The sequence below is a fragment of the Mustela erminea genome, chromosome 17 (assembly GCF_009829155.1).
Source record: "Mustela erminea isolate mMusErm1 chromosome 17, mMusErm1.Pri, whole genome shotgun sequence".
In the NCBI taxonomy this organism is placed as follows: Eukaryota; Metazoa; Chordata; class Mammalia; order Carnivora; family Mustelidae; genus Mustela; species Mustela erminea.
In genome coordinates, this window is record NC_045630.1 from 15,238,718 (window position 1) to 15,527,075 (window position 288,358).

The 288,358-nt window shown below is 39.2% G+C and overlaps 1 protein-coding gene and 1 pseudogene across 4 annotated transcripts; one reads left to right on the forward strand and one right to left on the reverse strand.

The window, feature by feature from the left end:
* The first annotated feature begins 7,809 nt into the window (after positions 1-7,809).
* On the forward strand, positions 7,810-227,921 carry KCNK2 (potassium two pore domain channel subfamily K member 2). 4 transcript variants are annotated; one of them, XM_032318920.1, is made up of 7 exons: positions 7,810-8,483; positions 81,510-81,820; positions 116,364-116,481; positions 154,348-154,508; positions 156,601-156,787; positions 175,824-175,963; positions 226,742-227,921. In XM_032318920.1, exons 1-7 carry the CDS (start codon positions 8,450-8,452, stop codon positions 227,057-227,059), a joined length of 1,269 nt encoding a protein of 422 aa, XP_032174811.1. In that variant the 5' UTR covers positions 7,810-8,449; the 3' UTR covers positions 227,060-227,921. The 4 variants fall into 4 exon arrangements, with proteins under 4 accessions (XP_032174811.1, XP_032174813.1, XP_032174812.1 ...); XM_032318922.1 differs by lacking the exon at positions 7,810-8,483 and adding an exon at positions 9,719-9,820; XM_032318921.1 differs by lacking the exon at positions 7,810-8,483 and adding an exon at positions 77,978-78,255.
* LOC116576558 lies at positions 147,246-147,562 on the reverse strand (annotated as a pseudogene).
* Positions 227,922-288,358: the final 60,437 nt, after the last annotated feature.

A 288,358-nucleotide genomic window follows, 5' to 3' on the forward strand; every position in this document is an offset into this window, starting at 1 on the left:
GTAGAGATTGGACTCTGCAATTCTAGCCAATAGTCAAAACACTAGAAATGCTTGAGAATATCAGCTGTTAGGATGAATGGGTAAAGGGGTGGTATATATACACAATGGAATACTATGCAGCCATCAAAAAGCCAAAATCTTGCCATTTGCAAAGACGTGGATGGAACTAGAGGATATTATGCTAAGCAAAATAAGTCAATCAGAGAAAGAAAACTCTCATATGATCTCTCTGCTATGAGGAATTTGAGAAGCAGGGCAGGAAGTCGTAGGGGGAAGGAAAGGATAAAAATGAAACAAGGCGGAATCAGGAGGGAGACAAACCATAAGGGACTCTAAATCTCATGAAACAAACTGAAGGTTGCTGGGGGCGTGGGAGGGGAGGGAGAGGGTGTCTAGGTGATGGGCATTGGAGAGGGTATGTGCTATGCTGAGTACTATGAATTGTCTAAGACGATTCACAGACCTGTACCCCTGAAACAAATAATACATTAAACGTCAATAAAATTAAAAAAAAAAAAAGAGTATCAACTGTTAGGAATCCACAGAAAGCAAAACTAGGGTTCTTTGGGCTCACAAAAGTACGGCATTGGATTGAAGGTTAACTTCAATAAGATTTTTGTGGGGAAAGTGAGTCCATAAGGCATTGGAGGTATACTACAATTTTAATTATATGCTATATATATTAATTATATATATATATTAAATAGAAGTTATATATATAATTATATATGTATATATTAAATAGAAAAATGCCCAAGAGAAAAGTGACCCTGTTTTAACTTCTGAAATGGCATCTGACGTCTGTGTGCAAGCCCTCTCAGCCTCACCTCCATGTGGGCTGACCTCACAACAACAACATCTTCTGAGTGCACATTTCTTTCTGCCGCCACTGGCGTCACTGGTAGAAGCCTACTCTCATCAAACCCTTGTTTGTCTACAAATGAGGGGGTTGATGTCTCTGGGGTCATCGCCTTTATTTAGAATATGCATGCCTTTATTTAGAAAAGAGCGATAAGGAGGAGGAAGGCGAAATCATTTCAAAAGGCTGATTGGGGGCGCCGGGTGGCTCAGTTGGTTAAGCAACTGCCTTCGGCTCAGGTCACGGTCCCGGAGTCCCAGGATCGAATCCCGCATCAGGCTCCCAGCTCCATGGGGAGTCTGCTTCTCCCTCTGACCTTCCCGCCTCTCATGCTCTCTCTCACTGTCTCTCTTTCAAATAAATAAATAAAAATCTTTAAAAAAATAAAAAAATTTAAAAAAAAGTCAGATGCTCAAAAGGCTGATTGTTTGGCTAAGCTGTGAAAATATGATACAAATGGCATTATGAATTTACCTTATCATCCACCCAATGTGACATAAAAGAGCACGGATGTAAAAAGCTGCCAAGTGGACATTTATTCTAAGATATGCTCTTGCTATTAGCTAAGCACCTAAGGCAGGCTTTGGTTTCAGGCCTCGCTACATTGCAGAGAAAAAAAAAAATTTTAAGTTGTAAGTCTTCAAGGTGCTCTTCTCATTTATATGTAATTTTGAGAGTCTCAAACCCTACTTTCCTAAAGGATCAGTGTTGTTACTGATCATTTACCAAAGTTTATGGTTGGGATCTTACAAATTTCATATTTATTACTTCATGTAAAGCTTTTTTCCACTAGCAAAAACCAGAACAAAATCATAAAAGAACCTCTGGGATTCATAAATTCTTCATATTAATACCTGTGTCATGATGTCACTGTACAGTGCTTAAGGATTTTCTGTGGTATGGCATTTTATACAGAGTAGTAAAGGGAAATAAATAATTATACATACGATAAATCATATCTATCTCTATATGATTATATATAACTATATATTTCTATATAAAACTATATTTGTATTAATACTCATAGTTATACACACATACACACAGATGTACTTCCATGGATTCCCTTGAAAATTAAGCTCGACACAAGGTTTAAGGGCAATGCTTTATTGGGAAGAGAATCCCAGGGTAACTCGAGTGAGAAAAGAAGTGTGGCAGAGAACAGTGGGGAGCAAATGCAAGAAGATGTGTTAGCATGCTGACCACCGCTTCACAAAGAGCCGCAAAGAGGGCCATTCCATCCGCTGTGCACCTGCTTGCGCACGTGTGGCATTGTTTGGTACAGGCAACGTGGCAAAATCCTGCCTCTAAAATCGCATCTGGGGGAAGAAGTGAGCTGATATTTATCTGACAGCTCTCCTTCTTCTTCTGCTTCCAGGTCACAGTTTGCTTCATGAGAGCTGACTCAGCAATACTCAAGAATTTCTATCTCCTAGTCCCTTTGGCAGCTTTGGATATGTGCTTCTGGCTTCTAAGTCTGGAAATAGTGGGAGGAACCAGGACTGTAGAAATGGCCTCAGATATAAAATCATGCTTCAGACTCCAAGATCTATCCATAGCTGAGATGGAGGAAGTTGCTGAGGGTCTAGGAAATTGGTAGAGCCAAGAGAATATAGATAGGAGCATAAGATGTGTATGATTCAACTCAAATATACATATCTAGATGTAGCAATAGTATCAACCTAATAGACAGTATAATGCATTCTCAGATTTCTGCATTGAAGGAGGAGAAAGAGGTATATATGAGCTTCTACGGAATAGAATTTAAAAATATGCTGAGCTTTGGAGGGGGTGTTTGTATTTGCTGAGATTTAAGAAAAAGTCTGAAAACAGAGTAATGAAGATGTATTTAGGGGATTTGGCTTAGGAAGCTGAGAAAATCACCTTTACCTGCTCACCTCTCTCTCTTGCCCTTGGGATTTCACTTGCAGTAAAATCGTGTTTTTCTGGAAATAGACAAGATAGTCCTCCAAAAAATGCCAAGAATCAGATACTTAGGTAGAGATGTCTTTCCAGAGCAAAAGAAATAGTTAGGTCTTTGGGTTTCAAATATCTTCCCTCCCCTGCTTATAGAAGTAAACAAAAAAGAGGTAATAAGCCTGAACAATGGAAGTGAAGAAGCTAAATCAATAAACTTTAAATTCAGAAACCTGCAGTGTGGATAATAATCTTTCATGTCAATAAGACTGAGAGTTACAAGTGCTAAATTTTAGATTTATTTTCTAGATGCTCTAGGAAGAGATCTGTGTATGAAAAAGTACGTTCTAGAAATCAACAATGTGAGAGATCAAAATAAAGTATACTTATAACAGGAAGTTTCTATGAAATAAAGTATCACAGGTAAGTTGATTTTTTAACCCACTGAGCCATCCAGGAGCCCCTGGTAAGTTGATTTTTTAAAAGATCTTATTTATTTATTTGACAGACAGAGATCACAAGTAGCAGAGAGGCAGGTAGAGAGAGAGGAGGAAGCCGACTCCCTGCTGAGCAGAGAGCCCAATGTGGGGCTCTATCCATGACCTGAGCCGAAGGCAGAGGTTTTAACCCACTGAGCCACCCAGGCGCCCCAGGTAAGTTGATTTTAAAAATAAGAGGCAATTAACTTTGGAGTGAGATTCTGGAAGTATCCATTAGACTTCCATATAGAGAATGGAAGAATACAAACTCTTGAAATACAAGGTTTCAGGAGATAAAAATATCTTTGGAACCCTGTAACTGTGTGTTTGGTACTCTAGAACGATTCAAGCATTTCTGCATTAGATATTTATATTCTAATTGCCAGTCATTTGTTCTAATTGGTTAATATAGGCCCTAAATACATGAATGTGGAGAATTTGTTTAAGATAGATAGAGATTGCTCCATGGAAATGACACGTTTACATCTGGAATTGCAGATGCTGTGGGGGTAAGTCATGCCTACAGATAATTCTCAAAGGTTTTTAAAAATCAGGAAATATTGCATAACATTTTAATGAATGACCATACCAGGTGTTCAGTCTTCTGAGGCTGAAAGTGTTGGCTGGAGGTGTCTGTTGGCTGGAAGGGTCCTCACCTTAATTCAAGTATACCCTTGATGCTGGTGCTCTCCCCTTTCCTCACTCCCATCATGTCCAAGCCAATCATTCTTGTCTTCTGTAGGCAATTATAACTGCTCTCCTACTCAAACAACCATCTTCAAGAAAATTACTCCAGAGAGATGTCACCCAAGTGTTCATCTTTTAACTTGTTATTAGTGTTTGCTAACTTTGGTTTCACCATGCTTGGTGGTTTTGTTTGGTCCTTATGTGCTCCTCATTGCTGTCTCTGGCCATATCTCCAACTCTGCCTCTGCCACAGGTGCCATGTTGATGTGTTGCCTTTTCTTTCTTGGGACACTTTCCACCTACTCTGGTTGGAGTTTGGTTCCCTCTTCTTCCACGGTACTGAAAGTGAACTCTACAACTCTTATGGTTGAGTCACCCTGATATCCATCCAATTGGTTGAGTATAACTACTCTACTTTCACTGCACCTGTGATAGATAGTTTGCATAAATGTCCCCAATTTTCTATGTTTCCCCATATCCACATTCTTTGGTAGTATAAGCCCCCCAAGACTGAGTCCAGGCCTCTCTGGCACCTTGCTTGACCCTAAAAATTTGACCCGAACAGAGGCTTTAAAATGCACTTGCACATTTCCACCTCCACTCTGACCTCTGATTGCCTTGAAACCATACTCAAGCTAGCCTGAGAGCACACCTAGGCTAGTCTCTTAGAAGGACATGCAAGATATGTGCAAGTGAAAACACCAGAAGAGCTCAGTGGTCCCAGCTGGGGCTTCTCCCTATCAAAGCCTGTAGTCAGCTGACCTTCAAACACATTGAAGAACCCAGTCAAGATCAGGTCACTTCCTTGACTCGCTGGTGATGCACAAAATGAGCCCAGATGAGAACCCAGAATTGTCATGCTGACTTGTACAAAAATTGAAATAATAAATGTATATTGTTTGAAGCCACTTAAGTTTTGGAGTAGGGTTGTTACACAGTAATGACTAACTGATATGGTGTCCCAGGAAGTGAGATTTTGGTTGAATTTAGGATGTAGTCTTCTCAAGAAAAATGAGTATATGTATGAGAAGAGCTACACACTTAACAATATGCTAAGAAAAATATATTCTTACTATATTTTGAAATTGCTCAGAAACAAAAAAAAAATAGAAAATTGTTGAAGGGTTGCTTTGGGTTAGGTTGTTTTGATTTGGAAGAATGTAAATATGTCTCATCTAAAAATCAAACATGTTCTGGAGACATTCAAACCCAATGTTTGTGTTGTAAGTGGCATTCCAAACCCATTTCCACGTAGGTAGGGGACCTTGGACTGACATACAGAAGAAATTTCCCAACAAACCATTGCCTTCACTGTAACTTTGAGGTCTCTGTGCAGAAATGTGAGTAGAAATAAGTGCATTAGGGACCTCAGAAGGCTTGGCAGTGCTTTTTAGATGCTTATCTGAGCCACACGAGTTAGGAATCTGGGATGGAAAGCTCCTAAGAATAACCATTCTCACGAAATTTCCAATCCCTCTTGCTTTTGGCAGAATTTTAAATTCCGTGGAAATGGCTCATGTCACAAGACTTCTGTGTGGTGTTGGCCAGCACCAGGAAGAAGAGCGGCCCAGGAAGGGAAAACCAAACCAATGTGGTTGCATGTTTTCACGCCTTTGAAAAGGTTCGGGTTTGGCTCAATCCAAGAAAGAGCACTTGGGGTTTTTATTTTCTGCCAGCTCCTTCAAATACCATTCACCTGACTCATGATGCTTTGAACATCAGGAGGAAACAAGGGAGTGCGTAAATTTCCAATATTCCTCATGTTCAGAAATTCTTTGAATGAGGCTTCCTCTTACTGGGAGAAGAAACAGGAATACCACTGGACCAAGACGGACTTGCACTGTAGTCTTCACAGAGGGGTGGAGTGGCAATGCGATTTGTGAATCAGTCAACTCATTATGTGCCACAAATGTAGGTGATACCACCAGAATTCACTCCTCCCCTTAGATAGCCCACATGGTCAAGGAAGGGGGAAAAAGCTGGACCCAATTTTCTGGCTTGTTCTGAAATTTCACTGGAATTTTAAAACCCAGCAATGTCCCTCATTTGTGTTTTTGAGAATAATTTTGCCATTTCAGTGTCGCATGTGCTGATTCTACTGTCTGGAATGTCCTACCACCTGTTGTCTGCCTCGCAGATGCTAATCATCTCCTCCATGCTGCTCAGACATCAACCTTTATCTCACCCAACCTAATTAACCACTCCCTCATCTTTGCTATCCCTCTACATAGTGTACAAATTTATATTGGTGTGTTTAACATACAAGACTGTGTTCTCAACACAGTGCCTGGGGGCACAGTAGATGTTTCATAAAGGGAAATGGATTGCACGATACAACACTGTACAACACTTTACAAGCCTTCCATCAGCATTAGCCTCTTCCTTATGTCTTAACCCCATGCTACTCACCCACTCTTCATTCCCAACTTAACTTCCCTGCAGATTCCGCACACCCTCTCCGTCTTCCAGGTCGCTCTGTCCGCCTCATATGAAAACACAAAAGGTCAGCAAGTGCAACTGATCTAATTCTAAGGTGCTCATTTAAAGGGATCTTAACTTCCATACTCCAGCAACATTTAAAGCACTGAATATTGGACATCTAATAATATGGCAATATTTGGATTTATAATATGGAAACTCTCTCCCGTGAAGGTAAAACAGGATAAGGATAATCTGATGTAGTTTATTTTTCGAGTTGCCAGTGGCTGGCTGGGGACTTGATCAGATAAGAGCATGACATGGTACTAATGAAGCAAAGGTCAGGGTTCGCATCCCTGTCTAGTCCAATTAGCATTATTGTTTTTCACATTTCCCTTCCCTTCCTCTCAATCTCAGCCAAGTCTCCTGCAATTTAGAGCAATTGAGCAAAGGGGTTCCTGAAAAGAAAGGACAGGAGGGACAAAAAAACCCCAAAAAACAACAACAACAAAAAACCCACTCTTATTTCTGGAAAGTAAGCTGACAGCTTCTATGTTCTTGCGTGTGTGTACATGTGTGCTTGTGCATGGGAGGGTCACTGTTAGCTTGTGCACAAATGTAAGTGTCTGTCTACCTAATCTCTCTCTCTCAAATGATTTGAAAAGCATTCATTGTTTGAGTCAGATGGAAGGATTATGTTACTTGAATACTGGTATTTAATGTATATTATCACATTTGTTATCATATCAAAACCAGATGTTTAAAATTTGGGCTAGAAATTCCATAATACGGATTGTATTACCTCAGGGTCACCCTACCACCTAATGTTCACTGCTCAGCTGTATTTTGTTATGGCTTTAATAGAGCAATAATGTGTTTCCACAAGTCTTAGTCTGGTATTAGATAACATGTGGGCTAATTTTGGTGGGTTGAGCAGACTGGTAGGGGGTTATACAAACCAGAGCAATTTGCTTTCCCAACAATAAGAAAATACATGAAGAACTGTTGCTAATGGTCAAGACATCTCTCTCTCTCTCTCTCTCTCTCTCTCTCCCCCCCACCATCCTTACCTCCTTTCTTCTCTCTCTCTCACCCTTTCCTTATTTATCATTTTCTTTCATTCTTTACCATTAGTTCCTTTATTTTTTTTTAATCATCATTTTTACTGTCTCCACATGTCCCTCAAACTTCTTCCAGAAACAGAATCTACCTACAATTACTTTATCTCGGCCAAAGCTATTTGAAACCTTCCTCTTAATTTGCCTTTCTCACGTGGCTTCTGTACTGATAAAATTAAAACAAGCAACTCAGAAAACTGATAATATTCTCCATTTAAAAAAATTATAATCCAGGCAATTTAGATAAGGTTAAGGAGAAAGAAAGAAAGAAAGAAAGAAAGAAAGAAAGAAAGAAAGAAAGAAAAGCCCCCGTGGAAGCAAGCCAGCGATTCATCTGTTTGCATTAATAGGTTCCAGCAATGGCACTACAGGCACGGAAAGCCTGTTCGCCACTGCACTTAGCAAGCACATGAGCTTAAAAATAAACTTTGACAATGTAGATCTCTTTGTCCTTTCAGGAATGGAAAACATTATGTACTTCAAAGCATACTAAGCCTGATTTTAAAATCTAGTTGGGATATTGTTACCGTGGCAATTGGGAGGGTCTTCAGGCAGTCCGTGGAGGCTTCGTGGGCAATAGTGCTCAAGCCACAGACTAGTGAGAGTAAATGACGCTGGCAAATCTTAATATGCTCCTTCACGAGGAAGAAACGTCTGTCTTTTAAGCTCCCTGGAACAACCGGGATCTAGTTCCTCATTTCAATCAGGAAATCTCTTTCTGAACCAAACTGCTAAGACAGAGTATTGGAGTAGCACATTTTACTTGCGTACAGCAGCGTTGGTTCATTTTGGAGTGTTTTTGGACAGGAAATCGATCTACAGGGTAACTTTCACACAAGAAAGGAAACAGTATGGGACGATGGCTTGTTAGTACAAGTGACTGTGTTTGGGATATTACGGACAAGAAACCTTGGTGGAAGAACGGCATTCAAGATCACAAGCATGATGACTCCTGATGAAAACATCCCCAAATGATGAACCCACAAGCAAAAAGGAACTTCTACTGTAAGTATCTCAGCAAGAATCACATATCTCATTTGTTTTCAAATTTTCTGGAGTACATGGAGTAGATTTCCAAGCGAGTATTTGATGTAGGGAGTCTTCCTAGACAAGTCTATAATTAAACTCATTGGGTGGTTCCAACAGAGGGTTAGTTACTGGAATTTTTTCCATGACCTTGCAACACTGAAATAAATTGCACGTTCATGTGGGCATGTTTTATATAATAGGCATGTTATATCAGGCTTTTATTGTGTGATGTCTTAATTCTGGCAATGCAAAGTTAATGAACATGAGTATCTACACATTCCATTACATTTGGACTCTGGTCATTTAAACTGTCTTTGCTTTGGTTTCATGTTACAGTTAATCTTGTAATCAATTTTCCACATATAGATTGACACGTGTTCTTTGCAATTTACTTAGAATATTAGTCATTTTCTCAGTGACTCTTATTTGTTTACTAGGGAAGAGATAGCTCAGAATCTTAGAAATGGGGAAGAAAAACTCTGATAGTTTACACTAAAGCCTGGGAATGAGACTTTTTTTCTTTTTACATTTCCATATTTGTTTGGTGAGTAGTACTGTTTGAAAAAATTGATTAGATGTCTCTATGTAAGATTTTTCACTCCATTGGCATAAAATTATGATCTTGGAAATGGAAATCAAGTTCATCTGTAGCATAATCCTATGTAAATATTCAACATAGCTAAGTCCATCTTTAGTGCCTGGCAGAGTACATACTTATTAGGAAGTTTTTGAATGTATATATGTTGGTGTTGGGTCATAGGACAAATGTCTTGATTGTACAGTAATCATTTCATATTAGGATTCTATTTTATTAACTTATCCATGAATGTGATTGAATTTTGTTTAACAGAAACTGCATAATAATGAGGTTACATTGCATTACTGTTTCCAATAAGGAATTTCTTTAAAAATGAAATTTCTAATCAATTTCTATTCTTGGTTGTTTTTCTCTTCAAATACAAGGATTTGTTCAACTCATTGTTTATTTGAAGGGATATAAAGTTTTTGGAGCAATTCAGTATATAAAATATCAGCTGATTTCCAATTAGGATGCAATTTCCCGGTGTTAATTTGTAGCCCTGGAATTGTAATTAGCTAATTTGGAGCCCCCTCTGCTGAAGATTGGTGGGTAAGCCAAGACATTGGCCAAACCCTCAAATCGGGGAGATCATTTTTTAGGTGTAAGGAGCATGAAAATAAACTGAGAGGCAAGTGGATGAAGAGACTCTTGGAGTCAAACCAAGTGTTCCTGGAGTGACAGGAGAGAAGCAGAAAACATGGAGAAAGGCACTGAATGGGAGAGAGCTAGAGAGGTAAGGTAATTTTATGAGAGCTGCTGTCTCTATCTTCTACCACGCCAGATAATAATGCCAGAGATAATTGTTAAACTGAATACATGTCCTTCTGCTATTACAAGTAACAAGAATGCTATACAGGTGATTCTACCCCATCTTGTTAGAAGTGGTGGTAGAATCCTTTGGGTAGAAACTGACAGGAACTGTAACTAAGCAGCAATTATCATCAAGGTAAAATACTTTGGGGTAATCATATACAGCATTTGGACAAGCTTAAATTATCCCATTAACAGTTCAGTTCTGTCTCCTACTTAGAAGTATATTTTACATATGATTTATACAGACAACTCTGTCAGAATATAGTTCTCATTAGAATAAGCCATTCTATAGGAATCATTTGGAAGCTCTCTTAAGAATTAGAAGATTTGTTATCATCCACACTATTTTCAGGGTAACATCATCTGGATTTATTATGTAGAATTCTGGAACCTCAATCAAGAAATGATGTAACATTAGAGAAGTCCTAAGGCATATGACTATTTAATGAAAGCCAAGTCAGTAATATATGGTAGAATGATTACAATTTTGAGGATTATCTTCAAAAGGAAAATGTCAGCTTAGAACCCCTCCACCCTCCAGAAGGATCGGGATATAGTTGCTGAGGACAAATGATAACTTGAATTTTTATGGCGTGATATATTTTTTTCTAGTTAGTTGTTTGATATCAGAAAGATCTATACCCAGAACTATTCAAGATTTGCCATACCAAGAGAAAAGAGTTCCCTGCCATTGGTAATATGATATAGACAAGGAGATTCAAAATGGAGGCAAAAGAAAAGTACTTGGAGATTTGGAGTCAGACAAATGTTTCTTGGAATTCCAGACCCCATAATTCCAGTTACTTATAGGCTATGTGACCTGGAGAAAATTACTCAAACTCTAAGTTTCTGATTTTTCATATATAATATGGAGTTAACAATTCTTTCTCCTTGGAATTACTACTGTAAAGATTAAATGAGACAGTTTGTGCCATGCTTGGCCTATAGTAAGAGTGCAGTAGGATGGCTAATCTACATGAGATCTTGGGGCCATTCTGAAGAAGCGGTTCTGGTCATTCTAGCAGTTTAAAATAATTCCTAAATTCCTTGCTTGTGCTAAATGCTACCCAAAGATGAGGCTTGATGGAACTATCTATTCTTCACTTAGTGAGCTCTTAACATAAGAAAATTGGTAAGCAAAGCCCCTATAAGTGCAATGAGAGAATGAGTAAGGTGCTCAGAATATACAAATCAAAAATAACCAAGTTTTTTAAAGATGATTTAAACACGTGAGGATGTAAAATCAATTTGATTGACTGTCTACAGTCCTCAATGATTCAGACAGTGGAAACACTGGATTGGCCATCATTAATTAAGTTTCCCTTCCATCCTGTGTCTAATCATCTTAGGGAACCCACTGTAATCAGCAAAATCATTCTCAGCAGAAATGGTGTTTTTGAGAGTTTAAGGACTGAAAATGTTCATCTTCAAGATATTTCCTATGACATCTTTCTATAGTGCCTACAGAAACCATAGTTTTATGTGGACAGTGTATTTTGATGATTTGATTTATTGTGTTCATTTGTTACAAGTGCAAAGCTCTTGGCAGAACCATCATTCTTATACTACGGCTGAAACTGGCTTAAGCAATGTTTCCACATCACAGCTATGAAGTAACAATCTAGCTGTCAGATTTCCTATGTGAAAAGCTACCATGTATTTGGGAGAGTGTCAGCAGTGGCTATGAAAGAAAATATTATCTTGCATCTATATAGTGCCATTTTCTTTTCAAAGGATTTCCACATATATTATTTCATTTGTTCTCATCCTTAAAGCAGAGAGGGATGCTACATTTCTTCATTTGCTGCATAATATGAATAATAAAGCAGAATGAAGCAGAGTAGTCTAGGGAGAATGTTGAGTATAGAGAAAAGAGACTTTGCATCTAGCATACTTTGTCTAATGGTTTTATGACAATCACTGATTTTTATCCAGAAATATATAATTCATCTGCTTCTTTCGTGCTTTAATGGGAGCCTTAAACTAAAGCAGTAATTAACACTTAGGTTGCATTGTGTCTTCCACAGAGACCCAACCAACCAGGCACACACACGGAGCAGACCTAGTGCAATTAGGTCAACCTCAGTCAAGTGTGCAGAAAAATCTGAGTGTCTGCAATTCCCTGTCTTCTCCACTACCAATATATCCCAGACACTTCAAGAGAGTAAAGGTGTTCATATCTACTCATTTAAACTTTTGATTTTACAAAAGAGTCAAGGCCATAAGTTGTGATCTTGGCAACCTTGCTTGGTTGGATCTGGACAATTGGATTTTATATAATTTATATTATTTTATTTATATTATAGATATAATTATTATAATGCTATATAATAATTATATGTATACCAGTTAATGAGGTGACAGCATCAGGTAAAACTCTGCTCCATAGTTTCTCAGAGGCTTGTCAGCTACTACCTCTTGCAGGCATAGATTCTGAGACTCAGGGCGTAGGTCTATCTGTCGACTCAAGTCTAGTAATCAGAAGTCTTCCTTGGTATGACTGAAGATTTTAGCCAGCAGGAACCACAATTTACAGGTACAAGAGAAAAACAGAAAAACCATATAGCAGTAGAATCCGACTATCCCACAGTCAACCACAAGGTGATTTGGAAATGCAACGTGTTGATTTTTTTCATATTAGTAGCTTTGTGTGTGCAAGACTCTTTTTACCCAGCTCCTTGTTCTCTTTTCATTTGAAAGGCTAACATTGCTACATGTTCGGTGCAATCGTTTTGGTTAGTGCTATTTCATGAAAATGTAGGCTTGAAGAAGAAATTGTCAGTTAGAGAGGACTTTGATGCCTTTGAATGGAATCGAATGAAGCTTAGAGAAGCCCTTCCCTGGTTCTGCATGGGCACAGCTCCGAGAGTATTCCATGATTGTTCCTTCCTCCTGTGAGAGAAACAGCCCCTAAGTTAGACTGAGCGCAGCAGAGCTAGTGGCGATGTGATGACACATCATCACATAGCATGATGCCAAAGGCTTTGGTTTCCCTCATGCTGTTTTCCCCCTTTTGAAACCCAAGGTGCAGGGTCAAGGTGGATAGAACAGTCCCCGTGCAAAAGGCACTAATTTCTTTTCAAACCTTGAGAGTTTAGAGTTCTCAGTAGTGCAGTCCTGAAAAAGTTCTTGCTTCTTTGCTTTCATGTTTTTAAGATTTGATTTATTTTGAGAAAGGTGTAGAATTCTCACTCCTTCAGGGTGAGATAATCTGCTCACTGAACACAGCTTTGTGTGTGTGTGTGTGTGTATATATATATATATATATATATATACATTTAAGTTATTTAAAAATCCACATGAAGTAAAAATCCACTAATGTTTGTGTGCCTAGTTCTGTGAGTTTTGACAAATGTGTAGTCTTGTAACCAGCACCATAATCAAGGTAAAGAACAGTTTTTTCACCCCCAAAATATTCTCTCATGATGCCACTTTCCTATGGAAGCTCCCTCATATGTAGGTCCTGGGACCACTTATCTGTTTTTTGTTTCTATGGTTTTGCCTCTTCCAGAATGTCATAGAAGTGAAATCAGAGAGCTTGCAACCTTTTCCGTCTGGTTTCTTTCACTTAGCGGAATGCATCTGTGGTTCCTCCCTGTCGTCATGTCTATCGATCCTTTGTTTCCCTTTATTGCCGAGCAGTATTTTATTGCACCAGAGTGTGTTGATTTATTCAACCCATGAAGAACACTCGGGCAGTTTTTGGTGATTCTGAACAATGTTGTTCTACATATAATTTGCTTCAAACATGGGTTTCTGTGTAAATCTGAGTTTTCATGTCTCTAGGGTAGATGAATACCTAGGTGTGGGCTTGCAGGTCGTATAGTAAATGGAAATTTCCAGAACGACTTTACCATTTTGCCTTCCTACCAGAGATTTGTAGTTACTCAGCCTTCCTGCCTGCCCTTGATATTGTCATTTTATTTGTTCATTTGTTTTTCTTTCTAAACTGTTCTAATAAGTGGATCTAGTAAGATACAATGGCACTGCATTGTGTTGTAAGACATCGAGCATCTTTTCTTTTCTTTTTTTTTTTAAAGATTTTATTTATTTATTTATTTATTTGACGAGAGAGACAGACCGCGAGAGAGGGATCACAAGCAGGCAGAGCGGAAGAAGGAGAAACAGGCTCTCCACAGAGCAGGGAGCCCGATCTGATCCCATGACCTTGGAATCATGACCTGAGCTGAAGGCAGACATCAAACCGACTAACGACCCCGGTGCCCCTATCTTTTCTTTTTTTAAAAAATATTTTATTTACTTAGTGAAGAGAGAGAGAGACAGAGAGAGAGAAAAAGCATGCAAGGGTCAGAGGAGGGGCAAAGGGAGAAGGAGAAGCTGACTCTCCGCTGAGCAGGAAGCCTGATGTGGGGCTCGATCCCAGAACCCTGGGATCATGACCTGAGCCAAAGGCAGATGCTTAACTGACTGAGCCACCCAGGTGGCCCAGGCATCTTTTCATCTGCCTGTTTCTTATTTGAACATCCTGTTTAGTGAAATGTGTTCAAATCTTTTGTCTATTTTTTTTTTTTTTACTGGATCTTTGTTTTCTTATTGTTGGTTTTGAGAGTCCTTTTAAAATTAGGGGTATAAACTCTTCGTTGAATTTGTGATTTGAAGGCATTTTCTACTCTCCGCTCTTCATTTTCTTAACCATATCTTAAAAGAAAAAGGTTTTAGTTATGATGAGATACATTTTTTTTCTCTCATGCACCAAATTTTTCATACTGTAGCTAATGATGTTTTTTCTAACCCAACTCACAACAATTTTCTCTTGTATTTTCTTTTTTCAGAAGACTGTGATTTTATGTTTTACATTTAGGCCCATGACTCACTTTGAGTTAATATATTTTATAAAGTAAGAGGTGTCGGTGAAGGGATATATCTTTTGCATGTGAATGTCTAATTGTTTCAGCACCATTCCTGGAAAAGACTATCTTTTTTTTTTTTTAATTAAAGATTTTATTTATTTATTTGAGAGAGAGTATGAGAGAGAGTATGAGATGGGAGAAGGTCAGAGGGAGAAGCAGAGTCCCTGCAGAGCTGGTAGCCCGATATGGGACTCGATCCCAGGACTCTAGGATCATGACCTGAGCTGAAGGCAGTGGCTTAATCAGCTGAGCCACCCAGGTGCCCTGAAAAGACTATCTTTAAACCATAGAATTGCGTTGGTACTTGTATTAAAAGTCAGTTCACTATAGTTTTGTAAGTTTATTTCTGGACTCTCTATTTTGTCCAATTAATTTATGTGTGTATACTTTCACTAATAACATAGAGTTTTGATTAGCATGGCTTCACAGTAGGTCATGAAATCATGTAGTGTGAGTTCCTCTAAATTTGTTCTTCCTCGAAGTTGTTTTTTCTACATTCTTTGTTTTTCCATATAAAACTTAAAATCAGCTGGGTGACATCTACAAAAATCCTGCTGGCATTTTGATTAAGATAGTGTTAACTCTCAGATAAATTTGGGGAAATTTGACTTCTTACTAATATTTGAGCCGTCTAATCCATTTCTTTTGTTCTGCTTCATTTCTAGCCTCACTTTTATAGTTTTCCTCATATAGTCTCTGCTCATTTTTTGTTAATTTATATGTGGGTATTTCGCTTTTTTGGAGGTCTTGTAAATGATACTTTCAAAAATTTCTGTTTCTACTTTTCAGTGTTAATATGTAGATCTATGTTATTTCATGGAGAAAGAGCTATTATATGTATATGCAGATATGTGTAGAGAAAGTCTACAAACCAACATGAATATACCTAACAACCAAGTAGAAGAAGGCCAAACACACACACGGAAAAGAAAATATAAAGTAAATACAAGTGATTTTTTTAAATATAGAATGAAATTCAATTTCATATGCAGGAAGAGAAGGAGAAAATATTCGGGAAATCAAATGGGAAATATTTTGATATCTATGTTATCAAAGGTGTGGGAGAACAGATGCTTTTGTAAATTACCAGTGACGGTTAGAATTGATGTAAACTTTATGGAAGATACTTTTGAATGTATATGAATATTACTGATGTACATAATCCCAGAGCTAAAAATTCTGCTTCTAGTTCATTCTATGGATACATAGACAGAAGACATCAGATGTCTAAGGGTATTTACTGCGACATTTCTTAATACCAGAACATTAGAAATAATGTAAATGTCCATTATTGTGAATGTGGTGAAATAAATTATTGTATGTGCATATTGTTGTATGACTGTGGGAAAAAGAATAAAGCAATATAATATACACTCATGGAGAATGTCTCAACAAGACCATAATGTAAATTTCTCATTAGAATATAGCCCTCATAACTAAACTGAATGCTCCACAGTGCAGATTGTTTTTTTTGCCCTTTAATTCACTGTTGTACCTAGAATAATCTCGGTACGTAGTAGGCTCAGTAAATACTTATTAAATGAATTAAGTGAATTTATTAAGAAGAAGAAAGCAAGATGCATGATATTTTGAGTTTGAGGTGTCAAAATCTATGAGGTGGAAGATGCCCATTAGGTTGTTGGAAATAGGATTCTTGAGTTGGAGGAAAAAATTCAGAATTGTTAGTTAAATCCATAGATGAAGCAGTGAACAATGTGGAGAGGTAAGTGTATTGAGAAGGGGCTGGGCATTTCCTAATAGGTGGCATCAATATATAATGGGCAGGGGTGCGCCTGGGTGGCTCAGTGGGTTAAGCCTCCACCTTCAGCTCAGGTCATGGTCTCAGGGTCCTGGGATCGAGCCTTGCATCGGGCTCTGTGCTCAGCAGGGAGCCTGCTTCCCTGTCTCTCTGCTTGCCTCTCTGCCTACTTGTGATCTATCTCTCTCTCTGTGTCAAATAAATAAATAAAAACTTTTATATATATATAATTATATAATATATTATATTCTATATTATATTATATAATTATATTTATATATAATTAATAAATATAAATATATTCATATATATTTTTATATATTTATATTATATTTTTATATAATATATAATTAGTTGTATATATAATATAATTATATATACAATTAATAAATATAAAATATAGAAATAAATAATATTTTAAATTAAATTAAATTAAATTTTAAATAAATATAATTGTATTTTTATATAAATATATAATTAATATTTTATATTTATATATTATACATACATATATATACATATATATATACACACACATATATATATATATATATAAAATAGGCCAATGGAGAAAGAAGAGCCAGAGAGGAAACTGATACTGGGCCACACCAGCAGTGAGAATCTAGGGGAAAATGGTATGTGGAGACAAAAGGGGGACTTATAAGAGAATGGGCAACTGTATCAAATGCCATAACTAATGTAAAGATAAAGACCCCAAAAAAGGCTGAAGTGTGTTCTTTGGAGTTGGTGGTCAAGAGAGTAACTGCAATGGTGAGCTGACAGTTGGAAACTGTAAAAGCTTGAGGAACCTAGGAAGTGAGAAGTGGTATGGATATTAAGGCAGTAAAGTAAGAGGAAAGCGAAACACTAAAAGTTATACCAGTGTTTTAGATGTTCAGCCATAGCAGAAAGGAAGGAGAAAGAGAGAGGCAAAGTATCTAATAGGAAAGTTTATGTCTTAGTTGCCAGAAAATTTAGCTCAATTTTTATGTTCATAGTAGGGAGCCAAAAAGAGGGAGAGATCCGCCTAATAAAATGATGGATGGGTTGAGGTTCTGGATGCGCAGAGACAGTATAGTCTAACTTTCTGAGATAAATGGTTTGATAAACGTGTTGGCCCAACAGTGAGTAGTGGAAATAAAGCTGTTTACCCATGGTGGCAGATTTTTATGTGTATAGAGAGTGGTGTTCCAAGTCTAGGCATGATGTATATAAAAGATAAATTGTACACTTAGGACTCATGGGACATAGTTATAATAGAAATTTGATTTTTGTCTTCCACAGTCTTTTTAGGAATGTCCATTGAGGCTAGTTAGTCCTCCTGGTTCTTGAGAGAACAAGTAGAGCCCTATTTCTTAGGTAAAAATGTGCCTAGAATCCCAGAAGGAGGAGGAAATGTGCTGGTTATTGCTATAGAACTCTAATCTTTGGAGTAGGTGGGACAAGAGAGAAAGACATTCCCAACAGGAAAAAAGTGCACAAGAAGCAAAATATCGAAAGTATTTGTTTCACAGCATAATGTACTTTTTCTTTATAATACACATGATAATTATGTAAGTTCATTTGTTGGATTATTCTTCATTTAATGTTTCTGTTGGGTAATGGGTACCTAGGGGATTTTTAAAAAGAGGTCTGTGGGGATGCCTTGATGGCTCAGTTGGTTAATCATCCTACTCTTGATTTAGGCTCAGGTCATATCTCAGGGATGTGGGATTGAGCCCCACATCAGGCTCCCTGCTCAGTGTGGAGTCTGTTTGTCCCTCTCCCTCTGCACTTCTTCTGCCCCACTGCACTTTCTCTTTCCCTCCCACATAAATAAATAAGTAAAACCATTAAAAAAAAAAGAGGTCTGCATGGGAAAACACAGAAAAGAGCAATAAGTCATCTGATGGTTCTGCTAACAGGAGAAACTCAAAGCAGTCAACAATAATTATTGAAAAGCATGGCAGGCCAACTTGAGAAGATCCACTGAAACTGGGAGGGATTTTTCCCAAGCCAGTAGCAGTTACATCCAAGAAGCTCACGGTAAGATCTAAAGTGTGTACATCAGAGGTCTAGACCCAGGGGTGAACTTTCAAAATCAATAAATCAGGGCTCCCTTACAGAACTGATTGACTTGTAAGTCAATAAGATTGACTTATAACTGAAGACTTATAAGTCTATATTCTAATGAGAAATTTACATTATGGTCTTGTTGAGACATTCTACATGAATGTATATTATAGTGCTTTATTTTTTTTCCCACAACCATACAGAGTGTTTCACACTTTGAAACACTTCTTTTAAAAAATAAAGCACTTTATCTATTTGTTCAATGAATAACCATGGAAAGCCTCAAATGTATTGCTACTTACAGAACTGCAGTTAAATAAGAATTGAAAAGGAGAGAATATAATATGTAATGAGTATATGCTCTGATAATATCTGTATAGTATAATTATTAAAAATAGGTGGGGGTATGTTTATAGCAGCAATGGTCACGGTCGCCAAACTGTGGAAAGAACCAAGATGCCCTTCAACGGACGAATGGATAAGGAAGATATGGTCCATATACACTATGGAGTATTATGCCTCCATCAGAAAGGATGAATACCCAACTTTTGTAGCAACATGGGCGGGGCTGGAAGAGATTATGCTGAGTGAAATAAGTCAAGCAGAGAGAGTCAATTATCATATGGTTGCACTTTTTTGTGGAGCATAACAAATAGTATGGAGGACATGGGGAGATGGAGAGGAGAAGGGAGTTGAGGGAAATTGGAAGGGGAGATGAATCATGAGAGACAATGGACTATGAAAAACAATCTGAGGGTTTTGAAGGGGCGCGGGTTGGGAAGTCGGGGGAGCCAGGTGGTGGGTATTATAGAGGGCACGTATTGCGTGGAGCACTGGGTGTGGTGCATAAACAAGAATTCTGTTATACTGAAAAGAAATTAAAAAAAAAATAGGTGGGGGGGCACCTGTGTGGCAGAGTCAGTTGAGTGTCTACTCTTGGTCATGATCTCAGAGTCATGAGATCAAGCCAGGCTGGAAGCTTAGCACAGGGTCTGCTTGAGATTCTCTCTCCCTCTCCTTCTGCCCCTCCTGCTTGTGCTCTTTTTTTCTCTCTCTCTCTCTCAAATAAATACATAAATCTTTAAAAAGATAGGTGGATGTTGGGGATGGCATATGCTAAACAAAAATTTTCAATGTATTCAGTAATCATATTATTGGTACTATTAGTATTGCTATTTTGAGATTATTCTGCATGCAACATGAATAAAACAAATGAGTAATTATACTATATTCTAACTGTATCATCCCCTGTGACCTTGAGAACCAGGGTTCTTGATATGGGAAAAAAAGGGGGTATAGAGGAAATATATAAGTTAGGTAAAAATTTTTTGAATTTGAACTGGCAATATCATTATTAACTCATAAGGTATTTAAAATATATACATATATAAATACACACATGTAGTGTATAAACTGTGTATATGTGATTAAGAACATATGTAACAGGTTAGGTATGTAATACATTATGTATGATATAAGATATAGGTATATATGTGTATTTCCCAACCATGTCAATTGGGAAAAAATTACCAAGTACCCAGTAGCAATGAGAATTTTTAACCCCAAAACTGTGGTCTTCCTATACCATTTTCCTACTAAAAGAAGTCAAGACATTTTTGAGAAATGTGTGACTCCAAGTGTGAGTCAAGAAATGTAGGAGATGAACATGGAACATCTTGTCGTATCATATAATGAAGAAGTTCTCAGGACTCACAAGGCTATGTCACTGGTTCATGACACAGACCCAATCTTAAAAAGCTGCTATTAGCCAAAAATGGGAGCAGGATAATAATTGCAACGAACTGAAATCCATCCAATGTTTAAATCCTTGAGGTCATGATGATAAGGAAGTAACTAACTGGAGATTCAGGGAAGGCCTCTTTAAAAGTGTGAGGGAAGCTGAAATTGAGGGCTAAGTGGGAAACAGTTGATGAAGACAACAAGGAAATGTACAGGTGAACAGCCAGTGGGTGGAAAGAACTCAGTCCTATGGGGCTGGAAGACAGTGGGTGAAAGGTTGAGAGGTTCAACATGACGTTGGAGAAATAGTCGGGGCTAATCACTAAGGAACATGTAGTCATGCTACATGTCCTTTGACCTTTGATCTTTCTTTGATCTTTGATCTTTGCTCTTTCCTCAGAAATGTGATAGAAAGTTATTTAAGAGTTCTATGCAAGGAAGGAAATTGAATTTGCTGCTATGGGGCCCATGGATTGGAGGAGTCCAGAGCAAAGTGGGAGAGAGAGGGAGAGTTAGGGGCCACTGCAAGCAAGAGATGAAGCTGGCTAGCTCTGGGAAGCCCTCTGGAGCACAATTCTTCATCAACATGAGAAAAGCAGTCTAAGAGGGACCTGTTGCCCTTTGGAGTAACTTGAAAATCTTCTGTGTGCTCAGGATATGATAAAACCAGCCCTTTTATCCCCATTCCACTTTATCAGGAACAGGATACAGCATACAGTTCTCCCACAGAACCTGGACTCCATGTAAACCATGTAAGGTTTATATTTATAACAGAAAATTAGGAGGCCCAGTTCTGTCTAGTCCAGTGATACCGCTTTGCTTTTAAAGCTTTCCAAGTCAATAAAATCGTTTATTTTCATTTTGTTTTTACCTTTTTTGAAGCAAAGGATAGACCTTCCAAAAGATGGGTTGCAATTAGAGACTGTTTCTTCCTGAGTTCATATAAAGACAAACAAACAAAAGATATTTCTATGTAAAAAGGAGCTGTGTTTCCCCTTGAGAAACACGAGCAGGGCTCATACTCGGTTGAGATGCCCAGAATGACAATGTCAGTTGTTAATGGCCAGGGCTCATTTCTTACTACCTTGGTTCTGATTGGTCAGTGCTGATGGATTCATGTTTGTTAAATATTAAAAACTCACTCTGCTCATGGAGAGTAAAATAATATTTCCAATTATCATTTGGAACATTTCAATTCATCTTCTGGGATCAGAGGGTGAGGATAGGTACCATTAAGACATGCCACATACAATCAATCCCTTTGAGGAGTGGCGAAGGAAGCCCGTTCAAGAGATTGATTTTAGAGATGTCCCAGGTCGTCTCTTCTCGTGTTCTCTATTTCTCGGTATGCTTGGATACTCTGCATTCGGAACACTCCAGCTAGTTGCCTCTCTTTTGCTTTTCTTTTTTTGACACCACATTATTGTTTTGCTTTAAAAAGAAGACCACGATGTCTTACCACATTTACTTAAGAAAAAAAAAATCCAGAATTTTGTTCAACACAAGTCATCATGGATCTATTGGTCAAAGTTGTTAACTGTCTTTTTCTTTCTTCCCTGTGGAATGAATATGCATTTTCTACCATTTCTGCCTTTGGTAGTTCATTTGATGCTCTTCAGAAGTGTGATGTTTGGCATCTTTTCAATATGGATATTCTTTAAGGATGGCTTTGTGCTATGAACTCTGTTAATAATGTTTGGGAGCCAATTTATTGAATAAATATATCAAACTTGAAATATTAATAATCAAAGTTAAAGTATGACTTACAGTGTCTCTCAAAGGCTGCCATTCAGCTTGCAAATTGGTTAAAACCTAGTAATAACACTTATTATCTTTTCATACACTATCTCAGAAGCCAACTTCAGAAGAGGGCTTCCAAAACTATTTTCAGCATCAATACCTTTAGATCTCAGTGGTTTTCCAGTGTGATTATTTCAGGATGGTACTCATTTAGATGTGTGAATTCTAAAAAAAAAAAAAAAAAAAAATTGCTTTATACTTTATTCTTTGATCCCACCACATACAGTCAGACAAATTATTGGGATTAACGAAATTTCCAATTAAGGGTGTCTGGCTGCCTCAGTTGGTAGAGCATGTGACTCTCGATCTTGGGGTTCTGAATTTGAGACCCACATTGGGTATAGGGCTTACCTAAAGAAAAAAAAAAAAAGAAAGAAAAGAATCTCCAATTAAAATGTCATATATAGTTTATTACCTCTTAATTTCCTTTTATAATTCTCCTGGTCTGCTAAACTCTAACTTTCCAGTATAAACAAACACATTTCAATAGTGATGAAAAGACAGAACCATTTTAATAGTGTTAAATGATCCAAGTGTTTTTAAATCACAGAATATATATTTTCATTGATAGATGATAGCTGGATATTGGATATTAAGAACATATTTTTTAACTTTACAGAAATGGCCATCTGTCTCTGAACAGTGGAAAAATTATGCTTGAGAGAGTCATATGAAGTGTGTACAATTCTCAGTTTATTCTCAACCTGAACGTTTAAGAGAGATGATTTATTTTTCCTATAAAGTGAATTTAACTTTTGTTCTAAGTTCTCCATTTTACTTAGTAAAAACTTAATCTTGGATGAGTTTGGGGTTACTTCCATGGTTTCAGTCAATTCTCATCTTCTCAGTCAATTCAGGACCTTCCCAAATCCCATGTTTGCTTCCAGGCTCTGGTGCTTTGGAAGGTCCAAGTCCTTGACATGGATGATTTGACATCTGCGTTGGTAGCATTTGCTATGCCGAGTGTGGTTACCAAATCCTTACAAGGTGTGTCTGCATTGTTCTAACCATCAGGCCTTATTGGGTTTGTTGGGCGGATCTCTGAGCCCCTCTCCATAGGGGGGACTCTGATGCTGTCTCAGTCCCTTTTTGGCCAGACACCTTATGCAGCCATTGCTACTCAAAGGCTACCATGACGAGCAGAGCAAAGTGCATTTTAACAAAACCTACAACCTGCCTGAGGCCTGCAGAAGCAGGTGCCAGTTCCCAGGCTCCTCTTGGACCCCCAAACCTGTCTGGGGATGTGCTTCCTCCCCGCCCCCACCTCCCACCTGACTTGGCCTAAGATCAAGGGAACGTATGCGGCCCCTTCCCAAGGATTCAGGGGTATTTTAATCCCTCATCTTCTCTCTGATTTTCCTTTTTCCAGCCCAGATCATCTTTAGGTTTTCTGAAACAGAAAAACAAAACAAAAACACTTGCATTTCATACATCACTAGTTTTCCAACTTTACTGTTTACATAAGGATTTCGACTTTTGAAACTCAAATGTCAGTGATTGACTTCTTTGTTCCTTCCTTCCTAGAGGCTGTAAGTCTAGAAGTGGGTTCATCAATGGGGTAAAGTCACATGAGTATAAAAGAATGACTAAAAATGAAGGAAAAAAGCCCAGTTATATAATAGAACATGAACAGTATGGTTGTGTACACATGGCTTTCCACAGCCTACAGATTTTGAAACTGAAGAATGCGACCCTAAAGTATGAGTAGTCCTTTTTAATGGAGATCTGGCTACTGTGAAAGAACCGTGTCAATGCCTTTCCCATTACCGATCTTCCATTCCGGGAGCTTTCTCTAAGGCTCAGTTTGTTTTTTGTTGTTGTATTTCCTCCCTCCCGCCCCCGCCCCCGCCCCCGTACAGTTAGATTAAAAATTTATTCTTAGAAATGCATGGAGTCTGGGCTCTAGCCAGCCCTCTATTTCTGTGCACCCCTGTTTGACAAAGAGAATTCCTGCTATATTACCCAGCTGTACATAAATGAATGTGTCAGTTCGGTGACCCTTAATGAATCACCTTTTAATATCTACCCCCTGGCCATAAATGTGTCACTTCAATATTATTTTATAGTTTGAATTGAGATACACTGAAGCTTTTTTTTTTTTTTTTTTTACATTGAAGCATTTTGAGAATGGAAAGACATGACAGTATTTTACTTTAAATGACTGTACGGCGATTGTACTCAGTAGCTGAGCGCCCTAGTTAGTGAGGCCAGGCACGTTGTAACCAGATTTGGTGCTAAGTGTATGTATTACAGCTAACGGCCATCAGTCAGCAAACGTCTTTTAATGGGCACCAAACTCCTAGACTTGTGATGACATCTATTTTCACTAACAATGGGAGAGGCAGAAAAACCATTAAGAATTTCTAAAAACCATTTTTGGTCTGCGACTTTGATCCCGGGGATAAAACTTAGATGGAAGAAGTTGCTCAAAGCTCCGTTGATCCTTTGAGGGAGTTACGCTGGATCCCGGAGAGCTCACCTTAAACTGTACCTTTCTCTCTATTTTGTTTTGCTTTGTCTCCCCTCCACTACACCTTCCCGCCCTTAAGACACAAGGAGAAGCGTCAAATCTACGTCCCCAGGGCCTGGGGATTTTCCTAGCCAGTGTCAGCAAAATCCACCTGAGGGCGGAAGTGAAGTTGTTGCTGGGAAGCAAGCCGGAGAAAGGAAAGGTATCTCCTTTGGGGCTGGAGACATGTATTTGTTTGACTTTTGGCAAAGTAGCAGTGACAGGAGGTACCCAAGGAAGGTATAGGGAGCGGATGGGGTGAGTGCCCCCCATTTGGATAGCCAGTGGACTCTGGACCAGAGGGGATGGGTCACCTGCACTAAAACAAGCCTGGGTGGGGCCAGTATTTGGTCAAGGACTCCTGGGGGCTGGAGCCACGGCTGAGGCTGTGTCAGGCATCCACACGGCAGCCACGTCAGTTTCTCACAGCCTCTGTTCATAACCAGTGTTGCAGGTGAGTCCACTGAGCAAGTGGACTGGGCACCTGCAACACTTGGTTCCCCACTCCTGGCATTCAAGGCTCTATAAACCTATGCAGTCTTCCAGGTTTATTAACACCGATTTCATACAAAAATTCTTGTGCTAGCTCAGGTTCCTGAAGCAAGATATGTTTTAAAGATGACTTGTGGTTTGCTGCCCTAAGCTTTTTCTCATATTATTCCTCTGACCTCTCAAAAATCTTACCTATGTGCTAAATAGCACCTCCTTCGTAAAGCTTTTCGTGTCTGAAAACTCCCACTGAACAAATGTTACTTAAATATCAAAAAGCCTTAAATGAGGAAAAAAACAAACCTCAATGATTCACTAATTTTTTCCACTAAGAGACTGACTGCTTATCATATGCATTTCAGTGATAATATAAAAACGAAGTTAATTGCCCCACCATTGTCTTTGCATTCATCTCCGCCACCCCCCAGAGCTAACACACTAACAGTTACAGCTTAGACCCCTTCAGCTTTCTTCTTGCTCAAACAGGTATCTATGGGAGTTTATTCTTTTACCAAAGTGAAGTCATATTAAACATATTACATTGTGATTGTATATTTAGCTTAATAATAAATCCTGGACATACAAGGCGGTATGTCTAGTGGTTAAGAGCCAAGGCTTCAGGGTCAGGGTCACATTGCCTGGGTTCAAGTCCAAGACCGGAAGCTAAATTATATATATATAAATATAAAATAATTTATATTATTATAAATAATAATTACGTTCCTTGGGGGAAATTATTTAATCTCTTAGTTTCCTTATTTGTTAAATGAGGATAATAATAATTTGAACCTTATGGAGTTGTTTTGAAGGTTAAAATAAGTTAGTACATATAAAGTGCTCAGAACAACACACAATACATGGCCCACATAGGTCAGAAAACATAATTTTATGTAAAACATTATCATAATGCATTTCAGTAAAATATTTCCTTTTTTGTTTCTTCTTCTGGTCCCTACTTCTCTTTCTCCTTCTTCTCATATTTGCCTCTCCTAACTCCAGCCACTTGAATTAATATACACATTACTCAGTACAAACCTACCCTTGGGCGCCTGGGTAGCTCAGTGGGTTAAGCCGCTGCCTTCGGCTCAGGTCATGATCTCAGGGTCCTGGGATCGAGTCCCGCATCGGGCTCTCTGCTCAGCAGGGAGCCTGCTTCCCTCTATCTCCCTCTCTGCCTGCCTCTCTGTCTGCTTGTGATCTCTCTCTGTCAAATGGATAAATAAAATCTTTAAAAAAAACAGAAAAAAAACCCCTACCCTTAACTAGTGCAGTCTTATACGTAGTTTTCCGTAATGCTATTAATGACTGTCAAACCTGATCTCATATATATCCACGTGTACCTACAATATACATGTGTGTACATGTATACACATGTGTGTGTATGCTTTTGTCGTGGTTTACCTTACAAAAATGAAATCATATCATACAGGGTTGTTTTTTGTTTTTTTTTTCAACCTCTTTTCTCATGGAGTAATTGCTTTTGGAAATCCCTGTAGGGTAGCGGATATGAACAATAAATTGTGTTTTATGGATTACCATAATTTTCCCCTTTGTGTATACATTTTTGCCATTCCAAAGAGTACTACAATAAACATCTGGGTTCACATATCTTTACTTTTGGGGGGTTTTGGAGGGTTACTTTCTATGGATATATATACCCAGGAGAGAGATTGCTGGGTCAAAAGATTTATGCATTTTTAATTTTAATAAATGTTCCCAGATTAGTTTCTTTTTCTTTCCAGATTACTTTCTAATGGATCTGTACGCATTTATTTACATTTCCACCAGAAGTGCAGAAAATCCTTTTTCCACATATCCCCACTGACAATAGTTACCACTATTTAAAATTTTTGTCAGACCGATAAGTCTAAAGTGGTGGTTTATTGTTAGCTCACTTTCCATTTCCCTATTAGCGAATTCCTTTTTAATTACATGTATTTGCTGGCCATTTGGATGTGCTCATCTGCGAATTGCCTATTTATATCTGTTCTCATTTTCTTAGATTGTTGCCTGTTTATTGTCAATTTTTAAAGCTCTTTTCATATAATCATAGCTTTTAAACCCTTATTTGCCCCTTATCTGGCATCTGCATTGCAAACATGTTTTCTGAATTTGTTTATTGTCTTTATTTATAGTATCTTCGGCCACACAATACTTCTTTATTAGCTCCTGTTTATTTGTCATTCCTTTCTCTGACAGATAGAAACCTGGTACGTGTTATCATAATTTATTTACTTATTTTTCCAACTTCTAGTATACATTTAGTTTCAGAATTGCTAGCCTGAACCCTTGTGAGAAACAAATTTGCCAGTTTGAGTTAATATTTTCAGACAAATCATTTTGTCTTTGATTCGGTGGAGAATTTGCATGTCAGCAAAATTAAATTTTCTAATCCTTGAACATGCTATAAATCTCAATTTTCTTGTCTTTAATTTCTGTCAACAATATTTTATAGTATTTAGTGTATAGACCTTGCAAATCTTTCAGTAAATTTATCCCTTATTATGCCAGAGCTCTTTGCATGTTATTATATATGGTTTCCTTAATTTTACTTTCCAATTTTTTGTTGCTAATATATAAGAGTACAACTGATTATGTGCATTAGCTTATTCTGCTTGATGAATTCACTTACTTGTTCTAATGTTTGCTTTGTAGAGGCCTTAAGATTTACTAAGCTGGTAATGACGTCATCTGTGAATAGAGATTATTTTACTTCTTCAATTCCTTATGCTGTTTATTCTTCTTTTTGCCTTATTACACTTGGTAGGACTCCAGTTCAATAGCAAATGAAATGGTAGAAATGGATATCCTTACTTTGTTCCGGATCTTGGGAGGGCAGAACATTTGTTGTTTTATCATTAAAAATGCGATTAGCTGTAAGGTCTTTTTGTTTATTTGTTTGTTTGTTTCATAGCCAATTTCTTTATCAGGTTGAGAAAGTTACTTTTTATTCCCAAGTTGCCAACAGCTTTTTCCTTTTATTATGAATGGGGAAGAATTATGTTACATGATTTTTTGATATCTACTGTGATGACTATGATTTTTATTTTATCTTTTGTTAATTTGGTGAATTATGCTGATAAATTTTCAAACTTAAGCCAATCGCCTTTTCCTAAGGTAAACTCCAATTGCTTGTGATGGATTGACTATTTACATACTGTTGGGTTTAACTTACTGGTTTTGTTAGGGATTTCCAGTATCACTTCATGAGAGATATTGTAGCTCTCACTTTTCTGTAATGTCATTGCCAGGTTTTGATAAGAGTTTTATACTGACCTTGTAAAATGTGTTAAACATATTCCCCTCTCTCCATTATTTTTTTTTGAAGAATTGTATAATACTGTACTATTTCTTCTTCACATGTTTGATAGAATTCACCAGGGAAATTACCCATGCCTAGAATTTTCTTTGTGGGAAGGTTTTTAATTACTCGTTCAATTATTCAACAGTTAGCATTTAATATATAGATGTTGTTACTAAGATAGTCTGCTTTTTTCCTAAGTCAAGTTTGATGATTTGTGTCAAATTATCAGAGTATCTGTCAGTTTCATCTGTGTCCTTAAATTTATTGGCATCATAGTTTTTAATATGCCTTAAAAGTCTTCTTCTTTTTCTAAAAATTTTTAAAAAGATTTTATTTATTTATTTGACAGACAGAGATCACAAGTAGACAGAGAGGCAGGCAGAGAGAGGAGGAAGCAGGCTCCCTGCTGAGCAGAGAACCCGATGCGGGGCTCTCCCAGGACACTGGGATCATGACCTGAGCCGAAGGCAGAGGCTTTAACCCACTGAGCCACCCAGGCGCCCCTGCCTTTAAAGTCTTCTTAAGGTCTGTAGAATCTATAGTGCTTGCTTTCATTTCTAATATTGGTCATTTTGTATTTTCTCTCTCTTTTCTTGAGAGGTACCCAAAGTGGTAGAAACTTGCTATGTGTGTTCAGTGATACAGTGACAGGTAGATTGTTAATCCTCTTCTAAGACACGAGAAGGTGCCCAAGACATGCTAGCCACCCATTCTTCTCATGTTCTCATTTTGGGGATAAGAAAAAATGCAACCCACCTGTTTATCTCTTCCTCAAATCTTAAAGGTTAGAAAGACTGTGCGTCTCACTAGGGACATCACAGACCCCCCCCCATCCTTTCCAGAGTTCTAAGGATCTCTCGAAGGCAAACCTTCTCCAGCATCTACCTCCTTCAATTCCTTGTGCTAGAGTAATGTTTTCCTCTGAGCTTAAACCACGCCCCAGTGGACCATATTCATAACTCCTTGATTCATGCCCTCCAGACGTATTTTGCTTCGTGGTACCAAGAGTTGCTGGTACCTCAGTAGACAAATGATTGCTTAAGAGTATCTACCTGTCAAGGTGATAACCCCCTTCCATTTCAGAGTCCAAACTGTATTCTTTAAGTTTGTGAGCATTGTCTAGAAAGATCTATCTAAAGATACACTCGGCATTTCTAGTACTGTAGACAAGCTCCAGAATCACTTATTTTTATCTCCGTATATCTCATTTTGTCCACAAACAATCTGCAAGAAAACATCACACTAAGTCAATGGATTATACTCCTGGAGCAGGAAGCTCTCTTCCTTTGTTTCTCAGTAAATTTTAAAGAAATATTCCTTATTTACAAGATCTAATCACGAGGTATGTTTATCTGACATTGTCCCTCAATATGGTCCTTCTTTAACATCACTGAAACCACCAAAAAATGTTTTATTCCAAGCACTTCTGCTTCCTGAATGCCACTTTGTTTGCTTCTGTTTCTCTTCCCTCTCTCCTGTTATAAGGTCATTTACATGAAAATGGCATCTTAAGATGGTTTATCAATATGTTATGATTCTTTTCACCTGCAGCCCAGAATACACTCATGTCTTTTGTTGTTGCCATGGAAACAATTATGCTATCAAAAGAAGAGAATTAAGATTTCAGTTAGGGTAGAAATTAGGTTGGACAGATAATGTTAAAGAAATGAAAAGGTGCCTACTATTTGTACCCGAAGAAAAAACAAGAGATAATTTAGATAGGAATCCATCATTTTGTTTGAAGATGATCTGTAAGAATGTAAAATCAAATTTGGAGCCAATTGTGGGGGTTTTGCTCATACAGTAAAGCCAAAAAGAGTATCATTATGTGCCTTGATTGGTCTTTAATCATTGTCAACTGCACTGAGTCATGCACAAAAATTACTCTCACCTGAATATACTCCTGTTTTAACAAGCTAACCCGTAACTTACATTGGGATTCTTCCAGTAAAGCAGAGACAGTTTACGAAACTTCTCACTTAAAAACAGGTTTAACCTTGAAAGATAAAGGGTAGCTTAATCAGCCATTTACTGCAGAAGCCAGCGAGTTATACAGTATTTTCCTTAAAGTCTCCGTGTGGGAGAACTTTTCCCCCCAGTTTTCCAGTAAAACCTTCCGTGATTGTTTATTCTATGACCTTCTAAACTAGAAAGGAATACTTGTCAGATCATGTAGAATTGGATATTGAAAAGAAGTAACTGAAGGTAAGATATTTTATTAATTGATAGAGGGGCTCGATTTAAATGGGAAGGAAAGTCACACCATTTAACCCGGTGTTGATTTCGAGTAGGGAAAACTCACGACTTGAAGGTATTTTTTAAATGGTTGTCAGCAACCAAGCACAATTTTGTTTAATGGAATATTTTGGAGTTTTTCTCTACAACTCTTCTTTCTATGTGTGTTTTTCTCCTTTTAGACACTATGGATAGTTCAGTACTTGGATTATTGCCATCACATACAATTTGCTTTCTAATAATTTTTTATTTATCCTCCGATGATCTCATCTACTCTGGGCCTCTGGTGATCAGAGTGTTTTGACAGAGAGGGAATAAATGAAGGTTCTTTCCTATTATTGTTTATTGTCTCTCAGGAGATCTGCTACATTGTCACATAAACCAGAGACTGAGCAACCTGATATTTACAGAATATTATGGAATGTCATTCTTTGGGTTGAGTGTTTGATATATTCCGGTCCCTGTGCTAGGTATCAAACATCATATTACAGTAACGTAGGAGTCACAGGCTTTCGAGCCGGATAATCTGGGGTTGAATCTGAACTCCCCACCCTTACTGTCACAGAATGTTGGGCAAGCTATCTAACCTATGTCTGCCTTTTGCTTATATCTGTTGAGAAAATAGTACTCTACCCACCGTAAAGCTCGTTGCAAGGCACAAAAAAGGTGTTATGTAATATCTGCAATCACCTTTAATCCTTAAAAAATAAACCTAATAAGACAGTACTATTTTCCCTTCCATTTTACTGGTGACAAAGCAGATGGTTAGAGAGGTTACATGGCTCGCTCAAGTTCACAACCCTCCTTGTGCATTACCAGATCAGAATCTGAGCTTAGACCTGATTCACTTTAAAGACCTTATCCTTTCTGAAAATAGGTGATGTGGCTCTGCTTCCAAGTAACTATGTGATGTTGGGAAAGGCAGTTAACCCTTCAGAGTCTCCATTTGCAAAACTGATCGACTCCTGGGGATCCTGGGGCTTTGCATAAACAGAAAGACTGACCCACTGCGTGGAAGTCTATTGCTTACGAAGTAAGGAAGCCCCCATCCCCGAAAGCGAAGTGGAACCATGTAGCAGGAGGCTGTGTGGGATTTTAGGCGGTGGGGCTACTTGCTAGCTGGGAGGTCTTAGGCAAACCAGTTTGTTCATGTCCAACTGGGATCCCGCCGGCTATCAAATTTCAGTGCCCGCCAGCACTACACCAGGTGAAAATAATATCCACCAGCCATGTCAGCTCTAACGGCTGTTGAAGGAGCAAATAAAACACTTGACACGAAACTGCGGATGCCACAGCATCTGTGCTCCGCAGACAAGAGAGGGCTGTGTTCTCTGTGGACCGCTCGGCCATCCTTCCCTGGGGCAGAGCCAGCGAAGCAGAACAGGCCTGCGCAAATCTGGGACCTTTGACCCAGGGCTTGCCTTCCTTTTCAACGTTTATAGCTTATGTTTCACTCTCCCCTCCCCACCATCTCATTTCTAGCTGGATTAAGAAAAACCACTTGATGTTCGGCATCAGTAGTCAATGCTTCAGGAACCAAACGCTCAGCGAGAAGATTATGCCTCATTCCATTTTTCTGTTTTGTTATATTTTGGGAGCTTGAGTAAGTAGCCCTGCCACTTCTTAGGGATTTACTTTGAGTAAATTATTTTCCTCACGAAACCTAATTTTTCTTATCTGTAAACGGAGGGTAATAAAAGCCACTTCCAAAAGTTAAATGCGATAGTAGAATTAAATATGATAGTACGTACACAGTGCTTACCAGAATGCCTGGGTTGCAGTGCGTGTTAACTGGTCGTTAGCTGGGGAGAGGAGTTCAGAGAACATGAAATGAGGTGAAGTTCAGAGACAAATTTTGTTTCTTGTGAGCAGCTCTCATTCAAGGTGGGAGGAAAGGGCAACTTTTTTTTTTTTTGGTCCTAAAATGGAATTTGGAAATTTTCTGTGGTTCATGCTGTCCCTATCTATCATTAATATGGACACTTAAGAAAATCATATAAAGTCAAATTGTAATGTGTTATTTTGCTGAAAATGTTGGGTTTTAAACTCCATTATTTGTTTTCAAAACTATGCTCTACTTAGTTTAGAGGTCCCTGGGGAGATGGAGAGAATTAAAACATCATTCCCACCACTGATGAATTTCAGATGAATCAAGGATTTTACAAGCGTATTCTGAGACATGTAATTTAATCAGGAAGGGGCATAACCTGTTAAATGTGGTTTTGTCTAGAGTATCAGGTTTGGGGCTTTTCAGAAGCATACTGAAAAAAATGTTTTGTTTTGTTTTTTTCTGTGGGAGTTCACAGTTTCACAAACAGTATTTATGAATAAAGTCATGGAGAGGCCCTAAGGACAAAGGAACAAATACTGAAGAAATCATTTCATTGCATTTGTGGGCAAGGCTTGTCCAAAGAGGCTGTTTTATTGCAGACACTGCTTTAGGAAACAAAGGTTAGGAAAAGAAACTTGGGAAAACCCCTATAGAAGCTGGAGTTTTGTAAGATGGGTCAGTGATGGACACAAAAGGGCCAATGGTTTGTGAACAAGAAGAAGAACACATTCTTGTCCAAAATAGAACCCTGAGAAAGGGCATCAGCAGAAGCAGAATGGACGGACCAAGAGAGTCCTGAGCTGATTTGCCCAAGAATAATAGCAGAATGGTAGAAAGTACAAACACATTGTCTTTACACTTAGTTTAAAATTTTCTGTCAGCAGCCATCACCCAAGATGTTAAACTTAGAGTCATCTTTTACTTCTTCTCTTTTATCAGATTCTGGCTCTTACTTTATAAACCCTCTTGTGTTGATTTTACTCTACTTCATTCTCTCGTGAATTCATGACTGGTCTTGTCATTTCCTACTTGGACTCATCTCCAGAAAAATTTTCTCAAGACAAATACCCATTTTTATCTCATTTACTTTTTCTAAATTCACAGTGGTTCCCACTCATCTCTCCACTGGAGGCTTTCTCCTTGAATCTAATCTTATCTCTAACTATATAATAAACGTTTACTAAGCATCCAAGATGTATCATACCTTCCGGTAGGTACCTGTGATCACTCAGTAAATAAGTGCATGTCTTCGGGGGCTAACACAATCAGTATTTGAATTGGTCATTAAAACACATGTCACTTCACACCCACTAAGGTGACCCTTATAAACAAACCAACAAAAAGAAAATAACAAGTGTCAGAGAGGATGTGGAAAAATTGTAAGCTTTGTGCTTTGTTGGTAGAAAGGTCAATATTGTAGCTGCTCTGAAAAATAGCATGGAAGTTCCTCAAAAATTAAACAAAGAATTACCACATGATCCTTTAATTCCACTTCTGGGTATATATACCCCAAAGAATTGAAGGCAGGGAATCAAACAGATACTTGTACACCGATGTTCATAGTGGCATTATCCACAATAGCCGAAATGAAGGCATTAAGAATGAAGGCAATAGGGCGCCTGGGTGGCTCAGTGGGTTAAGCCGCTGCCTTCGGCTCAGGTCATGATCTCAGGGTCCTGGGATCGAGTCCCGCATCGGGCTCTCTGCTCAGCGGGGAGCCTGCTTCCTCCTCTCTCTCTGCCTGCCTCTCTGCCTACTTGTGATCTCTCTCTGTCAAATAAATAAATAAAATCTTTAAAAAAAAAAAAAAGAATGAAGGCAATATATATATGTGTGTATATGTATATGTATACATTAAGTATGTGTATATATATGTGTGTATATGTATATGTATACACACATATATATACACATACTTAATTCTACAGAACAGCAAAGTCAAGATAATGAATAAGAAATAACAGAAGAAGCTTTTGTTAAATTGAGGAAGAACACAAGTTTGAAAATTGTACAGGTTCTTTGAGTACAATAAATCAATGAATACAGAAAAACACATATATTTCAGTGCTGTTTTTCTCAAAGTGCATTCAGGAAAATGTAGTCTGAATGGGGAAAACAGTTGATTATATATTAGTAAATTTAGAATTAGTATAAATATTATCCTCCTCTTAGTGATTTGTAAACCTCTTTAGTTCTGGGAATTCTGTTGGTGAAGAAACTGTCAATTTTTATAAAACCCCAACATTTCCCAGGTTTATTTGAACAAAACACCTGTTAATATCCTAAAACACACTTTGGAAAGGACAGTATAGTTGAAAGTGGATGAGATTTTTTTTTTACCTGGGAGACGAGAGTTTGAAGGCCAGTTTTCTGAGTTCCAATTTTCTCAGTTAGAAAAGTGAGCATAATATTATCTGTTTCTTTGGGTAGAATACTTAAAGTTATGGTCGCTTGGCAAAATAACCTATAGTCAACTTACTTCATTGATAGCCAACTACCACCTATTTTCATACCTACACAGTAAAAAGTAGTATGCTGAAAAAAAAACGACAAAAGGACACAATTTGATGGGAGATTTGACAATTGGACCATAGCTGGGGAACCCGATACCTGGGAGTTAGGGTGTGTGTGCGTGTTGATAGTGAGTGGGCAAGAATTCTTATAAGATGAAGATGAAGCATATGGGGCACCTGGGTGACTCTGTCGGTTAAGTGTCCAACTCTTGTTCTCAGCTTAGGTCTTGATCTCGGGGTTGTGAGTTTGAGCCCTGTGCTGGGCTCCATGCCCAGTGTGGAGCCTCCTAAATTGAAGAAGAAAAAAAGAAAGAAAGAAAGAAAGAAAGAAAGAAAGAAAGAAAGAAAGAAAGAAAGAAAGAAAGGAAGGAAGGAAGGAAGGAAGGAAGAAAGAAAGAAAGAAAGAAAGAAAGGAAGAAAAGAAAAAAAAAAGAAGCAGCAGCAGCAGCACAAATTTGGGATTAGCTAAACTATGAGGTAGTAACTACACCTAACAATAAAATAAACTTTAGTGGTCTCATGAAACTCAGTACTGGCTGGGTGGGGTAATTTGTCTGTGCCTTTGTATCATTAATTATGTCCCTGTATAAGCTGCTAGAGGGATATAATCTCTTTTCTGAATGTGACAATTTTCCTTTGCAAACTAAAATTCAAAGAGAACTCTAATCTTGCTTGTTGCTCTTCATCAAAGGATGACCTTGTGAGTAATACTTGAGATAAAAATGTTTAAGGATTATGCATATCTTGGGTTTTTTTCCTAAATTGCATATGAAATAACTCAAAATATGCATATAACCTTGGCTTAATTTGATAGATAGCATCTGAAAATCTGTCCTTGAATTATTATCTGAAAGTCCCGTTCTTCCATCTATGTATAGTTTGGCCTTGAATAATTTTTTAAAATAAGAAATGCCCTTCAATAGTTTTCCAAGGAGGTCTATGCATTTTCAATAGGTTTTCCTGGGCACTCACCTATAAATAAAATTTTCCATTCTGTTGTTCCTCATTTTGCCATGCTAGCAAATGTATGACTTCTGTAACAGTGTTGGTGTGTGTTCTATGAATATGTCCCTTGATGCTAATATTGGTACAGTCAATTTGTAGTAATTGCCCTGTTGAAGGACTCACTATTGGCAAAACACACACATCCATTATGTCGTAAAAACAGCTCCAGAATGTAACAAGTGGATTCTACAGCTTTCTGTGTGATTGATTACATATATTAATAGTTCAAGTAATCATGGAAAAAATTTAGTATAACAAGAATTAGTTACAATACAGGAATGATTCGCAAATATTTAGATCTCAAGTTATACTCACACTGTGAATTCTAGGTCATAGCCAGGAAAATAGAGCCTAATGGAATTGTCCCCTGGGGTGAATAGAAATCTCTGCTAACAAATGGTTTTGATTTGGAAAATACTGTTTGAGAAATACAACAGCTCTACATTTTATAGAGATGGCCCTTGGCGTAAAATATATATATATATACACACACACGCACACGCATATATATGTATGTATATATATGTATCTAAGAAAAATCTTTAAGAGATTAAATATATAAATACTCATGCATTTTAATTTTCTCAGTGTTATCTCCATTTAATGGTTTCCAGGTGAACTATATTTGACTAACATCAAATTTGATCTTCTTATACAAGAATATGGAATTTAAGGAGACTGCATTTTCTGATACAGAATATGGATTCTATATCTTTCAACTTTGATCATAAGTAAATAGCTATGTATAGCATAGTTAGAAGAAAGCTGACCTTAGAATAAACAAATACAGGTTTTGTTGAATTATTACCATATTCATAGACTCAGATCAGTTTTCTCAGCCTTTTATATAAATAAAATTTTATTTCTTCCTCTTATATGAAATCTAAAAATATATAAATAACATGACTCAAAAATTAAGGTAATGGTAAAATAAATTTTACATCAAAAGATCTATTCTTGTTGACCATACCATGTGATATAAATTTAAGTCTTGACCTTGCTTGGTTGTCACAAGCTTTTCTATCCAAGGAATATAAAATTTGAGCAGAGTATAGGTCAATTTCAATGTTTTGTGGCAAAAGAGAAACTAAAATCTCTCTTCATAGTGGTTTCCTAGCAATTATCTAAAATGAACAAGTCAAACTTGATTTCAAAATTTTTTAGATAGAGCCTGGAAAAGATTGAAAATGACTAAAAAATATGGCTCCTTATAAAATTCATCCATTTCAGCATCATGATAGGAAAATACTGCCTGGGTTCAATGTATAGAAAACTTAAATATAATTTAGTGTTCTCCTTGAGAAGTTTTTTTTTTCACAGAGTATAGGCAGATATATTAGCACTAATTCTTATTGTAATAGTTGGTTTGCACTATAGCAATAAAATTAATTCATTGAATACCTACCATGTGGCCATTATGCTAAGCATTTTGCTTTAATTTCAAAAGAGAACCTTGGCTTCTTTGGATTTTCTGACTTAATTTTCAAAACAACTGAATGAAGCAGTTAGGACTATAATCTTTATTTTAGAAATGAGGTTTAGCAAGGTATAGGAACTGAGACTTTGAGAGATTAACGAATTTGCCCCAAATCACCCATCTAGCAAATGACGGAATCCAGATTTGGTCCTATAGCTTTTGAATCCTGAGTCCCTGATCTTGATCATAACTTCATAGTACACATGATCAACACAATAAGCAATGATATGGTGTTTGTGCTCTCTATTAATACATTAAAACTTCAAGTATCTCTGGAAAAATTGCCAAGCTCTTTCAAAAATTACTTTTTATGTTTTGACTTACTTAAACTTTTCTCCTTGCTTGAAGAATGCAGAAACAATGCAGATTTTTGTCACAGATCTGATCAAACATATTTCCCTGTAACGATCATGCTACATAATTAAATATCACAACAGACATATTTTTTGTCTATATTAACAGAAGAATTTTGTGAACAGTGGTCAGATCTGTATCAAGGAAGGCAAATAAACACTGTGGCTTGGAAGCCAGTGTTTGCAAGATGAAAATGCAGAGAAGTCCCCAAAACTTTACGTTTTCTTCATTTAATTTTATCACAAATTTTTATCACAAACCCAGAATTTTGGGAGTAATGTCAGTGAACATTCTAATGATATCTTTTCCAATTCAGTTTGTTCACTCTTAAGTAATTTTGACAAACCTTCAAACATACTGCTGGGCTTTCTAGGGATCTCCATGGATTGCGAAAATATTAGTTACTCTCCAGATCGAGAATGAACACAGAACTAAGCACAATTATTCTTCAACAGAGGCACCACTACTAGTTGCAAAAGGGGGTGATTTTTCCTTCTAAGTCATGAGTTTGGTATCTACTCTCAGTCATCAGTTTAGCACTTAACCTAGAAATGAAGGAGAGATATTCTGAAAAGTCTCTTGTGTTTCATTTGCAATCTCAGTGTGGGTAACCTTCACACCACAGCCTTCGTGAGAGTCTCTGGTAGTAAGAGGTTTTGTTGTTGCTGTTTGACATGCTCAGTGATTCAAAGAGGAGTTTCACATGAAATTTCCATAGCCTTTGTGGTTTCCTGAATATATTTCTAACACTGGCTGATCTTCTATGCAGCAGAGAATCCTGCTTTGCAACAAAACAAACAATGACAACAAATAAAACAAAAAGTTCCATGCATTCTTGGCTTTTAAAAAGGCTTGCATGATTTTGGATTCAAATTCTAGTCAACTCAAATGGGCCACTTGTGTTTTACCCAGAGTATGTTGTATTCCCTTCTTTGCTAGGGCTGTGACTTCCACAGAGCACTCAACTAAGGGGACTGGGGAGACTGAAATCCACCTCGTGGCCCACCAAACCCCATGTGCCTTGGTCAAGCTGTGCCAACCAGGAAGAATTCCTTCAGGCCTGGAGATGCATTCAAGTTTTGCATTTATCAATAGTTTTTACCTTTCTTTTTCTTTTATTTTTTAATTTTTATTTTTTATTTCTTTTCAGCATAACAGTATTCATTGTTTTTGCACCACACCCAGGGCTCCATGCAATATATGCCCTCCCTAATAATACCCATCACCTGGTTCCCCCAACCTCCCACCCCCCACCCCTTCAAATCCCTCAGGTTGTTTTTCAGAGTCCATAGTCACTCATGGTTCACCTCCCCTTCCAATTTCCCTCTATTCCCTTCTCCTCTCCATCTCCCTATGTCCTCCATGTTATTTGTTATGCTCCACAAATAAGTGAAACCATATGATAATTGACTCTCTCTGCTTGACTTATTTCGCTACGAGACACATGAAAAAATGTTCATCATCACTAGTCATCAGGGAGATTCAAATTAAAACCACATTGAGATACCACCTTACACCAGTTAGAATGGCCAAAATTAGCAAGACAGGAAACAACGTGTGTTGGAGAGGATGTGGAGAAAGGGGAACCCTCTTACACTGTTGGTAGGAATGCAAGTTGGTGCAGCCACTTTGGAGAACAGTGTGGAGATTCCTCAAGAAATTAAAAATAGAGCTTCCCTATGACCCTGCAATTGCACTACTGGGTATTTACCCCAAAGATACAGATGTGGTGAAAATAAGGGCCATCTGTACCCCAATGTTCATAGCAGCAATGGCCATGGTCGCCAAACTGTGGAGAGAACCAAGATGCCTTTCAATGGACGAGTGGATAAGGAAGATGTAGTCCATATACACTATGGAGTATTATGCCTCCATCAGAAAGAATGAATACCCAACTTTTGTAGCAACATGGATGGGACTGGAAGAGATTACCTTTCTTTTCTGAGTAGTATTCTTACACACGAGGTATGATGGTTTGCACCACGCATCCATTTAGGGAATCTGGGTGGTTTCCACTGTTTGGCTATTATGGGTAGGACTGCTATGAACATTATTATAGATTTTTGTGTGCACCTAGTTATTATTTCTCTGATGCTGAAGAGAATAATTGCTGAGTCACATGATAATTATATGTTTTATTTCATAAGAAACTGCCAAACTGTTTTCCAGAGCGAATGTAACATTGCTCTCTATTTAGCCTTTCTCTGCATCCTTGCCAACATTTGATGTTGTCACTAAGTTTTATTTTAGCTGCTCTGACAGGTAGATAGTGATATCTCATTGTAATATTGTGTTTTTAATTTGCCTTTCCCTCATGGATTTCCCAAATAACCTTTAACAAGGTTAATCATATTTACATGTACTTATTTGCCATGGGTATATCCTCTTCAGCGAAATGTCTCTTCATGTCTTTTGACCATTCTTTCTTTCGAGAGAAGGAGAGAGAGTGAAAGAGAAGGGGGAGGGGCAAAGGATGAAGGAGAGAGAATCTTACACAGGCTCCTCATTCAGTGCATAGCCTGATGCAGGGTTTGATCTCAGAACCCTGAGATCATGACCTGAGCCAAAATCAAGAGTTGGTTGATTACTGAGCCACCCAGTCATCCCCTTGACCATTTTCGCATTGGATTGTTTTGAACTATGATTTGAGAGAACTTTATATATCGAATAACAGTCCATTGTTGGATATGTGGTTTACAGATATTTTTTTCCCCACTTTGTAGCTTGTCCTTTCATCCCTTAACAGGATCTTTCATAGAACAAACATTTCTGAGCATCTGAGTTATTAATTTTTCCATTTATGGGCTGTGCTTCATGATGTCAAGTCTAAGAACTGTTTTTGCATGGCCCAAGGTCCCAAAGATTTTCTTTTATTTCTTTTCTAGAAGTTGTGCAGTTTTAGATTTTACTTGAAAACCCAGGTTTAATTTTGAGTTAATTTTGGAATAAGGTGTGAGGTTAAATTTAAGTTCTTTTTCTCCCCCCACTTAGAAGTCTAATTGGTCTAGCCCCATTTGATGGAAAAGCTGTCCTTCTTCCATTAAATTGCTTTTAAACCTCTGTGTAAAATCAGTTGTGCATATGTACATGAGTTTGTTTCTTGATTCTCTATTCTGTTCAATGGACCTTCACTGTTTTTATTACTATAGCTTCACAGTAGGCTTAGAGATTAGAGTGATTCCTTCTATTTTATTCTTACGTGTCAAGATTGTTTTTGCTTTTCCAATGCCGGTACCTTTCTACATAAATTTTAGAATAAGCTTGTTTATGTCTATAAAAGCCTTGCTGAGATTTTGATAGAAATTTTAATTAAGCCTATAGCTCAATCGGGGGAGAATTGGCATCTTTATGACACTGAGTCTTCCAATTTATGAACTCCCAGCTTTTAGGTCTTCTTTGATTTCTTTCATCAGCATTTTGTAATTTTCGACATGCGGATCCTATATGTATATTGTTAAGTGTAAATCTAAGCTTTCATTGTCTTCGGAGTAAGCATAAATGGTACTATATTTTAATTTCAGTTTCTACATATTAGTATTTAGAACTGACAGTGTTTTGTGTGCTGGGATGATTTTTTAAATGTTGTTCATAACTCAAAGAACTCTTGTAGTATTATAACTTTTCATTAGTTAATTCATTCAACAGATATTTACTGGGAGTAGCTGTGTGCCAAGAACTATTCTAGGTGATGGGGATAGAACAATAAAAAAATAGGTAAAGTTCTTATATTATGGAACTTATATTTTAATAGGGGGCTAGGAAGAGAGAAGGAACATGAAAAATAAAGGTGTAATGTTCTGGATGATGATACACACTATTGTGAAAAATTGCAGATTAAAGGCATGGTGGCTATATAATTTACCTCCTAAATTGGAAGACTTTTGAGAATGAAACATGGCACGGACTTAATGGCACACATTAAGCAAGAGGTTTTATAAACTTGGATTCTCCCAGCAAACTGGCTTATATGGTCATTTTACTTAAAGTCTTACAGAACACTCTTTGAGGTTGGAGGTAGCTATTGTTGATGCCCTCCAGGCAAAATCCACCATAAAAACACTTGTAGTTGAGCAAAGTTGGGTTTATTAACTCTTTGCAGTGAGGGAGATCACACCACAGAGAACTGTGGAATGTCTCAATAAAAGGTTGTTAATTTTGAGAGGCTTATTATACGATTTCAGACTGTGTTAGGTGGTTTTGGGGGTGTTTCAAAGAAATGTGGTTTTCTTTTTGATTGACTACTGTCAAAAAGTTGAAGCAATTCTATGACTGCCTTAGTAATCTTAATTTTAAATATAATCTTAATTTTAAAATTCTATGACTGCCTTAGTAATCTTAATTTTAAATATAGAGGGAATAAAATGAGGCAAAGTTTGAATAAATAGAGAGTCATCATTCATGATTACCAGGAAAAAGGAGAATGTTTGACAATGTTTCTTCTCTCTCTGTTCACACACAGTTACTGGGCAGTCTTGTTTATATCTTGATCTATCATAACCCAGAGCAGCCATGTCTAATGTTGGTGTTCTATAAAATTGTTCATATTCAAAAGAGAATGCTTTTGCTAGAGTTAGGACAGCCCCAAGCTGATGGTAGTCAAGACTGTGTTTTCTTCCTTCTTCTTCTCTATAAGGCAGTCAGAACCATCCCTTCTAACAATAAAGGATGTGAGATGGTGAAAAACCTGAAGGATGGGAGATGGTGAGTCCTAGGCCATCTGGCATGCAGGCTGGGGAAGCAGTGGGTGCAAAGGTTCTGAAATGGGTATGTACTTGGTGTGTTTAAGCAACAGAAGGAATATCAGCATATGGCTTACGTGTTGCGATGCGTTAGGAAATCATGTTGGGAAGATGGTGGTCCAGAGCCTGTGCAGTCTTACAGGTCATTGGAAAGGCTTTTGCTTTAACTCTGGGTGAGATAACAAAACTTTGGATTGCTTTGAGTAGACTTAATCATATAAATATTACATATTATTTTAAAATGAAGACTATGTTCTCCTTTAAACAGAAAACACTTATTATTTATGACATTCAGTTATTTATTCATTCGACAAATATTTCTTAAGTATCGATTACATTCCAGGTGACTGCTCTAGGTTATGGGCTATATATCTATAAATAGGAGGGACAAGATACCTCCTGTTATGGAACTTACAGTATGGTGGATAAGACAAGTGGAAGATGAAAAGTTATGTAATTTCAAATAGAGATGACAGATGTAACGCAGTGAAAATTAATTCAAGGTAATTGCATACAGTATTTGGGAAAGAGGGGAGTTATTTAGGATGATCTGGGAAGGACTCACTAAAAATGATCTGGGCGAGCACCTGGGTGGCTCAGTCAGTTAAGCATCTGCCTTTAGCTCAGGTCATGATCCTGGGCTTCTGGGATGGAGCCCCGAGTCAGGCTCCCTGCTCAGCAGGGGAGTCTGCTTCTCCTACTCGCTCTGTCCCTGCTTGTGTTCTTTCAATCTCTCTCTCTCAAATAAATACATAAAATCTTTTAAGAAAAGATATGGGGACAAACCCTTGAGTAAGACAAAAGAATCAGCTTTCCAAGGAGAGCATGTGTAAATGTCCTGAGAGAGGAAACCTGGCAATGTTCGAAAAACGGTATAAAGCCAGGGAAACCAGAGATCTGTGAAGGAGGGGAGGATGCTAGGAGATGATACGGAGAATAGTTCCAGTGTAGTGAGAAGCCACTGGAAGATTTTAAAAAGAGATATAATGGAATCCGATTGGGGTTTTACAAAGATCACACTGGCCATGGAGCAGAAAATGGACTCAAGGGAAAGCATTTGAAAAGTCATTGCTGTGGCCCAAGCGAGTGCTGAAGATGAGACCTGGTCCAGTTGTGAATTTTGTGAGAGACATTAGATTCAGGATAAATTTTGGGATGTCAGCTCTCAGGGCTTGCTGTTAGATTCAGTGTTTTTTCCATTGGGAATGGTTTTCAACCTTCCAAACGGTATTTGAAAATATCTGGAGACATTTTCAGTTACCGTCACAGGAAAGGGCTACTAGTATCTAGAGACCAGCCATGCTGCTATTCATCCTAGAGTGAACAGGGCAGCCCTCAAACCCCACAACAGAAATTATCCAACTGAAAATGTCAGTGGTGCCAAGCCTGAGATTCCCTGGATTAGATGTTGTGGAAGAGGAATCCGTGATAACAGATAGTGCCCTAGGTTTTAGGTATCAGCAATGAATGGTGTTTTGTAATGAAAAAGAAGGAAGGAGGAACAATTTTTCAACATGACTATCACACAGAATTAAGCAGCATACTATAGATGAAGATAATTATAGGTGGTTCTCTCAGTTTTTGCCAACGTGCTAGATTCTTCTCTTTTCCTTTCTGCAAATGATAGCTATGCTAAAGTCATCTGGCTAGATGCAGGAGATAAGCAATAGGTTATTTGCTTCCCCCAAACCCAGAGGGATGTGAGCTTCCCATGTCTTCACTTGCAGGATTTTTTGGTGTTTGTATTTCTGGGTTCAGCCATTTAATGATGAGCTTGAGGATCTCATCGTAAAATGGAAACAAGTGAACAGATCAATGGAGACACATGGAAAACTAAACTCCTCTCAGGCAGGGGGATGCTACCTCTTTCCTGGAAGTTCTCCCGGGATAGTAGTGACAGTGACTTAGCATCTTTCCTAGATATTCTGGGTGATGGTTAGGGAAGTATCGGAAAACAATTAATTGACTGACAAATGTCTGAAGTCCTAGTATGTATGTATGTATGAGGACATGCGGTTAGACATTGGAAAATGTGTTGAATGAGCCGTGAATGAATGGATAAAAAAACAAGTAGGTGGGGACAGATGAAATAGACAAGGCAGATTGTAACAGCTTGTGGAAGATACTAAATGTATGCCATTGGGGGTTTTTTAAATAGAAAATTCACCTGAAAAAGTTGTTTCCATGCTTGACCTCAAACCACAATTTTAACCAGGAAATACTAGAAAATGGAAAATGGAAAAATAAGTGAATACTTTCTCTTTTCTGCACTGTGTTTCTAGCTTACAAAAGTACCAAGAGCTAGAGAGAGCTTTGTAAGCTACGTACAGCCCTGGCTATTGTGTTCTGTTTTCATGTATTGTGAGTATTTTTTATCGAGACTTTTCAAAGCTGCCTTAGTAAATCAAAATAGCCCTCTACCTGAAATAAATGATAGCATAAACACCACAGAGTCTGTAATCTTTGAGCTGCAGCTGTATTTTTTGAGCTTTGTTATTTCTGTCAGTATTAATTCCATGATTAAACAAATCTACGGTTGCTGAGATTTCCCTTTATTCAGAGTTGTCAACGTCACATTCCTTGGTGGAAAGGAACTGGAGAGTAAAAGACTGTGAAAAGGACTTCTGAGTCTTTCTCCTCCAAGTCAGAAAGGCTCCTTTGAAATGTTAGCTCTGATGGCTGAAGCCCTTAGGCCAATTTGAAAAAACTTTCCAGAGGTCTCAAAGGTTGCTTTGTTTTCAGCACCGTGCTTCCACCACATAATCCGGACACACAATTCTTCACATGAGTATAAATGGTACTGTATTCTGTTCAGTGTAACTTAGCTTCCCGGACATGTACCAAATGCATGTTTGCAACATTTGATTCTCCTCTAGGTTGCACTGCACACCCTCCAGGGCTGAGATTTGCTGGGAACAGGAATACACCAACCGTGAGTTAGTGTGCAAGAGAATAAGTAGAATAAGTCTGCAAGTTCTATGTCACAGTAGTTGGTGTGTCTTTCTATAAATAGCAAGTGATAAAGCAAACCACAAGAAATGCAGGGAGACAAGGAAACTATTACCTGACTAGGGATGTTTTTTGAGTTACAAGAGAGGGGTTTTGGGCCTTTTCCATACAAACCAATCAAGGCTTGTTTAGAAAGACTATTCTCAGTGCATGTGTACTTTAGACCATTTTTCAATATTTCTAGTATGCTCTTTCCAGTAGGTATGATTTCACTTGTCTTTAACAAATACTAGGAATGTTTATGAGACCATATCTTTAAATCACTAATTTGACCAAACATTCAAAGAATTAATACTAATCCTTCTCAAACTCTTCTAAAAAATAGAAGAGAAGTAACCCTTCCAAACTCATTTCATAAAGACAGAATTACCCCGATACTAAAAACCAGACAAGGATACCACAAGAAAAGAAAATTATAAGCCAATACCTTTGATGAACATGAATGCAAAAATCCTCGGCAAAATATTAGCAAACAAACAAATGCAACATTACATTAAAAGGACCATACACCATGATCAAGTGGTGTTCCACTTGATGTTCGACATCCACAATCAATCAACATGATATACCACATCAAAAAAATGAAAGATAAAAATCATATAATCATCTCAATAGATGCAGAAACAGCATTTGACAAAATTCAACATTTATTTATGATAAAACTCTCAACAAAATGGGTATAGAGAGAACTTACCTCAACACAATAAAAGTCATATATGTCAGACCCACAGCTAATATCATACTCAATGGTGAAAAGCCGAAAGCTTTCCCTATAAGATCAGGAACAAGAAAAGGATTCTCACTCTTGCCACTATTATTCAACCTAGTGTTGGGGAAGTCCTAGCCAGAGCAATTAGGCAAGGAAAAGAAATAAAAGTGATCCAAATCAGAAAGAAAGAAGTAAAACTGTCACTATTTGCAGATTACATACTGTATACAGGAAACCCTAAAGATTCCACCAAAAATCTGTTAGAATTAGTGAATGAATTCAATAAAGTTGCAGGATACAAAATCAATATCCAGAGATCTGTTGCATCTCTATATACTAATAACAAACTAGCATAAGGAGAAATTAAGAAAACAATCCTACTTACAATTACATCAAAAAGAATAAAATACCTAGGAATTAATTTGATCAAGTGAAAGACCTGTACACTAAAAACTATAAGACATTGATGAAAGAAGATGCAGAAGACATGAATAAATGGAAAGATATTCCATGGTCATACAGTGGAGGAAGTAATATTGTTAAAATATTGTTCATACTACCCAAAGCAATCTACAGATTCCGTGCAAATGCAACCAAACTTCCAATGACATTTTTTCACAGAACTAGAAGAATCCTAAAATTTGTATGCAACCACAACAGACCCCAAATAGCCAAAGCAATCTTGAGACAGAAGAACAAAGTTGGAGGCATCGTGCTCCCTGATTTCTTTCTATATTACAAAGGTATAGTAATCAAAACTGTATGACACTGGCATAAACACAGACACGTAGATCAATGGAACAGAATAGAAAGCCCAGAAATAAATCCACACATATATAGGGCCAGTTATTATACTTACAAAGGAACCAAGAATATGCAGTGGAAAAAGGACAATTGTTTAGTCCGCATTGAAAATCAGTTATTTAATGTAGCTACCTTCATGAACTCTAGATCTTCTGGAAAGTTTGCTGCAGCTTCTGGATCAGCACTTGCTGCTTTACCTTTACTGTTATGGAGATGTCTTCTTTCCTTAAACCACATGAGCCAGCCTCTGCTAGCATCAAGCTCTTCTGCAATTTTCTCAACTCTCTCAGCCTGCATAGAATTGAAGAGTTAGAGCCTTGCTCTGGATTGCGTATTGGCTTAGGGCATATTGTTGTTGATTTCATCTTCCACCCAGACCACTCAAACTTTTTCCATATCAGCAATAAGGCTGTTTCACTTTCTTATCATTCGTGCATTCACTAGCATAGCACTTTTAACCTCCTTCGAGAACTTTCCCTTTATATTCACAATTTGTCTAACTCTTTGATGCAAGAAGCCTTGTTTCTGGCCTATCTTGGCTTTCAACATGCCTTCCTCACAACGCTTATTATCATTTCTAACTTCTGGTTTAAAGTGAGACGTGTGACTCTTCTTTTCACTTGAATACTTAGGGCCATTGTAAGGTCATTTACTGGTCTAATTAAAATCTTGTGGTATCTCAAAGAATAGGGAGCTCTGAGGAGAGGGAGAGAGAGACGTGGAAATGGCTAGTCAGGACACACATAATATTAATTAAGTTATATGAACATGCTTTGTGGCATCCCAAAACGATTACAATAGTAACATCAAAGATCACCAATCACAGATCACTGTAACAAAATAAAGTTTTGTTTTTTTATTTTGCATATTTTTTATTTTTATATATTTTGTTTATTTGTATTATATATTATATATTTCTATATTTAGATTTATACAGACATATACAAATATATATGTGTGTATTTGTATATTTTGCTTATTTATTTATTATTTGTTATTGTTTATATAATAAATTATTTATATAACAATTACATTGTTCTTTGTCATTATCATTTATTTGTTTAAAGTTGGAACATAGAATTAAAATTCTGCAGTGATTAGATTAGATGAACTATTTAGTCATCTTACATGGCTATCATCATTTATCATCAAATCTAAAATACAACAGATCTCTGAAAGTTTGACCTTGAAAAATTAGTTAATATTATGCTAAGAAAGGTCAATGGCACTTTGTCTCTTAGAGTATATTACCATTATTCCTGAGCAAACAGCAGAGCAACACTTACGATGTATCGGTGTCTGGGTGTTTTCATATCACCTTCAGACAAGTGTTTTCTATTCTGCGCTGTTTGTGATTAGAAATCCTCGCTACATGCTCAGAACATTTTTAGGTTTCAGAGAGAATAAGGCCCTCAAGCTATTAACAAAGACGAACAGATGAGTACTGCACTGCTCGTTCGTTCCAGACCAGCTGCAAGAAGACATCCCTGAAGGGCTGCCTTTGTAGTTACAGGCATATTCTCGGGAGCCTGGGTGGTTTAGAAGAGGATAGGGACGTGCTCTTCCAGCTACCATTGGAAGAAGTTTTATTTTATTATGAGGAAGTAAAATAGGCTTCCGAATGCCCTTGGTGGTTTCCTACCTTCTTCTGGGTTTCGTATTTCCCTACTTGAATAAAGAAAGACAATATTTCTAGTCTTCTTTGCAAACTTCCTTCTGTTCCTTCATTCACTGCAGTTTAAACCCTTTAACTTCTGGCTGAATTTCTGTATCTAGTAGGAATGTTCATTGGGGCTACAGTGGAAATTCTTGTCACCCGCTATCGATCTTCTGATATACCTGAGAAATGGCTACAACCAATGCATGTGGAAATCTACATTCAGTGACAATAGATGGCACTGTCCTGGAGGGATTCTTGTCTAGTGACATAGCAAAGTGATGGAAATTTCTCTTTTCTATATCACGGCTTACAGGTTACAAATCCCAAAGCCTACATAAAGTCTAAGGCCACCTCAAATATAAATTACTCTGTGTTTAATTTCTTAAAATGTGTCAGAATTCCTGAGGGCATGGCTTATAAATATACTAAAAAACATGGACAGCTAGGAGCGGAAAAATCTCTAGAATAGCTTGTTTCACAGCAACGGTATCTGTTACTAGTGTTTATCAAAAGCTGTAACTGATGAGGTTCTGACATAATGACTTTCTGAAAGTTTGTTTAGAAAAAGAGAAACAGGTTAAGGCAATAATACCATAGTTATCTAAATGTTTTAAAGCATAAAACATCTATTTTAAAAAGTAATATCCAGTCTATGTTTGTAAGACAGAATGTGCTTTAAAAACTTCCTGGGGCCACTTGGGTGGCTTAGTCATTTAAACGTCTGCCTTTCAGCTCAGGTCATGATCACAGGGTCTTGGGATAGAGCCCCACATTAGGCTCCCTGCTCACCAGAGAGTCTGCTTCTCCCTCTTCCTCTGCCTGCTGTTACCCCTGCTTGTGTGTTCTCTTCCTCTCTCTCTCTCTCTGACAAACAAATAAAATCTTTTTAAAAATAATAAAAATTTTAAAAATAAAAAAATAATGAATGAATGAATGAATGGATAAATAAATAAATAAATAAATAAAAATAGAGACAACAGAACCAGATCCAACGCCTGGAAACTTTGTTACTATTCTGGAGACTCATCAGTAGAATAGGTATAATACTAGCAATTATCAAAAATATTTGTTGTAAGAATAAAATGTAAATAGTTTATCACTTACCTAGTTCAGAACAAGTGATATATAGATTTATTATCTATATCACCCCATTTAGGCTTATAGTCTTCTGCTCATTTCCTAACCTGTCCTTAGCCATTCTGCTGCTACCTGCATTATGTTGTCGGATTTCTGTGTAGTCAGAAGACTGTGCTTGGAACAGCAGCAAACCAGAGGTACAAATACTTTTTGGGGGGATGAAGTTGAGCTTTGCATATTTAAGCATAGAAATATCATAGAATAATTGTGATTTTTAAAAATATTTTTGTTCTTTTTGGCTCAGTATATTTTTATTTTGAATTATACATGGTGGGTAATATGGGGAGAAGGAAAATGATCTTGTAAGTACTTATCATCCTGGCTGGGCAGGTGACAAATGTCCCACAACTATAGAGGGACTGGATGGGAGGCCAGGACAGAGCATAGTCCCCACAAACGGTGCAACTCTGAGTGGGAGAGCTCAAGCAGGAGCCACGTAGGTGACCATGACAAAAGATAGCGCCTGCCTCTGTCTGTATTTATATGTTAGGAGCAACGATTTTGTGGAGCAGAAGCTCCATCCACCTACCTTGAAGTCTTGTTCCTGCCCTTATTTCAGCCCTGGTAGTCTAGGACTTGTATTTTCTACCTGAAATAACACCAAATTTCAGATTCATAATAGCAAGACAAGAGGTGATGGACCAAGCAGGACAGCTGGACTAAAGCAGAAGAAGGAAAAAGGAGGAGAAAAGGAAGAAAGGAAACAGGCCAGGGGAGGGGAGAGAGAGACAGAGAGGAGGAGGAACGGATAGAAAGAAAGGGCAGTAAGATGAAGGTAAGAGAGAGAAGCCACCGAACAGAGCACAGGCTGAGGACCACAAGCTTCAGAGTCAGACAAACCTGTTTTCACACTTGGCTTTTCCACCTCCTGGCCAGGTCACCTTGGGCAGGCTTTTTTATCTCACCAAGCCCAAGGGTACCTTTCAAGAAGGTTAATCATATCTCCCCCAGGGAAGATGATAGAAGGAATTCACACCATAAATGTATGCATTTATTTATTTAATACTCAACAAATAATGGTAGCCATGATGGTGAGGAGGAGGAGGAGGAGGAGGAGGAAGGGCAAAATTAACAAAGTTTAAGAAGAAAAATAAAGAGATGGAGAAGAAGCCTGAGGAATGGGAAAGTAGAATTTGAGGAATGAAAAGGGAAAAGATGAACATGAAAGGGATTGATGTTTTCAAATGCCAGGAGGACCCAACTGAAGCGTTGCCCCCAGCCCTCTTCAAGGAATACCGCCTCTCTTGCTTACCCACAGTCGTGAGCCTCGATCGCAGAAATACTTCTCATGCACTCACTCAGGGGCTGGCAGAGGCACTCCCTGACAGTTGTGATGTTTGCTGCCTTCTTTCCCTTCCAGGAGGGACAAGACTGCACCTTACACTGTGCCTTTCAGTACCAAGACCTCAGGACAGAATCCAGGATCATTGGTTGTGCATGGTTGGGAATGGATATAAGCTCATTGCAACCCTCTGTATCTTTTTAGAAAATGCCAAAGGCAAAGGAATCATCCTTGATCGCTTTCTTTCACCCAGCAATAAGTCCTGTTACTGTTACTCCCAAACATGCATGAAAATCCACCGTTTTTATGCTACTACCTCATTACCTCATGCCACCATTGTCCATCACCAAGAGTCTATCACAACCCTTGCTTTTGCTCCTTCGGTGTCTCTCCAAAGATAACCATCAGTCTCCCCTTTAAAACCCAGTAGCTTCCCTTTGCACTATGTAGAAAATCTGAACTCTTTCTCCTTGTTTACAAAGCCCTGCATAATTGGCCCCCTGACCTTTCCAGTTTCATTCTACTTTTCTCTTTGCCATTTACCCTCAAGCCACACTGAAGATGTTTTCCTCCCTGATTCTTGAGCTTGCCAAGTTTTGTTTGTTCCCCCTCTAGGGCCTTTTGAATGGTTATTTCTTTTCTTTCTTATCTTTATATGCCAGACTTCTTGTCATTCTGATTTCAGCTTAAAACTCACTCTGAGCAGCTTCAGATTACCATTCAACCAATCTCCTGGATAGCATTACCTTATTTTATTTCTTCATGCAGGTGCATTCTCACTTTTGTCTTTCCGGTGTGTGTATGTGGGGAGATATATAGATATATAGATAGAATACAGATGTATTATATGTACATATATACATATATGTATATATATGTATTATAGCTATGTATCTATATCTATCTCCTTGTGTGTATTTGTGTGTGTGTGTGTATCTGCCTCCTTGTCCCCAGAATTTAAGCTCCAAGAGAGCAGAGACCTTACTTGTCTTGTTCAAAAATCTTTCGGCAGTACCAAGAATTGTGTCCAATTTGTAATAGGAACTTAATAAGTAATCTGTTAAATTAATGATTCAACCTGTGAATATAGATACCTTGCCGGTATTCCAAATTCCTCGTAGGTAATCAGCATTCCATTCAAGCCATTCATTTAGAAAGCCTTCCCATTCCTCTCCTAATTTGGTAATGAGTAAAACTTGCTAAGTCAGCAGTGATAAAAAATGACATGAAAAGCTATTTAGAAAAAAAATTAATATGATTTTGTTTTTTAAAAATGCCCAACATACAAACAGCTCAAGGCATCCACCTGCCTTGTGCTGAAGTGGGGATTAGGATGTTAGGGAAAGAGAAAAATCTCATGTTAGGACTTTCAAAACAAAATCTCCCAGCATGTCAGTGGCTTTAAAAGACAGACACTGTTGAAAGAAAAAGGTTTTTCTAAATAACTATAGCTCCCATTTAATGCTTCAAAATGCCGGACCCAGCCAACTAGATCCCAGAATTTTGGAGATGGGCAATCTGTGCTAGACAGAAGGGGGGAGTAAAGGAAAAGTCCATCTAATCTAGTCTGGAGAAGAGGAAGAAAGAAAGATGTGTGCGGTACAAAGACATGCATCCTTTTCTCGCCCTTTGGTCTCAATCCCGGGGTTACAGAACATTGGGGAACACACACGGCAAACATGGCAAACCTCAGGTTCTGCCCCCTTTTTGTGATGAGATCCTCGCCCAGGACAGGTGAGCTTGGGGCCTCTACCACGATGGTCAGGGCAGTAAGCACAGTGCAGTCTAGGCACATACAGGGATTCCTACGTCACTCTATACAGCCTGGCTTCAGCTTCCCTGGGCCACTGGTTCTGAGGTGAGGACAGACAGGCCTGCCTGGGGGTCCGGAGACTATAGTAGGCTCTAGGGGGTCCAGAGAGTCAGCCATGCCAGGCAGAAAGATTGAGTAAGAAGCAAGGCCTGACTCAGTGGGTTAAAGCCTCTGCCTTCGGCTCAGGTCATGATCCCGGGGTCCTGGGATCGAGCCCCGCATCGGGCTCTCTGCTCAGCAGAGAGCCTGCTTCCTCCTCTCTCTCTGCCTGCCTCTCTGCCTACTTGTGACCTCTGTCTGTCAAATAAATAAATAAATCTTTAAAAAAAAAAAAAAAAAAAGAAGCAAGGCCTGAGCTCCAACTAAAGAGAGGTAAAAATACTCGAGGTGTAGTGACCAGACAGGTAGGAGGTGATACCAGCAGGACGCTCTGGGACAGACCAGCCTGGCGATGCTTCTGGAGAGTCAGTGACTCCACAGCGAAGGAGTAGCATGTCCTTAGGGACCCCTTTAGTTCCAACACCAGATGATGCAGACATTCGCCTGTGCTGTAGGCACCAGCCCTAAAAGGAGTAAGGAAATGAGAAGAAACAGAAGGACCGAGCCAAGTATTCTCAAAAGGCTGTGTAACACCTAGATGCCTGCTATAAATTAGTGGCTCAGATGGACTTCTAACTGGCTTGGATGCAATTTCTCAGCCCCTTCTTCCTTCCTTCTTTCTTCCAAACTCTCTCTTTCCTTCGTTTGTTCCTCCCACCCTCCTGCCCTCTCTCTTTCTTTTTCCTTTGCCACGTAGCAGGGGACAGGTTTGCGGAAAATCAGAGTAGTTTTAGACAAAATTATGAATCTATATTTTCTCTCCATACCATAGAATAGAATAAATGACTTTTATTAACCATTCTACAAGGTTGAACTGTAGAATGTTCATCCTTTGTGTGTTCACTGAATATAATTTCCCTTTTCCAGAAAATACGACCAATAATATTGGCTCGAAATCTTTGATTTCTTAAATTTGCCACTATTTGTGTGGATAAAAAAATATAAAAGGATAAATTTAGGGAGATATTTAGATATTTCAGCTAAGCAGTTTAAGAATATAGGATTATGAAACTAGAAGACTATATGTGTGTGTGTGTATTTCTAAATATGTTTTCTGTTTACAGAAATAATCTATCTTAAAAAAAATTGGAAAAAATGTGGATCATACAATCATGTGTTAGTAGAAATAGATCTAGTACAAAATTGTTAGCCTGTTGTGTATTCTGCTTTTTACCTCTTTTTAAACTTTGACATTACAGTAGAAAATTTATATAGTATGCTATGTACTATGCTCAATTTCCCAAACTTTTTGTTTTTAAGATTTATTTATTTATTTTAGAGAGAGAGAGACAGAGTGGGGGTGGAGGAGGGACAGAGGGAGAGAATCTTCAAGCAGATTCCAGGCTGAACGTGGAGTCCAACATAGGGTTTTTGTGGGGCTTGATCTCATGACCCATGAGATCCTTACTGGAGCCGAAACCAAGAGTTGGATGCTTAACCAATTTAATCATATTTAATCATATTGAGAACATTTTTTCATGTCACTGAAACATCTTCAAAAACAATTTTGAGGTATATGTAATATTCAACAATGCATATGTATTATGATTTATTTAACCATACTCTAATGATGGACAATTAACTTAGAACATTTTCTTCTCTTGGAATTCTTCTGTTTATACCTAAGATTTTGTGTGTATTACCCAGTCAAAATATGGTAAGGTGTTAACTAATTTACATGAGACTCAAAGTTTAGTGCTAATGGATTCATCTGTTACGACCTATGGTCATCTTCAAACAATACAGCCTTCGCTTATTCCCAAAATGTTTTGAAGCATCTGCTTTAAGCTTCCACATAAAAGGAATAAGATTTAACGCACTTTAAATTTCAAAATTAGTTATAAATGTGTGTCTATTATTTTTATAATCTATGTTTCAAATTAAGCATCAATGTCCTTGTTAAAGTTTTTTTTCAGAAATAAGACATTATATGTTTCTATGTTTTAAAGTTAAAATGCCAAAGAATGAGTTTTTTCATTGTTTTGTTGATGTGGGATTTTTGTGATTCAAAAATTATTCATGCTGCTTAAAAAAAAACAACAAAACAACTTATAATAGTTTGTCAAATATGCAAGGAGTCTTGTAGATTAACAGTTAATCAATTCACTAGTGTTAACTTTTCTTGGAGCCTTCTCTAAAACTATTCTAAGAGTTAGTTTGGATGACTGAATGAGAAGTGAATTTCTTTAAAAATAGTCCGGAAGTACTATTTTTCTCTAACAAAAAAATGATTGTCCTTATAATTAGTTTTACCTACTGAGGTTAAACCAGAGACACTGTGGCTCAGGCTGTTTCCTTGGGAACAGATTATTTAGGAAATAGCTGAGGGATAGATTGGCTCAGAAGGAATTATTAGTATTTATTTTATTTTTAAAAGAAAATAACCTTGAAGTGTTAGAAGATTCCATTAAACATGAACTTTAAGCTCTAAAATTTATTGATAAATTACAAGACTGTTTGAAGTAATTTTACAGTGTAATAATAGAGGCTAACAATCTTCAACACAATATTATAATTCTCATGGTAACATTCTCCCTTTCTTACCAAATGCTCTAGCCAATACATGGCTTTCCTTAAATACCACACAGGTGTCTGACAGAGTTAATTGTGTAAACCTGTTCAAAAGGCCAGAAATTGCTCTCAGGGAATCAAAACATTATGCTGGAAACCAAAGATACAGATAAGAGTGTGGACTTTAAATTAAAGAGAAGAGGTGAGTCCTGGGCAATAAACAAGGGCAGTCAGTATTGTTTAGAATATCTACCATCGTTTTTTGTTTTTTTTTTTTAAGTACCAGTTCAAATTAGTTTAAATCCCTTGAGATATAAACAAGACATATGACCAGTTCATGAGTCAAACTTGTTGAATCATGTGGCCGATACCTTTGCGATTCTACAGTGTTGGATATTCCCACGTAGGTGGGACACACAGGGAAAATGAATATGGTGTCAAGCTTCAAAAAGGGTAATTCTAAGAAGGAAGGTAAAACATATATAGAATCTTCAAGAACCCTAACCTAGAAATACATAATAAAATCTTTAAGCTAATATTCACAGTTAGTCATGGGATGGGCTGAAATTTAATTCAGAACTCTCAAGTAATAATGGGTTAGGCATGTGTGCAGATAAGACCACAGAAGACTTGTTTAAACCAAAGGCCTGCTTGTAAAATCTTTTTGTATTTTTCAAGCAAGTTTTACCGATCTCAAGCTCTTTATTTGTTCTTCAAACGTGTATTACAGCATTTACTATGTGTTGGGTATTGTCCAAAAATTTGGGGATACAAGAGGTAAAAGATATAGGCCCTGATTTAAAAGAAGGATGAACATATCAAACAACAACAACAACAACAACAACAACAATGAATACAGCACAGTGAGAGAAGAACTATAAAAGATATGCCAACAAATTGGACAATCTAGAAGAAATGGATAAATTCCCAGAAACATACAATGTACCAAGGCTGAGTCATGAAGAAATAAAACATCTGAATGGACTGATGACTAGGAATGAGACTGAATTAGTAATCAAAAACCTCCCAACAATCAAAGAGATGAACTTGGTGCTAGAAGGGGAAGTCCCACAAGGTTCTATGAGAGAAGAAAAGAGAGAGAAAGTCATGCTAAATCCTAAAAAGGAGACCTGAAAGATGAGTGAAAGTTAGCCAGATGGATTTGGGTCAAGGACTGAGATTTTAGGCAAATGAGTCCAAGCATTGGAGAGCTTGGCTTTATTTTGGCGGGGGGGGGGGGGGGGGTGATGATCAGGGGGTATATAGCAGTACTAAAGCTGGAAAATAGGGTGATAACATGTGGTAGCAAGGTAGAAAATGAAACTGAAGAAATATGTGATTGTACAGCCTTCTATTTCTTGCCAGTAGCTTGAATTTTCATCCAGAGAGCCATGGGAAGCCACTTGAAAGCTTTCAGCAGTGTTTTATTCTGACCACAGCAGGGAAAAAAAGATTAGAAAGAGGGCTGGTGCCAGGACGCCAACTCAGGGGTTATGGCAGTAATCCCAGCAAAAATGATAAGGAAACATGTCCATCTTGCTTAACCAATCCACATCCACATCTCTACGTGTGCCTGCATTTTTGGATTCTCTGTTCACATTTCATAAGCACTTGAAAGCTACTTTTCCTGCCTCTTTGGAGAGTAATTGTGCCAACAATAACTAATATCTATTGAGCTTTTACCATATGCCAGACACAATTCTAAGCCTTTACATGTCACAAATTATGTAATTTTCATATATAATCCTGTGAGGATAGCCTTATTATTGTATTAATATTAACATATTAATATTATTATATAATATATATATTATTATTTTAGTATTATTTTGGGGAAGAAAAAGAAAAGAACAAAGGCATCACAAAGCAAATAAGTAACAGAAACTTGATTCAGTCTGTTTTTGACCATTTTGCCATATGTTTCTTTGCTTTCATCACTGTCTTTGATAACATAATTCCTTGGTTAATTACTCTCCTCCATCCTGACTATTCTCCCCAACTTTATTTTGATTTTGTTTTAGTTCAATGAGATTTAAGTGTTCCACTTTCTGTCCCTGGACTTGACCCTATCAGGACCCTGGTATTGGGTTGAGCCCCCAGCTGGAGGTACCTGTCTCCTGTTAAGATTTGACAGCCTAAGGAGTGGGATAGAGAAGGTGAGAGAGAGGAGGTTCAGAGGGAGAGGGAGAGAGAAAATCCTCAGCAGTCTCCACATCTAGCCTGAAGCCGGACCAGAGGCTCTATCTCACAACCCTGAGATCATGACCTGAGCCAAAATCAAGAGTTGGACATTTAACCAACTGAGCCATCCAAGTGCCCAAAAGGGGTACTTTTAAAACCACTTGTAACTTAGAATTTGTGGGATTTTTTGACTAAATGCATATCTTGGGTTACGTAGACAACAGGCACAAGGATATTATACCACAATTATTGGTTAAATCAATATTCAATGTTTATATTATTATGATTTTAAAGTATTTTTCACTGGGACCCATACAGGAAAATGCGAGTATATTTCCTTTCTAGTACTATGGGTCTTTTCTCTGGAATTAGTAATATTCTTTATTTTTTATTTGCTTAGTTTCCTATGTACCTATCACTATATATTCATCCTTTGAGAGAAGTATAAACATTTTCTCAGTGCATCACCCATAAGGAAATCTGTCAAGTTCATTTTTTCACTTGCCTTTCATTTCTCCAACCTTCCTTAACTTGGCCCAACACAGATTATTTGCTCTGTAAGCCTATCTGATGTCTGAAGCCTTGGAGCTTCCCTCTCCATATTTCTATGAAATGCTTTTGCCTCACTTCTATACCCTGTACTCCATGTCTTACAACTTCTTATTCTGTTTCTTAGCTTTGTTGGAGTGTATCATCTCCCAACTGCCAAGAAAGTTCATGGAAACTGGGCAGAGTCCACATCATGCCCCACATATTAATGATGGACATACATCCTAATGTAGGTCTTCTGACTTAATTGAAAGCACCATGTCTTGCTGGGTTTTAAGGTTTTTTTTTTCTTTTTAAGATTTATTTATTTGACAGACAGAGATCACAAGCAGGCAGAGAGGCAGGCAGAGAGAGAGGAGGAAGCAGGCTCCCCGCTGAACAGAGAGCCCAATGTAGGGCTCGATCCCAGGACCCTGGGACCATGACCTGAGCGGAAGGCAGAGGCTTTAGCCCACTGACCCACCCAGGCGCCCCCTGGTTTTTAAGTTTTGAATGTCATCTCAGTATAGGAGATAAATATTTTGAGAATGTTCATGTCCAAAAATAACTATTTACTGGCATATGATTAGTTTGGCTAGGTATAGAATTTTCAGTTGAAAAGTTTTCATGCAGAAATTTGAAGTTATTGATAAATTGTCTTCAAATTTTGGTATTAGTATTCATAGTCCAGTATCACTCTGAATCCTGATTTATGGTATGTGTTTTTTTTTTTTCTCTTTATGAGGTTTTCTACTTTTGAGGGTTTTTTTTTTTTTTTTTTAAATCTCCAATGTTCTGCCAGGTTCTACCTTTACATTTATTGAGCTGTACACTCTGTAAGCTGTTTTAGTTTTGGTGACTTTGGTGTTTTGTTCTGGAAATTTTTCTTGTAACATTTCTTTGATAATTTTCTTTGATAAAATTTTATCTATTCTCTTTTTGTGAAACCATGATTATTTTAACAGGAGAGCTCTTGAACTAATCCTCTTATTTTTATTTCCTATTTTCTATTCTTCATGTTTTGTGTTATATTTGGGGGGCAATATCCTTAAATTTATGTGCTTAAATTTTTTTGCAATTATTTAATTTCTGCTACCAAAGTTTTTTATTTCCAAGAGGATCTTTTTTGTTCTCTGAATGTTCCTTTTCTTTTCTCTCCTGTTTTAATTTTGTGGATGCAAGATCTTCCCTCTTTTTTTTTAATTATTAACTAATTTTGTTGGATTTTCTCTTAAAAGGTAAGTTTACTTCTCTATTCTGGCTTTATTGAAATATAAATGACAAAAGTGTGTATATTTAAGGTATACGACGTGATGATTTCCTAAAGTATACATTGTGAAATAATTACCACAATCAAGCTAATGGATATGTCCATCATCTCATCTAGTTACTTCTCTTAGCTCTCAAAATAATAGCTATGGTTCCTCTGAAATTTTCTTTGGGTCTCTGGATTATCTCTGTTTCTCTGAGATTTCTGCTTTTCTATTGTTTTGATCTTTTCTGTGTTAAAAAATTTCCTCTTAAATTTGATGATCCCTGGTGGTCCATTTATATTTATGAGAATAACAGTGAGTAGGTAAGGTAGGGATATATTGCGGAGTGCTAAGTTTCTCAGTGGCCGACTCGCCGTAGGGATCTGGCAGACAGTGAACAATAGACCTGTCTTCTTGAGCCTGTCAGCTTCTCCATAAATTACCTAAGATTTGGCCTAGGGAAGTTATTTAAGCCTGCTGTCAGCATTCTGAAAGCCAAGAAAGGGAAGGGAGTATTTCTCTAAACTATACAAATAGGACTGACTTTTCTTTAATTTGATCAGTATCTTCTCCCAATTTGTTGGAATTCATGATACTTTTCTTCACAATTTTTAGGTATTTGAATAAGTCTTATAAACTATGATTGTCACCATATGGTTTAAGATTGCTAAGACTAAAAATCATCTTTGCAGATAAACTATTTTATTAACTTGTTATGATGACAGAAATTTTTACCATTAAATTCTATAAAGAAAGCTTTCTTTAAATGGAACTATACTGCCTTAAATAAGTGTCCATCATCCACTAACAAGCCATGTTAGCTAGTCAGCTCTTCCTCAGGTTCCTCTACAAAAACGGCATGCAGAACAGGCTATTGATGATTGAAAGGGGAATAGAAGAAGCAGATAATGCATGATAGACTAGCCTTCATTTCCCTAATGGAGTGTCAAAACAGAGCATCCTGGGATGCGTTAGGAACCTGGCAGATAGGACACCAAGTGGAAATGGGGGGGAAAAAATAACACAAAGAAACAGAGCCACTAGAAAAATTCTCCCTTCACAATACTTTCAAAGAAAAACCCAAATTAACAGCTGGTTAGATCTGTAAAGGTGAGAGCTTAAAGGTGAACAGAGTAGCAAGTAGCCTATAGAATGTGTCTAGGAAGGTCTCGTGCATGAATCCACTTGAGTAGTTCCAAAGTGTGAAAAGGAACATGATGTGGGGGAATGACATGACAGAGAAAACCTATATTGTTATCTAACTGATTATTAACATTTTTATTGTAATCTAAGTAAGCAATGCTGGTTCACATGTGTTCATGTAAATAGAGAAATGAGATGCTACAGGAATCATTCAAGCTAAAATACCACCTTTATCTGAAATATCTGAAATATCCTGATAATTGAGACAAAAGTGTATCAATGTTGCATTTATAAAAGTTTTTATGCTATGGATAATTGCCTTTTTTGCTATGGATAATTGTGTGTGTGTGTGCGTGCGCATGTGCGCAATATGGATCCAATCAAAGAAAAGAAATAACTGGACTGCACTGAGTTTAGAAAATGTAGAAACTGCCCCAATGCTAGACACAAGACGTTGGGCCACGTTGCCTTAGGCTGCAGAATCCAAAGCCTAGAACAGTGTTCACTTCCTTGGGTGACTACAGCAGGCTTGGGCTTGCTCAGTATTTTCTCAGGAGCTCACCGCTCTGACCCTGAGCGACTCTATTAAAGGATGCAGGTAACTGAGAAAGCCTTGGCTTGTTATAGGTACAACTAGAGCCTGGGTCAGGCAAAAAGAGGACAAAATGACTCCTACGTCTGGTTTTCCAGGACCCAGGAAACAGGGGCCCCTCTGATTTTCTTAAACATCAAGGCCAAGCTTCATTAAGGGCAGAGAGGTTTAAGACTTCAGTGTGCAGGCTGAAGTCCTTCTCTGGTAATTGTTTTACTTACACTTACATTCCTTTGCAGTTTCGAATAGGTCTGTCTGCCTCTCCTATGAATGCTTTCCCCACATATACCTTTTTTCCTTCTCGTGTTTGTGGTTTGTGCAGGGTAGTGGAGCAGTGTTTATATATTAACTGTGTTTTATAAGATTAGGTTATTATTTGATTTGGGGAAACTCTGAAAATGAAAAGTGATAAGGGATTATGAATTTGCACATATTGGGGCATCTGGGTGGCTCAGTGGGTTAAAGCCTCTACCTTCGGCTCAGGTCATGACCCCAGGGTCCTGGAATAGAGCCCCACATCAGGCTCTCTGCTCAGCAGGGAGCCTGCTTCCTCTTCCCTCTCTGCTGTCGCTCTGCCTACTTGTGATCTCAGTCTGTCAAGTAAATAAATAAAATCTTAAAAAAAAATTGCACATATTGCATACCACTTAGTTAAAGTAATTTTAATGGGAGGAATTAGATATCATCAAGGCTTTGCTTTCTTTTTTTCTTTTCTTTCTTTCTTTCTTTTTTTGGCTTTGCTTTCTTATACATAGAGTTGCATCTATATACTTTAAGCAAATCTTTGTAAAATGTTACTTAAAATCTTGGAAAGGGAACAAGATTTTTTTTAAAAAAATATTTATTTATTAGAGAGAGAGAGAGAGAGCACCCATGGGGTGGGGAGCACCCATGGGGCTTACTCTCACAAGGCTAGGATCATGACCTGAGCCAAAATTAAGAGACATTTAACCAACGGAGCCACCCAGGTGCCCCAGAGAACATGAAGCCCTAAGACAAATTGTACAAAGCCAGAACCTGCTATCTATTTTATCTGTTTTCGAAGTTTGGATTTTGTTTGCGGGTATCCTCAGGTACACATACCTGTGAACCAGAAGCTGCAGAGAAACTTACAAGTTCTTTAAATTTTTCTCAAAAGAGTTTTTAATTGATCCCTAGTATTAGCTGGATTTTCAGGGAAGAAAAAGAAGAATAAAAGACAAGAGATGAAGTTCAGCATCGAATTCATGAGTTGATATAGATTAAGTACATGTACTGGAACATTTAAGGTCCCAGAAACAAAGGCCATAGCAGCCGTCATCTGGCAACAGACTAGAGGTAAATTATGATTTCTTAATCTTTCAGGTCCCCATTAAATGAGAATTAGTTACCCAGGAGCCACATCATAAAAGTAGCAAATGCTTTTAGGAAATTGTGCATGTAATTCACTAGCAAGCCTCTTTTTCTAAGCAACTGCTTTGTTTTCACAAATACTATATACATTCTTATTTCATGGGAAAGTTTGGATAACTTGCATTAGCAACCCACGTAGTGAGTCTGGCCACTAACAAGTCACATGTCTTTGGAGGAAAAGTTGAGATGAAGGGAAAGGAAGATGTCTCTTCTGAAATTTCAAAAGAGAAATTCTGACATTTTTTTCCCCTGCCAGTGCTCTAAACTGGGTATGGATTTGGTGACTGCTGGACTGTTTCTGATGCGGATCTATGGGCCCCGGTGCGCAGTTCATGCCTCGCCTGTCCTTTTTTATCCCAGGCTCTTCATTCAGGGGTTTTTGCTTTGTTACAGTAGTCAGTACAGGGGGCTGGACAAGGTAGTCTGACGGTGACGGTACGGAAAAGGAATGGGCCTTTCTCTTTGCCTCATATTCATAGGACCTTCTTTCATTATTATGTAAGTTAAGGCCAGGGCGCACGAGTGACTCAGTGGGTTAAGCCTCTGCCTTCGGCTCAGGTCTCGGTCTCAGGGTCCTGGGATGGAGCCCCACATTGGGCTCTCTGCTCAGCAGGGAGCCTGCTTCCGCCACCCCCTCCCACCGCCAGCTGCTCTGCCTACTTGAGATCTCTCTCTGTGTGTCAAATAAATAAAATCTTAAAAAAAATAAAAATAAATTAAGGCCAACTATTAGATGTTAGATAATAGAGATTTTTATTCTAAATTTGATCAGGGAAAATAGATCATTCTGAAAGACTTTGAATATCTCAATATGGATAAATCTTGACAACATACATTCTGAATTTTTTAAAAAAGCCAACTGAAAAGAATTCATATAACATGATACCATGGTGGAAAAATTAAAATACTTTATATTTTTATGGCTACATACATACATTGGAAAGACATAATTGCAATCCCAGGAAAGATGAACACCAACTCCAGAAGAGTGGCTCTTTGGGGGAGGGAAAATGAAGAAAGGAACGCAGGGTTGAAAGAGGGACAGCTGAGTCCACTGCGACTCCGACTGTAATCTATTTTTCCTCAAAAAAGAAAAAAAGAATACCTGAAGCAAATATGGCAAAATGTTATTACGTTTAAAATCCAGGTTTATGCTATTTTCTTTTCTTTTAGAATATTTAATAATAACAAATTTATAAAATTTATATAAATAAAAGTCTCTGAGGTTGCTGAAATACTTGAGCTCATTTCAACAAATCTTTAGAGGGGAAGAGGGGAAGCGAAATGTATAAATACAATCAAATGCACTGATGACAACCAGGTTATGCATCATGGTTTCTAATAGAATGTTTCACTCTGGGATGACCTTACTAGGATAATGTTGAGGAAACCTAGCCCAGATTAATGACCCCAAAATCATCATGAATTGAATTAAAAAATAACCTACTTTCATATTTAATATTTTAAACAAATTGCAAACAAAATATTCTCAAAGAGAGTTCCTCAAAATATGACTAGAATTGCTCCCATCATAATTTATTTAAATAAATATTTATTATGTACCTTAGCAGATGTTTCCTTTGTGATCCATTCCAAGTGTGTCTTTATAATTCGTTTTTGGCTTTTTTTTTTTTTTTCATGGAAATGTTGTCTTCCCAGCTTGAAATCTTTACATAGAGGGCTTTCCAGTTTTCATATTCTTATCACCCAGTCTTTGGCGTTCTTAGTATAGATAGTCCTTTATATACAATAATGTTGGTTTGATTTTTATTGATCACATACTTTGTTATAGGATTACAGGGTAATTAATTAATTAAGGGGTACTTAACCTCAGACTCAGAACACAGGGTCAAGTGCAGCGGGGAAGACACCTGAAGTTAAAATCTATACTGCCCCATATGCAGATACAACATATGAGGAATATAATGCCACATATAAAAATAGACATCCATCTCTTTAGGCAAAGGAAACACTACAGTTAATTACCAAGAAGATTGGCAAGGCATTTTGGAATCTGAACAATGCACTATTGGCTCCCCTTCTTGAGAAAATATTAATGGAAAACACTAAAGTTTTTTTCCACCCAACTTTCTTCCAAAGAAAAAATGACACAAAACTTAGCATTCCGCTGTTGGGGTAGATATCAAAGTGAAAAAAAAAGGCAGTTTATTTTGTTCACAGCTGTACTTGATGGCCAACAGATTTTCATCAATAATTGTTTAAAATAGAACAGTAAATACTCACATCTAAGTTTTAATTAAAGTGAGCCTGATGTGATACATTAATATGTATATATGTATATTAATATGTGAATATAATGTGAGAGCAATAATAGAAATCCCTAATCAATCAGCAAAGAGGGAACAGATACAATATCTGAGTCGCAGTAGTAAACACACATTACACCTGTTGGCCCAATAGCAAACTCAGTTCCTCTTTGTTGTGTTTGCGGGCTGTTTGCATACATTGGTCCCCTTGGCAACCAACAACTTGGGGATATAAAAGTTTTACTTTAACCACAAGCCTGTTTGTGGAAAAGAAGAGTTTTATCTGCATCCAGAAAACAACATCGATAATAATGAAAGGGGGAGGGAAAAGCAAGCAAACCCAGAAGCATTGAAGGTAATCATGGTTGCTAAGGAGATATCAAGTAAAGTAAATACAATTAAAGGGACAGTTTCAGAGAGCAAGCGTCCAAAATGTTGGGGCCAAAGCCAGAGGGAGATCGTAGAATGTACATGGTGAAGAAAGTAGCACCACCCGATCTATAATGGTTAGAATAGACTTTCAGGTCTGTTTCTGGGCTCCCAAAGTCACCTTGTGAACTCATCTGGGGTCTCCCTTCCTCGCTTAACTAGATCCCACAGCCTTGTCCTTTGTTGGCGCATCCTGGTAGGGACTCTGTTCCCATGAGGTGCACGGGAAAGGCTCCCTGCCCTAGGAAGGAGCTGCTTGAATTTTACCTGGAACAGAAGGTCTGGAATCTGATTCTGTCTTTTGCAGTCTAGATTACCTGATTTCTTCCTGAATTCCAATTGCTCATTTGGTTCCTGAAAGCCAGCTTCCAGGGGTTTGCTGGGTGAAACCCCAGCAGATAATTGACCTCTTCTTTTTGGTTTCACTTCTAACTTCAGATCCATATATTTTTTCCTCTCTCCATGGTTCAGTGCTATCAATGGAAGTAACAGTATTAATAGTGACTGAAGTTTATTGAGTTCTTACTGTATTTCAGGCACTGTTCTAAACACTTGCCAAGTATCAGCTCATTTAGATCTCATTAAAAAGTTGAGGTTAATATACTTTTCATCCCCTTTCACAGATGAGAAAACAAAGCACAGTTTGTACTTGGCTGGGGCTGGACTTGAATCCAGGCAGCTCATAATCTGCACCAGTGGTCTATGCTGACTTTCATAAGAATCTGTATGATAATAGAAATACGTGAAATAGGAAATGGAATGGAAGATATATAATGACTTTCAATGTACCAAAGATACCTTGATGTGAATTAAATACTTTTTGATCATAAATGTCACAGTTACCATGAAATCCTTGTTTGAAGGTCATAAGAGCTGATGATTTTGTGTGTGTTGGGATAGGGGTGGTGTTCTGGTCACACCAATTCAGCAAACTTTTGAATACCTACTATGTGTTTCTAAGATAGTGAAAAGAATTCAGGTTAGATACCTGACTTCAGAGAGCTTTTTGTCTATTAGGGGAAGTCAGACATAAAGATAAGTACACATGAATGTAAAAGGTGCTATGAATGTATATCAGGACACATGGGCAATTGTGATCAAATTTACCACAAGTAAAGAAATCACAGGGGTGATTTCTCAGAAGAAAATAGTCAGATATATGATCTAGCAACTGTCCTGCACAAATTAAATTAATTATATGATTATATTTTTTATCTTCTAATGTATGAAGAAGGAGATTTCATGGGAACTTGGGTCCAGGTTCAACTTTCCTCATTATATTTTGTTTTGATTTGAAGTATAGTTATAGGAATTATGCAGTATTGAAGTTTCATCCTGGTTCCAATTGTTTTCTCAATGGGTGCTTTGGCAGTTCATAAACATATTTACATAATTGGCTACGTTTATCCTGGTGTGATGCTGACATGTCTTGTGACCCTCAGGATCTGAGAGAAGCTTGTAGAGACAGTTTCAACTCTGAATGAACATTTGCCCTCAGTTATTACCTAATCGTTCCCATTAATTATCTCATGGAAGGGTTTGTGGCGATGGTGGCTGAGAAGGTCTGTATTTTAGTGGCTGTTTGGGGAAGGTCAAAAGTGCTTTCTGGAATATCCAGCCTTAAAACACTTCAGATGTGATTTCCAAGCAGAAAGCTGAACCAACATAAGAGCATTCCATGGTAACTAACTTGCATCTTCGGACTCCAGCTGCAACCCCTGTTGTAGGGCTAGAGTCAGATCCCCAGCTGAAGCATCTAGCGGTGCCAGAGAAGTAAGCAGGCATTAAGCTGAAGGTTGGGAGAAACATATAATTAGGGTGTTTCCATTAGAAGCAAGTACTACTATCTCCGAGAAGAAATGACAGCATCTGAGAATCATTCTTTCAAAGGAGGAGAATGAACGGGAACATCCAAGGGAAGGCTAAGTTACTTCATCAAATTTGCAGTGCAATGCATGTTGGGGTGCAGAGTCTGGGGCAGGTGAAGGGTTGCTTCTTCTGTAGCACAGCACAGTAGCTGGAGCTCCAGGACAGGGGACCTTAGGCAGTAGAAGAGAGTTCTACTGATCTGGCAGGGAGGGTGAGTATTGGTGAAAGAGAGCATGGGGCTAGGAGTAGGGTGAGGTGAGGGAGGCCTACTCATTCTGGGGTGGGCTTGGATCTGCTCTTTACTTAAATTTTGAAATTTTGATCATCATGGATTTTTTATACTACTATCAATTTTTAATGATTGTATTAAAATATTACTTATCTTGATCATTGGGTTTTTTTAAGATTTTATTTATTCATTTGAGAGACCAGATTGAGAGAGAGCATGAGAGGGGGGAGGAGGTACAGAGGGAGAAGCAGGGAGCCCAGAGCGGGGCTCAATCCCAAGACCCCGAGATCATGACATGAGCCGAAGGCAGACACTTAACCCACTGAACCACCCAAGTGCCCTTGATTACTGTTTCTGACAATCCTTTAAATGCTATACCCAGGGGGAGGGCCTCACTGGTCTCACCCTGCCAGCCTTGACTGACTGCAGCTGAAGTAAGATGTTTCAACACTTACTGTAGCCTAGAAAACAGTCACCGCGTTTTATTATAGATGTGACCTCACAGAACATCTGATGCTACCTCAACCCAGAGGCTAAATCAGAGGACCTCAGGACCATGTGCAGCCCACAGATGCGGTTATTGTTAATTTTGCACTTTTTTTTTTTTTAAAGATTTTACTTGTTCATTTGAGAGTGTGTACAGGCCAGAGAGAGAATGGGAGAGAGAGCACGTGCATGAGCAAATGAGAGCCAGGGCGAAAGGCAGCTTCTCCACTGAGCAGGGAGCCCTATGTGGGACTCAGTCCCTCAATCCTGGGAGCCCCAGGTCATGACCTGAGCCAAAGGCAGATGCTTACTGACTGAACTACCCAGACGACCCTAATTTTGCACTGTTAATTTTGGAAATTGAGCTAGTTGTCCCCATTTTAATATTGAAAGATTTCATCCAAAACAACACAGATATCTGACTTTTCTTTAAAAATTAGAAATTAGAACTGGATCTACGTTTTTTCATGGCAGTAATCAACTAAAGCCAACTCGAGTCTCTCCTCCAGCTCACTTGATACGTGTATGTTACTGCCTGGTATTGTAGGCATGGAGGTTCTGGGCCCTGATTAATTGCAAGACTCTGTCAATGATACCTCTTAAAATGAGCTTTCGTTCATTTAATAAGTATTAATTTTTGTGCCTACTGTGTGTAAGATATTGGACTGAGAACAAGATGACCGTGTCCTTTCCCTCTTGGAACTTGTTCTAGTCTCCTTGGCAATGTTATGGGTTGAATTGTAGCCTCCCCGAAAGGTATATTAAAGTCCTAACCCCAGTACTTCAGAATGCGACTTTATGGGGAAAGAGGGTCTTTCAAGAGGTAATCATGTTATAATGAGGTCAGTAGGGTGGGCCCTAATCCGGTAGGACAGGTGTCCTTTCAGAAGGGGGAAATTGGGACACAGAGGGAAATGTGACACACAAGAAGATACCCATGGGACTGGAATGGTGCCTATACGTAGAAGCCAAGTAACACCGAGGATTGCCAGCAAATTCCAGAAGCCAGAAGCAGCAAAGGAAATTCTCCCCTATAGCCGTCAGAGAGAGAGCATGGCTCTGCTGATACCTTGATTTCTGACTTCTAGCCTCTGGATCTGAGACCAAGATTTCTGAGGTTTCTAGCCACCCACGTGGTGGTACTTGGTTATGGCAGCCAAGGACCATAATATAGGCAGTAACGAAGCAATGACTTTAAAAAGAGGCTTAATAATGATAGTGACCAGGATCACGAAGAGACTGTACACGTAGGTGTGGGCTGATCTTGTTAGGACCTCACCGGGCCTCTTCTGAAGAAGGTGTGTATTAGCTGAAGTCTGAAAGACAAGTAGAAATTGTTTTCTAGGAGTGAGGGAAACAGGTATAGTCTGGGCTGGAAGGATTGATGTGTGTGAGGGCTCTAAGGAAAGGGGAGGTGGGGGATATTCAAGAAACTGGAAACCCAGCTGGTGGCTGAACCAGGAAGAGGAAATTGCAGAGCTTGGCCATGGGCCTTATATAGTAGGATTGACACACTATGTTACTTTGCGGAGGTTATTGTAGTGTCTCCAGGGGTAATAAGAGTAGCTACTTCCTACAGTCACTATGAGGATTAAATGAGATAATAAACCAAAGGGTCTTAAAACAATGCCAGCAATGGCTGGCACATTGCCTTGATTGATGTTACTTATTGTTACCATTCCTGCTGTTCTTGTTACCATTATTATTGACAGGATAACATATACCCTTTGCATATTGGTCTCTATCCTGAAAGCAGTGGGAAGCTAGTGTATGGTTTTAATCCACCTTAACCAGATTTTATTTTGAAGGGAATCTACTTGGATACAGTGTGTGAAGAATGGATGAGAGATGAGAAGGCGAGGCCATGGGCGAAAAGTCCTAGGGATCAGTGTGGTGTGGCAGCAGGCTTGCCGTGATCACTTTGTGGATTTGGAGAGACAGATACAACCACCCTACCAATTCTACCAAAAGCTACTTTCTTCTTTGCTTTACAGCTTTCTTATAGAATAAACACATCCTGGCTGATGCATGGATTATTAATCTCAAGTCAGCCATAAACTTAGTAGACGGCCATGAGCAAGCCTTATATGTGCTCATTTAATCACAGATACAAAAAGATACAAAGGAAAGCTAGATTCTTAAAATCTCCATAAGGTGAAATTAACAGCTTTAGTTATTGAACACATTAAAAGATGTCTTTAGGAGATTCCAAATACATTCCCTATTTGTTTTTTTTCTTGCCTTCGTGTCTTTGACTTCATTTTAGAAGAGAAATCAAATTGATTTGTTCTTCACACACAAAAAATTGATTTGTTCTTCATTGCTGTCAGAATTTGTGATCTCAGGCAAAGGCAAAATGCTGGGCTGGCAAATGTTCTCAACAAATATAAGTTTTAAATAAAGCACTGGATGTACTAAAAATTCATTAGGTAATGAAAGCCATAAAAAAATTGAAAATGCTCTAGATCTCTCCAGATTTATGGCTGATTTTAATAAAAAACATCACATTTGATGTAATTAGTTTGCCTAATATTGGCAGGCTTAAAAAAAAATTACCTAATGAATTCATTGTTGGTGGAGGATTTACCTGTGATGCCCTGGGTGGAGAGTCTAAATACATATCAAAAATGTTCATTTCCTACTGATATATGATACTCAGCCTTGCAAGGGGAAAGAAAATCTAGAGCAAGATTTCCTCTTTGTAAACTCAGTAAATTCTAACGTGTTCTGAATTTATTCTATAACAGAGTGGCATTTTGTAAGGCTTTCTTTACTTAGCAATGCCTTTGTTCACTACCTTATTCCTGGTTGAGCAAAATTATATCTCAATATTAGCTTATATTTAATAATTAACACTGGCAGGGACACATGATTCAAGCACTGATGTTTATATTCAAAAGATGGGTATATCGACTTACATGAATTTTCAATGCAAAACAGAAATCACACAGAACTAAGAATTACCATTATAAAAGAGATTCTTGTTTACTTGAGAAAATCTTACCTTTCTTCCTATTTTTTGTGCACATGCGTTCATTTTTAAGTAAGCGCGTATACAAACCCACTAAAAATATTGCTGAGTGTTATATATTTTAGAGTGACTTATTTCTGCAAAATGAATGTCCTGATTTTGATGAATTTTGCAGACTTCTAGGGGAAAATGACTTTTTTTTTTCACTTTTCAGAGTGAGGCCCTTTAATCTGAAATCCTCCCAGCAACTCAGTGATGTTTTGCTGAATAGACACAGACTTGGTTCCATGAGTATCATTCTTTCCTTATTTTAACTCCACAATTATAAAGATCTGGCATATCTTCTTTGCGCCCATATATCCCCAAACACTGGAACAATGCCCTTTGACACACAGATAGTACTAAATAAATACATGCATCATTGAATGAGTGAATAAGTGCATTTCTTGTACCGTTTCCTGTACCAGAAATGGCATAAAACATTTCAGTGGTATTGCAGATAGAAAGAACTTTTAGACTGAACACCTTTGAGAATGAGGATGAACGGTGGTCTGGGCCGATGCCTGTCATCATTTTTCAGCCAAATCAGGACCTGCCATCTGTCCCAGTTTCTCACCCCTGCAGAGATGGCCTCTGTGACTGTGAGCTCTCAGAGCACAGTGAACCCAAATCCTGCTCTTCTCCTGGGACACTCAATGTGTGCTCCATGGACTAGCGGCTTCAACACCACCTGCAACTTGTTCTTTGTGCCAGTTCTCAGGCCTCAGCCCAGATGTGATGCATCAGACACTGTGAGGACAGACTCAGCAGCCTGTGGTCTCTAAGCACTCCAGATTCTGATGCATGTTCGGGTTCAACATCCACTGTTCTAGAAAGCCTTTGCTCTTCTTCCAATGATGTCCAACTTTCCTTCTAATGAACACATTCTAGTACTTCAGATGAATACGTTTAGGCCTTGGAGGAATTGCCTTCTTAGTGTAATTTGTATAGCTTAAGTCTGACTGACACTTCATAAGCTTACTTCGAATTTAACTCTTAGAAGTTATAGTATTATCTGTTGCCACATAGCAGGTCACCCCAAAATTTTGCAGCTGAAAAATAGGAAAGATTTATGCTCCCCCAGCTTTCAAGGGGTCAAGAATCTCAGAGGAACTTAACATGAGTGGTTCTGGCTCAGGGTCTCTTAAGAGGCTGTACCCGGGTACAGTGTAGACTACAGTCATCTCATAGCTTGACTGGGGAAGGACCCTCTTCCAAGCTCATTTGCTTGGCTGTTGGAAGACCTCAGGAGATGCATTTCCAGGCTCACATGGGTCTCTCCTCAAGGCTGCTTTATCACATGGCAGCTGGCTTCCACCAGAAGGAGAGATCCCGAGAGAGAATAAGAGGGAGTACATGCTCTTTTTATAACCTTATCTTGGAAGGAACATCCCATCGCTTACACTATATTCTGTTCATTGACAGCCCCCAGGCAAGGAGAGGGTAAAACATGGGACATGAATACCAAGAGGCAGGAATCACTGGGGGTCAACTTAGAGACTTCCATATAGGTAGATTATTTCCCAATTTCTCCAATTATTTCCCAATTTCTACACTGCCGTGTTTCAGTTAGAACTCTCGATTTTTAGTGTCTGAAGTCTCAACACAAGCTGGCTTATACAAAAAGAAAAAGTGTGTGCCTTATGGTGAGGTTTGGTATAGAGGATCCATCAAACATGACCTGATCATCTTGTTTTGTTTGCTCCATATTGGCTCTATTTTCTGGTACCTCCTCCTCTCTTATTGGATTAATAAACTGTGAGGTTTATGGGTTCAAGGTCAGTGGTATAGTGTGAAAATCTCTTCTCTCAGAAGCTATGACATAAATTTCATTGGCTGAGTGGGTCACAGGTTCATGCCTGAATCAGCTGAAAGGCTGAGGAATCATGACTGTATTGGCTGGGACCCAGGACAGACACTGTACCCACAAGTAGGATGAGTCCCACAGAAAACACAGCAGGTAGGAGAGAGGGAGGTAAGTGCCCTCAGGAAGGACCACATCACTCAAGCATTGCACTCATGTACTGTCTACATAGTTGTCTCCTCCAAGTTTGTAGTGAACTAGAACCTCTTGGAAAATGCTTACCCTCTTCCTCACCATTCACGTCCCATACCCATGGATCATAGAGCCCTCTTGATCTACTGCCACCTCTCGTGTCCCCCCTTCCCCTCCCCCTCCCATCCCATGAATCTCTCACCTGGGCTAAAGCAATAACATCTGAATTCGTTGTCTACATTGTTACCTGCCTTCTATCTGTTCTCCAGCTACCAGAGTGGTTGTTCTCTGTTTTGTTTTTGTTTTAATACCATCTGATGAGTCTAGTGCTCTGTTGAAAATTTGTCAAAGTCCCACTAATCCCACTAATGAAAATACCAAGTGCCATGTGACCTGGCCTCTGCTTGATCACTTACTTGGTCACTGTCTACTATAAGTCCTCTCTCTCTGAGCTCCCCAAATTCTAATTACAATGTTTCTGCCCACCCCAGTCTCTCTACATGCTCCTCCTTCTCTTGAGGAAGCTCTTCCCTTGCACTGTGGCTCTCCCTCTTCACCCCTACTCTCCACCCTCCTCCATCTTCAGGGCTTACCCATAGACTCCTTGGGTCAGGACCCACCCTGACCTTCTAGCATTTGATACTCTCATAGCACCCTGTACCTTCTCTTTATTGCACTTAACTAGAATTTTAATTTTTGCTTGTTTAGCACCTTCCCTCTCTAGACCAGAAGCTTAATGAGGGCAGCAACCTTGTGATATCCACCGAGCTCCTGTATGGCAGCTGGTAGACATTCAGTAAATATTTGATGGATGCGATTCATTCTTCCTTCTCTCAGATCTATGCAAGGATGTTATCCATAAGATTAAATAAAGGCAGGAGTTACCATAGGGTTAAAAAGTGGGTGGTCTACCTTGGGCTGGCTCATGAGGTTAAACCAGTCACAGGAGAGAATAAAATTCTCTTGAAGACTTAGCAATGGTAAAGTCATATATGTGGTCTCACTTCGATACTTAGGACAATCTCTTCTGAGTTCAGTGTATTCTCCCTGTTTGGTAGAGGAGGAAACTGATAGACTGATGGTCAGAGAGATAAAGTGACTCCCTCAAACTCACATGGTTCACAAATGGTAGAGACAGGACACCCACGGAGGTCACTTGGACTCCAAAATTACAAGTCTGATTGGAATTATGGGAGGGACAGTGGCATGCTTTTTTCTTCTTTCTTTCTTTCTTCTTTTTTTTTTTTTTTTTTTTTTTTTTTTTGGTAACTACAAGTAGGCCAAGGTCAAAAAGCACAATAACATAGAAATGAAGTCCTGTAGATTTCATACTGCTAGTTGGAAAGCAGAACAACAACGCTGAAAGCACCGGAATGACGGGAGTATAGAATTTGAGGGGGCTCACTCTTTTTATTACATATTTCAGGTTTTCCTTCCACTGAAGTAAAATTAAGCAATGTTGAATAGTCCTGTGGCATGAAAGACATCAAGTCTACCTAGTCTTCCTATTTTACTTTTAATGGGATTTATATGTGTTAAGAAATGAAGGCATAAAATTAAACAAGATATACCTCCCCCTTTCCTTGTTTCTCCAGGTTCAATGATACACAAACTAGTCTACTTCCTTTTCTCCCTCTTACTTCAAACACAGTGAGTTAGTATGTGTTTGGTACAAGAAGGCCCTTAAAGTGGTAGGAGTATCTAACTGAGGGGGCCCTGGGGGCTACAGTGGAAAGCAGGGCTCGAGTCAGTGTGGAAACTGCTTTCTTGGTTCTTTCAAGTTATTTGTGAGGCTGAGGCTGGCTTGTTGGAGCAATTCCTGTCGATATTACAGTTTGGGATTTTTCTTTTGATCTGGTTTTAACGTCTCTCTAGAGAAAATCTGTGCTCCCCTCCCCCACCTATATGTATGGGTCTAACGAGAGAATAATGCGAGGCGGATGACGAGGACAGCTACTACGGATACACCGCTGGAGAAAAGGAGGGAAAAAGAGGATTCAGCGTTTGGGATTGGAGGGGAGTCCTCCATTCCATGAGTCTAGGAAAGGGGAGCACAATGCAGAGGTACATAAACTCTGAGTTAATCACTCCCTGTAGTGAGCATGAGCCAGTCTGACAGAGGACGGGAGCCTGGCAAGGTGTGGTTAAACTTGCAAAAGGCTGAGAAAGAGCAAGAAAGAATCACCAAGCTGTTAAACGAAAGGAGAGAAGTTAACAAACAAGCAAACCTCAAAGTGTTTGGGATCATTTCATCTGGGGAACAAAAAGCCTGTGATAGGATAGAAGTAATTCTGAAGGTGGTGAATTCATCTCGTGTCCTATATACGCTGGTTCCAAATACTTGAAGAGAGGCCAGGTGAACGATGTCTTCATCCACACTGTCATTCAAATGTTTCTCGAATACCTATTTGTTTTTCTTTGTTTTTTTTTTTTAAGATTTTATTTTATTTATTTGACAGACAGAGATCACAAGTAGGCAGAGAGAGAGGAGGAAGCAGGCTCCCCGCTGAGCAGAGAGCCTGATGCGGGGCTTGATCCCAGCACCCTGGGATCATGACCTGAGCCAAAGGCAGAGGCCTTCTGAGCCACCCAGGCTCCCCTCGAATACCTGTTTCAAACCAGGCACTGGTTATTGTGGATATTATGGGGATCAGAGAGATATGGCTTCTGCCCTCACTGAGCTTACAGTGTAGTCTGAAGAAGCATAACACATTGTGGCAAGTGTAAAAACAGAAGGCCAGGTTGCCCGGGAAGCAAACAGCCAGACACCTAATGAGCTAGGATTCGGGAGAAACTTCCAGACTGCTGGCAGATCTGAAGGACATCACCTGTGATGATTCGTTTTAGGTGGCTTGGCTACCGTACCTAGTTATTTGGTTAAACACTTATCTAGGTGTTGCTGTGAAGGTATTTTGTACATGTGGTTGCAATCTATAATCATCAGACTTGAAGGAAAGATTACCTTTAATGATGTGTGTAGGTCTCATATAATCAGTCAAAGGTCTGATGAGCAAAAACTGACGTTTCCCAGAAAATAAGAAATTCAGGACAGAAGCATCAACTCTTGCCCGAGTTTCCAGCCTGCCAGAACGGCCCTAGGAATTTCAAATGGACTTGCCAACCCCCACGACAGTGCGAGCCAATTCCTAAAATAAATCTTTTGCACACACGTACACACATGCCCTATCAGTTCTGTTTCTCTGGAGAACCGGACTAATACAATGTCTTAGTCATGTAAAACTGGGGGAGGGTGTGTGAGGGAAGATGAAGGACCCAGAGAGGCCTGGAATGAAAAAAATAAGCCAGATCAGGAAGCAAATTATATGTCACCTAGAGAGTTTGAAACGGTTTTAAGTGAGAGGATCAGATTCACATTTCAGAAAGGATATCCGATTATATTGAGAGCAGAAGTGGAGAAAAACATGTTTCTGTTCCAGCAGGAAGGAATTCCTAATAAGGAAGACGTTTTTTAATAGGAGGAAGAGGTGCTGAGTCCATTCTGGAATTTAAAAAATAATTTGGCATTTTCGAGCATGGATGGCCACAGTCCTGCCGAAGGTTTATAACGTTCTTTTGGCCATCGAGGGTGTTTCTGCTCTGCCTGACCTCCTCTGGGTCTATAGCTTTCACTAGCTTCTCCCATCTACAGTTTTCACGAGGAAGTTCTCCCGGTAGCTGGCAAAGTACTTCAAGTTGGCCCAGCAGCCTTTCTGGGAGATAAAGGAGCACAGCGGCGGAGGTGGGAGGGTGCAGGTCAGCGGGCTATTCCCGCAGCCAAAGGAAGAAGGAAGAGCGAGTTTACACTCGGGCTCAAGTTCTGTTACATCACGTGTGTGACGAGGGGGACTAACCTATTTCAGCTGCGCGCTCTCTTCCCCTCCTCTGCGGGTTCGGTGCCCGCACCCCTGCAGCCACGCGTTCAGCTGCCCCCGCGCGGCCGTCTACGAGTCTGGGCGGGGTCTGGTAGCCGCCAAACTGGGATCTCCATGCGGAGGTGTGCAGGAGCGCCGAGCTCAGACTGAGGTCCCAGGTCTCCCACTCCGCAGCTCGGCCGAGAAGAGCCGCAACCCCTGTCCCCAGCAAAGGGGTCTTGTCCTGAGAGCTTCCGATTTTTCTTCCATTCCCTCTGCATCCTTAGATGTCTTCACCCTAGCTCCCGGTGCGTTCCCCATCCTTTCTGGTTTGGAACCTTCTGTTGTCAGAGCTCGCTGCCCAGGTTAAGCACCCGAGGAGGAGGTGGGGTGTGGTGGGGGTTGCTGGTGACTCGACAACACTTCCCCAGGCGTAGACTGGAAGGAGCCAGTAACCCCATTACCGACCCCACTCCGGGGGTCTCAGGGCGCCAGTGGGGGCAGTTCTCTGTACAACCCTGGTTGGGGGGGGGTGCAAGGGGAGCGGAAAATGCTTACGTGCAGGGGTCCTGGGACCCGAGCATAATCCCGCACCCCGCCCTGGAAGGAGATAGGTTGGAGCTCGGTCTGTGCGCCTGATAGTGGGAATGGGCATGTGGGGAGGGGGCAGCGCCAGTGGAAGGGGCTGAGGGCAGAGGCAGCAGGTGAGCCCCAGGGCAGTGCCCCCAGGCGAGGAGGCAGGGGAGACGCCGGCGCGGGTTAGGCTAGGAGGGGTTGCGGAGAGGCGAGCCCAGGCGGGGAGACGGAGGGTGGGGGGAGGCGAGGGGGAGGGAGTTCCGAAAGGAGGGAAAGGAGCGGGCGAGGGACGAGAGCAGCGAGCCTGGCAGGGAGAGCGGCGGAGGGCGGCCGAGCTGCGGGCAGGAGGGCGCCCGGCGCGCCGAGCCGGTGCCACACCCCCCGCCCCCCGGGGCCCGAGGGCTTTGCCGGGGGAGACACACAAAGACATGCGAAGAGGGGCAGAGCGAGGCTCGCTCACAAAGACGCCGGGGCGCACGGCCGCTCGGGCTGCACCGACCGCCCCCGCGCCGCGCCGCGCAGGGGACCGGCCAGCGCGGAACCCGGGGCGGAGCGCGCGGCTGCGGCGGCGGCTGCCGGCCGGCGCGGGACCCGGGTCGCCCGCGCTCTCCGGGTGACCCGGGCCCGGCCGCAGGCGCGTGCGGGGGCGGCGGCGCCCGCGCCCAACTTGGCCTCGGCCTCGCCCTCTGCCCAGCCCGCCGGTGTCCCCTCCTTCCCGCGATTTCGTTTCTTCTCACGCTCCCCCCCACCCCCTCCCGCGTCCAGCCCCGCTCTCCCCACCTTGTAAAACAAAGCCGGGGAAAATGCCTGCCCGTGCAGCTCGGAGCGCGCAGCCCGACTCTGAATAAGAAGTGAGTACAATGGCGTGTTTGTAAAAGCTTCAAGTCCGTCTTTTTCAAAAAACATTTTGAATGCTGCATGCCTCATGCTTCCCAGCGCCTCGCGGGAGAGACCCGGCTATAGAGCAGGAGGTGAGACCCCCCGGGTGCCCACCCCCGCCCCCAAGCCTCCCGCCCGGCGCTCTCCCGCCCCTGCCGGGACCGGGAGGGTTGCAGAAGCCCGGCTGGCAGCAAGTGGACGTCCTCCGCCTTCGTTGCCCGTCCCAGGTGTTGGGTCATAATCTCGGCTTGGAGGCACACCGAAGCCGGGCTCCTCGGCTGCCTGCTGCTCCCCCCTCTCCCGCTGGTGCCTGGGGCTTCTGCATCTGCCTCGGGTGTGGGTTTGGGACACCTTGGGGGAGTTTCCAAAGGAGGAGGAGGGTCAGCCCTTGGGAGCAGCAGACAGGCAGGACGCATGGTGACCCTGGTCACACTTGTTGCCCATTGCGTGGTGGGACAGGCAGTGGTGCTGAAAAAAAGCTCGTTTCTCTTGCCATTGAGTCGTCTGCTGCGGCCCCAAGCGTGGAAGGCATACCTGCGTGAGGATGGGAGCCCGGGATTAAGAGGAGACTGTGATGTGCTGGAGGCAGAGGAGGGAGGTAGTGATGGTGATGACAGTGTGTGCAAGGGACGACTCTTTGATTCCTTGTTCTGAGGCGCGTCTCTGCCTGATCATACATCAAACGATGTGGAGATGGAAACACAGAGGCTCCCCATGTTAGACTGAGAGAAAACGCTGTTCTTTTTTATTTTGTTGTTTTACCAATTGCTGTCCATTCTGTCTGCCAAATGTGCATTTATATATATTTCTGCTAATTAAAAAAATACGGGAGTAGCTTAAAAGAATTAAACTTCTGTGGACATTGGGGAGGGTAGGTGATAATGGTGAGTGCTGTGAAATGTGTAAGATGGATGATTTGCAGACCTGTACCCCTGGGGCAAACAAGACATTATATGTTAATAAAAATAATTAATAAAAAGAAAATTTTCAAAGAATGGGAGAAAAAAAAACTAAACTTCATCAGGAAATGTATTAGCTTTATACACACACACACACACACAGACAATCTTTTAAAAACCTATCTGTCCTTTCCCCTAAAAGCATATCATTGTAATGTGTTAGTGTGGCATTGGGATTTAGGATTGGGATTTGGACGCTCAAGGTAAACAGTCCTGGTGTTTTCCACTTCTACAGAGTAGAAACCTCTGGTGTGAAAAACCAGAAATATGAGAGCATGGATAATTGGAAAGGAAAGGCTTGGAAAGCTTCCTTCAGAGAAATAATGTGGGTTTCTTGTTATGTTTATTCCAAAGATGGGTTAATTTTAGATGATGACCTTTATTTTTCACTCAAGACACACTATGTAGCTCGGCGGCAGGGTGGCGTAACTAGCCAGCAGGTGAGAGTGAGATCAGCTGTTACCAGCATGTCTGTTAAAAAAGTTTACCCAATTAAAACACTAAAAGACATACCCAGTACTGATTTTGAGCGAAGTTGCCCTTATAACTATTACCAAAGGTGTCTACTGGTTTGTGGCTTTAATCTGAGCAGGTGACTGTATCAGGAGGGAAACGTGTCCATACCTGGATCCAGGGTTGAACCACCGTACATTGCTGAAATGAGCAGTTCAGTCTGTACAGTCACTTCTTGGAGCTCTGATTTCGTGTCTACAGAGTCAGAGCCACTCAGGGTTTCTGCTGGTTTGAGGAGCCCTCTGCTATCAGCCACCACTGTACAACACTGCTTAGGTCTGGGGCTTCAAATAGCTTTGTTTGCGAAGCTTCTTTGTGATGGGCAACTGATGATTTATTTTCTGAACTCAGATTGTGGTAGACCTACGTTTAACTCACAGTGGTGGTCAGGAGTGTAGGGTATCTAACCCTGTGAAAGCTAACACTTTCCGTTCTCTTCTTATCCTCGAGTGATTTCAGGTTCCTGTAGGGTATTTGGGTGTAATTCCACAGGGATTTCTCAGATGCTTACCTAAAAGTGTCTTTTAGGTTAGGTTGTTATATCAGACCTGTATTATATATACCAGAGTAATTTTACTTATATCTGTAACAATTTTGGACTCTAAATTCATTGTTCTGGTTGAGTTGGTGGTTTTTAAAAGTCCCCCTATATTTGGTTTTTTGGTTGTTTGTTTGTTTGTTTGTTTTTTCTTTTCTGGCTACTCTGTTAACCTTTTTGGTTCAGTGTTGCCTTTCCAGTCAGTCTGTAGCAGATGGCTTGTTTTCCCCTTACCAAGCAGAAGTCTAGTATCTTTGTATTTTCTGAAAAGAAATCCATTAATGATGTTTTTGAAGAGCTGAGATAAATAATAAATGGATTTACTGTCACCTCAGAGTATATGGGATTTTGTAAGGGAACACATAAATCCGCTCTCATGGAGCAATTAGCTTTGTACAGAGCACGCAGGGTCTAAGGTGTAAGATAAGGTTTTACTTTTTCTTTTTTTCTGGATAACGTTCACTGTTGAAATGGAAGGAACTAGTCCTGTCTTGGTTGCACCTAGGATTGTGCCAGAAGAGGTAGCAAGACTTTTTTTTTTTTTTTTTCAAGATGTCAGAGATTATATAACAAGATACAGAGACTGTTTAATCATGAACCACTTTAGAGGGTAGGCAAAAAAGAAATGATTGGGCAATTGAGTGGTTTACTTACCACCGTGTTTTACCAGAAAATGACTAATGTTTTACTTTGAGCAACAATGTTTGGATCCCAAATTCGCTTATAATACAATCCCTCTATTACAATGAATGTTTCCATAAAAATAAAGAATATTCCTTGTGTCAGTTGCTTGCGGTATAGAGGGTTAAGTTCTTGAGAACAGGAATCATCCATGAACCTTCTTCATGAGTATTCATGAGATAGTTCAGTACTATCAGTTCTTAGGAGTTCAGTCTTTATTGAGTAGCACGGCAAACAGATGTAAATTTAAAAATTAATTAGAAAGACCTCGGGTGTTGTTTTATTTATTTATTTTTTAAACTTTCTTGGTCCACCTCCTGTTTTCTTTCTCCCATCTGGAACCCCAATAGCAGCAGAGAGCTGAGACCCAGCCCCTTTTCCTTGATAAAGTCCTGGATGTGAGCTAGTGGGAGCGCTCTGGTTGGTTCCAGACCTTCCACCAGGAGGACAGTGGAGTTCAGTCCGCCTTCGCTCAGCCCTTAAAGAAGCCCCTCTATTCTTCTCCGACCTAACCTTCCTTCTCTGTTGTTGTCAGTGGCGGCACCTGACTTGCTGGACCCTAAATCTGCCGCTCAGAACTCCAAACCGAGGCTCTCGTTTTCCACGAAACCCACAGTGCTTGCTTCCCGGGTGGAGAGTGACACGACCATTAATGTTATGAAATGGAAGACGGTCTCCACGATTTTCCTGGTGGTTGTCCTCTATCTGATCATCGGAGCCACCGTGTTCAAAACCTTGGAGCAGCCTCATGAGATTTCACAGAGGACCACCATTGTGATCCAGAAGCAAACATTCATTTCCCAACACTCCTGTGTCAATTCGACTGAGCTGGACGAACTCATCCAGGTAATCATGGCACAGAGGAGTTGTAACCCGGCTTCCTCTCTGGGGAAAGAAAGTCATGGCAGGAGGAGGCTACCCTAGTAGCTCAGTGGCGTGCCTAGAGGGGGTCCAATTCCACTTTCTCTTAAGATCGACTTCTTTCTGCACTTCTTCCCTCTTTTCTTACTTCTTCTCTTTTCTTCTTCTCCCTTATTTCTCCCTCCTCTTCCTTCTTACCCTCTTCTGCTCCTCCTGTCCCACCATCTCCCTGATTTGTCTTTCTTTGCCTGCTCTTAGAATGGCTAATGGATGCCTGTGGACATGGGGTTGGCTTGCTGGAGGCTCTTGTGGTCAGATTAGCATTCCCAACTGAGATACATTGCCGTGGCAAGTGAGAGGAAAACCTAAGGCAGAAAAGTGCTTTAATCATGCTGGGAGCCATCATAAGAAAGAAGAGAGGGGTTTGTGGTGTGACTCTCTTGAGATGGGTGACCCTCCTGGTTAGCAAGCTACAGCTCATCTCTTTAACCCAGCCAAAGTATAACTCTAAAAACTGCCTTTTTTAGGCGCCTAGTGAGATGACACATCCTTGTTTCTCTAAACCCTAATTAAAAGCAATTTACTATTACACAGAAAAATGGAGTTTTTGAATTCTAAAAAGATAATTTCATTTTCATGTACTCTATCACGGATGGAACAGTGTTCTTAAGGAAAATACTTTGTTATAAAAGTTAATCACAAAATGATTTGAACATATCAATTGGACTACTTGGAGATGGCTGTCTTTTTGTTGTGGATTTCTTTTACATAAAACAATTCAGTGGTCAAACCGAGAGTCTGGTCAGAAGAAAGCCCTAGAATGTTCTTTCAAGGAGAGATCTAGCTGACTAATTGTGGGAGACATTTTAATTGTACAGAAACTCATTTTCCTGTAGAACCTACTTCTCTTAACTGGTCTAAGTCAGTTTGGGTTGAAAATTATCCAAGTCATCTGAACATGTTCTTCCTCATCTTCTGTTTGGTTTCAAATCATTCGAATGAATAGTAGATTGAGGGAGGAAATTCTTCCTGTTTTTAATCCAGTTTCGTATTCAAAGACCTTTTCTCTCTTATTTCCTTTTCGCCATGGATACCCCAAAGGCTACCTCTGCCCTTCACGCCTCTCTCTATTTGTAGACTACACATTCAAGTTTGCACTCAAGTTTTACTAAAAGCTATCAAAGATAGTATTTGCTTACCCCCTTTTAGTTCCTTCTATATTCAGACACTTCTGCGTCTCAACTACTTGACTTAGATTTTGAAAAGTCTCCTCAGACACTTATATATGGCAGTATTTTCAGTATTGACAGTGAACCTGTCAATAGATACCATTGTCCCAGGTACCGCATTGTCTGTTTTTCCATAAGATCACTTCTCCTTCACTCTTTGTACCACAGAGTTTTAAGAGGTACTAAAAAATCTTAAAGAATTCCCATTTTCCTAGGGTTTTAAAGAATGAGCTCTAGGTTGTCTTGGAAGTAGCATCAGATAGGATGTGTTTTACACTCCAGCTGAGCACTTTCTAGAGGCGTCACTCTGAACAAGTACCTTTGCTCTCTGAGCCTTCAGTGATCTGTCTGGAATGAAGAAGGCATATCTACCAAGCAAGATTGCTGTGAAGAGTAAAGAGATAATCCCTATAAAGCATCTAGGACGTCACAACGTGTTAGGTTCCTTTGCTGCTGTTCCTATTTGCTCCCTCCCCCTGACCCCTACTCCACCCCTTTATTGGGTTGAGGTATCTGATTCAGGCAATTCAGAATGAATTCAGAACTAAGAATTCAGTTCCATTCTAGCATCTGAAGCTAAGAAGTGTGGTGGGTTTAGGGCAGGGGGGAAAATGCCTGGAATTTCAGGACAATGCTGGAGGAAACCCTGTGTGAAATTCAAAATGGTCTCGCTGTTCTGTTCTACCTAGACTTATTCATCACTGTGAAAATAACTTGAAGGTCGTAGCAGGTGGAGACAATCTGGAGGTGGAGACTGATTATTTTTGCTCTATTGTTTTTGGAATGGAGACAGACAGAGCTCAACAAGGACCTAATCTTTTTCTTTCCACCCCACAGAGGAATCTCTTTTAGCTTTATTAAGATTCACTGCTGATGAGAATCCTCACTTTTTAAAAATCTCAAGTATTTTTGTGCTTATTCCAAAGTCCATTATTTATTTTCATATCACTCATCTTTAGAACCCCATGACTTGAATAAATTATTATATTCTCTTCAAATAAAGTTTTTTCTGATAGGAGAAATGTTTATACTGGCGTGGCTTCAGGGATCCAGATCAGTATACTAAAATAGGGAGGAAGGCAAATGAGCCAGTCATCTTATATTAGAATTACATTTCATTCATATGATTCTCGTAAATTTCCACATGGTTTTCCCCACATTTATTTGCCCGTTTAATCGTCCCTTAAAACTTCCTGAGTAGTTTATATCACAGCATTAAGGATTAGGGAGCTAACACACAGCAGTGTCAGGGACTTACGCCAGACAGCATTATGAGCATGAGAGATCAGGTGTTCAGAACCTTGATCTGCTGTTATTCCCAGGAGTCTTGGCTGAGTTTAGCGTATTTCCATGCTGAGACGGGGAACCAGTTGGAGAAGTTAGAAGTTCAGTCCTAGTGTTGGTGGAGAAGGACTTTTTGATTCCTTTTATGAAGAAGGAGGAAATGGGTCGTCAGACTGTGAGGTCAGGTACAGTGGATCTAATTTAGCCCCAGGTTATTAATCACACCTTTGGACAGGTTACGGTGACCTCCTAACAAGCCGTGCTTGCATCCCAGGGTAGGGGAGGTGAGGGAGAGGAGGGGCGAGAACCCAACTGTGAGCTTCCTGAGAACAGTTGCTTCTTCAGCTGCATGATCCCAGCTACGCTTTCCCTCTGAGTGCTGTCTTGACATCAGCTGTCCAAGGCAAGATGGAGGGTTGAGGAGGGGGCAGAGCTGTTGAGACAAAGGAATCCAAAGGGCTAAAGTATTTTGAACACTTTGATTTTCACCATCCATTATTTAAGTTAGTATGACGTCAGTACGGAAAAACACAGACACACTGAAATTTTGAGAGTCACGTATGCCATTAACAATAGCCAAAATGGAAAAAAAAAAAATAGCCAAAATGTAATGAGCACTGACTGTGTACAAGGCACCATTCTGACCTTTCACATGTGTTGTCTCGTTTAATTCTCAAGCAACCACATGAGATAAGTGCCTTGTTAACTGCCTCTAACTTAGGTGCATACTGAGGCAGAAGGAGCTTAATTTTCCAAGAGAACAATGTGAAGACTGCAGTGTTATTTAAACCTAAGTGGACAGACTCCAAAGCTTATGCTCTCAGCTCCTGTATTACAGCCTCTAAAAAAATTAATAAACATTAATTTTGCTGGAAAGCTTCCTGTTATTCCTTGTATTAGAGTAGAATGAACAGCAAATTACAGTCCTCTATACATAGTGATATGCATTATATAATATATCTCTTCCTCAATATACGAATGTGGAGTATATAACCTGAGTTTTGGGGGTTTTTGTTTCATTTTGGTTTTTTTTGAGAGAGAAAGCATATGTGTGTACAGGCAAGGGTTTGGGGGTTGGGGAGCAACGGGAGCAGGAGAGGAAGCCCAGGCAGGCTCCACACTCCGAGACCCATGTTGGGCTCAATGTCATAACCTTGAGGTTATGAGTTGGATGCTTAACCGACGAGCCACCAGGCACCCCTATAACCTGGGTTTTAATATTCTTTTTGGAGAACACTTCCTGGTTTTCTCCTGTTTGAATGCAGTAAACCAGTAGAGGCATAGTTCCTTTAGATATCGCCAGCTGTCAATCTAGTCACTTCCGTATTTGCTGAATCGGTTCGGCGATTGAAAAGTAGAGCAAGATTTATGATCTGTACATCGATAAAAATCATTTTATCATTTAAGCCACACAACCCCTGTGAGGTAGGGAGGGAAGGAATGCTATCTGTTTGGGGGTAGAAAAATGGATACATTTGCATGAGGTCATGTGGTCTCAGGTCTAGAGTCTTGGAATCCTCCTCCTGAGGGGATTAAATTCTCTTTGTGCTTGACTCTTACTCCTTCAATCAGTGGCATTTGCTGGGTACGTCCAGTGGGTTGACCTTCCTGTTGGGGCAAGTGAAACCATCAGAAAAAACATCTTTAGGCACTCGCTCCTTCAAAGTCAAGTGGAGGAGACCACCATACACAGAGCCACAGAGGCACCTGGGTGGCTCACTCAGTTAAGCTTCTCCCTTCAGCCCAGGTCATGATCTCAGGGTCCTGGGATCGAGTCCCCCACTGGGCTCCCTGCTCAGCGGGAAGCCTGCTTCTTCCTCTGCCCCTTCCCCCTGCTCATGTTCTCTCTCAAATAAAATCTTTAAAAAAAAATCATAGCTACTAGAAGTTCTTAGAGATTGGAGCTGGACTACTGAGGAAGAAATGAACCACTCAATGGGAGCTAAGAAGACACAGAGAAGAGGTGAAGGGAAACTGGATGTTAAATGGGAACTCCGAGTAGTCAGCGGGGGTAGGGAGGGAGGCCAGGGGATCAGCAGATGTTCTAGGCAGAAGCAGCATGATGTGCTCCAGTAACCAAATGATCTAGACTGAGGAGCAAGGGCATCAGCAAGTCTAACCAAGGAGGGCCTCCTTTACCCCCACCAGGGAGGTGGGCTTTCTCCTGAACCTGCTCCCTACCTGGGGTAGATGGGCCACTGGGGCTCTTGGTGGTTTTCCAGGGGATACCTGGAGCTGCATTCCTAGAACACCAGTGAACTTCAAAGCAAAACCAAAAACATTGTTTTATATTAATTATATAATCATTCATCCATCTAAAACTATGTATTGAATTCCTGCTATGTGCATTATCCCAGGGACAGAAATACGGTGGAGAATAAAACAGATGAACATTCTTGCCCTTGGGGAGGTTCCATCCTGCTGAGGGAAGATAGTATGTTAGATAATAATAAGTCCCAGTAGAAAAAATAAAGCAGTGAAAAAGGGTAGGAAATGTTGGGTGGTCTTGGTGATTAGTTTTACATAAGGTCACTGGGGAAGCTTCACCGATAAGGCAATTTTTGAGTAAAGGGACGGAGGAAAGTAGCAATGTGACTGTCCAGGAAACCACACTCAGGCAGAGGGATCCATAGTAGAGAGGCCCTCCCTGAAGAGGGAGTGCCCCTGGCGGGGATGAGAACAGCAAAGATGCTAGGAGGGAGCATTAGAAGATGACATCAGGAAGGTATTGCAGGCCAAGTCCTGTAGGGCCTTGGAAGTTCTAATATGGAGTTGACTTTCTGGTACAGATGAATGGTGAATGTCCTGGGCTGGCTTGTTTCCCCAGGATCACTCTGGCTGCTGGGTTGAGAAGTGAGTACAGGTGGCCGCAGACAGAAACAGAGGGAACCGTTATTTGGTTGTTGGGATTATCCTGGTGATAGATAATGGGGGCTGGAACCAAGGTGGTGGCAGTGGGAGTTGTGAGACATGGTCAGATTCTGAGCACATTCCAGAAGGAGAGCCAGTGAGATTTACCAGTGGACAAGACTGCAGTGCAAGGGTGAAGAAAGAATACAGTTCCCACTCTCCTGACATGAGGGAGAGCAGAAGAGGCACTGGTGATGGGAAGATTTCAGGCCCTTAGTGTTGTTGGACATTGCATGCAGAGTGGCAGTTAGACAAGAGTTCAATTATGGATTTTCAGGACCCAAAATGAGAGGAGTTCCAGAAAAGGAGTTCCAGAAAATGGTAGAACGTACCAATAGCACCGAATAAAGATGGGTACCACAGGCAAAGGTTGCATCGGAGGCCTCCCTCCACCAGGCCATGCCATGGCATTCTTCTCTCTTAGATCCAAAGCCCCCCATGTGTACATGGGATACCTTGGGACCAGGGAGCCCAAGATAACATCTTGGCTGAGATTTCTGCTACCCCGCTGGTCACAAAGCCCTGTTCTTACCAAGTAGCTAGCCTCAGTGGCAGAGCTTTCTGAGAGTCTCATTAAGACTAAGTGCAAGTCGTCCATCATGCTGTTATGGATAAATAATGGGACAAGTTGGTCCTAATCTTGCAGACACTCTACCGACATGGTTATAAAACAACACTCTGGGTCAACATGTCTCACTCTTTTACCAGGGGACAATTCCATGCAGGGACTTCAGTGAAAACAGTCTCGGCAAATTCTGGCCAGCACAGCCGTGTTAAATTTGAGATGCCAAGAGCTCGTTATCCAGAAAACCTTTAAAAGGGCTTTCTTTTCTTATCAGTGCCTTCACTCTTCTTTGGATTAATCTCTGGAAAAAGCACTGCAGATAATTGAGTGTGTAATCTTCTCGGATGTGTGATAACGTAGTAGGTTGGATTATTTTAGCAGATTATTTGGGAGCCATTTTAAAAGACTGGGCTCTAATGGTAACAATTATTCAGGAATGCTGTCTTGACCATTACAAGAGGGACTTAGAATCATGGGAGCTACAGAAGTCTTAAGAAAGCTTTGTCCATTTCCAGTTTCCCAAGGACTCTCCCACATACTACTGTCTTAGTGAACAAACTTATTTTTGCTTCCCCTTCCTGTCCATATGTTCATGCTATCTTGACTTGCAGAATGTTGTATGTAAGTACAACAAATAACAACTGAAATATTTTTATACACTGTTTCTTAATTATACTTAAGTTTTTGTAATAGAGCATCTATGTAGCTTGTCAGGAAATGATTTTACCTCCAAAAGCTCTATGAAGATTAACTAGTTAAAATTGGTTTAAAAAAAGAAAAGTGTTACGTGAGTATTGTATATTAATAAAATACTACTCAAACTGATCTGATGAAAAAGGAATATTACTTAAAAACAAAGGCCAGAACATTAGTTGATGGCTGCATGGTTGAGAATGAGAGAAAGTACTCTCCATATACATTGGAAAACATTAAAGAATGTTTTTTGGCTGAAGATTTATTTGGTCTAAGCTAAAAACAGGACTCAAATGTAAAGCTCAGTCCAATAATATTAGAGTGAAATTTGATCAGTATAGATCTGTTAGGAGCGATTTAGATGATGGCTTTAAAATTCTTAGAACATGTTTGTATTTAATCATAGATTTGTACACTTACACTTTAAGATATATTTAATTCCACATCTCTTAGATATATAATTTTTTAATTCACATTTGTAAAATGTTCAGCAAGAGAAAAAAATGGCACCTTGATCAGATTCTTTCTTTTGACTCCATCTCCAGTGTCTTCCTCATAGATAAGAATGGGTGCAACACAATGTCTAGTGATAATAGCTGGCCAATACGATCGTAATCCAAGTCTGGGTCTTTCTCGAAGCCCTGCCATATACTCTCTCTCTTTCTCGTCTGGTCAGGAAGCAGGTTAGGCTTCATCCTCTCCCTTTTGCGGGTAAGTCACCCGAGGCGTAGAACGTTTAACCCAAGTCCCTCTTAACCTTTTTAGCTCGAGATGCTCCAAGTGGCACAGCAAGCATTAGGACAGAGCTGCTGTTCAGATGACTCTAGAGCTCATGTCTCCTGTACCAGAAGACTTCTCTAGAAACTATATTTTGTTGTCTTCTCACCCTGGGCTCCCCTCCTATTCCTATCAAGCAAATCAGATTTCCAGCCAGTGCACCTGGGATGCACACTCTGCCTTTTGAGTTGCCGGTGCATGTCTTTACTCTGGGCTCCTACCAGCAAAGGTCAGCAGTGGAAGGCGCAGCAGGTCTGTAGTTGTGAGTGCAAAGTATATAGTCCTGGAAAACTGGAGCCCAATAATGAGGCCACAAATAAGCAGCTAAAACATTATGCTTTAACTTGCGTGGCAGGCGCTAGTCATGCTGAGGCATGAACAGGTGACGTAAGTCAGGGAAGGCGATTTCAAGCTGGAGAACATCTTACCAGGAAGAGACAGATCAGGATGGAAAGAGAAGGAGGAAAGGGAAATAGTTTCAGGGACACAAGTTAATGTTCTGCTTATGGGATTACAAGACTTTTTTTTTTTTAACCCCTTCTTACTTTGTGGCATTCACAAAGTAACAAAAGTGTCCTGTACAAGATCCAAGTGATAGGAGAAGGTACAAAGAAAAAAGCAGAGATCTGAAATCCCTCCACCTAGAGTTGGCCAACACCTCTCATGTGTATATGTCTGTGTGTGCACCACACACACACACACACACACACACACACGCACTTCCACACAGAATTAAACCCGTGCGGGATCACGTACGCATGCCCTCTCACCACCTCTATTTTTTGCTCACTATTATGTTGGGGATACCTGGGGAATATTTCAAGTCTTGAATTTAGATATTATTTAAATAGCCACATAGTTTAGTTAATATCTTTATCAGTAAGAGAATGAGATGATATTTTGTAATCCCTTTCTGCTGTTTCTCTGCCCTTTATTTTTACAAACATTTGACATCAATAAACAGTAGTCCATCTAGCTCAGTAGTTCTGCCCTTAACTACGCTACTGATGGACATGTGAACACAGTATCAGAATTCCCTTTCTAAAACCATCTTTTGAAGGGGTGACTATACCCTGGGCATCATGACAGTATGAAAAATCCAGCATGTAAAACCTTCTCTAATAGGTGTCGCACATGCTTCTCAATAAAGTTTCCCTTTTCATTTGATCTTTCATAAAATTATGTCCTTTATGAAGTTTTAGACCGTTGCCTGGTGAATTTTGTGAACGAAGTCATGTAATTCCCATCTAAAGATAGCGACATCACCCTTCTTATTTGTATCCCCTACCACGGGGAGATTTCATCCTCAGCTCCCTGGGCCTTGACGCTCTGCGGTGATGTGTGTCTTGGGTCTCTGCTTTCTAATAGTCTTGTTTTGTCATTGCTTCCTTAGTACTTAGACTGGCCCCTTGATTATTTTACTTATCTTTTTTTGGAACTGCTTTCTGCTCAGTTAAAACTTTGATAAGTGTCACTTTGAGCTGTGGGTGGTATCCAGAAGAGGAGGGATCATACCTTAGCACAAGAAGAGCTTTCTGTTTTAATTCTTTTTCCTTTTCTCCGCTTCCCCCCTGCAACCCCCCCCTCCCCGCGCCCTGGTTTATTCCTGTTACCTCTCTGGTGATGCCTGGTGTTTTCCTGTGTGGGCGTTGTTGGGTGATGTCCTCCGGCAGAGTCCCAGGGACTCCAGAGGCTTCTTCTAGGTTAACGAAAACACTATTTGAAAAGGGGTGGTGGGTTTATTTTCTCCCAAATCCATTAGTTTTCACTTAACGAGAATGAGTCTCTACCCTCATCCGTACTCTGTCTGCCTTTTCACCCAAGCTTGCAAGGTTTTAAAAATTTAATTGAACATTAGGCATTTCACAATCTTCAGATGCTGTTCCCACACTTAGATATTCTCCTTTTTAGCGTTAAATTAAAACATTGCGTAATAGCTATCGACATTTACATTGATCCCTTTAAATATCCCTTTAAATATATATTTATTTAATCTACATTTTTGAAAATGTTAAATTTTTTAAATTTAATTTTATTTTCTTCAGTGTTCCATAATTCATTGTTTATGCAAAAACCTTTTTTTTTTTCTTTTTAAAGATCTGTAACCAAACCTTTTTTTTTTTTAAGGTCTTATTTATTTAGACAAAGAGTGTGTGTGCCAACAGTGGGGAGGGGCAGGGCAAGAGGGAGAGGAAGAATTTCCAGCAGACTCCACACTAAGCCTGGAGCCTGACGCAGGGCTCGATCCTGCAACCCTGAGATCATAACCTGAGCTGAAAGCAAGAGTCAGACACTCAATCGACAGAGCCATCCAGGCGCCCCTGTAACCAAACATTTTTATATAATGGATAATTTTTTATCAGTGTTCAGAAGATAATTTTTATGACTCCTTAACATTTTGTGAATTCATTTTTCTTATGTTCTTATATACCCCCATACAATACCTATTTGACTATCGAAACATACTTTCTCTACACAGAATGGCTCTATTTTCCCCCCTATGATCAGTTAGCTTGCATATGTATTCAGAAGTATCCTTTATTGCTTTCATTTCATATTGCCTTTGGTTTTTCTCAGAAGACTCCAGTTTATTTAGAATTTATTGTTATATGTGAGAGAGCTCTAATTAGCGTGTCTTCGGTCTGTAATGATGTTGAGTGAAAATGCCAATATTCGAAGACTGTTAAGTTAAAAGGATATATTCCTTTTTAGGGGTACCTAAGGAATTTCCCAGACACTCATGAAGTATAATGTGTTCTCTGGTGATGAAGCAGAGAAGGGAGCTTTAAGAAATATGCAAGGCAATGGCTGTCAGGACAGTGGAAAAGGGAAAAAATCTCCATAGACACCGTCACGTGATCACATGGCTTGCATTGATGCACATTGCAGGGAAAAGAGACTTTAATTCTTAAATTTTCTATTTTTAGGATCCCAGCACAGTTTCTTGACTATTGTAAAGTTCCTTTTTTTACAGTTATGCATCTGTTCTTATTTTGCTAAAACTCACTTAGAGGAATATGGGGATTCATCAGAAACTCGTAATGGCTAAAACAGGATGCGTTCTTTTTGGGCAAATGAAAAAGTCTCCCTTCCTGTCACTATTATTCATCTACTATAGAGGTTGGTTAGAAAATATCTGATCTAAGTGACAGATACAATGGAATGAACCCCTCTTTCCTTGGATAGGAAATGCTTTCAGCATCAGGGTGATATTAGTGGTCCCAGGGAAGTAGATTCTGAAATTTATAGGTGAAAAGGCTCTGGTTTGGGGCACCTGGGTGGCTCAGTGGGTTAAAGCCTCTGCCTTTGGCTCAGGTCATGACCCCAGGGTCCTGGGATCGAGCCCTGCTTCGGGCTCTCTGCTCGGCAGGGAGCCTGCTTCCCCCTCCCTCTCTTTCTGCCTGCCTCTCTGCCGACTTGTGATCTCTGTCTGTCAAATAAATAAATAAAATCTTTAAAAAAAAAAAAGGCGCTGGTTTGTGTCCACTGAGGTATTTTGCTGTTAACCCCAAGAACAGAGATACCTCACTGCTCCTCCAGACTGGAAGGGGAGTTCTCAGGGAGGTTTTGTGTTAACCCAAGAGCACCTCACTGTGGATCTGTGGTCATGGGTGGTTCCCATCCGGTGACAACGTGGTCAGGATTCACAAACAGATTTCCAAGCAGGGCAAGCCTGTACAGACTAGAAAGGAGAAGCACAGTTTCTTCTTCATGGATTTAGAGTGCTTGCATTTTATTTTGCATGGCGAGTGAAGGGAAGGTCTCATTTTCCTTCAAATGGATGGCCATGGAAATGCTTACAAAGTAGGATCTTTAATGGGTAGCATAGCTCTGCACAGCAGCATCTGAGGTGATCAGGACCTAGGTGTTTCTTGAGCAAAGAAGCCAATAATATGGCAGATGTCTTCTCACCCTTGACGTTAAAGCTTGCTTTGGAGATCGTGCTTCTTTTAGGTAAAATAAAATTTACAGTGTTAATTGCATAACAGTCCATAAGAGAATTTAAATATTCCCAGGTGTGGTTCTGACATTCTTGCTGCCTTAGGGGTTGGTGAAGGTTTCTGAGCACACTTGGTTTACTCTTGCCTCCCGGAAGGTGAGCTCGGCTGTTGTTTTCCATTTGTCCCAGTCCATTCAACTCATTGAATGCAGGACAAAAATAGAGACCATTATTCCCAGCTGTCCCAGAATAAAATTTTGTGTGTATGTATGATATCCATGTATGGCAAAGTTACATTTAATCATGGGACAAAATAGCTTATCATTCATGCAAGGAAAAAAAAATCTATCAATGACATAGTTTTCTGAATCTGACTTTTTTTCTTTGTTTGTTTGTTCATTTGGCCGCACACCAAACATTCCGAGTTCTTTTTCTGAATCCAAACTCAGAACTATTTTTGTCTTCACCTGTCATGTTCAGATAACATATTAGCCCTTGTAGACACCTGAGATAAGACAGTTGGTGGGAAGCTCTCTTCCTCTAAAGGAAGAAGTAGTTAAAATGCACATTCATTCATTTATTCATCCTGTATGTAATATGTCTTGAAAGGAATTGTTCCAAGCAGAGGCATAATATCCATAGATCACAACACAGCAGACTGACAAGAGTTGTGCTATCATTGAAGCTGCTATGCTAGCGAGGAGTAACTAGGTAAACACTCTGCTGGCTTGGTAAGGGGCTGAGATCAAATAGAGATTAGTTGAAGACATTTCAATGAAAGTTGATTTTTGGAAAGTATTTTTAAAAATTAGGCTATGAGGGGGCAGACAGGTTTTGGGCTAGTAGAAAAGACTGTCCACTCTTCTCAACTTTCAGAAAGAGGCGCTCAAGGGGTATGACCCAGGTAATATGTGTCCTTTGGGGGAAGATAAAGAGAGACCGGAGGTGGCCTGTTGAGGGTTCTGAAGCTGATACTAGATATTCGATGTGTTTAAGATTCCTTGTGGAGATAATTTTAACAAGCATAGATAATTGCTAGATGAATCTTTTTCATGGGCTCTCAGTTGCAGAAGTGCTTTATTTTATTTTAATTTTCTCAAAAGAAATTCTAAGCCTCTCTTTGAGGATAAAAGATTTTTTATTTGACTATCTTTTCAAGTTTATTTTTTTATTTAAACCCTTCCACAACCCTATTGATATTTTGGGGCATGTTACAGTTAACAGACTACTACAAATGATTGGGCAATTCCTTTTTCCTTAATAAATAAAATTTTCCGTTTTCTTTCTCTGGTTAACAAGTTCCAAAGCTTCACAGTGTTTTCATTTCTGGAGGATGTTTTATCAGATGATGACATTTGGCTCTTGCTTTGAGCTGGCCTAAAAATCTATTTCATGAGGCTAGTTTTTAAATGATTTGGTTTAATTAAAATTGTCGATAATCTTACTTTACTATAATGATATCATTCTTGAGGCGTCTTTTTCTTAGATGCTGTTCTATGCTGTTATGGAAAAAGTATTTTTTTGATAGGACAGGATCTCTTGCCTTATTTTCCATTACTCAGCACCTCACAGCCTTATTGTTTCTTGACCTTCAGAGAGCTTATGTGTATTTTTGAGTGTTTGCATGTATGTGTCCTTCGTGTGAGTCTTTCCTGTTGCAGGATTACATTGCTTCAGGTAGCCATCTTGATAGGGACCTAAATGAGATTCCCTTCTTGAGGAAGAAGAAAAAAATAAGTCACTGTCATCTATAAACCAAACTAGAATGTGTGTCTTAGAGTCTAAAAGAAAATGTGAAGAAGAAGCACCTGGGGTAACTGTATCTAAAAGGTAGGGAGTTACAGAAAGTATCAGTAAAATTTTACTATAATGCATTTTGAATTATTTGCATATAACATTTTAAGGAATACACTCATTGAATTTAGAACGTGGAATCTAAGGGTACCTATTGTCTCCTCAAACTGTCATTTCAGAACGGAGAAAATAAATTACTCAATTATTTTCCTAAGAGCATACTACCAGTTAGTGACATGGACCACTGGGTCCATGACTTCGAGCTCACCAGACTTTTCCCTTCCACCATTTTCTCTTTTTTTCCCTTGCTCTTGTAAATATCAGCATGCTCTACCAACATTTTTATTTTCTTGAAGTAATCAATCAAGATATTTTATTTTCTGCCCTCCAGAGCTGCAGTCTTGTATACAGTATGTGGACCCACAGAGATATGACTCGATTCTGTATTTATTTTCTCAGGTTTCCTGCTACCATTGCTTTGCTGCCTCATATGCTGAAGGCATGACTGAAAATCTAAGAATTTTAGGATTAGGGGAATCCTGAATCTGGAAGAAAAAAAGTGAGCAGTGTCCTCATGAAGCTGCTTGCCACCAAAGTTGCCAGATGAAGTTATACATGGATTTTTTCCAAGATTAAGTCTTTAAATTAAAGGGTGATAAACCAAAATGCATTAGGAAGAGAGAAGCAAAAGAACTTAGAATTTTTTAAAATTTTGTCTGATAAATGAATGGAAATTCCATGAATTCCACCTGTTAAGTGAATATTTATTGAATTCTTAATATTTATTGAATTCTTACTATTGTACACCTGGCCCTGTATTAGACTATGGGATTTTTTTCCTCTCAGAGTTATATTTTATAATACATATTTTATATCCTTTTTGTCTTACTTTGTCATGTGTTATATATCTATCTCTCTAAGGGTAGATTTATGGAACCCTTTTCAGAGGCTTTGTAGTAAGCTATTTTATGGAGGTACCATAGTCCTTTAAAACTATTCGTCGATGTCAGGGATTTTAACTTTTATTTCATTCTTTTATTGTGGTAAATAACACATAACACCAGATCTACTCTGTTAACAAATTTTTAAGTGCATAGCAAAGTAGTGTTAACCGTAAGCACAGTATTGTACAGCAGATTTTCATCTTCCTTCACTAAAACTCTGTATACATCAAACAGCATCCACGCCTCCCTCTCTCCCCAGCCCCTGGCAGATATCGTTCTACCTTCTGCTTCTATGACTTTGACTACTTCACACACCTCATGTAAATGGAATCATTGTTTGTCCTGTTGTGACTGGCGTATTTCACTTAGCCTAATGACCTCAGAGCTTCATTCATGTTGTAGAGTGTAACTTTTTTAGGCTGAGTAACATTCCATTTTATGTATATTCCACGTTTTCTTTATCCATTGGTCCACTGATAGATATTTCAATTGTTTTTACCTCTTGACTATTGTGAATAATGCCAAAATGAACATGCAAATGTTTCTTTGAGATCCTGTTTTCAGTTCTTTTGGATGAATATTTGGGAAGTGGGATGCTTGTACCAGAAGCTAGTTCCATTTTTAATTTTGAGGAGCATCTTCACTATTTTCTATAGCAGTGGCTCCATTTAGATTCCTACCAATGGTGTTCAAGTGTTCCAGTTTCTCCAAGTCTTTGCTAACACTTGTTTTGTTTGTTTTTCGTTGGTTATAATAATGGCCATCTTACAAGATGTGAGGTGATATCTTACTGTGATTTTGATTTGCATTTCCCTGATGATGAGTGAAGCTGAGCCTTTTTTCATATACCTGTTGACCACTTTTATATTATTTTCCAATAAATGTCTAATCAATCAAGTCCTTTGTTCATTTCTTTTTATTCATGTTATTTGAGGATTTGGGGCTATCTAGTTGTCAGAATTCCTTTTATATTTTGGATATTATTAGCCTTTTTTCAAATACATGGTTTGCAAATATTTTCTCCCATTCTATAGGTTGCCTTTTCACTCCATGAATTGTTTCCTTTGCTGAGAAGAAGATTTTAATTTAATGAAGTCCTGCCTATTTTTTTTTAAGATTTTATTTATTTATTTGACAGATCACAAGTAGGCAGAGAGGCAGGCAGAGAGAGAGAGGGAAGCAGGCTCCCTGCCGAGCAGAGAGTCTGTTGTGGGGCTCGATCCCAGGACCCTGGGATCATGACCTAAGCTAAAGGCAGAGGCTTTAACCCACTGAGCCACCCAGGCACCCCACCGCCTATTTTTTCTTGGTTGCCTGCACTTTTGGCAACATTTCCAAGAAACATTGCCAAGACCAGTATTATGAAGTGTGTCTCTTATGTTTTCTTCCAGGAGTTTTATAGTTTTAGGTCTTACACTTAAGTCTTCTAAGTTTTAGGTCTTACACTCAATCTTTAATTTTGAGTTGATGTTCATATATGATGTAAGGTAAAGGCCCAGTTTTATTCTCTTGTTTATGGATGTTCAGTTTCTCAACACTATTTGCTAGAGAAACTATCCTTTCCCCATTTATAATCTTGATAGTCTTGTTGAAGATCGTCTGACCATATTTGACCATATATGTATGGATTTATTTCTGGGCTCTGTTCTGTAATGTTGGTCTATATGTGTCTTTATGCTAGTACCATATTATTTTGATTAATGTAGCTTTGTAATATGTTTTAAAAACAGGAAGTGTGAGGCCTTCAGCTTTGTTCTTTGTCAAGATTGTTTTGGTTACATGGGGTCCTTTGTAGTTCCACATGATTTTTAGGATATTTTTCCTGAAAAAAAAATGCCATTCATATTTTGATGGGGATTTCATTGAATCTGTAGATCATTTGGGGGCAATATGGACGTTTTAACAATATAAGGTCTTGTAATCAATGAACATAGGATTTCTTTCTCTTTAATTGTCTTCTTTAATTTATTTAAGCAAATGTAATAGTTTTTATTATACAAATCATTCACTTCTTTGTTATATTTACTCTTAAGTGTTTTATTCTTTTTGATGCTATTGTAAATGGAAATGTTTTCTTTATTTCCTTTTGGATTTTTCACTCTAAGTATAGAAACACACTGATTCTTCTGTTGGTTTTGTATTCTGTAACTTTGTTGAATTAATTTCTTAACATAGAAAATCACATAATTTGAACAGTTACTTTTACTTCTTCCTTTCCAATTTGAATTCCTTGTATTCCTTTTTCTTGCTGAATTACTCTAGCAAGGACTTCCAGTAGTATGTTGAATAGAAGTAATCAGAGTGAGTTTTATGCTTTGTTGCTGATCTTAGAAGAAAAACATTCAGTTTTTCATTGTTGAATATAATGTTAGGAGTGGACTTTTCCTATGTGGCTTGTATTATGTTGAAGTAATCTTCTAGTTTGATGAGAATTTTTATCATAAAGGGTATTGAATTTGGTCAAATGCTTTTTCTCTAGGGATGTTCATTTGATTTTTATCCTTTGTTCTATCAAGGCAGTGTATGAATTTTCATGTACTGAAACATCTTTGCATCACAGCAATAGATCCCACTTGGCCATGGTGGATGATTTTTTTAATGTGCTGTTGAATTTAATTCGCAAGTGTTTTGTTGAGGGTGTTTGTATCTGTGTTCTTTAGGGATATTGGCCTGTAGTTTTTACTTGTACTTTTCTTTTTCTGGCTTTGGTATCAGAGCTAATGCTGGTTCTGTAGAATGAGTTTGGAAATGTTCCTTCTTTTTCAGTTTTTTTTAAGGAGTCTAAGAAGGATTTGTGTTAATTCTTTAAATGTGTGGTAGGATTCATCAGTGAATCCTCTGGCCCTGAACTTTTCTTTGTTGGGAGGTTTTGATTACTCATTCAATCTTCGTACTAGTTTAAGTATGTACATATTTTGTTTTCTCTTGACTTTTAGTGTTGATAGATTGTTTCTATGAATTTATCTATTTCTTTTAAGTTGAGAATAATTTTTCATAGTAATCTCTTAATCCTTCTTATGTCTATGGCATTGGTTGTGATGTTTACTCTTTTATTTTTGATTTTATTTAATTTGAGATTTCTTATTTTTTTCTTAGTCTAACAAGGTTTGCCCATTTATTTTAAAAAAATTCTTTTGTTTGTTTTTTGTTTTTTACAGGAGAGTAGAATTTACTAAAAACATTGATACAAAACACAAATAATAAACTGGGAGGTATTTATAATAAAAGTCAAAGGAAAATACTTCTTATCCTCAGTTTACTATGTCTTTTAATCAATAAAATTAAACACAACGGAAGAAAAAACAAAAACATGAACAGAACTTCTCTACGAAGGAAGTAATTTGAAATCTATCATACTATAGTTGAGTTGTATCTTCATCTTTACTCTTTGGTATATTTTGAATTTATAAGGCTTATTGTACTTTTGTGATCTGAAAAGTGTAATTATATTTTAAACATCTATTTGTCAGCTAGCCTCTGCCCCTCTTTAGCACTTCATCTGTTTCCATTTATCTGTATTTCCATTTGTTTATTTTTTGCTATGATTTTTCATTCTCTCGTTCACTTATTTCTGCTCTCATCTTTATTATTTCCTACTTTCTGCTAACTTTGAGTTTAGTTTGTTCTCTTTCTGGTTCCTTGAAGTGTAAAGTTAAGTTCTTTATCTGAGATATTTCTTTTTTAATATAGTTTACCACTGTAGACTTCTCTTAGTACTGCTTTTGCTGCAACCCATATGTCTTATTCTGTTATGTTTTCATTTCCATTGGTCCCTGGACATTTTCTGATTGCCCTTCTGATTCTTCTTTGACCCATTGGTTATCTTGGAATGTGTTGTTTAATTTCCACATAACTGAATTTTCCAGTTTTCCTTTTGCTGTTGATTTCTATTTTTGTTCCCTTTTGGTCACAAAAGATACTGGGTATGGTTTCAGTCTTCTTGAATTTGTTAAATGACTTTTTTGTAACCTAACATGTGATCTGTTCTGGAGAAGGTTCCATATGGGCTTGACAAAATTATACACACACACACACACACACACACATATATATACATACATACATACATATATATATATTTGTACTTTTTGTTGAGTGGTATGTTCCATGTATGTCTGTTAAGCCCACTTGGGTTACAGTATTGTTCATGTCCTCTGTCTCCTTATTGATCTTTTTCTTTTTTTTTAAGATTTTATTTATTTATTTGACAGACAGAGATCATAAGTAGGCAGAGAGGCAGGCAGAGAGAGAGGAGGAAGCAGGCCTCTCGCTGAGCAGAGACTCAGATACAAGGCTTGATCCCAGGACCCTGGGATCATGACCTGAGCTGAAGACAGAGGCTTTAACCTACTGAGCCACCCAGGTGCCCCCTTATTGATCTTTCGTCTGGGTATTCAATCCATTATTGAAATGGAAACATTGAAAACTCCTGTTGTAACTGTTGCTGCTGTTTCCTTTTTCAGTTCTGTCAGTGGTTGTTTGATATATTTGGGCACACTAATGTTGGGTTCATATATATTTATAATTGTTATATCTTCCCAAGGAATTTTTACCATTATATAATGCCCTTCTTTGTTGTTTGTGAAAGTTTTTTAATTAAAATCTATATTATCTGATAAAAGTATGACCACACATGTTGTCTTTTGGTTACCATTTGCCTGGAAAGTCCATTTTCTACTTTTTCATTTTCACTCTAGGTACCACCTTAATCTGAAGTGGTGTCTTATTGACAGAATCTTGTTGAATCTTTTTTTAAAATCCCATTCAGCCACTCTGTATCTTTTGGCTATGTTTTTGAATCCATCTACATTCAAGAGAGTTATTGATAGGGGGCACCTGGGTGGCTCAGTGTGTTAAGCCACTGCCTTGGGCTCAGGTCATGATCCCAGGGTCCTGGGATCGAGTACCGCATCAGGCTCTCTGCTCAGCGGGGAGCCTGCTTCCTCCTCTCTCTCTGCCGCCTTGTGATCTCTCTCTGTCAAATAAATAAATAAATTCTTTAAAAAAAATAGTTACTGATAGGAAAGCACTTCCTATTAATATTTTGTTAATTGTATCCTGTTTGTCTTGTAACTTTTTGTCACTCTTTTCATCCTTTGCTGTCATCTTAGTTTTTGCTGATTTTTTTGGTAATCCTGTGTTTTTTTATTTCTTTCCCTTTTCCTTTTGACCATCTTCTGTAGGTATTTTCTTTAATACCTTGTCATTACAACACTATTTGAAGCTGATAACAACTTAATTTCAATTACATATCAAACTCTTCTTTTTCTCCCTCCTCAACCATTTTGTGTTATTGAGATCACAAATCACACTTTTAATTTTGTATCCATGAACATATTTTTTAGTTCTAGTTATTTTTATACTCTTATGTTTTAACTTCTCTATCAGAATTAAAAATGATTTATATGTCACTGTTAGAGTTCAACAGTATTCTCTATTTGTAAACATATCTGCATTTAATAGTTAAGTTTATGCTTTCATGTGCTCTCTTGTTGTTCTTTAACATCCTTTTACTTCCACGTGAAGGACTCCTTTTAACATCTCTCAAAAGGCAGGTCAAAAGGGGATGAACTCCTTTAGCTCTTGTTTATTTGGGAAAGTATTTATGTTTCTTTTTGAAGAAGAGTTTTACCAGGCATAGTAAACTTGGGTGGTAGTTTTTTCTTTCAGCACTTTGAATTTATCATCCCATTCTTTTCTGCCCTGCACATCTTCTGCTGAGAAATATGCTAATAGTCTTATGGGGACACACTTGCATGTGATGTGTCAGTTTTCTCTTGCTGCTTTTAAAGTTCCCTCTTTGTCTTAGACTTTCAGCAGTTTGATCATGTGTGTCTTGGTGTGAACTTCTGTAATTCGTTCTATTTAGTCTTTTGGTCTTCTTGAATCTCGATGTCCATTTTCTTCCACAGATTTAGGAAGTTTTCAGCCATTATTTCTTCAAATTAGCTTTTCCCTCTTCTACATCTGGGACTTTGGGTGTATATTGTTGTGCTTGATGGTAGTCTATAAATCCCTTAAACTTTCTTCACTTTTTTTCATTCTCTCTCTCTTTTTGCTTTTTTTGTTTTGTTTTGTTTTTTGTTTGTTTGTTCCTCTGGATAATTTCAAATGTCTTGCCTTGGAGTACCCTGGTTCTTCTGCTCAATCGTGTCTGCTGTTGAATTCCTCTAGAAATTTTCGAATTGGGTTATTGTATTCTGTGGCTCCTAAGTTTCTGTTTGGTTCTTTTCTATGTTTTCCATCTCTTTGTTTATATTCTCATTTTGTTCATGCATTGTTTTCTGAACCCACTGAACATCTTTATGATGGTTCTTTTTAATTCTTTGAGGTAATTCATATACCTTTGTTTCTGGACATTTATTTTTTCCCTTTGATTGAACCAAGCTTCTCTGTTTCTTCATATGCCTTATAGATTTATGTTGTGATCTACCCTTTTGACAAAATAGCCACCTCTCTCAGTCTTTGCACACTGACTATGTACAGGGAAAATCTTTCTTCAGTCAGTCCAGCTTGAGTTTCTGCAGGCCTCTCCGACCTTTTCTGTAGATGCCTTTCTTGGACTTGTGCATGTAAATTCCCAATTACCTAGATTTGCCAGGATTTTTTTTTTCCCAGGAGCTTGTAATCTCTTGCTACCTCTGGTGCTTGTCTGCAGTGCTGCAGTTTTTCCAGAGCTGTGGCAAGCCTCCCAGGTTTTTGTTATTCTCAGTGGTCCTGAAGGTTTTAGAGTAGGGTGCTTCCCCATCAGTCTGTACTTTGAGTTGGGTGAGAAAAAAAACAGATAATCTTTTGGGTAACCCCTCCAAAACTCAGAGTGTTTAACATATGTTCCACTCTTCCCTTTTCCCCTGAGGGAGAGGTTGCCAAGCTCTGTTGACCTCTACCTGCTGCACCATGGGACCTCTGGAGCATATGCAAGCTGCCCAGCTCAATTGTGTTCTCATTGTCCCCCAGGCATCTAGAGTGTGACAGGCCCTATCAGTGCTCTGACATGGGCAAGGCAAAAAACAATCCCTTGGGCAGTGCCCCCTCAACATTTGACGCATATTCCAACTCTTTGCCTCCCTCGGGAGGATCTGGGGGCAGGGAGTTTTCTCCCTATGGCACCATGCTGAACTGGGGAAGGATTATTGTGTATAAGGTCATGAATTTTTCTACCAGCTTTGATGTGACTGGTTTTGTGTTCATTTGGAGGTCAGGACACTCTTGACTGATGTCTGGATTTCTCATTAAGGGAATTGGTCTGTGCATTGTTGAACCAGTATCTCAGTTAGAGGAGGAGCATCTGGGGCTTCCTCTTTCACCATCTCACTAATATCACTCCTTGAGGTTATGGGTTTTAGAGCCATGAGCAACTCAAGTAAGGTTCTTATAATTACAGAAAGAAAAAATAAGTAAACTAAGAAACACATAAGGAAGTTTCAAACCATTCTAAGTGTTCTGAAAAAGTAATGTAGGTTACATGATAGAGAATTGCTGCCTCGGCTAATTAAATTGGCAAATGAAGGAATTCAGGTATTTTAGCACAATCTGAAAGACAGTCACCCTTTGCACTGAGGTATGAATACTTAGGGGAAGGCATTGCAGGTAGAGAGGAGAGCAAGTACATAATCTGACTTATGTTATCCTGTGAGGGAGAGCTGTAGGGGGGCAAAGTTGGAACCCTGGTGGAAGCTGGTAGTCTAGGTGAGGACAGAAGCAAGTTGTGATGACACAGGGTCAGAGGGATATTTTGAAGGTACAGCTAATAGGATTTGATACGAGTTGTGAGAGAAAGAAGTGGAGAATGATTCATAGGTTTGGGGCCTGGAGAACTATAAAACTAAAGTTGCCAGTTAATGACAAGAATAAAACTCAGCTGAATCAGGTTTCAGGGCGGAGCTCAGGAGCTCAACTTGGCATCTGATTGGTCTGAATCGCCTTTCAGACATCCAGGTGGGGAAGTAGTCCTGGATGAATAATACACTTAGGAGTTACCGCATATTGATATCTAGAGTCTTGAGTTCAAATGAAATCACTTAGGAGTGTGGAAGGATGGAGGACCGAGCCATAGGCTCAAAGGTGAGGGAGACGAAACATCATTCAGGGAGCCTGGAGGAAAGCTAGAGAGTGTGGTGTTCTGTAGGCCAAGTGAAGACATGCTGCATGGTGGAAGCAATTAGTTGTGTCCACATCAGAGCTGGTCACGACCTGGAGTCTGCAGTTAGTGCTCTACCCTGTCAGTTCACAATATTGATCATTTGTGTACTTAGAAATCAGTGAGCATGAAGTATGCCACGAATAATTCTTGAGCAGCAGGCATTACACTAGACACATAGGCCGTGTGTGACATACACATTGAAGACAAGGCCTGATGACCATTGGGATATATATATATATATATATACATATGGATAAAATAAATAAACGTTCACCCAGCTTTGAACTTATGAATGGATTCTTTTGAAAATTTATTTATAAATGTATTTCTGGCTTGGGACTTCCCGTGTGTTTTCACATAAAAATAATACTATAAATGACAACTACATCCAACACTAGGAAACCAAAGCTATAATACAGCTCAACTGTATCACCAAGACAAGAGACTGGTTTACCAGGTTCATTACTGGGCTTGTTTGTTTTGAACTAGTGATCCATTTAGTCTCTCTATGCCTCAGCTTTTATGGAAGGTAAATAATACATATGTGATTCCTGTTAAGGGACACCATATTGATAATGTTCACAGTGTTAATTTCATGAGATGGTGAAGCACTTCAGGCCTTGCACTGTTGGTTTCAAATAGTTGCTTAAGGAGACAAAGCTACCTCCTGGACATCCAGTAGATGCACAGCAGGTGACTAAGAATAAACACAGTGAGTGACATTCAGGTGTGTTCAGTCCTCTCCCCGATGCCAACACTCTGGATTCTCCAGAAACTACGTGTTGTTTGGCTGTGATCATGCATTTCTCTCTCTCCCTGCCCAGTTTAAACCTATTGTGCTCATTCCACCAGCATAAACACGTGCTTGGTTGGAAAGAGTTTGGAGACAGGAGAAATAAAGATCACTAAGGATGTTGGGCCAACTTGATACCTCTCCAGGCATTTGACCTCCCACTGAATGGGGACAAATGCATCTTCATACGCTCAGCCTCTGAGCAGAGAAGACCCTCCAGTCTCGTGCCTATATGTGGATTTGGGAACATCTTCTGTTTCATAGGTAACCGTGCTCTGAAATGGTCTCGAGAATGAAATCCTTGTGTGAATGAAGATGAACAATACAGCATGTGTGAGTGACTAATGAAGAAAACATGAGGAAAGATGCCAGGCTCATTTTCAGGACTGATGGTTGTGGTGTGACACTATTAAATCAGTTTGAGAGCTGCCCGAGGGAAGGGTTTAATTGCATTTTTGTGCAATAACTACTGGACAGGTGTCAAAGGGTAGCTCTGTCATTCCAGTGGGCTTGGAAAAATCAAAGAAATTCTAGCAGGTTCCTGTTTCTCAAGAAAATGGGTTTTAACCAATTCAATATTTGTATGACTGGTGAGTGGATGGGTGTGTAATTGAGAAGTACGGGGAAGACTTGGAGGAAAGCTAAGGATGGGTATGAATCACTACGTTTTGAGAAGTTATTCATATACTATTTTTGCCATCTTGATTTTGTGACATTGAGCCAAGAAATATAAACATATTAAGCATTTTTGCCAGACTTCCTTTTCTCTGTGTAATGTTAGCTAGTCATTTGTACACTAACTCTGCGGTGTATTAAGAAATTTTGCCTGGAACCTGAAAGCATAACAATTTCTTTTAGACTTACTAATGGCAATGAGTCAACTCAGTTGAAATAAGGAATACATAAATTTTGAGGGGGAAGGGATTTGGGTGGGAACTTTAACAGAGGATATGTCAACCAGAATGTTACTGAAATGTTTTAGTATTATGATATTTTGCCTTTACTGATGGCTGATTTGGGTTATAGAAGTCTGATTTATTCAAACACAAATTTGATTAGCAGGCTACTTTGTTGGGTGTGTGTGTGTGTGTGTGTGTGTGTGTGTGTGTGTGTACAGAGCCTGAGATTTTCAATCCTTGCTATGATCTTTTAGTTACAAACTCAGAAAGGGCAGGGAAAAAAATCATTTGTTTTTAAAATGCATAATAAAAAAAAAAGTTGCCTTTCTGTGGAAACTTGAATAATTCCCCTATTTCCCCTGTGATTACTTTTATATAGGTATGAAGCACTTTTTAGTTTAGATTTGTATCTGTTATGGAAATACAGGCTTAAGTGTACTGGAAAATCAAATTAATAGGGATCAGAGGCATTTTACTGAAAAAGCCATAAGAATCTCTAAATTTGGGAATTCTGTGGATGCATGTAATTGACAGAGGAAAACTCCCTTTGCTCATTTTGGGCTGTTTTTTTCTCATCAGTTTAGAACTTCAGCCTTTAAAACAGTGCATGAATAAATGCTGGTTAGTGTTGTACGCCCCAGGCAAAATGGTATAAAAATATTGTCTTAGATGCTGTGTCTTCTTGATCTCAGGTTTCTGCCTACTCAAATCCTATTTTAAGGACAACCTCTTTTTAAAAGAGCTTCCTAGATAGAGTGACTATGACTTGAATTAAGTTCCTATCTGATTCTTCTAGAACTGTCTCTTCTTTGTTATCTAACTAACATTTATCTATTCCCCTCTACTTGCTCTTTTGTTTCTTGTTGACTTCTTGTTCTACCTTCTTTTTTCCCATATTTTCCTATTCTTTAAACTCTTTTCCACCACCAAGGCTGAGATAAGGTGGAAGGCACCAAAAAGATAGAGACTAATGCTCTGATAGATTATTAATATGCCGCAGAATTATATGGAATCCAGAAAAACATGGAAAAATGCATAGCTGGGGAAAGGCAGGTTTCAGTATGCTTGCTTCAGATGCATTTTCCTGGATCTCCAGAGCGGCAAGGACCCAAGGGTCTTGAGCACATTTTATCCTTTCTACATCACAGTGGCATTTCACACTGGGCTCAAAGAAGAACAGAATCTTAGTGTTTCACATTCAGTCCTTGTCTGATGTATAAGTCATCTCTATAACAACTTTGCAAATGGTCATTTGACCTTGGACACAGTGATACAAACTTATTTATTAGTAGAGGGTTGGTTATTTAAAGTATTTTACATGTTGCTACTCAGTGATGTATCGATGACTATGAAGTGAGGTATTAATGGCTTCAAAATGCCTTGGAGCATATTTATGTTATAGGGAAATCGTTGAAAGCACACTTAATGATTTTAAGCATGAACAGAACCAAAAATGGAATGTATGCATGTTACAAAAATGGTTTTAGGACCTATAGAGTGAGCTTTTTTATTTTTATTTTTCCAAATGTCCAGTAACCTGTAAATTCATGTTAGGATTAAAAATATTTTCCAAAATGGTTATAATCAGGGAAGACAATTCTAATACCCATCAGTTTGCCTCTTTCACTGGGCTCTGTGGGTGACATCCATCTCTGATTCTCTGTTCTTTCCTACTCTGAATTTTACGCTTTTGTTTCTACTAATAGGAAATAAATTTACACTTTCAAAAGAGCAAAAGAAAAAAAGCTGTACATTTCATTAGTGTATATAAAAATAGCTTTAGCATGCAATGCTAAATCTCTAAATAGAAAGAAAGACATGGGAAGGTAAGCAGGACATTTACTTTTGAGGTGCTTTCTAAAGCCTGGTGTGTAGAAACAGCTTCCCTTAGGAAATACTATCTTTTTTAGATTATAAGAATTACATTTTGGGAGGTGTCTTCCTGACCTGGTTGAGCATTGGCTGTCGATCTTGGGGTCGTGAGTTCAAGCCCTGTGTTGGGTGCAGAGCTTACTTAAAAAAAAAAAAAAAAAAAAAAAAGAATTAAGCTTTTTATTTGTAGAAAAGATGCTTCTTTATAGAAAGTTTCTAATTAGTGTGTGGTTAAATGTAGGTAATGGATTACTGGGAAACAGGTTCAAGGATTTTGAAAGGCTTTTAAAGAAAACATGAAATGTATTTTGAGTCAAATTGTTTTCAACAAGAACAATAGATTAAAAACATCACTGCATATTACTTTTCTCACTTAAAAGACAGGCCCTGGAGAAATTGTGAAAACTTGCTTCTTTACCAGACTCTAAATATAGAATGATTTAATCACCTGTGTTCTGTATAAAATATGCAAATATACTACTCCATCTTTTTTCTCCACAGAAATCAGAAATATATTTTTAAAGGGGAAAAGATTATCAATGTTAGATTTTTAAAAATCTAAACTTTGTCAGTTCTTAAAACAGTTTAATTGTTGAATATAATTTTGGGTTTTCTTTTTCTTTTTAGAATTTATATAGATTCCCCTATTTTGCATAGGTAAAACAAAACATGTGTCATCTCCATATAACTATAGAATTTCTGAAAAACTAAGTTACATAGAGTGTATCTCAGTTCACTTACCAACTTGGAGGCTAGAATGTATATTAGTATGGAAATTTGATATCAAGAGATGAATATATAAATTTGCTTCTACAAAATATAAACATCTTAAGTATTAGATAATATGTCTGACTTTTCAGATATGTGCAAAAGTTGGACATGAATTGAATTTCCAATAGGAATTCAATAGTCAGTCCATGTTTTCTCAGAAGGGAATTCTCAGCCATATAGGGTTTTATTTAATCTGAGAAGTATATATTCTTCATATGGAACTGTAAGCAAGACCATAACTGATATTAACAGTTTCCTGCTAATGGGAATTTAGCCTTAGTGCTGAAAGTAGTAGATGTCACACTTAAATGAGTTAGCATATTATTTCATACTACTGATGAAAAAAGAAGTGCCATTCTTTTGTGTGCTAATATGAAGTTGTCATTTTGTAGGACAAAAAGGATTTAGATATTGACAATTTTACTTGGTTCACCCTAGTACTATCATTAGCAGAGAGCTGTCCTTGGAATAGTCCTGTGGAACATTATGCTAATACAGTGTGGTTTTCAAGAAGTTGTTTCTTCCCTTGTTGGATTGTCTATGGTCCCAAGTGGTACTCTGATCAAAATATTATCGTACAAGAAAGCCAAGGTCATTACTTTAGTTTCCAGAATTCCGTGAAAGGACCAAACAGCGAAGAAGATCAGTTGGCATTTGGCCCATTGGTACGAAGATGTACCATGGACCACCTTCATATGGAAGTTTAGAATACAGCTCTATAATGCTACTTCTCTGTTGAACCAAATTTGATATGTCGAAGAAAAGAAACAGCCCCAGTAATTAAGACTACTACATGTGACTGACATTAGAGGAGAAGTTTCTTGAGCAAATGATGTCTGTAAATAACATTTCAGACAGATGTGGTCAATAAAAAAAAAAAAAAAAAAAAACCTCTCAAGAAATGGATAAACAAATGTGACTCCTCATTGATTCAAATATGCCAGTCAAGGTGCCGTAGGCTTCACCGCGCAGTTCGTGAATTATGAACCTATAAGAGTAAAGGCCATTTTGAGATCATCTCTGGTTTTATGAGCAGGGCCTTTCAAAGCAGTTCAGATCATCTGACATTAGGTGATCATGGTGTTGACATATATAACCAGAAGGTTAAGAATCAGATGAATAATGATAGCGTTTGGCAATAGTACTCCTATATTACTGCATATAATTGATGGGTGATTATTTTTCTGGCGTAATAATATATAGTAATAATGCCTACCAGTATATCTTCTCACAAAGTTCTTTGGCAATGAGAACATCATATTGTTTTGCTTTTCTCATTATGCATCTTAAAAATAATCTTGCTTACAAACTTCAAGTGTTCAGATGTGTTATTGTGAATGTGTGATTTGATTATTCTCCTAAAGACTAGGTTCCTTTCAGGATGAGCATGGTTCCCCCACAAGGAAATAATGGCAAAAAAAAAAAAAAAGATGTATAATCATTTCTTACAAAAATTTGGCAAGATAATATTTATATTCTTCTTTAAGCAACTGTGTAATAATATAGGTGTCAGTGTAATTGTAACTGGACTTGGCCATTATATCAATTTATTGAAAATAACATTCATTCATTCCAGATGAGAAAAAAATGAGATCAATCTTAAATACCAAGTTAAAAGAAGTTGCCAGGGCACCTGGCTGGTTCAGACAGAAAAGCCTGTGACTTTAATCTCACGGTTGTGAGTTCCAACCCCATGTTGGGTGTGGAGATTACTTAATAAATAAATAAAATTTTTTTTAAAAAAGTTGTCATTGGACCAGTTTTGCCTACATCACTGGTGTAACTCAGAGAGTAATACCTGTAGTTTAGAATTTTTACTTAAAACTTCCAAATTATTAGTGTGAATTTGCTTTTAGGATTATAGGTATGAAAATATATTTTAGTCAAATCATGATTATGGTATGAGCAGAGGAGGAATTTGTGGAAGGCATTCGGAACATTCTGTATTGTTTTGTTGAATGTGAACATCTGAGCCTCAGAGTAAATGGGAGAAAAAGCGAGATTAGAACTTATGGTATCACCTATATTTTAAAATCCAGGATATAACTTATTTTTAAAACAATATATTCTTCAGGTCTTCCCTGGGATTATTTAATTTTCATCACATTTTCCTTCAATGACACAGTAGCTGGTCAAGTACTTTATAACACATGAAAAAGTTGCTCCTAGGCGTTGGACTCACGGAAACATTTTCATGATTGCCAGTGATTGCCTTGTGCTCCAAGGCTAGTCTCGTACAATTGCAAATAAGTGTGTCTTATTAGTGTTTGGTGTCAAAGCTGAATATAGTTCCAAAATGCTAAATGACACAGAGACAACTTCTTACAATTCAGGAATGCACAAAATCACAGTAGAACTCTGTGAACTTCTGTTCTAAAGACATCACTGTCATGGAAACTCACATTTTTCATCATTACTTTTCTGAGTAATTACCTTTATCATCTCAGTGAGTACAGAGTTCTTAGAGCTCTATTTATGAAATTTCAACTCATACCCTGACTAGGACCATGATTCAACTTCGTTTTCTTTCTCTCTTTTTTTTTTAAAGATTTTATTTATTTATTTGACACAGCAAGAGAGATCACAAGTAGGCAGAAAGGCAGACAGAGAGAAAGGAGGAAGCAGGCTCACCGCCAAGTAAAGAGCCCGATATGGGGCTCGATCCCAGGACCCTGAGTTCATGACCTGAGCCGAAGGCAGAGGCTTAACTCACTGAGCCACCCAGGCGCCCCTCAACTTCGTTTTCTTGATGCACATTCCGTGATTATCTATATACTAAAGATCAAAATTAAATGTGAATCCAGCCAAGATTATCTTATCCTCTTTCTACTGTAGATTTTAAGTTGGGAAGCCCTTTTTAATCAACACTTCAAGGAATCCTTTGTTAGGATTCGATGCATAGGATCCAAATTTCCTTTACTCTAACCAATTTGACTTATTTGTAAGTTGTCAACATGACTTGATGGTTTACAGAAGTTACCTTTCATGGAAAAATGAATTTTTATTATTTTATTATTTATTATTTTTATTTTTATTATTTATTATTTTATTATTTTTATTATTGATGAAATGATTGTTACTTTAGTCACCTAATATGGTACATACAGGAATAGTTCTAACGAAGGTATTTGTTAAGTGCTTTGACAGCCTGAACCGATGTTGAAATTCAAGACTCTTAGATCTATGAGTACACTTGCCAAGGGCAACCAGTTTCCTGCGGATGTTGACCCAGAGATCTTGTACAAAAATATGAAATAAATTCACAAAAATATTCCCAAATAAAGAGCCTCGTGGTAGACTCATTCTCATAGTGACTTGATATATTCCCAGTTCCTTCTCAAGCCTCTGTTGCAATCATCATAGCTCTGTGATAACTATTTACAACCCACACATTACCAGACTTGACTTTTTCTAAGTCTACATTTGCTTCTTTTGCACTTAATTAATTTATGGTTTTTATCCAAGTGTCTGGGTAATGTTGTACCTCGTTATTGACAACAAAAGAACTGGCTAAAATAATGGTGCTGGCCATGTAGGCTGTTTTAAGTCAATTGCTGGAGAAATTAGCTTGCTTCTAATCAATAAAATAATTGTATCTAATGGGGTGGATTCTAAAGACATGCCTTGTCCTTTCTCATTTATAACTATGTCACCTGGGATGCCTGGGTCACTCAGTTGGTTAATCATCTGCTTTCGGCTCAGGTTATGATCCCAGGGTCCTGGGATCGAGTCCCACATCAGGCTACTTGCTCGGTGTGGAGCCTGCTACTCTTCCTGCTTGTGCGCTCTCTCTCTCTCTGAAAAATAAATAAATAAAATCTTTTAAAAATAAGTCACCTTTTTTTTTTTTTTTTTAACTTCTCTGTTGTTTCCCCATTGCTTAGCATTATAAACAACTGATAAATGTTTTGGAATAAATGAATATGTTGAAGAAATGTCTAAAATGTATAAAAATATACCTTTTTTGTAATGTAATTACAGTGTATTTAAATGTATCTAAATCCACCCTCCTTCTCCTTGGTATTTTTACTGACAGCATTAGTTTTCTTGTGAGTTGCAAAGCTAGCGATTACCAGTCTGCGCTTACAATGTTTATATACACCTCCCTTGTGTTTATTGTTACCTGAAAATATTTCCAAAGACATTTTTAGATATTCCAGTTTCACTTATCAGTCCTTTTTACTTGCTTGCTCTTGTAATTATTTAATTAAATACCATTTTCTTGCCAATAGTCAATATATTTAATGATAAAACACTAAAACATTGAGGAATTTAAATGCTACATAAAAACAAAGAAGTCTGCTTTTTTTTTTTTTTTTAACATTGCTCTGGAAATACTGACCAACATAATAAGGGATGAAAGGTAATAGAACATAACTTTTGGAAGATGAAGAGGTAAAATACCATTATTTGTAGAGCTATAAGCTTGCTTACTTTGGTTCTCCAGATACAAAACAAAATCAAATAAAAAAAATTTCAGTATACAGCAGTGGTTCTCAAGATGTTATTCCAAGACATTCTCAGAGGTCTGATGAGGTCAAAGATATTTTCTTGAAAATACTAAGATGATTTTCCTTTCCACTCCCCTTGTCTCATTTTTCAGAAGCTATGCGATGTGCTTTCTAGTAAGCTGAATGCAGAAGCATATAATTGAATCTGTTTTCTACTAATCCAGAAATTTAAGAATTTTTTTTAAAGGTTTTATTTATTTACTTGACAGAGAGCCAGAGAGCATGGGGTGGGCGGGGTGGGGAGTAGGCAAAGGGAGAGGGAGAAGTGGACTCCCCACTGAGCAGGGAGCTGGGTATGGGAGTGGGGCTCCATCCCAGAACCCCAAGATCATGATGTAAGCCAAAGACAGACATGTAACTGACTGAGCCACCCAGTTGTCCCCCTTTTCTCTTTTTAAGATATTATTTATTTGACAGAGAGATCACAAATAGGCAGAGTGGCAGGCAGAGGGAGAAGGAAAAGCAGGCTCCCTATTGAGCAGAGAGCCCAACATGGGGCTCAGTCCCAGGACCCCGGGATCATGACCTGAGCTGAAGGCAGCTAACCAACTGAGCCACCTAGGCATCCCTGGAAATTGAAGAGATTTATAAAACAATTCCTCTCTTCTCACTAAATATTTTTTGATTTTGGAAAACAATTGTCTTCATAAAATTTGGGGTTTTTTTTAAAGATTTTATTTATTTATTTGACAGAGATCACAAGCAGGCAGAGAGGCAGGCAGAGAGAGAGGAGGAAGCAGGCTCCCTGCTGAGCAGAGATCCCGATGTGGGGCTCGATCCCAGGACTCCGAGATCATGACCCAAGCCAAAGGCAGCGGCTTAACCTACTGAGCCACCCAGGTGCCCCAAAATTTGGTTATTTATATTAACATATAATGGCCTTCTTGCTATTTTTACACAAATTAAAATTTTGAAAATTAGAAATTTTAGTAAATATAGTAAATGTCAATAGTTATAACTCACATATACAAAAGACCCCTGATGTCATCAGTAATTTTTGACACTGCAAAGTGGTTTTGAGATAAAAAGAATTTGAGCACTGCTAGTGCAGAGAATGGGCAATGTGTATTTGTGTATACAGCAGCAATAACCAGTTATAATTCAAAAGGTGAGAAAGCAGAATGCCTAAGAATAACCTTACAGACCTACAGGAAGCATATAAAAGTACTCTGTTTCAGGATATTAAAGGGGACTTGATAAATGGAGATGCATACCATATTCTGTGATAGGAAGTTTCACTATTACAATAATGTTCAGTTTCATTAATTAACTTATGAGTTTCATATATATCCAAATAATGCAAATATGTTAAACATGTGGGAATGAAAGTTTCTGTAAAATTTAATTAAGCGATTCTAAAGTCTACACAAGAATAATAGATGAGTAGGGCGCCTGGGTGGCTCAGTTGGTTAAGCAACTGCCTTCGGCTCAGGTCATGATCCTGGAGTTGCAGGATCGAGTCCCGCATCCGGCTCCCAGCTCCATGGGGGAGTCTACTTCTCCCTCTGACCTTCTCCCCTCTTATGCTCTCTCTCTCAAATAACTAAATAAAATGTTAAAAAAAATAGATTAGTAGCTACACAAAACATTTTTAAAAGAATAGAGAGGCCTGCCTTATCATTATTAAAGTTACAATAGAGAGTCAGGTGAAAAAAAATCAGATATCTCATAGCTTCATTGTGCACTGTGCATATATGTGCGTATATCTATATTTATATGCATTTAATGTATAATCAATAAAGCTTTTTCATTTAACTTCACTCACAATAGAGGATTTATAAATGTAAACAATTCTTATAATTTCACTAAAGATAAAATATTAATATTAGGGCTAATAGCATTGCTAAGCATTTGTAAATCATTGCAGGGGCAACTGTAAATTGTAACAATCTTCCGGGATAGCTACTTGATATTATAAATTATGTGTATTAAAATATTCACAATATTTAATGTGACAAATTTATTTCGAGCAGTCTCAATGAAATATTCAGAAATGAAAAAATATTTATACTTAAATATGTTTGCAGCAGCACTTTTCATAATAAGAAATTTTAGAACAGCATATACATCTACGTATCTGGCAGGGATTAAGTTAATATGGTAATGACAAAAAAACTATACATAGAAAAATATTAAATAAAAATAGAGAATATGCCTTTCTGTATTTTCCTAATTTTTTACAGTAAATATATTACTGTTAAAGTGTTTTAAATAGCATTACCATTCAATTAACTTTATACAGAACTATTGAAGTTTTAATTTATAGGGTTAACAGATCAGACAAATGAAATTTTATATTGCGTTTCCATTCTGGATTACATGCTCTTTTCCTTCTGGCAGTAACTTCCTGGGGGTCGTGCCCCCACCTTCACAGTGTGGTTTTTGTCCATTTACCAGTAGTCTAACCTTAAACAAGTCACTTTATCTTTCTTGGTCTTCACTTTCCTTGCCTATCAGATGATGCTCCTTCCAATTTTAAAATCTGGAAATTAAATGATAAAGATTTCTGAAACTATATGCAGAAACATCTTTTCCTACAATCTGTATGTCTCTCTTTTACTACCCAATTTTCTCCTAACATATTCTCTTCTATGTTTTGTGCTTCTGGATATTCCCCTCCTCTGCTCAACATCTGATGACGGAAGGGATTATAATGTCGTCTTTTTGTCTTTCTGAACTATTCAAGACGGCATCCAGATCTGAGTGTCCCTATATGAATGTTGCTGAGTGATTGTCATCTGTGGATCTTTGGTGGTATTTTGGTGATGCTGTGACAATTCTATTGCCATAGAACTTATAAAAAGTCTGCAGAGATTCTGAAACTCTAGATACACATGGACTAACTGAAGTATGATAGTAAATTGTTTTTGCCTTTGCTTCTTATCTTAGCCTGTTTTGTTGGACCTTATTGATAAATACACTGTACACTTATACACAACCCAGGCTTGGCTGCATATGTTTAACATTCAAAATGATGAGCACTTTGTAAACACTTGCTCTGTGAGGAAGCTATTATATATTATTTAACTTGTAAGTTTGCAATCAGATTTTTTAACTCTGGGGTGCTGACTAAAAATCATGGCTGTATTTAGTAGTTAATTTAAATAAGTCACTGAAGAGGTTAATGGATGAGCTACAAACGCATATTGATACAATATGATAAAATATGGTACAAAATGATATGTTCCATACAGATCCATTCACTTGATATCCATACCATTTTCTTATTTATCTTATTACATTCTTTAGTATAAAGCCTTAATCTATATTGTATACTTCAATTGGAAAACCAAGCCTTAAACTGGATTCTCTTTGTCTAATTCGTCAACTGGGATGAAATATACACTGTTTGATGCCTCCATGTGATTCATGTGTACTGATGAATTTCTTTTTAAACTTGCAGCAAATAGTGGCAGCAATAAATGCAGGGATTATACCTTTAGGAAACACCTCCAATCAAATCAGTCACTGGGATTTGGGAAGTTCCTTCTTCTTTGCTGGCACTGTTATAACAACTATAGGTAGGAGACAACTTATTTTGTTTTTTAATTTTGGTGCAGCTTGTGAGCTAAACTTCATGTTTGAATTTTGCTTTTACAGTTGGTCAAATTGGTCTATGGAAGGTAGAAAGCTAGATTATAGTAAATTGATTTTGAAGAGAGGGTTTAAATGTTGAACAAAGGAATGATGGGAATGAATTATTGTACCAGAATACTAAATTAAGTTTAAAATGCATGTGAACCCAGAGCAAAGCATTTGAGACATTTGACTAATGGATAGTAATGTCAAGAAATGGCTTGAAATGATGGTTTGGGGTGGGGGGGACAAGTAGTTTCAGATTTTCCTGCATCTTTGATTTTTTTAGTGTAGAAAGAAACGATTTAAGTACGGTTTTGACATTCTTTTTGTGAAGTTCTTATTTGAGATCACTTTTTTCAATTTGCAAATTTTAAGTCACATTTCAAAGGATTGTTCCTGTTCTTATATGCTTGTCTATTATAATGAATTCAGGGGTTTTAAAGAAAATACATTGTTTTTGCAATAGCGCAAATGTATAAAAAAATCAACATTGAAATATGAGGATTACAAGAATAATTTAAATTTAAGCCCTTGCTGTTTGCCTTCTATTCATGTTTGTTGTCATGTAAAAAGGACCACATATTGGAGCACAGTCTCTTTTTGGATTGACGATGCATACACTCAGCACCTTCTTGGAAACAGAATGGGTATATATACATGACTTTGCTTCTGGTAGTTAGTCATTCAGTGCCTAAGAAATATCCACAGGCTATAAATACAGACCCCATAGTGAAAATCACTGTGCCACACTGTGGGGACTGGGAAGAGTTACAGCTGTCTTTTTTCAGGGAAGGAGGTGGGTTTAAAGCATAATTTTCAAGATAGGGAAGGAAATGACTCATCTCAGTTATGAAGGAATTTGAAGTGGAGGAAGAATTCTTCCCTTCTACGTGTGCTTTTGAGGAGATTTCCTCCTAGGGGCCTGGTGTCTGATTTTGGGGTGTGAATTATGATTCTTAAAGTTTTCATTTTAGTATGTGATGCCATTGATAAATTACGAAGTAGGTAATGTCTTCAAATCAGTGCTTTATATCAACTCCTAAATAAGAGGACACAGACAGTATATGGATGAACTCTTGCTTAAAATTTTCCTTTGAAGGGAGACAAACCATAAGAGACTCTTAATCTCACAGAACAAACTGAGGATTGCCTGGGGAGGGAGAGGGTCGTGGGGTCATGGACACTGGGAAAAGTATGTGCTATGGTGAGTGCTGTGAAGTGTGTAAACCTGATGATTCACAGACCGGTACCCCTGGGGCTAATCATACATTATATGTTAATAAAAAAAATTTTCCTTTGAGAAACATTTGTAGAGTCCTGGAATTACCCGAATCCACTGTAATGCCTCTTTGTACTTGGTCACGTGCCAGTGAAATCAATACCTGAACATGTTGATTGTTGCCTCTGTGAAGAGGTCAAGGAACTATATTTACTCTTACATTTCCACCAGCGAGGTCAGAATTGGTGTGGCTGTGAAAACCTGGAGGAATGGCAACCTTGACTTCTAACCATAATAACAGGTTAACTTTGGAGCTTAGACGTCTTGGCCCATTTCTACTATGGAAATAACTGTTTATTGTATAAACTACTTAGAGTCTAGAAGGGGGGGGAACCTCACAGACCGAGTGAGAATGGTTTGCTTCTGCCCCATGAAAACTCAAAAGTTCAGGTTCTAACTCCTCATGACCACCGCTGAATTATTCTGCAAGAGACTTAGTCATTATACTGACTTACGGTTGCATCATGTGTTTGTAAACAGTCTCATTTTTTGAATCCCAAATTCAGTAAGTTTTGCAGACATATACTTCCACACATGAAAAAAATAAACCATTATTACCAGCCTTACCCCAAATTATAGCCATTAAGCATAGGAGCTGATTATTCCAGTTGTGTAGGTAGCTTCTGACAGCCCAAATCGCCTCCTGTTCTATCTCAGACTTTAGTTTTAGGTGGATTAAGTCATTCCAGGTCACCCACATTTCCTCCACGTTATTTTATTCCCAGGTCAAGGTCATATCCTCTGACCTTAGACTAGATCATGGTCCAGGACAGGGCAAAAATTTTGCCTCTTGCATATGGGTCCATTTGACATCCAAATCACCATTCAGTAGAATTCAAAGTATAATTATTAATCTTCATCATGATCATAACCGTGTGAGCTTTGACGTGGTTTTTAGCAATCTCAGAAATTGTAACCTCTAGCGCTAGCTGCATTGTATTAGTCATTTAAAGAAAGAATTTGAGACAGTTTTGGAGGAAAAATTGCAGTGGCTTTTATGGAGAGCATGGTATAGGTGAGGCTTCCCAGGGCTGCATTAGCTGCTGCTGTCCAAGATTCATCTATTTGGCATTATCAATTTGTCTAAGAAGCCACAGAGGCTCTTGCTGTTCATGGGAAATATGTCCAAAGAAAGTTCAACTATACGAAACAGATTATTAAAATTTAAGGCCTAATTTTAGAAACTTTCTTTATATATCTGCAAACTCTTTCCAAAATCATACACTTCCAAACCCTGCACAAGTTCCATTCCACAGCTGCACAGACTATAATCTCATTCCCTCAGACCTGATTTACAGTCTATCAATCAGTTCTGTTGGCTCTGACTTTAAAGTACATCCATAATGTAACCACCACACAACCATTCAAACTGCCACCATTTTGGTCCAAGGCGGCATTGTCTCAGTGTCAGCATCCTTGCAGAAAGAAGCCTTCTGTCTCTGTGCTCTCTACCTCGGAGCAAACACTGTACTCCTGCCCACCTCACCTAGTGAGATGCACGTTCTCTGAGGTTCGGGATTTTATGTGTTGGAGTCTTTTCTGTATCCCCATGCTTGACCCATAGTGGATGCTTAACAATTGGAACTAATAACAAATAAACATTCAATGGTATGAACTGTGGCCTGTTGTAAATTATGTAACACTAAATTGATACCTATTATACTACATTCTTAGCTCTTTCAACAGATTTTAGTGCCAGCTGTTTTGCTGGTTTGTTCATTTATTTATTCAACAAATAATACAGCACCATCACTCTGCTACTATCAAGATAAAAGATAAATTACTTGACCCAAAGCTGCACACATACGAATAGTCATTTATAATATAGAGTACTACATGCTATGGGTTAAGAGTATTTAATGGGAATCTATAGGAACTACACTTTAGGTAGACACCAGGATAGGAGGATGGGTAAGGAAGGGACAGTACTTTCCTTTTCTTAGGAAATGTGTCCCAGTTGAGACCTGGAAGAGAATTAGGAGTTTCCCAGGTGAATGAAGGTGGAAAGGGAACATTCTAGGTATTGGGAGTTTGTGTGGACAGATTAGGGCCAAGAACATTATGTTCTGGGGCGCCTGGGTGGCTCAGTTGGTTGAGCCTTCGGCTCAGGTCATGATCCTGGAGTCCCGGGATCGAGTCCTGCATCGGGCTCCCAGCTCCATGGGGAGTCTGCTTCTCCCTCTGACCTTCTCCTCGCTCATGCTCTCTCTCACTGTCTCTCTCTCAAATAAATAAATAAAATCTTAAAAAAAATTATGTTCTGTTTGGGGATCGCAAGTTATCTAAAATTGTTGTTTGTGGTCAAAGGGACGCCTCATCAGGACCATGTAAATCAGTAAGTCAGCATGAGTGGCTCCTGTTGGATCAGTGCTACTTCTGCCACTGCCAGGATAGAAGGGACGCAGCCACTGCTTGCAACCCAATTTGGGATAGAAAATGTACACTTATGAAGTAACTGAAGGATAACAGAGCTAAGTCTTGTATAATCAAATGTTGTATGGAACAGTGGTTCAAACAATGGTTTAGGAATTGAGAAAAAGGAAAGTATATGTGGGCTGGAGCTAGGAGGAGAGGTCTAATGAGAGAAGTTGGATTTCAGCTATAGCTTTGAAGGAAACGTTTTGGTTTAGATCAATGGAGGGGAAAAGGGCCTCCAAGTCATGACAGAGCTGACTGAACAAGAATACAGAGAGTGACCTGAGCTTGGTTTATTTTGGGGATAGAAAAGTAAGTATTTAAATGGGCTACAGGAATTGTTTAAAGAGTAGCGGGAAATACTATTGACCAATTCAGCTGGGAAGGATACGGTTGAATATAATGTGATTCCTGAGACCTACTATAATAAGATAGAACATGGGTTGGTTTGGGGTTTTGTTGTTGTTGCTGTTGTTGGAAAGCGAAGTGACAGGTTAAAAGTGACATTAGAAGATGCATCTGTCAAGAAGAGGATGTGCGGAGACAGATGGTGGAGGCAGCAATTAGGAACCCATCCCAGTGACCCCCGGAAGGGGCATGGGAGGCTGGACCAGGATGGTTGGAGTTGGTGTTGCAAGAAGAGAGGAGGAAGACACGATGCTGAAGTAATTAGATGCAAGAATCAACAGGCCTTGGTGACTAATACAAGTTGAACATTGAAATGAATATTTAAGAAGCAGGCTTGCAACTCTTCTGCAGCGCTAGTCTATCCTGTGAAGAGAAGAGAGTTTAAAAATGGCCAAGATTTCCTACGTTGTGTTCTATGTGGTAGCTTCGTTTTTGTAACCCTCCCCCCAACATTGGCTTGTTTATTCTTTAGTTCAGACAGACTAGGAATGCAAGGTAGATGGGCTCCCTCCTGAAGCTCTCATTAGGGCTGACGAGACCAATGGTCAATCAGTACATGAAAAAAAGCAAGACCATTGCGGATGACAATAAATGCTACCCAGGAAGTTCATGTGTGGTGTTAGACAGTAGATCAACGAGCCAAAGCAGGGAGTGGGACATGATCTAAAGAAGACTGATTTAGGAGCTCTCTGAGCAGGCAACATGGAAGCTAAAACCGGAAGCAGGAGAAGAGATCAGCGAGGTAGCGCAGAGCGCAACGATGTGTTCACGCAGAGGGCCAGCAATAGCGAAGATCCTGAGTGGGACAGATGTGAGCATATTCAAGAACTACAGGTGAGGCCCTGTGGCAGGACCTGGAGGAAGAAGCAAGGTTAGCAAGATTAAGAGGAGCCAGGGCATGTGGGACTCGGCACGTCATAGCAACAGTCTGAATGCAGTGGGAAGCCACTGAAGGATTTAAGCACAAGACGGGGAAGATGTGACTCAGCTGACATTTGGAGGGTATGAGGGAAGCAAGAAGACCGGTGAGACTGTGATCCCATCGAGGTGTCTGGGTGGCTCAGTCCATTGAGCATCTGACTCTTGATTTCAGCTCAGACCGTAATCTCGGGGTCTTGAGATCAAGGCCCGCATAGGGCTTCACACACAATGGGGAGCCTGCTTAAGCTTCTCTCTCTCCCTCTCCCTTTGCCCCCCCACCAAAATAATCTTTTAAAAAGTGAAGAAGGTAATCCCATTTATCCCTCTGAGCGAAGACGTTGCCTTGAACTAAGGAGGTGGCCGGAAGGAGGGTAAAGCATGTATCTGTCCCTATTTTACCCTCCTCACTGCCACCTTAACAGACACAGGATTAAAAAAAGAAAGCTTACATGGAAATATACTAATCCCTGAGCATCGTGCTGAAGGGGGACTCTTTGTGTCTTCTGTTTTAAGTTATTTTAAAACTAATAAGAAATCCCCTAAACTCTAGGACAAGCTGTTGGCAAAAATGATGTAATGGACAACTGGATTCTATTTTGAGTTCAGTTTAAGTATCGGAATAAAATGTCAGATGATTTGATTACCTGGAGGCATTAAAATATAATGAAATTATCCCCAGCGGAAAGTAAATTGGAATGCCTGAGCCAGGATTTGCCCAAGTTTATCACTCAGTCATGGTCTCTGAGCATCAGAATGCAGATAACAAGGGCCCCACTATGGTCCCTAGCAACTGTGAGATCCCAAAGCATCACGCTGAGACTTTGGGAAGACATTTTTGGAGTCGCAGTTCTCCTATTTACAAAGGACTCTTGTTTCCTATTCCTTGAGTCTAGAGATTGAAATCAGTTATGTAGCGTCTGTATTTATTTTTCCTGTATTTCGAACCAGCCACCAGAACTTTCAGTTTCCTTTTAACCCTCTATTGAATTGTTAAAGCTGTTATGGGAATGGTCACAGACTTAACGGCACACCCGTTTGGCTTGTTGATAACACAATGCTTAATTGATTAGAAAAAGAACAACAATAAACAACAACCCAAAAAAGAAAGAAAAAAATTAAGGTTTAGGGGAACTGTTGCAAGAAGTTCCAAACAGACAGATCGATACCGGAAAGGCGGAGGGTATATTGAAAACTGAAGTCCTCTGTGTGTCTTCAGCAGGAAATTTACCATTTCTGTTGGACATGGTAGGAAACTATACCTTCAAGAGTGAGGGGAAACTTGTAAGAGTATTTTCTGTTCAGTGTTGTGATTTCATGAAACCACTATCTGAACTTGGAAATGAATAGACTTGAAGCAGGCGTGTAGAATTTGACAGAGAACTTTCTCCCAGGGGGTGGTGCAGGTTTGGGTGTTGGGTGTTACCTTATTAATTTAGTACACTCATAATTCTGTGGCATTTCACTAGTCTTTTGGCTGTTCTCAGAGAACTGCAGATTAGATTCTGGATACTGTTATTTATTTGTTTTTAGAGGGGGTAGCTGAGTCCAAAACCCCACACCAGGCTCGATCTCATGATTCTGAGATCATAAAGTGTGCCCAAATCAAGAGTCAGATGCTTAATTGACTGAGCCACCCAGTGCCCCTAGAAAAACCCATTTTAAAGGAAAGTTAAACTCTTTCAGGCAGCTTAAAAGGCAAATAGTCTTGGGAGGTAACTTCTAGCACTGACCCTGCAATATCCTTGCATTTTTCTTTATGGCAGTTTGTTGAAGTGGATGTTCATTTTTCCAAATTATGTAATTCTGGTGTTGTGCATTTCAAATACAGATGTTGGAATTAAGAAGTTGTTTTGGGTCTTTGATTCTGTCTCTCTTCCCATCCACCTAAATTAATGAAAATAAAGCCTATCTCAGGATATTAACATATTTTCCTGCCATTTGAAATCTTCACCTAGGTTCATTTATTTCCTAAATTAACATGTATTTCTCAGAGAAAATGCCTCATGCATGGTAGTTAAGTTGGCAGAGTACAAAATTACATTTGACAGGAAATAAAGCAGGATTATTGCATAAATACATTATAGACTCCAAAGCAATAATGAAATAGTCATCCTTTCTCATTGGCACATGTATGTTACATCAGTCACAAGTTCAATTTAGAGCCCCTCATTCTCAGAATCCTGTGCTGACTGTACGGGGATTAGGCAGCATGAGGGATATAATCTTCCCAGGAGTGAGGAAGCATTTTTGTTTGTTTTTGGTAGTAGGAAAACTCATAGCAAGGTAGTACAGATCTGACAGAAACTGGAGGGCCCAGAGAAGGGGTTGCTGGCTATGGTATCAGCATTGGGGCCATTCATTTCTTGGCTATGTTCAAGTCAGGAATTGCTTGTGTTCTAAAAAACCAAACCAACAAAACTTTTATATATTTCTTCATACTTTGGGGAAGTTTGCAATAATGTATTTTTAATCTTCTGGAAAGCCATCACTATCAAATGTGATCAAGAAATTACCCCCAAATTAGAAGCAAGCAGTGGCCATGAAGTTCATGCCCTGAATAAATTCAGAATCTATTTCTTTCCATTTTCCATTTCTTTCCATGCTACCGTTGACATGTAGCACTGTTGGTCATGGATTATAGATTCTATAGAGCATTTGACCAACCACCATGTATGCAGGTATTGCTCTGAATGAGACTAAAACTAAGTGAGATGATTATCGGAAAAATACTTTTTGTAACTGTCTCAAATATTTCATTTGATAAAGAAGGAACATTACAGTATTTATCTGGACCTGTCTGCTTGCAGCTAGTAATTATGCTACATATTTGTTGTCTTCCCAGTCCTTCGTGTATGTATATGAAATTTTTTAGACCTGTGCAAGCTTACTCTTGGACAATCGGCTTTGTTATTTATGTGGTACTATAAGTGTAGCATGATATTTACAAAAGAAGTACCTGGCCCAGATGATGTTCATGTGTGAGTATGGTGGCGGCAGTGCACGTGAACCACATTACAAATACTACTCTAACCTCAAATTGTAATTTCATGCAGCCAACTCTTAGTTCTAACATACCATTGGGGGAAGTATTGATTATATGAACAATCAAAAAGTCATGGTTCATCCAAAAATGCACACTAATTACTAATTACTGATTAGTAACTAATTTATAACTCATTTCTCGTACTAAATAGTAACACTAATTACTAATCTTAAACTGTCCCCCTTTCAACTTTATTGTTAAAACGAAAACAACTATGGGGGCAAATTTAGTCAGCGTGCTGGACCTCTTCCTTCTAAGCTTAGGTTCCCCTCTTTGGCGATGCTAACAAAGTGAAATTTCCAAGGGTAAGTAGCAAGAGAAGAAAAAAGGAAAGAGGAGATATGAAATAAGTACTAATCTGCCCAAGTAGCTTATTTGAAGAATGCATGTTTTCATAGTTAATTTCAGTGGCATCTGTAGATCATGGAAGTTATGCTTTAAATAAAAAAAGAGATGTGGGCATAAACTCCTAATATACATTGTACTACAATTAAATAATGTGCTGAACTTTTTTAGGTAGCTACGTTACGCAACTTTATTCCTGCAGTACAGTTTAGGATGAAAGTATTTCTCCCTGTTTTTTAAAGAAACGATACAGTAGAAGGAATATAAGTTGTCACTGCAGAAAATCCAGTTCAGGTTTGTTTTTTTGTTTTGTTTTGGTTTTGTTTTTTGCATTTTTTATTAATTAATTTATTTTCAGAAAAACAATATTCATTATTTTTTCACCACATCCAGTGCTCCATGCAATCCGTGCCCTCTATAATACTCACCACCTGGTACCCCAACCTCCCACCCCCCCGCCACTTCAAACCCCTCAGATTGTTTTTCAGAGTCCATAGTCTCTCATGGTTCACCTCCCCTTCCAATTTACCCCAACTCCCTTCTCCTAACTCCCCATGTCCTCCATGCTATTTGTTATGCTCCACAAATAAGTGAAACCGTATGATAATTGACTCTCTCTGCTTGACTTATTTCACTCAGCATAGTTTCTTCCAGTCCCGTCCATGTTGCTACAAAAGTTGGGTATTCATCCTTTCTGATGAAGGCATAATACTCCATAGTGTATATGGACCACATCTTCCTTATCCATTCGTCTGTTGAAGGGCATCTTGGTTCTTTCCACAGTTTGGCGACCGTGGCCATTGCTGCTATAAACATTGGGGTACAGATGGCCCTTCTTTTCACTACATCTGTATCTTTGGGGTAAATACCCAGGAGTGCAATGGCAGGGTCATAGGGAAGTTCTATTTTTAATTTCTTGAGGAATCTCCACACTGTTCTCCAAAGTGGCTGCACCAACTTGCATTCCCACCAACAGTGTAAGAGGGTTCCTCTTTCTCCACATCCTCTCCAACACATGTTGTTTCCTGTTTTGTTAATTTTGGCCATTCTAACTGGTGTAAGGTGATATCCAGTTCAGGTTTTTGTTTTTGCCACTAGCTAAGGTGGTATTCTTGAGCCTTAATTTTCTCATGTGTCAGTTGGGCTTGTATTTTTCCCAGAGTTGTTGGAGAGTTAAATAAGATTATGTATGTGAAAATACTTTGCATCCTGAATGACAGTATATTATTTTAAAGTAAGCTGATTTTATTAGAGTAATTTTTATTAATTATTAAAATAAGCCAATATTATTTTTGCACATTTATTTGTATTAGTAATGTTAACAGAAAAAGAAATACATTTTTGTTTAAACCTTGAATGCATACATTTTCATTCTTATAATAATACATAAATGTTTGCCTTCACATAACTTAGTAAGATTTGCTCAAACCCATTATTCTCACAATGCTAAGTGCCAGATCTGACCAGGTACTTCATGGAGTGAATGTAATTGTAAGTTAACTTCATGTATTTAATTTAAAGAAGTGACTTGATTGGTTATTTAAGTGATCCATAGATAGCCCAAAGTGTGATCATCAAAATAATATATAATGTACCATTGAGGTGTTCCTATTATCTGAGTATCATAAAAATTAATATTTGTGTAAATCTGTTTTCTATAGGATTTTTAAACATGTATGCTTTTATATTAGTTAGGGTGTGTTAAGTTATTTTCTGTAACAAACAATTCCCATATCTTGGTAGCTTTGCAAAATAAAAGGTGATTTTTTATTCATACTGTATATTCAGTGTGGATTGACAGGAGGACCCCACCCCATGTTCGTGCTCAGAGACAGGGGAATGGCTCTTCCTTGGTCAGTGTCCTTTCCTATCCTTTCCTTTGGCCTAGGGAGCAGAGCATGGGAAGCTACACACTGGCTGATCAAGTTTCATGTCAGTGCACACATTATTTTCACTCAGGTGACATTGGCCAACCTAACTTTTAAGAGGCTGAGTGGGGAAATGCAGTCCTACCCTGACCCCAGAAGAACCCAGATATTTGGTGATAGCCCTAATTAATACCATAAACAAATATACTCATTAAATTCCCCTCTTTTAAAGGTTACTTGATATTCAAACTAAACATTATAAGAAAATATATTTTATATTTTAATTTGCTTTCCCAAACTTTGTCTCTTTTAACACCATCACTAGAATAGGACTTTTCCCCCCATGTAATATTGGCTCCTATTGTATGATTATTGTGTTCCCAAACCACCTCCCTATATAATGGTTTCATCAGTGAAACTATCTCAAAGTTAAAATAAAAATTGATATGTAAAATTCTCACTTTAGCTTTTAGGCAGAAATTTTGCTGTTATTGGTGATATTATTTAGGGATTCCATTAGCATGTAGAGCATTTTAGTAATGATCTTGTAACCTGATCAAAATCATGATGATAAAAACATTAAAACTGGGAAAATAAATTAAAAGACTAAGTTGTTTTCGATGTAGAGGCAAAATAATGCAGGGGTCAGCAAACTACGACCTGTGGGCAAAATCTGACCTGCCACCTGTTATGTAACTATTAGAGCACAACCACACCCTTCATTTTAGTATTGTCTTTGGCTGGCTTTGTGCTATAACAGAGGTCCCGAGGCCCTCAAAGCTGAAAGTATTTACTATCTGGCCCTTTACAGAAAAAAAAAAAACCAGTGAACTAAAGGAAAGAGTGTAAAGCAAGGAAAAAGGATAGAGTTGATAAAGAGAAGCCCTAGATTTGAGACTTGGTTCTAATATTTATTTATCATGTGAGTTTGGCTACATCATTGAAATTTTCTGAGTTGTGTCCTCATGTGAACGTTCTAAGTGGTTTCCTAATAAGTGAATAATAATAAATGTACTTGCTACCTCACAGCACTTTATGAACACTCAAAGAATAGTATATTTAATAATGCTGTACAACTATGTACAAAATATTGATCCTTTTTCAAGAATATGCTGGCTTTGTCCCCTCATTGTCCAATGAAGGTTGACATAGACTTGTGACTCAAGTTCTGTGAACTCTGGAAGGTGTGTGGATGAGCTTTAAGGTTTATAATCATGCTTCCTGGAGAGAGGGTCCACAGTGTGTATCAGATTCTCAGAGGGGTCCATAATCCTTAAAAAGGTTTAAAACCATTGGCTTAGATAATATTCAGGCTATAAAATGTAATTTGGGGGGTACTTCCAAAATTGAGGGAAAACACCATATTAGAAGACATAACAGCAGTATGATCATACTAAATAATTGCTTGGAGAACTGAGGCTTGTGCTCAGAAGGAAACCATGAGAAATTACAGTTCTCAAAAGAAGGAAATCTTATCCAATTGCTGAGTTCTAAGTGATATTATAATGGCAGGTAGTCTCAGTTGTCCCAAACTCTGGTGTATTCTGAGTTGTTTTTTGTAAACATGATAAGTAAATGTTCTATTCTAGAACACTAGCGTGCCACCGATCCCAACCCATGACATTCTGCATTTCAAAAATTCAGAAATAATTTAAGAAATTGGCGAAATAATTTAAGAAAATGAAATTTAAGTGTCGGGAAAAGGAGCCCATGTATTTTCCTTGGGAGAGATAGTAGGGGGTAGAAATTGCAGGCCTATGATAATAGAAAGGAGATTGTTATAATAAAGATACCCTTAATATGGATAATATTCAAAAGAAAAAAACAGCATAAACCTGATTATAAATTATGTTTCATAAAATTCTATGTCTTTCTGCAATGTTTCCTGCTCACTTTTATAAATGTTTGCTCAAAGTCTAAGGATGTACCATGCTAATTGCCTTTCAAACTTCATAGAAACTCTAGGAAAGATATAAATCAAGGCAACTCAAGATTTTTGTTTATGTCAGTATAGAAAAAAATAATACTCTTTTGTGGAACAATACTGGGCATGAAAATAGTGAGGAATTCATGGTATGCTCACTTAAAATCAAAAGCTATATACCTTTACTTAAAAATTTAATAAGAAGTACATGTACATGATTAAACAAATGCATGAGAAACAAATAAGCAATCTAAAAATTATAGAGTGACAGCGAAGTGTCCTGCCTGCAGCTGACCCCCAATCTCATCCTCTACAGTCAACCACTGTTACATATTATTCTGAACATCATTTGGGTGTGTGGGGGTGTGTCGGTGTGTAATTAACATATACAGTGTCCTTTATGTTACAAGTGAAAGCTGTTCTCTGCTTTGCTATTTCTGCATAATAATGGTCTTGAAAAATTTTTTCTTATTACTTCCTAAAGATCTTTATTTTATCAGCTGCATAGTATTCCATTTTAATGATACATTGTATCTCTGCCACTTTGATGGTCATTAGTTTTTGTCACTAGGAACAATGCAACACTGCTGTTTAAATGTTATGTGACACACACACACACACACACACACATATATATATATGATTTCCCATTTCTTTGATCCACTATCACTTTTTAACAGTCCTTCTGTTATGCTTATTTTTTTAAAAAATCATGATTGTGATTATTTTGTTAATCAAATTGCAGATATAGATTGATCTTTTTTTCAATTGAAAAAAGATCAATATGATTGATAGAAAGAAAAATGCAGAAAACTATAAAAAAGAGAAGTAACTGTCTATGACTACATTTCCTTGTAGCCATGTTCCTGTGTGTACTTCCTTGATATAGTTGACATAGTTGATATCCTATCAAAATCACTGATTTTTTAGAAATACTTAACATCATCCTTAAAGATACTATAAATTTGAGCTGGTTGGCCTAAGATACTTGCCATTGGATAGGTTATTAATCTTCCAAATTAAAAACTAAAAACAATGGCTCGGGTCTTTCAATATGAACTTCAAAGATCCAGAAAGTCATTCCTTAATCTACTTGTCATTTGTGATGGCTACTTGTTATATACTGTGCTGCTTTACCACTGTAAAACAGAAAAAAAAAAAAAAAACTATTTTTTTTCATTATTCCCTAGGCAACAAGATCCAGTCATCTAAACTGTTGTATAATCCACCATAAGATCCAACATATGTCACTCAAACTGTGAGAGAAAGAATTCAGCATGCCATAAAATACCTTGTTATTATGAGGATTTATCTCACAATTATTAGCTTATGTAAGTTGTCAGACTGTTTTTTCACTGAAGCTACATGAGTGAAATAAATATTTGCATGCCTGCAAATGGCTTTCTTGCATGAAAGGTAATTTTGTCGGATATAAGATTCTAGAATCACAACTTTTCCCCATCACAACCCTGGAGATAGTTCTGCATTGTCTTTTGGCATTCGCTGTTAGGAGAAGTTTGATACTGGCCTGATTTTTCTTCCTTTATTGGTAACCTCTTCTCCCTGTCTCTTTGTTTTTGTTTGAAGATCTTCTATTAGTCTTGCAGTGGTTTCATTTATTTTGGTTTTTTAACCTTTCTTTAATTATGTTTTTGATTATTCTATTCTGATAATTGTTTTTCTACCTCCAGGGACACTGACAATTTTTGCATTGTTCTTTGCTCTCAGTTTTCTCTATATATTATTGACATTTTGAAATTCCTTCTACCTTTATTTTTTTCTATAATTCTGGAAATTCTTTTGTGTTCTGTAAGCTGCAGCAATGGTTAGAATTTTTGCTATTTCAGTTCTCCTTATTATCTTAAATACAGATTTAATTTTTGCAGCTGTACAGTTTTCTTTCAATATTATATTATCCTATCCATCTTTTTTTCTTTATTTAATTTTGTCTTTAGATCTCAGTGAATTCATTTTTTGGTGGCTTTAGACTCCAGATTTATAGACCTAATGTTTTATTCTCTCCTATCATGCCTTCCAGACATATTCTGGGCTCTGCAGTATACCACTTTCAGAGATGTTCTCTTCCTCTTACTCATTCATTCACTTGGCAAATATTTATTGAGCAACTATTAAGTAGTGTCTAGATGGTTGGAATACATCAAACAAACAGACAAAAAAAAAACTAGTGAGATATTTAACAAGGAACTAAATTATATGGCATGTTAGATGTTAATTATAGAGCTGTGGGGAAAAAATAGACTAGGAAAATAGACTAGGAGTGGGAGGTATAATTTTAAAGGAGTCTAAAAGATGATATCTCTTTTCCAGTTTTCTATATTACTTGCTTTCACTTTGGATCTGTGTTTCTAACTGGAGGACACAGAGTGGGGATGGAGGCCCAGAACTTGTTTCTCCTTAATTCATTTGGGTAGGCTTACCAGCAGGATAACAGAAGTAGCCTTAGCTACTGGTGTGTGCATTTCAGTCTACTCCCCTCTCCTGAGTGGAAAATCCTCCCATATTCTCCATGTACAGGCTCTGAATTGCTATAGAAACAAGGAAATAGTATTATTTTGTAGTTATTGTTCTGAGCTATCTTTGAGACAGTTCTGTTACCTTCCAGGGTTGGGCTTTCCTAATAGACTGAATTCAGGGCAAAGGAGTCCACATTTAGGACAAGGTCAGTCCTTCTCCTAATTACGTGTGTTCATGCTTCACTTGAAGGTCCTTTTCTTTTTTTTAACGTGTGTTCATGCTTCACTTGAAGATCCAATGAGGGTATGCAAGATACTAAGACGTAAGGATGCTTTCTGGTGCGAATCAGTGGTTTTCATACTCCCTCCACACCCTCCACCTCCTGGAATCCCCTTTAAATCAGACTGTCTGAATTTCAGACAGATATGAAACAGAGAAATAGACCTGTTTGTGCGTGAGTGTCTGTCTGTGGTGGGGCAAGGGATGGTGGGCTGCGTCCGAGGTCCGACAGCTTGTCTCAGCAGCAAGGCGGGACTTGGAGGTCAGACACATCAGTGTGTAGCACTGGCTGTGACTTCTGATAGCCCTTACATGTTTTACTTAACATTTCTGAGCCTTGGTATAAATAAGTCTTAAAACTTACTTTCAATACGTTTTATTAAATGAGTGTTACTTTGGGAATCAACTGAGAAAATACCCATTCTTGGATTAGCCAACCAAGGCACTGAAAGGTTAAATAATATGCCTAAATCATGCAGCAGGTACACAGCTTTAGTGAGGTTTTAAACCCACAGAACTTGGGTATGGTATTGGCACTTGTAACCTCTGATCTCTGTGTTGCATCCTATGCTGAAAAAAGGTAGAATCGTTATGTTTTATCATAAATTGTGAGTGAGCTGATGATAACTGTCTAGATAGATAACTATCTACTATCTTTCTCCTAATGGTTAAGAACTCCGTTCTAGACTCCACCTTTCTAGGTAAAGGGGCTCTGCCATTGTTACCTTTGGAAAATTTACAAGTAATTGGCAGAAAATAGGCTTAAAATGCACTGGACGATGTGCTCTTCAACACTCTTTTGACTTATAAATTCTGAATTAAGCACAGTATAGCCATCTTCCTTTACCACGTGTGTGAGAAAAACCTTGTATGATGTTTAAGCTAAAGCGGCCTTACCGTTTTGTTGTTGATGGTATAGTTTTTAAACATGTAAATGTACATCCTTGGTTTTCTTCCACTGTATATCTTTACAAAAAATGAGATGCACAAATAAATTAGTTGGAGGAAATTTAATTTGTCAAAATCAAAGAATACATGAGAATCTAATCTCCTAGCGGAGATGAATCTTTAAGATGCCAGTGGCTGTTGCATTTAAAGTGAATTTAATCAATGCCCTTTAATGGTTTTGGTGATGTGTTCTTTCATCAAAATGACCTGACTTCAGCTGTCAACACTCAGGGTCGCTATCTGGATAATTATGCATCTTCCAGATAGGTTGGCTGTCACACTCTCCCTTCTGTCTGACACAGGCCGTAGTTGATGAGTTTTGCATTACTGCCTCAAGGCAATAGACAAAGCAAGCATAGTTCCTTAATTTCGCGTTAAATCATATTAAATACAGACATTCAGCACTTGAAAACTTTGCATTTTATGTCTTCAACCTATGCTTTGCTGTGATCACCCAACACTTGTCTTCTTGGCCTCAGTTTTCCATGTTTGTTTAATGAACGATGCAGTGAGAATTCCATTGGTCATTTCAACAGATTTGTTTTAAAAAAAACTGCAGATGCCTGGGTGGCTTAGTCATTAAGCATCTGCCTTTGGCTTAGGTCATTATCTCAGGGTCCTGGGATCGGGCCCAATTCGGGCTCCCTGCTCAGCGGGGAGTCAGCTTCTCCCTCTCCCACTCCCCTGGCTTGTGTTCCCTCTCTTGTTGTGTCTCTCTCTCGGTCAAATAAATAAATAAAATCTTTTTTAAAAATAAAAAACAATAATTTTAAAATGCAGATGCCTTTTCTCCCTCAATTCATGGCACTTTGTATCGTGAATATGGAAAACTAATAGGCCATCTCAGACAAGAGCCTGTCTAGCAATCCTCTGAGAGATGTCAAGTAGTTCTTCTACAACAGCAGCCTCTGCTGTGATTGTTCGGAGGTTGACCACTTGCTCTTGAAGGCAGAGATACTCAGAGCTGCCAACGCCTGCTTGGCCCTGTCAGTGAGTGGTGAACTGCAGTAACTTCTGGCACTTCATTTCCAGGATTACTTCATTGGTTCAATAGCTGTTTTTGTCCCATCGCATAATCTGCAAAGGGAGGAACCTGAAAAGAAAATGTAGGCTCAACTCCTAACTTTAAACATGTTTCAGGTGAAAAAGCAAAATCATCCTCAATGTCACCTTTATTTTTATCAATACCTGGCACTAATTCTGAGCATGGGTGGCAGTACCTGAGCTAAGGAAGTGAGTCTATATGACCAGGAAAGAGACTTAAACTGCCACTGTGGGCCAGTTGCCATACTAAAACCCTTATGTCTATTAGATCACATAATCCTCATTCCTCTTTTACAAATGGGAAGCTAAGGCACAGAGGTTTTTTAGTCATTTTCTCAGGAATTAGAGGGGGCAAAGCTAACATTCAAACCCAGACATTTGGGCACCAGAACCTACAGTCTTAACCATCATGCAATACTGACCTCAATATACTTGAAAATAAATTCGAATGAGTGTATTTGACTTATTTTAGGAAAATGATTGCAAATCAAAGATAGTATAGCATTTTTTTACCATTCAGGTTATTCATGTCTATTAAGGTCCAACTTTCTAAAATGCAGAAAAATTTAATTTTTTGCATCTGTTGTTTCTATTGTATTACTTTTAGGGTGGTTTGATGATCGATTAATATATAGTTTTATCCTTTTACCACTTATAGTGTCAAAGAAAAAATTATTTAATGACACTCGTTAAAGAAGGTAAGACAAATCTTCTTTAGGACCATTGTGATAAGTATAAGGACTGTGATGTGGACGTTTGTAGTAGGGGAGAGAGATTGGGTTCAACTCTGAATACAACAAGGCAAAGTGGGAATTTATAGCCAAGGAGCAGGGAAGAGGTCAGTGAATAGAAAATTACTAGGAGAAGACATCAGGGGTAAGGGAGAATTTGGGCTAAAACAACCATCAAGATTATTGCTAGAGGTCGTTGGATATTCAGAGATTACCTTGGCAGTGGTAAAGGATGAGGAACCTGATGGGCTGTGGAGAGTGATAAGATCTTTAGGATGGGGGAGTCTGTCTAAATGGACTTAGCAGGCTTCGTGCTAGAACTGGACTTAAGGACACAGGAGCCCAAGATTTAATCAAAAAAGAGAGCTCAAAAGAGCCTGACCAAACTCTGGTCAATCTTTGCTAATGGATGGTATAGTTTTATTTGTGGCTTGGTTTCTTTTGTTTTTGTTTTTTGTTTTTTAAGTAAACTCTACAGCCAGCATGGGGCTAGAACTCATGGCCCAAGATCAAGAATTGCATGCCAGGCCTCCTTATTTATTGCTTTTGTAGTTTATTGTTTAATACCATGTATGGTCAGGAATATGACATCAAATTATACTGAAGGTCCTACTGGAAAATTGTTTTAGCAGTAACCATTAAAAGTATGATTTCCAGCAAATGTGTTATAGAAGCTCAGATTCCTGATTTATAAGCTCTCTCAAAACATGGAAAAATTTGGGGCACCTGAGTGGCTCAGTGGGTTAAGCATTCAACTCTTGATTTTGGCTCAGGTCATGATCTCAGGGTCTTGAGGGCCCACCTGGAGCCCACATGGTGCTCTGAACTGGTCATAGAGCCTACTTAAGATTCTTTCTCCCTCTCCTTCTGTCCATGCCTGCTCCCTTTCCCATGTGTGCTTAAGCTCTCTTTCTCTCTTTGAAAAAAAAAAAAAGTGGAACAACTCATTATTCATATTTTTTACTAGAAGTAGTTCCCCATTTCTTTAGTGCTACTGGATCTTTTTTCTCTTTTCTTGGGATAAAGGGAGAATTGGATAATAGCTAGTTAAATAGCACATGAATTTGCAGCCATTTATAGAAATACTTCATTACACCTTGACTAGATCTCTGTTTATTGGCTTGAGCATCAGACAAGAGAGTCGGCCAACATTTAGTGGTCATGTTTTATCAAAAATGCATATCTTTATGAGGCTCCTGGGTGGGTCATTTGGTTGAGCAACCTACTCGTGGTTTCGGCTCAGGTCATGGTCTCGGGGGTGTCAGATCCGTCCAGCCCTGGGTTGGGCTCCTCGCTCAGCAGGGAGTCTGCCTAAGATTCTCTCTTTCTCCCTCTGCCCCTTCCCTGACTCATGCTCCCACACACTCTCTCTCTCTGAAATAAATAGATCTTTTGAGGGGCTCCTGGGGGCTCGGGCATTAAGCATCTGCCCTCGGCTCAGGTCATGATCCCAGGGTCTTGGGTTCGAGCCCCTCATTGGGCTTCCTGCTCAGCGGGAAGCCTGCTTCTCCCTCTCCCACTGCCCCTACTTGTGTCCCCTCTCTTGCTGTCTCTGTCAATTAATAAATACAATAAAATAAATACTTTTTAAAATGCATATCTGTAAAATAACTCAGAATTAAATCTAAAACCAGTTCAATGTGCTCTCGGTGAGAGGCTTGCGGAAACTGAGAAAAACTTGAGATAAGCTGTTTCCCTCCTCCTGGGTTGTCTTCACTTGGGGCTCTTCTCACCCGGGAATGGAGAGCAGCACTTTAGGACTAAATGTGCCCTTCCTTCTCCCCTGGCAAGACCTCTCTCTCCCTCCTCCCACGCCCTCACCAAGCACATCCTTGCCTGGGTGAAAAAAGGGTGGGATGTACTTCCAATGTACTAAAGAAGAAGCTGGGGGAGTTAGGCAACCATGCACAGGTAGATTATTATCATTTGGGGGGCAAAATTCCTTTGCCAAGGGAATTTCCTCTCAACTTTTAGCTTTCAATATAGGTAATATAAGAGAATCTTGTTCACAAAAGTGCCTGGTAGCAATTTAATCAGATAGTCCTGATTTTAGAAAGGCTCAAAAACCAACAAGAAATACATACCTTCCTAAAGATTTGTAACTTTACAATTGCGTTGTAGGATTTTTATTATATAAGTAGCAACTGAGGATAGCAAGGGAGCCATCTTGTGAAAGACTGTTTGAACTGCAGGCCCGTGGCTTCCGGGCCAAGTCCAAGTGTGATGATGTTGAAGTTAAAATGTCAAACAGTCCTTTGATTTAGTGACTTTAACTGACACCTTTGTTTTGATGCTTCTAGCCTTTCTTTTCCCGTCTAACTAGGTAAAACAGCAAATAGTGGCAAAATGTCACTGTATGTCAGAATGTCAAATAGTGGCCATGTCCAGGTGTGAATCCATACTCAGTGGCTATAGAACCGATAAGAACTAACTTTGAGAAACAATATCTATAGTCTCGATCCCAAATACTTATCTCAAAGCAATTGAGTTAATATTTTAAGTCTCCGTCTTGACGGTTAGCTAACTGTTTAAGGTTGAACACAGTATTTCACTTCAATAAGCCGCTGTTCCCACATTCAGAGCGCAGGGATAATTAGTTGTGCTTAATCTCATCGGGTTATGGACGTTTAGTTAGGTGTCCACAGGAAGGGATGAGCACTATATCTAGCACATAGTGAGAGAACAATATTTAGTAAATAATAGTGTTGGCCCTTGTTTTCTTTTGCAATGAAAATTATTTCATTATTTTTTATTATTGGTAATAACAACACAGTAATAGACTAATGCCATAGCCAGTCTAAAGGGGTGCTGTGATCAAGGTCATCCTAAATACAGAGAGACAGAGGCAGACTTACTTGAGACTGATGAGAGTTAAGCTTCAGAGCCCCTATTCCCACTTACATGGGTTTACTTTCTAATTTTGTATTCTTTTTCCTAACGAGCCCCTTCTCCCTATGGCTTTAGACCCATAAACCCTGCCCCTATTACAGGTGTATAAATCCGAATCACTTCTGTAGATATTTAAAAATACATGTACACATTCCCCTCCCCTCCCAGTGGAAGACAATAATTTACTTGTTCTGGGGTGGATTTTTTTTTTTTTAAGTTGCATATGTGATTCTGATGTGTACCCTTGTTTTAAAACCAGTGATCTTGAAGAACAATGTACAACTTTGTTAAAGTTCTGAAATGAATACATCTTTTTATCAAGACATGATTTAATTGTCTTTTAATTAGGATCACATTTTTCTGGAGACATATTTTCTTCTCCAGTGTTTGGTTGGGTTCTTTGCTATATAGCAAAGCTGTGACTTTGACTAGCTTTTTTAAAAAGACCAGATGTGATGATTATCATTTCACTTCAATTTCTGAAAGGCTTGCTCTTTTTTAGGTTGCTAAGCGAGCACATGTTGAATTTATATTGTTCCTTTTCTCACCTACTTCCAACATCTTACTCTTATGCCATATGATATTAATGTTTTTCTGCATCTAAAATAGTTTAAGTTGTTTTGTATTAAGGTAATATTTTAATTATTATTTTCAGAGGTAATTTTTAAAATACAGTTTGCCCAGATCAAGAACTTATCTTTTCCTTGTCAGTCCTGAATAAAATTAAAAGCAGTAAAAAAAAGAATCCTACTGTAGATTAATTTAGATATGAGTAAGTCTATTTAATTTTAAAATGAGGTATTAATGAAAGCCCATAGATATTTGCAATTCAACCAATTTTCTTGAACATTTGCTATAAGTGAAGCATGACACCAGACATGTAAAGGAAAGAAGAAAATTCTAGAACAGAACCCCAAGAAGTTTGTCACCAAGAAGTAAGGGAAAAGCATATGATTAAAGGGCAAGAATTCATGTTAGAGTAATGCATAATTCCTCCAAAGGCAATGGGAAGTACTATTTGTTGAAAGAAAGCAAGATCCCACCTGGTTGGAAGAGGAGGGGATGCTAGGTGTTGGAAGGGGCAAGAGGAAGACAGACAGGATTTCAGCATGGTAACTGACGGGCCAAATTGGTACAACCATTGGAACAAACAACATGAAACATGTAAAGAATCAGAAACGTGGGCTCACTTTCTTCAACAAGTCATTATGATTTGGTGTTACTGGAAGGTAGAACGATTGTATAACAAGGAATATGGGGAAATAAGCAGAGGTGATTTGTACAGAAAGACCTTGGAACATCTAGCACTGAAAAGGAGTCTCAAGACGGCAGGTACTATGCCTTGGGGAGGATGAACTATTTTGAGGCAGATTTGGATGAGAAAAGGCCACCCTCAGGCTGTCTTGAGGTCTTGAGGTAGTGGCAATGGAACTCTTAAGAGGGGAAGGGAACCAAAGGGTGGTGTTGAAGGGATCCGCCTTGCTACCTACAAAACCACGAGGCTTTAGGACCCAGGCATGAGGGAGATTTGAGAACTCTGGCTGTGCAGTGATTGATTTAAGCCTCAATGGTAGTGGCGAGGCTGTTCCTGTTGGGTCTTGGAATTGTGCGGATGAGACAGTGGCAAGACAAAGTGAGCTGCTACTGGAGTCATCTGCTGGTCATCACTAAGACAAAACTCTGAGCTACTGTTGGGAGGGAGATGACGCTTGCCAGTCTGATTATCTTGAAAGGAAAAGTACTATTCAGAAGTCAAAGCAATAAATAAAACCCATGAAGACACACTGTGTGCAGAAGAGATTTTAAGGGCTAAAGAGAAAAGAGGGATGGCTTCATGCTGCTTCTTTTCATAACGCCACCATTTTGGTGAGATCCACAAGCAAACAGCTGTTTGAGAACATTCTAGATGCAAGCTCTGAAACTTCTTCAGGTTCTCTTGAAAACCTCAGCCCTTTTAGAATGAGGAGCTGCCAGAAGAGAATGCAGAGAGCTGCCAGGAATGGGAGACAGTAGGAAGGGAACTTTTGGCAATTTGTTTAGACCTTGAGTGGAAATGCACCGGGGCAGTAGTGATGACTAAGACATGGTGCCTAACCTTACAGAACTTCTGATTACAGAACTGAGGATTACAATCTGATGAGAGAAGTCTTAGGATAGGCACATGTGTACGCAGGAGGGAGGTCAAAGCAGTCTTGGTGATGTGTAGCCAGGGCTCCAGGGAGGCTTCCTGGAGAAATTAATAGCTTACCTAAATAATGAGGGATTCTTAGGGGTGAGCCAGGTGAAGAGTGGGTGGGGTAGGGTGTGCGTTTGAGGCAGAGGAAGAAACATAGCAGGGCCCAGTAAGGAAGTAGTTAAGTTTGGTGAACTTATTTGTATCTTTCATCTGCGTGGTACTTGCTTTTCACACAGGGTGAAATATTTGTCCCTCCAGAAGAGTAATCTGTTTGCTCAGCACTCCAGTTGAGTAATCATTCCATTTCCAACCTACTCGTGATATTTAAAAAAAACAACAACAACAAAAACAAAAACAGTATGTGCTATCCCTGCCCTTATTCTATTTTTTTTCTGTTATTCCATCCCATTCTACAGTAGCTCAAGCTATTCTCTAAAGTTCTTGTGTATGTCTTGATCAGAGAACTTACAGGTATCTCGTATTTCCCTTAATACTATAAATAAGTCATATTCCATCCCATTTAGTACTTTGAAAGTAGTGCTCAAATATTATAATGCCATTGGTTTTTGCATATTTATCATGCCTTCAGCTATTTTGCTGAGCTTTTCTCTATACAATATTCAGTATTCTCTTGTATTTACTAGATATTTAATTCCACCCATAACTAATAGACTTATCTTTCTTTTTATAATAATTATTCCTTTTCTATGTTTACTGCTATTGCTCATGCTAGAACTTGAAGAATAATACTATTTAAGAGTTGTAAAATGGATATCTTTTCCCCTCTTTTTTTTTTTCTAATTTATTTGACAAAGAGAGAGAGAGAGAGAAGGAATACAGCGGAGGGAGTGGGAGAGGGAGAGGCAGGCTTCCTGCTGAGCGGAGAGCCAGCCCATTGCGAGGCTCGATCCCAGCACCGTGGGATCATGATCTGAGCCCAAGGCAGATGCTTAATGACTGAGGCACCCAGGCACTCCACCTCTCTGGATTTTTAGGAGGATTCCTCTTGTACTTTAATATTAAGTATGATATTGAGTGTTTTGAGATGGAATTCTGTGTCATGATAAGATAACTTTCTATTTCTAGCTCTCAGAGAACTATAAGAAATGGTGCAGAATATTGTCCAATGTCTTCTTGACCTACAAATGTATTTATAGCTATTCTGCTTTTACTATTGTGCAGTATTTCAAATAGTAGTAATGTCTACATGACCATCTATCCACCCACTTTCACCATATCTATCCATTGCTTCATGCTGTTTCTGGTGTTACTGGGGTTTTTTTTGTTTGTTTGTTTGTTTAATTTTATTTTTTCAGTGTGTTACTGTTTTTAAGTGAAACAATACAAGAAGTTGAAAACCCTTTATTGTCCTTTCCGGTCTCACCAGGAAGCCACCTCTGCACTCCCATTCATCAACATTCGTTGATGAGTTTATCTTCTCTCCCCCTTTGGCAGATACTCATGCTTCCAGATATGTTTGGGTCTGTTTCTGAGCTCTCTGTTCTGTTCTGATTGGTCTCCCTCTCCCTGTCCAGTAACCCAATGTCTTACTCATACTGTCTCTTAATAGCCATAGCAGGTTTCCATATCATATAGGACATACCTTCCCACCTCATTTTTCTCCCCAAGTATTTGAATATTTCTTAGCTATTGGTGGGCCTTTACTTTCTCACAGACTTTTATAAAAGTTCATAAAATCCCGCTGAAAATGCTTTCAAAATATCTATTGCAGTTGTATTTAGCGTACATTAAGCAAAAATAACACATATATCTTTGTATCTTCAGGTTTCTTTTTATGTCATTTATTTTGCAAATTTGGGGGTAATTGTATCCATAAGATACTCACATGTTATCTGTATTTATTCTTAGCTATCCTTATTGCTAATGTTGTTGAGATCCTTAGTTTTTTTTTTATTAATTTCATTTAGCATAACAGAATTCATTATTTATGCACCACACCCAGGGCTCCATAATACCCACCACCTGGCTCTTCCAACCTCCCACCCCCGCCCCTTCAGAACCCTCAGATTATTTTTCAGAGTCTATAGTCTCTCATGCTTCATTCCCCCTTCCAGTTTCCCTTAACTCCCTTCTCCTCTCCATCTCCATATGTCCTCCATGTTATTTGTTATGCTCCACAAATAAGTGAAACCATATGACTTGGCTCTCTCTGCCTTTACACTACATTGGCTGATTGGTTCTTTCCGGGAGTATAGGAGTGTTGTGGCATGTGTGATTAGAGCCCAGACACCAGATCTAAGATACCTGGGTTTGAATCCCAGCTCCCCCACTTCACTAGCTCTGTATCCTTGGGAAAATGATCTAACCTTTCCATGCTTCAGTTTCCTCATTCACAAAATGAGGATATTGAAACCTACCCCCTCAGTGATTATTGTGAGGATTAACTAAATCAATATTTAATTGCTTTTAAGAGTGTATAGCACATAATAAGCACATATAAATATATTATATTATTGTTGTCTTTCTTGACTTTGAATTTAGAAAACTTCTTGGCTTTATTTTTTTTCATGGTTTTATTATATATACAAGTATATTGTCTAAAAAACAGTTTTAGCTTCAGGTTTTGTTTTCTCATTTTTTTTTTTTTAAAAGAAGCCTATAGCATTGACTTACAATAGAACATAATAGAAAAGTCATGAGGATGATGTATTTGTCATGATCCTTATCTTGAAGTCAATGCTTTCAAGCTTCATCTTAAGAATAAGTCAGCTATTGGTTTTTTTAATTTAAAACCATGTTAATAAAACTCCATTTCTATTCAATTTTGTCAAATGCTTTCTCTGCATCCTTATATCTATAAGGCTTTCCAGGTTATACTCAGGCCTCCTCAGTCCTATAATTTTTTAATCTCATTATGCTTAAGAGTACGTTTCGACTCAAATTCTGTTTGATTGGTATTAACATTGTTACATTGACTTTCTTTCGATCAGGATTTGCTGACAAGTCCTTTTTCATCCCTTTATTTTCATCTGATCTGTGATATTTTTAGAAATGCTAATAATCCCTGTGTTTAATCTATTTACATAATCTGTGATTATTTATGTATTTGGACCTTTTTCTTGTTGATGTCATACTCTTTCTTTGTTCCTTTTCCCACTATTTTTCTACTCTTTTGTTGGAATGATTGTGGTTACCATCATTCTCAAACACATTTTTTTGGCTATTGCTTTATATTTCTAAGCATTTTAGCCAAATTGCTTACTTTTGAACCTCTCCATTCTGCCATCCATCTTGTTACTGTTGTCCGTTGTGTTTGTGCGTATGTTCATTATGTGCACATATTTTGCAGTTACTAGTTGACCATATTTTCTGACATTTTTTCCACTTCCATGCCCACTTCCGTTTCTCTTATGCTGTTTTCCTTCTGGGTTCCTTTTCTTCTTTCTGGTGTACATAATTTCTCAAGCATACCTAGATAGTGATTTTAGTGAGGGTTTTCTTGGGGAGGTAAGGACTTTGCTGGGAAATGCTAAGATAGGGCCTTTCATTCTTCTTTGATAGTTTAGCTAAATATAAAATTTCAGGGTAATGATTATTAGCAATTTGAAGATATCAGGACTCCATTATTTTCCAATGACTGCTATTACTCATGTGTTGTTCCTTTGTAAATAATCTTTTCCCTGATAGCTTTTTAGATTTTATCTTTATTTGTATATTCTTTGTTTCTCTATGATGTGTCTAGGCATGGGTATATATTTAGTTATCATATTTAACACTAAGAGTGCACTTTTAATATGAGTCCACAGGTCTTCAATTCTTGAGTTCTCAGCTAACAATTTTTTTCTTTTTAATTATTTTTTATTTTTTTATAAACATATAATGTATTATTAGCCCCAGGGTACAGGTCTGTGAATCGCCAAATTTACACACTTCACAGCACTCAGCATAGCACATACCCTCCCCAATGTCCATAACCCCACTACCCTCTCCCTATCCCCTCCACCCTTCCCAGCATCCCTCAGTTTGTTTTATGAGATTAAGAGTCTCTTGTGATTTGTTTCCCTCCTGATCCCATCTTGTTTCATTTATTCTTTTCCTACCCCAAAAAGCCCCCATGTTGCATCTCCACTTCCTCATATCAGGGAGATCATATGATAGTTGTCTTTCTCCGATTTACTTATTTCGCTAAGCATAATATCCTCTAGTTCCATCCACGCTGTCTCAAATGGCAGGATTTCATTTCTTTTGATGGCTGCATAGTATTCCATTGTATATATATATACACACACCACATCTTCTTTATCCATTCATCTGTTGATGAACATGTAGGTTTTTTCCATAGTTTGGCTATTGTGAACATTGCTGCTATAAACACTCAGGTGCACATGCTCCTTGGGATCACTACGTTTGTATCTTTAGGGTAAATGCCCAGTAGTGCAATTTCTAGGTCATAGGGAAGCTCTATTTTCAACTTTTTGAGGAACCTCCATGCTGTTTTCCAGAGTGGCTGTACCAGCTTGCATTCCCACCAACAATGTAGGAGGTTCCCCTTTCTCCACATCCTCGCCAGCATCTGTCATTTCCTGACTTGTTAATTTTAGCCATTCTGACTGGTGTGAGGTGATATCTCATTGTGGTTTTGATTTGCATTTCCCTGATGGTGAGTGATGTTGAACACTTTTTCATGTGTCTGTTGGCCATCTGGATGTCTTCTTTGCAGAAATGTCTGTTCATGTCCTCTGCCCATTTTTTTTTTTTTCCCAGCATAACCGTATTTAAATATTGTGTCCTTGCTAGTCTTTCCATTTCCCCTCCTGGAACTCATATATGATTGCTAAGGTCTCTTAGTCCTCCCCATCTGTCTCTTAATACTTCTTTATGTTTTAATTTAATTTAATTTAATTTAATTTAATTTTAATATTATTTATTTTTTTGACAGAGAGAGACATAGCAAGAGAGGAAACAGAAGCAAGGGGGCGGTTAGGTGAGAAAGAAGCAGGCTTCCCACTGAGCGGGGACCCCGATGCAGGGTTCGATCCTGGGACACTGGGATCATGACCTGAGTTGAAGGAAGATGCTTAACAACTGAGCCACACAGGCGTCCCCTTGTTTTTGGTTTTGTTTGTTTGTTTTTAAAGATTTTATTTATTTGACAGAGAGGGAGTTATCAGAGAGGCAGGCAGAGTCAGGCAGCCTCCCTGCTGAGCAGAGAGCCCGGTGTAGGGCCGATCCCAGGACCCTGAGATCATGACCTGAGCTGAGCCACCCAGGTGCCCCCCACCGTGTTTTTGTTTTAAATCCCTTTTCCTTTCTGTGTCAAGTTACATATGCATTATTCAGTATCACAGTCCTTCCTTCACCTATATCAGTCCATTTCCTCTATTTTATTTCCCTAAAAAATAGCTAATATAATTCATTTCCAAGATTTCTTATTTATTCCTTTTCTTATCTACCTGTTTATATTTTGTACCTATTTATTGCATACTTTCAATAAAAACATTTTTTTTAAATCTCTGGATATTCTAATCGGCTTCTTTCAAAATTTAGTTCGGACTGTCCCCTAAAATTGTTTTCACTTAAGAGAAATTCCTGCCTGCAGGTGTTGATTGTGTTCAGATTTCTTGACACTTGATTTATTTATGGACTTATTATTTAGACACTCATGTTGAGTAGGATGGTTTCTTTTCCTTTCTCTTTTTCATTCTCTTTTTACTCCTCACTCTTCATTTGTCCTTGGGTCCTTGCTAAATTTCCTGATATAGCACATTAACATTTATTGCCACAGTAGGGAGTTACTCCAGGCTCTCCTTGGGTCTATTCTACTGTCTGTACTTAAATACCGTGTACTGAGAGCTTATGGCCTCTGCATAGATTCAACGTTTGAATAGACCTAACTCCCTTTCAGAGATCAAAGTCAACATGGAACCAAACTTCTGCTACACAGCTTTTTAAGTGCAGTGTCTTAACAAGGATTTTTCTCACATACATATTGCCATCCTTGTTTTCTGTGTAGCAAGTCTTTGTCCATTTTTGCACCTTTAAAGAAAGGTCGGTACGGGTGGCTGGCTGGCTCAGTGGATGGAGCGTGCAACTCTTGATCTCAGGGTTGTGAGTTCAAGCCCCATGTTGGGTGTAGAGATTCTTAAAAGTAAAATCTTATTTTTAAAAAACTTGGCAGGTGGCATATTTATTTGATTTTATTAACAATTTGGAATTTTTAAATCTAGTGTTTTCTTCATCTTTCTATCTTGAGGATCTAGCACAGTGAATGGCATGTAGTTATTATTGAATAATTTGTCACTGAACAGAATTAAATCATACTGATTGCTGTGATATTTGATTTATTCTTTTTTTGCATGCAACTTAGTGTTTTATGATATAGAATTGATCAGAGTAAAGTAATAGTATGCAGTATTTTTCTTACCTGAATTTTCTCTCCATGGGAGTGGAGTACTAGAGTTCCACCTCCTAAATTTTGGGTCAGAATTACTTAGATTTTTTTTATTGTGTTTACCTCTAGAAGGGTCCACATAAGTGCAATTTCAAATTATTGTTGCTTTTATCATTGCTGTTGTCAATAAACGTAATCATAAACTATAGTCTCCACATTGAATACTGGCTAAGAGAGCAAAGATTTTCACGAACTACTATTAGTTAAATAAAACTCTTAAATCTGGAATATATACACTGCAGCCAGTAAGTCCAAATAGTTTAACTCTGTTACTTACTACCTGTAAGTCTCACTCAGAGGGTAGAAAGACTACTATTATCCAAAGGTATTGCTTATTACATGTTTAGGCTGATTTTTTTTTTTACATTTTTTTAACATATAATGTATTATTAGCCCCAGGGGTATTTTGAAATCACCAGGTTTACACACTTCGCAGCACTCACCATAGCACATACCCTCCCCAATATCCACAACCACCTTCTCTCTATCCCCCTCCACCAGCAACCCTCAGTTTGTTTTGTGAGATTAAGAGTCACTTATGGTTTGTCTCCCTCCCAATCCCATCTTGTTTCATTTATTCCTTTCCTACCCCCGAAACCCCCCATGTTGCCTCTCAACTTCCTCATATCAGGGAGATCATATGATAATTGTCTTTCTCCGATTGATTTATTTCGCTAAGCATAATACCCTCTAGTTCCATACATGTCATTGCAAATGGCAAGATTTCATTTCTTTTGCTTAACCTGACATTTTTCAATGGAAGTGAACTTGTTTGTTAAAGTCAGCCAGTTGACAGGCTTTCAGTAAATCTCAGGTACACAAAGCCAATAATGCTCTTGGGGTTTATCAACTTATCATTATGAATATATGTATTTCCCCATAACAGATACATCTTTAATAATCCAAGTTTTATATGATCTTGGTAGAAGTCTGAATTAGAACGTCTCAAATCACAAGTGCAAACACTATAGATTCAATCCAACTTCAGGCCTGCAAATCAAGTGAAAGCTTGCCTCTTTGACCAAGGGGAACCCTAGGAAGACCCACAAGAAAGGCGTTTGGCTCTTTCTTCACTGCCCCTTGGAAAAGCATTTGGTCTTTGCATAGAGTTTATGCCCTTCCTCTGACGTACAGCATCATTATATTTTTTTTGGATAGCCATGTTTATCTTTAAATTCTTTATGATTCTGTCCTAGAAGTTGTGCTTAAAGAGTTATTCTCCTGCCCCTTTTTTGTAGTATTTTATGGTCATATTCTCTTTATAATTGATGATTTAATCCATTCAAAAAATATTAGTATATAAAGTGAGGCAAGGACACCATTTATTTCCAAGTGACTTAGTCTTTATCCCATCACTACTTACTAAATAATCTACTTCTATATTGATTTGAAATAAATTACCAAATTTTCATTTATATGCTGAGGTCTCTTTCTGTGCTTTCTGTTGTTTTCATTCATTACTTTGCCACATCCATTTTTTTGTTTGTTTGTTGGGGTTTTCTTTTTTCAAGTTCCAAAAAGGCTTTATTACATGGGGGGGTGTGGGGGTTCAGTCCTTCTTGTCTGTCACTTTCTTCATGGCGGTGAGGACATTACTCAGCTCCTCTCTCTTGCTCTTGGCATGGATGTGTGCCTCCACTCTTTTCTTGATGAACTTGAGGGCGTGCTTGTCCTTGGAGAACTTGAGCAGCTCCATGGCTCACCATTCACAGGGAGCGAAGCCTCCCACCTCTCAGATCATGTCCGCATGAACTTGGTGTGCTTGGTGAGGCACCCATGGCGATGGCAGTGCCCCAGCTTGCTCACCTTCTTAGTCACCTTGTGTCTCTTCTTGAGGCCCACGGCCATGAGGTAGTGCAGAGCCATGGCTGGTGCTCCGTAACAGCTCCCGCAGCAGAAGGTTGCCACATAGTTTTAATTCTTAAAATTATAGATAACATCTTTTTAGTTTGGAAGCAAACTTTGCCTCACATTAGTCTGCTTTTAAAATATTTATTGAGGGCACCTGGGTGGCTTAGTTAAGCAACTGCCTCTAGCTCAGGTCATGATCCGAGGGTCCTGGGATGGAGACCCACATAGGGCTCCCTGCTCAGTGGGAGGCCTGCTTCTCCCTGTCCCTCTGTCTGCTCCTCCCTCTGCATGGGTTCTCTCTGTCAAATAAATAAAATCTTTAAAAATAAATACTTTATTTTAAAAATAACAAATAAAATAAAATAGAATATTTATTGACTGCTATTAATTCTATTCCAGGTGAATTTAGAATCATCTCATTAAGTTGTAAAATTTTTAAAACTATGGAACTTTGATTGCAAATATAGAAAATTTATTAATTAGTGGAGGAGAAATTTGATTTTTTTTATAAATTCCCACACAGAGATATTCTACTTCCCTGTATTTTCTTTTCTTTTCCACTTTCTAAAGTATTGTGAGATTTTTAGATGTATGTGTCAGTCAGTCCATGAAGAAAACTTACTGATTACCAATTATGCACTAGTTAATAAGTCAGGAAGATTTTGGAATTATAGTTGTAAAAATATTTATAAAAATAATAAATCAACCTCTCCACTCATGGAACTCATAGTCAAGTGGGGAATATAGACATTAAATGAACTCTTACAGATAATTAAATAATTGCCAAGTATGCACAGTGCATGAAGAGGGGTATTATTTATTTGTAGTATTAATACATGATCCCAGAATAATGGCCTGTTCACTTGAGACTATTGAAATGAGAGTGGCATATTTGGGTCTCCTGCTAGATGGTACACTTACAATGGACTTATAGTGGCTTTCCAGGGAAGGCCCTTCCCTTAGAGCAAAGTGCAGCAACAGTGATAGGTGTTCTAATGGTGAACATAAATATAAATATCAAGGGTTGGCCCACAGGCGTGGACTTGGCTTCCCTCCAGATCTCTGGCAAAGACTACATACAGTCTTTTAAATTTTACTGTATTTTATTCTATAGCATATTGGTAAATATTAGGTGGGGGAGGCTAAATTGTATTGCTTGTCAATTTCTGTGGTATAAATATTCCTTCTATAGCTGATTCCAGGCTACCAATGTGAAGTCAACTGGCTTGTAAAAAATCCTGATGATTTAATAGTTGATCTGTCAGGTGAGCTCCAGTATACCATTGGAACCTGCCCCCCATCCCCCACCTCAAGGTCCTGTCCTTTGGTTTCTGCTTAACTGCACCTCCTCGAAAGTCATGCCCCAGCCCTGGTCAGTCTTGTCTATTCCCTCAAGCTTTTTGGAAGGCATACATTTTACCCTCTTATTTTGCACGTTATGCCATAACCTGACTTCTGCTCTCCTCAAAGGATACATTTTGTTGTGAACACCTTAATTTAGATGTTAAAAGAGAACAAAACTTAATACTATTTCTTTTCCCTTTTCTTCTTGCTGTAACAATCCATTTTGCCCTGAGGCAATGAAGGTGCTGCTAACTGACAAGGGAAAGAGTCGGGAAATTCCGACAATCACAATGATTAATATTTTAAAAGCTTAGCTTACTGCTTAGAATCAATGGATACCTTTCATAAATCCATTGATAGAATAAGTTATTTAACCAGTGCCCATTGATTGGTTAAAACATGTGGTAAATCTGTGGAGGGAAGTCTCCTCTTATTTTACTCAGGGGAGAGAGGTTCATAAGGGATCATCCTCTGATCAGCCATTTCATTCTCTCACCCAAGGAAATGTCTGGGGAGTTGTAGGCATTCCCTTTATGTCCGAAAACTGCCGAGTCACTGTGTGTGTCTGTCCTTGGGAAGTGGTCAGTCTGTGAAGGATGTCACTAGGAGGCACAGATTCATCATAAAGCTCAGTATAATGGTAATGAAAGACATATTTGGAAGGAACAACAGAAGACATCTCAGGAAACTTCATTCCTTCATTCCCCTTGGTCTCTCTTAGACTAATTTTGACTTGGAGGTAATAAAAATGAAGTACAGAGATGCTACAAAGCCCCTGTTTCCAATTTTTTGACCAATGAAAGTAGACTGGCTTTCCTTATATCTCAAATTTTCTTTGGATCTGGGTTCTTGCATTGGTGATGTAAACAGGCTTTCTGTCAGCTTTTCTGAAGATGTTCCAGTGGCCTGCAGGCTGATTCTGAGTCAATGATGGATGAAAACTTGGAGGCTTTGTTTCTTATGCCCATTTAGCTTTCAAGGAACAGATCAAATTGAGCTGTCGGACAGCTAGACTTTTATTTTTTGAACACTAGAGCCTGTTTATAGCAATGCTACAGTTAGAATTTTTAAAAAATTTTATTATTATCTATTAATCTATCACAGCTGCTAACTCAGGAAATGAATGGGTGAGCTCTGGTGTGCTGCCTTGGCCAACGGCTCTGTTCCAAGGAATCCCGAGGGGCCTAGACAAATCAGAAGCAAAGCTCCTCACTGGATTTGTCAACACCACTGCCCAACAAACTCAGATAAACTCATGATAAGAGAAGCCAATAATTCAAGAGACAGGGTTTGGGAAAGAGAAAGGCAGAAATTTATTTCGGATGCTGGCTGCTGGAGGAGGTGGCAGATTCAAGTCTTAACAAATGACCTCTGCACCAGTAAGATGGACACCTAGAGTTTTATAAAGAAAGATTAGGGGCAGGGGGTTACATGAAGAGAGCGGGTAGAGCATGCGATCATAGATGAGGGTCAGTAGGTCATGGTCAGGATCACGGGCAGGGAAGGGGACCTGTGAGGTGAAGTCTTCCAGACATTCCATTGCTATCAGTGCTTTGTGGTCTGGTGTCTGGAAAGTTTAAAACGTGGGGTAAGAAATAAGCATAGAGGATTTTAGTTGGAGCATGAGTTAAGCTGTCTTATCTATTTCTGGTTTTAACTGTTGGAGCCTACAGTTGAGCAAGAGGGTTCACTAACAGCATCCCTTATTTTTCATCTCCGGTCCTTCCTGAAGGCAGCTTACTTCTTATGGCTAGAACTCTGAAGACCTTTTCGCTCTTAATCAAAAAAGAGAAAATGGGCTGGAATAGGGTGACTCAGAATTCAGCCCTACCTCTAACCACACGTACTCATTCATCCGGAGAGAGGCAATAAAGAACATTGTTGGATCTTAGCAAGACTGTCTGGAATAATCAAAGAACCTGTGTCGAAGCAGCCCACCCTGCTGACTTAGCAGGGCCTTCTCGTTCTTGCTACTCTGCTGATTGATGTTGACTACAGGACGGAGTTGAGATTGTCGAGTTTTTTGTTTTTTGTTTTTTGTTTTTTTTTTTTTTTTTATTAAAGATTTTTTATTTATTTATTTGACAGAGAGAGATCACAAGTAGGCAGAGAGGCAGGCAGAAAGAGAGAGAGAGAGAGAGGGAAGCAGGCTCCCTGCTGAGCAGAGAGCCCGATATGGGACTTGATCACAGGACCCTGAGATCATGACCTGAGCCGAAGGCAGCGGGTTTCTTTCTTGGATAGCATTCAGTAATGGTGCACTGTCCCAAATAGCCCAGCCTAAAATTTTTCCATTAAAATTACCTTCATGCCAGATTTCCAGGCCCTTTTCCCACTTGCCCTGGTTGTATCCTTTGTACATATTGCTCTGGTGTTCAGCACTCCAAGACATTAGTAGATACGAACCAAAAAGAACAGATGGGAGACAAATGAGATAAATGTGTAGATGCCATATGTGAAAAGTTGCCTTCTTCTATGCATGCTGTTTTGCCAGTACTCCTAAATTATGGCGTCCTTGGTTTGATAGAACACAGTGAAGAACACTGTGTATTCATGACCCCAATACATTGATCTGCTCATCTTTACTTACTACCAACAGTATGATTAATAGTAATTATAATAATTATTGTTATACCAACTAAATATAAATATTATTATACCACCTAAATATTAATATACCACCTAAATATACCACCTAAATATATTATATCACCTAAATATATTATACCACCTAAATATACCACATACCATATGAAAAAATTTCCTGAGCCCCTTTCATGTGATACCTAACTCGATGAGGTAGATAATAATAGGAATATGCCTTTTACCAAATGAGGATATAATTTACAAAGGCCACATATCTCTTGAGTCAGGAATCCAGGAATGGCTGTAATATATTGCCAAACTCTTCCAGAGTATTTACCCTTATATTTATTTATTTATTTACTTACTTACTTATTTGAGAAAGAGCACAAGCAGGGGTAAGGAACAGAGGGAGAGGGAGAAGCAGACTCCCTGCTGAGCAGGAAGCCCAATGTGGGGCTCAATCCCGGGACCCTGAGATCTTGACCTGAGCTGAAGGCAGATGCTTAACCGACTGAGCCACCCAGGTACCCCTTTCCTCATATTTCTTTCAATCAGTTAATTTTAGACTTTAAAGTAGGTGCTTTTAAAAGCCATAATGTTTTCATACCTTACTATAAATCTGTGGACTTTTTATTGGATTTAACATGCTAAGATATTGGTAAATCCAAATATCTAATTCCCATCTGATACAAACATGAAATTACTTTACAAGCTGTTTGATATAATCATGCAGGTACCTCACCTCACCAAAAAGTTGCACTGAGATGGCAGAAAACATGAAAATGGGGAGGGGGGCAGTCCGTAGAGTGTTGAAGACAGGGAGGGCGTTGAGGAAACCACAACAGGAATGGATTTGAGGATGATACGAAGCATATGGATCCAGAAGACAATCAGTCTGAATTAAGGAGCCCACATCCCAGGTACAAGCAAAATATAAGATTCTAAAAAGAAAATTAGAAGCAGAAGTGAGCCCATGGGCTATAGCCTGCAAATTAATCAAAGTTCTATGGAACCACTGATCTTAACTTGCACAGTAGCTGTTTCCAGTCCGCCCCCAGAATAAAGCTGTGACCACAGCTTTTCAGTTCGGGAGGTTACTAGGGAAAGCACAGCAGAGAAAAGTAAAGTTGTTAGGCAGATCTCAGTTCATGCGTTCTCCACCGATAACATTTTCTACTGGTTTAGTCACCTCCCCGCTCCCTGGTACTGAGGGGGACACCCTTCCAAATGGAGACTTCGCATCTACCTGTACATGTCTCCTGCAAAAGTGTGACCTGTATTCGGTTTTCAGAGTCTCTCATGTGTCTATAGTTTCTTTAAAAAAAAATAAATAAATAACCACCTTAAAATAATCAGGATGCCAAAGAGACATATCTTGGGGTGGCAAAATTTGCTTCCCTACCCCTTTGAAATCCTCAGAACATACTGAGGCAGTATGCTCTTCTCAGTGAATGACAATGAGAGCCCTGCAGTTAACAGTATTATCAGTGTAGACAGAAGGGCATTTAATGAAAATATTGGTTTTATTGCATGTGTTACCCCCTTGGCTTTCATCATCTCTTTTAATTGGAACATTAGCTGTACTTTGTAGATTATTGAAATGTTTACTTATTGGAATATTGTATATTAAAATATATTTGGGGGTACCTGCATGGCTTGGTTAAGCCTCTGCCTTTGGCTCAGGTCATGATCCCAGGGTCCTGGGATTGAGCCCCGCATTGGGCTCTCTGCTCTGTGGCGAGCCTGCTTCCTCCTCTCTCTCTCTCTGCCTTCCTCTCTACTTACTTGTGATCTCTGACAAATAAATAAATAAATACATCTTTAAGAATATATATTTAAAAGGGATTCTTATCTAGTTAAAAATCTGTGATTAATATCTTTTAATATTGGGAGATTTATGAATTAGCCTTGAGGTTGCTGAAAAACAAAAGTTAACTGAGTAAATCTGAAAATCTAATTGGCTTTATTAAATGATTCATGAACCAGGCAGCATCCCGTCTAGCAAGCGGAGGGGAGCTCAGAGGAATTGCATAACGTTTTTATAGAATAAGGGTGGGGGCAAGAAAGTTACTACAGAAGAAAAGGTTTTTCCAGACAAGGTAACTTTCCCTGAGAGGGAAGAATAGGGGGTCTTATCAGGCAGATCACTTCATCTTCCTTTCGGGGAGGGGGTGATAGACAGGGGGCCATGCGGCAGACCTTTGCCTCTGATGGGAAAATTCCTGACTGGTTCAGGTTGAGACTAAGACTATTATTTCTGGGTGAAGTTGAAAATGCAGTAAGATTAGCTACTAATCACCAGTTTGGGAATTCATCCTAAGTGGCACCATTTTGGGCCTGTGGTTTTGTAACTGGGGCATAGGGGAGTGAGAGCCCCTGGGTGCAGGGTCCCAAACAGACCGTGTTCGGAACTCACTGCTGATAAAATCCGAAGGCAGAGAAATGAGTGGTGGTGAAACCAGAAAGGAATTGACTTCAGTGAGGCCAACACCGGGAAGACAGTAGACTAACATCTCAAAGACTGTCTCCAAAAAGTCAGTAATACTTCCAGGTTTACACAAGAAAATATGGGGCAAATGTGGATGGGCATGTGTAGGTTAAACCCATCATTGTCTTGGAGTCAGTTACGGGCAGGGTCTTGCTGGCTCTGGGCAGACACTATGGCTTGACACGGTAGCGTCTGTCTCCTCCTGCTCCAAGCCCCAAGCTGGAAAGAAGAACCCAAGCAGAAAAGTTTGAGGTCAAACAGAGACAGCCCAAGTCCTCTTTCAGTTTTCTTTTTAACAACATCATATGTTTTAAACTATTACTCGTTTATAAACAACTGAAAACAATTTATTTTTTTTATTCTTTTTTTTTTTTGTATTTAGGATTTGGAAATATCTCACCACGCACAGAAGGGGGAAAAATATTCTGTATCATCTATGCCTTACTGGGAATTCCCCTTTTTGGTTTTTTGTTGGCTGGAGTTGGTGATCAACTAGGGACCATATTTGGAAAAGGAATTGCAAAAGTGGAAGATACATTTATTGTAAGTATAATAGCCTTTTAACTACGTATGTTGTTTAAATTTTTTTAAATTTTTCTAACACCTCAGGTATGGGTAGACAATCAAGTTATTGGGTTTTCCATAACCTTTTCTATGTACCTCTATTAGCATGTAACTCACTTCGTATTTTTGTAATTAATTTGAATGAGTAAATTAGTGCCTGGGAAAAAAACAAAAATACGCAGAAATAAAGTAGAAATCTGACAATCCTAGCTTCCAATGCCAGATGTCTTGACTGCTGTATTCTCTTAAGCTAGTTATTTTACCCTGAAATCTCCATTTTGTCGTTTATACAATATGAATAATGGTACTGGCAATGCAGAGGCACTTTGAGAGTTAGAGATAATAAATAAAAGCTTGGGGCACCTGGGTGGCTCGGTCAGTTAAGTGTCTGACTCTTGGTTGGCTCAGGTCACGATCTCAGGGTAGTGAGATGGAGCTTCTAGTCGGGTGCCTCACTCAGGACAGAATCTGCTAAAGATTCTCTCCCTCGTGTGCCTGGGTGGCTCAGTGGGTTAAAGCCTCTGCTTTCCGCTCAGGTCACGATCCCAGGGTCCTGGGATTGAGCGCCGCATCGGGCTCTCTGCTCAGCAGGGACCCTGCTTCCCCTTCTCTCTCTGCCTGCCTCTCTGCCTACTTGTGATCTCTGTCAAATAAATAAATCTTAAAAAAAAAAAAAAAAAGATTCTCTCCTTCCCATTCTACCTCCCCACCTCCCCCTCCACCCCACCCCACTGCTGCTTATTTGCATGCATTCTTTCTTTCTGTCTCTCAAATAAGTAAAAATTTAAATTAAATAACTACATACATACATACATACTTAACATAGCTAGTAAATAACTGACAGTGTTTTCTAATTTAAAATTTGCTTTGGTACCTTTGTTTATTGCTGGTGGTGTTCTAAATTTATATAGCCCTTTTGTGAAGGACATTTTATTTAGCCAACATGATAAAAGTGATCATATACTTCAATTCAGTGATGTCACTGATAGAAACTTTTCCAAGGGATGTAATTTAGTAGAACCCAAAGTAATATACATGTCTTAAGATGTTCATGGCTGTATTATACTCAACAGAAAAGGATAAGTAAAATGAAAATGCTTTTATTAGAATGGTAAATGAAAAATAGTAATAATACCACAATGATTACACGTTTTTATTCCTGAAGAAAATGACCAAGAAAATAGTTGCATGAGAGGAGGGGTTGTAAAGAGGTGTTACTACCATCACCTCTATTACAAATACATTTTATTTACTCTTCAAAAATATCTTCATCTCTTCACAGACATTTCAACAAAGTATTTTACATGTAGTTCTCCTGATAAAATAAGACTACTGAGTATTGGTTTTTCAATTTATAGTTACAGTTTTTAGCATTAGTTATGTTTCCAGTTCCAAATTCACTCTTAGATATTTCTATAGTTGAAGAAGGTTGAAAAGACAGCTGTGGTGGAAAGGTGTTTAAGATTCAGCCTTGCCTATCTGTCGTTTGATTTATTTAGTTGTATAGTTTAAGGCCATAGAACAGAAAGACAATTCATCTGGTTCACAGAGGAATTAACTATGGACTTTAGGTCCGTTAGTATTTCAGTGTAATCGGTAGAACAATGATAGGAAAACACAGGAGTGAGGAGGAAATTTTTCATAAAATTAATCATTTTTTTCAATTACCAATACAAACTATTTTGTCCATGGGTCAGTTTTGTCTATTTTCATATATTCCTAGAATCTGTTTGGCCCGCAGTCAGTAGTATGCCTACAGAATAGAAATATTTCCAAAGTAAACCAGGTAAGCAAAGAATGATGTACAACTGAAACTGTATTCTCAGAGCAAATGTCATTTATTTCAAAAGCATTTTGCCTGTTGTAAAGCTATGTGCACCGTCATTGTATTGATTGTTTTGAGTTCTTCATGTTATGCCCAATTTTTATAAGACAACTGAACATTCATTATAAGAGGGAAAAAAATAACAACCTCACTTGCGAATTTGCTGAGAACAGGGTCTTAGGTACGCCCATGATCAATACATCTCAATCAGTGTCTCTCTCTTGCTCTCTCTGCTCTCATCCTTAGAAGTGGAATGTTAGTCAGACCAAGATTCGCATCATCTCAACGATCATCTTTATACTGTTCGGCTGCGTACTCTTTGTTGCCCTGCCCGCGATCATATTCAAGCACATAGAAGGCTGGAGTGCCCTGGATGCCATTTATTTTGTGGTCATCACTCTAACCACCATTGGATTTGGTGACTACGTGGCAGGTAAGTGTTTTTCCTGGCAACGACCCTGCTCTCCTAACCCATGTCCTTTAGTTAGATCTTTCACTCAGGTTTGCAACACAGCCCAGTGTCTGTCTTAGTTTCCCAAGCCTGCTGTCATGAGACAAGTGCCCCAAAACTGGGGGGCTTTAAACAAAAGAAATTCATGGCCTCACCGAATTTCAAAATCAAGAGGACTACTGAAACACGGTCCCTCTGAGACTCTAAGTGGAACCCCACCTGGCCTCTTCCAGCTTGTGGAGGAGGCCATCCGTCCTTGCCTGTCCTGCCCCATTACTCCCATCTCTGCTTACGACATCACGCGACATTCCTTCTCTCTGTGTCTCTGTCACTGTGTCCAGATTTCCCTTTTCTTACACAGACACCAGTCATACTGGACAAAAATTCCCCACTGTACTCCAGTATGAGTTCAGATGAACTAATTACATCTTTAGATGTTCCGAGGTACTGGGGATTAGGATTTGAGCATACCATTTTGGAAGACCATTTCATCTATAACAGGGACAGAGAGATGAAAGAAAAGTCATTCTGGGACACTGGAGGTAGGCAGAAGGGTGCAGTTGGAACATTTATTTTCATTCTAGAAAAGAAATTTGAGTTGCTGTTGTTCAGAATCTTATATTTGCACCCTAATTTCAGAAACCAGACAATCTGCCTCTAATTTTTGTTTTTTATGCATTTATTTTTCTTTTACTGTTAGACAAATTCGAGTTTATCTTTGCTCTTTTTACTTAAGCCTTTTCATGTCTCAGTTTTACACCTGCAAACTTCAGAAGATGTTCCAAGCTACTTAAACCCTTCTTTTCTCTAAGATATTTATCTCATTTAATTTTCAGTTCTCAGGACAGTATTTTTTACATTTACCAGTATCCACACTTTTTATTCATGTTTTTTGGTATTTCCTTTTCTACATGTTATTACAATTGCAGTTTGCTCTATTGTTGTATCTCTTGGGTCTTAACTTCTATGACTTTAACTCCCTCTTTACCATTTATATTATCCAATTATCATATTGTTCTAATTCCAATTTTAAATAAATTATAATAACAGTGGTAAAAGTAAGCACAATGCCATTCTATCTTGGATCATTTGACCAGCTCTTGAAAATCTAAACCATTCTTTTTTAGAAAATCCAATTTCCAGTATTAGAAAACTTGCTAACCATATAGTAGGAATGTGCCCTTAAACTTCGTAGGATAAACTCACCAGCCTAATTTAGTTTTACGAAGTTTTATACTTTCTGGCTGTTCACTCTTCTTTCTTGCTTAAGAACTTTCCCAAAGTTCTTAAATGTTTTCAGAGAAAAAATATTTTGCACAGTTCTATAAAATCTCAGAGAAGGCTGATAGTTCATCTGTTTCTACTGATCTGTTAATTATGGTTTAATCTGGCAAAGCCTAGACTGCCCTTGAGGATGCACATGCTTTCATGAAGGAAGCGAATTTGTAGTTCCTTACAGGAAGACAAATTTCTGCCCTAAAACACCCATTTTTCTATCTCTGAGGGTGTATGGTTGGCTTAAGTCGAAGTGGAAAAATGCATTCATGGAGGAGAAAGTAAGACACAGTGAGATGATAACAAGAGTCAGACTTGTGATATGCTAACCTTGGCCTCTTGCACTACTTTATAAATATCATTAACAAGGTCTGGAATATATAGGCATTTGGTGAGAAGTGTAAGGCCAACAGCCTTACACTACCTGTGTTATTTTAATTTTTAATAGTAATGCAACATTTTATTTATTTTTCAGCTTTGTTGAGATATAATTGAAAATAAAATTTAAGGTGGCTCAGTGGGTTAAAGCCTCTGCCTTTGGCTCAGTTCAGGACCCTGGGATCGAGTCCCACACAGGAATCTCTGCTCAGCAGGGAGCCTGCTTCCCCCTTTATTTCTCTGCCTGCCTCTCTGATTACTTGTGATCTCTGTCTGCCAAATAAATAGATAAAATCTTAAAAAAAAAAAGAAAATTTAAAATACTGAAAGTGTACACATGGTGATTTGATATAAGTATACATTAAGAAAGGATTCCCTCTGTCTATTAATTAACACATTAATATATCCATCCTTTCATGTAGCTCTCTTTTGAGGGAGTGGGGAGGGGTAAGAACGTTTAAGTTCTACTCCTAACAGATTTCAGTAATATAGTACAGTGCACGTGTATTTGAAGAAATTGACAGACTCCATCAGATTAGTATGTGTCCTGGTCTGGTAAAAACAAAAACAAAGAAACCCTCAAAGATTATAAAAAAAGAAAAAAAGTGGGTGGAATCCTAAAATAATGTTGTATTTGTGACCCCATTATAGAGTGGCTTAGAAAAAAGGAACAAATATTTTTACCTTATGGTTTTATAGAAGATTGAAAAATAATACCTTTTTTAAAAAAAGATTTTTTTTATTTATTTAGAGAAAGAGGGAGAGAGTGATGCACGTACAAACTGGGGGGAGGGGCAGAGAGAGACACCCCGCTGAGCAGGGAGCTCCGGGAGGGGCTTGGTCTCACAACCCCTCATGACCCTCTCAGATCATGAGCTGAGCCAAAATCAAGGGCTGGAGGCTGAACCCACTGAGCCACCCAGGCGCCCCACCTATTCTTTTTTTAAACTTGACCTCAAGAGATCAGCACTTTGAAACTAGCTAGATCATATGGGTCTCTTCATAGCCACTCGAATAGAAGAGCAGTTCACTAAGAACGTCTTGTGTGTATGAGTGGAGACCCCAAATCCAGAGTCCTGACAGAGCACTATAGGGGAACATGGTTGCAAAATGATACTTGTGACATTGTCATCTAATAAACATCTTGATTATTACTAAGATTTTATTCTGTCACGCCCTTGCTAAGCCCATTACTGGGATTTTATTTTTATTTTGCAGAGGAAGCAATAGAAAGCATTAGAAAAATGCTTTGCTAAAAATTAGCAAAGGAAGGATTAAAGTGGCAAATGCTGAGAAAGATAATGTAGAGCAGAGTCCTTACCTACCAAGCAGGTCCCTGTGCCCAGGGAGCAGTTTTGGAAGGAGATGTGGCAAAGGCTGGTAGGAAATGTGTTCTCTTAGCAAGATTCTTTGGAAAAAACAAAAACCTTGAGTTCTTTTTTTAAGGAGCTGGGAAAAGAATTGACTTGCTTAATTCAATAGAGTACACGCAGTGTTTCCTTCTGGGTAGCTTGTGGCTAAGCAGCAAAAGTCAGCTACTGAGCAAAAGGCAAGCATCCCATCTGGGAAACTGCATTTGTTTCCTTCGTAGAACCTTCCCCTTTGAGATTCCACATCACTACAGATAGTACTGTCACTTAACCTTGGTATCTTCACCAAGGAAAAGCAGGAGGCAGTGCTCTAACTTGAATCTTCTCGCCTTTCTATTGGGCTGTGAATACCACAAGAACAGAGATACGCACCCAGCCATGCACCCTCACCGTCCCATGCCCTTCTCACACCTGCCAGCCCTGCTCTGAATGCAGTGAAGGTTCAGTCACATTGGTATATGGAACTCCTTGGAAGATCAATTAAAGAACATACTCTTCAGACTGATGTTATTAAAGGAGGATAAGTACATCTTGGAAAATGATGTATGAATGTTTAGGATACACATTGTCATCTTGGTGTGATTATTACAAGCATCTTGAGAGCAATGAGTAAAGACACGTGGTGTTTTAGACCACAGCTCTGAAACAGAGAGCCCATCTCTAGGGTATAAGCAAGAAAGTCCATGCCAGGTATATTTTCTCTCATGGGAGGCAAACAGGACAACTCCTGCTTCTGTGTATTTTTAAACCTCATTCCTTACTTTTTCTTCTTTCTATGTCGTAGTGTTCATGATGTAATATATAAGAGCATCATAGGTTTTTTGTTTGTTTGTTTGTTTTGTTTTTTTGAGAGAGAGAGAGAGCAGGAGCAGGGAGAGAGGGCAGAGGGAGAAGGAGAGAGAGAATCTTAAGTAGGCTCCACACTCTGCAAAGTGCCTAATGTGGGGCTCGATCTCACGACCCTGAGATCATGACCTAAGTTGCAACCAAGAGTCACTTAAGCGTCTGAGCCACCCATGCACCCCAAGCATAACAGACTTCTAATTTATAAACAAACACACATTAAAATGTGTGTGTGCAAAACCTTTTCACTATTGGTAATATCGAAACAAAAGCATTTACAGACCACTAGTAAAGACAGGATAGACAGGGCTCAAGTTTCATTGTATATGTGACTGAAAACAGGAACTCCGCATTTAGTAGTTTTTCTGCAGCAAAAGACCTGGAAAATTTAATTCTATATTCATATTTATGCAAGGAAGGTGTTTTAGTGGCTGGTTGATTACCTTAGTGGTTGGTGTGTGCTCCTTCCAAATGGGTTTTTTTGTTCGTTCACTAGCTCTCCATGTTCTAGAACTAAAAGAACCCAGGAGGCCACAGGCAACTCCCACGCTTACTTTACACATGAATAAATAGATCCCTATTACTAAGAATACTGCTTGCACATAGTAACCCATCCTAAAAGGCGAAGAGAGGCAAACTCAATTATTTAGCCAAAAGTGTCATTTACTTGATTTTAGCAGCACCTGTAATTTATAGTCAGATTACACAGGGAAGTTAAAGTAACTTTAACGACAAAAATTATGTTTGAGAATTAACTGTTAATTTCCTATGGTCTGTTTCTTAACTTTTGCCATATCATTTTTCATGTAATGAAAGGTCTGGTGATAAATTGTTAAATCATGCTTACCTTGTAGACTGAGAGCTAAATCAGTTTTTCATTAAAACCTAAGCAGTAATATTAATTATGTGGAAATGTGTGACAGATTGAATTCTATTTATACAGGCTTGCCTCTATGACTAGTCTTCCAGGTCCACGGTTTTTGTTTTGTTTTGTTTTTTTAAATGGTGATTCTTCAAATTTGGAGAGAAGTCAATTAATTACCAAATATAATGCAATTTAAAATTCTTTTCCAAAGCCAGTATCTCTTTATATATGCTCTTGGGATAAAAGTGGGCCAGGCAAGCTGAGAGAAAACATGGCTACATCTTGTTTAGAGGCTGCCTAAAGAAGGCCTCAAAAAACACCCCTTTTCATAAACCAGGTTTGTTCATAAGACATAATTTGAATGAGTGAAAGCCAGATGAAAATTTATATTTCAAAAAGAAGTGTCCTCATATTACCTATTCTTCTAATAAAAAACAAAAATTTTAGCCAAAAATTTAGATGTTCTGAGAAATCCTCATGGTTAATCTTATGAAAACACATTTTCCATCACAGCATAAATTTAATTAGCCATCCAAATATATCTTCTTGGAATTTGGATTAGTGAAATTTAGTATTTTTCATTGAATAATGAAATTTTCCATATCTCACAGGTAGTTATTGAAGGTGTAGGGGCCAAGGGCACGCTGCCCCCAAGATGGGCCACTTTGGAACAAAGATTGTTTCGCATTAAAAGTAATCAAAATGCAATTGAAGCAGGAAAAGCTCTCTGCCTCCCCCTCAGTTGCCTGAATACATTTCTCTGGAAATGACAGTCTATACCAGGAAAAGAGCTTAACAGAGACTCCCGTTTACCTAAGAAATTTTCCTGCAGAATAGGGCAACCTCTATTTTTTCAAGTATCTCCTCTCACCCTCCCGGTAATGGCCTTCTTCCGCTTTGTGTCCTCATACCCCTACCCGTCTCCTTGTTCATAAAAGCTTCATTGTCTTTGGAATTTCCTATCTCTATGGATTCCCTGCCCGTATACCTATTCAATCTGATTTTCCCCCTGTTGAATCTGTCTCATGTCAATTTGGTTCTAAGTCTAGCTAGAAGGACCATAGGGCAGGGGAAGGTCTTCCTCCCTGACCAAAGCTTACTGAGTTAATAGGCTTTAGGCTTAGTATCTTATGCTCCTCTATACAGAAAATACAATTTAGGATTTTCCAAGGTAAAATTTTTCTGGCACTTTTTTACTTTTACTAAATTTTCAAATTTTCACAGTTGTATAATCACTTGTCCTCACATTCTTCTTTTTAACTTGGGAAGAATATATCTATCTATCTCATATTAAGAATGAAGTTTTCTTGGAATTATGTTTTCAAAGTCATTATCGGAAAGGGAGATTTTAGTAAGCAGACTATTGCTTTTCCCTACAACTGAAAACATGACTCATTCGGTAGAGTGCTCAGAGCTTGCTTAATGGAGGGGAATTTTATCATGAAACCATATAAATTTCTGTTGGAAAATCATGGCAGGTGTTTTGGTTCAAACCAGTTCTAGCAGAGACCCTCTAGAAAACAGTTGCTGGTGTTGCCTGAAGGTTTTGCAACTGTGTCAGTGGCCAGTTCTTAAACTTGCTATTATTGAGCTGATCAGTAACAGTAAAAATTTGCCAGAAATTCAACAGATAAGAAGGAAAGTAGCTGATGAAGAGTGAGGTCTATGGGGGACCAGTCACCCCACCACCCAATGTCTCAGAAAAATCACTTTTATCAGAAAGGGAGGGTTTATGTGACTCCCAGGGAGATGTATTATATTCATCATTCTCCTGTTTATTCAGATATTTAGCGAGCATATATTGCTTATTAGATACTGTGCTTAGCACTTAGTGATAATGATTGCTCTAGTTCCTTTTCCTTTGGGACAGAATGTTTCAAATCTGGGAGCAAAAAATCAAATTCAATAGGGAATTTTTCTTCTCTTCCTGGTAGTCATTCTATTTTGTAATACAGGAAACTACTGCAGAGAGCCTGGCAGCCCCCTGATCGAGTCAGGGACTCTCAGAGAACTCACAACAGAATGGAGAGTGTCTGCATGATTAATTAAATGGGATTTGATCCAAATGGTCCAGAAGTCCTAGGACCTGGGGACAAACCAAGAAGTTATTTAACTTTTCAGATTCAGAATGAATTTATAGAAGCATTGTGGAAACATGTAGAAAAAAAAATAAGAAGGAAAACATTCAATGATTGATAGTTATGGCTTAGTGAGACAGGCAGTAAATTGTACTAAGTATAATGAGAAAGGCTCCAAATTTCTCTATATCGAGACTTTAGACGGTAGTTTCTAGGTATAACAATTATGCACATCTTAAATACTAGAGGTTTCCATCCTTATGAAGGATGAGTGAGTGAGAATATTTTGATTTTTCTTTGTGATCATGAAACCCCAGCTCTTCTAATGGCTGTTTTTCTTAATTTAGACAAGTACCTAGCAGGAAATGGACAACATGATGAATGCTGAAATTAAAAATCCAAAAAATATAGGTTCAAATACTAGAAAAGTTTAGTTACCATTTTTTTGCCTTTTGTTTTTCTGACAATATCATATGAGAAGTTTGGTTTAGTAGGTGAGCTACAGTTTAATACTGAATCCATACCTTCCATTTGTTAGAAAGAAAGCAGAATTTACATTATTGAAAGAGCCTCTTGGGTCTTGAAGCCCTGAAAAAAAACTCTTCATTTGGTTAAATTGCTTTGCTATAAAAAAGATAAGCATGCTAAAGCAGAAAATAAGCCCCCCTTTATATAAATGCAAAATAGTTTTATTTAATAAAAGTAAAGATAAAAAAATTAAAATCAATATTTGATATCTAAACTAAAATACTTAAAGAGCAGTATAAAGAAATGATGCCCATTTTCTTTAGAACAAAGTTCTATGTCTGTATCTATATTCTATAATACAAATATCATTTTAAACCAGAGGATGATGGGGACATGGCATTGATGATTTTAGTTCAGAACAGCCAGATGATTCTTTAAAGCTAGAATGTATCTTCTTCTTTTTTTTTTTTTCTTTATAAATATTCTGTGGTTCAGAAGCATCTCAAGGAAAGAAAATTAAAAGTCAGAGAGGGCATTGCATACTCAAGTTTTTCGGTGCAGAATAGGGCCAACCTATTGCAATGAGGACAGAAGCAAGGTAAGAAGGCTCCTGATAAAACAGTGATGCAGGAGAGCAAGGGTCTTCTCTCAAGAACCATTCTTCTTGTCGAAGAAGGAATCTCACAGACAATGGAGCATGAGTAAAGTGATAGAAGTTTATTAAGGATACAGGAAAAGACTCTTAGGAGTCAGAGGGGTTATAGGAACTCTGACACCTGGCGCAGAATGGTCTGATTGGTTTTCTATCTCTGGCTTCTTTTCATCTCCAACATTTTGAATTTTGTGAGCCTGATTCTATTGGCCCCTATTTATCTCCCTACCTAGCCCCGCTGTCCCTTACTTATTCCTCCCCCTGGAACAGTAACCCTAGGGATGGCATGATGACCTCTCTGGCTGCTTTGTGCTGAAATGGGGCGGCAGCCTGTGTGGCAGTTAGAATATATCCAGGGGTCGGTCTAGGGGCCCATGCTATGGCTCCAGTGGGTCATGATGGACAGCAAAGGGGACATGCATCAGCCCATGCAAAACAATAAGCATAAAACAAGTTATTATGCCCCTAATTATGAATACATCCCTTACTAACTTTGTCAAAAAGATCAGTGGATATTTTGGTCTTATTTAATTGATCACAAATATCCCCTATTAATTGGGACACCTTGTGGGAGTTATCTGTAATGTGAAAACAACATGTGAGGAAATTCCTCACACCCCAAATGGTGTAGCAATAGTAGACAGTAGTGGCACAGTCTCAGGAAGCCCCTCTCCGACTTCACCTAAGTTTTGGCTGAGTTCGTCTAGTGCCTGGAAAGTATTATTTAGAGTCTGGCCAAGCAAGCATACTGTGTTGCTTATTTTATGTTGTAGTCCTATCCCATAGCGAGCTTCGAGGCTCTTTTTACCAGGAGGACTCTTCAGTGCTTGGCTAAAGTCTTTGTTTGTAATTGTACCTCATCAGAGGTGGCTTCCAGGATAACCATGACTAAGGAATAAAACTGTCAAGAAATTCTCTTTGAGGTCTAGCCTGAGCAGTCTTCTACTTACAAGGAATCACTGGCAAGTGGAAGAAAACTTGTCTCGGGAGATAAGGGCATCCCCAAGTGCATTATCCAGTCAAATCATAAAGAAAGTGGGGTCGTCATTTCTATAAGTCCATAATTAACGCCATGCAGTGGGGCACCTTCTTATTTTAAAGGAGCAACTTCATTATTCCAGCCACACAGAACTGGTCAAAGGGCCAGCTGAGTTACATAAATGCTGGGGAATAATTACATTTTTTTTTTTTTAGTTCCAATAGTCATATGCCTCTGGGGTCCTGTTGTTATCCCCCCAGAATAAAAAGCACAGAGATTGTCTATATGAGCTATTTTGGCAATTTCTCTGAGGTTTACCTCAAGTTGTCTAGCTTAGGTAAACAGCATTCAAAGACAATCAGAGATAAAATTTAACATCTGCAAAGGTATGTTATTGAAATATGATTTCTCCCTCTACAGTAACCATCATTTTTAATCAAAGGTATCCAAATCAGGACTAATATATTTGTAAAACAAGTCCAGTTTTGATAAATTTGGCCTAATGATTTACATAAGCTCAGCAAGAATAATGAAGGATCATACAGAGTTATCATCTTTTTGAATCTGCTTTGCTGGAACTTTTTTAAAGAATCTCTAGGTTGAACTTTGAGTAGCCTCTCCAGGCTAGAAGCCAAGCCAAGTACTTGCTATCAGACACACCTGTAGATGTGGGCAGACTCCTCTTCTGGAGGTCCCCAAAGAATCCTGAGGTTCCTGCACCTGCCAGGAAGTGACATTCTTTACTCACCTGGTGAGGCTGCTGGGAACTCTGTAAGCAAGGTATCAGGCCCACAGTTCCAAGGGTCTTTATGGCTCCAGGTTTCATAAAGTCAATCTTAGCTCCTTTGAGCTGTCTGGTCCTATCTGAGTCTATGCATATCTTTCTCAAACATGACCTTCCAGTCAAAGCCTTGGCAAAATAACCCATGTTTCCAATGGTGCCCTGTTACAAGGAGAACAGATTCTTATTGAACTTATGCAAATAATTATGTTTGCCATGGAAGAAAGTTTATTGAGACCTTCTGAATTTCAGAGGATTTAGGTAGAGATAAATGTTAAATGCTTTAATGCTTTTGTTTACACTTGAATACTTTATCCCACTTTTGTAAGTCATAGATACCTTGAGAGACAGTTTCCTTCATGTGGAAGAGCAAACATTAGAGAACCAGCAGTCAAATAAGAGTGACAAAACTATAATCAATTTTTAGTTCATTTAGTCCCACATTACTAATTCTTGTTTAGTTTGAATGCAGCCTTAGTTCTAGAAATTCTTACCTATTTTTCTTTTAAAGATACCGAACTACCTATATTTGTCCTTTAAAATCCTTTATATGAATCTTCTTGAAGATGGACTTCTTCTTGCAAGAGAGTAAGAACAATTATAAATAACAAAAATTCAAAATGGATATGGTTAAAAATTAAAACTGATTAAAACTTTAAGAATTGCTTATCATCTCGAGAATAGTTATAGCATTTACTGGAACAATACAACCTAAAGCCTATCATTTGTTTAACAATTCTTCCAGAGTAACTTTTCATAACAAATAAAGGGCCTAATGAATTAAAGAGACTTCCTTTACAATTTAAATCTTGGAAAAGTTAAAACCTTAGAAAGTTTTAAAGCACATGCCTAAATAGGTTTAGGGATCCTCAAAAACCTGATAAAGGCAAAACAACTGTTTTTTCTGGACAGGCAGAGAGAAAACAGCTGTTTATTTTTTTTTAAATAGCAGATCAATCAATTCAAGAAAACTCTGTCTTTTGAACTGAGAGAAAGCAAACTTTTAATCTTACACACATGTACTTTAAAATCCATTTATTTCAATCTCAGTCCGTCCTGACCGCATTTAAAATTCCTCCAAAAATTACCCTTCACAAACCTATAACTTTCCTTTGCATTCAGATTTTGTCCCAAGCCATTTCTCTTCAAACAACCCATCTCATTTAGGACAAAATTACCTTCTTTTACCCTCAAAAAAATGTATTCCCATTCCTTCTATCTTTCTTACATATCTCCTACTTTTCTACATGGAGAGTTGTTTTCCTTATGTCTATCAGTTTTAATTACATTTAGCAGAATTTTGCATTCTTAGACATCTTAGTCTCCAGTGAAAACTAAGTAGTAACCAGTTGTGAACTGTTGCACCAAACTTTAGACAGCAAATTTGTGATTCAGGTAAGCACAAAGCCCGTTTACCAACAGACTTAAATATCCTTAGTTTGTTTTTTTTTTTTTTTTTTGCAATAAGTAGTCAAAGCACAAACCTACGTCTGGTGATCAATGATTGAGCACTTTATCCTATTTAGAAAAAACCTAGATCTCCAATGATTTTAATGCCATTTGTTGTCCAGACCAAACTTTAAAGTTTCAGGTTGAAAACGAACTTAACAATTACCCATGAAAACTTGGGAGAGCAGACAATTATGCATCATTTTAAGTCATCGTTTTGCTAACAAATTGCGGCAGAGACAGCATGAACTTATTTGGTCTTCAACAGATTTTGGTGGAATAAATGTTTCGTATTTAATGCTGATAATCTTAAAGACATATCTATTTAAATTAAAGCAACAAACAAATTAGTTAATACCAAGTTGTGTTCCCCCTGGGCCCATTTTTTTTTCTTTATTTTTTAAAGATTTTATTTATTTGACAGAGATCACAAGTAGGCAGAGACAGGCAGAGAGAGAGGAGGAAGCAGGCCCCCTGTCGAGCAGAGAGCCGGATGCAGGGCTCAGTCCCAGGACCCTGAGATCATGACCTGCCTGAGCTGAAGGCAGAGGCTTTAACCCACTGAGCCACCCAGGTGCTCCACACCTGGGCCCGTTTTTTAAAGTCTGTTTTTTCCCCATTGTCAATTTTACCAAGACCATGGTGGGGAAATCTGAAAGGAGCAGGTGCGCAGACCACACCCAAGGTGCTAAGGAAAAAGGGGGAGAGGGAGGGGGAGACTGGAGAGGCAAAAGGCAGCCAGAAGGCAGAGAAAAAGAGTTCCCAGTTCTGAAGCGCATCCACTCGGACAGATGAGCAAACGCCATGTTTTCCCACCAAGTGGGATTAGGCAGTCGGTGTCAGGCCAGAGAAGACAGGGAATCTCCCCGAAACAAAGGGAGTTTTGTCAGCTGCTTGGGAATATTCCTTAAAGTCCCCATCCTGAGGGAGACTGTTAACCACTGCTGGCTTCACTCATAGCCATTAACCTGGGAAATGAGTGAGGGAGAGGCCGCCACATCTGTTAGGGGGGACAGTGAGAGGCCGTGAGAGTCAGGGTCCCCTTTGCTGGGGGGCGGGGGGGAGGGGCTGTGTTTCCTCCAGCAAACCAGAGTTACTAGGAGGAGGAATATTTAGTGAATTGTCCAATAGGTGAGAAGGAGGATACTGGTCTGGTTACCTCCAAACATGTTCTGCGAGCCGCCCTTAGGTCTGGGTCCTGATTTAGAGCCCTAAGAGCCTGGATGGACCAAGGGTACCTCTGCTATTCGCCCTGTTTCCCCGAAGAAGAGACCGGTTAGATCCTCCTGAGCCCATTCACTGAGCATTACATTGGCTCATCCTTTCCTAAATTTGCAATCCAAATTGTCTCCAGGGGGTTAAAAGGCACCCCAAGGGAGAGTCCTTGGGAACTGAAGAGGAGACCACACCTTATTTTACCTTGCCTTGAAGAACACTCAGTGTTTAACCCATGGAAAACATTAGAAAAGCTTGACAAGGGGAGATTACCAATTGTGCAGTACCCAATCCAGAGAAGTTCCCACAGAGGCTGGTTGGTTTCCCATCTCACGATCCCAGTTGGAGCCAGTTACCCCGTACCTGTTACGGAGAGGTGATGGTGAAGTCATCCCTACATTGTAGCTCTCACCTGTGAACCAAAGCGAGGCGTCCCAGAGTTTCCTACCCAAGGTGAAAGAGTAGCCTACCATCTTGGTTGAGGAGGGCTCGGGCCAGCCCGAGTAGCCACTCTTACCCATTCATGGTCCATCACCAGATCCTCCTCTTCTCCTTTGAATTCCCCCCACCCCAAGAAAAACCTGGCCTAATCATAAGGGTTTGGCAAGGTTAACAGTTTAAACTTTGATATTCTTTTTAGAAGGCTAAGATTGTGAGTGAAACAGCTACAGTCTTTCAGTGGGGAGGCATGTGCTGTTTAGGGATGAGGCTTCCCCTGGGGTGTGACCCCTTCCAGGGCCAGGTCTCTATCCTTTTACTCGTCTCCAAGCCCCCAAGAGATCACTCATGGTAACCAAAGGGCAGGCTCAGAGCCCTGGATCGCCCGTCCTCACCTGCGCTCCCAGGTCCCCAGATGAACCTTAAACGAAGTAGGGGATCCTCATCATGACCTCCGTCTTTGGAGCTCTCTGCATGAGCTCTCAATGCTTGGTCATGTAAATTCGCTTGCATTCCTAGCGCATGGTGCCTTATGAGTCTGGCTGATTATAAGCCAATTTCAATTACTGTGCCTCACCTTATCCCTTGAGCACTCTTCCTGTCCATCCTGAACCAAGTTCTCACAAGACACTTTTAAATGGAAAAACTCTTACATCCACCTAAGCAACACTCTTCCTAAAATGAATCCCTGACTATAAGGGCACACTGATCAGCAGAGATTAGAAGGACCTGCGGCCAAGTCCCTGAGGTCGAGAAAGCCATTTAAGAAAAGCCAATGAACAGCAAGCAGAGCTGGGTGGGTTTAGGCAAACATTCCCTTCTTATGAGAAAAGCGGATTGTTCAAACCTTTCTCCAGAAGCCTGTCACCTGAGACTGTAAGACCAGCGGCCTGCTATTTGCCTTTGACTGGCCAAGAGGTGCCCGGTTTTGTTGTTTTTTAAAAGAGGTCATCTGTGGGAGAGACTTCTCCCAGGAAAGAAAAGAAAGCGTCCGCTTTTACTCATGCTTCGATGGGAGTGATCCCGGGTTTTGGCACCAAAATGATGCAGGAGAGTGAGATTCTTGTCTCATGAAGTCAAAGAATGACTCTCACAGACAACAGAGTGAGTAAAGCGATAGAAGCTTATTAAGCAAGGATACAGGAAAAAAAGCTCTCAGGACTGAGGGGGTCCCAACAGGGTTGCCACTGAGGGCTTGTTAGGGTTGGGCTTTTATAGAAAGCTAGCCGGAGAACTGAAATCTGTTTAACATCTCCAGTGATAGCACCACTGAGTAACACTAGTGATAACACCTTCAATGGTGCATTTCTTTTTTCGGGTCTGGTAATTCTTGATCACAAGTAGCTGTTACAACAAGACCTCACCTCTGACACCTAGGACAGGATGGTCTGGTTTGCTCCCTTATCTCTGGTTTCGTCTTCCCCATTTTGAATTTTGTGAGCCTGATCCCTTGGCCCTTTCTCTCTCTCTCTCTCTCTCTCTCTCTCGCTACCTAGCCCCACCTGTCCCGTGTTCAGTAGTACTTACCTTTGGACCCATCTTGTTTCTAGGTAAGGCCATTGGGGGAAGGAGGGAAAGAGGCACCCCTTGTTTGTCTTAGAGTTTCTAGCCCTGAAGTGTCTACATGCAGTATGGACAGAAAGGGCTGGTGGGTAAATGACAAGGACAGCTGCGGAGATCACAGGTGACACGCACAACCTGGTCAATGAGAAAAAGCCTGTGGTTTTGAGCCAGGGAGCCCTGGGTCTGAATTCTAGTTCTGCCGCCTCCTTTCCTGTGTGGCCTGACACATGCTCTTCTCCCTACGGGATGATGGCTTCTCTGTCGTAAGTGGAGCCACTTCCTGCTGGGATTTCTAGGAGCCAGCCCAAAAATGGTCTTCTACTCCCGAGTTCTGAACAGACTATGAGAGGGATAGCAATGGGCTACCAGCTTGATTACTGACAAAGGCAGCTGGGGATGTGGCTTCAATCTATAGTGAGTGGTCTTACTAATAGCCAGAACCTAAACCACTGGAAACGTGAGGACTGGGATACAACTCCTCTCAACACTTGACCCCCAGGGCTTTAGGGTGGAATGATTTCATTTGGGAGGTAAGTCAGTCTTATCTCTCAATCAGGTTTTGAATATTTTGGAAATCAGCATAGACTGGGCTTATAGGACAAGCCGGGCCTTTATCTAAAAAACCTGCAAGTGCCTGCTGTAGCCTCCTGGGCTGTTCTGCCCCCTAACCAGTGATTCTTTGGGGGCCAGGTAGGAGATGGTTTTCTTAATGCTAGATAGAGGGATTGCTCCAAGCAAATGTTTAGGAAACCCACTATTGCCAAAATGGGTTCCTTGCAATAATGCCATAAGTAATATAATAATAATAATAATAAACCTTTCTTGAGCTACATTTTTAGAAGTTTAATCTGCTAGATCAGATTAGATTCTGGCTAATCTGTTTACTTAAGCACTAAGGAGAAAGCCAGAGAAAAATGACACCATCGCGCGTACCATGAGCATCAAGAAGAGATTTATTTTAACGACTGTTTGAACAGTTTGTAAGATTCCTGAAAAATTTATACCTCCACCCCTCTTTAGTATTTTTATTACCATCTGTCTGCTCTCCTATAAGGATGAGCTAGAAAGGTCTGGAGATGGAGAGGACTTGTGTGTGTATTTTCAGTAGCAGCAAACAGCCGTGAGGTGACCGAACCTACCAAGTGGGTAAGGAGCCCCGGAGGGGAGTGTGGGTCGTAGCGTCCTGCAGGCGACCATCTCAGGAGTCTGTGCAAGGAGGGGAAAATGATGGAGTAGCCAAATGGAGGTGGGGGTGGGGGGCACAGGCCGTGAATCCAGGACAGAGAAATTACCCTATGTTCTTAATCAGCGAGAGACCCCCGCATGTTCAGATTTCCTGAATTTTGCTAGACTAAAATTGGTGCTTATGATAGCCAGAAAAATTTTTGTTGACATTTCCTGATTTGAAAATAAGACTAACAGCTCCTTTTAAAGTGAGTTATTATAATATTACAGATATTTAAATGTGGATTCTTAGATCAAGTGGATGAAATAATGCAGAAGTCAACTCATAAATCTTGGCTATCAGAAAGCAAATAGGACTTGTGAGTCGTTGGACAGCACTCCTGTGTACACTAGTTTTTCCCAAATTCTTCTATGGCCGGTATTTTATCCTAAGAGTGGCAGTGCACAATGGGAAACATTCCCGGCCCGAACGCTCAGGCTAAGAATCCACTGAAACTTGTGGGATGAGCATTTTACCCAAATATAAACCTTGGGGTGATTAAGCTAATTTACTCTTTTCAAACCGTGACATCCTGTTTACAAGAAAGAAGACCTAAAAAGTCATCTTGAGGATGAACTAACTTTTAAAATCAACATGTTGGTGAACTTAAGTGTTAAGTGAGTCACAACTATTTGGATGAAGATTTTCTGGTTTTGAAAGAGAAAGTACTTGGGGGAAAATGTCATTTGGGTTTCACTGAGATGGAAACATTTGAAAAATGGAATTTGCTAGCGAGCCTATCGTATAACAAGTTTCCACACACACTTCTTAAGTCACTTCTGTGAATTGGTAGAGCTGCTTACCCCCCTGGGCCAAGTCTTAACCATCACGAGATGCATCTGGCCTCCACAATCCTTCCCAGAAATGATACTTTTTTCTACAATATTTTGAAAGTAACATTACCTACTTTGGAAACTGTGTTTCTAAAATTATTTTTTGTCCCAAAAGCAAGCTGAACCTTGGTCTGTTCATATTACTTGCCTGATAGAAAAATGTTCTCTTTTTACCCTGACCCTTTGATATTTGAAAATGTCATTGCGGGCAGCTGAAAGTCTAATTTATAGTCATGTTACATTCAGTATTTTGTGTCTGATTTTAATGTATACTTGCTATTAATGCATAATGTTCTTCTGAATGTGTGGATTGGATCTTTGTGAACTGAGTACATCCCTGACCCCTCTCAGCACCCCATCTCTGCCTTGTTCTCACTACAGTCCTCCTTGCTCACTCTGCCCCATTAGGCATTAGATCTTTATTTAAGGATCCTGCTGCCTACCTCCACCTGCTGGTCCTCAAGCACTTGAAACCTATCATGGAGCAGTTTCAATTACTTTTTTTTAAGTTTACTTATTTTATTAATCTCTATACCTAACGTGGGGCTCGACCCTACAACCCCGAGATCAGGAGTCAGTGTTTTTCTGACTGAGCCGGCCAGGCCCCCTTCCCTCCCCTTTTTTTAGGCACTGTTCCTTCCTCCTGTGTTTCCTGTTCAAGTTGCTAGTATCCTCTCTTCTGTTGGGAGGAGGGGCAGAGGGACTCTGGTCATCCTAGAGCCCTTCCTTGATAATGCTGCCTCTACTGCCTTTTCTTTTCCATTCCAGCCCTAGATCAGGCACAGTAAACTCTTGGCTAGTTCAGAACGAAAGTTTCTCATGGGACTTCCTTATCAACCTTCCTTCTCTGCTGCTGGGTCTTCCCACGTATATGGTCAAACATGAACAGAAGACTTACCACCTGTAAACTCTACCTATGGCCCATCTCATCAGGAGCAAGTTTTTACAACCTGATACAACTCGTTTTTTCTAGATTCCTCTCTTCTACCCATGTACTCCCTGGTCCCCATCCATATGTAACATTAGCTACCAAAAGTCCTTTGAATATGTCGTATATTTTTACACTGGATGTTTCTGTTTTGATCTTTATTACTGAAGACTCCCTTTCTCTCTTCTCACCTTTCCCCTTCCAGAAGTAAAAAAAAAAAAAAAAAATCATTTTTTCCTTGTCCTCTCGTAAGCACTTTTTAAAATTTTTCTTGCCGTCACTTGATCTACCCCATGATGAACAACTGTCTGTGTGAGGCTTTTTCAGGGTAAATTATGAATTTCTCAAGAGAGACTTGTTCTCTCTCTTCTGAAGAGCAGTAACTGTTGCAGTGCTGGGGAGTTACTAAGTTACGCCGTTAATATGTGCTGAGGTGGGGATGTGCTGAAATGTATTCAGATTCTCCCAGGTGTAGTTTCTGTATCAGACGGATGGAGAAGTAACAAAGGTTAGAATAAAGCAGAAGAGCTCCTTGGCTAATTTTTTTTCTTGAGAGCCAAGGATTTATGTATGTGACATACATAGGAATTCCTCTGAAAAGTCAGAAACTAATGGATGGCGGTATTACCTGCAAATTACTGTTTGTTCCGGTTAGCCCACCAAGGCATTGCCTCAGGCATTTGTTATCAATCCCTTGTACTGGTGATTTTAGAATAAGAACCACTTTCTGTCCAGGTTGACTTTTAATTGATTGGTTTGCATGTATTGATTTGGTAGCATGAATTGATTGGCAGTAATGTAAATATGAGAAGTTAAATGCATACCCAAAAAAGTGTCATCTCTGTCTTTTACTTGTTATAGTAGAGAAATGAGTACACTTGGAATACTTAAGTACGAGGCTAGTTGAGGCAGATTATAGTTTTAAAAAAAAAAACAGAACGGGGGCGCCTAGGTTGCTCAGTGGGTTAAAACCTCTGTCTTCAGCTCAGGTCATGATCCCAGGATCCTGGGATCCAGCCCCGTATCGGGCTCTCTGCTCAGCAGGAAGCCTGCTTCCTCCTCTCTCTGCCTGCCTCTCTGCCTCCTTGTGATCTCTGTCTGTCAAATAAATAAATAAAAATCCTTAAAAAAAAAAGAAAGAAAGCATCTGAGAAAGGTTTATTTGGGGGCACCTGGGTGGCTCAGTGGGCTAAAGCCTCTGCCTTCAGTTCAGGTCATGCATGATCTCAGGGTCCTGGAATGAGCCCCGCATCGGGCTCTCTGCTCAGCAGGGAGGCTGCTTCCCCCTCTCTCTCTGCCTGCCTCTCTGCCTCCTTGTGATCTCTGTCTGTCAAATAGATAAATAAATCTTAAAACAAAACAAAACAAAAACAGAACAAAGGAAACTCATGAGGGCCTGAAGATGTAATGAAAGGTTTCATTAAGAACCTAGTGACTGAATATAACACTTGGATGTTAACTAACTAGGAATTAAAATAAAAACTTAAAAGAAAAATAGTGACCATTTCTTGAAAAATAGATAAGGACAGGAAAGAATCCGTATGAAGAAAATTATGTGGACCGATCGACAGGATTTCTGTTGCGTAGCCACAATTCAGCGGATACTTTTAACAAGTTATCCACATTGTTTACTTTCATAAGAATATGAAGTGATTTTGTTCTTTGTTTTCCCACACAGGTGGATCAGATATTGAATACCTGGACTTCTACAAGCCTGTCGTCTGGTTTTGGATCCTGGTAGGACTTGCCTACTTTGCTGCTGTCCTCAGCATGATCGGAGACTGGCTCCGAGTGATCTCCAAAAAGACAAAGGAAGAGGTAAGAGTGAAGGAGCGTGCAAAAAACACTCCTCTTGAGCTAATTCCGTAAACATTATTTTTCATCTTTTTTTGACATTTTTAAAAATAGATGTTATTTAAGATTTTTAATATTTATGTTTGGTGTGGATTTGCTGTATGGTAAGTGTAATTAAGGTAACAGATACTTGCTAAACACCCCTATGTACCAGGTGCTGAGGCTGATTTATAATGAAAAAAAGATGTAATTTGAAATATTCGCTATTTCTTCTTCCTTTTTCTTTTGTTTCATTTCTTTTTTTCTTTTTTCCTTAAGGGCAAAGGTAAATGTTATTCCACAAAGAGAAACAGAATAGAAAATACTTATGTCAAAATGTCAATAGCATGGAAAAGTGAATGAATAATTACTATATTGAATTATTTCCTTCTTTCTTATATCCCTATAAATGTGTGCAAGTACACACAGGTATGTATACATATGTGCCCCAAACTGTAGGAGTTATGGCCAAGTGCCCTGTGTACAGATTTCAGGTGTTAAAGAGATACTGTCTTACCCATCTTTACAGCTATACATATAGAAATGAACATTAGAATTTTGACGCATGAAGTTTTAGAAAGTTTAAAATTTTAATCTTGTTCTTGAAATTTTATACTTTGGAAATTACATTTGGATTTCATATTTATAGGCCCAGAAATATTATCAGTTAAGTGTTCATAGTCAAGATGCCAGCGAGGTTAGTTTCTGGTCAGGTCTCTCTCCATAGCTTACAGATGCTACCTTCTCCCTGTGGCCTTTACATGTTCTTTTCTCTGTGCACCTGCCTGGAGAAAGCACTCTGGTGGCTCTTCCTCTTCTTATAAGGATGTCAATCAGCCCTGAAGACTCAGGAATGCCATCTTATGACCTCACTTAACCTTAATTACCTGCTTAAGGCCCCATCTCCAAAGACCATCACGCTGGGGGTTTAGGGCTTCAACTTATGCAGCTTTAGAGGACACATTTTGGGCCAGAACACCATCCTTTGAAATAAAGTGAAATTCCGGCATTACCTGGCTTACTTAGCATAAGACAAGTTCATGTGCTTTCCTAGGCCTGATCTCCATGATTCTCAAACAGAAGTATGAGGTGGGACACTGTGCTTTCAGGCTTTTAAACACTGAAAAGTAGTCATTTTCTTTTTCGTATTGTAAGTCTTTGAGCTTTTGCCTGACCTTTGGAGTCACATGTGGTTTCTGGCCACCACATCTGTAGAAAGCTTGTGTGAGTAAAGGCCATGAGCAAAAAGTTCCTGGGAGCCCTCCTGGCGCGGGACTGCAGCTGCTCTGGCCGGTCGAGCCCATTAAAATGGAGCCACCAGTTCGAGCAGCTGTTTGTTTTGTTATTTATTTATAATCCAGTTTAGGGAGATGACAGAATGGAGTTACAGATTCAACAGAAAGAAAGGCACAATTTTTAACTGATGTATAGATGATCAGAGCCAAAGGTTTTATAAACGGAAATACTGCAAAAATGTCTACAGCGATGAAAGAGGGATTATTCGATCATTTTATTTTGAAATAACTCCTGAAAGGGTATAATTAAATAAAATACAACTAGATACATTCTAGTTGTCACCTTTATGCAGATGGACGTGCAGGCCGGGTGACTGTTCACCGTGTGTTCCTTACCTTCTGTCCCTAAACCATTCCAGATACCATAACCTTTACAAACCGCCTACATGTTCAGAAGCAACAAGGTTATGTCTAGCTCTCAGTCTTGATGAATAAAAATGCTACATATTTTTGATAACTTGAAATTCTATTAAAAATATAACTAATATAAAATATATAAAATAATATATAGCATTAAATTTCCAGGTGATATTAAAACACATGCTTTCCCTGAATGGAAATATTTTGCCTAATAATGTCTGTTATATATTTTAAAAATACTCTTCAACCAGATCAGGTGAGTATTAAAATCTACATCTAATCACATATGGCCTTATTTCTGGGTTTGTTAATATTAAAATGTATTTTGTTTCCAATAATAATGGAAATAAGGACTAATTTTAATGAAAATATGGTTAGAAATAAGGAAAAATCATTTTTGATGAACGTGTGGGAATAAAATACTTTGGTATACCTGATTCATCTGAAATATTTGCAGAAGAAATGGTTAGTTGAAGCAAGACAGCATTGTTTCAAAATGTCACACATAATTATAGTTGATCTGCAATCCTCAAGGGAAACAATAATGACCTCAATCCTTTTTCCATGGAGACACATGAGTTTCTGTAAGTGTTTATTTGTCTCATTATTTTTGAAAATTTAATGGAGAGTAGGCACATGTTCAACAAGAATTGTATGACTAATTATCTTTTCCTATTAAGCCATGTCCCTCTTCTGAGGAAATGTTTCCATTTAGAAAATAAAGATTACTTAGGTATTCTGGATAATACAATAAAACCACTATCTGCAGCACGTGTAATAAAAAGAAAAATGTGACCACAGAAGTCAGAAGGGAAATTTTGAAACAAGCACAGAATAGTGCCTCCTTATTATGCATCATTTTCTACTGTTTATGGGCCTTCTTTGAAAAGCCTGTGATTTCTGCATAGTTTTTGTATTGATCGGTGTACTGCATGTCTGGAGTGTTCCTGTCTATATGTGAGACGGACACCCCCACAGACCAGCCCCCACCCCTGCCTTGCACGCCAGTGTTGTCTGACAGCTGGCCGCAGTGAGTGGACAGGCTAGAATCACGTCTTTACCAATGTAATATGTTTTACTCTCTGGAGGGGTTTGTGCTAACGGAGATGCTCCTGCTAGCGAGTTGGCCTCTGGTCTTAGGTTGGGAAGCTGTGGTGCTGGAAGGCTTGCAAGACTGTGCCTGGAACTTAGTTTGCCCCAGGGCCCTGAGAATATGGAGGAAGACGGTTTTCATCTGCTGCTTAGCTGGTGGCAGCAGTAGGTATTTTCCAGACCTCCATCGGGATGGGGAGGCCTCGCTTTTATGAAAGAGCTGGGACTTGGCAGCCCTTTTTCCTGTCCAGGATGGGCAAGTATAGAGTATTAGCAGCCTGAGTCCTAGAAAGGTAGGAACAGACCACTTTCTGTTATTCCTTATGGGAAAAGGGCTTTGACTAGGAAAGGCTTGGCTGCCCTTTGAAATCAGTTAGCCTTTATTCTGAAAACCTGAGGGAGCCTCTGAAGGATTGGAAGTCAGTAGAATGAGTGATCGTGCCAGCATTGAGGAAGATGGATTAGGAACAAAGCTGGATGCAGGGAAATCACTCGGGAGAGGTTAGTGGAGGAGTCCAGGTAGTACAGAACGAAGGCTCTGGGGTGGCAGTGGGACGGAGGTGAAGGTAGGGGTTTCAAAATTATTTGGGGGATCGAAGGACTAGGACTTGGTAACCCATTAGCTTTGGGCAGTAAAGAGAAAAGGAGGGTGACCTCCATAGTTCTGGCTTTGGATGGATTTGCAAAAGTCGGGAAGATGAGAGATTCTGAGGGAGGAATGAAGATGTCATTTTGAACAGGTTGTGATGGAAGGATGTGGTGGGTATCAGGGGGCTGATGTGAGCGTAAACAAAGTTAGAAGGAGGGAGCTGGAGAGATAATGGGGGGGAGTTCATCACTACATAAATGACCGTGTAAGCTGTGAGTGCAAATAAGTTCACCTAACTGGGATTTGTCAAGTAAGTCAACAGTAGAGTTAAACATATGGAACCTGGTGTAATACCTTCATTTAAGGGGGTTGGGGTTAAATGCAGGGACCATAAAGGACTATTCAGCAAATAATGTATTCAAATACATTGATTCGCAGTAGGGTCTGTTGGAGGGACAGATGAGTTGAGGTTTTGAAGAAAGGATGATTATTGTAACCATAAAGGCACCGGGGAAGGCACCGGGGAAGAAAAGGAATGGGACATAAAACAGAGAAGTCACAAGAATTCCCATGAGGTTGTACTCCAGGAGTATCACTCCTATAGGAAAAAAAAGGGTAAATCTTGCTTTCTGGGATTGTGCCATGGAGTGGGTATATTCTAAGATGGGCTTTGGGCACATCAAGCACAATTCCCAAGGCCAACAGTCAAGTGTTTTTAATGGAAATAGGAGCCCTTGGACCACAAGTGACAGAAAGCTATGTGCATGGCGGGGCAAGGGGTTGAGCAGCGCTGACTGCCCTGATCCTGGGTCCTGCTGGGCATGCATGTGTGGTGAGTATGGACAGTGAGCTGGGTCCTGCTGGGCATGCATGCGTGGTGAGTATGGACAGTGAGCTGGGTCCTGCTGGGCATGCATGCGTGGTGAGTATGGACAGTGAGCTGGGTCCTGCTGGGCATGCATGCGTGGTGAGTATGGACAGTGAGCTGGGTCCTGCTGGGCATGCATGCGTGGTGAGTATGGACAGTGAGCTGGGTCCTGCTGGGCATGCATGCGTGGTGAGTATGGACAGTGAGCTGGGTCCTGCTGGGCATGCATGCGTGGTGAGTATGGACAGTGAGGGGGAGGGTGGGAGGTGAGCTGTGGCATGGCAGCGGCAGATTGGCAGGACAGGGAAAGGACTGGAGGCATGGAGACCAGCTGGGAGATTATTTAACATGTAATTGATTCCTAAATCATTCATTTAAAAATTACTTATTAAGTACTGTATGATGAGTGCTGTATTAGGTCTGGGAGTAACTTCATTGGTACTAATTTGAGGCTGATGTCTTTTTTGGGAAGACTCCACAGGTGATGCATTTCCTAACTGATCTTTATAATGTTGGCTTTTACTTTTCTTCTAGAGATGGAAAAAGGAGTTTTGACTAAGAAGGCACTTAGTCTTTGATTAATTCCTAAAATAGCCTGCTTTTACCTTCTTCCGCTCTCTTTGCCCCCTTCCACCCTCCCTCCCTTCCCTTCCTTTTTTTAACCTTTAAACAGCATTTATCAGACTTTGTAGTTGTTGCTTTGATTTCCAGCATCGGGTGGGGGTGGGGGTGGCATTACTGTTCAGTTCAGATTTGTTCTTGGTGTATTTTTGTTGCTCTCTGTTGAGATGCTCCAGTAGTGGTGAATAACTAAAGTTGGAGTATGGGCACAATATACAGTGATCATAAGACTTGGCAGGTTTATAGTTCCGTGCATACAACTCTTTGCCTAAAGAGTAACAATAAAATCAATGCCGACAGTATCATGATGTGTCACTTAAAATAAGGCAGATATAATGGTCTCTTCTTGTCTGTCCCGTGGGGAAGGAGGTGTCCCTCACTGTGCTATGGGGAAAAGCTCAGAGCAGTCTGACTCTGAGGTTCATCTGCTGGGCTTTATTTGACTCTGCTCTCATTCCAGGTTGAGTCTCAGCTGGGCAAGTTATTACCTATATAGTATTAGTAAATAGAAATTTGGAAAGGAAAATAAATATAAATAAAAGAACAAATAACAATGTAAAACTTAAATTGTGCTTTGAGGCAAGAGTAACTCTTATACACCAACCAGTATGTGTCTAATTTCTAAGTGAATTTTATAGACAGTGAATTTTATGGAATTTTATGAAATTTTATGTAGACTCAAGACCCCAAATTATGTCTCTAGACCATCCCAGGATTATATTGCATTCCATGAACCTTTGCAGGTCCAGGGTTAGGAGGCTCTTACCAGTCAAAATATATGCTAAAAAAAAAAGGATTTCAGAATAGTGAAAATGGAAGTACTTTCTTTTTAGAATATGCTTTATTTCTTTTTTAATATTAAATGAGACAGCTCAGCTGTAAAATATAATTGCTAATAAGGAAACTGAAGCACAGGGAGGTAAAACGATTGCTTAAGGTTATAAAGCTTAAAAGTGCTAGAATTAGTCATTAAAGTCGTAGAATTAGTCAACACAGATGGCTTGACTCCATGATCCAACCTTTTTGCTAAACTGCCTTTTTTTTGCTAAACTGCCTTTTTTTCTTTTGGCTATACTGCTTCCCAAGTGCCTAAAAAAGTAAGGTATATATTATTGTATTGCTGTTTTTTTTTCTTATTATTTTATAGGTAAGTAATATCAACACATTACAAATAAGTACCCAAATCCGACCCATCTTTACTATGTAGCTATAGAAAAGGGTTTTGTGAATTTCTTCTGGTCACTGATTGTGCTATGGTACAAGTCAGTGATCTCTTGAAATCTAAAGTTTTAACATTCCTTTAAATGAGTGGAAATCATCTCTATGATTTCCAAAAAGTGCCTGGGCTTTGGAGCCCTTAGAACTGAGATTTAATACTATCTTAGCTATTTACTCGCTTTGCAAAGTTCACTAAAATCCCTACTGTGTCAGAATCTCCGTGTTCTAATAAAGCTAGATTTAAACTCCTTTATGAGGCTGCTTTATAAAGATTTAGTGGGTAGAGTGTGGGATGTGGCTACGTGCTTACTAGATGCTTGTTTTTTTCCTCCTGGGTTTCTGAAGAAATTAGTATCAAATTACCATCCCAAATCAAAGAATCCTATAAAACTCTAAAGCTATCATCTAGGTATTATCATATATTTTTCAGAAATGCTATGAATGTTTATATGCCCCAGCATCTCATCCGGTTGAAATAAAAAGTAAACATAAAAGAAAAGGTAAACAAGAAAACATTCAGGTTATGTATATTGCTAGAACTTAATCACAAACCCAGAGACCATGTGAAAAGTCTAGGAAAAACTGAGTGCAAGAATTTCAAGTGTATTGTATGTTCTATGGACTTGAAATCTAGATCCTGCATTAAATGTCCCTTAAATCTACTCACACTACTATTATTTTAAGTCTTTTCTTAAATTAGAGCTACAGATTTCTATTGTCTTGATGTATGGACTGAAACAGAATCTATTTGTATTTTTCCTTTTATTAAACCAGGAAAGAGTAGCTTAATTTTAATTTAAAAAAATATGTGGGAAGATTCCTTTCTTTTTTCTCTCTCTCTCTCTCTCGCTCTCTTTTAGATTGAACCCTCACTATTTCTAAATTATAACTTCTTTTTGCTCCAGGTATTTCGCAGAATGTCCTCTCGTAATGGAAATTCAGAGTAATTTTTTCCTATTCATTTGTACATAATAGGAAAATAACTTAAGTTAATAGTTTTTGCCTCAAACCACTATAAGTAATTTTATATCCTTTCGCTAGAGAGCATATTATGGGGATTTAATGCATCAAGATATAATGTTATCTCTTTTGACTGTTTTGATACCGGTATCTGTTCTGAGAATTTGTGTTAAGAAAAGTGGTCACCGTGAACTTTGCGTTCAAAATTGTTGTTGGACTTTCTTCCTCAAACCAAAGTATTGTGCTTGCCTGTATGCAGAGTTAAAATCAGTCAGATTTTACAAAACTTCAAAGTTTTGTTTGCTGAGAACACAAGCAAGTGTGTTTTCAAAGATGGATCAACAAAATAAATTTGTTTTTAGTTCCTCTTCATAGATGGCTCTTCCTAAAAGAATATTTGTTTGTGGTCATTGGGAGCTGAGTAGGGGGCCCACTTTGAAGTTCAATCAGGGATTATTTGATCATCTTTTGCAACAAAGTGTGGTGATTTGTTTAGTGTTCAGTACAGGATATCCTAATTGTAGTAAAGGAATTTGTTAGTTCTTCCTCCTTAAACTTGATTTGAACCAAAAGAATGGCTTCCGATGAAAGATGATGTGTGTGTACACACAGACAGAGATATAAAATCTGTTTCCAAACAGGGAAGATTCCCTGTTCTTCTTCCAGTAAAGTGTTAGTCCACCAGTGCTGTTCATAAAAAAAGTATCTCTCCTTCCAGACACATGTGAGAGTTACACTTCCTCTTCCCCTTGTGGTTGGTGAGCCACAGGAAGAGTTCTGGCCAATGACCTGTGGCCAGAACTGATATGAGCCAAACAAGAAGATGATTTAATTGCACCAGTGAGCCCCCAAGAGTGTACTTGCCTCCCGAGCAATGACCCTAGGAGACCATGGTGCAGTGTTATCCTGGGTTCCTAACTAACACCGTGAGCAGAGGCCACTGCTGACATGAGGGCGACTGGCCTGAGTGAGAGATTAACCATCTTTGCTTTAAGGCACTAAAATAAGGGGCTGTTTGCTAGATACTATAACTTCCTCTATATATTTTGACTAGTCTTGTAAAACATAAACATTGCTCTAATTCAAGGAAAGAGGATAGTAATTTGGAGGATTAAAATTTTATGTCTTGTGCTCATATTTGGTGAATTTTGTATGTCTCCAAATCTGATGGACTTTGGTATATTGCCTGAATTTATAATATTTAAGATACTATGTTACCTGTTTTTATATTATTTAAGATTCATTAGTGGTTCTATTAGAACCGAAGCATCAAGGTAACCGTTGAAGCAACCTGTTTTTTTGTTTGTTTGTTTGTTTGTTTGTTTTAAAGATTTTATTTATTTGTCAGAGAGAGAGAGGGAGAGAGACCGAGCACAGGCAGACAGAATGGCAGGCAGAGGGAGAGGGAGAAGCAGGCTCCCTGCCGAGCAAGGAGCCCGATGTGGGACTCGATCCCAGGACACTGGGATCATGACCTGAGCCGAAGGCAGCTGCTTAACCAACTGAGCCACCCAGGCGTCCCGAGCAACCTGTTTTTTAAGGAGACTATAGGTGGACTTTAAATTGTACAGAGACCAGATAGTCCTGTTCCTGTAAAGAAGCGATCTCTGCTCTCATTCAGGACTGTATAGTCGTTCAGGATTCCGTACAGTGATATTGAATCTGTTCTATGTGTAAACTTTCTAGAAGAAAGAATCTTGAACTGATGTTGAGTTTCATAAAACCAATGCATAACACCAAAGTAATCACAGATAGAAAAGAGCAAATATCCTTATTTTTTTTGAAATTTATTACATTGAACTATATGAAATTATTGACATTCAACTATTTTTGACCTTAAGAATCACAATTCCATATGGTTTAGCTTATTATTCTAAGGAACTGTATTTACAAACCAATTTTTACAAATCTTATAATTTTCATAGTATAAGTTATACATTGGATTATGATGTACACATTAGGCAAAATCATATTTGACTAGACATTGCTTTATTAGCACTTGGCTAAAACTTGTCAAAATTCCATTCAATTATGTATAAACTGTAGATGTTTTATTATGTATAACTTTTATACATAATTATAAAAATATAACATTTATAAATATATATAAGTATATAAAAATTATGTATAATTATGTATAAACTGAAGATGGTTGTACTTTCGTGTTCCACACATCTGTCCTTATTACACTTGTCAGGGGTTCCTCCAGACTGTAGTTCTGGATTTCCCTGTTCTTTCCTTACCTGGACATGTCATAACTGCTGAAGCTTTCTCTGGGGCCACGGCACACCAGTCACAGATATTGATTTCTCATTTTATTCCTAATACAGCTAATACGAGGCTGAGACCATCTATACCTTTGCAGAAGTCTTAAGGAATACCTCAGGGAATTACAGAGCAGAAGCAGACAACTTGATACTAAATGATCAAAGCAAATTGCTCCTAGAGTCCTTTGGTCTTCTCCAAGTGTCCCTCCTCAACCTCTGGCTTGGTGGCATATTGTAAGGCTCTGTTTACCACTTGAGATGAGTTTATTCTCTCGGGTGTTCCCTCTCCTGAGGGCAGAGACTAAACCAGTAGAAAACCAATTGATGTGATAATAATACATCCAATATATAAAAAATATACAACATATGCAAACATATTCTCCCCCAAATGGAGATACCCATTTAAATTATTACAGATCATACTGGATTGGTCTAAAGCAACTCCATTTGGATCGCTCCCTCTGGCAAGGTTGTCCTAAGAACTGGGGATAGGTACTTGACATACATGTCTGTGATTAAACAAACAGAGAAACAAACATGCTCTCCAAAGTAGTCACTTTCATAATGAGGTGAATGCAACTTACAAGGATAAACTCTAGCTCCAGAACATCAGGTGCTTATGATCCCTGAAATGTCAGTTTTTTTCATCTTTAGAATTCAAAAAAAAAAAAAAAAAAAAGAAAGAAAAAAGGAAAAAGAAAAAGCTTCTTAAATCTTATAGCTAAGTATCCCTGCTACACATGGTTATTCATCACTGCCATGGCAATGACTTTCATAATTTCTCTACACCAACAAGCACTTAGTTATCTGTTGAGGAAAACTGTATGAAATATTGCCCTAAAGCCTAGTAGAAAATCAATCATATTGGGAGATCCTACTATACAAAAGAATGTATTTTTGAAACTGGAAGCTGTGTATATAAACATGACGATACTCTTTTTTTTTTAAGATTTTACTTATTTATTTGACTGACAGATCACAAGTGGGCAGAGAGGCAGGCAGAGAGAGAGGGAATCAGGCCCCCTGCTGAGAGCCTGATGCAGGGCTCGATCCCAGGACCCTGAGATCATGACCTGAGCCAAAGGCAAAGGCTTAACCCACTGAGCCACACAGGCACCCTAAACATCACTATGTTCTTGATGGTATTTCTCACAAATGCCAAGGTTTGTAATGTGTTGGTGATCCCTTCAGTATCTTGGTGCCCACTGGTGAGAACCTGGGACATTTATTTTAGTGAGGGTATTTTTATGTTATTTGGTAACATATACATAAAAGTCTTTGTACTGACCATTCCCTCCATCAGGAATGCTCTTTGCTTTTTTCCAGGATTATCTATCAGGCTCACTTACTGGTATTTTTAATTCTTCTTTTCTAAAATTCTATTTATTTATTTGAGAGAGAAAGAGAGCATGCATGTGAGCACAAGCAAGGGGAGGGGCAGAGAGAATCCTCAAGCAGACGTCTCACTGAGCTTGGAGCCTAAAGCAGGGCTCGAACCCAGACCCTGGGATCACCACCTGAGCCAAAGTTGGAGGCTTAAGTGACTGAGCTACCCTGGCACCCCGAGCCTTTTTTTTTTTTTTTTAAACAACTTCAGTGTTTAACTATGAAAATAATTTGCCATTCAAAAACAACAAGAAAAATCTTCCCCATTAAAATAAAATAATCAAAATGGCAAATATTATAGCTTCTTACTTCTTTAAAATAGTCCTTGCAAGGCTGCCCCTCTACTCTAGATCTTTCTTATACCATCACATATTGGAGAGAAAACAGTATTACATTAATGCTTGAAAGTTTCAGTTAACATAAGGATTTGTTCAATGATTTTTTTTTCATCTTTGGCTTTAGTGGTCTTCTTTGACACATTAAAAGTGCCACTGCGAGGGTGCTTGGGTAGCTCAGATGGTTTAGGTCTGTCTTTGGCTCAGGTCCTGGGATCGAGTCCCACATTGGGCTCCCTGCTCAGCAGGGAGCCTGCGTTCTCCCTCTGCTTCTGCCTCCCTCTTGTCTCTCATGAATAAATAAAATCATTAAAAAAAAAAAAAAAGGTGCTGCTGCGGTAACCAGTATATGGGAGAAACATTCACCTTTTTGTCACATGCCATCTGAGAGCAACCAAACTCCTCTACCTCCAGCAGTCTTGATTCTTCTTGCCTTGCTGTATTTTTTCATCATATTTACCCAACTTCTAACATTCTGTGTGATACACTCATTAATTAGATTTCATTGTTTATTGCCTGATTCTCATTTTAGAAGGTCTTATTCATAAAAAAGGATTTTTTAAAATTTTACTTCATCAGAATCACGTAAAACAATCCTTGGCATATAACAGATACTCAATAAATACGTATCCTGTACTTCTTAAGTGATAAAAGAGAAACAGGTTAGTCTTTCCTCTCTGGCAAGTCAGAAATGCTATTTTAATTTAGTTCATTTTTTACATTTTCAGTAGAAACACAGTGTACTTATTTTGGTTACTTTTATTCATTCTATCATTGCTTACAGATACAAATAAGTTATAAATAAGATATGAAGGATGATTAATTTCATGATTAAATACCTTGACATATAAGCTACTTAAATTTCCAATGAGCTAAAACTATTTATATTTCAGTTTTAAAAACCTAAGCAATTATTGTAACATACCTTACTCTGTAAGAAATAGTACAGAGTATTTTTTTGTTTTTCTTTAATTAACATATAATGTATGATTAGCCCCAGGGGTTACAGGTCTGTGAATCGTCAGGCACTTCACAGCACTCGCACATACTCTCTCCGATGTCCATCACCCAGCCACCCTCTCCCTACCTCCCTCCTCCTGGCAACCCAAAGTACAAAGTTTAACACCATCAAGCTAGAAGCTAGTTTAAGATAGTCTCTAGCTGCAATCAGATGTCAGGAAAATTTCATTTTTATTCCTGATGTGACTGTTTTATGACCGGAAGCTTCTTGGAAATTTTAATACCTTTATTGTTGTTTGTTTTATTTTAAAATAATTGATCCTTATTATTCCCTGTGGCTACCTTAGAGAGTCCCCTCCACTCCCACCCCTGCCCATGTGAAATATTGCTTATAGGCAGTTGATACTATTTTAAGCACCAGGAACTTTTTCCAGAAGACTTTAATATTTCTAAATTTTCTAGGCTATATAAAACCGCACAGTTGCTGATTTGAAGGCCATTTATTTTATTTGAAAAATGAAATGTATGCATGAGTGAAGAAAAATGCAGGCAGGCAGGGAGATTTGTGCATAACTGACCTATTTTTAGAGAAAAATACACATAATAATAGTATTTGTTAAAGGTGAAGAGAGTGTTTAGAGAAACCGTTTTCTTAACATGAAATTAATTTAATATGGTGTCCTAAAAGAAGAATTGGTATGTTTTCCAAGATCTCTAATTGGAAAACATAGCTGCCGCTAATGCATCATGCTAAATAATCTAATGTCTGTTTTTTTAATTAGAAAATGTTTGCTCAAAAACGCTGGCTTCTAAATCATTGTTAATTTCAAACAGCACAGGTTTTCTCCTCCCATTATTGGAAATGGTGTATCTGAGACTCAGTTTGATCCACCTGGGAATTCTGAACGAGCAGTTTTAGAAAAGAAGTTGTACTACCTCTCCTCCCCTCAACAATTTTAAACACTAAACAATCCTCAGAACAGGGGGCCTGGGTGGCTCAGTTAAGCGTCTGACTCTTGATTTGGGCTCAGGTCCTAATCTCAGGGTCGTGAAACTGAGCCCTGAGTCAGGCTCCATGCTGAGCATGGAGCCTGCTTATGGTTCTCTCTCTCCCTCTGCCCCTTCCCCTCTACTTCCTACCCCCCACCCACACTCATGCTTTCTCTCTCAAAAAAAAAAAAGAAAGAAAAAAAAAACTTCAGAACCACTGACACCATTTCAGACACTTACATGCTAAACTAGATATTTTGTATTTGTACATCATTAATGACTACATGTGAAACAAACTATTTACAGTTTTTATAATTTGAGAGGGTAATATTTGGCCTGCTTGATTGGAAGAAAGGTGTTCCCGGCTTTGAGACATCCTGTAGTATATAAAGCCTATCAAAAAATGAAAATGTAACCAAACCAAACCAGAGTTTGTCTGCCCAACGACCAGCAAACCATAGTAACTGTCGCCGAGCTCTGGCATTGGAGAAAGACAGGTGTTTGTTGGTGTGGCACTGCCTGAAAGTACGGGGAGCTGACACTCCAAAGTCCTGAACTGCCTGTGCCTTACAAGGGAGAGTTTTAAGGCAAAATTTGAGGCAGGGGTCTCCTGAGAAGGCGGACGTCATTGATTGGAGGCTCATGAGGTTGTGCTAGCAGGTGTCCTCGTGCCGCTTAGCCTGGTCACCAGAGGTCTTTTCCATCCTGAAAGACCTGTAATCTGAAAGATTATTCTTACGTTAGCGATTTCATTAGGGACACTGGATCATCCTATCTGTAGGGTAGTGTGAACTAACTAGTAAGCTACTGGAGTTGCATTCTGACCTGTTCCTTGGCCAGTCCGGCCATGCCTGGGGGGCTGGATGACCTCTTGTGTTCATCCTTTCATCCCAAGTGACAAGATGGCAGCTGGCTTCAGAAATGCGTTACATAGGATGCCTGGGTGGTTCAGTTGGTTGAGTGACTGCCTTTGGCTCAGGTCATGATCCCGGAGTCCTAGGATCGAGTCCCACATCAGGCTCCCAGCTCCATGGGGAGTCTGCTTCTCCCTCTGACCTTCCCTCTCATGCTCCCTCACTCTGTCTCTCTCTCTCTCAAATAAATAAATAAAATCTTTAAAAAAAAAAAAAAGAAAAGAAATGCGTTACATAGTTTTCTATCCAAGATAGACAAAGGCTCTGTTACCTGCGTTTGACCGGTGGGAAAGCTCACATGATTCGCACAGTCTTTGCAGGCATTGGGAGGGTGATGCCGTTATTAATGGGTTTTTTGTAGGAAGCTTAATGAAAAAAATGGTTAAGTCAGAGGATCCTTCTTATTTTAATAAGCAGTTTCGACCTTACAAAATAGCACCCCCCCCCCCACTTTATAAGTGTAAGCTGCAGAATTATCGTAAATGTCACTTACTGTTCAACAGTCATATGCTAAAGCTGGATCTTATAACAGTTCCTTAAAGTAGAGGAGCTGTAGAAATACAAATTTGAAGTTGCTTCGAGAACCCCTACCTTGCCAAATCCAAGGATCGAAAGTGTAGGTCCAGTAGGGTGAAAGCACAGAACTCAAAAATGTTTCAGAAGTTCTTGGGAAATGTCAGATTTCTAGAATTGAATATTTGATGAGTGTTCTGTGTTCAACCTACTTATTCTGTTGTCTATTTGTGGGTCTTTTCATGCATCCTAATTCACTGCCAACTGACCCAGAAACAACTTGAGATGTATCTGTCTACATCATTGCTTGTTTGACCCTGGTCACTATTACAGATACATTCCATTTGTCCACATTTGGCATCCAAGAGTAGCATGGTGTGGTGCTCTTACATTTAACTAGGCTCTCAGGTACCCTGGTATTTTGTCTCACTAGGGAATCATGTGTATGGCTTGTCCCCTGTTGGACAATCTGGCAATTTGAAGAGATTTTTAAACTAAAGAAAAATGGAAGTTTCCTGGAAGTTCCCATTTTCCATTACTTAAAATTCACAAGCAACCAACTTGACATCTGCAGGTAGGAAGATAAAGAAGCTAGTGAGAGGAGGACTTGGGAATAATTAGCCTTTAACAGCTCTGTTATGAGCCCGCAAGATGTTCAGTTCAGACCCAGGCAGAAAGTTCCATCTCCCCTTTTCTCTGAGCATTGGCTTAATGTGAGCAGTAACGAAGCAAGGCTTCCTTAGTCAGTATCAAATCAAAAACAGTAAGCAATGCTGGCAAGGTGCCTGGAGGAGCATTGAATTTGTTGTTGCTTCTCCTCTGCCACTTCTCAACCTTCTTGCATATTCCTTGCCCCTTTATGCTTGACGTAATACAGGCTTCATCAAAGAACCAGACCAAAGTATAACACAGACCCATTATAACACCACTCTCTGTTAAATGGATACAAAAAAAATGGGTCACATTCTCTTCTTGAAAGTATAAGGTGGTATCATAAATGCTGCATATGAAATCAGCTTGCCCCAGGAGATTAGCAGTGGGAGAGAATGGGTTCAACTTCATTTTCTCTTGGTAGAGTTCCTTAATTTTTATGGAGCATGAGTAGATGCTCTGGACAGCTCTGCCTCCACGGGCAAGTGGTGTTAGTGCCCAACATGCCACATACTCTTTAGAAGCATTTGTTGATGGGATATTAAAGTCTAGCTCTTTGACTTTCCTTTCACAATGAGTGTTCCGGTGTTTTATTCTTCGTTCAGTGGTGGTGTTTTTCCCTAAATTCTAAATCCATAAGCCATCAATGGATACAGCTAGGGAGACAGGCTCACAGACTTCTGATTTGCATGCACAATACTCAGGGGTGAGAGGCTATCGGTGCCTTTTTGCCATGCCCTCAATATTTCTGTTCCCCTGTTATTTTCCATCTTTTCCTCCTGTTTCTTATGTAGCTTCACTACAGTTTGCCGGCATTAACTGAAATCCAGTGTTGTGCGTGTAAGACAGAGCATGTCCTGCACAGTGAGCAGCATTTCTATAGAACTAATTTGGCAATGCTACATTGGGCTTGGGAAAGGCAGCTGGGAACATTTGTTTCATGTTCCGTGAACACTGCATTAGTAGACCCTCTCTTCTCCTTTGGTTCAAATACAAAGTGAAGGAAGAATTCTAATTCTGCATTATTTTCCAGAATCACTTTTTCCCCTAAATGTATGTTTTACACATTCATTTAAGAATAAAAGCATGAGGGGTTCCTGGATGGCTCAGTTAAGCATCTGCCTTGGCTCAGGTCATGATTCCAGGGTCCGAGACCAAGTCCCACATTGGGTTCCTTGCTCAGTAGGGAGCCTGTTTGTCCCTCTGCCTGCCACTCCCCCTGCTTGTGCTCTCTCTCTGACAAATAAATATATAAAATATTTAAAAAAAAAAAAAAAGAAGAAGAAGAAGAAGCACAATTCTTTGCAATCCAGTCTAAAGATGGCAATGAAAGGGCATGCTATGGACTGCACTGTCCAATGGAAATATAACAGAAAGTACGAAAGTAAGCCACATATGTAACTATAAATTTTCTTTTTTTTATTTTTTTTAAATTTACTTATTTCTTAATTTATTTTCAGCATAACAGTATTCATTATTTCTGCACCACACCCAGTGCTCCATGCAATCCGTGCCCTCTATAATACCCACCACCTGGTTCCCCCAACCTCCCACCCCCTGCCCCTTCAAAACCCTCAGATTGTTTTTCAGAGTCCATAGTCTCTCATGGTTCACCTCCCCTTCCAATTTCCCCCAACTCCCTTCTCCTCTCTAACTCCCCATGTCCTCCATGCTATTTGTTATGCTCCACAAATAAGTGAAACCATATAATTGACTCTCTCTGCTTGACTTATTTCACTCAGCATAATCTCTTCCAGTCCCGTCCATGTTGCTACAAAAATTGGATATTCGTCCTTTCTGATGGAGGCATAATACTCCATAGTGTATATGGACCACATCTTCCTTATCCATTTGTCCGTTGAAGGCCATCTTGGCTCTTTCCACAGTTTGGCAACCGTGACCATTGCTGATATAAACATTGGGGTACAGATGGCCCTTCTTTTCACAACATCTGTATCTTTGGGGTAAATATCCAGGAGTGCAATTGCAGGGTCATAGGGAAGTTCTATTTATAATTTCTTGAGGAATCTCCACACTGTTCTCCAAAGAGGCTGCACCAACTTGCATTCCCACCAACAGTGGAAGAGGGTTCCCCTTTCTCCACATCCCCTCCAACACATGTTGTTTCCTGTCTTGCTAATTTTGGCCATTCTAAGTGGTGTAAGGTGATATCTCAATGTGGTTTTAATTTGAATCTCCCTGAGGGCTAGTGATGACGAACATTTTTTCATGTGTCTGATAGCCATTTGTATGTCTTCATTGGAGAAGTGTCTGTTCATATCTTCTGCCCATTTTTTGATATGATTGTCTGTTTTGTGTGTGTTGAGTTTGAGGAGTTCATTATAGATCCTGGATATCAACCTTTTGTCTGTACTGTCATTTGCAAATATCTTCTCCCATTCCGCAGGTTGCCTCTTTGTTTTCTTGACTGTATCCTTTGCTGTGCAGAAGCTTTTGATTTTGATGAAGTCCCAAAAGTTCATCTTCGCTTTTGTTTCCTTTGCCTTTGGAGACGTATCTTGAAAGAAGTTGCTGTGGCTGATATTGAAGAGATTACTGCCTATGTTCTCCTCTAGGATTCTGATGGATTCCTGTCTCACGTTGAGGTCTTTTATCCATTTTGAGTTTATCTTTGTGTACGGTGTAAGAGAATGGTCGAGTTTCATTCTTCTACATATAGCTGTCCAGTTTTCCCAGCACCATTTATTGAAGAGACTGTCTTTTTTCCACTGTATATTTTTTCCTGTTTTGTCGAAGATTAATTGACCATAGAGTTGAGGGCCCATATCTGGGCTCTCTACTCTGTTCCACTGGTCTATGTGTCTGTTTTTATGCCAGTACCATGCTGTCTTGGTGATCACAGCTTTGTAATAAAGCTTGAAATCAGGTAACGTGATGCCCTCAGTTTTATTTTTGTATTTCAACATTTCCTTAGCGATTCAGGGTCTCTTCTGATTCCATACAAATTTTTGGATTATTTGCTCCAGCTCTTTGAAGAATACTGGTGGAATTTTGATCGGAATGGCATTAAAAGTATAGATTGCTCTAGGCAGTATAGACATTTTAACAATGTTTATTCTTCCGATCCAAGAGCATGGAATGGTCTTCCATCTTTTTGTGTCTTCTTCAGTTTCTTTCATGAGTGTTCTGTAGTTCCTCGAATATAGATCCTTTACCTCTTTGGTTAGGTTTATTCCCGGGTATCTTATGGTTCTTGGTGCTGTAGTAAATGGAATCAATTCTCTAATTTCCCTTTCTGTATTTTCATTGTTAGTGTATAAGAAAGCCACTGATTTCTGTACATCGACTTTGTATCCTGCCACGTTGCTGAATTGCGGTATGAGTTCTAGTAGTTTGGGGGTGGAGTCTTTTGGCTTTTCCATATAAAGAATCATGTCATCTGGGAAGAGAGAGAGTTTGACTTCTTCATTGCCAGTTTGGATACATTTTATTTCTCTTTGTTGTCTCATTGCTGTTGCTAGGACTTCTAATACTATGTTGAACAAGAGTGGTGAGAGGGACATCCTTGTCGTGTTCCTGATCTCAACGGGAAGGCTGCAAGCTTTTTCCCATTGAGGATGATATTTGCTGTGGGTCTTTCATAGATAGATTTGATGAAGTTCAGGAATGTTCCCTCTATCCCTATACTTTGAAGCATTTTAATCAGGAACGGATGCTGGATTTTGTCAAATGCTTTTTCTGATCAATTGAGAGGACCATGTGGTTCTTGTCTCTTCTCTTATTGATTTGTTCTATCACATTGATTGATTTGTGAATGTTGAACCATCCTTGTAGCCTAGGGATGAATCCCACCTGGTCATGGTGGATAATCTTTTTAATGTGCTGTTGGATCCTGTTTGCTAGGATCTTGAGAATCTTAGCATCCATATTCATCAGTGATATTGGTCTGAAATTCTCCTTTTTGGTAGGGTCTTTGCCTGGTTTGGGGATCAGGGTAATGCTGGCTTCATAGAAAGAGTCAGGAAGTTTTCCTTCTGCTTCAATTTTTTGAAACAGCTTCAGGAGAATAAGTGTTATTTCTTCTTTGAAAGTTTGGTAGAATTCCCCAGGGAATCCGTCAGGTCCTGGGCTCTTGTTGTTTGGGAGGTTATTGATCACTGCTTCAATCTCGTCATTATATATCAGTCTATTCAGGTTGTCAATTTCTTCCTGGTTCAATTTTGGGAGTTTATAGTTTGAATTATTGAAATTCATTATTGAATTATTGAAATTATTCAAAAAATTGAATAATTTGGGAGTTTATAGATGAAATGGAATGCATCCATTTCATCTGGGTTGCTTAGCTTATTGGCATATAACTGTTGATAATAACTTCTGATGATTGTTCCTACTTCCTTGGTGTTAGTTGTGATCTCTCCCTTTTCATTCATAATTTTATGAATTTGGGCTTTCTCTCTTTTCTTTTGGATTAGTGTGGCCAATGGTTTATTGATCTTATTGATTCTTTCAAAAAACCAGCTTCTAGTTTCACTGATATGTTCTACTCTATCTGTGGTTTCTACCTCATTGATTTCAGCTCTAATCTTGATTATTTCCCTTCTTATGTGTGGAGTTGTTTTGATTTGTTGTTGATTCTCCAGTTCTTTAAGGTGTGGAGACAGCTGCTGTGTTCTGGATTTTTCAATATTTTTGAGAGAGGCTTGGATGGCTATGTATTTCCCCCTTAGGACCACCTTTGTTGTATCCCATAGGTTTTGGACTGAAGTGTCTTCATTCTCATTGGTTTCCATGAATTGTTTCAGTTCTTCTTTGATCTCCTGGTTGATCCAAGCATTCTTAAGCAAGGTGGTCTTTAGCTTCCAGGTGTTTGAGTTCCCTCTGAACTTTTCCTTGTGATTGAGCTCCAGTTTCAAAGCATTGTGATCTGAGAATACGCAGGGAATAATCTCAGTCTTTTGGTATCTGTTGAGTCCTGATTTGTGACCCAGTATGTGGTCTATTCTTGAGAAGGTTCCATGTGCACTTGAGAAGAATGAGTATTCTGTTGTTTTAGGGTGGAATGTTCTGTATATATCTATGAGGTCCATCTGGTCCAATGTGCCATTCAATGCTCTTGTTTCTTTATTCATTTTCTGCTGTCTATTTCTGAGAGAGACGTGTTAAGATCTCCTACTATTAATGTATTCATACCAATATGACTCTTTATCTTGATTAACAGTTTTCTCATGTAATTGGCTGCTCCCATATTGGGGGCATATATATTTACAATTGTTAAATCATCTTGGTGGATAGTCCCTTTAAGAATGATGTAGTGTCCTTCTGTATCTCTGTCTACAGTCTTTAGTTTAAAATATAATTTATCTGATATGAGAATCGCTACCCCAGCCTTCTTTTGAGGCCCACTGGCATGAAAGATGCTTCTCCATCCTTTCACTTTCAGTCTGGGTGTATCTTTAGGTTCAAAATGGGTCTCTTGTAGACAACATATGGATGGGTCCTGTCATTTTATCCAGTCTGCAACCCTGTGCCATTTTATGGGCGCATTTATGCCATTCACATTGAGAGTGATTATTGATAGATAGGTTTTATTGACATCATGTTACTTTTGAAGTCTTTTCTTTCTGTAGATTGTCTCTTTATTTCTGTAATGCTATTCTTAGTATTTTTCCTCTTTTATAGAACCCCCCTTAATATTTCTGCAGTGTTGGCTTGGTGATTGTGTAGTCTTTTAAGCCTTGCCGGTCTTGGAAACTTTTTATCTCTCCATCCATTTTGAATGTCAGTCTTGCTGGATAAAGTATTCTTGGCTGCATGTTCTTCTCATTTAATGCCCTGAATATATCTTGCCAGCCCTTTCTGGCTTGCCAGTTCTCTGTGGACAGGTCTGATGTTATTCTAATGGGCTTTCCTCTGTAGGTAAGGAACCTCTTTGTCCTAGCGCTTTCAAGAGATTATACCTACAATTTGACTATCAGGTGCCTTGATGTTTTTTTGGAATGTATAATCTTGGGTGGAGACCTTTCAGCCTCTAGTACATGAACGCTGGTTCCATTCATGAGATTGGGAAAATTTTCATGAATAACTTGTTCCACTATATCTTCTAGACTTCTTTCTTTCTCCTCCCCTTCAGGGATTCCAATAATTCTGACATTGGAACGTTTCATGGCATCATTTATTTCCCTGATTCTGTTTTCATGGTTTCTAGGCTGTTTGTTCCGGGCTTCCTCCTGATCCTTTCTATCTGTTTGTCTTCCAAATCACTAATTCTATCTTCTGTCTCAGTTACCCTAGCTTTGAGAGAATTTAGATTAGATTGGAACTCATTGAGAGCATTGTGAACCTCAGCCCTGGTAGCTTTTAACTCCTCTCTAACATTGTGAACATTATCTCTGGCCGCTTTCAGCTCGGCCCTAATCAATTCCGTTTGGTCATCCATGGCTTTCTCTAACCTAGCTATTGCCTGGATAATTGTTAGCCTGAATTCTCTTTCCGACATATTGTCTATGTTGATAGCCATTAGCTCTGTTGCTGAAGGTCCATCCTCTGTATTTTTCTTCTGTTGGGCATTTCTCCTCCTAGTCATTTTGGTGAGAGATGACTGAAGAGATGTAGCTGGATGTATCAACCATGGTGCAGTCAAGGTACACCCTGGAACACTTCTGAGTAATCAGGATTCCCCACCCATACGAGAGACAAAAGAAAAGAAAAAGAAAAAAAAGAGAGAGACAGGAAAGAAAGGGAAGATGAAAGAGAAGGTTCAGCCCAAATGGGCCCCAAGGTAAGATTTATGAAGTATACAAACAAAAACAGACAAACACAAAGACAAGAGAAAATATATATATATATATATATGCAAATAAAGGAAGAACCTCATCAAAAAGAACCCCAAGTATAAGATTTATATACTATCAGGACAAACACAAAAACACAGAAACAATGGTGGAAGAAAAAGATGGGAGAGTGGTTATAAATTCTCAGTGTGGGCAAGGAAGTTTGTTTTGATTCTTCCTGGATGTATATTGATATCTTTGTTAAATGACTCAACTTTTCTAAGATAAAGGGGGATTAAAAATTGGTTTACCTATAGGGGTAGTATTGATTGGGGAAAGAGGAAGTTTAACTCTATATGAGTATTAGAAAATAAAAATAAGAGGGAATAAACTAGACTAAACTAAACTAAAATTTTTTTAAAAATTCAAAAAAATAGAAATCCAAAAGAAAAACACAGGTGTACGTATCAACAAGTTCAGGTTAGAAGGTTATTATGGAATTTGGTGTACTGGACATCTCACTGTGATGGTAAATAAGTTAAAAAATTATCTATATGAAAAAAATGAATCAGAATAGTGGGAACGACCTAAAAATAAAAGTTGTCCTATGAAGTAGTGGGGGTTGTTCTCTTGTAGTCTTTTTTTTTTCCCCCTTTCTTGGTTGGTTTTCTGGGGGAGGGTCTTGCCACGTGGGTTTTCAGTCAATGATGTTCCCTGAGTTAAGTTCCCCCGCCCCCCTCAAGGGGGTGGGCTCTGAGGAAACTGGTTTTTTCAGGCTTTTGTTCTCTGGCGGTTTTTATGTTTGTTCACTTTTTTTTTTCTCACCTTGACCGTTCTTGATGGTTTTTGTAGTTTTAGAGGAAAACAAACTGCATCCTGACCTCCCTCTCAGAGAGAAGCCTCAGTCTGGCTGCAGAGCCCAAATAAGTTCCCCCTTGGACACTGGCAGAGCAGGTTCCGAATCGCGGTCCCTGGGGATGCAGGATCTTTTGCTTGTACCCAAAACCACAGCAGCTGCGGCTGTCTGGGCACCTCCAGACCACCAGAGAGGTTCCAAGCAGCGGTTGCACACTGAGATTTTCCCGCTGGCCCGGGCTGGGTGTGCCTGATCTTTCTGGGTCTAAAAGCGCCTGGCTTGCACACACATCTTTCAAGGGAGGCTGTGGGTCACGCAAACGTTTCAGGCTCTGAGAACGGGGCGCAGGTCCAAAAGCACCAGGCTGGGCCTTCGCGCACCTCTTTCAGGGGAGAGTTTGGGGTGCGCGTCTTAGGCTCTGAAACAGTGGCACGGGTCAAAGAGCACTGGCCAGGCCTTTGTGTACCTCTTTGAGGGGCGCACGCATCTCAGGCTGTATAGCAGGGCTCGCACGTTCTGTCCTCTGATGAGGCTCCCATCCCCTCATAGGAGCCCGACCCCAAGCGTTCTCAGGCATGCTGGTGGCTTAGGGACCAAGACCTGGTTTCTCCGCTGCACTCTCTCTGGCTCAGCGCCAGGGGAGGCTGTCCTGGGACCGGGGACTTAAGCCCCTGTCCCTAGCCGCCCGATTCCCACAATCCTGCCCACCCCCCTGCGATCCTTTGCTTTTTTGGAGTGCTTTCAACCAGTCTCCAAGTTAATGCTGGATTGGGGTATTACTTTCCAACCAGTGGCCTCTGGTGGCTCCCTCCCCCTTTTGTTTATCTTCCGATATCAGTTCGCCATTCCCACTCTGCTTTACCTGCCCCCTGGCGTCTTCTGCCCCTGTAGAGATCCAGACGTGTATAATTCTGATCTCAGGCTGATTTCCTGGGTGATCGGAGTTCTTTGGTTGGTAGTCAGCTCACTTTAGGGTACAGGTTTAAAAGGCGCCTCCTCCTACTTCTCCGCCATCTTGTCATTTCAACTATAAATTTTCTAATAGGTTCACTAAAAAAGTAAAAAGCAAAAGATGAAATGATTTTTAATAACATATTTTCTTTGACCAGTATACTCAAACTTGTATCATTTTGATCTATAAATGAGATAATTTACATTTTCTAGAATAAAATTTTAATATCCCGTATGTATTTAACATTTAGAGCATATCTCAAATCAGATTGGCCATGTTTGAAGTGTCCAATAGTCAGAATGGTGGCGGTCAGTGGAGTGGACGGCACAGCTGTAGACTAAGATCAGAATATGGATTATAGACTATATTACAGAATGTAGACTCAGAATCTCTGGCAGTGATCTGTTTTAAAACAAAGCTGCTTCTTCCGTGCTAATGGTATAGATTGTGGTTTTCCTTCTAAAAATGTGGTGTCCTTAATATCGTTTCAAGGAGTTAGAATGGAGAAGAGTAAAAGGCAAATTGCAAGACAATGAAGTAAATATGTAAATTCAGTGTTTATTACACATTACACAAATGTGTAAATTACATACTCTTTCTCTTGTCTGAAGCAATTCTTGGAGAGTATCTTTGATTTTTATAGTTCTCTTGATACCTCTGCCTTTCATCTGTTGTATCAAAGTGAAAAGCTCTACATGGATCATCAATTATTTCAGATGATTTCCATAAATATCAACCACCCACACCCATGCAATTCTCCATAAGAGAGTTTACTCTATGAGGGAAATTTCTGGAAGCAGTATCTCCTTTGGAAAACAATTTGGAAATAAAATTTTCCTGGTACCACTTAGACCATATTGAATATTTTCTCTTACATTCCATATTGCATTGCTTAAATATGATAAAGATTTTTAATTGAGAGAGCATATCCTCAGAGAAAAATGTATTAACCTCTAAAAATAATACCAACAAAGAACAACATAAAGACTTGTTCTTTTCTCACTTCCCTGTTACTGACTTCTTACCTTCTTTTACATGTGTTTCAAGTTTTTATTTAAATTCTGCTTAATTAACAGAGTGTAATATTGGTTTCAGTAGTAACATTTAGTGATTCATCACTTACATACAACACTCATTGTATATCACACGTGCTCTCCTTAAAGCCCAACACCCATTCGGCCCATCTCCCCCACCCACCTGCCCTCCAGCAACCCTAAGTTTGTTCTCTTTAGTTAAGAGTTTCCTAGGATTTGTCTCCCTCTCTGCTTTTATTTCCCTTCCCCTATGTTCATCTGCTTTGTTTCTTAAATTCCACATATGAGTGAGATCATATGGTATTTGCCTTTCTGATTGAGTTATTTCTGATTGACTTACTGACTTATTTCATTTAGCATAATATGCTCTTCATCCATGTCATTGCAAATGGCAAGATTTCATTCTTTTTAATATTTTTTATATTCTTTTATATTTTCTATAAAATTGAATTTAATATATTGTGTAAATCATATTTTATATTTATATTTTATATTCTTATATTTTTATATTTTTTATATTCTTTATATATTTATATATTTTTATATATTGACATCTTCTTCATTCATCAGTTGATGGACATTTGGGCTCTTTCTGTAACTTGGCTATTACTGATAATGCTACTATAAACGTCAAGTTCCATGTGCCTCTTTGAATCTATTTTTGTAACCTTTGGGTAAATATCTGAAAGTGCAATTGCAGGGTCATAGTGTAGTTCTATTTTTAATTTTTTGCAGAATTTCCATACTGTTTTCTAGAATGGCTGCACCAATTTACATTCCCACCAGCAGTATAAGAGGGTTCCCTTTTCTCTGCATCCTCACCAACATCTGTCATTTCCTGAGTTGTTAATTTTAGCCCTTCTGACTGGTGTGAGGTGGTATCTCACTGTGATTTTGATTGTATTGCCATGATGATCAGTGATATTAAGCATTTTTTCTTGTTTCTTTTGGCCATTTGTATGTTTTTGGAGAAATGTCTGTTCATGTCTTTTGCTCATTTCTTGACAAGAATATTTGATTTCTGATTCTTGATATTTGATTTTTTTATTTTTGGGTGTTGAGTTTGATTTAAAAATATAATATGCTTTTAAGGTTCTTCCTTGTCTTTTCATGACTCAAAAGCTCATTTCCTTTTAGCACTGAATAATATTCCATTTCTGGATGTATCAGTTTATGTATTCATTCACCTACTGAAGGATATCTTGGTTGTTTCCCAGTTCTGGCAGTTATGAATAAAGCTGCTGTAAACATCCATGTGCAGGTTTTTGTGTGGGCTTAAGTTTTCAACGTCTTTGAATAAATACCAGGAAGCAAGGTTGCTGAATCACATAGGGAGTATATTTAGGTTTTTAAGAAACCACCAAATGGTCTTCCAGTGTGGCTGTGCCATTTGCCATTCCCAGCAGCATTGAATGAGCATTCCTGTTGCTTCACATCCTCACCAGCATTTAGTGTTGTTTTCTGTGTTGTTAATTTTAGCCATTCTGAGAGGTGTGAGGTAATATCTCATTATAGTTTTGATTTGTATTTCCCTCATGATGAGTGATGTTGAGCATCTTTTCATGTGTCTGTTAGCCATCTGCGTGTCTTTGAAAAAACGTTCATGTCTCTTTCATAAATTTTTGTTTTGCTTTTTATTTATTTTTATTCTTTTTAGTTAGCCACTATATAGTAGTACATCATTAGTTTTTGACGTACTGTTCAATGATTCATTAGTTACGTATCAAATCATGTGCTCATCAGATCACGTGCTCATCACATCAGGTGCCCTCCTTAATACTCATCATCACCCTGCTTCTCCCAACCCCTTAGTTTGTTTCCTGGAGTCCATAGTCTCTGATGACTCATCTCCCTCTCTGATTTCTCTCATATCTTAACTGGATTTTTTGGGGTTTTGGGGTATTGAGTTTGATAAGTTCTTTATAAATTTTGGATACTAACTTTTTACCTGACTGTTTCCTTTGCTGTTTATCTTAATGAAGCCCCAGTAGTTCAGTTTTGCTTTTGTTTCCCATGCTTCCAGAAATATGTCTAGTAAGAAGTTGCTATGACCCATGTCAAAGAGGTTGCTGCCTGTGTTCTCCTCTAGGATTTTGATGGCTTCCTGTTTCACATTTAGTTCTTTCATCCATTCTGAATTATTTTTGTGTGTGGTGTAAGAAAGTGGTCTAGTTTCATTCTTCTGCATGTTGCTGTCCACTTTTCCCAACACCATTTGTTGAAGAGTTGGTCTTTCTTCCATTAGATATTCTTTCCTGCTTTGTTGAAACTTAGTTGATCATATAGCTGTGCATCCATTTCTGGGTCTTCTCTTTGTTCCATTGATCTGTGTATCTGTTTCTGTGCCAGTACCATATTGTTTTGATTACTACAGCCTTATAACTTGATGTTCAGAATTGCGATGTCTCCAGCTTTGCTTTGCTTTTTCAAGATTGCTTTGGCTATTCAGAGTATTCTGTGGTTCTATACAAATTTTAGCATTGTTTGTTCTAACTTTCTGAAAAATGCTGTTGGTATTTTGATAGGGATTACATTAAATGTGTAGATTGCTTTCGGGAGTGTAGACATTTTAATAGTATTTGTTCTTCCAATCCATGAGCATGGAATGTTTTTCCATTTCTTTATATCATCTTCAATTTCTTTCATAAGTGTTCTTTAGTTTTCAGAGCACAGATCTTTTACATCTTTAGTTAGGTTTATTCCTAGGTATCTTATGGTTTGGGATACAGTTATAAAAATGGGATCGATTCCTTGTTTGCTCTTTCTGCTGGTTCATTGTTGGTATATAGAAATTCAACGGATTTCTGTATGTTGATTTTCTATCCTGCAATTTTACTGAACTTGTGTATCAATCCTAGCAGCTTTTTGGTGGAGTCTTGCAAGTTTTCTACATAGAATATCATGTCATCTATGAACAGGGAAAGTTTGACTTCTTCCTTACTGGTGTGGATGCCTTTTATTTCTTTTTGTTTGCTGATTGCTGAGGCTGGAACTTCAGTGCTGAATAACAGTGGTGATGGAGGGTATCCCTTTCTTGTTCCTGACCATAAAGGGAAAGAGCTCAGTTTTTCCCCATTGAGGATGATGTTAGCTGTGGGTCTTTCATGTATGGCCTTCATGATGCTGAGGTCTCATCTTCTTTTTCACACTCTATTAACTCTCCAGCCACTCACCTATAACTCAAATGGACAGTGATTCTGGTAATATACCCGATTAGAGACTGGTTTAGCCCTACAAGCCTAAATAACATTTTCCTTTGAATATAATAGGAAAAAATTCATATCTGGCAGTGCTTGGAGTAAATTTTCTTACATTCAAAATTAATGGGTTTAATTTTTTTTAATTTTATTAAGTTTTTTGTTATAATTCCAGTATAGCTCACATACAGTGTTATATTAGTTTCAGGTGTACAATATAGTGATTTGACAATTCTTTTTTTTAATTTTTATTAATTTTTAAAATTTCTTTTCAGTGTTCCAGAATTCATTGTTTATGCACCACACCCAGTGCTCCATGCAATACGTGTCCTCCATAATACCCACCACAAGGCTCACCCAACCTCCCACCCGCTGCCCCTCCAAAACCCTCAGTTTATTTCTTAGAGTCCATAATCTCTCATGGTTTGTCTCCCCCTTCAATTTCCCTAAGTCCCTTCTCCTCTCCATCTCCCCATCTTCCATGTTATTCCTTATGCTCCACAAATAAGCAAAACCATATGATAGTTGACTCTCTCTGCATGACTTATTTCACTCAGCACAGTCTCTTCCAGTCCCATCCGTGTTGATAAAAAAGTTGGATATTCATCCTTTCTGATGGAGGCATAATACTCCATAGTGTATATGGACCACATCTTCCTTATCAGTGGGTTTAAAGCCTCTGCCTTCGGCTCAGGTCATGATCTCAGGGTCCTGGGATCAAGCCCCACATCAGGCTCTCTGCTCAGCAGGGAGCCTGCTTCCCCCTCTCTCTCTGCTTGCCTCTCTGCCTACTTATGATCTCTGTCAAATAAATAAATAAAATCTTTAGAATAATGATGGTCAGAGAGTAAATATCTAGAGAGGTTGGAATTATGGTCAGAGATAAGGTTCAGGATAGAGAATGGGTGAATGGGTGCCCACCCGCAGCAAATGTTAAAGAATTGGGAATAGATGTAGATGTTGGTGAGGCTCTTGTTCTCAGTGAGTCATTCATGGAGGTTGGAATTCCCCCAATATGGTGGAAGGAGCTGCAGTGCAAGGGATATTTTATAGTTATTTAACTACCTATTTTACCATCTAAAATTTAATGTGACCCGCATGGGATTGTGATAGCCCCCAACCCCAAAATATCCTTCTTCTCTCATGTTCCAGTTCTCACTAAATCTCACTTAAACCCATTCTTTTGCTCATGCCAAAATCTTTTCAGTCCTCTGGATACTTTATTATTCCCCATCTCCATGGCTCATACATCACAAGCTCTAGGGTTAGTATCATCAAAGCACAGCAGTGCTCCCCTCTGCTCTGTGTCTCTCTAGTTCCAAAGCTACCATATTAGCCTGCCTGACCCCTCACTGCAGCATCTTATCTAGATATCTGCCTTCCCTCTCCATCTCCCAGTGATCTCTTTCCTTTCTCCAGTGTTGTCCAAAAGTTTCACTATGAGTCATTATCTGCAACAACAACAACAACAACAACAAAAAACTGAGGGTGTGCCTCTACCATATGCATGTTTACTTATAAGTTACATACATGTACTCCCATGTTCCTGTACCGATTTATTAGATATATATTTAAGATACATGCAAAGGTAGAAATGTTAAAAGATGAAAATGAAGTCATTTAAAAAAGTGTTTTGTGTTCATTGATAATAAAAAAATTTTTGCTTTCACTAAAAATATTAATAGTAAGGACATTACAATTTGAATGTTCCATCACTTTTTGAGATCTTGGATTTAATGTTCCACATTATAGTAACTCCCAGTTCTACTTCATGGTGCAGTTTATTTTGATTCTTGATTTAATGGCTGTTGTGTCTGGAAAAGCTAATTCAGAGCCAAATGGAAGGAGGACATATTTTTATTTTGCCTGTTGAACACTGTGCTCATTTTTCAGTATCATTTCACAAATTGTGCAGATGGTTTTCTTGAGCTAGAAAATAGCCATCTTTACTGATGTCAAATGGTTATTTTATAGCTAGTCCACATTGAATATTTGTTTGGGAGACTTTTCAACAGTTTGTAAAAATCTTCCAAGTTTACTAGTTTTAAGACACGTGATTTGATAAGTGGCATGCCATATAGCAATGACAACATTTCTAAACACCTATTTTATAAAATTCTTCTGGGGCCACCTAGGTGACTTTGTCCAGTCAGTTAAATGTCCAGCTCTTAGTTTTCTGCTCAGGTCATGATCTCAAGCTTGTGAGATCGAACTCTGAGCCCATATGGGGCTCGCGCTCAGTGGAGAGTCTGTTTGGGATTCTTTCCCTTTCCCTCTCCCTTCTCTTCTGCCCCTCTCCCTGCTTGTGTGCCCTCTCTTTCTCTCTCTCTCAAATAAATAAATTTTTAGAATTTATTTTATTTTTTTCAGTGCTCCAAGATTCATTGTTTATGCACCACACCCACTGCTCCATCCAATACATGCACTCCTTAATACCCACCACCAGGCTCACCTAACTCCCCACCCCTACTCCCCTCCAAAACCCTCAGTGTGTTTCCCAGAGTCCACAGTCTCTCGTGGTTCATCTCCCCCTTTAACTTCCCCCACTTCACTTTTCCTTTCCTTCTCCTAATGTCCTCCATGTTATTCCTTATGCTTCACAAGTAAGTGAAACCATATGATAATTGACTCTCTCTTATTTCACTCAGTATAATCTCTTCCAGTTCCACCCACATTGATAGAAAAGTTTGGTATTCATCCTTTCTGATGGAGGTGTATGTAATATTCCATCGTATATATGGACCATATCTTCTTTATCCGTTCATCTGTTGAAGGGCATCTTGGCTCTTTCCAATGTTTGGTGATTGTGGCCATTGCTGCTATGAACATTGGGGTACAGATGGCCCTTCTTTTCACTACATCTGTATCTTTAGGGTAAATACCCAGTAGTGCAATTGCAGGGTCACAGGGTAGCTCTATTTTTAATCTCTTAAGGAATCTCCACACTATTTTCCAAAGTGTCGGCACCAGCTTGCATTCCCACCAACAGTGTAAGAGGGTTCCCCTTTCTCCACATCCTCTCCAACACACGTTGTTTACTGTCTTATTAATTTTGGCCACTCTAACTGGTGTAAAGTGGTATCTCAATGTTGTTTTGACTTGAATTTCCCTGATGACTATGATGATGAATATTTTTTCATGTGTCTGTTAGCCATTTGTATGTCTTCTTTGGAGAAGTGTCTGTTCTTGTCTTCTGACCATTTTTTGACATGATTAGCTGGGTTTTTTTTTTTTTTTTTTGAGTGCTGCATTTGAGGAGTTCTTTATAGATCTTGGATATCAGCCTGTTGTCTGTAATGTCATTTGCAAATATCTTCTCCCATTCTGTGGGTTGCCTCTTTGTTTTGTTGACTGTTTCCTTTGCTGTGCAGAAGTTTTTGATCTTGACAATGTCCCAAAAGTTCATTTTCGCTTTTGTTTCCTTTGCCTTTGGAGACATGTCTAGAAAGAAGTTGTTGTGGCCAATGTCAGACAGGTTACTGCCTGTGTTCTTCTCTAGGATTTTGATAAATTCCTGCCTCACATTGAGGTCTTTTATCCATTTCGAGTTTATCTTTGTGTATGGTGTAAGAGAATGGTCAAGTTTCATTCTTCTTCTATACATAGCTGTCCAATTTTCCTAGCACCATCTGTTGAAGAGACCATCTCTTTTCCACAGGATATTTTTTCCTGCTTTGTCGAAGATTATTTGACCATAGAGTTTTGGGTCCATATCTGGGCTCTCTACTCTATTCCACTGGTCTATATGTCTGTTTTGTGCCGGTACCATGCTTTCTTGGTGATCACAGCTTTGTAGTAAAGCTTGAAATCAGGCAACATGATGCCCCCTGTTTGGGGCTTTTTTTTTTTTTCAACATTTCTTTTTTTTTTTTTTTTAAGACTTATTTATTTATTTGACAGAGAGAGAGAGAGATCAAAAGTAGGTGGAGCAGCAGGCAGAGAGAGAGGGGGAAGCAGGCTCCCTGCTGAACAGAGAGCTCGATGCGGGGCTCGATCCCAGGACCCTGAGATCATGACCTGAGCTAAAGGCAGAGGCTTAACCCACTGAGCCCGCCAGGAGCCCCCAACATTCCTTAGCAATTCAGGATCTCTTCTGGTTCCATACAAATTTTAGGATTGTTTGTTCCAGCGCTTTGAAAAATGCTGGTTGAATTTTGATCAGGATGTCACTTAAAGTATAGATTGGTCTGGGCAGTATAGACATTTTAACTGTTTATTCTTCTGATCCATGAGCATGGAATGCTCTTCCATATTTTGGTGTCTTCTTCAGTTACTTTCATGAGTGTTCTGTAGTTCCTCGAGTACAGATCCTTTACCTCTTTGATTAGGTTTATTCCCAGGTATCTTATGGTTCTTGGTGCTATAGTAAATGGAATCAATTCTCTAATTTCCTTTCTGTTTTTTCATTGTTATTGTATAAGAAAGCAATTGATTTCCATGCATTGATTTTGTATCCCGCCACATTACTGAATTGCTGTATGAGTTCTAGTAGTTTGGGGGTGGAGTCTTTTTGGTTTTCCATGTAAAGTATCATGTCATCTGTGAAGAGAGAGTTTGACTTCTTTGCCAATTTCAATACCTTTTATTTCTTTTTGTTTTCTGATTGCTGTTGCAAGGACTTCTAGTACTATGAATAACAGTGGTGAGAGTGGGCATCCTTGTCATCTTCCTGATCTCAAAGGGAAGGCTGTCAACTTTTCTCCATTGAGAATTGATATTCATTGTGCGTTTTTCATAGATAGATTTTATGAAGTTGAGGAATGTTCCCTCTATCTCTATACTTTGAAGAGTTTTAATCAGGAATGGATTCTGTATTTTGTCTAATGCTTTTTCTGCATCAATTGAGAGAACCATGTGGTTGCTCTCTCTTCTCTTATTAATTTGTTCTATCACATTGATTGATTTGCGAATGTTGAACTGCCCTTGCATCCCAGGGATAAATCCTGCCTGGTCATTGTGGATAATATTTTTAATGTACTGTTGGATCCTATTAGCTTGGATCTTGTTGAGAAACTTGGCATCCATATTCATCAGGGATATTGGTCTGAAATTCTCCTTTTTGGTGGGTTCTTTGCCTGGTTTGCTGGCTTCAATAAAAGGAGTCTGGAAGTTTTCCTTATGTTTCTACTCTTTGAAACAGCTTCAGGAAAATAGGTATTATTTCTTATTTGAATGTTTGGTAGAATTCCCCAGGGAATCTGTCAGGTCCCGGACTCCTGTTTTTTGGGAGGTTTTTGATCACTTCTTCAATCTCATTACCAGATATTCATCTATTCAGGTTTTCAATTTATTCCTGTTTCAGTCTTGGACGTTTATAGGTTTCCAGGAATGCATCCATTTCTTGTAGGTCGAGTAACTTATTGGCATATAATAGTCGATAATTGCTGATGATTGTTTCTATTTCCCTGGTTTTAGTCATGATCTCTCCCTTTTCATTCATAATTTTATTAATCTGGGCCCTTTCTCTTTTCTTTTGGATTAGTTTGACCAGTGGTTTATCCATCTTATTGATTCTTTCAAAGAGCCAGCTTCTAGTTTTGTTGATGTGTTCTACTGTATCTCTAGTTTCTAACTCATTGGTCTTTGCTCTAATCTTGATTATTTCCCTTCTTGTGCCTGGGGTTGTCTTAATTTGTTGTTGATTTTCCAGTTCTTTAAGGTGTAAAGAGAGCTGATGTATTCAGGATTTTTCGGGTTTTGTGAGTGAGGTTTGGATGGCTATGTATTTCCCCCTTTGGACCACTTTTGCCATATCCCATAGGTTTTGGACTGATGTGTCTTCATTCTCATCAGTTTCCATGAATTCTTTAAGTTCTTCTTTGATTTCCTGGTTGATCCAAACATTCTTGAGCAGGATAGTCTTTAGCTTCCAATTCAAACAGAATTCCTTCCAAATTTTTTCTTGTGGTTGAGTTCCAGTTTAAAACATTGTGGTCTGAGAATACACAGAGAATAATCTCAATCTTTTGGTATCAGTTGAGCCCTGATTTGGGACCCAGTATGTGGTCTATTCTGGAGTAAGTTCCATGTGCACTTGAGAAGAATGATTATTCTGTTGTTTTAGGGTGGAATGTTCTGTATATATCTATGGGTCCATCTGGTCCAATGTGTCATTCAATGCTGTTGTTTTATTGATTTTCTGCTTGGATAATCTGACTGAGAGTGGCTTGTTAAGATCCCTTACAATTAATGTATTCATATCAATATGACTATTTTGTTTGACAGTTGGCTTATGTAGTTGGCTGCTCCCATATTGGGGGCATAAATATAATTGTTAGGTCTTCTTAGTGGGTATACCCTTTAAGAATGATGTAGTGTCCTTCTGTATCTCTGACTACAGTCTTTGACTTAAAATCTAATTTATCTGATAGAATCGCTACCCTAGCTTTCTTTTGAGGCCCACTGGCATGAAAGATGCTTCTCCATCCCTTCATGTTCAGTCTGGATGTATCCTTAGGTTTCAAATGGGTCTCTTGTAGACAGCATACGGATGGGTCCTGTCATTTCATCCAATCTGCAATCCTGTGCCATTTTATGGGAACATTTAGGCCATTCATGTTGAGAGTGATTATTGAAAGATACTTTTTTATTGGCATCATGTTGCCTGTGATGTCCTTGTTTCTATAGATTGTCTCTGTAAATTTCTGTTCTATGATACTCTTGGTTCTTTCTTCTTTTATAGAACCCCCCCCTTAATATTTCTTGTAGTGCTGGCTTGATGGTTGCCTACTCTTTAAAACCTTGCTGGTCTTGGAAGCTCTTTATCTCTACATCCATTTTGAATGTCCATCTTGCTGGATAAAGTACTCTTAGCTGCATGTTCTTTTCATTTAATGCCCTGAATATGTCTTGCCAGCCCTTTCTGGCTCGCCAGGTTTCTGTGGACAGTTCTGATGTTATTCTGATGGGCCTTCCTCTGTACATAAGGAACCTCTTCCCCATAGCTGCCTTAGGACCTCTTGTCTAAATAAATTAAAATATATTAAATCTATAAATACATCTATAAATCTTCTTCCATTCATGGTACATATTTAAATTTTTTAAATTTTTATATTTTATATTTATCTTGTTTCCCTTAAAGGGTTAGAGTACATGGATTTATTTCAAAATATCTGCCCTGTGGCCTCCAATAAAAAACATTAGTCACCCCAGACAAATTATAAGAATGCATAGGTGATCTTTAAGTGGTTTACCGTGAGGCAGCTGTATGTCAGTGCCTAAGATTTTCATGGCTACACCCCATCTTATTACTTAGTATTACAGAAATTCTGTGTAAAGATTGCAATTTTATAAAAGTAACCACATTGCTGAGAGTCCATAGCCTGTAAATTTTAATATATCAGAATACACTGAAAGCAATGAAGTGAGGGCGCCCTTGCCAACCTGCCTGTTGTGAAAACCCAGCCCTTTCCTTGTCATTCCTCCAAAGTCCACAGGGACCAAGCAAGGGTACCAGTGTCTTTCCATATATTAAATATTAGTAGCAGCTTAACGAAATAAATAAAAGTTGAAGTCCTATTCTTGTCTCTGCACTCTCAGGAGTTTTTTGTCAACATATGTGGTGCAGGCACAGAAACCGAAGACCCCAAACTGATGTCGTTACTCTCTGCTTCCGATTCTTCAGTTGTCTTGCATTGCTCTGAGAATAAATTCAAGATCCTGGAATTAACATGACTTCTGTGGTCATGCACAACTTGGGTCCTGCCATCTTGAGGCTTCATTAGAATCGAACCATATGGTTTTTTTTCAATCCTCTCATTTCACAAAGCTCTTTTCCACATGTGTCCCCTCCCCTCCCTTCCCTTCCCTTCCCAGGTTCTGTGCTCTGTCCTGGCCTTGACTGCTCTTCCCAGGCTCATCACCTTGCTGACTACAGAGATCATTATGATCTGAGATCAAATGTCATATTCCTCCAGAGGTCCTCTGACCCCACCCATTTAATTCTTCCTCCTCCTTGTATGCTCTCCTGCCATTCCTTTTGGCTTCACTGCACTTAATCATGATTTGTCATTACGTATTTACTTGTGAAATTCCTTGTCCGTCTCCCCCAGTAAGCTCTATGAGGGCAATAGCTTGTCTCCTAACATATTTCAGTGGGCTTTTGCCTTGTGATGCTCAATGTCTGAAATTGATGGCATTCTCCTGTAATACTCTCTACCATCCTCTTGTCTGTCATCTGCCAACCTCTGTATGACATCCCCGGATTCCTGTGGCTCATAGGACACTTACTTGACAAAGCTCTATTAAGTGCCTACAACCTGCCTCTACCGACCGGGCTCAGCAGTTGAGATAAAACAGTACACAAAATGAAACTTAGGAAACGTAGGAGTCTTCTTCCACTGTAATTAACATCAATGTTGAATTTATTTCATATAGCAGGGGTTCATAACCTTTTCTGGGTCACATGCTCTTTGAGAATATGGGAAGAGCTCTGATCCCCTTCACCACAAAAAAACCATGCAAATCCATCAAAAACTAACGATGTCCTACTATCTGTTGGCTAATTGAACATAATTTTTTTAAAAAATGCACAAATCCTCATAGTGTATATACAACTGCAAGAGTTCCACACCATCTCTGAAGCTCATGGTTAGGTGACACATCCTAAATGCTCAAGAGCACCAAAATATGTACATTCTCTTTGCCAAAGTCTGGGATAGATAGAGAGGAAAAGGTGAAGTGGAGAATAAAGGATTGAGCTACAGCGTGTGTCTCTGGAGGAGGTGAAGGGAGTGACATGGCTATGTCAGCATAGCTATGAAACACCAGTTCAAAACAGGGGTCTTCACACTTTTTTGCATGTGAACTCCCTGAAAGCCTTTTGAAAAATGAAGTCTGTCCATGCATATTTTATGTTGAAATCTAAAATTCTTCATTTTAGGTTAAATAGTTTTAAAGGATATAATTTTCAGTGAATTTAGACAGTGACACTCAACTACAACTATGATGTGTCTTTTTCAGTGTACCTACCAGTGAAATACAGCTATCACAGTAATTGATACCACATATAAGTCTAAATAACACTGAAAAAGCTCTTCTCATTCCCTCCTCTTAGATGGCACACAGTTTTAATTTGTCCCATTGTTTGGATGTTAACTATACCACAAAAAGTGCGGTCTGCCTGGCTTCTCCACTATAAAGTTTCTCCTTTCCCCATGTATTTTTTTTTAAGATTTTTCTTATTTATTTGAGAAAAAGAGAGAGCATGAGTTGAGAGTGGGGAGAGGGAGAGAGAGCAGACTCCCCACTGAACAAAGAGCCTGACATGGGGCTCGATTTTAGGACCCTGAGATCATGACCTAAGCCAAAGGCAGATGCTTAACCAATGGAGCCATCCAGGCGCCCCTTCCCTATGTAATTAATACAAGTTTTGTGGGGAAGTTCTTTGAGATATTATGGTTATCCCTTTCATCCTCAAACTTATACATATATACATATACAAATATATACACATTTATGTATGCATATATGTTTGTATGTATATATGTCAGTCTGCTATAATCGATGAGCTATTATCTGTTACAAACATCACTTATTTTTTTACATTTTTTTAAAAATTTTATTTATTTGACAGAGAGAGAGAGAGATCACAAGTAGGCAGAAACCCCGATGCGGGGCTCGATCCCAAGACCCTGAGATCATGACCCAAGCCGAAGGCAGAGGCTTAACCCACTGAGCCACCCAGGCGCCCCACAAACGTCACTTATTTTGATCCACGAGTCGTCCCATAGTTGGCCAGCGGGAGCCCCTGCACGTTGTCTTCTATGCCTTTCGGTGTATTCCCATTATTCTCTGAGCAATTCTTTACTTTCTGCCATAATAAAGTGTTCCCAGGTCAACTTAAAATTTTTCTGCTGGCCTCAGAATCATTCATTTCTCGAAGGAGCCGTGGTTTCTTTTAGCGGATAATGCTATTTAGAAAGAGATTTGGGTGCTCACTGCTAATGGTGTTGTTACTCTTCCCGGACACTCTCCGTAGCAAAGCTAGAGAAGATATTTTATATTCATACATACGCATATTTCTATCTATTTGACATCTATCTGTGTATCTTAAAAACCATGAGGATGTTAACTGGACTTTGGTGAGCATTTTGCAATATATATGAATGTCAAATCATTACACTGTAATGTAAAATTATATGTAATGATATGTAATGATGTCAATTATACCTAATGACAGGGAAAAAATTATATCCCCAGTTTCAGTCTGACATAAGAGTTCATTCTAATTTTCTGCCCTTTTTTAGAGAGGGAGGGGCGAGGGGCAGAGGGAGGAGAGAACAGACCTTAAGCAGACTCTACACTGAGTATGGAACCTGACATGAGGCTCGATCTCACAACCCTGAGATCATGACCTGAGCCAAAATCAAAAGTTGGACACTTAACTGACTAAGCCACTCAGGTGCCCCTAATTTTCTTTTTTATATTTGTAATTCCTTTTCTACAGTGAAATATCTGAATCTCATTATTTTCAGTATATTATTTGATCAGTGTCCTTGTAGGTCACCACTGCTGTCCCACCCCCTACCCTTCAGGGAGGCCCTCCCCACCCTGCTTGGTCACCAGCACTGTGTGCTGGGCTTCCCTTGTGTGGATCGTCCCCCTCATCCCTTTTGTGCTCTGAGACCGCACATTGGGCTGCTACCCCATTATGAGGTGCTCTGATATAACTCTGATGTGCCACGCTGGTACCACAGCCCCCTCACCAAACCTGTCACACTGATGTCTCCCTAGTTTTGCTTCATCTAATTACTTTAGGGCTGAGTTGTTTCCGAAGGAGAGCAGAAGACGAAAGGAAGGAAAAGCATTTTTTAAGTGCACAGATCTCATAGCCCCCTGTGGACATTAAATGCCCTTTTGTTATAAGTAAGCTATTACTAAATCCAGGTTTATTGAAAGAGTTTGGAAACAACATCACATGTTTTGATTTTATCTTTTTAAATATTTTTTTATTTGAGAGAGAGATCAAGTGGGGGAGGCAGGGCAGCAGGGGAGAGAGAGAGAATCCAAAGCAGACTCCACACTGAATGTGGTGCCTGACACAGGGCTCAATCCCCTGACAGTGAGATCATGACCTGAGCCAAAACCGAGTCAGAGGCTTTGACTGAGCCACCTGGGCACCCCTGTTTTGATTTTATTGAATATATAATGGATATGTTTTGTGGAGAATGCTTATAAAGTTTCATCAGCCCTTCATTCTGTTATTACTATTGACTGGTATTTGTCACATAGCTATATACCTTTAAGAAAAACAACAAACACAGCATTACCCCACCATCACCCCGTCACAGAGTTTCCACCTTGTACTGTGAGACAAATAATCCAACTACTATAACTCATGATAATCACGAGTATGTGAAATTTTATAGAAGTACATAATTTTATATTTTTGTGAATTTTCGTGTCCTTACTTTACATACAATAAAATGTTCTGTAAATTGGATGAGCTCCATAATACATATTGTTAAAGTATCTCTAATACTAGACATGAGGGGAGAGTTTCAAGAATGTTCCCCGACAGGGGCACCTTGGTGGCTCAGTCTGCTGGGCATCTGCTTTTGGCCACTGTCATGATCTCAAGATTCTGGCATCATGTCCCACATCATGTCCCAAATCAGGCTCCCTACTCAGGGGGGAGCCTGCTTCTCCCTCTCCCTCTGGCTCTCTCCCCTCTCGTTCTCTCTCTCTCAAATAAATACATAAAACGTTAAAAAAAAAAAAAAGAATGTTCAGTGATACACTGACAATACAACACACCTATATAAAACTTAAGTCTACTATACAAGGGAATGTCTGATTTTGCAGCCCTACCTTATCATTAAAGCAGTTAATATTATGTATTATACTTGGAAATTTTTATGGGAAAGATATTTAAACTCACAGGATTAATATTAATATTGTTATTTTCTTTGTCATTGTTTTATTAAAACTATTGTACTTAATTTTTGCACAATTATGTTAATATGTGTGGTATTAAGAAATGGAGAAATTACTAACTAAAAAAAGTAGTTTAAAGAGACCTTATGAATATTACATATACTTTCCTGAAAACCAGAGAAAAACATCATGTCCTATTCTGTCAAGATAACGTGACACTTAGTAATCCTTTTAGCTGGGTTGTTTTTTGTTTTTGTTAACCTGGTCGGTGAAGAGAATACTTTGAATTGTTCTTTTTAACAGTGCTGTTCAACAATAACAACGAAATGTCAGTACTTCAGAAAATGAATAATAATTGTCAGGAATTATAGTCTAGGCAACCTCTGAAGTTGGAATGCAAAGTAGGTTTCAAATTATTTTTACACATTTAACCAGAGGTATGCTTTCAGCTTGGCTACCTGCTTTTCATATTTAACCTTCCTTACGTCATTAAGGTCTGTTAAGTATTTGAGTACCAAGAACAAGAAATTAACATCCCACTGCCAAAGGGACAGGATAAAGCATTGGACAAAGACAAGAAAAACCTCTTTAGTTTTATTCCTGGTGAAGAAAATTACTTAATGGCTATTCAATCCTAAGTGGTCAGCTTTGCTTTAGATTCTTTTGAAAGCGTCCCTTGCGGGGAGGGCTGGAGTGCCTGGGCAGCTCAGTTAAGCATCTGCCTCTTGATTTTTGGCTCAGATCAAGATCTCAGGGTCCCGGGGTGCCTGGGTGGCTCAGTGGGTTAAGGCCTCTGCTTTCGGCTCAGGTCATGATCCCAGGGTCCTGGGATTGAGCCCCACATCGGGCTCTCTGCTCAGCAGGGAGCCTGCTTCCTCCTCTCTTTCTGCCTGCCTCTCTGCCTACTTGTGATCTCTGTCCGTCAAATAAATAAATAAAATATTAAAAAAAAAAAAAAAACAACGATCTCAGGGTCCCGAAATCGAGCCCCGCAGGCTCGTCACTCAGTGCAGAGTCTGCCTGTCCCTCTCCCTCTGCTCCTCCCCAATTTGCACTTGCCTCACTCAAAGAAAAGAAAGAATAAAAACCTTTTTTTAAAAAAATCTCTTAGGGTATAAGAAAGCCACTGATTTCTGTACATTGACTTTGTATCCTGCCACGTTGCTGAATTGTTGTATGAGTCCTAGTAGTTTGGGGATGGAGTCTTTTGGCTTTTCCATATAAAGAATCACGTCATCTGCGAAGAGAGAGAGTTTGACTTCTTCATTGCCAGTTTGGATACATTTTATTTCTCTCTGTTGTCTGATTGCTGTTGCTAGGACTTCTAATACTATGTTGAACAAGAGTGGTGAGAGTGGGCATCCTTGTCGTGTTCCTGATCTCAACGGGAAAGCTGCAAGCTTTTTCCCATTGAGGATGATATTTGCTGTGGGTCTTTCATAGATAGATTTGATGAAGTTCAGGAATGTTCCCTCTATCCCTATACTTTGAAGCGTTTTAATTAGGAACGGATGCTAGATTTTGTCAAATGCTTTTTCTGATCAATTGAGAGGACCATGTGGTTCTTCTCTCTTCTCATATTAATTTGTTCTATCACATTGATTGATTTGCGAATGTTGAACCATCCTTGTAGCCCAGGGATGAATCCCACCTGGTCATGGTGGATAATCTTTTTAATGTGCTGTTGGATCCTGTTGGCTAGGATCTTGTTGAGAATCTTAGCATCCATATTCATCAGTGATATTGGTCTGAAATTCTCCTTTTTGGTAGGGTCTTTGCCTGGTTTGGGGATCAGGGTAATGCTGACTTCATAGAAAGAGTCAGGAAGTTTTCCTTCTGCTTCAATTTTTTGAAACAGCTTCAGGAGAATAGGTGTTATTTCTTCTTTGAAAGTTTGGTAGAATTCCCCAGGGAATCCATCAGGTCTTGGGCTCCTGTTTTTTGGGAGGACTTTGATCACTGCTTCAATCTCGTTACTAGATATTGGTCTGGTGCAAAAATAATGAATACTGTTATGCTGAAAATTTAAAAACAGAAAACAAAAAACAAAACATGATGTAACTATTTAAAAAAAAAAAAACCTCTGGAGTTGGTGAGGGCTGTGAAGTGTGTTAGCCTGACGATTCACAGACTGTACCACTGGGGCTAAAAATAAATTATATGTTAATTTAAAAAAATCCCTTAGGGAGAAGATTCTCTATCCAAGTGATTCTGGCCACGTCAAAATGCTACAATGGAACATTACTCAGTCATAAAAAAGAATGAAATCTTGCCATTTGCAACAAGATGGGTGGATCCAGAGAGCATAGTGCTAAGTGAAATAAGAGGAAACACAAACACCATGTGATTTCAGTCATATGTGGAATCTAAGAAACAAAAACAAAACAAAATTTTAAGAAAAATTCTCATATGTGGAATTTTTTTTTAATTACCCATCTTAAGCTCTGATAAGTATGCAGGCAATTTTTTTTTTAAGATTTGATTTATTTATTTGACAGATCACAAGTAGGCGGAGAGGCAGACAGAGAGAGAGGAGGAAGCAGGCTCCCCGCTGAGCAGAGAGCCCGATGCGGGGCTCGATCCCAGCACCCTGGGACCATGACCTGAGCCAAAGGCAGAGGCTTTAACCCACTGAGCCACCCAGGTGCCCCAAGAAACAGACTCTTAACTATAGAGTACAAACTCACCATTACCAGAGGGGAGGTAGGTGGGGGGATGGGTAAAATAGGGAATAGGGATTAAGGAGGGCACTTGGCAGGAGTACCAGGTGTTATATGTTAGTATTGAACCTCTCTATTGTACCCCTGAAACTAATGTTACACTGTTAGGTCAACTAACCTTAGAAGAAAACAAAGGTTAGAGGGTTGCCTGGGTGGCTCAGTGGGTTAAGCCTCTGCCTTCGGCTCAGGTCATAATCCCAGGGTCCTGGGATCGAGCCCCGCATTGGGCTCTCTGCTCAGCAGGGAGCCTGCTTCTCCCTCTCTTTCTCTGCCTACTTGTGATCTGTGTCAAATAAATAAAATCTTAAAAAATAAAAGAAAAAAACCAAAGTTTAGATCTGCATGTTAAAAAGGTTTTTTTAAAGAAAAGTTGAACCTCTTCCAAGTATTATCTAGTACTTGAGTTGGCTTTTGTTAATTGGAAAAAATCTTACAAAAACCTTAGAGTTTCAGATAGAAATTCCTCATCTAGTTATGAATCTATGAAAGGCACTGGCCTACCTATAATGAGTGATTATTGTTCATAGTTAATTGAATATACATGAGAAGAAAAAGCCAATTAGAATAGAAAAATAGAGATAAGGTAGGTAAGTTCTGTAGGGAGAAACTGACTAGCAGAGATTGTAGGACATCAAAACATGGCCATGTCCATGAACTGAGAATGGAAGGAAGTCATTCCAGAGAAATGACTGGTGGAAAGAGATTTGAGGGGGGAAGAAAATTGAATTGCTATCTTACCACAAAGGACTAGTGAAGTCACTGTTGCCAGATTTCTAAATCATACCACCAACTTCCACCCTAAAGTAGCTGCCTGCTAGTAATTGGAAAAATTTTTCTGAGCTATTCAGTCTTTGGAACTGGACAATTTAGAATATTAGTGAATTTCTTATTATTACTCAGCTATTAATTATCTGAAAACCAGGGACGCCTGGGTGGCTCAGTGGGTTAAAGCCTCTGCCTTCGGCTCAGGTCAGGTCAGGGTCCTGGGATCGAGTCCCGCATCGGGCTCTCTGCTCAGCGGGGAGCCTGCTTCCTCCTCTCTCTCTCTGCCTACATGTGATCTCTGTCAAATAAATAAAATCTTTGAAAAAAAAAAAAAAAAGATCTGAAAACCCAAACTCTGTAAATGTAGAATTTCAAAGCTCATGGGTAGGTGGAAGTAGGGTAGCTATGATTCTAGGTGAAAAGCTGAAGCAGAAAACACTGGGTTTTCTGATGTAATAGAAATGTATGGAAGGGCAAAAGATTTGCTTGGTGAAAGTGAAACCGAGGTTAGAATTATCCTAAATTTGAGGAAGTTCACAAGTTCATTTGATAAATTAAGCAGCAGAGTTAAATGAAATAATATTTAACCTCTTGGTGATTGTTTTGTGAATTTTACAAAACAACAACAACAAGAAAAAAAAGTACTCCTGCAACAGAATGGTTGAAAATTGTAGAGCCCTTGCATATTAGCTAAAATTCAATGGCAGTTTTTCAGGTAACTTCAGCTGGTGGGGAGACACTGACTTTTGCCATGTTGAGAGGACACTTAGATGACATGCACGCTAGAATCCATTCTCTTATCAAAGGTCAGGTGAGGATTATGTCTTCCTGTCCCAAAAGCATGGCTCAGGAACAGATCAGAAGGGAAAGTAGAAGGAATTACTGCTCTTCACAAATCAGCTTTACTCTCTTGGGGAAAAGAAAGTGTGGCTAGAATTTTACAGAACTGCTTGAAGGAAAATAACCTTAGAAACGCAGTGATAAAGACTATTTAAAAGACCTGTAATTTTCAAAAAGAATTTTTTCACACAGAGAATACTGAAAATTCTCTTTAGGTCATTACATTTTCTGTTACAAGGAAATGACCACTTTGGTGAAAATTGACATGGGGTGGAGACAATGAAGTTTTCAGAAATGAAATCATTAACAAATAAGACAAGTATAAAGAATTATACTTTAGTAAACATGGTAGAGTTAAGATTCAGAAATAATGACTCAAACATTGTCTTTTTTTTTTTTAGAATTTAACTTCTTTTTTGAGGTCTAATTGGCATACAACCTTAGTTTTGATCCTCTATTATTTTAATTGGATTAGTCTTTTGCTATTGACTTGTATGAGTTTTTTATGTACTTTGGATCTGACCCCCTTATCAGACAATAGGATTGGCAAATATTTTCTCCCATTCTGTAGGTTGCCTTTTCATCTTATGGATTCTCGTTTTTTATTTCTTTGCAACATTAAAGATTCCTTCAAGAATACTGAAAGGAATCTGTTTTTTCTTCACTTTGATATCTCAATAAGAAAAATTCCCAGTGGCACCTACAATCCAATTCTGATGCATGGGTCGAGCAAATAAAGAGCATTCCATAGAGAACTCTGCCCTCACAAGCTTTATTCAGGGCTGGGTATCTAGACCCTGAATGTGCACAGATAGTACTATAACATCATCAAGGGGAGATTTAAAAGGAAGAAAACTATTCAAAAATTTCTGCAACTCAGGAAAGTCATCAGTAAGCCTAGGACCTGGTCCATAATAGCTATTCTATATGTAACTGTTGAAACCTACAGTTTCTATTTTTACATACTGTTACTTTTACTACCCATGCCTATATACATTCATTCTTTTGCATAGTTTTAATAAAAGACAATTTTATCACTTTATTTAACACATAATAGGAGAAAAGAGTTTCTATAGCTCAGGACTTCTAGGAAGCACTGATTTCTTAAATGACGTTTATTCATCTCCATATTATGCTATTAAATATATGGTTTGGAGGCATCTGGCTTGTTGTCAGAAGAGCTGCAACTCTTGATCTCAGGGTCATGGGTTCAGATTCCAGGTTGGGTAGAGAGATTAAATTTTTAAAACTTTAAAAATGTATATATAGTTTAAAGAATATCTTCATACATATTTTTTCCTTTGGTGAAAATTCTTGCCCAGAATAAATTTCTTTGGATTAACCGACTTTGATCAACAGCTATGAACATTTTAGTGATTAGTAAAATCGATTTATAAATTGCCTTCTCTTCAGACTGTACCAACACACACTGATACAGAACTTCTGCAAATATCAGCTTTCCTTGAGAGCCCCGGAGAGGATGTGTACGCAGGAAGAGAGCTGTGTCAGTCAACGGTCACAGATTTCTCCCTAGCCAAAGTATGCAAGAGTCTAGTTTGTTCAGATTATTATGTTGGGTATACTTTTATGGAAAGAAAATAGGATGCATATTCTCTTTCATTAAGCTTACCATCTAGTTTGGGGAAACCAAACTTTATTCAGTCACTCTATCCAAAGCAACATCCCAAATGCTGCAGTGTGGAATGAGGGGAAAGAAAGGTGAGCTTGATACGACGTTAGCCAGTGATCTTTACCCTCAAAGAATCTGCCTTGTTGATTGTTGCCTGGAGTAAATGGGGTGATAAATATTCTTTATGGTTACAAATACGCCTCCTATGAACTTCATAAATTACCAGTTTCTAGAAGAGTGACCTTCCATCTTTCTTAAGCCATCCTATCAACCTTAAGTGATTTAGGAAAATTTGCTCTAAAAACGTTGAAATATGTGACAAAAGCTTGGTTTTAAATTATGTTGCTACCATTCCAAGGACCTTCTCTGTTATTATTTGAGATGTTTTAGAGGACCTGAACTGTAGGGCTTGGAACCACTACCGAGGAGGCAAATACCCCTATAATCATGAGACTTTGCTACCTTAGTCGGCTCTAGATGCTTAAAAAGTATTCACAGTTGCTGACAAAGGTCGGTGATTCTTCTAATGTAAAAGTATTATTTAAAGGTTACATTCCACAAGGACGGTGAAGCCTAGGCTGTGGGGTGGCCGAGTCAGGTATTGTCAGGCAAAGTGGTGAGAATGATGGTAAAGGTTAGGGGACTAGTGAGAAGGGAATTTGACTTAAATGATCTTTATGATGGGCATGATTTTCTTCATGCTGAAGATGAGACATTGGTAACATCATAGACTTTTTAAAAAGGTGAGGAAATTTTACAAAGGCTAAAAAGTTTAAGGAAACGTACTTTGAACCTTTACTATGAATAGACCTGGCTGCGTCTCTCTCCTGAAAGGAACAGGATTCTCCCATCAGAGTCAACCAAAAGGCACAGCACACTCTTCTTATTGGAACATGTTTCCCAAACATGACTGATTTTTCTGACATTCATTCATTCACTCATTTGTCCAACAAACACTTACTGAACTCCAACTATGTACCCTGGAAGTTCTGGGAAAGCTGAACGAGACATGGCAGACTTATCCTCTCTATTGCCGTGAAGCCAGGAGAGCAGTTACACTTGTAGTTGGAATACACGGTGATGGGGAATGCTAGGGAAGTACAGGCTGCGGGGATGACCCTGTCGTCGTCTGGGGGAGCAGGGGCAGGGCGGGCTGGGGCAGGGAATGGCTTCATGAAGAGGTCTAGTTGAGGACAGGTAGGAAATGCAGTAGGCGCTAGAGAAGGACTGGGGAACAGTATTCTGAGCAGAGAAAATAATAAGCAATGAATGAAGAAAGGCAGAAGAATGCGGCGGCATGTTTGAGGAAATAAATGTTCAGGATGGCCCCCCAACAGTAGACTTTGAGAATGATTGTGTTTAGGATTAAGGCTAAAGCAGGTAGACCCTAGACCATTTAAGCCACTTTAGAAAGTCTGGACTTTATCCAAATGAAAAGGGAATCAATTGACTGGTTTTATGCAAGGGAAAGTACCTGATCGATCTGCGTTTAGTAAAGGACACGCAGGCTGCCGCATGGATAATGCATGTGGAGGGAGGTGGATTAAATCAGAAAGACTGGTTAGGAGGCTCAGGACAGGACCACACTTTTGACAACAGGAATGGAGAGAAGTAAAAGGAATTGAGAGAAAGGGAGGTGTAAATCAGCAAGACTCTGGGCTGATGTGATGTAAGATTGAATGAGAGGGAGAACAGAGGATGATTAAAGTTCAGCTTGGAAGACGCAGTGGCTCATGGTGCTATTCACTGTAAAGAAATTAGGTAAGAACAGGTTTGTGGAGTTAAATTGTTTGGAGAGAGGCTGAGTTTGAGATGCCCGCAAGTCATCCAAAGTGAAGGCGTTTATCAGCGGTTAGTTACACAGACATAGAATTCAGCAGGGAGATTAGACCTAGAAGTATGGATTTGGGAGTCATCCATTGGAATGCCCTGAGAACCAGAGAACCCTGTGGAGCAGAGCTAGTCAAGGAAAGGCTAAGAGAAAGCACCCCAAGCTGAGAAATAGCCTGAATGGTAAAGCAGTACCTTGAGAGGGGGCTGATTTGGTAACTAGGGCCAGAGATTAACTGATGGGGAGGGAGGGAGGGACTCAGCAGCTGTGAAGATGGGGCCAAACGGACAGTGAATGGTCCCCCTGGATTTGTGACAAGGATGAGAGCCGTTCCCTTCCAGGTAGAGGGCGAGTGCTGGGAGCACTCCATTTTCTTTCTCTTCTTGTAAATCAGATCACATGGCCTGAGGGCATGGAGTAAAAGTCCAGAATTTTTGGACTCCTGGGGAAGACCTCTTCTCTGAGTCAAGTGTATGAGCTGCAGGAACATTCCTTATGATTCTTTAGCACTACTCTTGCTCATTTTTGGTCCTCTGCTTTGTTACTAAGTGGTGTAAGCTTCTTAGTTTTAGGGAGATGACATATTCTTCAAGTCAATGAAAGGTTTGGTTTTTTTTTTTTTTCCTAAAAATCCAATGAAATAAAAATGTTTTAGTGCATTAACTTGTAATTATCCAGAGCACCACATGCATTAACATTTCAATCAAGGAAAGTCTGACTTATATAAATGTTATGTTCTAATTGCGTTGAAAATAAGAAAGCCCCTTCCGAGTCTGAGTATACAATTTTATCCTCATTAACAGAAATGGGTCTGTACTTTAGGACATTGTTATTTGATCAGCAACGAATACGTTGCTCTGGACAATTCTAGAAGGTCAGAATTTTTCCGAAGGAACAGGAATAAGTAATTCTTTATTTTGATGGCTTTGATTTCATTTTTGAGGGACTTTTATTTTTCTTTTGTTTCTCCCCCCTTATTTTCAAGCTTTGAGTTTGAGTGGCTGCATTCCTTAAATCCAGTATCATGAAGAATAGAAAGTTCAGGGCACGAGAGAGGGAACAGATAACCACTGCTGATGGAGAGAAGTAGCCCTAGTGAAAATACTGGAAAAACATCTATTCTCCCAGTATCTTTAGGAAATCATGGCAGTCTGTCCTCACCCTAGTGTAAGCTGCTATACGATGGATTTCCATACGATGTGAATTTGCCTTGGGCTCCTCCAAAACATGTTTAGCCCTTAGAATTAATAAGATTGTACTGGCAAGGCAGAAGAGGGTAGGCTAGACTTCCACGTTTGAATTCTGGCTTCACCACATATTTACTCTGTCTTAAGTTTTTTTAACCTCCTAGCCTCAGTGAAATGGGAGAAGTAATAGAATCATCCTCATTAAGTTGATTAAACACCTAGCACCAGAGGCACTGAATACACAGACAGAATTGTACACAATCCCATGACACAGACCTTGGTAATAACGAGAGTCCTCTCTAATAGGAGTAAATGTTTACTGAGCTCTACACTGAATGCATCATTATATTTTAAAATATTCTTCCAGCTATAATAATGAGTAGGTAAACGTAAACACTCTCTTGCCTTGGCCTTCCTTTAACTGATGAAATACATCTCCCAGTGTATCTGGTCACAGGAGAATTATTCAGCTGTACCTTTAAAAAGAAAAAAAAAATAAAAGATTTGAGAGAAGAGAGCGTACACATATTCACACAGATTGGGGAGGGGCAGACGGAGAAGCAGACTCCCTGCTGAGCCAGGAGCCTGACCCAGAGCTTGATCCCAGGACCCTAAGATCATGACCCAAACCAAACACAGACACTGAACTCACTAAACCCAGGCACCCTCATTCAGCTGTATCTTTTATGCATGCCTTCAACACACCCAAAGCACCTCACGACTTAAAGATCTGTATAACTCAGGAGTTAAGGAATCCATTGCCTTTTTGGGGAGAGTTGCAGACAGACCTCAGACCATGGTTTCACTGGGTGCTTAGAACCTGTGAATTACATTGCAGGGGGAAATGTCCCATTTTTTCAGTTCTCTATCACTTAGTCTATATCTGGAAATCTCCATTAAGCTCTCAAAGCACCCTTAGAAAGCTATACCATCACCAGGCTCATTGTCGTAAGTAGTCGCTGTGGAGTCCTTTATATTTTAAGGACACACACACACACATACACACACACACACATCGCTTGTTTCTCCTGTGAAATTGATTACTACTATCCTTATGTTATAGATAAGGAATTGGAAGCTCAAAATAAGATAAAATTGCTCACCAGTGGGCGCACGGAATGTGAGAGAGAGAGCTGGACCTGGAGGCTGTCATCCCACATGCCTCTGTTTTTATCAGCTGTTATAGATTAGGAGGCAGAATAATGGATACTAATAGGGAAAAATGACTAAAATTGGCTAAGAGGGAAAGCCATTTGCAAAACCATGTTTACTAGAAGACCATTTTTTTAAAGATATTAGTGATAATCAAAACGGAGGAGGCAGAAAGTACAGTTTGTATACAGAGAAGACGTGTGTGCCCTAAGACGCCTGTGCTACGCCCAAGGAAGTGGCGGCCACGACAGGTTGAGTAACTTCACTGATTCCACAAACATTCATGGAGAAACTATTCCTTGGACTTACTCTCCAAATGGGCCTCCAAGTGGGCTTGCCAGTTCTCCTTCCTTTGCTTTCCCTGAAAGCAGAAACAAAGTATTTTACTGCTTATTTAGTAGACAGAGAATTCCCCACTGACCAGTGTGGGCTTGGACACAGAGCCCTTGCACACACCACTGCCGCTCTCTCAAACCTGTGTTTGCGCCCCGAGCACACGGCGTGGCTTCCAGAACTAGCTTGGTCACCTGGGCTCATACTCCAGGCTTCGACTCAGGCTTGTGCTCCCCTACTGTGTCTCACTGCCTTTTCTACATTCAAGTGGTTCTTGAAATTATGGATGAAAAAGGTAACGCAGAACATTATAAAAAGTTAGAGATGGCCATTGTGCAGCTGCAGAAGTTTCAATGGCGCGATCTGAGTACAAAATAACAAGCCCACCTAGTACCTGTAATATAACCCGGGTCAGAGAGCGGGGAGTTCACAGGTTAATTTTTAGAGCCCCGTGGACAGAAAGCGGAGTGTCACCCCACCCTGCGTGCCTAATTACTCCAATTCTCAGACCTCCCATATCACAAAGGGCTACTACCTTCTTGTTTAAAACACGACAGTAAAATGATCCAAGGATAAAGCACACAAAATGCTGACTGTTGTGTGGGTGTCTCTTTGTGTTTTCTCTGCGTGATGCCCCAGGTGGGAGAGTTCAGAGCCCATGCCGCTGAGTGGACGGCCAACGTCACAGCCGAGTTCAAGGAGACCAGGAGGCGCCTGAGTGTGGAGATCTATGACAAGTTCCAGCGCGCCACCTCCATCAAGCGGAAGCTGTCCGCGGAGCTTGCAGGCAACCACAACCAAGAGCTGACCCCTTGCAGGAGGACCCTGTCTGTGAATCACCTCGCCAGCGAGAGGGATGTCTTGCCTCCCTTACTGAAAACTGAGAGTATCTATTTGAACGGACTGACGCCACACTGTGCAGGCGAGGAAATTGCTGTTATCGAGAACATTAAATAACCCTCTCTTTGAAGAACCTTAGGCATAGCCATAGGTGAGGACTTCTATATGCTCTTTATGACTGTTGCTGGTAGCATTTTTTAAATTGTGCATGAGCTCCAAAGGGGGGAAAAATAATAGATAACACCCATCACGGCCATCTACCATCGAGAGAATTTGGAATTCTGAGCCAGCACTGTCTTTTCGATGATGCTTGTTGAGCGGTCCACTTTCCTCGGCAAGTGGAATGAAACAAGCAATGTCTGATGCCTTTTTGTGCCCAGACTGTTTTCCTCCCTCTTTTCGTAACGTGCCATAAGGCCTCAGAATGAATTCTAATTGTTTCTGGTAATCATGTAGCTTCGAGGGATCAGTCCTTAACTTTTCAGGGTCTAACTAACTGAGCCTAGATACGGACCATTTATGGATGACGACGTTTCTTTTTGTAAATGGCAAGAGATTCTTATGCAGCCTTTTACCTAAGAAATTTTCTGTCAGTGCCTTATCTTCCGAAGAAACAGAACCTCTCTAGCTAATGTGTGGTTTTTCCTTCCCAGCCCCACCCCTAGGCTCACCTCTGCAACCCTTTATCCCACAACTCCCGTTCGAACACCATACCTTGCTGGGAACAGTGTGTACACTGAAATGATGATGCCCGAAGAAGGAATAGATGCCAAATTAGATGGACATTGAAGCAACACTCAGAAATTCTAGCGTTAGAGGCACTGCAAAGAAATGAGGTGCACAGACGGCCCCATATACACAGTGTAATTATTTCCAACGTGGTAAAATTGGCTGCTCCAAACAGTCCCTTTTTTTTTCCTGGCAGTATTTGGATGTTATCATTCATTCATCACTACACCTTAAAAGGCAGAAGCAGGAGGGGAAAAAATATATATACATATATATATAATGATATATATATATATATATATATATATATATATATACACACACACACACACACACATTTGTATGTACACACACACACACACACATGCTCTGACAGAAGAAAAGCTGTTAAACACGGATCTTACTGGAGGTGATTTAAGACAACTGGTGTGAATTACCGTTCTGAAGAAAAGAAGATAGCACAATAATGTGTTAAACCATTTGCTAATAAACATTATACTGCCAGCACCTATTTGCTTTTGTGATGTGGAAGACTTACCCGATGTTCCTTTCCCTGGGTGACTTTTGCCAGACGGGAAGTGATGCTGTAGTTGGAGTTGGGCACAGCCTCGCCTTGTGTGGGTGTCCCCCTGGAGCTGTGACTGAGCATGAGAGCAGAAGTTAAAACTGGGATCACTGTGATATTGCACATGGGAAAAAACGCAGACTGCAGGCATAATTCATTTTGACATTAGAGAAAAAGCTATTCTAGCACAATTTAAATCTTGAGAGTTTTTTGGGTTTTGTTTTTTGGTTTTTTTAGATAGAAAAGGCTGATAACCCTTTTTAGTTGAGTTTTATATCCTGTAACTCTTTGGATGTTTCCAAGATTCAGAAGAAAGTCATTAAAGGCACCTAGTAGATTGCTACTCTCTTTTATTTTCATACTTAGATCTGCTGTACTTTGTATATATAATTTTTCAAATGCAGAAAGAAGACAACTTCCCCAAATAGAACTGCAAACATTTCTTTTATCCAGGGGGGCGAGGGTGGTGGAAATATCTGAATAAGTGGCATTCAGATTAGGGACTTAAAAAATAAACTGAGGATCTTTAAAACAAAAACAAAAATCATCTAAATAGATGCTTATTTTCCAAAATTTAAATTTAAGCTAGAAATGTAAATATTCAGTTAACTTGTTGAAGGTACTTTTATAAACAAAAAAATTCTAACCAAAATTTTAGAAAGTGAGGCTCTTTTAGAAAGAAAGCTACACCCATTTCTTCGATAACTGTTAAAGTTCATATGGTGAAATGCACCATGTATAAACTGTGAATTGTATTGACAAATAAAGTTTGTAATTAAAGTCAGCATTTTCTGAGTCTCCTGCTTGCTGCTGAGAATGGAGATGGGATTCTAGCCGAGGAGAACTCCAGGATGTCACTTTTCATGCTGAGTTTTCTGTGGCGCCTTCGCTCACAATATTCAAGAACTATTTTTGAAGCAGTATTACTACCCTTGTTAAATATGTGCAGAATGTTCTTCTTGGTGACTGTTAATCAAAAGTAAATATCTGGACCTTTCCCTTTTGCAATATGATATTTTAAATAGCATGTAAATTCCAAGATTGTTTCTATTACATTAAGACATATTAATGTCTTATTTTATCATTGTTAGACCTTGTCTTGACAATGAAGTAGTCTGAATGCCAGACGCAGGCATCTGAATATTTTTTGTAAGGGAAAAAACAGTCCCAAATCCTGGCAATGTCAAAGCCCAGAGAAGTCAGTTGCCAACTAATCTTCTAGACCTCATACCCCAGATGTTTGAACAACATACCTTATCAGTATCTTGCATAAATGTATTGATTCATCCCTAAGCACCCTGATGGCTCAGTATATATACTAAAACTGGTTGTCAATCTTATCCTCAAAATTGGGGAAAATCTAAGAAAAACTATGTATTATATACCATTTTATTTCCTCAAGCTTTAATGTGTCTACTTTCTGTGAAGAGAAAGTGGATACAGATTTTTGACATGGTCTAGAATTTTCTAGTGAACTTATTTTTTCATCAGACCAGTTTTAAGCCTGAATAGTTTTGCCCTGAAGAATATCCAAAAAAAAAAAAAATACTAGAATGAACAAGGATCAGGAACCCTTTGATATGAAATCTTAGATGTGTATTCTTGACAAGAATCCTCTACCTTATAGCTATTAAATGTAAAAGTGATTATTTTGCAGTTCTTTGAATTTCTTATACAAATCTATATATTTTGCTACCTAGTTAATATCATCCACCCTCTTTTCAATAATCCTTCACTTTTGTAATGCAGGAAGAAGTAAAACTTCTAAGGCCAAGAGAGAACTGAATAATTTGTTTCTTAGTGGTCAATAAAGTGGGAGCAGTCTGTATGTAGAGCTTGGTTTCTTTCTCAAATTCTAAGTACCATGTGATGTGTAAGAAAGACTAAACCCCACCTCACTTTGTATTAAAAAAATGTGTAGAAGTCTTTGAATCTTAAAGGCTAGAGTTTCAAACAGACTAAAGGAAACTTTAGATGAAATACCAAAAACAAAGACAAATTCAGCCATTGTGAAGACTAGAGATAGTTATTTATGCCTAAGAACTACAGACCTAGATCAACTTACATTGTTTTCCATTTTTTAAAAAAAAATTTGTTGTTCTAGTAAAATCATAACTTATTTGTGGTTTGCATTCCTTATTAAAGTATGAGTATAAATATGCTTTTGTATAAAGTAAAAGATGTCTCTATTTGAATACTCATAATTCCATTAAAGTTAATATATGATTTTGCTCCAGCATGAGTTTACTTAAATGTCCTTTTATAGGGAAACTTACTGGCCTTGCACAGGCCAGTAACACAAGCCTTGCTCATGTGTTAGTTCCAGGATGGAACCGGGTTCCTTTTAATGGGGACTTCTGAGGGTAACTCACTTACTCTGGTTTTCTTAATAAGGGGAAATCTTCATAAGCTCCTGTGCTTCCTTCATTCTACCCCACCACAAAGGTTTATCTAGTTTTGGTTTCATACATGACACTTCCCCACCCAGATCTCAATGACGCCTTCCCAAAAGACAGGGATTAGTTCCAAGGACGAGGAGTTTTGACTCTGCTCTTTAAACCTCAGTTGTTACTATTTCTAATATTCATAAAATCATTGCTTTTCCCTATTATTATTAGCACTATAAAGTATTTGCACTGTGTCGTGCTTGTCTCAATTTACAACTATTTTTTTCTTTTTATCAGTCATTCCTTTCCAAAATATTTCTTATTGCCTTGTCTGTATCCTTTCTCTCTTGGACTCTTGGGCTTGTTTCTCTCCAAGCCATCCATCTAGCCATCTAGCCAGTTCCCATTGGATATCTCCACTTCTCAAAGGCATTTCAGCATATCCAAGACTCTCCTGATCTTCCCCAGACGCGACCCTCCTGGTGCCACCTACTTCAACAGTTGGCACTACTTCTCCATCTTGTTGGGCATTATCCTTGATGTCTTCTCCCCTTCCACTCCACACCCGCCTTTCACCAAAGCCCTACACACTTGCATCCTGAATGCCTGGGATTTGTACACAGCCACTACCTTTATCCAAGCCATCGCCATGTAACTCCCCTTGGACGTTTTTGCATCATTCTCTGCTCCTGTCATTGATGGTAGAGTGGACTTTCTTAATACGCATATCTGATTGTGTTGCTCTCCCGTCTGAATCCACTAATTGTCTTTCAATTTTATAAAAGACCAGAATCCCTCAAATGGCCTACAAGGCTTTCTTTTGGTCCACTTTACGCCATCATTTTCAGATTCATCTTGTATCACTCCCTATTCCTCTGTACCCCAGCCCCACTGCATTTCTCCGATCACGTTGCGCTGCTGTCGTCCCTTTTGCCTGGAATGCTTGCTCTCCTTTCTCACCTCAACCTTTCTCACCCAACAAACTTTTACTCTTCCTCAGAAACCAACTCAAGTGTCACTTCCTCTGATAAGCCTTCCCTGACACCAGTTCCGGTACCTTCCTAATATACTGTATGAAATCCCATTATTGTCCCTCGATTTATGATTAAGTAGTCACCATTATTCTTATTTATTTTCCTTCCCCACTAGAATACATTTGTGTTGGCTTGCTATTTTTTTAAAGATTTTATTTATTTATTTGACAGAGAGAGATCACAGAGAGGCAGAGAGAGGAAGGGAAGCATGCTCCCTGCTGAGCAGAGAGCCTGATGCGGGACTCGATCCCAGGACCCTGGGACCATGACCTGAGCTGAAAGCAGAGGCTTTAAACCCATGGAGCCACCCAGGCACCCTGGCTTGCTATTTTTATTTCCAGATCCTAGCCAAGTACATATAGCAGGTACTCCAAAAGTTCATGGTGAACAAATCACATAAAAACGGGTTAGGGGGCACCTGGGTGGCTCAGTGGGTTAAAGCCTCTGCCTTCAACTCAGGTCATGATCCCGGGGTCCTGGGATTGAGCCCCGCATCAGGCTCTCTGCTCAAGCGGGGAGCCTGCTTCCTCCTCTCTCTCTGCCTGCCTCTCTGCCTACTTGTGATCTCTGTCAAATAAATAAATAAAATTAAAAAACAACAACAACAGGGATTAGTTGTAACAGTCTGATGTACACTTCTGTGTAAGTATCCTAAGTTTTCCCTGCTCCACAAACATCAGTCCTCATCTACTGGGTTAGTAGCAAATGGGGAACAGAGAGCAGTTGTTTCTTCTATTTACTTACAAGCTGGTACCGGTTACTCATTCTATAGAAAAATCAAAGCCAGTTCTTCAGAGAGACGATCAGTTTGTCATACACTTACTCCTTATAAACCAGGGTTTCATTATTCTCATTTCCAAATTTTGGCTCACAATAGATGCCATCTAAACTTTTTCAATTATAATCTTGAAAATTTGTTTAGAAATTAATTGTAAAATATGTTTGTCGATACTAGTAAGCGGATGCCTCTTATTAGTAGAGAGCTAAATACACATTCATTTCTCCTTGCCAAATGAAATTCAGCTTTCTCATGCTTAAATTTATAAGCAGTCTGGGAAGAAATCCATTTTGGGGCACATTTTGAACTGTATCCAACAGAGAATATTAGTCACTTACATGGTATAATTTTGAAATTAACTCACAGAATAAACATTGGTTTCCATGTAGTTGATGCTTGACTTTTGTAGTCGGTATTTCTTCTTACACTGTACAATTCATAGGGAGAAGCATACTGATTTTTATCCTTCTCAATTTAAAAATATTTTATACATTTAATTATTATTGACATCAGGCTCTATGTTTCATGATTTTTCTTAAGATTTTTTAAATGAGGGACGCCTGGGTGGCTCAGTCTGTTAAGCTGCTGCCTTTGGCTCAGGTCATGATCCCAGAGTCCTAGGATCGAGTCCCACATCAGGCTCCTTGCTCAGGGTGGAGCCTGCTTCTCTCTCTGCCTCTGCTGCCTCTCTGCCTGCTTGTGCTCTCTCTCTCTCTTCTCTCTGATAAATAAATAAAATCTTTAAAAAAAAAATAAAAAACTTTTTTAAAATGAGCATCAGTGGCCATGTCTGGTCCCGATTCAAATTTTATCATTGCCCAAGTATGTCAGAGTTGGAAAGATAATCAAGATACAGTCAATACATCTAATTAACCCATCCTTTTTCTCAATCAGGTGCAGAAAATCAGAGTTTACACATGCACTGAGAAAGTTTAATATTGCCAGTTCTAGATACATACCAGTAGACTAGCCAAGTGTAAAATCTCTTCAACGATTATGTTGTATGTACAAACAAAATATTACCCTGTTCATGGTTTACCAAGTCAGCATTTTTCAAGAGACTTTATTGTGCCAATTACTGGAAATACTAAGCCAAATAAATGTCCACTTTCTGGGAGACAGCAGTCCACGCATCAGAGAGTGACACGCAACACAGAGAGAGGGAAGCTTCTCAGTGCCGAGGAGCCCTGATGAAAAGGCTTTTGCCTTTGTATGGCCTTGGGAGGCTGAGGCTTAGGAAGAGGGAAGGGCTAACAGTGGAAATCTACAGACATGGCAGAGGAAGGTCTCAACTGGGGCTTCAGGAAGGAGGCCTGCAATTGGACGTGCCAGCTTCTGAGTCCTTGCCTGCTACTTCCCTGAAAAACCACAGTGGGCTGGCTCTGGGAAGGGCCATTCCCTCCCACGCTGCCTGCCAGGCAAAGGCTTGAAACTGCCCGTGGTTGGTCCTAAAAGACCACACACAGGATTTTAGCCTGGAGCCAGACTCCTCAGAAGCAATGGTGATACCTAGCTGAGAATTTTGTATTTGGCACTGGAAAGACATTTCGGGCTTTAAGATAGGGAGTGATGTGAATCAATCTCTACTTTGAGGTTGCTGATGGCTCTGCCAATGGTAATGGGGTAGAGGCTGAGCCGAAAGAGCCGGGCTCATGGCAGGGGGGCAGAGGACTCTGCAGTGGCCCCTGGGGAAGGGATTCGGGTCCAAACCATACGAGAGGCACTGGGAGATGCTGGTGCCTCCACCCCTTTCCCTAGGATCAGGAACATGGGGCCAGGAGAAAGTGGGAGAAGATTCGACGGGAGAATAATGTTTTGAATTTAAAGGATCCGTGGGGTCATCAAAGTGAAAACCCACAGTGGGCAATTAGGATACTCAAATGCTCTCTGGTCAGGCATCCCAGGTAGAGAAATGAATGTGGGAATCGCTCATGTGAGAGGTGCTGCATATTCATAGTTACTTACCATCATCAACAGCATTAAATAAAAGACCCCCTTCGAAACGTTAACCCAGTCTGGAATGATATACGTTGGTTAGACATATTTCACAGCAAGTCAGAAGACCCTCTCATATGAATTACATAAGGTCTTAGGACCTAAACGTGAATCAAGCATTGCTTTCAGGTTGGTACTACAGTAATCACACTACCTTTTTCTTTATGGTAAATGGTTTTCATCAGCAAAGCATATTCATGTTTGTACTTTATTTTAGCCAGGCCTCCACAACTTCATTGGTTCTGCTAACTTTAACCTATGTTCCCAGGCTACCCTCTAATCTTGAAAAGGAGAAATAAAACTAAGATGTGGATTAAAAATAGAAAAATACAAACGAAAATGGACATGGCACCTGTTGGTGCTTGGGCCAGATTCCCAGTATATGGGCTGGTGGCCCCATATCCAGATGCTCTGAGTTTTAGATGATAACAGCCCACCGCCGCCCCCTTTTCTGGAGAGTAACCTGCACATCAGAAGCCACCACTGGGAGATTAGCCAGCACCCAGTTAAATAAAAGACCCCCTTCAAAACGTTAACCCAATGTGGGTAACACCCAGCCAATAACTAACATGTGCCTAGCATAATGCAGCCATCCTTTCTTAAAGTAGGACCAAGTCTGTGCCGCAACTTACACTCCACAGCTCTCTGTTGGACCACGCGGAGGCTAGACACCAGCTGAAACCACACTCTTGCTTAACACCTTCCCCTGCCCTCTCCGGCTTCCCTCCCTCCCTTTCTCCGGAGGGCACATTCCTAAATGCCACGTGCATCTGAATCCCTGTCTCAGACTCTGCTTTCATGACAACTATTGAAGTTACCTAGAATAGAAGGTCAGATCCAGGGTAATAAATAAAACACAGAAATTTTAATACAGAAGTGATGACTCAGAGCCACTTACATGGCTCGCAGTTTCTAGGAAGCCCAAGTGGAAAGTGAAACCCTCATTCATGACTTGGTTCTCATTGTCCACGATGAGAAAGTATATCCACGTCTCATGAAAACAAAGCCTCTCTAAAGCTGAGTTCTAAAGTAAAAGTTTGATTTGGGGCTTCATAGAGGTAGCAGAGAGAGATGCAGAAGAGAGAATACAATATCCCTACAAAAATGTTACAGTGGATTCCATGACTGTTCTTGGTATCAGTTCTAGATATAAGATCATGGGCGAGCCCCAATTTTAGTTTAGCGGAAGCATCTCTTCAGCATAGGTCAAAATAATATGACCCATGGGCCCATCTTTTGGGTATCTGCTTTAGTAATGTTTTAAATTTCCAGAGCAGAAATGCTTTTACAAACTTCAGTTATCTCTAAGAATAACTAGAAAAATGGATTTTATTTTTTTTAAGATTTTTTTTTTAATTTATTTGACAGAGATCACAAGTAGGCAGAGAGGCAGACAGAGAGAGAGGAGGAAGCAGGCTCCCGCTGAGCAGAGAGCCCGATGTGGGGCTTGATCCCAGGACCCTGAGATCATGACCTGAACTGAAGGGTCATGAACTGAACATAAGGGTCACTTTAACCCACTGAGCCACCCAGGTATCTGAAAATTGCATTTTAAAAGGCAAATTTCTGGGTCCCACGACTACAGAAGCTCCTGTACTAGGTACAGAGTAAAGCCCAGAAAATGAACCCCCATCTGCCAGTTCTCTCAAGATTTACATTTTGAGGGGTGCCTGGATGGCTCAGTGGGTTAAAGCCTCTGCCTTCGGCTCGGGTCATGATCTATATCTGTCAAATAAATAAATAAAATCTTTTTTAAAAAGATTTATATTTTGAGAAACTAACATAGAACACAAGGTAGAAATGATTTCTCAAAGTTTTTCATTTATAGCAACACAGTTTTCAATAAGAATTGGAGCGCATGGGGCGCCTGGGTGGCTCAGTGGGTTAAGCCGCTGGCTTCGGCTTAGGTCATGATCCCAGTGTCCTGGGATCAAGCCCCACATCAGGCTCTCTGCTCAGCAGGGAGCCTGCTTCCCCTCTCTCTCTGCCTGCCTCTCTGCCTACTTGTGATCTCTGTCTGTCAAATAAATAAAATATTTAAAAAAAAAAAAAAAGAATTGGAGAGCAGAAATTTTGTGGTCTTATCCTCTGATACTTGACCAAACTACTGGCATGTGTATTGTAAATTGAGTACAGATTGGTCAACTCTATAGACTGAATATGCAGATGATAGGTCTGGAATTTTGGGTGCACGCTGAGGTCAGCCAAGTTTGACGTGGCTCACGAGGAGGTTGGCTATGACATGATCCTCTGTAGAGGCAGGTTAAGAACAAGAAAGGAATCTATTCACAGACCATGTAGGAGTTTATGGAATCTATCTCACTGATAGTTTTTGTTTAAAAACGAACTTTTCCTAGGGCCAGCTCCACCTTCATATTTGATCACTATTCTGCATTCCACTGGGGACATTTCTTTTTCAGGTAGAATTCTGAAAATGGTGTAAGATTTGAAATGGCCACAGAAGACACACCAGAAATATTGTATGCCTTGAAATGATACAGCTGCGGTACAGGCTGGAGAGATTTAAAGCTTTTTCTTTGGCTTCTACATGTTGCAAAGTGAAGCGAGCTGGGTAAACCCATCACAAAATAGCTGAATTAGGGAAGTTCAAAGACATACGAACTGTGATTGAGGGAGAGCGATCAACAGCTAAATACAATACACCCCTTGGGAAAATATAACAATATGGCTTCTAACTAGATCAGTTTCTCAGCCTCTGTGCTCCTGATTTTTGGACTGGGTAATTCTTTGTTGTGGGACATGTTCTACACATTGTGAGATGTTGGGCAGCGTAAGTGACCTCTACCCACATTGTATATGTACCACAATGTATACGTATATGTTGTAGGTTGACATTGTAATGCCAACCAAGAGGAAATCACATACTCCAAGAAAAGGAACAGGTGAACACTTCATTAAATATAGACAAATCGAGAAATTCTCACAAGCTAGGGAATGTTGTGAGAGAATGGCAACAGATGGAACTTGTCTTCAAATCAAAGGAATGAAACCGATGAATGAGAAGAGGGACATTGCCTGCAATTTCTCCTGAGTTAACTTGACCTGATTCGGTGCTAAACAGAGACCTCCCATTATTAAATTTAGATTTGGATAATTAAAGCCATTTTTGACATTGTGGTCCAAAATTCTTACACTGCTCATCTATGGGCAGCCATTGTAACCAAGGTAGTGGTCAGAGAGGAAGCAGTTCCATCTGCCATGCATTAATTACGTCTGTATTTTGGAGGCTAGTGGCCTAAGGAATAAGACTTTCTCAAAACCCCTTTACCGTTTGAGTCATATAAATCCTCTCTGAGCTTTTCCCAGTGTGTTCTCTGAGGAAGCCTGCTGCAGTGGTACAGTCTCCCTTGAAAAGGTCTTATCTCATCTGAATCCAAGTAGCAATTTCCTTCACCAAAATAAGGCTCTTGGTGTTTCAGTGTAGGAATTAAAAAATACATTTCCTATTAATTTGTGAATGACAAGGCTGAATTTTAAAGGCTGTTTAACATTTGCAGTTTGATAATTTCTTACAATCAGCTATGGAACGTGACCAACATTACAACGAGTTATTCCAATTTTCATGAATTACTTTGGCAGTGGCTCTGAACAGAAAAATACTTCATCAGAACTTGGTCATTTTCTGCCACATAAGCATAGCAGTCCCCTCCGCACCCTATAGGAAATGCACTGGAGATGAAAGACTGGGAAGGGTTTGGACTTCTACCCCCTACTTAACCAAGTGTCACAGGGCTTTTTAAAAATTTTTTTAAGTTGACTGCCTGAAATTGTCACTTAACTAGGTGGATCTCATCTCTTGTTAATGTGACTACGAGGACACAAAGCTCTAGGTCAGCATTACTCAAAAATAATTAGTCAAGCACTACCCATTGGTATTCTTTGGGGGGAAAAAAGAATGCTTTGTGGTCAAAAAATTTGCAGATCCACAACTACCACCAGCAAGCTAAGGGCTTTGAGCAGTCTTAGCATAAAGAATCTGTATTAGTTAATTACCCTAAATTTAGCAACTTGAAACAGACATTTGTTTTCTCGCAGAGTTTCTAAAGATCGGGAATCTGGGAATGATTAGCTGGGTGGCCCAGCTCAGGGTCTCTCAGGAGGTTACCGTCAAGCTGCTGGCCAGAGCTGCAATCATCTGAAGGCTTGACTGGGGCAGGGGGATCTATGTCAAAGATGGTTCACTCAAATGCTTGTTGGTGGGAGGCCTCCGTGCCTTGCCACAGATACCCCTTCACAGCCCTTCCAGGTGTCCTTATGACAGAGCAGGGGGCTTCCTATACACTGAGTGATCTGAGAAGGTGAAAGCAAGCAGGAAGCTGCAATACTTCTTATAATCTAGCTTGGGAAGCCTCACTAGTCTCTTCCACTTTTATTCTCCTTGGTGGAAGTGAATCACTAAGTTGGGCAACATCGGGAGGGCAACTAGGCTCTGCCCTTTGAAGGGAGTACCAAACGTCATGTGGACATACTTCAAATCACCACGTAGGGTTTAGCCTGTCATTTTCTTTATTTCACCATGGAAATGACTCTGACCATAATGCTTATTGCTATGGTTAATAATCCTGTAAAATGGAAGATAATTGGGGAAATGCTGGGGTACACTCTTGGTTTTCATTCAAGGAAATGTAAACAATGAAAACATACAGAGGTTATGTATGTACACTGGTAAGTCAACAAAGTATCATCCTTGCTTTCTTCTTTTCTAACTTGGCAAATAGATCTTGGACATTTTTAGAGAGAAGTTAATTAACTAATAGTCCTGAAATAAGTTATACAAATGTTTTAGAAAATGTTACTCATTGCATAACACTATGCTCATTCTGTGTTCAGTTTGTTATGTTTGGAGACACTTAGTCTAGATAAAAAGGATTTCCCCAGCTTCAATATAAAATGATAACCATTGCAGGAAGGATAAAGTGATGATGATGGCCTGTAGGCATTTCCCTGGACAGCTGTTGAGAACTTTTGAGAATAGGAACCTACAAAATGGAAGTAGAAGGTACATTTATACATATCTGTTAGATAAGGATACCATCAATTAAACCAACCAAACTGGATTGCATATTTTAAAAAATCATTCTGGGTTTCAGATTGGAGTTTAAGCTTTTTGACTATGTGAGCTAATAACTTGGGGACAGATCATTACTTCTCAGATAATTCATAATCCATTCTGCATACTTTAAAAGTGTAAATCTCAAAAAAAAAAAGGGAAACTGGTTATTAGGAGTACAGGTTACATTGGTTCTTCACAAGTGACTTTCATTCTATTGACAAATTTCCTTGGAATAGTAATTATGGTTTTAGTGAAACAGAATCACTGTGGCAAAGGCAAGAAATCATACCTGTACCTCACTGTGGAAATAAGAGTAGAAATGATGTCCTATTTTTAAAGAACATTAAGTATCAAAGAAAATATGCATCTTTTCATTACTTACTGTTTTTCGAGGACACCTGGGTGGAAATCTCTGTGTGACTCTCTATAGTTCTGCTTCTTCTGCCAAGAATCATTTCTGTAGATAAACATAATTCTACTCAATCTTGTTACCCAGTTGCAAAAAAAATGACTGTTTACCATTCAGATCCCAAGAGACTGGATTATCAGAAAAGAAAAAAACTGGACAGGACTAACCCAGAGGCAGGGAAGTTTCTAGAATAGCCCAGAGGTTGATGCTGACCATAAATCATTTATACCTAGGAATCTTCCTCTACCTTTTAAACATACATATATATATATATATATATATATATATATATATATATATATATATATATAACTCTGAAACTAAATTAGATATATTCATCTCAGATAAGTTGTTATAACTACAGCATATCCAATTATATCTATTCAGAAACCAGATTTCTTTCCTTCATCAATTAAAATTAATAAGGGGAGACTTTAATTAGTATGAGCCCTTTGAGAATGCAGAATATGAATACTGATACAACGCCTGGAATATTATTGGTTTCAGGAGTCTCATTTGCCCCCAAATGCTCTCCTAAAGGAACAGTGTCTGAAACCCCATTTGAAATAAAAGATATTTTCAAAAGAAACATAAATATTACCCCAGTACTTTTAAATTCTTCTTACTTCTGGGATATTATCCCAAGGAAATAATTTTAGAGAGGAGGAAGAAAATCTGTAAATACAAAGATGTTGTAGGAGTGCTGATTATGTAACCAAATTCCCCAGTCATCATTAGATCACAGAAACTATCGGGCTCAGAGCGTTATTAAGAACTTGGAATTCTTGGGGCATCGTTTCCTTACGTTCTGGCAGATGCTCTTTCCCCGGGCATTTCCAGAAGTCCCCAGAAGTGTCCCCAGGTAGCCACAGACCAGTCTCTGGTGGGTAACACTCTTGCTTTATGCTTCTCACCAGACACTGCCATCTCCCGTGGATATCACCACTCCTGCTCTCAGGTAATTCTCCAGTATCTGTGACTTTCCCATTACTTAAGCCATGCCATTACTGGGGACAACGAGGACTATAACCCAAAGCAATTTGGTTTAGTGATTTCCAATGGTTACTGAGAAATTGAATTTTTTAAAACTTATGTTACTTTTTACGTATAGCCCTTTGCTTCCTATATATGGAAATGTATTCTCGGCTGAACCATGTATATAGATTATGATGGCAGCCTCCATGCTGATCTCCTGATCAGTATTCCTTTCTGATCCTGACATTTTATTACTAGACTAAACTCATCATACCCTACACACCTCCCTTCTAGGTCCCCATCCAGACAGGCTTCTGTTGGGCACAGAACATCAGTTAGCAGGACTAGATCTATCAGCCTATATACATCTAAATTTCAGGGGAGGCTCCAAGTTAAATCTTTGCTATATTTCTGTTATTAAAAACAAGAAAACATTATTTAGCAATCATATTTCACATACCCAGAGATTAGGGCAATAAGCATGTAAAAACAAACCATGTAAACATATATTGTATATTGTACTTTAAATATACATATAGATAATTTTACATATATATATGAAGAATTATATACTTTTACTTTACTGGGTGGAGCAGAAAGAAATATATATAGTAACCTACTAACATTTTAAATGTTCGTTAAAGAACCCAGTAAGATCCCAAGGGAAAGAGAGAGCAGGTGGAAATTCTGCCAAAGCCTAGAAGGTAATTCAGGTCCAAAGAATGGGGTTTAGCCAGGGTGGGAGACCACACTAGGGGATGGCCCTGGAGCAGCAGGAATCTTGACTTACGGGGGAAAACAACAGGGGATCAGTACTTTGATCATGGAAGGAGAGTGCCAAGGGGTCATCAGGTGCCTTTTGATTTTGCTTTAGGCTAACCCAGACTTCAGTATTTGTTTCCTCATGGAGTGTCATAACAAAATGGCCAGGGGCCTTATTCAGAGGCTAAAACAAACTTTTAAAATAACATCGATTTTTGTCCTTGCCCTGAATTCATTCAAACTCTCAGCGCTTCTCCGTGCTTTAACTCTTCTCCTCTTTCAATATCTGTATGTTCATTACAGCTGTACAACACATCGCAATTATGTAATTATATTTAATAAATGACATTAGAGCAACTACGAAAGTCTGGCTTAGGTCACACTCTAATCCATGTTGAAGTAAGAGTAAGAAGTAAATCCAACAGTACATTTGATTAATTGGAACAACTCATCTTTGCTCGCTGAGTCCTAGAGTTATGAGGCTTTCTTAAATCTTCCCGAAATCTTAGGGGAAAACCTAAGGTTGATCCAAGGCTACTGAATGGAAAAGCTGGCAGGCTAACAATAGGCATAGTCATTAAATGTTAGCGACTCCATCTTAAAGCAAAAGGAGGCCTATCAGTATGTTCTGGAGGGTTCTTAGGAACAAAGTATACATACCCGTGGCCCTCAAAACTTGTCGGAAGAATAGAGTCAAGGTTGATTAGATTTTAGCCATAGATCATTGGGAATAAAAGATGTTTGTACACAAAGATGGAAGGAAAAAGACGTAGACAGTATCAGTCTACTGATACCTAGCTGTGATGGCCCGAGATAGGAGTATCTTCTTATCTTCTCACAGAGAACATATTTTTCTCTACTTGGGAATTCCTATATAAGTTTTTTAAACCTTTGCTTATTCATCCATGAGATACAGAAAAAGAGAGGCAGAGGGAGAAGCAGGATCCCTGCAGAGCAGGGAGCCTTATGCAGGACTTGATCCCAGGACCCTGAGATCATGACCTGAGCCGAAGGCAGACGCTTCACTGACTGAGCCACCCAGGCGCCCCATATATAATTTTTCTTACAGTCTTGGTTGAATCATAGTTCTCTGAAGACAGATACTTTGCTTTTGTTTTACTTTGCCTATTCAGAATGCACAGTGACTTCTGCTGTTTACATATGAAATGTATGTTTGTGCAGTGGGGAGGAGAGGGAGGCAGGCAGGTGAAGGAAGTAGACGAGGGAGAGAGAAGCTGATCTAGAAGAGTCTAAAAATGGTGTGGAGGTAAATGTTGTGACACGTGTCTTTAATTTTTCTTATTAAAGGGGTCTTGTTGGGGCGCCTGGGTGGCTCAGTGGATTAAATCCTCTGCCTTTGGCTCAGGTCATGATCCCAGGGTCCTGGGCATCAGGTTCTCTGCTCAGCAGGGAGACTGCCTCCCACTCTCTCTCTGCCTGCCTCTCTGTCTGCTTGTGATCTCTGTCAAATAAATAAATAAAAATCGTTAAAGGGGTCTTGTTATAGAAGAGGTCTGCACAAAGGGAAGTTGTCCTTAAATGCCTATAGTAATGATCCTTTAATGTTCCACATGCACTAGTAGAACCAAAGTTACCAAAGTTACATCTTTCAGATTCCACAGCAGGTATCTTTCCTGCTATGCTAATCCGCACCCCAGAGATACCTACTGCCTAGAGTCACAGGGTTCCCATAGTAAGTTACCGGCTCAGTGGGTGCCAGCAACACTCCCTACAGAAATGCCTTAGGAGAACCATCAGAGAGGAAAACATCAGCTCCTTCCTGAGGACGGATTCCTATTCTTTTCACAGACCTGATGTTGGAGGCTAGCCCTTCTAGAACCCAGAAGAACCACTCAACACAGACCATGGTGACACGTAACTTCACTTCCTTCTTCCTGCCCTGGGTCAAGAAGGAGCCTGATTTTCAACCTCATCCTTTAACTTGAAGACCATCCTTTCCTTTTCGCCATGTCTCTCTCATCACCGGTTACCAGCATGGGGGTTACCAGAGCAGCCACAAAGAGTAGTTGGTAGGATGTGTGTTTGGGGAGCAGCTGAGTGTGATCTCTTTCTTCCCACAAAATCACTGTCACCTTTAACCCAACTGCCTCCCCTCCCTACCCCCCGTAGAAACACACTCTGGCAATGGTCCATGGGGAAGAGACAGAATCTCTTGTAGACTCCATCCAAATATACTGGAGGCCAGAGTAGGTAGATCCTTGAATTTCTGAAAAAATATGACTGAGCATTTTCTGCAAATGAAAAGGCTATTGAAGTTAACATCTAAATTATGTAGCAGTTTCTTCTTTGCTACTGTGTGGTCCAAACATTTTATGTCATGCAAGTAGTGGCTCGGTGAGCTGACACCTTACACCGCCTTTGACTGATGAGTACTTCTGCACACCAAACAGTTGGAAAAGGCTTCTTCCCCAGAAAGTATTTTGACATATGAAATGTATGTTTGTGCAGGGGGGAGGAGAGGGAGGCAGGCAGGTGAAGGAAGTAGACGAGGGAGAGAGAAGCTGATCTAGATTCAAATGGAACAGCGCATCATCACAATTTCAGGACACAGAATGGAAGTGAAAACATATTCCGGCCCTCTGCACACAATAAACCAACCCCCAGACCTTGTAATTGGCTGAAGTTGATCTATTATGTGGGTCTAGTGAAAAGGTAATCCAGGTAATCATTTCCTGAACCAGAAAATATATATCATGACTGAAATACTGGTCTTTAAACAGGGTTCATTGAATTGTATTAATTAGGGGCCCTTTGGGAAATTACTGTTTCTTTTAATCTAGGAAATCTGTCTCATAATCTTGGCTGAATGTTGTCCCACTGGATATTGGCACCAAAAAATGGATCCTTAGATTAAACTTGAGAATAATTCATGGTGGAATGGTAATGGTGTCCTAGTCTGGGTTCCAGTCCTAATCCTGCTCCTGCCTGACTATGAGGAGAGCAAGGAAGGAACCTCACATTTCTTATCTTGCAAATACAGGGTAGCATCCAAATAATCCCTATAAGGAAAAAAAATTCTGATACTATTACGCCTTCTTTTGTGAACTCCCAAGCCATTAAAATCCATCTACCATGCCGAGAAGAGGGAGTGGAAATGAGAAAGGACCAAGGGCAGACCAATCCATTCAGCCATCCAGAGATGAGCAGTCACTGGGACTCATGTCGCCAGTGGAAAGAATGAGTATCAAAAGAGAAGAACTCAATTATTTTCATTTCCAACCTCATTTCAGGCCAGCAAGGTCTTTCCATTCAAGGCTGTGAGAGAAAAATCCAGGCCAATCTGGTCATTAATATTTGGGACAAAAGGTGCCATGATAGTTGTTTTCTTTTGAGTGGCATTCCATTCAGTAGAAATTGTAAACATGCCTGGCACGTTGAGTTGTCACTTCCCTACAGAAGAGCTTCAGAAAGCACGCTAGCACACTGCCAAGTGGGAAGGCTGTTCCTCTGATTTCCCATAGAGTAATTATTTATCTGTCTCCAGGCCAATTCTAAATGCAACATCTCAGAAGCAGATTACAAATTTAGAGTCAAGAAAGACTACTAGACCCAAGTAATCAGCTGGCCATCAAGGCACAAACGTAAGCAAGAACAAAAACAGACGAGAGGTGCCGACCACTCCTGAACGGAGGTGGAATGACTAGTTAGCTCTGAATTAACAAAACACAGTATTTTCCTCATATACATAGTACATGCTATTTAATCTCTGCTGTGAGGGGTTTGCTTTGCTTACGCTGATTATTATATGAAAGGTGCATGAATTTGGAAACTCTGTTTCCACAGAGACTAGGTTAGTAAGTATACTGAGGTGGGTTAACAACTTTGTAGAAAATGTGTTCTGATTGTCATTTCCCTTGGGTTTTATATTCCAAATCTAAATTCTATTCCAAAAAATATTGAGAAATTTCACAGTAAAAGACACATGCAGTTAAGAAAAAAAAAAAGTATAACCAAGACTCAAATTCATACACAAAGAGTTTTTATACTAAATTGCAGTCATATAAAATCTTACCCCCTTGGCCAGTTGTAAAACTTTGTAAATCGGCTGCCTGGGGACATTGGGCTGCATTTATTTGTTTCCCTCTGTACCCGAGACAGGCAGTAAATTTTATTGGGCACTTATTATGTATAGGACATCATCGGGTTGCGGGGGACGGTGCATGGCTGGCTCAGTTCGTGGACCTTGTAACTCTTGATCTCAAGGTTGTGAGTTCGAGCCTCATGTTGGGTGTAGACTTTACTTAAAAAAAAAAATTTTTTTTTAAACCCACACATATCATCAGGGCTTTACAAATATTGGCATTTAACCATCCCAAGAATCCAAGAAAGTAGGTTTTATTAGTCACCGTTTTACATGTAAGGAAATGTCCCTTAAATATACCACATAGTTTACTTCAGATAATATTCATAATAACTGAAAAAACTGAGATTCTATCCCAAGTGTCTTTGAACTATAGAATACACCCCTTTCACCACTACCTGTTTTCCAAACAAAATACAGAATTTGAGCATCTGTTCAGGTAAGAATCCACTCTGTACAGGCTAACTACTCATAAACTAGTAAGAATTTTATTTCTCAGTTTTTATTCCTCATTAATTCTGTATGCATATACTACAGATTTATCTAAAACTTAGACCTTTTTAGTGTTACAATCTCGAAGAAGAGATGAAAGAGGAAGCCTAATGAGATGGGTTTTTTAAAGGTCTGGTCCTTCCCTGGTTCTAGTAAGATGCCAGGATTTCCAGTTTTCTATAATTGATCCTGCCATAGGTGGGCCCCCGTTTCTCCCATTATAATGATGTATGTGACCGCAAACTCGCCCTTCAGACCACCCTGAAGCCAATCTGTTTTTGTATAACCAAACATTGACTAACCCAGAGGCTAAGCATATCATGTGAACCGAACTAAATGTGACTTTTGGGGAGACAGAGTTGGAGATATTCCCAAGCACTCCATGCTAGGGTTGCTGGGTACATGGAATTCCTCGGGGGCACGCATGTCAGCTCTGCAGGAGGAGATGGGACGCCATCATCATTGTCACCCTAGGGATTGTACTCAGTGACCACTGCTGGCGGCAGTGAAGTGCCAGTTGTAGGACAAGTTATAGGTGGTGTGTTTGGGGCACAGGAATGTATGCAAAGGATAGAGAAGAAGGATGTCCATTTCTCACAATTCTTTTTGCTCCTTACACATAAGGCATTCTGTTAGGAAAGAATTTACTGCAAACTCTTTATATCGAAGAGCAGAATGAAGAATAAATGGTGATCATCTTGGAATCCCTGCATAGAAAAGAAGTTTCTGAAGAACTATATAAGGGGATCTCTTCCTAGTGTAGAGACCACAGTTTGGGCTCAGTAGACAATGTTAGAAATATAGCAGTACTGGGGCGCCTGGGTGGCTCAGTGAGTTAAAGCCTCTGCCATCGGCTCAGGTCATGATCTCAGGAACCTGGGATTGAGCCCTGCATCGGGCTCTCTGCTCAGCAAGGAACCTACTTTCCCCTCTCTCTCTGCCTGCCTCTCTGCCTACTTGTGATCTCTGTCTGTCAAATAAATAAATAAAAATCTTAAAAAAAAAAAAGAAATATAGCGGTATTTTGGCCATCATTCTTATAATATATCCCTTCAAAATGAAAGTAAATGAATTGTTACCTGCATCAACTATTTGAATGTATGCTTATAACTTAATCTAAGATGATTCAAAGTTACACACTAAATATAGACTGAAACTCTGATATTAGTATATGAAACTATGATATTAGTATAACAGTCTTCTGTAAATTCATTGTATTTATAAATAACCACTCATTTTCAGCATTTTGGAAGACCTCAACAGGCTTTGGTTAGCATGTTCTCAGCCCAGATTTCCGGACAAATTCTCTTTTCCAAATTATATTTAGCTTGAGGTCTGAGTCTGGAAAGTGAGCAAGCTACTGTTCCCTTGGTTTCCTCTCTAATTTGTTTCATATTTACTCTTTCCAAAGGTGTCCAAATCCTTACAGACTGGCACTAGCTGCTGGGTATTTTCTGCCGTGCCAGGTGTCATGTAATTTAGCTGCAGTGCCTCATCACAGAAATTGCTTGATTTTGAGAGATTTTGGACAACTGTTGATGAGTTTTTCTTGTAATGTCTGGAGGCATATGAATTTTTTAAGGTATTATTTTTCTACTTATTTTTTTAAATTTTTTGAAGTTGACATAGAAGTGTTAAATTAGTTTCAGGTGTACGACATAATGATTCAACTTCTCTATACAGTATCCTGTGCTCACCACAAGTATAGCCACCATTTGGCCCCATACGGTGCTATTATAATACCATTAACTATATTTCCTATACTGTATCTTTTATTCCTTCCTTGTATTTCTATGACTTATTCATTCCATAGGTGGAAGCCTGTATCTCCCCTTTTCCTTCACCCATTTTATCTCTCCCCTGGGCTCTTTCCTCTCTGGCAGCCATCAAATTGTTCTCTGTATTTTTAGGTCTGATCCAGCTTTTTGTTCATTTATTCATTTGTTTTGATTTTTAGATTCCATATACAAGTGAAATCATATGGCATCTGTCTTTCTCTAACTTCTCTGACTTAGCATAATACCTTCTGGGTCCATCTATGTTGTCTGAAATGGCAAGACTTCATCTTTTTTTTTTTTAACGGCTGTGTAACACACACACACACACACACACACACACACTCCACACTTCCTTACCCATTCATTTATCAGCAGATACTATCCATTTGTTCATCAGTGCTTCCATGTTGGCTAGTGTAAATAATGCCACAATAAACATAGGGGTGCTTATATCTTTTTGAATTAGCATTATCATTTTCTTTGGGTAAACACCCAGTAGTGGCATTATAGAATCATATGGTATTTTTATTTTTAATTTTTTGGAGAACTCCATACTGTTTTTCAGAGTGGCCGCACCAGTTTATGTTCTTGCCAACAGTGCATGATCCTTCCTTTCTCTCCACACCCTCGCCAACACTTGCCATTTCTTGTCTTTTTTATTTCAACCATGCTGACAGGTGTGAGGTGGTATCTCACCACCTCAGCAGTTTTTGATTTGCATTTCCCTAATGATCAGTGACGCTGAGCATCTTTTCATGTGTCTTTTGGCCATCTGTATTGTCTTCTTTGGAAAAACATCTATGGGTCCTCTGTCCATTTTTTTAATTGGGTTGCTTGGTTTTTTTGGTGTTGAAATTGTGTACATTCTTCACATATTTTGGATATTAACCCCTTATTGGATACATCATTTGCAAATATCTTCTCCGTTCAGAAGTTTGCCTTGCTATTTTGTTGATGGTTTTCTTTGCCGTGCAGAGGCTTTTTATTTTGATGTAGTCCCAATAGTTTAATTTTGCTTTTTTTTCCCTTGCCTTAGGAGAAATATCTACAAAAATGTTGTTATGGCCAGTTTCAAAGAAATTACTGCCTGAGCTCTCCTCTAGGATTTTATGGTTTCAGGTCTCACATATAGATCTTTGGTCCATTCTGAGTTTACTTTTGTGTATGGTACAAAAAATTAGTCCAGTTCCATTCTTTTGCATGGAGCTGTCCAGTTTTCCTAGTACCACTTATTGAAGAGTCTGTCTTTCACTCCATTGCATATCTTTGCCTCCTCTGTCCTCGACTAACTGACCATATGCCATAGGTTCATTTCTGAGTTCTCTACTCTGTTCCACTGACCTCTGTGTCCATTTGTGTAACAGCGCCATACTGTTCTTTTTACTACAGCTTTGTAACATATCTTGAAATCTGAAATTGGTACCTCCAGCTTTATACTTCTTTCTCAACATTGCTTTGGCTATTTGGGTTCTCTTATGGTCCCACAAAGACTTTAGTATTATTTGTTCTATTTCTTTGGAAAATGCTGTGGGTATTTTGATGGGAATTGCACTAAATCAGTAGATTGCTTTGGGTAGTAAAAGTACTACTTTAATTCAAAGTATAAAAAAAAATTCTAATAATTATATTCCTTCTAGTTTATTCCAAAGTTAACACTTAAAACTCCTAACTATTTAAAGTTAACTCTAGGCTAGGTTCTGTTTGATCTGAAATTACTTCCAGGAGTATACTATTTATTCAAAAGTGTCAGAATTGAGAATACAGGACAATAAAGGTATTTTCTTAATACGTAGTACTAACTGAATTAAACAATCTGGAAATTTCCTTAATATAATTATTAAATAAATTTTTTAAAGTTGGCAAATCTTACAACATAATACTTCTCCTTGTTGCCTGTATAAAAAAGTCAGCTGCAACACAACGGGGAGACTTCAATAATTATTTTAATGACATTTTGCAATGGCTATCCATTACTTTTCTGTGTCCTCAACATTTTCCACTAGGCTTCTGATGTTAGCATCCCAACGTTCCTTGGAGAAATACTCCTCCCCCATCCCATGTAACTCTGTCAGTAACTCCAGTCGGAATAGCTCATCCTGCTGGGTACATTCCACAGCACCCACAGTGACCAGCTTCCTATTACGTGTCTCTCTCCAAAATTCCTTTATGCCAGAAAAAAAAACATGCACACCATTTCTGTCTTATTTGATTTGTAATTAGGACTCTCCATATAGTCATAGGCTCTTCCAAAGATGGTCAGACCAGCCACCACTGAAATAGAGATTTATTTTTTTTATGGCTTTGAAGATGCAAATAATTCCTAGCGTTGGACACCCAAATACTCTACTGAAGCTCTGGCATTTTTCTAATTACCTCATGTAACTGGTCAGTCTTTTATTTACCTCCTCCTGTGTTGTGATTTGTCCCACATTTGGCAGATTGCATGAACACGCATCCTCCACCGGTGAATCAGTCTACCTGTACAGATCAAGGAGCTCTCTTTTCAGATGGTGGAACAGGGAAAAATCTTGAAAATACCTAGTTGAAACATGTTGGCCACAAACCTTTTCTTCCCCCCCAGGGAGGATTAATTTCTCAAGAAACTGATAAATCAGTTGAACCTGGGTGGAAAACTAACCAGAAAATCGACATCAGACTTTCAAGATATGCTCAATTTACTGAATTCGCACTAGACAGACTGAATTCTCTGTTCATCGTTAGCAGGTCACATACCCCCTGACTTGGCAATAATTTAGCCTTTGCAATGTGCCACTAGCCTTCAGGGGACCATCCCGTTTCAAGCTGAGTCACTTCCGGCTCCCCTGCACCACAAGTCCAGGAGCCAAAGGGCAATAGTGAGAGTCCTCTCTTGGCTCAATTCTGGAATCATTGTTGTGTCTGGGATGCTGAGAATACTACACTTGGGGTCCAACAGCCACCTCGTAGCTCCAAATGATAACCATTATTATCTGTGTTTGGTCTCAGACAAGTGCTACGTTCAGAAGTACATATCGGAATGTCTAGTCTTTACTGCAGCCTTATGTGAAAGGATAAAGTGAGGGGTTTCAGGTCATACCTGCAGCAACACTATATATCCACCTACTTTTTTCACAGTACCTTTCACAAATACCTTTTTTCAGAGTATGACATCCACCCCCTCCCCAATTCCTTCTCTCTTCCAACTCTTCCAATTTCTCCTAATATGTCTCTTTCCCTTTTTCTGCTTCTCTTAATTTCTTTCTTCTCCTTTCAAGGGTCCCCTTCCCTTTTTAATAGAATTCAACATAGACATTCTGTGGTTTCATCCTAGTAGAGGTCCAGCCAAGGAGAAAAGCAAGAAGAACAGAGAGAATTTAACATAAATTGTTAACTAGGAATCAAGTTGATAACTCAAAACAATGAAAGGATAAAAAGAGAATTTTATAATATCATAGAGACAGCAACCACAAGAAGTCAATACTATTCCTGGCACAGACACAGAAAAGTGTTGATGGTGGGATTATCAAAACTTAGAGACTTAAAGAAGGAACCCATGTAGCTGAAACTCTCACCTTTAAGGAACAGGTGCTGCTTGGCGGGGGCCGGTATATCTGAGGGAAGGTATGATCTTGAAGAAAACTGCAAAGTCTTGAGAGATCTATAAACTGAATTCAACTACTACTCTAGGAAGGAACTTCCACCCTGGGATGAAGTCTTGCAAGGGTGAATCACACAGGGATGACGAGCGGACAGCTCACAGGGAACAGGAAAGACCAAGTGTCTTCCGACTTTCTATCCAATTTTATAACCTACTTCTGGCGCCCTCTGTTGGCAAAGTCTAGTGGCAACAAGAGATGATGGAGGTTAATCTTGAGTACAATGAGGTCCACTTGCAAGGCCACAACTGCTAGTTAATCTTTGCAAGGTTTTCAAGCAAGGGAAGGTTAGTCTTTTCAGACAGAGGCAGACAGCATCTACAGACAAAGCTCAGAGTGACTTTGGTCTAAGATTCTTAGCTTCCCCTGATTGCAACTTGATGTGTCCATTTCAAGTTTGAATCAAGGCCCCCAACTTTCTCATGAGAGACTTGGTGAAACTATGAATTCAATACATACCATAACTCTGCAAACATAGTATTTTGAGTTTGATGTTTGAAATATTGCCCCTGTGGCTAAAAAATAAAAAAATTAAAAAAAGATTGATTTAGGGTTACCATGGAAGCTTCGTGGTTCCATGAACTGAGCTAAAATTATAAAGACTTGCTCATCGTTTCTGTTCCGTAAGCACTCAGTGCTCTCATCAAAATCCATGCCACCCTACCATCCTTATTGGCAACTTTATTCCCACCATTGTTGAGTGCAGTAGCCACTTGAGTCCTCAAAGCACTTCTTCAGTAAATACTTCATCAAAATCAATCACAGGCAGTAACTTGATTGATTGTAACAAGGCCACCTGCCATGGGCTTTAGAATCCCATTTCCCATTGGAAAGGAGATCAATATTGCATTTAAGCTCAAGAACATGACTAAACTAATCCCCAAATAATTCTGAGGATCTGCATCCTGAAATGACCCCTGGAAACCAATTTCTCTGTAAGCAAGGGCTCATTCAGGAGACAGACATAACAGTACCTATTTGAACTGTGAAAATTTAATATAAAAAACTGTTAACTAGTTATAAGGCTCCTAAATAGGTAATGGGAAGCATAACAAAAGAACTTGAAGGTATTAAGGATATCAACGGGCGGAAAACATCTACCACCCCTCAGGCTGAGGCAACAACGGGAAGCAGTTAAAATTATTAAAATAGAACCGAGATGGGGTTCTGTGGAGCCAAAACACATATATTTGAGGGAAAGATACCGCTCGGCTAGTGCCCACGTATCTAAGCTCAGAGAAAGGGCTCTGCGGGCTTGGAACCCAAGTCTCTGGAGAGGGGACATCAGACCATCCTTGCTGGGGTCTCTGGCGGGGAGCCATGTGGAAGCTGGTTCGGCGAGTGTAGGAAGAACTACATGGTTTCAGCCGTGGCTATGGGAAGCAAAGAAACTGTTCTGCAGAGGGAAGAAACAACTCTAAAATGATGCTCCGGTTACCGCCCTGGGGAAGAATAAAGACAGAGCCGCTGGTCCCTCCTGCAGCCTGATGGGATCCCTCTAGCGCCCCTCACTGGCAGAGCCTCACAGGCACCAACTGGCAGCCCCAGACCACAAAGCTAAGGGTGAGTCTGGAACCGAGGACAAGGACTTAATAACTGGCAGAAGCCTCTTCTAGTTCTGCTCTTTAGGCTTATAAATCCAAAGCAGGGCTCTGTTTGGAAGGCAGACAAAGGGAGAAAAACCCGTGTCAATCTCACATTCTGTTTTCAACGAATTCACTAAAAGCCTGTTGTTTCCTTATTCCCGGAGCGTGTGGCACGACTCACTACATTCTCTTCCCCTCCCCCGGCTCTTCTACCACTTCTCTAACTCTTCCATCTCAGTCCCAGTCCTGAGCCTTGGGCTTCACCATATCCCCCCATGCCTGTCCTTCCCCTTCACTCGCCATTTCAACAGGTGGCATTAACTTCCGCACAGTCACCGCAGAGAGATATTGAAGAGTCATGCCCCACTTTCATCCAGCCCACCGAGGGAGGCGGGAACCTGGGTGTCCTGCTTGCTCCCTGATAACCTTTCATGTATCTTTCCTTGCTTCCTTCCATTTCGCCCAACTTTATTTAGGCCTTCATCATTACTCACTAGCCTGCTCCTAAAGGATCTTCCTGCCACTGCTCTAGGCCTCTAATCCGTCAGCACACCACTGTGCTAGACCTCCCTCAGTGGTTCCTACCACTGCAGCCCAGGGATACCCCCAGCCCTGGGCCAGGGACAGCAGAGGAACATTAAAAAATATAGATGCCTAGGGACGCCTAGGTGGCTCAGTTGGCTAAGTGACTGCCTTCAGCTCAGGTCATGATCCTGGAGTCCTGGGATCGAGTCCTACATTGGGCTCCCTGCTCAGCAGGGAGTCTGCTTCTCCCTCTGACTCTCCCACTTCTCATGCTCTCCCTTTCTCTCAAATAAATAAATAAAAATACAGATGCCTGGACCTACCACTAGAGGCTTCGTTTGAACTGGTCTGGACAGGTCTCCAGGCTTTTATATTCTTTAAACAGCCTGCAGGTGATTCTAACATTCAGCCAGGGGGGCTCATTCAGCATGAGCCCAAGCACTGGGGGCTGCTTTGAAGTGCATTTCTATCTCGCTACCCGTATCTTCCATCCTTCTGTCTCAACACACCGAGCCTTAATAAATCACTTGCTCTATTGCCTCAAATGTCCTCTCCATTCCTTCTCCTCCTTATAAATTCCGGATCCATTATTTAACCCTCAACATAAGAAAGGACTCAACCGGAGGGAGGAGTCAAGATGGCAGAGAAGTAGCAGGCTGAGACTACTTCAGCTAGCCGGAGATCAGCTAGATAGCTTATCTAAAGATTGCAAACACCTGCAAATCCATCGGCAGATCGAAGAGAAGAAGAACAGCAATTCGGGGAACAGAAAAACAACCACTTTCTGAAAGGTAGGACCGGCGGAGAAGTGAATCCAAAGCGACGGGAAGATAGACCCCGGGGGGAGGGGCCGGCTCCCGGCAAGCGGCGGAGCAACGGCGCACAAAATCAGGACTTTTAAAAGTCTGTTCCGCTGAGGGACATTGCTCCAGAAGCTAAACCGGGGCGAAGCCCACGCGGGGTCAGCGTGGCCTCAGGTCCCGCAGGGTCACAGAAGGATCGGGGGTGTCTGAGTGTCGCAGAGCTTGCGGGTATTGGAACGGGAAAGCCGGCTACAGAGACAGAGCCGACAGTAAGCTCGCAGCTCGGTATTACCTTGAACCGGTCGCAGGCTCGGTGAGCTCGGAGCGCGGCCGGAGGTCAGGCAGACGGGAGTAACTGGGCGCTGTTCTCTGAAGGCGCACTGAGGAGTGGGGCCCTGGGCTCTCGGCTCCTCCGGGCGGGAGACCAGGAGGCCGACATTTGTATTCCCGTCCTCCGGAACTCTACGGAAAGCGCTCAGGGAACAAAAGCTCCTGAAAGCAAACCAGAGCGGATTACTCAGCCCGGCCCCTGATAAGGGCGGTGCAATTCTGCCTGGGGCAAAGACACTTGAGAATCACTACACCAGGCCCCTCCCCCAGAAGATCAACAAGAAATCAGGCCGAGACCAAGTTCACCTACCAAGGAGTGCGGTTTCAATACCAAGGAGAGCAGCAGAATTCCAGAGGAGGAGAAAGCAAAGCACGGAACTCATGGCTTTTTCCCTGTGATTTTTTTTAGTCTTGCAGTTAATTTAATTTTTTTCTTTTTCATTTTTTGTTTTTTTTCTCGCCTTCTGGTTAAATTTTTTTTAACTTTTACCTTTTTCTTTTTTAACGTTTTTTAACCAGTTTATCTAATATATATATTTTTTCTTTCTTATATTTTTCTTATTTGTTTTCTTTTTTTTGATTCTTTTTTTTTTTTCTTTCTTCCTTTTTGAACCTCTTTTTATCCCCTTTCTCCCCCCTCACGATTTGGGATCTCTTCTAATTTGGTTAAAGCATATTTTCCTGGGGTTGTTGCCACCCTTTTAGTATTTTACTTGCTCCTTCATATACTCTTATCTGGAAAAAATGACAAGACGGAAAAATTCAACACAAAAAAAAGAACAAGAGGCAGTACCGAAGGCTAGGGACCTAATCAATACAGACAGTGGTAATATGTCAGATCTAGAGTTCAGAATGACAATTCTCAAGGTTCTAGCCGGGCTCGAAAAAGGCATGGAAGATATTAGAGAAACCCTCTCGAGAGATATAAAAGCCCTTTCTGGAGAAATAAAAGAACTAAAATCTAACCAAGTTGACATCAAAAAAGCTATTAATGAGGTGCAATCAGAAATGGAGGCTCTTACTGCTAGGATAAATGAGGCAGAAGAAAGAATTAGTGATATAGAGGACCAAATGACAGAGAATAAAGAAGCTGAGCAAAAGAGGGACAAACAGCTACTGGACCACGAGGGGAGAATTCGAGAGATAAGTGACACCATAAGACGAAACAACATTAGAATAATTGGGATTCCAGAAGAAGAAGAAAGAGAGAGGGGAGCAGAAGGTATACTGGAGAGAATTATTGGGGAGAATTTCCCCAATATGGCAAAGGGAACGAGCATCAAAATTCAGGAGGTTCAGAGAACGCCCCTCAAAATCAATAAGAATAGGCCCACACCCCGTCACCTAATAGTAAAATTTACAAGTCTCAGTGACAAAGAGAAAATCCTGAAAGCAGCCCGGGAAAAGAAGTCTGTAACATACAATGGTAAAAATATTAGATTGGCAGCTGACTCATCCACAGAGACCTGGCAAGCCAGAAAAAGCTGGCATGATATTTTCAGAGCACTAAATGAGAAAAACATGCAGCCAAGAATACTATATCCAGCTAGGCTATCATTGAGAATAGAGGGAGAGATTAAAAGCTTCAAGGACAAACAAAAACTAAAAGAATTTGCAAACACCAAACCAGCTCTACAGGAAATATTGAAAGGGGTCCTCTAAGCAAAGAGAGAGCCTACAAGTGGTAGATCAGAAAGGAACAGAGACCATATACAGTAACAGTCACCTTACAGGCAATACAATGGCACTAAATTCATATCTCTCAATAGTTACCCTGAATGTTAATGGGCTAAATGCCCCTGTCAAAAGACACAGGGTATCAGAATGGATAAAAAAACAAAACCCATCTATATGTTGCCTCCAAGAAACTCATTTTAAGCCCGAAGACACCTCCAGATTTAATGTGAGGCGATGGAAAAGAATTTACCATGCTAATGGACATCAGACGAAAGCAGGAGTGGCAATCCTTATATCAGATCAATTAGATTTTAAGCCAAAGACTATAATAAGAGATGAGGAAGGACACTATATCATACTCAAAGGGTCTGTCCAACAAGAAGATTTAACAATTTTAAATATCTATGCTCCCAACGTGGGAGCAGCCAACTATATAAACCAATTAATAACAAAATCAAAGAAACACATCAACAATAATACAATAATAGTAGGGGACTTTAATACTCCCCTCACTGAAATGGACAGATCATCCAAGCAAAAGATCAGCAAGGAAATAAAGGCCTTAAACGACACACTGGACCAGATGGACATCACAGATATATTCAGAACATTTCATCCCAAAGCAACAGAATACACATTCTTCTCTAGTGCACATGGAACATTCTCCAGAATAGATCACATCCTCGGTCCTAAATCAGGACTCAACCGGTATCAAAAGATTGGGATCATTCCCTGCATATTTTCAGATCACAATGCTCTAAAGCTAGAACTCAACCACAAAAGGAAGTTTGGAAAGAACCCAAATACATGGAGACTAAACAGCATCCTTCTAAAGAATGAATTGGTCAACCGGGAAATTAAAGAAGAATTGAAAAAAATCATGGAAACAAATGATAATGAAAATACAACGGTTCAAAATCTGTGGGACACAACAAAGACAGTCCTGAGAGGAAAATATATAGGGGTACAAGCCTTTCTCAAGAAACAAGAAAGGTCTCAGGTACACAACCTAACCCTACACCTAAAGGAGCTGGAGAAAGAACAAGAAAGAAACCCTAAGCCCAGCAGGAGAAGAGAAATCATAAAGATCAGAGCAGAAATCAATGAAATAGAAACCAAAAAAACAATAGAACAAATCAACAAAACTAGGAGCTGGTTCTTTGAAAGAATTAATAAAATTGATAAACCCCTGGCCCGACTTATCAAAAAGAAAAGAGAAAGGACCCAAATAAATAAAATCATGAATGAAAGAGGAGAGATCACAACTAACACCAAAGAAATACAAACTATTATAAGAACATACTATGAGCAACTCTACGCCAAAAAATTTGACAATCTGGAAGAAATGGATGCATTCCTAGAAACATATAAACTATCACAACTGAACCAGGAAGAAATAGAAAGCCTGAACAGACCCATAACCAGTAAGGAGATTGAAACAGTCATTAAAAATCTCCAAACAAACAAAAGCCCAGGGCCAGACGGCTTCCCGGGGGAATTCTACCAAACATTTAAAGAAGAACTAATTCCTATTCTCCTGAAACTGTTCCAAAAAATAGAAATGGAAGGAAAACTTCCAAACTCATTTTATGAGGCCAGCATCACCTTGATCCCAAAACCAGACAAGGATCCCATGAAAAAAGAGAGCTATAGACCAATATCCTTGATGAACACAGATGCGAAAACTCTCACCAAAATACTAGCCAATAGGATTCAACAGTAAATTAAAAGGATTATTCACCACGACCAAGTGGGATTTTTTCCAGGGCTGCAAGGTTGGTTCAACATCCGCAAATCAGTCAATGTGATACAACACATCAATAAAAGAAAGAACAAGAACCATATGATACTCTCAATAGATGCTGAAAAAGCATTTGACCAAGTACAGCATCCCTTCCTGATCAAAACTCTTCAAAGTGTAGGGATAGAGGGCACATACCTCAATATCATCAAAGCCATCTATGAAAAACCCACCGCAAATATCATTCTCAATGGAGAAAAACTGAAAGCTCTTCCGCTAAGGTCAGGAACACGGCAGGGATGTCCATTATCACCACTGCTATTCAACATAGTACTAGAGGTCCTAGCCTCAGCAATCAGACAACAAAAGGAAATTAAAGGCATCCAAATCGGCAAAGAAGAAGTCAAATTATCACTCTTCGCAGATGATATGATACTATATGTGGAAAACCCAAAAGACTCCACTCCAAAACTGCTAGAACTTATACAGGAATTCAGTAAAGTGTCAGGATATAAAATCAATGCACAGAAATCAGTTGCATTTCTCTACACCAACAGCAAGACAGAAGAAAGAGAAATTAAGGAGTCAATCCCATTTACAATTGCACCCAAAACCATAAGATACCTAGGAATAAACCTAACCATAGAGGCACAGAATCTATACTCAGAAAACTATAAAGTACTCATGAAAGAAATTGAGGAAGACACAAAGAAATGGGAAAATGTTCCATGCTCCTGGATTGGAAGAATAAATATTGTGAAAATGTCTATGCTACCTAAAGCAATCTACACATTTAATGCAATTCCTATCAAAGTACCATCCATCTTTTTCAAAGAAATGGAACAAATAATTCTAAAATTTATATGGAACCAGAAAAGACCTCGAATAGCCAAAGGGATATTGAAAAAGAAAGCCAATGTTGGTGGCATCACAATTCCGGACTTCAAGCTCTATTACAAAGCTGTCATCATCAAGACAGCATGGTACTGGCACAAAAACAGACACATAGATCAATGGAACAGAATAGAGAGCCCAGAAATAGACCCTCAACTCTACAGTCAACTAATCTTCGACAAAGCAGGAAAGAATGTCCAATGGAAAAGAGACAGCCTCTTCAATAAATGGTGCTGGGAAAACTGGACAGCCACATGCAGAAAAATGAAATTGGACCATTTCCTTACACCACACACAAAAATAGACTCAAAATGGATGAAGGCCCTCAATGTGCGAAAGGAATCCATCAAAATCCTTGAGGAGAACACAGGCAGCAACCTCTTCGACCTCAGCTGCAGCAACATCTTCCTAGGAACAACGCCAAAGGCAAGGGAAACAAGGGCAAAAATGAACTATTGGGATTTCATCAAGATCAAAAGCTTTTGCACAGCAAAGGAAACAGTGAACAAAATCAAAAGACAACTGACAGAATGGGAGAAGATATTTGCAAATGACATATCAGATAAAGGACTAGTGTCCAGAATCTATAAAGAACTTAGCAAACTCAACACCCAAAGAACAAATAATCCAATCAAGAAATGGGCAGAGGACATGAACAGACATTTCTGCAAAGAAGACATCCAGATGGCCAACAGACACATGAAAAAGTGCTCCATATCACTCGGCATCAGGGAAATACAAATCAAAACCACAATGAGATAATCACCTCACACCAGTCAGAAAGGCTAAAATCAACAAGTCAGGAAATGACAGATGCTGGCGAGGATGCGGAGAAAGGGGAACCCTCCTCCACTGTTGGTGGGAATGTAAGCTGGTGCAGCCACTCTGGAAAACAGCATGGAGGTTCCTCAAAATGTTGAAAATAGAACTGCCCTATGACCCAGCGATTGCACTATTGGGTATTTACCCTAAAGATACAAACGTAGTGATCCAAAGGGGCACGTGCACCCGAATGTTTATAGCAACAATGTCCACAATCGCCAAACTATGGAAAGAACCTAGATGTCCATCAACAGATGAATGGATCAAGAAGATGTGGTATATATACACAATGGAATACTATGCAGCCATCAAAAGAAATGAAATCTTGCCATTTGCGACAACATAGATGGAACTAGAGCGTATCATGCTTAGCAAAATAAGTCAAGCAGAGAAAGACAACTATCATATGATCTCCCTGATATGAGGAAGTGGTGATGCAACATGGGGGCTTAAGTGGGTAGGAGAAGAATAAATTAAACAAGATGGGATTGGGAGGGAGACAAACCATAAGTGACTCTTAATCTCACAAAACAAACTGAGGGTTGCTGGGGGGAGGGGGTTTGGGAGAAGGGGGTGGGATTATGGACATTGGGGAGGGTATGTGCTTTGGTGAGTGCTGTGAAGTGTGTAAACCTGGTGATTCACAGATCTGTACCCCAGGGGATAAAAATATATGTTTATAAAAAATTAAAAATTTTAAAAAAAAAAAAGGACTCAACCCCTTAAAACTCAGCCCCTAAAGCAGTAAAATGAACAGCTCTTAGCAGAGCCTTTGGAGTCAGAAAGTTTTCATCTCAGCTCTACCCCCTAACACTGCTATGTGGCCTTGGGCAAGTTGCTTTAGCCTAAGCTTTGAATCCTCATCTCTAAAACAGAGATAATACTCACCCCAGCATACATCAAATAAATAATGCGTTTGCTCTGCCTGGCACGGCTGCCTGGCAGTGGATACTCTCTAACGATCAGCAGTAGCATACACTCACATCATCTTTCTTCCCCCATCAATTTCAAGCACAGCATTGGCAAGAACCATCTCTTTCATTTTTCTACCATGACACTTAACACAGTGGTTGACACATCGTAGGTACTAAATCAAATACCTATTGAATGAGAAAGACACGGTTCCTGTTCTAGACGTCTTAGAGTCTATTAGGAGAGAGAGTCAGACAACCAACCCAACTCTGTGAATTTCTGTTCATGTGTTTCTCTCTCTTGCAGTCATACCATGGGATGTAGATACATGACATGGAGATACTCATAATTTTTTTAATTGACTTTTGTGAGGTGATCTAGCACAAAAGTATTTCCTTAATCTACAAATTAGAACTGTTAGCCTCTCTGAGCTCCCATTCGCACACAGTACACCCATTTACTTTCCAGGAACATATACTGAAAATCGCATGCATCGGGCATGACCGTAGGTACCGGGAAGAGGTTTGTGGATTTCTCCTCTCGCCCATTACACATTAGACGCAAGGGAGGAAAGAAGAAAGGGGAGAGAAGAAAGGAAAAGAAGGAATAGAGGGAGGGAAACAGTGAGAGAAGGAGGAAAAAAGGAAAAGTCTCCTGAGATGGCTGAATTCTCCTACATCCTCCCCCTACATCTCCACATTTACAAGTTTCTTCTTTGCTCTTCATGGTGTTTTTAAAGAAAGTCTATGCCATCTTTCAAGACCTATTTCAAATTCCATCTTTCCATAGGGCACTAAATGATCTTCCAGTTGAAATTAATCATTTCCCAGTGGATGTGTGATCGTTGCACTTTGTGTCTGTTTCCTACCTATCCCTTCCCGTGACCCCTTCCCCCAACCCCTGCTGGAGACAGCTGGTCTACCTCCGGCTCACCCAAGAGACTATGTACTCTTTGAGGCTGGGGTGACAACATGTTTCTTCATGCCCCTCACAATATGTAGTATAGTTCAATACACAAAATGGTTATCCAACAACTGTTTTCAACTATAATGCTGTTATCCTGGGCTTTTTTTCCCCACTCTCTTTTTGTCTTCATTTACTAGAATATTTATACCAGGGTCAACGGGACTATCACCACCATCATTATGACATAAGTGTAAATGTTATTAGGATTAAAGCTGTGGAAAATAATGGACAAAGTGAGTTTCTTTCCTTCGACTTAATGGGAAAAAGCACAACCACAAAAACACTTATCTTTAAAATGTCTGCAGTGAAGGTAGAGAAATGCCATAAAAAAAACACAACATATTTCTGAAACCTCAATTTCCTCTGAGTCATCCTTAGGGAAATACAATATGAAAAGAAAGCAGCACAGATTCCAGATGGGAAGGTTCCTTGAAATACCCTCAGAGTTGCATGAAGATGTCCTTTGAATTGTTTACAATGCATTAATCTACAGTGGGTCGGAACAAGAAATGTGTGATCCAGCCTGATCCTTGTCTCTCTCCAAGTCCTCTTAAGTGTTCATTGTAAGTTTATCCAAATAAGAAGTATTTTTGGGGGGTTATAGAATTCAATAACAATTACTGAGAGCCTTCTTTGAGTCTCTTAAGTCATTGCTTTAACACAATAAATGATCAGTCTATTTATTTTTATTCCATGAATCAATTATATACTACAAAAAAGAGGCAACAGATCAAGGAGATCAAGAGCATGAAATCTGGAGGTAAACTGCCTGGGTCTGAAGATTTATTATGAGTTGTGTTACCCTGGACAGATGACCTGAACTCCTTTGCCTCAGTTTTTCTGTTAAGAAAACTTAATATTGGGGCACCTGGGTGGCTCAGAGGGTTGGGCCTCTGCCTTCAGCTCAGGTCATGATCCCAGGGTCCTAGGATCGAGCCCCACATCAGGCTCTCTGCTCAGTGGGGAGCCTGCTTTGCACCCCCCTCTCTGCCTGTCTCTCTGCCTGCTTGTGATCTCCGTCAAATAAATAAATAAAATCTTAAAAAAAAGAAAACTGAATATCTCTTAATATGAAATAAGATGTATCTATCTTAATATGTATTTTACCTATCTCTTAATATGTATTTGTATCATGAGGTTGATGAACACCTATCAGTTCTTAAAAGAAGATTAAGACAGAGTAAGCACTCAGTAAATCTTAGATATCACTATCATCAAAATTGTTACAATTCTTATTTTTCAGACCTTACCACAAGTATCCTCCTTCCTTCTTTCCTTCCTTTCTTCTTCATTCACAAATATTACTGAGGAACCGCAGTGTGCCAAGCACCCCTCTATGTGCCCCTCCTTTCCTGAGGGGGAGCCTGACAATAAGCAAACAGAACTACACCATGATGCCAGACAGCAAGGACTGATAAGTACTAAGAAGGAAAATAAGGCAAGATAAAGCAAACATGTGACTGTAGCCGGTATAAAGAGGGACAATAAAATATGGAAATCTGAACCACAGTAGATCACTGTTTTAGGTTTCACAGCATGTAACATATGCTTACTGCTTTAGTCTGATGGCTAGAAAGAGCTCGTCTAAACTGCTGTACTTTACTTTGTCACTTTGTATTTGTCCCTGGGATATTTGGAAGCCCAGATTGTCATAAAGTAGAGCTCACCACTTAAACAGAGGCCTGGAGCCTTGATATATTCTCCAGAATCTGCAGAGAATCCCTAAGGCCTGAAAAGCAGTGATGGAGGGCAGTTAAGTCTCTGGTCAACACTGGAGAGGACCTCGTTAAGTAACAGTAACTGTTGCATTTTGTCAACTATGAAACTGACACTTCAGGAAGTGAGGAACTTGCCTTGGCTTTACAATTTATCAAATGGAAATGGAATACATACCTCATGGGAGATGTAGAGGTTGAAGCTAATGATAAAAGTAAAGCGATTCAAACTCATCATGATCAAACTCCAAAAGTCCATGACATCGCCCAGGTAGTCCTCCTGATCCCAGCAGGCAGATGAATGTAGGCATCAAGGACGTGCTACCTCCAGAGTAGAAGCACCTGGACATGCGTGATGAGTCCTGTTTAAAGATATAGGGCCAATCAGGACAATAAAATATCCACAAACAGAAGGAACTAAATAAAGTGCCTGACACTGAAGAAGACAAGAATCTAGAACAAGAGGAAAGAGATTCGGAACACGGGTAGGTACATGAGTTTGACTTATTCAGCAACCCCCTTATTAGAAAAGAGTCACCGGGTAATAAGAGATGAACAGATTTTGCCTTCTGACTCATTCTAAATATTGTAGGCCTCCATATTCCCAATGCGCATGGAGCCAGACCTTCTGCTTACAGTATAGTTAAGACACACAGAGATCAAAAAACAGTTATGATGACACTGAAAAAATGTGTCATAGATGCACCATTATTATTATGAGTTCATATCTGTCATCCTTAATACAGAGGATTCCTGATCCTTAGTCTTTAAATAGCAATGGGTACCACGTGTCAACCCAGCTGAATCATTAGGAACCAAGATTCAGAGGTAGACACTATATAGAAAAAAGCACATAGGTCTTGAAACTGCATCTGGGTTTTATTTTTAATCCCCCAAACAATGAGACCTCATATACGGGTCATTCAATTTCTCTCAGATTCTATAATTACAAAATTGGCACCACTCTTGTTCTATAGTTTTTATAAAATTGCTATTAAGATGATCTGAATTCATACACTTGAAGAGTATGAAACATTGACATACAGGGTGACTGTCATGTTTCCATCTAGTTGCAGGTAAAATTTTATTGAATGAGTTCTATATACATTTAATACCAGGATCCATCATTATTTGTGTTAATTGTGGTTAATTCTTTGGCCAAATTTTCAACTCTTGCAAAAAGAAATAGCTTCTCAAATGCATCTATTTATAACTTTGAATTTTCTATGTTGGTTTTACTCAAATTTAAAAAGCCAACATCTTGAGTCCAAGTTATGAAAACATCTGAGCCTATCCACATGAAGTGAAAAGCCACCTCTGCCAGAATGGTGAGGAAAACTGCTAAGATAGGTGTTCGGGGTGACCCCTGACAGCTGAGTGTTGAAGGTTCCTTGGACTCTTCTGCAGGTGGTAATCTGAACCGAATAGGCTTCAGAGGTGGTCCTAACTGCAGATGGAAATTATCAAGGGTCCAGCGCAACAACAGAACAGAAGGCAGCTGTGTTATGCAGTTGACCAGAGTCTACTCAGGGGAAAAGTAGGAAAGCTTATGAGCGTGGTAGAAAGAATCTGACTCTTGTACTGGTTCGCTTATGCAACATCATGAACATTTTTCACTTTCTTCTTTCTCCATACTTACAAATATTTTCCAATGAGTCCTGTCATTAAAGTCTGTATTTTTAGCTTAAAAAAGGCCTGGGATGGGAAGAGATCTTCGGTTCTCTGATCTGTCTGGAGACATTGGGTTAACATGGACCTCAGTGACATCAGAAACAAGAGAAGGATTAAGTAGACAGGTTTAATGCTCAAATGCTCTGAGTGAAGGTGCTAGAGGCCTTTAACTACATGGACCGTGATGGTTGCTCTTTTCAAAGAGTGAGAAACAGCATCGTGCTATACGGCAGAGAAATGGCTCTGTGGTCTTCACCGATTCAAGCACCATCCCCTTGGTACCAGCCTAAAGAAGAGAGTTATTTCTGCAATGTGAATCTTGCAATCCCAAGCCTGGGATGAGATAGTGACTGTCCCAGGCTGCTGGTCCACAGAGCTGAACACCTCGTAAGATAAAGCCTCCACCCTCACCTAGACTTCGCTCAATGTGTGAATTTTACCTACGAAAATCATCCATGTTTGGCGGCCCATAGAAACACTGGAAATGCCCACAACAGGATTCTTGCTCTGATCAAAATTCCACCCAAATTAAAACTGGGAGGGTGGGCGGTTTTCTTTCACCAAAATTAACTCTGCAACTGTGTCATCCAGATGTACAAAGTCTTTGGCAGTTTGTTAATAGACTACACACAGGACTGCTTTGGAAAACAGAGAAGGTGCTGTTTTGGTATCTGTCAATGCCCATGAGTTCGTTGTTTGTGGGACCTTTACTGGAAATCTGAACATGTGACTGACTCAGAGAATGGCTTTTCTTGGTTCTCTGCCAATCAGGATCCTCCTAAGGCCTCAGAATCTTCTACACAACTTAGCTTCCTATCAGGTCCTATCAAGATACAGCCACAGTTCAGAGGAGCGTATGTGGCATTTCAAATTATATACTCCCAAGAATGGCGTGTCCAATTCAATTAGTTATGATTCTGGGCACAGTTCTGAATATGATTGATTTTCTCACAGAATAAAGGAGAAGAGTTGTATATTTTCCCACTATTTTCTCCCTGTTGATGAGTTTACACAATGCATCAAAAGCCATTTAGTGGCACTTTGTTATGTTCTAACCCGGCTGTACCTGCAATGATACCCAATAAAACCTATGAATCAGGCTATGGCTTTGTGATGTCCAAAGACCCAGTACAATTAGTCTTTAAAAAGTCAAACTTGGTCTGTTTCTTTTACAGGACAATTCTGAAATGGCCTAATTCATCCAAAAATTTCATTTAAAACATCATCTCAGGTCTTGGTCATCTCAGGCTGCCATTGTAAAATATCACAGACTTTTAGTGGCTCAAGCAACAGAAATTTATTTCCTCACTAGCCTAAAAACCCAACAGCGAGATGTCAACATAGTTGATTTCTAGTGAGGCTGCTCTTCCTGGCTAGTAGAAGCGACCCTCTTGCTGAATCATCATGTTGTTGGCGGGGTGGGGGGAGCGAGCGCATGTGCACACAAGCTCTCTCGTGTCTTTTTTTATAAGATTAATCTCATCGTAAAGGCCCCACCCTAAGGAACTCATTAACATATTTATTGGTTCAAAAATAAACAAAATGTTAGTCCTAATTACTGGGGCAAGGTACTAGCAATACAAGGGTGCAGCCCCTGATTCTAAGGAACGCACATATAACAGAAGAGGCAGGCATCTCCCGGTAACACAGGCACCGGCCAGAAGAGAGCTCTCATAGGTAGTGAACTACAGAAGGAAGACTTCATCAGTGGCCTCTGTGGGGCTTAAAAAAATGTTCTTTCAGGGCTGCCTGGGTGATTCAGCAGGTTAAGCTGCTGCCTTTAGCTCAGGTCATGATCCCAGGGTCCTGGGATCAAGCCTTGCATCAGTGAGCAGGAAGCCTGCTTCTCCCTCTCTCACTCCCCCTGTTTGTGTTCCCTCTATCTCGCTGTGTCTCTCTCTGTCAAAGAAATAAAATCTTTAAAAATAAAAATGTTCTTTCAGACACAGTTTTTTAAATTGGAAATTTACAACTTAGGAAAGAGTACACAAAGTAATACTATCATACAACATTTGAAGTGCTAACATAAGGAGGGAGACTGGTTTTATCTTTAAAGGTCCAGAGCTTTAAATAGAATCAATGGATGTAACTGAAGAGATAGAAAGCTTGATATAAGGTAGAATTTTCTAGAAGTGAAAGCTGCTAAAGGCTGGAAGGAATTTTTTTTTTTTTTTTTTTTTGGGAAAAGAGAAAACATAAGCCAGGAGTCTCCTTTAAAGAACACTCTGGCTTTGAAAGAGGGTTGGGGTATGCAGAATTTATGTTCTCTTTTGACTATGAGATTCTATATAATTTACCGAGATTCTGGTTAGTACATAAGGAAAACAACTTTGTTTCGAATTTCTACTGCTTTATCTTAAAGATAAATTTCTTTTAATGTTCCTTAGGTTTTATTTAACCCATAAATCCCATGACAGTGTCCCCAGTGACCAAAGCCAACAGTTAGCAAACAAGTGATTATATAAGGTAGGCTTCAAGAATGAAGTGAAGAGGGGCGCCTGGGTGGCTCAGTGGGTTAAGCCTCTGCCTTCGGCTCAGGTCATGATCCCAGGGGCCTGGGATCGAGTCCCACATTGGGCTCTCTGCTCAGCAGGGAGCCTGCTTCTCCTCATCTCTCTCTCTGTCTGTCTCTCTGCCTATTTGTGATCTTTCTCTCTGTCAAATAAATAAATAAAATCTTTAAAAAAAAAAAAGAATGAAGTGAAGAGGGTTAAACAGTAAAGCTGAAATAGAGCAAACCTTCACTGGAGGGTGAAAGCAGCAATATCTATGCATTATTAGGGGACAAATCTAGGAGGTTGTGGACTTCCAAGGCAAAAATACAAAGCGTGACATCAAACAACAATGGGCTGTTGGAAGTTCTGGATTGTAGGACGATATGGTGAAATTAACATTTTAGGAAGACTATATTGTCAGTAGCATAAGGAGAATTCAGCTATTAAGCAGAACTCAGGTGTGAGGTTTGGGTAGTAAGACTGGGAAAGGGCAAGACATGACACAATGACACAGAGGATTCATCAGGACTGGTGAACTGATTGCAACGGAAAGAAAGAAAGGATCCAAAATTACAGCACTCTTTCAAGTCTGAGGTACTAAGAGAAATGTGATGCCCATAGAACAGAGGAGTTAGGAAAGAAACTTAAGGAGTAATGTTTCTGGCTCCAATTCTGGGGAAGGGAGAGGTTTCCTGCAACACCAAGAAATTCTCCAGCACCAGCTGAGTGTCCTACAGTTCAACTCAATTCTAATACTCTCTTCTTAGAGATAGTCCCACAAGACTGCTCTCCCCTTCAGATGCCAATCACAAGCCCAGGCTCTCACTTGTACCTCTGACTGACTGGATATAAATCAGAGGTTCTTCTTTGAGTTCAGTTAATTCACTAGAGATGCTGACAGAACTCAGGAAACCAGATTACTCACTAGATTACTGGTTGATTATAAAAGGCTGTAAGTGAGGAACAGCCAGATGAAAGACATGCACAGAGCAAGGATGGGGAAAGGGCAAGGAGAGTGCATGTCCCCTTCAGGCGAACCAACTCTTCCCAAATCTCCACAGGTTCACTAACCCAGAAGCTCTCTGAACCTAGTCCTTTTAGGTTTTTATGGAGGCACCATGACATGGGCATGTTTGTTTCAATCATCTACCATTGGTGACAACTCAACCCTCCAGCCTTTCTTTCCACCCAGAAGGGAGGTTGGGGTAAGACTAAGAGTTCCAACCGTCTGATCATTTGGTTGTTTCTCCTCTCATCCTGCCCCAATCCTCAGGTGCTTCCCAAAACCCACCTTATTACCATAGCAAAAGACAACTTGATTACTCTCACCACCGAGAAAATGATGTTAAGTGTTTGAGGAGCTCCTATGCCAGAAAACAGGAACAAGACCTCAATATATTTCTTACTAGAAACCACAATATCACAGTCTAGATGGAAACATTCTGGAGACCTAAAAAGATTGCAGGTCATTTTTTTAGCTCATCATTTCCTTTTATATCACGAGACTTGAAGAGAATAATTCAGTGATGTGTGGAGTTATATCCCTCGGGAGTGAAAAAATTGTTCTTCCATTCAAAATCTACTGTCTGAATAGAAGATAATTAAATTACTACTGGCTCTGTATCACTTTATCTTTTGTTAACTTCTGATTAATTCTTGTATATCAATAACAACAAAACAATTTTATTTTTTACATTTTTTGTATTTGTCATTATTTCAAAGTAGTTTCATTCCAGCAAATCTAGCACTGGTTTTCTAAGGGAAGGACCCAATTCTGTTCCTATAAGGTCTTTCAAATCACACTGTAATGTTGTTTGGATAGCTGTATATTATTATATTATTTTATGCTGTTGAAAAGCATATAATAGTATTTCACTTATATGACAAGTTGTTCTCTTGCATAAAATATTTTTTTATTTTTTATTTTTTATAAACATATATTTTTATCCCCAGGGGTACAGGTCTGTGAATCACAAGGTTTACACACTTCACAGCACTCACCAAAGCACATACCCTCCCCAATGTCCATAATCCCACCCCCTGCTCCTAAACCCCCTCCCCCCAGCAACCCTCAGTTTGTTTTGTGAGATTAAGAGTCACTTATGGTTTGTCTCCCTCCCAATCCCATCTTGCTTCATTTATTCTTCTCCTACCCACTTAAGCCCCCATGTTGCATCACCACTTCCTCATATTAGGGAGATCATATGATAGTTGTCTTTCTCTGCTTGACTTATTTCGCTAAGCATGATACGCTCTAGTTCCATCCATGTTGTCACAAATGGCAAGATTTCATTTCTTTTGATGGCTGCATAGTATTCCATTGTGTATATATACCACATCTTCTCGATCCATTCATCTGTTGATGGACATCTAGGTTCTTTCCATAGTTTGGCTATTGTGGACATTGCTGCTATAAACATTCGGGTGCACGTGCCCCATTGGATCACTACGTTTGTATCTTTAGGGTAAATACCCAATAGTGCAATTGCTGGGTCATAGGGCAGTTCTATTTTCAACATTTTGAGGAACCTCCATGCTGTTTTCCAGAATGGCTGCACCAGCTTGCATTCCCACCAACAGTGGAGGAGGGTTCCCCTTTCTCCGCATCCTCGCCAGCATCTGTCATTTCCTGACTTGTTGATTTTAGCCATTCTTACTGGTGTGAGGTGATATCTCATTGTGGTTTTGATTTGTATTTCCCTGATGCCGAGTGATACGGAGCACTTTTTCATGTGTCTGTTGGCCATCTGGATGTCTTCTTTGCAGAAATGTCTGTTCATGTCCTCTGCCCATTTCTTGATTGGATTATTTGTTCTTTGGGTGTTGAGTTTGCTAAGTTCTTTATAGATTCTGGACACTAGTCCTTTATCTGATATGTCGTTTGCAAATATCTTCTCCCATTCTGTCAGTTGTCTTTTGATTTTGTTCACTGTTTCCTTTGCTGTGCAAAAGCTTTTGATCTTGATGAAATCCCAATAGTTCATTTTTGCCCTTGCTTCCCTTGCCTTTGGCGTTGTTCCTAGGAAGATGTTGCTGCAGCTGAGGTCGAAGAGGTTGCTGCCTGTGTTCTCCTCAAGGATTTTGATGGATTACTTTTGCACATTGAGGTCCTTCATCCATTTTGAGTCTATTTTTGTGTGTGGTGTAAGGAAATGGTCCAATTTCATTTTTCTGCATGTGGCTGTCCAATTTTCCCCACACCATTTATTGAAGAGGCTGTCTTTTTTCCATTGGACATTCTTTCCTGCTTTGTCGAAGATTAGTTGACTGTAGAGTTGAGGGTCTATTTCTGGGCTCTCTATTCTGTTCCATTGATCTATGTGTCTGTTTTTGTGCCAGTACCATGCTGTCTTGATGATGACAGCTTTGTAATAGAGCTTGAAGTCCGGAATTGTGATGCCACCAACGTTGGCTTTCTTTTTCAGTATCCCTTTGGCTATTCGAGGTCTTTTCTGGTTCCATATAAATTTTAGAATTATTTGTTCCATTTCTTTGAAAAAGATGGATGGTACTTTGATAGGAATTGCATTAAATGTGTAGATTGCTTTAGGTAGCATAGACATTTTCACAATATTTATTCTTCCAATCCAGGAGCATGGAACATTTTTCCATTTCTTTGTGTCTTCCTCAATTTCTTTCATGAGTACTTTATAGTTTTCTGAGTATAGATTCTGTGCCTCTTTGGTTAGGTTTATTCCTAGGTATCTTATGGTTTTGGGTGCAATTGTAAATGGGATGGACTCCTTAATTTCTCTTTCTTCTGTCTTGCTGTTGGTGTGGAGAAATGCAACTGATTTCTGTGCACTGATTTTATATCCTGACACTTTACTGAATTCCTGTATAAGTTCTAGCAGTTTTGGAGTGGAGTCTTTTGGGTTTTCCACATATAGTATCATATCATCTGCGAAGAGTGATAATTTGACTTCTTCTTTGCCGATTTGGATGCCTTTAATTTCCTTTTGTTGTCTGATTGCTGAGCTAGGACCTCTAGTACTATGTTGAATAGCAGTGGTGATAATGGACATCCCTGCCGTGTTCCTGACCTTAGCGGAAGAGCTTTCAGTTTTTCTCCATTGAGAATGATATTTGCGGTGGGTTTTTCATAGATGGCTTTGATGATATTGAGGTATGTGCCCTCTATCCCTACACTTTGAAGAGTTTTGATCAGGAAGGGATGCTGTACTTGGTCAAATGCTTTTTCAGCATCTATTGAGAGTATCATATGGTTCTTGTTCTTTCTTTTATTGATGTGTTGTATCACATTGACTGATTTGCGGATGTTGAACCAACCTTGCAGCCCTGGAAAAAATCCCACTTGGTCGTGGTGAATAATCCTTTTAATGTACTGTTGAATCCTGTTGGCTAGTATTTTGTTGAGTATTTTCGCATCTGTGTTCATCAAGGATATTAGTCTATAGCTCTCTTTTTCATGGGATCCTTGTCTGGTTTTGGGATCAAGGTGATGCTGGCCTCATAAAATGAGTTTGGAAGTTTTCCTTCCATTTCTATTTTTTGGAACAGTTTCAGGAGAATAGGAATTAGTTCTTCTTTAAATGTTTGGTAGAATTCCCCCGGAAGCCATCTGGCCCTGGGCTTTTGTTTGTTTGGAGATTTTTAATGACTGTTTCAATCTCCTTACTGGTTATGGGTCTGTTCAGGCTTTCTATTTCTTCCTGGTTCAGTTGTGATAGTTTATATGTTTCTAGGAATGCATCCATTTCTTCCAGATTGTCAAATTTGTTAGCGTAGAGTTGCTCATAGTATGTTCTTATAATAGTTTGTATTTCTTTGGTGTTAGTTGTGATCTCTCCTCTTTCATTCATGATTTTATTTATTTGGGTCCTTTCTCTTTTCTTTTTGATAAGTCGGGCCAGGGGTTTATCAATTTTATTAATTCTTTCAAAGAACCAGCTCCTAGTTTCGTTGATTTGCTCTATTGTTTTTTTGGTTTCTATTTCATTGATTTCTGCTCTGATCTTTATGATTTCTCTTCTCCTGCTGGGCTTAGGGTTTCTTTCTTGTTCTTTCTCCAGCTCCTTTAGGTGTAGGGTTAGGTTGTGTACCTGAGACCTTTCTTGTTTCTTGAGAAAGGCTTGTACCCCTATATATTTTCCTCTCAGGACTGTCTTTGTTGTGTCCCACAGATTTTGAACCGTTGTATTTTCATTATCATTTGTTTCCATGATTTTTTTCAATTCTTCTTTAATTTCCCGGTTGACCCATTCATTCTTTAGAAGGATGCTGTTTAGTCTCCATGTATTTGGGTTCTTTCCAAACTTCCTTTTGTGGTTGAGTTCTAGCTTTAGAGCATTGTGGTCTGAAAATATGCAGGGAATGATCCCAATCTTTTGATACCGGTTGAGTCCTGTTTAGGACCGAGGATGTGATCTATTCTGGAGAATGTTCCATGTGCACTAGAGAAGAATGTGTATTCTGTTGCTTTGGGATGAAATGTTCTGAATATATCTGTGATGTCCATCTGGTCCAGTGTGTCATTTAAGGCCTTTATTTCCTTGCTGATCTTTTGCTTGGATGATCTGTCCATTTCAGTGAGGGGAGTGTTAAAGTCCCCTACTATTATTGTATTATTGTTGATGTGTTTCTTTGATTTTGTTATTAATTGGTTTATATAGTTGGCTGCTCCCACGTTGGGAGCATAGATATTTAAAATTGTTAAATCTTCTTGTTGGACAGACCCTTTGAGTATGATATAGTGTCCTTCCTCATCTCTTATTATAGTCTTTGGCTTAAAATCTAATTGATCTGATATAAGGATTGCCACTCCTGCTTTCTTCTGATGTCCATTAGCATGGTAAATTCTTTTCCACCCCCTCACTTTAAATCTGGAGGTGTCTTCGGGCTTAAAATGAGTTTCTTGGAGGCAACATATAGATGGGTTTTGTTTTTTTATCCATTCTGATACCCTGTGTCTTTTGACAGGGGCATTTAGCCCATTAACATTCAGGGTAACTATTGAGAGATATGAATTTAGTGCCATTGTATTGCCTGTAAGGTGACTGTTACTGTATATGGTCTCTGTTCCTTTCTGATCTACCACTTGTAGGCTCTCTCTTTGCTTAGAGGACCCCTTTCAATATTTCCTGTAGAGCTGGTTTGGTGTTTGTAAATTCTTTCAGTTTTTGTTTGTCCTGGAAGCTTTTAATCTCTCCTTCTATTTTCAATGATAGCCTAGCTGGATATAGTATTCTTGGCTGCATGTTTTTCTCGTTCAGTGCTCTGAAAATATCATGCCAGCTCTTTCTGGCCTGCCAGGTCTCTGTCGATAAGTCAGCTGCCAATCTAATATTTTTACCATTGTATGTTACAGACTTCTTTTCCCGGGCTGCTTTCAGGATTTTCTCTTTGTCACTGAGACTTGTAAATTTTACTATTAGGTGACGGGGTGTGGGCCTATTCTTAATGATTTTGAGGGGCGTTCTCTGAACCTCCTGAATTTTGATGCTCGTTCCCTTTGCCATATTGGGGAAATTCTCCCCAATAATTCTCTCCAGTATACCTTCTGCTCCCCTCTCTCTTTCTTCTTCTTCTGGAATCCCAATTATTCTAATGTTGTTTCGTCTTATGGTGTCACTTATCTCTCGAATTCTCCCCTCGTGGCCCAGTAGCTGTTTGTCCCTCTTTTGCTCAGCTTCTTTATTCTCTGTCATTTGGTCTTCTATATCACTAATTCTTTCTTCTGCCTCATTTATCCTAGCAGTAAGAGCCTCCATTTCTGATTGCACCTCATTAATAGCTTTTTTGATGTCAACTTGGTTAGATTTTAGTTCTTTTATTTCTCCAGAAAGGGCTTTTATATCTCTCGAGAGGGTTTCTCTAATATCTTCCATGCCTTTTTCGAGCCCGGCTAGAACCTGAGAATTGTCATTCTGAACTCCAGATCTGACATATTACCAATGTCTGTATTGATTAGGTCCCTAGCCTTCGGTACTGCCTCTTGTTCTTTTTTTTGTGTTGAATTTTTCCTTCTTCTCATTTTGTCCAGATAAGAGTATATGAAGGAGCAAGTAAAATACTAAAAGGGTGGCAACAACCCCAGGAAAATATGCTTTAACCAAATTAGAAGAGATCCCAAATCGTGAGGGGGGAGAAAGGGGATAAAAATAGGTTCAAAAAGGAATAAAGAAAAAACAAGAAAAAAGAAAAAAAAAAAGAAAAGAATTAAATAAAAAGAGAAAACAAATAAGAAAAATATAAAAAAGAAAAAATATATATATTAGATAAACTGGTTAAAAAACGTTAAAAAAGAAAAAGGTAAAAGTTAAAAAAAAAATTTTACCAGAAGGCGAGAAAAAAAACAAAATATGAAAAAGAAAAAAATTAAATTAACTGCAAGACTAAAAAAAATCACAGGGAAAAAGCCATGAGTTCCGTGCTTTGCTTTCTCGTCCTCTGGAATTCTGCTGCTCTCCTTGGTATTGAAACCGCACTCCTTGGTAGGTGAACTTGGCCTCGGCTGGATTTCTTGTTGATCTTCTGGGGGAGGGGCCTGTTGTAGTGATTCTCAAGTGTCTTTGCCCCAGGCGGAATTGCACCGCCCTTACCAGGGGCCGGGCTGAGTAATCCGCTCGGGTTTGCTTTCAGGAGCTTTTGTTCCCTGAGCGCTTTCCGTAGAGTTCCGGAAGACGGGAATACAAATGGCGGCCTCCTGGTCTCTGGCCCGGAGGAGCCGAGAGCCCAGGGCCTCACTCCTCAGTGCGCCCTCAGAGAACAGCGCCAGTTACTCCCGTCTGCCTGACCTCCGGCCGCACTCCGAGCTCACCGAGCCTGCGACCATTTCAAGGTAACACCGAGCTGTGAGCTTACTGTCGGCTCTGTCTCTGTAGCCGGCTTTCCCGTTCCAATACCCGCAAGCTCTGCGACACTGAGACACCCCCGATCCTTCTGTGACCCTGCGGGACCTGAGGCCACGCTGACCCCGCGTGGGCTTCGCCCCGGTTTAGCCTCTGGAGCGATGTCCCTCAGCAGAACAGACTTTTAAAAGTCCTGATTTTGTGCGCCGTTGCTCCGCCGCTTGCCGGGAGCCGGCCCCTCCCCCCGGGGTCTATCTTCCCGTCGCTTTGGATTCACTTCTCCGCCGGTCCTACCTTTCAGAAAGTGGTTGTTTTTCTGTTTCCCGAATTGCTGTTCTTCTTCTCTTCGATCTGCCGATGGATTTGCAGGTGTTTGCAATCTTTAGATAAGCTATCTAGCTGATCTCCGGCTAGCTGAAGTAATCTCAGCCTGCTACTTCTCCGCCATCTTGACTCCTCCCCTCCTTGCATAAAATATTTTATTGTGAAGAAAAATGTCTTCCATATGTAAAAAGACAGAATGGTATATACTGAACCCATTTTCTACCTTCACCAATTATCAGCTTTTGGCCAATCTTGTTTTTATTTCTTCCCTATTCACTTAGCCCCCACCTCAAATAATTTTAAAGAATATTCTAGACACTATATTATTTTATATCTAAATAATTCAGTACACATCTCTAAAAGATATGGACTCTTATAAAAAATATAATCACAATATCATTATTGCATTTAATAAAATTAAAATTCCCTAATAGTCTTATATACCCAAATTATCTTATCATTTTATTATAGTTTCTTTTGGCTCCTGAATCCAAATAAAGTCCATATATCATGATTGACTGAGAGCTCCCCTAAGTCACATTTAATCTATGGGTACTTCTTCAATCTTTTTTTTTTTTTTTCCTTTCAACTTTTTGTTGGAGAGGCAAAATTTTGTCCTGTAATTTCCCATTGTCTACATTTTGCTGATTGCATCCTCATGGGTGTCATTTTACATGTTTATCTTTCTTCTACTTCCTGTAAAAGGTAAGATGAAGTGGTTTCATCAGTGTCAGGTGTAATTTCTTTTTTTTTTTTTTTAAGATTTTATTTATTTATTTGACAGACAAAGATCACAAGCAAACAGAGAGGCAGGGAGAGAGAGAGAGAGGAAGGGAATCAGCCTCGCTGCTGAGCAGAAAGCCCGATGCGGAGCTCGATTTGGAGCTTGATCCCAGGACCCTGGGATCATGACCTGAGCCGAAGGCACAGGCTTTAACCCACTGAGCCACCCAGGCGCCCCTCAGGTGTAATTTCCTTTTAGGCAAGACTACTTCATAGGTGGTGGTGTGCTCCATCATGACATATGTAATGTCTGGTTGTCTCTCTTTTTGTGATTTAATACAACATATTATTCACAAGAAAGTGCTCGAATTTACCAACATTTAAATTACTCTCAGGAAGCTCTGAAAGAGCTACCAAGAAGTTCAGCACTCCCCTATTTATTTCTGATGACATTATCTTTGCCTCCTGAATTATTTATTTAATGACTAACTTAAGAACACATATATTTAAGTAACCTAGGAATAACAACAAAAAAAGCATTTGGTTATTTGAATGCATATATCATAAACACAAAGTTTATTTATCTTTAAATATGTTCTGTTTTTTCTATTTCTTCCATATTATCAATTTAAAAAATAACATCCTTTTAAATAAGTTTTTGTCATTTTTTTCTAATTCAAAACCTTTTTCACTGACATAGAGGACAAATGTTCTTATTTGCATTTTACAATAGTCAAGACATCTTGTGTTTTCTAGGTCATTGATAGACATAGACCTCACTTTGAAAAGAATGAGTTTTTATCTCCTATTCAACACCTTGTTTTCCAATATAATTTGCATAAAATGTTTATCTATAACTTTAATAAAATTTAATAATTCATATGTCCATAATAAGAGAATTATTAAGGATGTAAAAATTTTTCCACATTTTTCTTTGACTCCAAGTATGTTTGTTATATATTGACTCACATTAATATAAAATACCTCTTCCTTCAACTCTCCTGTTTTTTAAAAATTTACTTCTTATATTCAAATATGAAAAAGGTACCTACTTTTTGTTTTCTGTGCTGTGCATGGATGGGGCTTTTAAAGCAAACACATTTTTTTCTCCTTTTTTTCCATCTTTATACCAGTCTGACCAAAACATGGTGGTGAGAAAAATAAAATGTGGAATGAGACCTATAAATACACAGGACAAACTGATGGTTGCCAGAGTGGAAATGGGTCAGGGCAGGGGCAAAACAGGTGAAGGGGAGAGGGAGATACAGGCTTCCAGTAATGGAATGAATACATCATGGGAATAAAAGACATGGCATAATAAATATAGTCAATGATGCTGTAGTAGTTTGTTATGCTGACAGATGGCAGCTACGTTTGTGGTGAGCACAGCCTAACACATAAACTTCAAATCATTGTGTTGTACACCTGAAACTAATGTACCATTATTTTTCAACTGTACTCAAACTTAAAAATTAAAAAAAAAATAGAAGAAAGAAATGAAAAGCAAGGGCTAGTAAAAGTCCTGGAAAAATAGAGCTGTTGTTTCTCAATCATTTGAGAAGTGCCAAAGTTTCCAAAGTTAAAGAAAAAATAAATCAACCAAAGAAATCCCAGAAAATGTTTATATTTGGAAACAATTTCTCTTAAAAATATTAATGTAGCATTGCTCTGTTTTTAAATTGACCTTTCTCTCTAATCAGGCTGCTTTATAACAAAAAAAGAGAAGAAAAGAAGAGCTAGGTCGTGCAGTGACCTTTAGAAAGGTTTATTCACCTCCTGTAACCTTTTTAATTTGTCAGTTTACTTTTTTGGTGGTTGTTCCATGTGAGGTGTGAGAGAAGGAAGAGTTCTCTCTGAAGAAACTGAGCAGATTAAAGACAATAAATTATTATGTCAGAGTGAAAGCTCAAATAAGAAACACCATCAGGAGAATGGCCAGATGGTCTGGATAATGATGCTGTATATACCCAAAGAAAACCACAGCTGTTTATAAATGCATCTGTTGACAAATGTTCATTTTGAATGGAAATCTACTCCAATGAACCAATGAGACTATTTAATTGAAGTTTAATATGAAAGCAGAAGAAATTTAATAATAGAACAGAACTTTAAAGAACTATCAGCCTTCTGCTCAGCACGCACCCTCGTTCTTTTGAATATATTTTTATTGTATACTAGTTGGGGCTAATCACAACCAAATGTTGGAGTGTGTATTCCATATAGTTGGTCTCAGCATATTTGCATCCCATGTGGTAAAGAGTTTTCCACTCAAAACCTTAATTACTCCGATGCATGTGCGTGAGTGGACAGGATGTATATATCTATGGAAATTAACATGGCTCGGAGTTACATCCTGATTCCCGAGGAATAACTTATACCCACAGGAAGTCATCAACTTTTGCCTTCCCTCTATAATAATAAAGAGATGCTCATCTGCCTCATAGAAACAGAGCCACATATTGTTTCTTGGAACTTATAAAATTATTCAAGACCTAGTTCTGTGAAGTTTTTAAAAACAAGGGTTCTGTTTCCACGATGCCTAGCTCTTTCCTAAACATAGATCAGACAGATCTGCCAATTCTCCACCATCATCAGACACTGTGGAGCTGAAGGAATATCAGAAGGTCCTTGGAGCCAGGCACCTGTTACTGGCCAGGGGAAAGCCAGAACACATACGACTTATGTTATTACAAATGCAACTGGTGCAAGGAAGACACAAGATAATTTCACTCAACCAGTTTTCCTAGGTGGCTCAGTTCATTAAGCTCTGACTCTTGATTTTGGCTCAGGTCATGACCTCGGGGTCATGAGACTGAGCCCCATGTTAGGACCCCTGCTCAGCACAGAGTCTGCTTGTCCCCTCCCTCCCCCTGCTTGTGTGTGTGCTCTCTCTCTCTCATAAACAAACAAACAAAATCTTAAAAATAGGGTATATTTGCCTAAAGTTAAATAATTAACAAGTATTTGTAGTATGTGAAAGGGTTTCAGTTAATAGACTGAACATTTTAATTTTAAATAAATGTCATCTTTAACAGACTCAGACCCAAATTCTAAACTATTTTCATTGGTTCTTCTTGGGGTTGTTCACATTTAACTTCTTGGTGTTTCTTATACTTGCTGAATGAATGCTCTTGCTATAATTCTTAAACCTCTTCCCTGTAGCACTCAGGGTAGTTGAACCACATCTTCCTGCTTTACTATTAATTTGACAGGTAAGTTAAATCATTGTTTATTTTTCTTCTTCAGGTGACTCAAAACCAATATTATTAATTTTGCCATTGGGTCAGTCTTCAATCTTTGGGTTGTCTTGCCCACGAGGTACAGAACCAAAAATGTGAGCTTCAGTCACAATAGCCCTAATGTAATGCAAATCCTTCCAGGTAACTAAATTGCTTTTACCCAAAGACACTCAGATCATTGTAGAGCAATATATGTGGGCTCATGCCTAAAACATGCCAGAATATCTGGGGAGGCTCTTGACATGGAAACCATCGCCACAGGTAGGACTAGGAGCATCAACCAATAAGAAGGCAGATTATTGTTAACAACAGTTGATAACAATTCAGATGGTTTTATTGTCCTTAGAGTCTTAAAAGTACAATAACCACTGTCCTCACTCTTCCTTAGCATGCTGGTGTTTTTAATTCCACCTGGAACTCATTTTCTCAAGAAAGTCACTTGGGCATGTTTTCCCCTTAGATAACTTCGAGACACGGTAACATATTCTAACTGGAAAAGTGAAAATTTCTCTTCAAATCATCTGGCTCTTTTGTCTACAAGAGGCCAAACATCTGGATATTTGAGATACCTCCAAATGATTGACTGAATTATTCATTTTTAACCAACATGATTTCTGGCATCATGGAAACAAAGCATCAGGCTTTGTTTACACAGTGGCTTCAAGCCAATTGCTAAAGAGTAAACTGGTGCCTACTTACAAGAGCTGCCCTGTCTGATAAGAGGAAACATCTGCTATTAATTACTTCTTTGTTCTGTAACCTAAGAGGGCTGGAGGAGTGGAAGGATTCGCAACTGATAGCAAGAGGTGAGATCAGAGATAAAAATAGGGACTTGAGAGACTATTTTAAAGAAAGAGAGACTCATAATGAGGAAATAATGAGTTCACACTTGATTCTAGAAATAATCACTCTGGTCACATGTCACCAACTTGACTAGAGTCAGAGTAACTGGAGATGAAATAACCTATAAAAGGTCTCCTGCAGTAATCCAAGTGAGGAATTGATGATGGCCTGTACTAGAGTATCAACAGTAGTGATGGAGAAACCGTGAAGATTTCTGTGCAGTAGTGGAAAGGATCAAAAATATAGTTCAGGAGATTTAATATGGCAGATTTATATAGGACCAAATGGAAAGGAAAGCCAACTGGAAGCTGGAATAATAGACTATGTGAGAAGTAAGGGTCTGAACAAGGGTAACAGCTATGGGACTGGAGGAGGAAATGGATAGGAGAGAGGTGAGAAACAATGTCTAGGATCCAGCAGAACCTTGCATGAAGAGTGAGGATAAAGGTATATTCCAAGATTAGCAAGGTTTCAAAACATCTTGAGAAGATGATAACAATAACACAATAACAAAACAACAACAAAATAGGGAATCGGAAAGTTTGGCTTTGATGAAAAAGGAGAGTTCATCTTGGTGATGATGCTGGCGACGTTATAGCTCAGTGAAGACATTTGATTAGTGGTTTATTTATTTTTTTTTTAAGATTTTATTTATTTATTTGACAGAGAGAGAGATCACAAGTAGGCAGAGAGGCAGGCAGAGAGAGAGAGAGAAGCAGGCTCCCTGCTGAGCAGAGAGCCCGATGCAGGGCTCGATCCCAGGACACTGAGATCATGACCTGAGCCGAAGGCAGCGGCTTAATCCACTGAGCCACCCAGGCGCCCCTGATTAGTGGCTTAGAAGGCAGAACTGGAACTTAGGTGTGTGGCTAGGACAAGATATATAGATTTGAAATCAGAAAAGTGAATGAACTTAATAAAGAGAAAGGATAATGGAAGGCCTTCCTCATGGGAGAGGGAACATGAGACAAATCAGGGGACAGAAAAAGAATAATCCTCAAGAAAGATAGGAGGAGTAAAGTAAGAGAGACCAGTTTCACGGGAGCCAAGTGACACAGTCCCTATGCCTGGTTCCCTCTCCCTTTCTGTTTCCCAGGCACAGAACTTTCCTTCAGAACTCTCCTACTCATCTGAGCTGCCAGTTTTGTAAAGAGAAAGAACACCCCTGGACTAGGATAAAATAATTTCTTTCTCCCAAACACCAGACTAGCTTTGGCTCTTACAAGTAATTATTTTGACAACTGGACTATGACCATAGCTCTCCCATGTGTTTTTCTAGCTCTGATTTGTGTTGCATGGGGAGAGTTCTCTACTGTACTGATTACCCCCTAGTCCCTTTGGATCATCTACTCTCTTCTTTATCCTTCTTGTGTCTTTAGCCTGGTGACATGACCCAGCTGTTTCTCTTTGAACTAAGCCCAACGAAACCCCAGTCTACCTGCCTACATCTCTGAAAGTCTGTCCCTTAGGACCATGGACATAATGGTAGACTGACATTACTTATGCACATACGTAAATCAGAAATTACCCTTTATTTTTAACCCTCTACTGACTTCCAGTGGCCAGTGGCTCCAGCACCCCATTTAGAATGCAGAACTGACATTTTTAGTTTGAACATACTTAGGACAGATCCCAAGAGGGGGAGAAAATTTCAAGAAGAGAATAAATAAATCCAAAACTGTAGAAAGGTTGGAGATAAAAGAGAAAGGATAATTGCATCTGGTAATGAATAATGGATATTTAAAAGGCATTAAAATGTTGATAGCAGAAGGAAGATTATACTAGATAAGGAAAAATGAGTTCTTCCATTTACAGAAATTAAGTCCACGTAAGCAAATATTAGGTATTAATAACTTCCACTTAAGTGTTAAGTATTAAAACCCACTTATTTAAGGCTTTCCTCAACTTTTATAAAAGATTCTACAGTGTACATTCCAACTAGAGGTGCTCTCTCTCGCTTGCTCTTTTCCTGGTCACTCCCTTGTTAAATATGTCCTTGTAAACAGTACATGGTTAGTGCTGATGGTACAACTTGAACTTAGCAAAAAAGAGTTCCCTATTTAGTTTTTAACCTTTTCTCATTGATCTTCACATTCAGTTACTTGTTTAGAAAGTGATTCCTGTTGATATTGAATCCTCCCCAGCTGGTCCTACCAGACATTTATTTGAGGCACCAACACAGATGAAAATCAAATACAGCTATGAAGGAAATAAAATGAGTTTATGGCAGGCTGTATTCAATAAAAAAGGAGCAAAGCTAGCATTTCCCTGTCCTCTTAAAGTACTAACAGTATAACTACAAATGCAAAAAGGACAGGATTGAGAACAAATTCTCCCTTCTACATTGGCCATCCCACATTCCATTGGCATCCTGGAATGTGGAAACTTGGTTTGAGGACACAATCCAACTCAACTGACAATAGAAAAGTCTCTGACCCTGAACTCTTGAAATGTTCATGGGAGAGACTTTGCAAATTCTGGTTATCTCTGGGTGTAAAAAGACAGGGTTGCTTTGAAAATGTCCAGAGCTATGAAACATCTCTTATGTAATAGTGTGGGGTGAGAAACATGAGTATTGCTACTGTCTAAGCAGTCAGTCAGTGTTTTGAACTCATAAAAATAGATCTTATCATGAGTTCATTTTAGAGGATAGGGCACATAGTGTTACAATGTTAGTTAATCATTTATAGCAGATGACTATGTCAACACTGCATTCTATTCTTCTTTCTTCTTTGAGGGCAGAGCCCTGATTTTGTTCTGGGGTCTACCACTTCCCTCTAGGACAAGTTAAAAATGACCCTATCCCAACTCCAGAGGTAAATCTTAGCTGGTATAAATTAATCAAGATGGGTCCTTTCTTCTTGCTATTTATGAGTTTGTAAGAGGGTATATGACCTTATTCCTGCCAATGAATTGTAAAAGGAAGTCTGTGGATACTTCTGAGATATATTCCCAGCTCCCTTCTGGCCACTGCTAGGCCTTAGAGGTGACACCTCTTCCAACCATGGGATAGCCAATCTGAGGGCAAATCTAGCAAATATGAGAGTCAAGGGCAAAAGGATCCTGCATCCCTGACAACTTCCTTGAGTCCAAAAATGCTGAACCCCTCCAACCCTATGGATGACCAACTCTGGGAGGTAATACCTTCGGTTCTTATTTACTGAATCTGATATTTTTAAATTGCAAAAAATACATTTTAACTATTTTGGGGTCTACCATTTCAATGTTATTAAGGGAGACACTTGAGTATGGTGTGGGTTATAGAATTCAGTAATCATTCAAAAGCAGACATCAGAAATCAGAAAAGCTTTCCTATTGTATATGAAGGAACCACAAGAACCTTGGTCCTGAATATTATATTAATCTCTTGGAAGCCACATCAAATAATAACAATTTCAATAGTACCATCACCATTATTTGTCAGGTACTATGCTAGGTGTTTCACATATCTTATTTCCTTAGTTTCTGTTATTAATACTGTAAGGTAGGGATCAATAATCCGTAATTGTCAAATGAGGGTCACAGTGAATTATAGGTACACAGTGAATATAATTATAGCCATAACCATTATTTTGTGCTTACTATAAGCACTTTATATATGTAGCATTAACTCATTAATCATTACATCAACTCTATAAAGAAAAACTTTTATCTTCCATTGTTCCACCAATGGGGAAACTGAGCCCACAAAGTGTAAGCCAGTGTCCCAAAATCACAGAAGTGGTAAGTGGCGTTTTTTAACTACAGAGCCCCACACTTACTCTCTCCCCACACACTAGAACCAAGACTCAGAAATACAGCCCCATCGGCCTAACTTCTAAGCCAGTGTTGTTTCCCCTCAATGTTGGGTAGGAAGGTCAGGATATATTTTGGCTGCCTGCTCGGTCTTAGAGACTCAGGATGGAATGAAAACTTAAGAACACTTTTTTTTACATGAATGGCACAGGCAGACACTCTGATTTGGGCAAGGGGAAATCACAACACCTGTTCCCTCTTTGACTCCGGAAAGCTTCTGCTGTGCCCTAGAGAATGACAAGGAATAATGAGCTCAATCCACAAGCCAGCGTCAAGGCACACATGGCAACACCGTCCATGCCCTTCCGTAGCAAGTCAGCCAGAGTGATGCAAATGAATTCTTGTCCCACTGTTGCAGCTGATGAAAGAATTTAATGTGACTATTCAGACTGTGAACATCACTGAAAGCAGGGAAAATCAAAAACATATTTAAAAATAGACGCAGAGGATATAGGGCAAAAAATGAGATAGCACAGTCCATTGACTTTGTCCTGCTGAACTCCTTATTGATTGCTGAATCAAACACAAGGTGTAATTGTGTTTCCATCTTTTTCTGATTATTATCATTCAACTAACATGTACCAGCCTACCATTGCTAGGCTCTGGGGATGTAGCCCCCAGTATTGTCCCATCAGATGTAAGAACAATCCAAGTCCTTACTTTGATCAACAAGGGTCTCAGCACCACTTACTACCACCTTTGCCTCTTCCCACTCTGCTTTAGCCACACTGCTCTCCAGGTGGAGAAGGCTGGTGGAACAGGTGGGACAAGCTTGTGCCTCAGAGTATTTGCCCTGGACTCCTCCTTTCTCCAGCCAGACCATGCTTCTCCCAGGTCTCCAGAAGACCACACTTCCTCATTTACACAACTGGCTCCCTCCCTCCCTTGATTCAGGTGTGTGCTCAGATGTCACCCCATCTGTCACTATCCTCTCACTGTATTTCAATTCACATTACTTATTACATATTTATCTGTTCACTTATTTTTTATTGTCTCTACCTGCTCCTGCTCAATTTTTGTAGGACTTTATTCTGTTCATGGCTCTATCCTTAGCATCTACCATAGTGACTGACACATGACCCTCAATAAATATTTGTTGAAAAAAGTAAAGGTGACACCGATGGACATGACAGGAGCTCTAGGAAATGTTAGAGTCTCCTCCAAAGACTCACAGATCAGCACTATAATATAGTAAATGCCAAAGGGTTTACAATGTTAGGATTTAACTGAACAGTTGTCTATTATATAGTACAGTTAAGCCTAAACCCCAAATGGCTGTCTTTTCTATTTTCGTATCTAAACATAGGTTAATAATAACAAAAGCTTTATTGCTGCTACAATTGTTGAAATCTGCAGGTGTTCTGGTTGTTGATGTGGAAACTGCTGGTTGCCCCTTATTTAATAGTGCTGGTAAGTCAGGTCTTCCCTTGTATCATAGAAACTTGTAATATAATGAATAGGGGATGGTGACACTAGCAAAAATCTAGGGCAAGCAAGAAGTATTATTCTTGATTCCCTGTCACACCTAAAATCAACTTCAATGAATTTTGCAATAGCCTTGGCATTTGGAAATGTGGGTTGCGTGAGCAACTTCTACCCAAGCAAATCCAGTACATTCCATTTTTGTGCTGAACATGAGGCTGGCCTAAAAACTGGTGCCAAAACCAGATGTTTGACTCTGGAAAAAGCATTCCACACATTCATGAAGAACATTTCTTGGCAAATTCAAGCCAATGGTATAGGACACATATGTGTCTCCATGGTTGATAGTGCAGAAAACACATTGGTTATTTACAGGAAGCATTATAAAATTGGATATATTTATAGAAATGCCTGTGAAACATGCAGTTATTTTTAACAAGGGAGAGTTTAGTGCAGATGCATAAATTGTCTTACAAATGAAACGATTGACTGCAACACAATCCATACTTTCAGATAGCCTGTGATAGCTTTACCATCAAGTGTTTATTATATATGGCGAACGACTGGGAATGTATGAAAAGATTTAATAAGTACAGCTCTCAATTTCTGAAGAAGTGCATGCCCTCAAAGAAAACTGAAAGTCTCATGCTTGTGGAGGAATCAAATGTACCTGAGAAATTGGCCACACCCATTTTATGGCCATCAACATACAGCATAGGACCTACTAGACCAACTCCTTGCTCTTGCCTTTGGTCTTTACAGGTTATAGTAATGGATGTGACTGAATTCTTCAGTGCACTCCTCTGTGTCCTCTGCACTAATGAAAGACCTCAACTGATAAATGAACAAGAACAAGCCAACCAGGATTTTGCTTCCTAATGATTTATGTGAAAGCCAGGGTCACCTAGGTGGCCTAGTCAGTTGCGCATCTGACTCTTGGTTTCAGGTCAGGTCATGATCTCAGGGTTGTGGGACTGAGCCCCAAGTTGGGCTCCATGCTCAGCAAGGAGTCTGGTCAGGATTCTCTCTCCCACCCTCTCTCTCTCCCTCTTATACTCTCCCTAGTTGCACCCATTCTCTTTCTCTCTCTCTCTCTCTAAAATAAATAAATCTTTAAAAAATGAAAACTAAAAAAATAAAATTATGTGAACACCAGTATAGATATATTTAGAGGTAACTCTCAATAAAAAGTTTTATATTATTAAGTCCTCAACAGACATCCCTCTCTTACCTTCACTGATATGCTATAAATAAATACAAAATGGTATGAAACCAAAGGAGAAAAAAGTCACTATAAATATAAAATTTATGGCTCTTTGGAGAATGTAGGCTTTGAATTGAGCCACAAAGTCTGGGTATGATGTAAAGAACACAAGAAAGGAAATCCCATGGTGGAGGGAGATGGTAGGAACAAATGATATATTCTCATGATAGTGTGGCATGATCTTACCCTGAAGCAGCTAGTAAGAACAGAACTACATAGGAATTAATTCTGGTTAAAGATAAAAATAGATGATTTCCCTGGCTTGTTGTTCACACTGTCTCCATAGCCTAGAACAGTGCCTGGCACGCAGTAGACATTCAGTAAATATTTACTGTGAAAAAAACACAAGTAAACCTATGTTGAACTGACTATGATATTACCATTGAAGAGGGATCCCAAAGTACTGAAACACAAAGCTGAGGTCAAGGGAAGGGAGTGAGCCTTCAAAGTTCTGTTGACATGGGATTCTCACTTATCAGCGTCTGATACATAAAAATCTAAGTAGTAGTTACTCCCATCCTTACAATTAGAAGACATTAACAATCCAAAAATCAATGGACCCATCAGATAATTGGGGTCACAGGGCAAACTGCCACCCTGAAATCTGGAGAGACAAGAGGATATAGAATAATGTCCCCAAGATCTGCTTACCTGGAGCTAAAGTTGTAGGAGCCATAAAACTGGTAGGAACCTCTTAATGGTAATTTTGCCAAATAATTAGAGACTGAGAATGAGAAGCTAGTGTGAGAATGAGAGACTCTTGGAGGCCACAGTCTTAGGGGACCCCCCACATTTTCATGGGTTTTATATCTAAGAATCCCACCATGGTCTCATAGTGAAGAGCCAAAAAAAAATTCCCTATGTTTCTAGCAGGAGGAGGGGAAAAGTAATCCCATATTTGAAAAAGCTCCACAGCATTCTCCATAACCAGAAACTATGATGCAGGGGGGAAAAAACTCTACCAGAGCCTTATTCCACTTGAGGGAAGTGCAGTAAGTCAATTTCAGCCCCCACTAGCCTTCCTGTCTCTTCTGAATGTCATAGCACAGGGACACAGGCCCACTGAAAGGCTAAGACTGAATCCCAAGATTAAAAACCAGAGTACTTCCGCACCCTCCAATATTTTACACCACATCATTGGGG

Bases quoted from the DNA above. Each gene is read 5' to 3' on its own strand.
- KCNK2 (XM_032318919.1), top strand. From the start codon at position 78,330: ATGCTTCCCAGCGCCTCGCGGGAGAGACCCGGCTATAGAGCAGGAG. The intron at 78,376-81,509 runs GTGAGACCCCCC...TGTTGTTGTCAG, and splicing joins ACCCGGCTATAGAGCAGGAG to TGGCGGCACCTGACTTGCTG. The intron at 154,509-156,600 runs GTAAGTATAATA...TCTCATCCTTAG, and splicing joins AAGTGGAAGATACATTTATT to AAGTGGAATGTTAGTCAGAC.